At 48.1% G+C, this 281,952-nt stretch overlaps 8 protein-coding genes and 1 pseudogene across 26 annotated transcripts; 5 read left to right on the forward strand and 4 right to left on the reverse strand.

Moving 5' to 3' along the window:
* The first annotated feature begins 28,536 nt into the window (after positions 1-28,536).
* KIAA1522 (KIAA1522 ortholog) lies at positions 28,537-63,934 on the forward strand. Of its 3 annotated transcripts, none has more exons than XM_003891523.3 (7): positions 28,537-28,890; positions 56,999-57,169; positions 57,274-57,329; positions 57,886-58,009; positions 58,592-58,705; positions 58,796-61,357; positions 61,801-63,934. In XM_003891523.3, exons 1-7 carry the CDS (start codon positions 28,656-28,658, stop codon positions 61,821-61,823), a joined length of 3,285 nt encoding a protein of 1,094 aa, XP_003891572.2. In that variant the 5' UTR covers positions 28,537-28,655; the 3' UTR covers positions 61,824-63,934. The 3 variants fall into 3 exon arrangements, with proteins under 3 accessions (XP_003891572.2, XP_021794748.2, XP_003891573.2); XM_021939056.2 differs by lacking the exon at positions 28,537-28,890 and adding an exon at positions 40,845-41,048; XM_003891524.5 differs by lacking the exon at positions 28,537-28,890 and adding an exon at positions 53,895-55,057.
* A 269-nt stretch (positions 63,935-64,203) lies between these two features.
* On the reverse strand, positions 64,204-108,649 carry YARS1 (tyrosyl-tRNA synthetase 1). Of its 3 annotated transcripts, none has more exons than XM_003891525.4 (13): positions 107,685-108,649; positions 101,124-101,270; positions 100,804-100,979; positions 95,348-95,477; positions 88,060-88,140; positions 81,162-81,254; positions 75,743-75,878; positions 75,171-75,256; positions 70,856-70,991; positions 69,502-69,599; positions 68,430-68,623; positions 67,721-67,862; positions 64,204-65,051 (listed from the first exon to the last, which is right to left on the reverse strand). In XM_003891525.4, exons 1-13 carry the CDS (start codon positions 107,739-107,741, stop codon positions 64,941-64,943), a joined length of 1,587 nt encoding a protein of 528 aa, XP_003891574.1. In that variant the 5' UTR covers positions 107,742-108,649; the 3' UTR covers positions 64,204-64,940. The 3 variants fall into 3 exon arrangements, with proteins under 3 accessions (XP_003891574.1, XP_009202427.1, XP_009202433.1); XM_009204163.3 differs by having other exon boundaries at positions 107,817-107,911; XM_009204169.3 differs by lacking the exon at positions 107,685-108,649 and adding an exon at positions 107,317-107,594.
* On the forward strand, positions 107,956-151,168 carry S100PBP (S100P binding protein). Of its 5 annotated transcripts, XR_002522349.2 has the most exons (8): positions 108,101-108,192; positions 116,048-116,164; positions 117,143-117,978; positions 119,051-119,139; positions 120,972-121,075; positions 139,679-139,729; positions 145,384-145,471; positions 148,186-148,220. XR_002522349.2 is itself a non-coding variant. In XM_009204125.4 (7 exons), exons 3-7 carry the CDS (start codon positions 117,145-117,147, stop codon positions 148,298-148,300), a joined length of 1,230 nt encoding a protein of 409 aa, XP_009202389.2. In that variant the 5' UTR covers positions 107,956-107,978; positions 116,048-116,164; positions 117,143-117,144; the 3' UTR covers positions 148,301-151,168. The 5 variants fall into 5 exon arrangements, 4 of the variants coding, with proteins under 4 accessions (XP_009202389.2, XP_003891575.2, XP_017814903.2 ...); XM_009204125.4 differs by lacking the exons at positions 108,101-108,192; positions 139,679-139,729 and adding an exon at positions 107,956-107,978 and having other exon boundaries at positions 148,186-151,168; XM_003891526.4 differs by lacking the exon at positions 139,679-139,729 and having other exon boundaries at positions 148,186-151,168.
* A 3,393-nt stretch (positions 151,169-154,561) lies between these two features.
* FNDC5 (fibronectin type III domain containing 5) lies at positions 154,562-163,158 on the reverse strand. 2 transcript variants are annotated; one of them, XM_009204180.3, is made up of 6 exons: positions 162,932-163,158; positions 161,172-161,287; positions 160,481-160,679; positions 160,042-160,131; positions 156,986-157,119; positions 154,562-156,089 (listed from the first exon to the last, which is right to left on the reverse strand). In XM_009204180.3, the coding sequence occupies exons 1-6, from the start codon at positions 163,068-163,070 to the stop codon at positions 156,051-156,053; spliced, it is 717 nt and encodes a 238-aa protein (XP_009202444.1). In that variant the 5' UTR covers positions 163,071-163,158; the 3' UTR covers positions 154,562-156,050. The 2 variants fall into 2 exon arrangements, with proteins under 2 accessions (XP_009202444.1, XP_003891576.1); XM_003891527.4 differs by having other exon boundaries at positions 154,562-156,623.
* Positions 163,159-178,904: 15,746 nt separating this feature from the next.
* Positions 178,905-187,471, forward strand: HPCA (hippocalcin). Of its 3 annotated transcripts, none has more exons than XM_003891529.4 (4): positions 178,905-178,934; positions 181,694-182,092; positions 186,354-186,459; positions 186,582-187,013. In XM_003891529.4, exons 2-4 carry the CDS (start codon positions 181,715-181,717, stop codon positions 186,677-186,679), a joined length of 582 nt encoding a protein of 193 aa, XP_003891578.1. In that variant the 5' UTR covers positions 178,905-178,934; positions 181,694-181,714; the 3' UTR covers positions 186,680-187,013. The 3 variants fall into 3 exon arrangements, with proteins under 3 accessions (XP_003891578.1, XP_003891577.1, XP_017814921.1); XM_003891528.4 differs by lacking the exon at positions 178,905-178,934 and adding an exon at positions 179,236-179,335 and having other exon boundaries at positions 186,582-187,471; XM_017959432.3 differs by lacking the exon at positions 178,905-178,934 and adding an exon at positions 179,907-180,378.
* TMEM54 (transmembrane protein 54) lies at positions 187,418-202,060 on the reverse strand. 4 transcript variants are annotated; one of them, XM_009204198.4, is made up of 7 exons: positions 201,559-202,060; positions 195,309-195,423; positions 191,267-191,460; positions 188,734-188,793; positions 188,379-188,567; positions 188,130-188,264; positions 187,418-187,704 (listed from the first exon to the last, which is right to left on the reverse strand). In XM_009204198.4, the coding sequence occupies exons 3-7, from the start codon at positions 191,423-191,425 to the stop codon at positions 187,630-187,632; spliced, it is 618 nt and encodes a 205-aa protein (XP_009202462.1). In that variant the 5' UTR covers positions 191,426-191,460; positions 195,309-195,423; positions 201,559-202,060; the 3' UTR covers positions 187,418-187,629. The 4 variants fall into 4 exon arrangements, with proteins under 4 accessions (XP_009202462.1, XP_021794772.1, XP_003891579.1 ...); XM_021939080.2 differs by lacking the exon at positions 201,559-202,060 and having other exon boundaries at positions 195,309-195,465; XM_003891530.1 differs by lacking the exons at positions 195,309-195,423; positions 201,559-202,060 and adding an exon at positions 194,701-194,918.
* Positions 202,061-228,808: 26,748 nt separating this feature from the next.
* On the reverse strand, positions 228,809-261,605 carry RNF19B (ring finger protein 19B). 4 transcript variants are annotated; one of them, XM_009204233.3, is made up of 10 exons: positions 260,761-261,605; positions 244,731-244,936; positions 243,379-243,523; positions 241,548-241,710; positions 240,660-240,774; positions 238,909-239,049; positions 237,163-237,370; positions 233,291-233,422; positions 231,667-232,156; positions 228,809-229,157 (listed from the first exon to the last, which is right to left on the reverse strand). In XM_009204233.3, the coding sequence occupies exons 1-9, from the start codon at positions 261,384-261,386 to the stop codon at positions 231,703-231,705; spliced, it is 2,190 nt and encodes a 729-aa protein (XP_009202497.2). In that variant the 5' UTR covers positions 261,387-261,605; the 3' UTR covers positions 228,809-229,157; positions 231,667-231,702. The 4 variants fall into 4 exon arrangements, with proteins under 4 accessions (XP_009202497.2, XP_009202513.2, XP_003891582.2 ...); XM_009204249.3 differs by lacking the exon at positions 228,809-229,157 and having other exon boundaries at positions 231,330-232,156; positions 243,379-243,520; XM_003891533.4 differs by lacking the exon at positions 228,809-229,157 and having other exon boundaries at positions 231,330-232,206; positions 243,379-243,520.
* Positions 261,606-261,673: 68 nt separating this feature from the next.
* On the forward strand, positions 261,674-267,265 carry LOC101016349 (mitochondrial import receptor subunit TOM5 homolog). Of its 2 annotated transcripts, none has more exons than XM_003891534.5 (2): positions 261,674-261,840; positions 266,379-267,265. In XM_003891534.5, the coding sequence occupies exon 2, from the start codon at positions 266,619-266,621 to the stop codon at positions 266,772-266,774; it is 156 nt and encodes a 51-aa protein (XP_003891583.1). In that variant the 5' UTR covers positions 261,674-261,840; positions 266,379-266,618; the 3' UTR covers positions 266,775-267,265. The 2 variants fall into 2 exon arrangements, with proteins under 2 accessions (XP_003891583.1, XP_009202534.1); XM_009204270.3 differs by having other exon boundaries at positions 261,683-261,777.
* Positions 267,266-277,509: 10,244 nt separating this feature from the next.
* Positions 277,510-278,203, forward strand: LOC101016718 (annotated as a pseudogene).
* Positions 278,204-281,952: the final 3,749 nt, after the last annotated feature.

A 281,952-nucleotide genomic window follows, 5' to 3' on the forward strand; every position in this document is an offset into this window, starting at 1 on the left:
AGAGACAGGGTTTTTCCATGTTGGACAGGCTGGTCTTGAACTCCCAGCCTCAGGTGATCCGCCTGCTTTGGCCTCCCAAAGTGCTGGGATTACAGGCGTGAGCCACCGCGCCCGGCAAGAGTTGTGTTTTTTACTAGCCTAGGAGCCCCTAGGAGAGGAAATTTGCTCCCATCAGACTGGGAATCCCAGGCGAATGCTCTGTCTTCCCAACTAGTTTGGGGACCTGGGCTCAGGAGTGTCTCCCTTACCAGCCCAGGAGCTCCTGGACCAGACTGCTTCTACTTCGGGCTTTGGAGCCCTTGGGCCATGCTAGATATGTTCACTAACTAGCCTTGGAGCTACAAGAACAGAATGGGCCTTCCTTGCTTCAGCCGGGTACTCCAGGAGCAGAGTTGAGCTAGATCTCCCCCAGCAGGCTGGTGGCTCCCACAGGCATGGCTGTGTCTCCCTGACCCCTCTCCACCCCTGCCACTGTCCACTGGCCTGACCCTTCTACCTTGATACAGCAGATAGGGCTGAGCTGGGCTGGGCTGCCCAGGTTTTGGAAGCAGTAGCAAACCACACTGTGAGACTGGTCCTCTGGGATCCCCTAGGAGGTAGTAGGATCAGCGACACTGCAGCAGGGGTGACCTCGCCCGCCTCAATATGTTGGGCAACTCATCCATATATCTAGTCACTCACCAACCCAGTCCAGAGTTCCTGGGCCTGGGCCTGCAGCACTCTATCTGTATTATGTAGTTAAATTGTCTCATCAATCCTGTGAGGTGGGTGTGATCACACCTCATTTACAGATGAGGAAACTGAGGCTCAGAGAACAGGAGTGACTTGCCCTAAGTCACAGAGCTGAGAAAAAGCTGGCTGGTTGCCTACTGCATCTCCTACCCAGGTTCAGGAAATGTTTAGGGATAGATTCCACAGGTAGAGAGAGGTGTGCGGCGGGATGCCCAGGTTTCTGGCTTGGGTGGCTTTCAGGAGAGTGCTGGCTCCTGAGACAGGGACTGCAAGAGGGTGAGAGTGCCTGTCAGGGAGCTGAGGAGCAGTGGGGAGGCGTAGGTTGCCAAGCAGCCAACCAGGGCAGGCAAGAGGTGGGTCTGGAACCCAGGCTTCCCCATTCCCAGCAGAAGCGTCCCCTGCCTACTCCCCACCCAGCTCTTGGCACTGGAATCCTGGGTTCAAGTCCCATTCTCCATTTGACCCCATCTGAAAAACATAGGCACAGACCCTGTGAGGTCAACACCTGGGATTCCTGCTCCTTTAAGCCTTTCCCAGTGGAGGGTGTGGCCCTGGCTGCAGGTGAGCGCTGTTGCCACATCAGCTGGGTGAGCCCTGCCCATCCCTTCCCCCAGCTCCGGAGGGAGGCCCTAGAGGCCCCAGAGGACGGTGGGAAGTGGGTGGGGAGAAGAGGCGGAGCCTACTCGACTGGAGGGAAGGGGACGGCCCTAGGGGTGACTGAAGGCACCTGAGTGTTGAGAACACTTGACTGTGCTAGCCTCCGTGTGTCTGTGAGGGTGTCTGTGAATGTTCCAGAGTGCACAGGAGTATGTACAAAATAAACGTGCACTTTGACTGTGAGGATACAAGGTTGTATGCAAGACTGCATGAATATCTCGAATACCTCTTTCGTGTGCCTTTCTGTGTGGCTGTCCCTGGGTGTGCAGGAGTAAGTATGAATGTGTTTGTGTGTCTCCAGGGTGCCTTTGTGTAGCCAAATGTGTGTGTGACCCTCTGAGTAAGTCTCAGAATAAACCTGAGCTTTTGTGAGTACACATCTAGAAGTGCCCCTCCAAATGGCCCCAGGCTGATGGAGGCATAAAGCCTGCCCCATCCTTTAGAAAAGCCCAGCCCCTGTGCCCTATCTCCCTTCCTGGTGACTCGCCGCCCCCCTGCACCTGTCCCCAACCTCCAGAGCCTCCTGCCTTAAAGAGCAGTCCCTCTCTTGCCCAGCTTGTCCTCTCAACACTCAAAGGAAGTCTCAGTCCCGTCCTCTAGGTGGACTTCTGTGACCAGGGAAGGAGGGTCTAGCATTATTTGCTAGGCATCTTCTATTGTCCCCCCATTTGACAGATGATGACACACAGCCCAAAGCAATGCAGGGACCTGCTGCAGGTGGGCACCTGTATTTGATTCCATGACTCTGTTTTTTTTTTTTTTTTTGAGACAGGGTCATGCTCTGTCACCTAGGCTGGAGTGCAGTGGTGCAGTGTTGGCTCACTGCAGCCTCAGCCTCCTGGGATCAAGTGCTCCTCCTGCCTCAGTCTCCCATGTAGCTGAGACCACATGTGTGCACCACCACACCCAGCTAATTTTATTTTTTTGTAGAGATAGGGTCTCACTTTGTTGTCTAGGCTAGTCTCAAACTTCTGGGCTCAAGTGATCCTCCCGCCTCAGCCTCCCAAACTCCTGGGATTACAGGTGTGAGCCACAGTGCCCGGCAATTCCATGACTCTTAAAGCCCCTGGTAGGATCCCTGGTCATGTCCAGCCCCATCAGTGTCCCCAGCTCAGGGACTTTGAACCTTGGAAACAGAAAGGAAACTGACATTTAGTGAGCCCCTCAGCTGCTTGCTTGGCCTTTCTCATGTTGTCATTTTATTCCCTTCAGGCTTGCTCCGAGAGGGAGGCAGCTTGCCTAGGGTCACATGGTCAGAAAGTAGCCGAGCTAGGATTTGAACCCAGGTCTTTCTGGCTCTGGAGCTCATGCTATTAGGTGTAGGGGGAGGTTGGGGATGGGCTGGTCCAGGGCTGACTGACCTCTAGTTGCAGAGAGAAAAGAGGAAAGTATGACGAGACATGGGTGGAAATGCAGAGAAGGCTGAGGTGACACAGTGTCATGTGAGCCCCTTCAGTAGCCCCAGCAGGACTTCCTGTTCTAACCAGAATCCAGCTACCTGTCCATTGCCCCTCTCCCCTAGACGGAGGGGGCTGGGTTGGGGGAAAAACGTGACTAAATCAGCCCAGGCTTGAACAACCTCTCTACTGGCTAGTCGCAAGTGTTTGGAATTCCACCACTGCAGTGACCTCTGTCCCCTTTCAGTCTTCTTTCAGAACCACAGGCTCCCGGGATATGTCTAGTCCCCAGCCCTGCCTGGAGAAGTCTGGCTAGAGCAGGGGGCACCAGATTGATGGAAGTCCTGGATGCTCTTCTGGAATAAGGGTGGAGGCAGTGGCGAAGGGACAGGGTGCCAGCAGGGAGTGGGAAGGGCAGGCCTCTGGGAGGCAGATCACAGCAAAAGCAGGACTTGAATCTCACCTTTGGACTTCAGGTCCAGGGTTCTTGCTACCATATGTGGCTTCCACTGGATACCAGGGCTGACTCTGGCTGGTGGAAGAGGCCAGAGAAGCAAGGATGTGAGATCCAGAGTTCATTTGGCTCTTCTGGGCCAATGAAATGCTCAAGGACGAAAGAAATGCTCACCCAAGGGTTTCGGGAGATAGGGCCTTGTTGTGAGGATGTTTGGAGGCAGGCAGGGATGGTGCCCCTCACCTCCAAGCCTCAGGGAGTCCTCATGGATGTTCACAAAACAGAATAGCTCTACCAATCTGGATGTCTCCTCTTTGCCTCGGCTGCAGGCGCCTGATGCTCCTGAATCTGAGGATTAGCGGTCACAGAGACTGTCACGCTGAGACGTTGCTTCTGTCCTTCCTGCACATCTTGCCTGACCAGCGTCCTTGCTGCCCTTGGCTCCTGCTGCCTCATGGTCCTACCCACAGCCTTCTCTGGATACTCCCTCCTCCCTGACAGAGGATCTACTGTTGGGGAGGAGGACCCAGTGGATCTGATTCTTAGGGGGCAGCTTCAAGCCAGACCATGTCATGGGCCACTGGCCAGCTGAGAGAGGGCCAGGCCCTAGGTCAGGTCCACCTCTAGTCTAGTTAGTGGCAGGCCAGTTGGGTCACCTGGCGACCTAAGAAATCCTTAGAAAGGATGGTGGGCAAGGCGGGCACTTAGAGCAGAAACCACTCCCTTGAATCCAGACCCCGATTTCAGCCATTTCCATGAAGTATCTTTTGGTATCTTTGCCCCTATGCCCAACACAAGGCTGGCAGAGTTAAGCGTCAGTGACTGTGTTCGTGAACAACCAGGTGAGTGAAGTCCGCCAAGGAGCCCTGAGGCTCTCTTGAAGGCCAAGGCTGAGCAGTGGGACCTGGGACTCCAGTGTCCTTGTCCAGGGCTCTCCAGGATCACCATCATCCTGAACCTTCCTGCCTCCAGGACTGTGGGCTTGGGTCCCTCACATGGGTCTGCCTCTCTGTGTCCTGGAGATGCCAGGGCACTGGAGTTCTCTGGTGCCACTCTTGCCACGCCAAACTCTGGGGTGTAAACACACAGCCTCTCTCTGTTTGCAGGTCTGACTATACTATACATCCCTGACCCTGGATCTCACAGCCTCTCTGCCTTGCTCCCTCACTGCCTGGGTGTCCTTCTATTTCTGGCCTTTATGGGTAACCCTGCCTGACCCCCTGACCCATAGCCAGGCCTCAGGGGCGGGGTGGGTGGTGGAAGGAGGGTGCACAGTGCAACTCTTGTGCAGGGGATCAGGGTGGGGCCAGTCCCTGCTCTGTGTTCCAGCCTGGCTTGAGTCCTGGCAGGCCGGAGGGTGAGCTGCTGCTCGCCGCTCTGCCCATGGCATCATCTTAACATCCGTTCCGCTGAATGGGTCTGGAGCTGCTATGGAAGCTGCCCAAGAAAGCCCTTGGCTGGCCGGGCGTGGTGGCTCAAGCCTGTAATCCCAGCACTTTGGGAGGCCGAGGCGGGTGGATCACGAGGTCAGGAGATCGAGACCATCCTGGCTAACATGGTGAAACCCCGTCTCTACTAAAAATACAAAAAACTAGCCGGGCGAGGTGGCGGGCGCCTGTAGTCCCAGCTACTCGGAGGCTGAGGCGGGAGAATGGCATGAACCCGGGAGGCGGAGCTTGCAGTGAGCCGAGATCGCGCCACCGCACTCCAGCCTGGGCGACAGAGCGAGACTCTGTCTCAAAAAAAAAAAAAAAAAAAAAAGAAAGCCCTTGGCTGGGCTCTCCTTCCAGGCTATTACTGATCCCTTTGCCTCTGGCTCCTCCATCTCTCAGCCTGTGCCCTGGGCCATGACAATGACAAGGATGTGACTGGTATGGCTATGGCCGGCCATACCAGCATGTGAACGCAATGCTGGTTCAGGGCTGCAGTTCAAAATGCTTCATCTGGGAACTGAGGTTAATACCAATGAGGCTTGATGAGGGAGGTGGGGAAGCAGCGTGGGGACAGGGCTAGCTGAAGGGACCAGACTGAGTGAGGGGATTGGGGCTGAGTGAGAGGATGGGGACTCAGTGAGGAGATGGGGACCTAGTGAGGGGATGGGACTGAGTGAGGGGATGGGGCTCAGTGAGGGGATGGGGCTCAGTGAGGCGATGGGGGTTCAGTGCGGAGTTGGAAGCTCAGTGAGGGGATAGGGGTTTGGTGAGGGGATGGGGCTCAGTGAGAGGATGGGGCTGAGTGAGGGGATGGAGCTCATTGAGGGGATGGGGCTCAGTGAGGGGATAGGGCTCAGTGAGGAGATAGGGGTTTGGTGAGGAGATGGAGGCTCAGTGAGGGGATGGGGCTCAGTGAGGGGTTGGGGCTGAGTGAGGGGATGGGGCTCAGTGAGGGGATGGGGCTGAGTGAGGGGATGGGGCTGAGTGAGGGGATGGGGCTCAGTGAGGGGATGGGGCTCAGTGAGGAGTTGGGGCTCAGTGAGGGGATGGGGCTCAGTGAGGAGATGGGGCTCAGTGAGGGGATGGGGCTCAGTGCGGGGATGGGGCTCAGTGAGGGGTTGGGGCTCAGTGAGGAGAGGGACTCAGTGAGGGGATGGAGCTCAGTGAAAGCTTGAATTAGAGAAGGGGTAGACAAGCCTCTGGAACTCATTACCGTAAAGATCTCTTCCTACCCCAGCTCTGGTGCTGGAGCCTACCCTGGTCTATATTCAGCTTGACCCAAGAGGGACATGGCTGTGCACCTTGGTATAAGTGACCTGTATCTGGAACCAAGACAGGCAACACCAAACAGTCCTGAGTGGCAAACTGCGAGACTTTAGGGGTTAGGGGACCAGGGCTGGGAGGGAGCCATGGAAACCAGTGAGAGGGAGGCCTGGTCTTGGGTCCTAGAGGGCAAGGAACCTCTTATTTCCCAAAAGGTTCCTCCCACCTCTAGGGTCCTGTAGGCTGGAGGCAGCTTCCAGAGAGGCATTTGGAATGCTGGGAACAGAGGTGGCCCTATCCTGGTTCTTGGGACGCCCCTTCCCTCCTCATCACTAAGCCTCCATCTCTTTTTTTTTTTTTTTTGAGACAGTCTCGCTGTGTCACCCAGGCTGGAGTGCAGTGGCACGATCTCGGCTCACTGCAACCTCTGCCTCCCTGGTTCAAGCGATTCTCCTGTCTCAGCCTCTGGAGTAGCTGGGACTACAGGCAAGTGCCACCACACCTGGCAAATATATATATATATTTTTGTACTTTTTGTACAGACAGAGTTTCCCCATGTTGGCCAGGCTGGTCTCTAACTCCTGGCCTCAAGTGATCTGCACGCCTCAGCCTCCCAAAGTGCTGGGATTACAGGGGTGATCCACCGCACCCAGCCAGCCCCCATCTCTTTTTACTAATAACCTCCCCTTGATTGAGCCCACTCTTTACCATAGAGTCTCCATTCTCTCTGTCTCTGTCCTCTTACTGAGCCAAGGTGCCCCTCAAAGAACCCTCAGACCAGAACTGAGACTGTCTTTCAGCTGAAATGTTCAGGCACTGCTCTATCTCACCTTCAGTGAGGGCTGTCTACACTCGTCCCAGAAATTCTGACTGGGCCAAGGCCTTATTGCCCAAAGAACTCACTGCTCATTTGCATTCATTTACGTCTGATCGTTTAACATTCAAATACCCAAGCCTGGACTGGTGAGGAATGGCTGCACATATGCATGCTATTTGTATATTCCCTTTTAGTGAGAAAATACTCAAACCCTCTTCCCTCCCCAGCTCCCCAAGGTCACCCTGCTTAGAGTCTGAGTTGAGGAGATCCTTGGTTGGGCTCCGCAGAGAAAGTACAACAGTACACAATGTTACATGGGAGCTAGTTTGTGTTCAGAACCCAGAGTGCACTGAGAACATGGTAGCTACGCAGCATATGTGTGCTACCACTACTCATTCCTGTATTCATGGCAGACAAGATTAACTGATCATGGCACTCTCTGCCTCCAACCCAGAACCATTTTAGGGGCATCAATTGGCATGTGAGATTAAATCTATTCATCTCCCCTGATTAGTTCAACCATTTCCTTTCCAGACAGGGAAACTGAGGCCCAGAGAAGCTGTAGAAAATACAGATCATATCCACCATCAATGCCACTTTCCAGCCTGGAAACATATGGGCCATTCCCTTGGAGGATGGGGGAAGGCAGTTCTACTCGGTGTAATAAAATCTCCTGTGTCGGCACAGTGGCTCATGCCTATAATCCCAGCGAGGTGGGAGGACTGCTTGAGGCCAGGAGTTCAAGGCCACAGTGAGCTATGATCTCACCACTGCACTTCTGCTTGGGTCACAGAGTGAGACACTCCTCTCAAATAAGAAGAAAGAAAGAGAGAAAGAGAGAGAGATAAAAAGAGAGAAGGGAGGTCAAGGTGGCTCAAGCCTGTAATCCCAGCACTTTGGGAGGCCAAGGCGGTGGATCACTTATGTCAGGAGATCGAGACCATCCTGGCTAACATGGTGAAACCCCGCTCTACTAAAAATATAAAAACTAGCCGGGCGTGGTGGCGGCTCGTAGTCCCAGCTACCGAGGCTGAGTATGGGAGAATAGCGTGAACTGGGAGGCGGAGCAGTGAGCCGAGATCAGGCCACTGCACTCCAGCCTGGGCCCCACAGCAAGACTCGGTCTCAAAAAAAAAAAAAGAGAGAGAGAGAAAGGAAGGAAAGGAGAGAGAGAATGGAAGGAATGCAAGGAAAGGGAAGGGAAGGAGGAAGGAAGGAAGGAAGGAAGGAAGGAAGGAAGGAAGGAAGGAAGGAAGGAAGGAAGGAAGGAAGGAGAAAGGGAAGGAAGGGAAGGAAGGGAAGAAAGGGAAGAAAAGAAATAAATAAAATTTCTCCTAGGCTAGATGTGGTGGCTCATGCCTGTAATACCAGCACTTTAGGAGGCCAAGGTGGGCGGATTGTTTGAGCTGAGGAGTTCTAGACTAGCCTGGGCAACATGGTGTAACCTCATTTCTACAAAAGATACAAAAATTAGCTGGGCATGATGGCAGGTGTATGTAGTCCCAGCTAGCCAGGAGGCTGAGGTGGGAGGATCACCTGAACTTGGTAGGTTAAGGCTGCAGTGAGCTGTGCATGACACTGCACTCCAGCCTGGGTGACAAAACGAGGCCCTGTCTCAAATATATACATAAAAGAAAGAAAGAAGAAAGAAAGAGAAAGAGAGAAAGAGAGGGAAGGAAGGAAGGAAGGAAGGAAGGAAGGAAGGAAGGAAGGAAGGAAGGAAGGAAAGAAAGAAAGAAAGAAAAAGAAAAGAAAAGAAAGAAAGAAAGAAAAAGAAAGAAAGAAAGAAAAAGAAATCACAAAAAGGTACTTTGGATGGAATTAGAAGTGACTTTTATTTATGACTTTGTGTTTGTCTGTAATCCCAGCTACTCAGGAGGATGAGGCAGGAGAATTGATTGAACCCGAGAGGCGAACTTTGCGGTGAACCAAGATCGCACCACTGCACTCTAGCCTGGGTGACAGAGCAAGACTGTGTCTCAAAAAAAAAAAAAAAAAAAAAAATTGTCCCGAGATCACACAGCAAGTGATAAGGCTGTGACATCAGCCACATTACATACAATTTAAACCAGTCAAAAGTTAATATCAGGAGCTGGGTATGGTGACCCGTGCCTGTAATCTCAACTACTGATGAGGCTGATGCAGGAGGATCACTTGAGCCCAAGAGTTTGAGTCCAGCCTGGGCAATATAGCAAGATCCCATCTCTAAAATAAATAAATGAATTATAAATAAAATTACAATTGGGAGGCCAGGCGTGGTGGCCCACAGATGTAATCCCAGCACTTTGGGAGGCCAAGGCGGGCGGATCACCTGAGATTGGGAGTTCGAGACCAGCCTGACCAACATGGAGAAACCCCGTCTCTACTAAAAAAAAAAAAAGAAAAAGAAAATACAAAATTAGCTGGTGTGGTGGTGCATGCCTGTAATCCCAGCTATTTAGAAGGCTGAGGCAGGATAATCACTTGAACTAGGGAGGCGGAGGTTGTAGTGAGCCGAGATTGTGCCATTGCACTGGGCAACAAGAGCAAAACTCCGTCTCAAAAAAAAAAAAAAAGCAAAGCAAAATTAACTGGGTGTGGTGGTGCACACCTGTAATCCCAGCTACTTGGGAGGCTGAGGCAGGAGAATCACTTGAACCTGGGAGGCAGAAGAATCACTTGAACCTGGGAGGCAGAGGTTGCAGTGAGCTGAAATCGCGCTCCAGCCTGGAGCAAAACTCCGTCTCAGAAAAAAAAAAAAAAAAAAAAGCCCAGGTGCGGTGGCTCATGCCTGTAATTTCAGCACTTTGGGAGGCCGAGGCGGGTGGATCACGAGGTCAGGAGTTCAAGACCAGACTGGCCAAGGTGGTGAAACCCCATCTCTACTAAAAATACAAAAATTAGCCTGGCGTGGTGGCAGGCTCCTGTAATCCTAGCTACTCGGGAGGCTGAGGCAGAGAATTGCTTGAACCTGGGAACCAGAGGTTGCAGTGAGCCAAGATTACACCACTGCACTCCAGTCTAGGCGATAGAGTGAGACTCCATCTAAAAAAAAAAAAAAAAAAAAATTACTACTGGGGCTAGTCTGGCCTAGAGAAGAACAGTGATTTGCACACTCTCATGTATGATGTATGTGCAATACCCCATCCTGTGGGGAGTAAAGTGACTTGCCCAACGTCACACTGTATGTTGTATGAGAAACCAGCCTGGGCCCCAGAGAAGGCTGCTTTGCAGCCTGGGAAGAGGTGACAGGCCCTGGCATGATCTGCCCTGCCCTCTCCAGGACCTGAATGCCCCTCTCCATTCAGGACAATGGGAATGCCTCCTGCCAAAGCCACTGCTATTCCTCTCAGCGGGGAGGAGTGAGGAGACAATGAAAGAGGCTGTGGAATGAGGGGTGTGGGGAACTCCAAACACAGCCAGCAACAAATGGGCAGGGCATGGAGTGGGGCGATGGCCCTCTCTCTACTGGGACCTTGAGAAGGGGCCGTTTTGGCAGGAGGATGGGCCCAGTCTGCCTACTGGTATGCATGAGCCCCTGGGCAACTTCATTCACTGTCTCTGCACATCACACCCTCCTGTGTGCCCAGAGCATAGGATGGGGACACCAATGCACCAGCACACCAAATCTGTGTGACCTTGTGCAAGCCACTTAGTCTCCTCACCTGTGAATTGGAGGTAATCAGCCCTACTTCCCAGGGCTGTTCGGAGCATTAAAGGCAATCACAGAAGTGAAGGACCCCAGCTGGAGTGGGCGAGGCAGTCCAGCAAAGGCTAGTTGTTACAGTGGCAGAGGCGCTCCTCTCCCAGCCTGCCCCACACAGCTGGCAATGGTGGGGACTGGCCAGGAGAGCTTGTGGGGGAGGAGCCCTCTTCCTTCCTGCCCCTTCCAACTGGGTATCAAGATCTGAGACCAGATGTGTTGGTAAGTGACTCAGCGCTTTCCTGCCTGGAAACTCCTCCCTGCCTGTCTCACCAGGCTGGGCCAGGGAGGGTGAGACAGCAGACTGGGAGTGGGAGTGGCTGGTTCTGAAAAACCTCAGGGGAGTCATGGGGGCAGGAAGGGAGAAGGAAGGAGGAATGAGAATAGTGTGCCTTGGCCTGCAAGATGGGGATGGGATGAAGGAAGTGGGACACTTCCAAGACTGTCAAGGAAGAGCTAGGTTGAGGGTGTCCTTGTCTGTCTAGTCAACCTAAAATGACCAGGTGGGAGGAGGAAAGCTCACCCCTTCCTCCTCCCACCTGCATACATCCTAGCCCCAGTATTTCCAGGCCAGCCCAAACCCATTTGTCCTGCTCTCCTGGGCCGCATACCCACATGATGCTCCCTTCCTTCCCTTTCCTCTCCTCTTCCCAGCCAACCACCTCCACTTCCCCATCTCCCACTCCACTGGACCTGTTACTAATTCCTCGATGTCCACGCTCTGTGGAAGGTTGTCCTCTATTGCCTAATCCCTCACCCTGACAGCTGAATCTGTCAGGGACAGTAAGCATGGTTGACCTGGTCCTTCTGGACCTTCTTGGAGCTTTTTTTTTTTGAGATGGAGTCTCTCTCTGTCACCCAGGTTGGAGTGCAATTGTGTGATCTCAGCTCACTGCAACCTCCAAGTGATTCTCCTGCTTCAGCCTCCCAAGTAGCTGGGATTACAGGTACGTGTCACCATGGCTGGCTAATTTTTGAATTTTTAGTAGAGATGGGGTTTTACCATGTTGTCCAGGCTGGTCTTGAACTGACCTCAGGTGATCTGCCTGCCTCGGCCTCCCAAAGTGCTGGGATTATAGACCCGAGTCACCACGCCTGGCATCTTCTTGGAACTCTTTTCTTCACCTCAGATATCACCCTGCTGGTTTCCCTTCTATCTCTTGGACAATTCCTTCTCTACTCTCTCCTTCCCACTCTCCCTCTTAAAGGTAGAGTGTTTTTTTTTTTTTTTTTTGAGACGGAGTCTCACTCTGTTGGCCAGGCTGGAGTGCAGTGGCGCAATCTTGGCTCACTGCAAGCTCCACCTCCCAGGTTCACGCCTTTCTTCTGCCTCAGCCTCCTGAGTAGCTGGGACTACAGGCGCCCACCACCACACCCGACTCATTTTTTGTATTTTTAGTAGAGACGGGGTTTCACTGTGTTAGTCAGGATAGTCTTGATCTCCTGACCTCGTAATTTGCCCGCCTGGGCCTCCCAAAGTTCTGGGATTACAGACGTGAGCCACTGCACCTGGCCTTTCTTTTTTTTTTTCTTTTGAGACAGAACTCTGTCTTTTTTTTGTTTTTTTGAGACAGAGTCTCATTCTGTCCCCCAGGCTGGAGTGCAGTGGCACAATCTCGGCTCACTGCAAGCTCCGCCTCCTGGGTTCACGCCATTCTCCTGCCTCAGCCTCCCCAGCAGCTGGGACTACAGGCGCCCACCACGCCCAGATAATTTTTTTTTTAGTAGAGATGGGATTTCACCATGTTAGCCAGGATGGTCTCAATCTCCTGACCTTGTGATCCACCTGCTTCTGCCTCCCAAAGTGCTGGGATTACAGGCGTGAGCCACCGTGCCCAGCCAAAGGTAGAGTGTTTTCTAAATTCAGTCCTTTCTTTTTATTTTATTTTCTTTTTTTTTTTTTTTGAGACAGAGTTTTGCTCTTGTTGCCCAGGCTGGAGTGCAATGGCATGATCTCAGCTCACTGCAACCTCCGCCTCCCAGGTTCAAGCAATTCTCCTGCTTAAGCCTCCCGAGTAGCTGGGATTACAGGCGCCCGCCACCACTCCCAGCTAATTTTTGTATTTTTTAGTAGAGACGGAGGTTTCACCATGTTGGCCAGGCTAATCTTCAACTCCTGACTTCAGGTGATCTGCCGGCCTCAACCTCCCAAAGTGCTGGGGTTACAGGCATGAGCCGCTGTGCCCGGCCCTAAATTCAGTCCTTTCTAATCTACCATATGGAGGAAGGATTAAGTGCACAGACCTTGGCATCATACAAACTTGGGTTCAAGTCCTGGCTCTCCTTTTTACTAGCTGTGTAACCTTGGGTAACTCCTCAGCTTCCTCCTCCATTAAATGGGTTGATCCTACTTACCTCCTGGGGATCTAATGCAATAATGCACATAAAGCATTCAGCACTGGGTCTGGTGCATAGTAAGTCAGGTAATGGCACCTGTAGTTAATATCCTTTCTTTCTGGTCAATTCCCCCCACCTCCCAACTCCTACCTCCTAGGCATATTTCGCTGGATGTCCAAGTCAAATTCTAAATAGCCAAAAGCAAAATTTCATCTCTTCTTTTTCCTCCCTAAACACCAGATTCTCTTGTTGCCCTACCTCTATTAATGCCTCACCATCTTTCACTGAGGCCTGAGGCCTAGCCCTCAGGGATGTTGTACAAACAAGTACCAAAGCTATGTGCAGCGGAGGCCTACTTGAAAAATCATTGTCTTTGCCCTTAAGGAACTCTCAAGCTGGTGAGAGAGTTAGACAGACAAACAAACATGATAAGATAATTGCTCTACTAGAGGTTTATATGGAGGACTTTCTATGCTTAGAAGAAATGCTGAGCTGGGCGCAGTGGCTGACCCTCGTAATCCCAGCAATTTGGGAGGCCGAGGTGGGTGAATCACCTAAGGTTGGGAGTTCAAGATCAGCCTGACCAACATGGAGAAACCCCATCTCTGCTAAAAATACAAAATTAGCCAGGCGTGGTGGCGTATGCCTGTAATCCCAGCTACTTGGGAAGTTGAGGCAGGAGAATCACTTGAACACAGGAGACAGAGGTTGCAGTGAGCCGAGATTGCGCCATTACCCTCCATCCTGGGCAACAAGTGCGAAACTCCATCTCAAAAAAATAAAAAATAAAAAAAAGGAGTGCTGAAGTGTGACTGGATCAATCCAGGAAGACTTCCTGGAAATGATAGCATTTGGGTTGACACCTGTAGGCTGAGTAGGGGCTTGAGAGGCAGACAAGTCAGGGAGAGCCAAAAAAAGTACCCACAGACAAAGGTGTGGCCACGAGAAGGCAGGGACTGGAAGCTTGCATGTGTTTTAGAGAGCTTCTCTGGGGCAGCATGGAGGATGCTGGAGGGGAGAAAAGCTGAGGCAGCAGACAGATCCAAGAGGAAGATTTAGGATCTGAAAGTTTACTCCTGCTTTGCTATGAAATGCTGTGCAAACTTAGGAAAGTCACTTGAGCTCACTGAGCTTCCCTCCCTCATCTGTCAAATGGAGAGAATAATAGGTACCCATGGGGATGCCGGGGAGGGCTGAATGAGCTAATGGAAGGGAAAGTGCTGGATAAATGCAAGCTGTTGTTATTGTAGAGAATCCACTGGGGCAGGCCGTGTTTCATCTGCAGCCCCACCTCAAAAATGGCCTCCCTGAGCCTCCTCCAAGTCAAGTCCACATCCTCCCAGGCTAGGGGGTAGGGTGGGGTGCAGGATGCAGGGGAAGGATGCACACACACCTAACTATGGATCTTGGCTCACTGGCTGTGTGACCTGGGACCAGTGTCTTCCCTCTCTGAACCTCATTTCTTAGAGCTAAGAACCCAACTTACAGGGCTTCTGTGAATTCTGTGGGACCAGGTAAGTGATCATTAATTGTAGACAATCAGTTCCCTGTCCCCTGCTCTCCAATTCCCTCCTCCAGGGCCTGGCACCAAGCTGAGCAGAGTGGGAAACAGTAAAAAGGTTTTTTTGTTTGTTTGTTTTTTGTTTTTGAGACGGAGTCTTGCTCCGTCGCCCAGGCTGGAGTGCAGTGGAATGATCTCGGCTCACTGCAAGCTCCGCCTCCCGGGTTCACGCCATTCTCCTGCCTCAGCCTCCCAAGTAGCTGGGACTACAGGCACCCGCCACCACACCCGGCTAATTTTTTGTATTTTAGTAGAGATGAGGTTTCACCGTGTTAGCCAGGATGGTCTCGATCTCCTGACTTTGTGATCCACCCGCCTCGGACTCCCAAAGTGCTGGGATTACAGGCGTGAGCCACTGCGACCGGCCGAAACAGTAAATATTTAATAACAGATGGGCTGAGAGCTCCTAACTGAAGGGAGATGTGGAAGAGCTGGACGACACTTGCTTCCCCAGCAGGGGCAGCTGTACAGACAGGCCGACCTGGGCTTCAGGGCTAGTGACAGCCGGATCCTGAAGGAGCTCTTGCCTCCAGTGACTTCCTGAGGGAGCCGCAGTGGTCTTCCCAGGGTACCATAACCCCACAACACATCTCTCCTATTCTCTCATTCTGCTGCTCAAGTGAACATCAAATGGATGCGGACCCCACTCAGCAACCACCCACTGAGTCCCTCTCCACTGTGCCAAGCCTCTCCTGGCACTACAAATTCAGAGAGGAAGGAGGCCAGCCCTTGCTCTTCAGGTCCTCCCATCTAGCTGTGAGAGTGATGGAAAACATGTTTGCTAAAATGTGATAGCTATCCTGGGCAACATAGGGAGACCCTGTGTCTATGAATAATTAGAAAAATTAGCCGGGAGTGATGGCACGTGCCTGTGGTCCCAGCTACTCGGGAGGCTGAGGTGGGAGGATGATCGCCTGAGCCTGGGAGGTCAAGGCTGCAGGGAGTGGTTTGGGTGCGACCCAGCGCCTGCTATGGGGGAAAAGAGAGACACCCCCTCTCAAAAAAAAAAAAAAAAAAAAAAAGGCTGGGTGGCCGGGCGTGGTCCTGGGGGCTGCAGCTGTGCATGTCATCACTTAGTCACTTGCCTGGTAGTCACCTACGAGTCAATGATTCAAAGGTTTCCATCCCAGGGATATGTCTGCCCCTTAGTTGAAATTTACAGCGACAACGCCTTTGATCAGGGGAGCCACTAAGGGACTGAGACTTGAGTCCCAGAGCAATCAGGCAGAGAGACTGTGCAGCTTCCTTTCCCTTCCTGCCCAGAGGTGCTGCCTCTCCCTCTGGCCCTGGGCCTCCCCTTTGTGAATTTCTGTCTCTGTGGTTGTCTGTGGGCTGAGGCAGCAAAAAGAACATTTTGGAGTGAGCCAGAGGTAAATCCAAATCCTGGTTCTATTACTAACTAGCTATGTGACCTTGGTCCAATTTCTTATCCGCTCTGAGTCAGTTTTGCAGAAAATGTTCAAATTTGCAGTATCTTTACGTACTTGTATGCAAATTAGTAGAAAAAGGCCAGAGGTTGGTCAGGCGGCGGTGGCTCACGCCTGAAATCCCAGCACTTTGGGAGGCCGAGGTGGGTGGATCACCTGAGGTTGGGAGTTCAAGACCAGCCTCACCAACATGGAGAAACCCTGTCTCTACTAAAAATACAAAATTAGCCGGGCGTGGTGGTGCATGCCTGTAATCCCAGCTACTCGGGAGGCTAAGGCAGGAGAATCACTTGAACCTGGGAGGCGGAGGTCGCAGTGAACCGAGATTGCACTATTGCACTCCAGCCTGGGCAACAAGGTGAAACTCTCTCAAAAAAACAAAAAACAAAAAAAGGGCCAGATGTGGTGGCTCATGCCTGTAATCCCAGAACTTTGGGAGGCTGAGGCAAGCAGATCATGAGGTCAGGAGTTGGAGATCAGCCTGGCCAACATAGTGAAACCCTGTCTCTACTAAAAATACAAAAAAATTAGCTGGGTATGGTGGCAGGCGCCTGCAACCCCAGTTACTTCAGAGGCTGAGGCAGGAGAATCACTTGAACCTGGGAGGCGGAGGTTGCAGTGTGCTGAGATTGCACCACTATTCTTCAGCCTGGGAGATAGTGCAAACAAAACAAAACAAAACAAAAAGGCCGGAGGGGTTTATACTACCCTTCTCATTAATAGTGGTTGGGGTAGGGTGGGAAAGGGGTATGTGATAGGGAACTTTTACATTGTATCCTATTTTCTCCTGTATTATCTGGGCCTTTATAAGCATGTATATTATTGCATTTGTAAGAAGCGGGGATAATCCTACCAAGTTTACAGATTTTTGGAAGGATTTTAAGAAGATCCTACAGATAAAACTCTTCTCATGCTGTCTGCTGCAAAATTGGCTCTCACCAAGTATTAGTTCCCTTCTCTTCTCTTCCCCTTGCCTGGAACTGTGTTTCTATTTGTAAGTGTTTGCCTCTTTACATCTATGTTTGTTTACAGGGCCTGATTGAATCTGTCTGTGGTTTATGGGCTGCTAAGCATCTGTGTGTATTCTGTTATTATATTGGTGAATGTCTGCACATCTGGAAATGTGTGCATTTGTGTATGTGTGTCTGTGTGTCTCTGTATAAGTGAGTATATGTTGGTGGGCGAGGTGGCTCAAGCCTGTAATCCCAGCACTTTGGGAGGCTGAGGCGGGTGGATCACGAGGCCAGGAGATCGAGACCATCCTGACTAACATGGTGAAACCCCATCTCTACTAAAAATACAAAAAAATTAGCCAGGCGTGGTGGCGGGCACCTGTGGTCTCAGCTACTAGGGAGGCTGAGGCAGGAGAATGGCATGAACCTGGGAGGTGGAGCTTGCAGTGAGCCAAGATCCTGCCACTGCACTCCAGCCTGGGGGACAGAGCGAGACTCTGTCTCAAAAAAAAAAAAAAAGTGAGTATATGTTTGGGTGTATTGGTGGTGTGTATGTGTGTGGGGTGTAGCTGTGTATCTCAGCTTCTGTTTGTGTCTGTTTATATGTGTTTATTTTATTTTTTATTTTTTTTTGAGACGGAGTCTCACTCTGTCACCCAGGCTGGAGTGCAATGGCATGGTCTCAGCTCACCGCAGCCTCCACCTTCCGGGTTCAAGTGATCTTCCTGCCTCAGCCTCCTGCATAGCTAGGATTACAGGCACCTGCCACCACACCAGGCTAATTTTTGTATTTTTAGCAGAGACGGGGTTTTCACCATGTTGGCCAGGCTGGTCTCTAACTCCTGACCTCATGATCCACCCACCTCAGCCTCCCAAAGTGTTGGGATTACAGGCGCAAGCCACCGTGCACTGCCTATATGTCTTTATTATTATTATTATTATTATTATTTTGTTTTTTTGAGACAGAGTTTTACTCTTGTTGACCAGGCTGGAGTGCAATGGTGCAATCTCGGCTCACTGCAACCTTCACCTCCCAGGTTCAAGCGATTCTCCTGCCTCAGCCTCCCAAGTAGCCGGGATTACAGGCGCATGCCACCAAGCCCAGCTAATTCAGTATTTTTAGTAGAGACAGGGTTTCTCTATGTTGGTCAGGCTGGTCTCGAACTCCCAACCTCAGGTAATCCACCCACCTCTGCCCCACAAAGTGCCGGGATTACAGGCATGAGCCATCGCACCTAGCATGTTTATTATATTTTTAATGCATATATATTTTTGAGACAGGGTCTCTGTTGCTCAGGCTGCAGTGCAGTGACACAATCATGGCAGCTTTAACCTCCTGGGCCCAAGTGATCCTTCCACCTCAGCCTCTCAAGTAGCTCGGACTACAGGCATGCACCACCACACCCAGCAATTTTTTTTTTTTTCTTTTTTGAGATGGAGTTTAGCTCTTGTTGCCCAAGCTAGAGTGCAATGGCCCTATCTCAGTTCACTGCAACCTCTGCATCCCAGGTTCAAGCGATTCTCCTGCCTCAGCCTTCCAACTAGCTGGGACTACAGGCACGTGACCACCACACCCGGCTAATTTTTTGTATTTTTAGTAGAAATGAGGTTTCACCATGTTAGCCAGGCTGGTCTCAAACTTCTGACCTCAGGTGATCCACCCGCCTCAGCTCCCAAAGTGCTGGGATTACAGGCGTGAGCCACCGTGCCCAGTCCAGCCAATTTTTAAATTTTTGTAGAGATGGGGGTCTTCCTATGTTGCCCAGGCTGGTCTCGAACTCCTGAGCTCTAGCAATCCTCCCACTTCAGCCTCCCAAAGTGTTGCGAATACAGGCATGGACCACTGTGGCCAGCCTATGTGTGTTTAGATGTCAGTCTGCCTCAGAATACCTGAGAGTTTACGGGTATCTAGGTGTGGCAGTGTGTCTCTGGGTTTGTATATGGGTATGTGTACCCACATATTTGGATGTGCCACTGTGAAGTGGTGTGTAGGTAGGTTTACCAACCTCTGTCTGTGTCTCAGTGTGTTTGTGTCTACATCTATGTAGATGTGGGGATGGGGGCTGGGGTCTCTAAGAGTCCACATCCAGTTGTTCTCCTGTCTGTGGGCAGAAAGCTCTGCCCACATATTTCAATCCCTCTCCCGCTTCCAGAAGGCCCCGAGTGTGGGTGTTTCCCTCGTGGCCCTGCCCTTGGGCACAGGGCTTGATGCCCAGGACTAGTGGAGGGTGTGTCTGCAAACACCTAGAGAGTGGCTCCAGCCAGCACCTGACATGTAGCCTTCCCAGCTGGCAGACCAGACTGATCATTTTCCTATTTCTGAGAAGAACCAAGCCCCTCTCTTTGGAGAGCAGAGAGCCCTCTGTATGTTGGGGTCAGGAAATCCCTGCTCTCTCAGCCTAGGTCAGTGTCCATCTGGCTGAGCTTTTAGTGTTTGTCAGATACAGCCAGACAGTTGGGGAAACAAAACGTGTCTCCACGGCAACCCGCCTCCGCCTTCGAACTTGGGCAGTTCAGTGGTTTTGCAGGGCCCCTTTTGGGCCCAGTGCTGGGATGGGGTGGGTGGGTGAGGATGAGTTAATAAGGCTTTTGCATATGTGCACTGCATCCCCACACCCCAACATACTCAAATACCTCCACATACACTCCTTCCGTAGGTAAAATTGGATGTTCAGAATGGGGAAACTGGTTCCCAGAGAAGGCAATGTCTTATTGCCCAAGGACACACTTAGCAAGTTAGTAGCAAGACCAAAATAATGAGAACCAGGTTAGCTGTAGGGCTCCTTTTGCCCCGCGTAGTTTTCTCATTCTAGGATTCAATAATTACTTTAGAATATACATATGCATGTATGTTTTATGTGTACTGTATATTTATAAAAACATTTTTTTTTTTTGAGATGGAGTTTCACTCTTATTGCCCAGGCTGGAGTGCGATGGCTCGATCTCGGCTCACTGCAACCTCCGCTCCCAGGTTCAGGCGATTCTCCTGCCTCAGCCTCCCAAGCAGCTGGGAATATAGGCATGTGCCATCATGCCCGGCTAATTTTGTAGTTTTAGCAGAGACAGGGTTTCCCCATGTTGGTCAGGCTGGTTTTGAACTCCCAACCGCAGGTGATCCGCCCGCCTTGGCCTCCCAAAGTGCTGAGATTACAGGCATGAGCCACCGCGCTGGCCAAAAGCATTTTTTTTTTGAGACAGAGTCTTGCTCTGTCGCCCAGGCTGGAGTGTAATGGTGCAATCTTGGCTCACTGCAACCTCCACCTCCCGGGTTCAAGCAATCCTTCTGCCTCAGCCTCCAGAGTAGCTGGGATTATAGGCACATGCCACCATGCCTGGCTAAGTTTTGTATTTTTAGTAGAGATGGGGTTTCATCATGTTGGTCAGGCTGGTCTCAAACTCCTGACCTCATGATCCTTCTGTCTCGGCCTCCCAAAATGCTGGGATTACAGGCGTGAGCCACAGCACCCAGTCCCCAAAACATTTTCTAAAGTAATGAAAAACATGTACACACATACAGTTGGGTTCTATGCTAATTTTTTTTTTTTTTTTGAGGCGGGGTCTCACTCTCTCCCCAGACTGGAGTGCAGTGCTGCAATCTCGGCTCACTGCAACCCAATCTCCGCCTCCCAGGTTCGAGCCATTCTCCTGCCTCAGCCTCCTGAGTAGCTAGGAATACAGGCATGTGCCGCGACGCCCAGCTAACTTTTGTATTTTTAGTAGAGACAGGGTTTCTCCATGTTGGTCAGGCTGGTCTCGAGCTCCTGACCTCGTGATCTGCCTTCCTAGGCCTCCCAAAGTGCTGGGATTACAGGTGTGAGCCACCGGACTCGGCTGATAACTAGTTTCTTTGCAGACCTCAGAATAAAGCTTCTCCTGATATTTTTATGAAGTTGTTAAAACTCTTACTACTGGCCAGGCGTGGTGGCTCACGCCTATAATCCCAGCACTTTGGGAGGCTGAGGCAGGTGGATCACGAGGTCAGGAGTTCAAGACCAGCCTGGCCAAGATACTGAAACCTTGTCTCCACTAAAATACAAAAAAATTAGCTGGTGTGGTGGAATGCGCCTGTAATCCCAGCTATTTGGGAGGTTGAGGCAGAGAATTTCTTAAACCCGGGAGGTGGAGGTTGCAGTGAGCCAAGATTGCGCCACTACACTCCAGCCTGAGCACAGAGTGAGACTCTGCCTCAAAAAAACAAACAAGGGCCGGGTGTGGTGGCTGACACCTGTAATGCCAGCACTTTGGGAGGCCGAGGTGGGCAGATCGCGAGGTCAGGAGATCGAGACCATCCTGGCTAACATGGTGAAACCCCATCTGTACCAAAAATACAAAAAAATAGCTGGGCGTGGTGGCGGGAGCCTGTAGTCCCAACTACTCAGAAGACTGAGCCAGGAGAATGGCGTGAACCCAGAAGGCAGAGCTTGCAGCCAGCTGAGATCGTGCCAACGCACTCCAGCCTGGGTGACAGAGGGAGACTCTGTCTCAAAACAAACACACAAACAAACAAAAACTCTTACTACTTACTCCTGCTTACCTATGAGACAGTATTTTCTAAATACCCACTAACTAAAACAAACTGCTGCAGGAGTAAATTGAATGCTGGCATTCAGATAAAACAATTACCACCCCCATAACTTAGGGTTTCAAATTTTTAGCCCATTAAAAATGTCATCGTAGGCCAGGCGCAGTGGCTCACACCTGTAATCCCCGCACTTTGGGAGGCCAAGGATAGAGGATAACCTGAGCTCAGGGGTTCAAGACCAGCCTGGCCAACATGGTAAAACCCCATCTCTACTAAAAATACAAAAATTAGTTGGGCGTGATGGCGGGCACCTGTAGTCCCAGCTACGCGGGAGGCTGAGGCAGGAGAATGGCGGGGACCCGGGAGGCGGAGCTTGCAGTGAGCCGAGATGGCGCCACTGCACTCCAGCCTGGGCGACAGAGCGAGACTCCGCCTCAAAAAAAAAAAAAAAAAAACAGTCATCACTGCTCTCACTGATTTACTTTATTTTTATTATTTAATTTAATTAATGTATTTATTTTTGAGACGGAGTCTCGCTCTGTTGCCCAGGCCGGAGTACAGTGGCTCAATCTCGGCTCACTTCAAGCTCCGCCTCCCAGGTTCACACCATTCTCCTGCCTCAGCCTCCGGAATAGTTGGGACTACAGGCACCGGCCACCACGGCTGGCTAATTTTTTGTATTTTTTTTAGTAGAGATGAGGTTTTACTGTGTTAGCCAGGATGGTCTCGATCTCCTGACTTCGTGATCTTCCTGCTTTGGCCTTCCAAAGTGCTGGGATTACAGGTGTGAGCCACTGTACCCGGCCTTTATTTTAGTTTTATGTATTTATTTTTTTTGAGATGGAGTTTTGCTCTGGTTGCCCAGGCTGGAGTGCAATGGCACGATCTCTGGCTCACTGCAACCTCTGCCTCCTGGGTTCAAGCGATTCTCCTGCCTCAGCCTCCTGAGTAGCTGGCATTACAGGCATGTGCCACCACACCTGGCTAATTTTGTATTTTTAGCAGAGACGGGGTTTCTCCATGTTGCTCCCAGCCTCAGTTGATTCACCTGCCTCGGCCTCCCAAAGTGCTGGCATTACAGGTGCAAGCCACCGCACCCGGCCTATTTTTATTTTTATTTTATTTATTTTGAGACAGAGTCTCACTCTGTCACCCAGGCTGGAATGCAGTGGCACCATCTCTGCTCACTGTAAGCTCTACCTCCCGGGTTCAAGTGATTCTCCTGCCTCAGCCTCTCGAGTAGCTGGGATTACAGGGGTGCGCCACCACGCTCAGCCAAATTTTGTCTCAAACTCCTGACCTTGTGATCCACCTGCCTCGGCCTTCCAAAATGCTGGGATTACAGGCGTGAGCCACTGTACCTGGCCTGATTTACTTTATTTATGTATTTTTAATTATTTTTTTCCTTTTTCTTTTTCTTTATGAGACGGAGTCTCGCTGTGTCGCCAAGGCTGGAATGCAATGTTGTGATCTCGGCTCACTGCAACCTCTACCTCCCGGGTTGAAGCGATTCTCTTGCCTCAGCCTCTTGAGTAGCTGGGACTACAGGCGCACACCAGTACACCTGGCTAATTTTTGTATTTTTAGTAGAGATGGGGATTCACCATGTTGGCCAGGCTGGTCTCAAACTCCTGACATCAGGGGATCCGCTTGCCTCAGCTTCCCAAAGTGCAGGGATTACAGGTGTGAGCCACCATGCCTGGCCCCACTGATTTACTTTATTGTATGTAAAAGTTATAAGTTTTGATTTACAAAATTTATACTTATATTGCTTTTATTCACCAGAATTTGGATGGATTTTGTCTGAGGGAGAAAAAAGTTCCACTGCTAAAATAAAAAGTTTGAAAACCGCCGGGCGCGGTGGCTCAAGCCTGTAATCCTAGCACTTTGGGAGGCCGAGACCGGCGGATCACGAGGTCAGAAGATTGAGACCATCCTGGCTAACACGGTGAAACCCCGTCTCTACTAAAAAATACAAAAAACTAGCCGGGCGAGGTGGCGGGCGCCTGTAGTCCCAGCTACTCGGGAGGCTGAGGCAGGAGAATGGCGTGAACCCGGGAGGCGGAGCTTGCAGTGAGCTGAGATCCGGCCACTGCACTCCAGCCTGGGCGACAGAGCCAGACTCCGTCTCAAAAAAAAAAAAAAAAAAAAGTTTGAAAACCACTTTTCTACACTGTGGACAGCTAAGAGAGGGACAATCTGATCACTGAATATCTGTGGTCAATCTCTGGAAGCTGGAACACAGCACTGGTGCTCAGGACATACTTGTTGAAAGAACGAAGGGAAACACAACTCGTTGCACACTAGAGACTGGGTGGTGGCAAAAACTACCTCTCTGCTCTCTCCTTTCTCTCTTCTTTCCTCCCCCTGCACCCTCACATCTCCTCTCCCCCCTCCTCTCTTTTCTTAGGAGCTGGCATCAACTTAAAGTTGGGAACCCATAAGACTCCATTTGTTCTGGCCACACACCACTAACACCCTACCCATTCTCTTCGCAACTCAGCGGGAGGAAAAATGGGTGGAATTAGGCTTGGGGCTTGATTCTAAGAGATGCCTAGAGGATCAAAGAAGACCTCAGCAGGGAGGTTGTTTGAAATGTTAAGACGGCTGCCACAGATGCCAAGAGCCACGGATTAGGGGACAGAAGAATGCTGGCTGGGATCTAAATCTCCCCCCTCCCAACTTTCAACTATGCAGGACTGCTCTGCCCTCTGGTACAATTCTGGCCCCTGCAATTGGTCTATTGAGGGAACTGAGGGAAGCCACAGGTGCTCCCATCCTGAGGCTGTCGGTCTCTTCCTGGTCTTCCCTGTAAAATGTAAGAGGTTCAGCCACAACTTTTGGCCTGGCTGCCCAGTCTGGAGTGAGGAGTCTTGGTGGTAGGAGGCCAGGCCCAGCAGAAGACAAAGCTGGGTCCTGTGGAAGGCAGGTCTCCCAAGTGGAAAGGGGGATTGGTGTGTGTGAGGGCAACATCAGGGTGGTCCTGGGATTTCCCCAAACAGAGGGGCAAAGCTGGAGGGCCCTTGGGATGCTGCCTCAAGCCTGGTTTTTTTGCTGGTTCCTCCCTGGGGACAGGTTGGAAGTTTTCTTCCTGGTCAGGTGACAACCTGGCTCCAGGTTGAACTTTGGGCCCTATCCACAGGGACTGCTGGGAAATCAGCTCCCTCAGCTGCCTGCAAGGCCAGCAAAGACATGTAGCTGAGCTGAGCAATCATTAATCCAGGGAGCAGGATTCAGCTACAGCTGAGACACAGGCTAGCTCTTCCTAGGCTAGCCCTCCCTGGGTGGCTCAGAAGCATGTCTGTCCATTAGGCCAGGAAGCAAGAGGGAAAGCTGAACTGCTGGTCTGAGCATAGTCCAGACTAGGGATGAGAAGTGAGAATCTCTGGGTGCTGGAGTCAGGAGCAGTGAAGGGAATACAACTCTGACCTCTCCTCATTTCCCTTCTTCCTCTCCCTACCTCCAAATCAGAGGATCCAATCTGTGGGTTGATTCCCGGAAATTCTAGTTTGAGGGGAATTTCCCTGAGGAATTATATGAGACACTGGCAGGGCTATCTTCAGAGGCATGCAAACTGTGTATTTACACATAACCCATGCTCAGAAAGGCTCTGTGCTTGGTTGAATGTTTTGCTGTTGCCCCCCCGTCTTTTTTTTTTTTTTTTGAGATGGAGTTTCGCTCTTGTTGCCCAGGCTGGAGTGCAACGGCATGATCTACGCTCACTGCAACCTCTGCCTCCCGGGTTCAAGTGACTCTCCTGCCTCAGCCTCCAGAGTAGCTGGGACTACAGGCATGCACCACCACGACCGGCTAATTTTTGTATTTTTAGTAGACACAGGGTTTCTCCATGTTGGTCAGGCTGGTCTCGAACTCCTGACCAACCTCAGCCTGCCTCTGCCTCCCAGAGTGCTGGGATTACAGGTGTGAGCCACCGCATCTGGCCTAATTTTTGTATTTTTAGTAGAGATGGGGTTTCATTATCTTGGCCAGGCTGGTCTTGAACTCCTGACCTTGTGATCTACCCGCCTCAGTCTCCCAAAGTGCTGGGATTATACAGGTGTGAGCCACTGCACCCAACCTGTTTTTTTTTTTTTTTGGGAGAGAGTCTCGCTCTGTCACCCAGGCTGGAGTGCAGTGGCACGATCTCAGCTCACTGTAACCTCTGCCTTCTGGGTTCAAGCAATTCTCCTGCCTCAGCCTCCTGAGCAGCTGGGACCACAGACAAGCACCACCATGCCCTGCTAATTTTTTTGTACTTTATTTGTTTATTTATTTATCTATTTTATTTTATTTTATTTTTTTGAGACAGAGTTTCACTCTTGTCGCCCAGGCTGGAGTGTAATGCCATGATCTCGGCTCACTGCAACCTCTGCCTCCTGGGTTCAAGTTATTCTCGTGCCACAGCTTCCTGAGTAGCTGGGATTATAGGCACCCTCCAGCATGCCTGTCTTTTTTTTTTTTTGAGATGGAGTCTCACACTGTCACCCTGGCTGGAGTGCAATGGCGTGATCTTGGCTCACTGCAACCGCCGCCTCCCGGTTTCAAGTGATTCTCCTGCCTCAGCCTCTCGAGTATCTGGGATTACAGGCGCCTGTCACCACGCCTGGCTAATTTTTGTGTTTTAAGTAGAGACGGGGTTTCACTATGCTGGCCAGGCTGGTCTCGAACTCTTGACCTTGTGATCCGCTGGCCTCGGCCTCCCAAAGTGCTGGGATTACAGGCATGAGTCACCTTGCGCAGCCTGCTATTGCCTCTTGAAATTCTTTTTTTAAAAGACAAGGTCAGGCCAGGCGCGGTGGCTCACGCCTGTAATCCCAGCACTTTGGGAGGCCGAGGCGCGTGGGTCATCTGAAGTCAGGAGTTTGAGACCAGCCTGACCAATATGGTGAAACCCCATCTCTACTAAAAATACAAAAATTAGCCAGGAGTGGTGGCGGGCGCCTGTAGTCCCAGCTACTCGGGAGGCTGAGGCAGGAGAATCGCTTGAACCTGGGAGGCTGAGGTTATAGTGAGCCGAGATCATGACACTGCACTCCAGCCTGGATGACAGAGCGAGACTCTGTCTCAAAAAAACAAACAACAACAACAACAACAACAAAGACAAGGTCTCACTCTGTTTTGCAGGCTGGGGTGCAGTGGCGCGAACATAGCTCACTATAGCCTTGACCTCCTGGGCTCAAGGGGATCCTCCCACCTCAGCCTCCCGAGTGAGTAGCTAGGACCACAGGCACGTGCCACCACACCTGGCTAATGAAAACTAGTTTTTTTTTTCGAGAGAGGAGCTGTCACCATGTTGCCCAAGGCTGGTCTCGAACTAGGCTCAAGCAATCCTCCCACCTCGGCCTTCCAAAGTGTTGGGGATTACAGACATGAGCCACTGTGGCAGGCAGGCCTTGAAATGCTTAATAAGTTTTTTTTTTTTTTTAAGACAGAGTCTCGCTCTGTTGCCCAGGCTGGAGTGCAATGGCGCAATCTCGGCTCACTGTAATCTCTGCCTACCCAGTTCAAGCGATTCTCCTGCCTTAGTCTCCCAAGTAGCTGGGACTACAGGCATGCACCACCAAACCCAGTTAAGTTTTTGTATTTAGTAGAGATGGGGTTTCAACATGTTGGTCTGGCTGGTCTTGAACTCCTGATCTCAGGTGATCCACTTGCGTGGGCCTCCCAAAGTGCTGGGAATACAGGCCTGAGCCACTGTGCCTGGCACCTGTAACACTTTTCCCTTGAAAACTGCCTTCCCTACATTCCCTTTCCTCACCAGCTAACAGAGGAAGAGGCTGGGTTCTTAGGATTAGTGCTAGGCTGGGCCAAGAGCACTCAGAGTACAGGCTGGTTTCCGATCCAGAAGGGGTGCTCTGGGATTGTGGGCTGGATCTGAATGAATGGTGGTTAGACAAGAAACGGAGGCCCAGCATGGACACGGGGGTGGTCTGCCCCAGAGCCCCCAGGTTCACCACAGCTGAGCCCCTGGGGACTCAGGGAGATCCCACTGCACTCTAGTAATCCTGCAATGTCACGGTGAGTGCTATCTACAGTGTGATGGGGCTGACTGCGCTGGGTGACCCAGACAAATGGGTCCCTGCGCTCGTGGAGACCAGGACCAAGAGAAAGCCGTGTGACCAGAGTCAGATTAGGTGATTCTGGTCACCCCACTGGTATGGACATCACAAGGCTCTTCTGGGGACTGAGGGAGGGGGTTCAAGGGTACTGAACCTACAGCTGGCCCTCAGTGCAATTTCTGGCCCTTCGGGTTTGAAGCCTCGGACCAGGCTGAAACAAGACCCAGATGCCCATCTTGGCTCCTCTGCCGCTGACCACTTGTGTTCTTGGGCAATCACTGTCCCCTTCTGGCCTCCATTTCTCTTGTTGTGGGATCAGATGATATAAAAGGGCTTGGTCAGCTGTAATAGAGGCAGAGGCCTGGAGGCAATGAGCACAGCAATTTCAGGATTCTTCAAGGCTTTCTTTCCTACCAGCCTCCCAGTCACGCCTCTCACCTGCCCAGAGTTCAACCCTAATTAGTGTTGAGCATCTCAGTGGGAACTCCTGGTCCAGGCAGGAGTGCCCTGGGGCCTCAAAGCCTAGTCCAAGGGTAAACGGAGGAAGGACTATCCTCATCCCTGCCACCAAAGGGTGAGGCAGGAATACAGGGCGCCTAGGGCCCCCGCTGCACACCGAAGATGGTTGGAGCCTGGGGGGAAGGTGTAGTAAAGAGAGAGGAGGCCACTCTAGTCAGCAGATGTGAGGGAAATGCCCACTGCGGGTCACACGTCTTGGACGTGTCGGAAGCCTCTACTCTTGGCGCAAGCCCCCCAACACTGTCGGGGCTTGGAAGGAGTTCTCCAAATTCCCTTATTCCAGGAAAAAATATTCCAGAATCCCCTGTCTGTTCCCAGTCCAAACTTGGGATACCAAGGCTCCCGGGGTCCAACCCCAGCCTCTCGCTCCCCCTTTTCTGCGCCCTTCCCCTTCCCGTCCCCACCCCATACCACCCTCTTCCGAACGGACCTCCCGCGGTGCCCCCTGCTGGACTGAACCTCAGTGCCGCCCCCTCCCGGGCAGCCCCACGACCCGCCCTCTCGGGCCCCGGCTGGGGGCACGACCCCGGGCTCCCGGGACCCTCTCCTCGCGGGACCAGACCTCGCCCTCCGCCGGGCCAGGGGGAGGCGGGGAGGGGCCGCAGGCAGCGCCGCTCCCGCCCCGCGGCCGCTCCCGCCCGGCTTCTTCCCTCCCCGCCGGCCTGCGCCCCGCCCGCCGCCCGGCCGGCCCCTCCCGCGCCGCTCCCGCCGCCCGCTCTCGGCGCCCGCTCGGCCTCCGCCGCCCAAACTTTTCTCCGGGCGCGCATCCCCGGCGGCCGCCCCCGGCATGGGCGCCGCGCCGCAGGGGGCCTGACCCGCCGCCCGCTCCGCCCCCGCCTGCCATGGCGGCCCGCGCGCCCCCCGCCGCACCTGCGGCCGAGGAGCCGGGGAACCCGGGCGGCCCCCCGCGCAGGAAGAAGTCCCGCTCCGGCGCGTCCGGCCTCCGCCGCGCCTTCAGCTGGCTGCGGGGCAAGCGGCGCAAGAAGAAGGCGGCGGGGGCCGAGGGCGCCGAACCGGCCGCCCCCCGGGCCAAGAAGGCGGAGGACAAGGCCAAGAGGGCCAAGGGCAAAGGCCGAGGTAAGGCGGTCGGCACCTGGGCTGAGCGCGGGGGGGCGCCGAGGGTGCGGCCGCGGGGGCTCTGCCGGGGGTCCGCGCGCGGCGTGTTGGAGGGGGGTGACCCCCAGGAACTGGTGCTGGGGAGCTAAGAGGCCAGGGCTGAGTCCGAGCACCTCCACCCTGCGCTGCCTTCCGCACTTTCCAGACCCAGTCTTGCCTCGCTCTGAGGGGAAGGGACCCCCGGCCGGGCCAGGGATCCCCTGGCAGAGCAGGAAGTGCTGGCAGCCCGACTCCAGGGCGGTGAGGCGATTCCCCCTCCCCCAGGCTCACCCAGGTTCTGCCCTCTGCTGAGTCAGGGGGTCAGAGACTCAACGCTGGCCTGTGGCCAATGGGAGAGACAGGTGGCCTTGGGTCTCTGGTGGGGACCCTCTGGGTCTGGAAGGTCAACCGCACTCACAGAGAGTTTCAGCTCCAGCTGGATCTGGATTTCCAGCCCCACAAAGGACCCCGCATGGAGCGCAGTGTGCCCTGCCTTAGCTTCTTAACAGTGCTGGCTTTTCCCACCTAGGCCAGTTTCCTCACGCTCACCTGGGCCAGGCCACAAACATCAACTCCTGGGGTAGTGAGCTCTCAAGGTGAACCAACCCGCCCCTCACCATCACTCCTTCTTCCAGCCCTGGAGAAACATGCCAGTGTCAGAAGTGTGCTTACAGATGGGGGAAACTGAGGCCCAAGCTTAATGGAGAGGCTGTACCTGGGCTGGGGTGGGTACTTAAAATTCAACAGCTAGTTCTCAGTCTTTCTGAATTTGAGCCCCTGGGCTCCTCCTCTGGCCTTAATGGGCAGCCTGAAAGCCGGGGAAGCCGACCTGGCCCATCCCTGCTGGGGTCACTTTCCGCTCCTTTCTTGGGCCTTCCCTCATTTCCCTGTTTCTGTCTTCCTTTTGGTGGGGAGGGCTTGAGTCTTTGCCAAGCGGGTGGAGCTCCCTTGGGGTTTGCCGTCCTGGGAAGTCCACCTTTCCTAGACTGCTGCTGCAGTGCTGGAGGTGAGGAAATGGCCGGGTGTGCGGGCCCATCCCATTCTGCCTGTGTTTATCCTCCCAGTGTCCTTTAACCACCTCTTCTGGGAGAGTTAGAAGGAACACTTTAGGGGTCAGGAAGAGGGTGGAAAGCCTCTTGTGTGATTGTATCCGGCCTGATCTTCCTTTTGGATAAGGGCCCTGCTTCCCTGCGGCACAGCCACAAATAGAAGTGAGGGTGCTGAGGCTGGGGTGACTGGGCCAAACCCTGAGGGAGGATTGGATTTGGGTGAGAGATGTTTCCAAAGGCTCTGCAGTCCCAACAGGACATGGAGTCTGTCCCAGGGCTGCCCCACTGGGATTCAGTCTGAAGTCATCCCCATCTCATTCAAGAGGGCATTGCAGCAGGATGGATTGTGGTCAGACTGTCAGAATTGGCAGGCAGAAGCCTAGTGGACTAGCAGTGTATACTCCAGGGCAGTGGACCTTTTTCCTCTGGGAGACCAGCCTGGGAGGCAGGGGGCTGGAAAAGCTGAGCCTGTAGGTCACTGCTCCAACAACCTGGGTTTGGGGTCATTGGGTCAGTGGCCAGGCCTCCCTCTCGCCTTGTGTTTAGTATCAGGTGGCTCTGGGCTTTCTGGGCAGCATGTTGGCCTGATTTGAGCCCACGTGCATGGGCAACACCTCCTTGCCCCTGGCTGTTGTTTCCCCAGGTCTGGAGGTGGCCCCGGGTACGACTGGAGGAAGTCCTGTTCCCTTTTACTCCAGCCTCCTATTATTGCAATTGTTTCCTTGTCACCTGCCTGGCCCAACTTCTTTTCTATTTATTAAGAGAAATAAATCTGATCCCTCTAATCTCCACTGGCAACGCTGGCCAGGAAGGGGAAGCTTGCAGAAGGCTTAACTCTTTCACGGAAAATGTTCAGAATGGAGATTGGGAGAGGTGGGGAGGAGGGATACACAGGAGATTCCTAGGAGGTCAGGGATTTTGCTGGGGAAGTCATTATTTCCTCCATTCTAATCTCTGGCTCAAAGACCTACAAGAGGCAGGTCTTGATTCCTCTAATCTGACTCTCCTACTATAAGATGGAAAAACTGAGCTTGTCATGGAGTTTTACCAGTCTTCCATGATTCCCTTGCTGACCTCACTACCCTGCACAGACTTAGAAGAAGAGAGGAAGTCTGACATTTATTGATTAGTCTGAATATGTCAAGATCTCACTTGCCGATGAAAAAATTGAGGCTCAGGGACAGTGAGTGACTGATTTGACCAAACTGGGATTTAAACTCAAATCATCTGCCTCAAAAATGGGGACTGTTTTCATGACTCTCCCAAGGACATAGAACAGCAGGTAAGACTGGAAGATCTTCTCGTTCAACTCACTTTACAGATGGGAAATGGCCCAGAGAGAAGTGAGGGAACTTGATAGAATGGGGAGAGTATCAGAGTCAGGCCGATGAGAGTTTAACTCCTGGCTCAGCTACTATCAAGCGCCATGATGTAGGATGAGCAACTTCTCTGTGGGCTCCTTGACTCCACCACTGTCTTGTGGGGAAGAAAGGGGGAATCCTCTGGCTGGACATTGCCTTGATGGGGCTGTGACCTTTCTGTCTCACCCAGATTCTCACAGGAGAGCATATTAAAATTATATTAAAGCCTGGGTGTGGTGGCTCACGCCTCTAATCCTAGTATTTTGGGAGACCAAGGCGGGCAGATTGCCTGAGCTCAGGAGTTTGAGACCAGCCTGGGCAACACGGTGAAACCCCATCTGTACTAAAATACAAAAAATTAGCCAGGCGTGGCAGCGTGCACCTGTACTCCCAGCTACCCGGAAGGCTGAGGCAGAAGAATTGCTTGAACCCGGGAGGCGGAGGTTGCAGTGAGCCAAGATTGCACCACTGCACTCCAGCCTGGGCAACAGAGCGAGACTCCAAAAAAAAAAGAAAGAAAATTATATTAAAGAGAAGTCACCATAGAAATGCAAGGGGTTGCTATGACTATGTTATAAGTTTAGTCACCTGAGCTCTAAGGACCCAGTCTGGAAGGAATGGGCTCTGGGCCTAAGAACAACTTTGCTTGGCTGGGCGCAGTGGCTCTCGCCTGTAATCTCAGCAGTTTGGGAGTTCAAGGTGGGTGGATCACTAGGTCGGGAGCTCGAGACCAGCCTGACCAACGTGGTGAAACCTTGTCTTTACTAAAAATACAAAAATTAGCCAGGCGTAGTGGCGTGTGCCTGTAATCTCAGCTACTCAGGAGGCTGAGGCAGGAGAATCGCCTGAACCTGGGAGGCGGAGATTGCAGTGAAGCGAGATTGTACCACTGCACTCCGGCCTGGCAACAGAGTGAGACTAGGTCTAAAAAAAAAAAAAAAAAAAAAGGACAACTCTGCTGCCCTGGTCTGCCCCTCTCAAGCTACAAGATGCTGGCAGGTTATTCTCCCCTCCAAGCCTCAGTTTCCTTATCTGTAAAATAGGGATAATAAATCTTGGCTTTATAGGGGCCTTTCCAGGATCAAATAACCTAACAGACATGCAACTGCGTTGTGAACTGTGGAGCATGGTGCAGCTGGCAGCAGGTTTCTGCTGTTGTTATGCTGCTGAGGACTTGGGCATTAGTTAAGTTCACCGTGATCCATGTTTGGAAAACAGCCCGTGATGATGATGATGATTGAGGGGGATTCATAGAGGGTAGAGTCTCACCCTTGTCCCACAGGAGGACTCAGACATAAGAAAAAGTTCAAAAAAACCAAAAACAAACAGGAATCCATATCTTCCAGAAATATCACCTGGACTCTAGACAAGTGTGTGGGTAGAAGTGTTTCTGGGACAGATGCCAGGACTGGAGCCCAGCAGATAATCAGGGGAGGCTTTCTGGAGGAGGCAAGCAGCCTGTGGAAGGAGGGCAGGGTCCTGGCTAATCTGAATGGGAAGAGAAGTAACAGGAAGGCTGTTATGTGCTATATATACCCTAGACAGGCATTTTCATCAAAGTCTTCCTATGTCCTTACAGCAACCTGGGAGGTGGACAGTTATTACCATTTGTAGGTGAGAAAAAAGGGGTGAGAATAAGTAGCCCAAGGTCACTCAGCTTCATTTATTTGAAGAAGACATATTCTTTACTCTGTAGTGTCAGGCACTGTTCAAGGTGATGCGAATGCCGGAGGACCAGACGGGCAAGGTCCCCATCTATGTGGAAGTGAGGTTCACAGTGTTACAATGACGGAGCCACTCAGTCTGCCTCCAGAGGCCACGCTCTACAAAGAAAATTATACGATGATGGCTGTGTTTCTGACTCTGGAGGGGGGTGACCTCTCTAGAGTCTTAGACAAAACCAGTTTTGGGGAAAGGGGTATATAGTCCTCTTGAGGGTTTCTCTTGTGCAGTGGGCAGCGGCTGAGGGGTGGGAGTGGGCATGGCTCTGATACTGAGAATTTGAGAGCCACCCTGCCAGACCCAGCTGACTTAGCCCTATGTTAACTCCAGTCAGTTCACTGTGGCCTCTCCAAGTTCCCTCTGGCCATTCAGGGAGGACGGTCCTTTCATGGCGTGGAGTTGTGGAGAGAACCCTCAGTTTGAGTTCAGCTCTGTTGTATGACCTTGGGTAAGTCCTGCCCCTCTTTGGACCAGACATGCCCTGTCTTAACAAAGATAGTTTTTTGTTTATTTGTTTGTTCATTTGTTTTTGTGAGACGGAGTCTCGCTCTGTTGCCCAGGCTGGAGTGCAGTGGCAAGATCGCGGCTCATTGCAACCTCTGCCTCCCAGGTTCAAGTGATTCTTCTGCTTCAGCCTGGGACCACAGGCGTGTGCCACCATGCCTGGCTAATTTTTGTATTTTTAGTAGAGACAGGGTTTCACCATATTGGCCAGGCTGGTCTTGAACTCCTGACCTTGTGATCCGCCCGCCTTGGCCTCCCAAAGTGCTGGGATTGCAGGCATGAGCTACCGCATCTGGCCGACAAAGTTGGGGTTTAATGGCCTCTGAGACTCTTGCTAGTTCTAGGAGTCTGTGGGTTTGAGAATGGGCTGAGGGAGTAAGCCTGTAGGGGCTGGGGGCTAGGCATGGGGATGGGAGCTGTGTCCCTGTGTCCAGGAAAGGAGAGCTGACCTCCAGCCAGCCAGATAAGACACTGAGACCCAGTGGCCTGGATGTAATAGGAAGGTGGATAAGGTGGCCGGTGCAATGGCTCACACCCGTAATCCCAGCACTTTGGGAGGCTGAGGCGGGTGGATCACTTGAGGTCAGGAGTTCAAAAACAGCCTAGCCAACATGGCGAAACCCCGTCTCTACTAAAAATACAAAAATTATGGCCGGGCACAGTGGCTCACACCTGTAATCCCAGTGCTTTGGGGGGCCGAGGCGGGCAGGGATCACCTAATGTCAGGAGTTCGAGACTAGCCTGGCCAACATGGCAAAACCCCATCTGTACTAAAAATGCAAAAATTAGCTGGGTATGGTGACACGCACCTGTATTCCCAGCTACTCGGGAGGCTGAGGCAGGAGAATAGCTTGAACCCAGGAGGCGGAGGTTGCAGTGAGCTGTGATCATGCCATTGCACTTCAGCCTGGGCAACAAGAGCAAAAAGCTCCGTCTCAAAACAAAAAACAAAAATTAGCTGGGCGTAGTGGCAGGCGCCTTTGGGAGGCTGAGACAGGAGAATCACTTGAACCCAAGAGGCAGAGGCTGCAGTGAGCTGAGATCACGCCACTGTACTCCAGCCTGGGCAACAGGAGTTCAACTGGGTGACAGTTTCATTCAAAACTCAAAAGGAAGGTGGGTAAGAAGAGTCCATTATGAACAATGTCATTTCTGTCTGCTGAGGAAGGGGCCTAGATAGTTCCAAAGCAAAGTGAGAGTCAGGTCTCTGGGGTCGTGGGCACCTTGCCCTTCTGAGGTCAGGATGGTGTCTGTTTGCCCGTCAGTCAACACTCCACGTGTTTTCCCCTTCTGTGTCAGTGCCCGTGCTGCTTCTCCTGCCTGGGATATGCTCCCCTTCACTTTGCTATCCAGTGAACTCCTATTCAGCCCTCAGGGCCTGGTGTCAGTGTCATCTCTGCAATACTCCCAGGGGAAGTTATTGTCCCCAGACCCTAGAGCAAGGTGCTTAGGAGAGTTGGGGTTGGGCAATATATGCTTTTCCAGCCACTTTCTTCTTGGGTAAAGGGCACCTCATTGTCCTTACCTGGGGCCTGGACCAATGTAATAGGGGCTGAGTTCCCTCTGCTATGGGATACCTCCGATAGGGGAGTGGTTTCCCCAGAGGAGTTTGGGGTTTCTTAAGATTGTGACATTTTGGCTTCCCAAAAATGTGAAAAATAAAGAGTGTGACAGGGTGGCTGCTGTGTCTCCCTCGGACCCCTGTGAGAGGATAGACATTGTTTTCTTTTTTTTTTTTTTTTTTTTGAGATGGAGTCTTGCTCTGTCGCCCAAGCTGGAGTGCAGTGGCGCGATCCTGGCTCACTGCAAGCTCTGCCTCCTGGGTTCACGCCATTCTCCTTCCCCAGCCTCCCAAGTAGCTGGGACTACAGGCGCCCGCCACCGCGCCCGGCTCATTTTTTGTATTTTTAGTAGAGACGGGGTTTCACCGTGGTCTCGATCTCCTGACCTTGTGATCCGCCCACCTCGGCCTCCCAAAGTGCTGGGATTACAGGCGTGAGCCACCACGCCCGGCCTGACATTGTTTTCTTAGAGTCCAGACGGGAGAGGGAGCCTCACTCACTTATTTCACAAATATTTCCTAAGTGTTATATACCAGGCACTGCCCTAGGGATGAATAAGAGACAAAGTCCTGGGCCTCATGAACCTCACAACGAGTGTGTGTGTAGGGGGAAAAATATGCCGAACAAGTAATTAAGGGTTAAAAAGTGTGATAAGAGGAAGCACAGCAATCTCTAAGGGAGGTCAATGATGGCTTCCCCAGGGAGGTGGCACTTGAGCTAAAATGGAAGGATGAAAGGAAGCTGGGATTGAAGGGTTTGTGGCACTGGCGTCAGGCAAGGCACATGCTAGGGGCTTGGGACCAGCTGGCTATCTGGGGTTCCATGGGATCCAGGGATTGCTGTACCTCACTATTTTGAATAACCAAAGGGCAAAGACTGGGTTGACAGACACCCTGGCCAGCACAAGGCCTGGCTAAGTGGCCTTGGGTGATAGGTAATGCTCCAGTATGGGCCCCCAGAGATAGGCATCTCTGGATCCTAGACTCTCAGAGCTCATGGCCCGAGATGTCATAGGGAGCCCTCATGGTACATACAGATGGGGCAGCTGAGGCCCAGAGGAGGAAGTGACTTGCTCAAGTTCACATGGCCATCTAGTGTCAGAGGCAGAAGAAAAGCCCACACTGTCAGGCCTTCAGCTTCCTCACTCCTTTGTTCAGACTTCAAATGGAAAATCCCGTCCCAGAGAGGTGCCTCTGCCAGGGGTGGGAAGAGCTGAGAAGGAAGCAAGGCCAAGGGAGTCTCCCCTGCCCTCTCCTCAACATCTGCAGGGGCTCCTTCGAGCTGTCTCGCCCTCACCCTTCTCTTGGAAATTCCCCTTGGGCCTGAAAGGGGCTCTCAGTCAGTGTGCTCTCTCCACACTGTACCCTCCCTGCAGTCCCTGAAGCATGGCTCCTAGCCAGGGTTGAACTGTGGTGGCCAAGCCCTGTGACCCCAGAAATCTGCATTCTCTTGTCAGCAGAGGGCAGAGTGAGAGCCTCCCCTCAGCACCTGCTCCTTGGAAATCTCTCTCTCTCCAGACCCTCAAAGCTGTTTCAGCTGCTCATGGCCTGTCACATGTTAAAGAAAACGAATAAGAGGGACCATTGTATGTTATTTGGGCCACAGTGAACATGGCGGGGTTAGAGGAACAGGGACACACACCTTCCTTGTGCAGACCCCAAGGCCACCTCCAGCCCGTTGGCAGACTTGGGGAAGTCAGCCAAGTTCCTGCAGCTTCCTAGGGCAAGAGGAGTGAAATCTCTGTCCGCCTCCCCCATCGTTAGTTATACCCCACTGTACTCTATGCCCTTGTACTCTACTGTCCTGAGGGGCTGATTCATTAAAGGACTGTCAGCCCACTCACAGGGTGCCCAACTCTGTGCTTGGCATGGAAGGGGCGATAGAGACAGCTCAGCCCACAAAGGATTTAAACCCTGAATCTTGTAGCAAAGTGCGTGATTCCCAGGAGGCTCCTGGTGGGGAGAATACTAAGTGAGGCCTCCTGTCTGCTTAGGACACCCCGTTCTCCAAGTCTAGCCAAGTGAGGTCTTCCCCAGCATTTTCTTTTTTATTTTTTGAGACGGAGTTTCGCTCTTGTTTCCCAGGCTGGAGTGCAGTGGTGCAATCTCTGCTCACTGCAACCTCCACCTCCTGGGTTCAAGCGATTCTCCTGCCTGAGCCTCCTGAGTAGCTGGGATTACGGGCACCTGCCACCATGCCCAGCTAATTTTTGTATTTTTTTCTTTTTTTTTTTTTTTTTTTTGAGACAGAGTCTCGCTCTGTCGCCCAGGCTGGAGTGCAGTGGTGCGATCTCGGCTTACTGCAAGCTCCGTCTCCCGGGTGCATGCCATTTTCCTGCCTCAGCCTCCCGAGTAGCTTGGACCACAGGTGCCTGCCACCACGGCCGGCTAATTTTTTGTGTTTTTAGTAGAGACGGGGTGTCACTGTGTTAGTCAGGATGATCTCGATCTCCTGACCTCATGATCTGCCCACCTCGGCCTCCCAAAGTGCTGGGATTACAGGCGTGAGCCACCGCGCCCGGCTTAAATTTTGTATTTTTAGTAGAGATGGGGTTTCACCATGTTGGCCAGGCTGGTCTTAAACTGCTGACCTTGTGATCTGCCCGTCTCAGCCTTCCAAAGTGCTGGGATTATAGGCATGAGCCACTGCGCCCGGCCCCTTTTATTTATTTATTTTTTTGAGACACTCTCGCTGTGTCACCCATGCTGGAGTGCAGTAGTGTGATCTCGGCTCACTGCAACTTGCGACTCCCAGGTTCAAGCAATTCTCCTGCATCAGCCTCCCAAGTAGCCAGGACAATAGGCACCCGCCACCATGCCCGGCTAATTTTGTATTTTTAGTAGAGATGGGGTTTCACCATGTTGGTCAGGCTGATCTTGAACTCCCGACCTCAGGTGATCCGCCCGCCTCTGCCTCCCAAAGTGCTGGGATTACAGGTGTGAGCCACTGTGCCCAGCCTTCCCCACCATTTTCTAAGAGGGTCACGAGGCATTCCAGCTCATTCTTGTGGTTCCTGGAGTTCTGGTCCATGTGTCTTCCATACCACCTACTTCTTCCCACCAGTCCTAGCCTAGCCTCTCCTGTGTTCTTGGCAGTGGGCAGTACTCCTCCCACAGGATCCTGGAGCTAGCACTGACTGCAGTGAAAGTATTTATGCGCTATCATCACTACCTCCATCAGTATGCAAGCGTCACCGTTGCTACTACAGCTAATCTACAAGCCCCACCATCTCCACCTCCACCAGTTTCTATTAAACACATAGGTGCACCTACTATGTGCTGAGCCTGGGGTTACTAAGAGGAGTCAGACAATCCCTGTTCTTGAGGAAACTGTTCTGGTTGGAAAGGCAGATACTGAAACTCTTGTCTGAAGGCAAGTGCCGGGATGGTGAACATGGGGTGCAGGGGAGCCCTGGGGTGTGATCAGTACTGTATCAGAAGGCAGCACTAATGTCTGTGGGGCCTTCAGTAAGGAAGCACTGAGCTGGGGGAAGAAGGGGTACAAGGAAGACTTCATGGAGGAGCAGCATGTAGAGCAGGGCATTGAGAATGAAAAGGCACCTTTCAGGCCAAGGTGGAAGAGGGGATGGCAGATGTGAAGGCCTGGAGTTGTGTGCTGGAGGGTGACAAGCAGTTTTGTGTGGTTGTAGCTCTGAGAAGGAGGAGATTCTCATCTCAGAGATGAGGTCTGAGATGAGGCTGAACTGGTAGGCGGGGGCAGCTCCTCCAAGGCTTCCTGTGAAGGCCAAGGTACCTGCCACACTTCAGACATCCTTTGAGCCTCTTCACATACCTGTTCTCACTTAATTCATGCCAAGAAATTTAGACTTTACCCTGGGGTATTCCCTCTGTGCCCCCGTACTAACCGTCCTTTTTATGGGCTCCAGTTTCCCTATCTATATAAATTCAGGGAATTGGCTAGCAGATAGCTTTGACACTAGAACCGTTTTCTCTGTGCAGAGTACACGCAGCTTGGTACACATTGTATGCTCAATGAATATTTTCTATGGGTGAATAACTTGCCAGCCTTTCAAGGACTGCACTGTTGTCAACCTGAGACTCTAGCAAGACAAGGGCCTCAGAGAGAGTTGGGTTTAGCTTTGACTCTCCCATTTTGCAGGGAGGGAAGAGGGTGTGCTGGAGCCATAAGAGGCAGCACAGTGTAGTGGAGGGGCTTGTTCCAGTGGCAGGAAGGATAAGCCATGTGGGGCCTACAATGGAGGGCTCTAGACTTCCAGCCCAGTGCTCTCTCTGCTGTACCATGCTGCCTCTAGTTGGAGAGACAGGGCAGAAGTTATGGTAAAGAAGAGTCATAGCCCAGGCAGTGGGGCCCTGGGCAGGTCCCTCAGCACAAGGACACCTGTGATGAGGACACAGAGGTGGGGCCCCGGGCCTGGGCCCCAGGTCCCAGATGAAAGAAGGCTTTTCATCTCTCTGTCTTTAATTTTTCACTCTGTCGCCCAGGCTGGAGTGCAGTGGCGCAATCTTGGCTCACCGAAACCTCTGCCTCCCAGGTTTAAGCAATCCTTCCACCTCAGCCTCCCAAGTAGCTGGGATTACAAGCATGAGCCACCATGCCTGGCTAATTTTTTGTGTTTTTAGCAGAGATGAAGTTTCACCATGTTGGCCAGGCTAGTCTCAAACTCCTGACCTGAAGTGATCTGCCTGCCTTGGCCTCCCAAAGTGCTGGGATTACAGGTGTGAGCCACAACACCTGGCCTTTTTAAAGAAAAACACCCCCCCCCCCACACACACACATATTTTGAGACAGAGTCTTGCTCTGTCTCCCAGGCTGGAGTGCAGTGGTGTGATCTTGGCTCACTGCAACCTCCACCTCCTGGGTTCAAGCGATTCTCCTGCCTCAGCCTTCTGAGTAGGTGGGATTACAGGTGTGCGCCACCATGCCTGGCTAATTTTTGTATTTTTAGTAGAGATGGGGTTTCACCGTGTTGGCCAGGCTGGTTAAAAAAAATATTTAACAGGCCGGGTGGGGTGCTCACACCTGTAATCCCAGCACTTTGGGAGGCCGAAGCAGGCAGATCACCTGAGGTCAGGAGTTCGAGACCAGCCTGACCAACATGGTGAAACCCCATCTCTACTAAAATTACAAAAATTAGCTGGGCATGGTGGCGCGCGCCTGTAGTCCCAGCTACTTGGGAGGCTGAGGCAGGAGAATCGCTTGAACCCGGCAGGCGGAGGTTGCAGTGAGCCGAGATCGTGCCACTGCATTCCAGCCTGGGCGAGAGTGAGACTTGGTCTAAAAAAAAAAGACCTACCTTACACAATTGTCTTGTGGATAAAATGAAGTAATGCACGAAAGCGGTTAGCACAGAGCCTGGCACATAGTAAACACTAAGTAAAAGGGTGCTACTATTTTGAACACTGTAACTACAGAAATACAGTCAGTTTGATACATTTGTACACACAGGCACGTGACACTCATGGGGAGGTGGCTCGTGGATTCTAACTGCAGCAGGGCTCCGGATCGGCGTTCTCCCAGCTCCATTGCACTCCTCAGAGCGGTAGCCTCTGGAATGAGAGAGCGGGCAACCCACCTGCCCCACCTGGACTGGCCCGGCTTTCCCTTGTGCGCCCTAGGCTGGGCGGCTCAGCAGGTCTCCCAGGTTCCGGGAGGGCGGAGCCAACGGGATGCGCGCCAGGCCCCGCCCCTCCTCCGGTCCCGCCCCCTGTCTGGCCATTGGCCGCAGAGCTCGGGGGCGTGGTCGCGCTGGGGCTGGGGGCGCCCGCGGTGCCCGCCCGCGAGTCTCGCTGCCTCCCTCCCGGGGCTGCGGGCCCGGCGGCCGGGCTGGCTGGGCCGCGCTTGGGTTCCCGCGCCGGCTCCCGCGCCCGCCATGGGCAACTCACACCACAAGAGGAAGGCCCCCAGCGGTCCCCGGGTCCGCAGCTTCTGGCGGTTCGGGCGGTCGGCGAAGAGGCCGGCAGGTAGGGGCCGGGGTGGGGGCGGGGCAGGCAGGGAGAAGGGTCCCTGCTGCGGCCGTCGCCACCGCCGCTGCCCTCTCCCGGGGCCTAGAGTGAGTGTGGGGGGTTCGGGAATCCCCGCGCAGACCCCACCCCTCACAGGCATACGGAGACACACGTACACGGTAATACCCACCGGCGGGCACACGTACATGTTCGCAGTTTACACAGTCACACGCACAACACCCACTCAGATGTACGGACACGCAGACACAGGATCACATACACTATCACACCCACACCCTCGTACCATCGCAGTAGGACGCACAGAGACTGAGACACAGGTACATGTATACCTATGCATGCGGTTTACACAGCCACACGAGCTACACCCACGCGCAGATCCAGACACATAGGCACAGTCGTTCACACACATCGGTCATGTGGGTACAGTTGCCCAGCGTCTTAGGCACACAGATGTACACACAGATTCGTAACTGCACAACCAACCAGACTCGCACTCAGGCTCACAGCAGACCCTAAGGCACTCGAACACACACGCTTATTTCCCAGATCTTAGCCCCCAACAGGCTGAAGGCTGAAAGTTTGTAGGAGGGAGGGGAGACAAAGGTGGAAGGGAGAAGCTGGAAACCCGGGGCTGGAGGCTCGGGACCGCCTCCATCTGGCGCGATCGGGAGTCGGACTGGTTTTCTTGGCTCCCTCCCTGCCCCCACCCGCGCCACCGCGATTTCTCCCCGCCTCCCCCGCCCCCCGTCCCCGCGGTCGCCGCCGCATCTCCCCCTTTCAATGCAGCCACCCAGCTGGAACGCAGCCCTTGCCGGCTGCTGCGGGATCCCTCCGCGGGTCACATTCCAGGCTCCAAGGGGGAGGGGAGGGAATGGGGAAGGCCTCCAACCCCAGGAGATGGGATTCCTGTTTCCCCCAAGTGCGGCAGTTCAGGGTATCCCCGAGGGGTGCTGAAGGAGGGGCTATCGAGAGTGCCTAGTTTTCTTACTGGTGAATCCAGAGATGGGGGAAGGGCAGGATGATTGTTCCATTCCCCTCTCCCTAAGATAGAGGGTCTTCAACATAGGCAGGCACCTAAGGGATACCTGTTGGTCTGGGGGAGTGAGGAAATCCCAGAGGAGGTGGGGTGAAGGGGGCCCTGCTGTGGTGGGAGAATCTAGGGGTGTATTCCCAGGATGGCCCACATTCCTAGAGATTCCGAACCAGAGCTTGATGATCTCATCGCTCCATGGAGGGGGTGGTGGAAAGAGCCTGGGCTGGGAAGTGGGAGACCTCTCCTCTCAATGAGGCTCTGGAATAGGCCCTGGTGACCTTGAGCAGATTCCTTTCACTTCTCTTGATCACCCTGGCTCCTACAGGGGCCCTGTCTATGAAATCAGGGGCCCTAGGTGACTTCTTGGGACCTTTACCGTTCTGGCTATCCATTTCCTGGATGAAGAGACTGAGGTCCAGGAAAGAGGGACTTGTCCGAGGTCATTTGCCTATGGTGGTTTGAGGTAGTAATGTAATCAAAATGACAATAAGAAAATGGTTAACTAAGTTCAGTTAGGCTCTTTGAGGATTTCTCAGAAGGTAGAATCTCTAGGACCTTCCAGCACTCTCCCTGCCCCAGCAGTCCTGAAAGTCCTAACTGCCTACCTGTCTCATAGAATCTGCACTGAGGGGGCAGGACTGGGGCTCTTCATCTGTCCTCTGATGGTCGCTCCGATCTGATGGTTTCCTAGGAACTAACTGTGGGCCCAGACTTGTGACCATTTGTGATGGAGGAGAGAGAAGATAAGGAGGCTGTTTTTATAGTCTCTTGCCTACTGGCCCTTGAGGAAGTGGCCTGGGGCTTCCAGCAACACTTGTGAGCTTCTAGCTCCTGCTGAAACTCATGGCTCAACTCAGGCTTTAAGGCGTTCTGAAAAAAATTAGAAAGCAATGTCAAGACAACACAGAAATTAAGTGTGGGGGCTAGGAAATATTCTAGGCTATATATCAAAAGCCTTCTGGGTTGGGGTCAGCTTTAGAAAACTGAGGAGATGGCCGGGCGTGGTGGCTCAAGCCTGTAATCCCAGCACTTTGGGAGGCCGAGACGGGCGGATCACGAGGTCAGGAGATGGAGACCATCCTGGTTAACCTGGTGAAACCCCGTCTCTACTAAAAAATACAAAAAACTAGCCAGGCGAGGTGGTGGGCGCCTGTAATCCCAGCTACTCGGGAGGCTGAGGCAGGAGAATGGCGTAAACCCGGGATGCGGAGCTTGCAGTGAGCCGAGATCTGGCCACTGCACTCCAGCCTGAGCGACAGAGCGAGACTCCGTCTCAAAAAAAAAAAAAAAAAAAAAAGAAAAGAAAACTGAGGAGATAGTCCTAATTGGTATTTGAAGTAACCACAGGATTGAAATTAGTCCTAAATTGTTGGTTAAATGAGATAACCAGGGATTTGTTTCAGCTGTGGGGTATGGTTGTGAGCAAAGGCATGAAGTTGAGGTCAGGTGAGGTGGCTCATGCCTGTAATCCCAGCATTTTGGGAGGCTGAGGTGGGAGGATCGCTTGAACCCAGGAGTTCGAGAGTAGCTTGGGGCAACATGACGAGACCCCCCCCCCATTTCTACAAGAAATAAAACATTATCTGGGCGTGGTGGCACATGTGCCTTTGGTCCCAGTAGTTTGAGAGGCTGAGGTGAGGGGATTATGTGAGCCTGGGAGGTCAGCTGCAGGAACCCTGACTGCAAGCACTGCACCCTGTCTGGTGACAGAGCGGGAGACCCCTGTCTCCAAAAAAAAAAAAAAAAAAGAAAGAAAGAATGGGCTGATGTGCTCTACACCTTTTGCACAATCCCAGCACTTTAGGAGGTTGAGGTGTGGGTGGATCACTCCTGAGGTCAGGAGTTTGAGATCAGCCCAGCCAACATGGCAAACCCTCTGTCTCTCTACTAAAAATACAAAATCCAGCCAGGCATGGTGGCAGGCACCTGTAATCTCAGCTACTTGGGAGGCTGAGGCAGGAGAATCGCTTGAACCCAGGAGGTGAAGGTTGCAGCGAGCCGAGATTGTGCCACTGCACTCCAGCCTGGGTGACAAGAACACGACTCCATTTCAAAAACAAAAAACAAATGGAGTTGAGACTGAACATGGAGGTGGGAGGGAAAAGTAGCCGAGGGTCCTTTTCTTGAGGTTCCATTGGGAATGTAGACCTCAGTACCTTTGGTTTTACTTGTGCTGAGGATCCTAAGTCATCCTCGGCGTCAGCCTCTGCTGTGACAGGCCCAGGTGGGGACTGGAGCTTGAGTATAAGTACTCAAGTGCCAGTATAAGTAATCATTTCATTAGTCTGTGAGAGAAGGAGGGAGAGAGTACAAGGCAGGGAGAGAGGTCTGGAGTCTGCAGGCCATAGGGAGCCAGTGAAGGTGTTTGAGCAAGGGGGAGGAGTCTACAAAAATGGGGTGTTAGGAAGATGGCTCTAGGGTGGGGGCAGGTGCAGGCAGGACAGGTTGAGGGGTGGGGTGGTGAGAGTGGAGGCTGAGAGACTGTTGTAGTAATCCAGGGGAGAGATGATGAGGTGAGGGCTGGGGACAGGGTGCGGACTGTGGGAGTGGAGAGGAGTGGCAGCTACAGAGAGAGACTTCGGAGGAAGTGACTGAATTGATAAGACCTGGGATTAACCAGATGTTGAGAGTATCAACTTGGCCGGGCGCGGTGGCTCAAGCCTGTAATCCCAGCACTTTGGGAGGCCGAGGCGGGTGGATCACGAGGTCAGGAGATCGAGACTATCCTGGCTAACATGGTGAAACCCCGTCTCTACTAAAAATACAAAAAAAAAAAAACTAGCCGGGCGTGGTGGGGGGCGCCTGTAGTCTCAGGTACTTGGGAGGCTGAGGCGGGAGAATGGCGTGAACCCGGGAGGCAGAGCTTGCAGTGAGCCGTAAGGGCCAGAGGGAGCTGTGTGGGCTTCTGTGCTTGAGGCTGCTTGGCTGGGAGATGGTAGCAAAGATAAAAATAAGGCCCTATGCTGTCCCTTTACATCAGTTAGTTCATTTGTCCTTTGTCCTCCAACAGTCCCACAAGCGACAGGCTATTCTCCCATTTTAGAGATGAGGAGGCTGGAGTTCAGAGAAGTGAAGTCACTTTCTCAAGGCCACAGCAAGGAGATGGCTGAATCTGGATTCAAACTCAAGCCTGTCACATTACAAAGCCTGTGCCCTTCATCCGTTTAGGAATAGAAGGGTGTCATCTTATGATGGAGGTGCCTGCGCGTCCTCTGGGCAGAGAAAGCCTGCAGCCCCCAGGGATTTGGACTATGTAGAGAGGACTAGTGGAGGAAGCACTGTGGGGAGGGTTATGGGTTGAGGACTAAGCATTAAAGCCTCCAAGCGCTTAGAGAGGGAGCAAGTGGGAAGGGGAAATCAAGACTCAAGGAAGGGTTGATCCCTCGGATCAAATGCCCTTGGAAGGTAGAGAAGGGTGAAGGTGTATGAGGTGAGGCCTCCTGACTGCTGGAAAGACACTGTAACCTGCCAGGAGTGTTTGGTCTTGGCATTCAGGGATCCACCCAACTCTACCCTCCAAAGGCTAGCTGGGCACTTGGTTCTGGGCCGGTTGGGGAATGGTGGTGGGTGTGAATTGGTAGCCTAGGAAGACCTGCCCTCTTCCTGTTCCCACGCATTGCACGGTCAAGCTTACACACGTGGCACTCCTTCTGGTTGGATTTATTGTTCCCATCGTGCACATGGGGAGACTGAGTGAAGGGACTGCTGGAGTCAGAACATCTGGAATTCTTTTCATCCTTCCCCTTGCCTGTAGACCTGGAGGTTTAACTTCTTGGAGTCTGGGGTCTTTGGTAGGTTCCACAGCTGGAGAAGGCTCCCTCCTCCATTCCCCCCATGTCTCCTCCCCTTTCTTGTGGGGAGACTTGTGACCAACTGCTTGGGTGACTTGCTTGTGGGAGCCCTGGGCTTCCAGATAAGAGGCTGGTCCAGCTCTCTTTGATCTGAGGGATCTGAGATAAGCAGAATCTCTTTGCTGCCCCAGGCCCCAACTCAAAGCAGGGAACCACTGACCCCCCCATCCTTCTAGGGGCAGAGTCATCCATGGTGAGAGCTCTTTGGAGATCATCTCTCCAACCCCCACCACATCTCAGATGAAGAAACTGAGGCCCAGAAAAGCACAGTGCCTGGCTCAGGATCATGTTGCAATTAAGGGGAAATGCAAGCTCCAACCTAGGACTCCTCACTTCAGGGCAGTGAGATCTGGTCTGGGCCTGGAATTCCCTTCCCTCCCAAACTGAGGGGTTAGGGCTGCCAGATGGAGGGGTATCACTGAGGAGAGATAGGGAGCTGATGTCAAGTGTTCCTTATCAGACCTTATCTTAATGGCCCTTAACCCTACTTGAGATTTGAAGAGAGCTGGAGTAGAGGGGAGAGGAGGCTGCTGGTGGCATGGGAAGAACATGAGTCAGAGTTGGGCTCACATCCTGCCTTTGCCATTACTGGCAGTGTGACCTTGGGCAAGTCTCTGACCCTTGGGGTCAGGGTTTACACTAGATTGTGTGGCTTTCTTTAAGGTTCCCAGGCACTCTGTGAGGTGGGTATTAGTCCCACATTACAGATGAGGGGACTGAGGCCCAGAGAGGCCAATTCATTCATCCAAGGCCTGGAATCCAGTCTTCCTGATTCCCGCTCTTTCTTCTCCCTACTCTGTGGTGGCTGCCTCTGGCATCCATAGGATGGGGATAATCATGCCTTGAAGGAACTAAGGAAAGGGCTATGGAAAGTTAGAATTGTGCCTTGGCTGAAAGGGATTATTATGTCATTGCTGGGAGCAAATACTAGCCCAGAAACTCATTAGGACATTTATTAATATTATTGTAGCTAATTCCTCCGTGCACTACTGCCTGTTCCCCCAGGGCACCCCGTGGGATGGGCTCCTCCCCTCCCTCCTCTGGGCACTCCCTGCCCCCCATTATTTACCTTAGAACCGGCCTGTCAGCTCTGTCCCTGCTGGGGTGGGGCTGAACACCAAGGGAAGGAAGGAGGGGGATTCCCGCACAGGTGGGGTACAGTGCCCCCACTTTCTTTGGGCAGGGATTGAGGTCGTGCCCCCACCCCTCAACCTCCCTTACCCATTAACTTTCTCAGACTTAGGATCACTAAGGTTGTTGGAGTGAGACCCAGGTTCAACCACTCCCTGGTTGGATGACCTTGAGCAAGTTAGTCACTTTCCCTTGAGCCTCCTGGTGCTCATTTGTAAAAAGGAAACTACTGCCTTTTAACTTTCTTGTTAGGTGTTCTGCGATACAGTAGAAGAGAAAGTGTTTTGAGAACCATAAAGCGCCTCCACCTGAAAGTTTGTTATGCTCTTTTTCCCTTGTTTTGCCTCTTTGGGAATAAAATATACAAACATTCTGGTTTCTGCTTCTGCTTCTAGAATGTGTAACGGTGGGGGGGCAGGGGCCCTTCATTTGTGCACCTGTACAGTGAGGGGTTGAGGCTAGGGGCCTCTGAACACCCAGGATTCTGGCTCATGGGCTGGCCAGGGACAGTTCGGACAGGAGTAGGGAGTTGGGGGCTGGGTTGGCTTTGGAGGGTTCAGCCTCCTGAGCAAGGCCACCTGGACAGCTGTGCCCTCCCCCCTCATTCCTCTCCCCTGAGTCAGGCCTGCCTGGCTGTGGGCGCGCCACCACCCCCGCCCCTTGCTCTGGAATGGGGCAGGTTGAGGCCTCACCCCATGGAGGATGTTGCCAAGACAGTGTGTGCGCATGTGCATGGCCTTGGGAGGCAGGGGCTCCCTCCCATTCTGCCCTTTCCCCAGGCTTTGGAAAGCCCCTGAGTAGGGGCTACACACACCTGTTTTTCTGTACACACAGCCCCTTGGCAGGCCCTGTGTGGGTCTGTGCAGTTGCTCACGGGTGAGGAAAGCAGGGACTAGGGTGGCTTAGGTGTGCTTTATGGGTGTTTATTATTGTTTGTTTGAGATGGAGTCTTACTCTGTCACCCAGGCTGGAGTGCAATGGCATGGTCTTGGCTCACTGTAACCTTCGCCTCCCGGGTTCAAGCAATTCTCCCGCCTCAGCCTCCTGAGTAGCTGGGATCTCAGGAGCTTGACACCACACCTGGCTAATTTTTGTATTTTTAGTAGAGTCGGGGTTTCACTATGTTGGTCAGGTTGGTCTTGAACTCCTAACCTCGTGATCCACCTGCCTTGGCCTCCCAAAGTGCTGGAATTACAGGTGTGAGCCACGGTGCCCGGCCATGTGGGTGTGGTTTTGAGAGTCCCCACCTGTGCAGGGCACCTGGCTAATTTTTTTTTTTTTTTCAAGATGGAGTCTTGCTCTGTCACCCAGGCTGGAGTGCAGTGGCATGATCTAAGCTCACTGCAACCTCTGCCTCCCGGGTTCAGTGGGACGCTGCCTGCTGCCCGAGTCTCTGCCCTGGTAAACTGTCTGAGTTGAGGAGCCCGCAAGTGTGCTTCCCGGTGTGCCCTGTGTGCTGGGGACGTGGCCACCAGAAGCAGTGTCTTCTCAGATCCAGGAAGCCTCCTCCCCCAGGCAGGTTGGGGATGAAGGTGCGGTATGGGGTGCTTCCCTCATGGCCTCAGCCCTAGGCTGCACCTCTGGATTGCCAGGGCAGAAAGCCCTGCAACAGGGACTCTAAGTGTGGCCGTGGGCAAGGTCTTTCCACTCTCCGGACCTCAGTTTCTTTGTGAAGTACCCTTCCCAGTCACCTGAGACTCAGGTTGTTGAGCCCCTCCCCAACCAAGCCACAGGTGTATAGATCTGGGGTGACTCGGAGAGGCTGCGGGCTCTGACTTGGGTGGGGAGGGGGAGGGGTGTTGCTGGGGCAACCAGATGTTATCGAATGTAAGCCCTTGGATTTCTGGGAATTTGCAGCTGTGGCCCTGACTGCCAGCTGTGGGCTTGGGACCTTGATGAGCTGATGTTCCTCTACCCCTGTCTTGACAGGAACTCAGCCCTTAGTTTCCCTGCTTAGAGGGTAGCTGAGGATGACTGTCCTGTATGGTGAAAGGCTCCAGTTTTAGAGCCAGCCAGAGTTTGGGAAGTCACCTAGCTCTCTGAGCCTCATAGGCCCATGATCAATTACTAGGAAAGTACCTTCCAGTACCTGCCTCGAAGAACTTTTGTAAGACCCATGAGGACAGAGACTGCATTTTGCCTTTCACCAGGACCTGGCATGGTGCCTGGCATGAATTAATCACCCTGCAAATGTCGGTCTACTGGTCTTTTCTGTTTGTGTGAGACTGATAAGAAGAGTGGGTGGGTGGGTGTATCTGGCCTAAGAGGGGAAGAGTGGGGACAGTAGGTGGTCAAGAAACCTCCAATTTGTAGAGTCCCATGACCCTTTTTCAGAGGGGAGATCAGGTTTGTAGCTGGCACAGCGCACAGAACATGACTTTTGGATTCAAGTTGTTCTGAGTGAGAATACTGATTTGCCATTTATACCGTGGAGGCCAGAGAGGGCAGCTTTATAATGCTTGCTCCCTCTGGTCTCCATTCCCTCTTCTATAAAATGGGAATAAAAGTGCCTACTTCTTAGGATTGTTGTTTAGATCTCATTGATTTGTTGATGTGACGATTCAGCTCCACAAATGTTTGTTCTCTGGAGAGCAAGACCTCAGCTTGTACTTGAGTAGTCTCAGAGGCCAGTGCTAGGGTGGCAGCAAATGGGGAAGGAACTTCAGGGGGATTGTGTTGCTTGGGAGCCTCTGTGAATTTTTAGTTCCCTAGAGACTCAGAGAGAAAGGTGCTATGACAGAGGGGTGTCCTTAGGCACGGCTGGTGGGATACTGCACAGATACATATATATAGTTCACAGATTCTCTTTCACAGTCTCTGCTGTGCTTTTTAGAGTTACCAGGGGAATCTTTTTTTTTTAAGTTTTATTTTTATATATTTACTTTTTTTTTTAGAGACAGGGACTTACTCTTTTGCCCAGGCTGTAGTGCAGTGGCACAATTACAGCTGACTGTAACCTCGAACTCCTGGGCTTAAGCCCAGCCTCCCAGGAAACCTTTTTTTTTTTTTTTTGAAATGGAATTTTTTTGCTGTCTTACCCAGGCTAGAGTTCAATGGCTGTGATCTTGGCTCACTGCAATCTCTGCCTCCTGGATTCAAGAGATTCTCCTGCCTCAGCCTCTCGAGTAGCTGGGATTACAGGCGCCTGCCACCACACCTGGCTAATTTTTTTTTTCCCCCCAAAATGGGAGTCTTGCTCTGTCACCCAGGTTGAGTGCAGTGGCATGATCTCAGCTTACTGCAACCTCTGCCTCCTGGGTTCAAGCAATTCTCCTGCCTCAGCCTCCTGAGTAGCTAGGATTACAGGCGCCCGCCACTGCGCCTGGCTAATTTTTGTATTTTTAGTAGGGACGGGGTTTCACCACGTTGACCAGGCTGGTCTCAAACTCCTGACCTCGTGATCCACCCACCTTGGCCTCCCAAAGTGCTGGGATTACAGGCGTGAGCCACCACACCCGGCCTTTGTGTATTTTTTTTAGTGGAGATGAGGTTTCACTGTGTTGGCCAGGCTGGTCTGGAACTCGAGCTCTTTTTTTTTTTTTTGAGACGGAGTTTCACTCTTCTTGCCCAGGCTGGAGTGCAATGGCGTGATCTTGGCTCACCGCAACCTCTACCTCCTGGGTTCAAGTGATTCTCCTGCCTCAGCCTCTCCAGTAGCTGAGATTACAGGCATGCACCACCATGCCTGGCTAATTTTGTATTTTTAGTAGAGACAGGGTTACTCCATGTTGGCTGGGCTGGTCTCGAACTTCCAACCTCAAGTGATCCACCCACCTCGGCCTCCCAAAGTGCTGGGATTACAGGCGTGAGCCACCACGCCCGGCCTGGTCTCGAACTCTTGATCTCAGGTGATCTATCCGCCTCAGCCCCCGAAAGTGCTAGGATTACAGGTGTGAGCCACAGTGCTAGCCCAGAATTTTTTTTTTTTTTTTTTTTTTTTTGAGATGGAGTCTCACTCTGACCCAGGCTGGAGTGCGATGGCGTGATCTCAGCTTACTGCAACTTCTGCCTCCTGGGTTTAAGCAATTCTGTCACCTCTGCCTCCTGAGTAGCTGAGACTATAGGTACACACTGCCACCACACCCAGCTCATTTTTGTGTTTTTAGTAGAGAGGGGGTTTCACCATGTTGGTCAGGCTGGTCTTAAACTCCTGACCTTAAGTGATCCACCTGCCTCAGACTCCCAAAGTGCTGGGTTACAGACGTGAGCCACCGTGCATGGCCGGAATGTTATTATTATTATTATTTTTTGAGACGGAGTCTCGCTCTGTCGCCCAGGCTGGAGTGCAGTGGCCGGATCTCAGCTCACTGCAAGCTCCACCTCCCGGGTTTACGCCATTCTCCTGCCTTAGCCTCCTGAGTAACTGGGACTACAGGCGCCTGCCACCACGCCCGGCTAGTTTTTTGTATTTTTTTAGTAGAGACGGGGTTTCACCGTGTTAGCCAGGATGGTCTCGATCTCCCGACCTCGTGATCCACCCGTCTCGGCCTCCCAAAGTGCTGGGACTACAGGCTTGAGCTGCTGCGCCTGGCCTGGAATATTTTTTAAGTGTCACTACCCAGCTGAAACCCTCAAGGTCTATGGGGCCTAGCCTGACCTGGTACCTGCTCTCCTCTGATTCGGTCTCCTACCATTCTTTCCATTGCTCAATCCTCCAGCCATACTGGCCTCTGTCTTCCCTGAAACCCACCACTCCTGCCTCAAGGCCTTTCCACTTGCTGTAGCCTGTCTAGAAGACTCTCCCCCAGGTACCTGCCCTGACTGGCTCCTCAGTATTCAAGTCTCAGTTCCAATGTCCTTTTCTGTTTATTTTATTGTATTTGTTTATTTTTGAGACAGAGTCTCACTCTTGCCCAGACTGTAGTGCAGTGGCGGGATCTCGGCTCACTGCAACCTCTGCCTCCTGGGTTCAAGTGATTCTCCTGCCTCAGCCTCCTGAGTAGCTGGAATTACAGGTGTGTACCACCACACCCGGCTAATTTTTTTGTCCTTTTAGTAGAGACAGGGTTTCACCGTGTTGGCCAGGCTGGTCTCAAACTCCTGACCTCAGTTGATCTGCCCGCCTCGGCCTCCCACAGTGCTGGGATTACAGGCATGAGCCACCGCGCCTGGCCAATTTTATTTTTTTTGTTGTTGTTGTTGAGAGGGAACCTCGGTCTGTCGCCCAGGCTCCATGGAGTGCAGTGGTGCGATCTCAGCTCACTGCAAGCTCCGCCTCCCGGGTTCACACCATTCTCCTGTCTCAGCCTCCTGAGTAGCTGGGACTACAGGCGCCCACCACCACGCCCGGCTAATATTTTTGTATTTTAGTAGAGACAGGGTTTCACCGTATTAGCCAGGATGGTCTCGACCTCCTGACCTCGTGACCTGCCTGCCTCGGCCTCCCAAACTGCTGGGATTACAGGCGTGAGCCACCATGCCCGGCCTGATTTTATTTTTTAAAGATGCCTGTCACCAAGGCTGGAGTGCAGTGGCTGGAACATGGCTCACTGCAGCCTCAACCTCCCAGGCTTAAGCAATCCTCCTGTCTTAGCCTCACAACAGCTGGGACCCCAGGTGTGTGTCACCATGCCTGGGTAATTTTCAAAGTTTTTTGTAGAGATGGGATCTTGCCTTGTTGCCCAGGTTGATCCTGAATTCCTGACCACAAGCCATCTTCCTGCCTCCCACAGTGCTGGGATTACAGGTGTGAGCCACTGTGCCCAGCCTATTCTTTTCTTAGAGGGACTTTTCTTGACAACCTAACTAAACCACTCTCCCCTCTGGCCCCACCAAACCTTCCTGTCACGGCTCTAGAGTCTTCACTTCCCAAAATTACATTGTTAGTTTACCTCATCCATGTATTCATCAAATATTTTTTGAAGTCAACTCATAACATGTTCCATGGCCGGGCGCAGTGGCTCAAGCCTGTAATCCCAGCACTTTGGGAGGCCGAGATGGGCGGATCACAAGGTCAGAAGATCAAGACCATCCTGGCTAACACGGTGAAACCCCATCTCTACTAAAAAATACAAAGAACTAGCCGGAAGAGGTGGCATGGTGGGCGCCTGTAGTCCCAGCTACTCGGGAGGCTGAGGCAGGAGAATGGCATAAACCCGAGGCGGAGCTTATGTGAGCTGAGATCCCGCCACTGCACTCCAGCCTGGGCTGGCTGAGCAAGACTCCGCCTCCTCAAAAACAACAGGCCGGGAGCGCCAGGAGCCATGCCTGGTCTCTAGCATTTTGGGAGGCCGAGACGGCGGGATCACGAACAGGAGATCGGGAGACCATCCTGAGCACACGGTGAAACCCCGCTCTCTTACTAAAATACAAAAATTAGCCGGGCGAAGGGCGCCTGTAGTCCTGTTAGGCTGGAAGGGCTGAGCAGGAATGGCGGAACTCCAGGGCGGATTTCTGCAGTGAGCCGAGATCGCTTTACTGCACTCCAGCCTGGGGGCATGTGAGCAAGACTGGCCTCCCAAAAAACAACAAATAACAAATGTAAATAAATAAATAACAAAAAAAAAGTAATGTTCCAGGCACTGATTTTGACTCTGGGGATAAACTGGTGAGCAAGATAAAGTTCTTCTCCATTCACTATAGTCCCTAGTACTAGGTTAATACATGTTTGCTGATCAAATGAATGGATACAACCATCTTTTTTTTTTTCTGAGATGGAGTCTCGCTCTGTCATTCAGGCTGGTGTGCAGTGGTGGAATCTTGGCTCACTGCAACTTCTGGCTCCCGGGTTCAAGAGATTCTCCTGCCTCAGCCTCCCGAGTAGCTGAGATTACAGGCATGCACCACCACACCAAGCTAATTTTTAATTTTAATTTTAATAGAGACAAGGTTTCACCATGTTGGCCAGGCTGATCTCGAACTCCTGACCTCAAGTGATCTGCCCGCCTTGGCCTCCCAAAGTGCTGGGATTACAGGCGTGAGCCACAGCAATCTTAAAAAGAGGAGTTATTGGCCTTGTTTTCATATGAGGTCATGACTTGTGTGATGGAGCTGGATTTGAACCTGGACCTGACTTCTTTCCCAGTACTTCTCCACCTCACCTCCTTTTTTACTGCCTTCACTCATGGGCTGTTTCTTGGCTAATTATGTTCTCCCTGCCTGGTGATCCAGGACAGATTCACTGACAGAGTGGGGCCAATGTGAAGAATTCCAGGCTAGGGGAGAAGGAGGTCTGCTTTGAAGTCGAGCCTCTGCAAGATTAAGTGTGATCTTGGAGAGTTCACTATGTTTCTCTGGGCTTCTGATGTCACATTGCCAAAGTAGGAAGAAAGTCCTGTGGAAAGTGTGGGGCTGAACATATGTATGAGGGGCTGTACTTCCAGCCACTGTGGTTCTGCTCTGGGCATCTCCCTGGCTTCCCAGGACTGTGTCCTGGGACTGGCCCCTGCCCCTCTGGGGGCCTCTGCCCACAGCCTTGCCATCCCACTAGCAGCTCTGGGCTCCTGCCTGGCTGCTACAGGCTCTGAGCTCTTTCCCCAGGGAATTACTCTAGCCAGCCAGGAGGCTTACAGGTGGGCACTCTGCCAAGTCTAGTCTGGTGGCCCCTCCACCTACCATCTGGCAGCTGGGACCCCTGCCTTAACTCTGGACTTGGGGGCAGGATGAGTGATCCGCTACTGGATTGAGTATCTTCGTTCCTCGTAATCATACTCTACTGGAGCAGAACACCCACGGACTCCTGGCCGCAGTTTCCTTTCTGTGCCTCTGCACCCCATTTGAGGGGCGGGGTCGGCAGATGGGCGGGATCAGTGGCGAAGGTGGGAGGAGGACCTGGAGAGCAGCCCCTCCCCCTCCTCTGCCTGGAGCCGGCGCTCTGCGGCTGGGCGGGAGGGCTCACATCCCCATAGTGCTGGGTTACAGTGAAGGCACGCCCCGCACTCTGCTCTGGAGACGCTGGGTGGGATAGGGAACATCCCGAGTGGCGCCCGCAGTCATGGTGGTGTTCGTGGGCCGCCACCTCCCGGCGCTCCTAGGGCTATTTAAGAAGAAGGGTGAGTGGGTGTGGCTTGGGGGGAGGGGAGGGATGCTCGATGCCTCCCTTTGCCAGACCCTTATGTAGAATGGGGGATCAAGACTGGGCAAGAGTAATGGGGTGGGGGCTGGAGGCTGATAATGAGGCCAGAATCTCCCGTCCGGCTGTGCTTTTGTCCAGCCGCTTTGTTGCTGCCTTTGTCTGGGCCCTGCTTGTGGCTTGGGAGGATGGATCCAGGTGTCTCTGACCTTGAAGCCTGCAGCCCTCCCGCGAGACTTGCCTCCCTGCCGGGGTACCCACACTTTACTGGGTACAGCCTCCCAGTCAAGATGTACTAGCCTTTCTAGTGTGCCGGGGAGGACGGGACGTGGACAGCCCAGAAGAGAGGAGAGTAGTACCGCTGCAAGCTGGGGAGCCTGCTCAGTGAAATCTTGTTTAGAGGCCTGGGAATGGAGAAGTTTTGGAGGGAGGGGCCTGTTCCTCCTTCCTTCTCCTAGGAATTGGGCTTTCAGTCCTGGATTAAGACATAGGGATCAGAGTTTATTGGACTTTTGAGGGTTGGGGGCCCCCAGTCTGAGTGTGATCCATGAGTCCCCTCTGGAAACCTGGAGCTGAGTCCAGGGTCTGTCTGACTCCTATTGCTGGGTGACCTTAGGCAAGGCCTTGCCCCTTTGAACCACTTCCCCACTGGCAAAATCTGGGGATCTAGGACACTGCTCTGGTCAGATCTGTTGGGGGCCTCCTAGCTCTGACCTGTGGGATTCCTGCAGACTCCCTGGGGCAGGAGCTGTGGCTGTTGACGAATGGGCTGAGGGAGGAGGAAAGGCAGGTTTCTGAACTGAGGACCCTGCTCCTGGGGCATGGCCCTTTAAAGGGCTTGTTTTGTTCCTGTCGCTTTATAAGGTGCTACCAAGGTCACATGACCCTTCCAGTGCTTTTGCTTATGTTGTGGGTTTCATTTAAAGGGGGGCTGGGGCTGCAAAGTGCTGACACAGCCCCCCATCCCCAGGATTAGATGGCCAGCCCCTCCACAGGCGGGGCTTGTAACAGGATCCTTTGTAATGGATCTCTGGCTCCTCTGCAGCAGGGGCCAGGGCCTCCAGGAGAGGGGGATACCTGGGACTATTTCCCCAAGAGAGACTGGAGCTCCCTTGGGCGGGTGGAGGGGCCTGGGTCTTTCTTCTCCCCTCCCCTGCCCATCTTTCCACTAAGGGGCAGACACATGGGTGAGTAGGGGACCCAGGAACTTATCTCCCTGGTCTGCATCCTCCCTAGGATTTTCTGGGAATCTGGTTGTAACTCATGCCAGCTCTCCTTCCTGATTTCCCATGGTGTCTTCTTCCTGGACCTGGGTCAAGCGGTGGCATGAAAAGGGTGGTTTGTTTTCCTGTGAAGTGGGGTTTTGGGTATGGAGGCGAGAGCAATGTATTTGCTATGGGCTATGTGTATACTCGGGATGTCTTTTGTGGGGCCCTGAGTGATGTGTGAGTACACAGTCGTGGATATACTTGGTTACTGTTTGTGTATATACAGAGCAGGGACTGTGGGTGTTGTGTTTACGTGTGGGCTGGGTGTGCTCAGTGTGCGTACCTACGTGTGTTTATACTCAGATGCCCTTTGTTTATATACATGAACGACATCTGTGGGTGCTGTGTACATACACAGTAGACCTGTGTACCTGTGTGCCCTGTGTGTGGTGCCTTATATGGGGCCCTTTGTGTGGTATGGGTACTTAGATTTATGTACACTTGGGTGTAGTTTGTGTATATGGGGGCTGTGTGTGTTGAGTGTTTACTGCAGAACTGTGGGTTATGTGTCCAGACTGGGGGAAGGGGGCATTGCTTGTATATGCAAGGGCTGTGTGCAGTCTGGGGACCATGGGTGCCCTTGCCATGGTACCTGTGCACCTGCAGGGCCCAGATGCCTTTGCCTCACTTCCCTTCCTCCTCCCTCCCACTAGGCTCTGCCAAGGCTGAGAATGACAAACGTCTAAGTGTAGGGCCCGGCCAGGGGCCAGGGTCTGCAGTGGATGAGCACCAGGACAACGTCTTCTTCCCCAGTGGGCGACCCCCGCACCTGGAAGAGCTGCACACTCAGGCCCAGGAGGGGCTCCGCTCCCTACAACACCAAGGTAACCTTCCTCTCCACTCCACTCCCCTCTCCTCCCTCCAGTGCTGCATTGTCAGCTCTCAAGGTCAGGGGCCTAACTCAACAAACCCTTCTGGTGTCTTCCAGAGAAACAGAAACTGAACAAGGGCGGCTGGGACCATGGAGACACCCAGAGCATCCAGGTGAGCCCTGTCTCCAACTCAGTCCTGACTCTTCTCTACCTGCTTGACCCCTGGCAAGGATATCTTGGAACATTTCTGGGTCTCAGTTTCTTTCCTCTATCACAAAAGGCTACACTAAATGACCCCTGAGGGCCAGTCCAGGGTTTCTCAGTGCTAGGTGATGCTGGAGGGGATATGTGACTCAAAAGTTCGAGTGAGAGGCTAGACATGGTGACTCACACCTGTAACCCCAGCACTTTGGGACACCAAGGTGGGTGGATCACCTGAGGTCAGGAGTTGGAGACCAGCCTGGCCAAAATGGTGAAACCCTGTCTCTACCAAAAATACAAAAATTAGCCAGGTATGGTGGGAGGTACCTATAATCCCAGCTGCTTGAGAGGCTGAGGCAGGATAATCGCTTGAACTCAGGAGGCGGAGGTTGCGGTGAGCCAAGATTTCGCTACTGCACTCCAGCCTGGGCGACAGATTCGTCTCAAAAATAAAAAAAGTTCCACTGGGGAGCCTTGAGGAGGCAGCCCCACCCAGATCAGGGCCTGATCTCCTTCTACCCTGATAGTCCTCACGGACGGGGCCGGATGAAGACAACATCTCCTTCTGCAGCCAGACCACCTCCTATGTGGCTGAGAGCTCCACAGCAGAGGACGCGCTCTCCATCCGCTCGGAGATGATCCAGCGCAAAGGTGGATTCACGGGCAGGGGAGAGGGACAGGGGGCACCACTGGGTCCCAGCATCTGTAGCTTCTTTTCCTCCTTATCCAGTGTTTCGCCAGGCTCTCTGATTCAATGAATTCGGGAAACACGGTACCCTGTGTCCTCTTGCACATTCATGATACACACTAACTATAAAGCAGTTTAAGAGTTAGAAAATCTTAACTGTTGGAGGCCTGGTGTAACTACGTGCCAGCTGTGTGACCTTGGGAAAACCCTTAACCTCTCTGAACTTCCGTTTGATATTCTCTAAAAATGAGGATATAAGTACCTTATTGGAATGAATGCCAAATGTTTAGCATGCTGACTAACACATAATAATATGTTTACTAAATAATAAGCTATCACTAAAGGGAAATTACCATCGTTGACTTAGTAGCCTTCCAGACATCTTACAGAAAAGAAGCCTCTAGCTTTGTTTAACCTAGCCTTGCCCATACCTACTTGACTGCGGAAATCATTTCTCGCAGAGCTCTTACTACAAAAGTAGTGCCCTGCAGAATGTGCCCTGAGTCCTTTGCTGTAACAGTTTTTCTCCCCCGACCGGCCCCCAGGCTCCACCTTCCGACCCCATGACTCATTTCCCAAATCTGGAAAGTCAGGGCGGCGTCGGCGGGAGCGGCGGAGCACTGTGCTAGGACTCCCGCAGCATGTGCAGAAGGAGCTCGGTGAGGCCTGGTTTAGGAGGGCAGTGGTGGTGGGTGGGGAGCCTTGGTCATCCCTCTCTGGTGACCCCACCTCCTCCCTGTCCCTTCCAGGCCTGCGGAATGAGCGTGAGGCACCAGGCACGCCCCGGGCTCCTGGTGCACTGGATGCTGTACGCATCCCCACAGTGGACGGCCGCCCCCGAGGCACCTCAGGGATGGGGGCCCGGGTGTCCCTGCAGGCGCTGGAGGCAGAGGCGGAGGCTAGTGCTGAGACAGAGGCCATGCTGCAGCGCCACATTGACCGTGTCTACCGGGATGACACCTTTGTTGGCCGGTCCACGGGCGCCCGGCCCCCACCATTGACCCGGCCCATGTCCTTAGCAGTGCCTGGATTGACAGGAGGGGCAGGGCCTGCAGAGTCCCTGAGCCCGGCCATGTCCATCTCCCCCCAGGCCACCTACCTGTCGAAGTTGATTCCACATGCTGTGCTGCCACCCACAGTGGACGTGGTGGCCCTGGGCCGCTGCAGCCTGCGCACACTAAGCCGCTGCAGCCTGCACTCGGCCAGCCCAGCCTCAGTCCGCTCGCTGGGGCGCTTCTCCTCGGTCTCCAGCCCACAGCCCCGCAGCCGCCACCCGTCCTCCTCCAGTGACACCTGGAGCCACTCTCAATCCTCCGACACCATTGTGTCTGACGGTTCCACCCTCTCCTCTAAGGGTGGCTCTGAGGGCCAGCCGGAGGGCTCTATGGCTAGCAATAGCATGGCACCCCCTCCCCAGGGAGGCAGTGGGAGGGGCTCCCCCAGTGGGGGCAGCACCGCTGAGGCCTCAGACACACTCAGCATTCGGAGCAGTGGGCAGTTGTCTGGCCGGAGTGTGTCCCTACGTAAGCTGAAGCGGCCTCCACCCCCTCCCCGCCGGACCCACTCCCTCCATCAGCGGGGCTTAGCAGTGCCTGATGGGCCCTTAGGGTTGCCCCCTAAGCCTGAGCGTAAGCAGCAGCCCCAGCCGCCTCGGCCACCCACCACTGGTGGCTCAGAAGGGGCGGGGGCAGCACCCTGTCCACCCAACCCAGCAAACAACTGGGTACCTGGCTTGTCTCCGGGTGGCTCCCGGCGCCCCCCACGCTCCCCAGAACGGACGCTTTCACCTTCCAGTGGATACTCGAGCCAAAGTGGTACTCCCACCCTCCCTCCCAAGGTCCTGGCAGGTCCCCCTGCTTCCCCAGGCAAGGCCCAGCCCCCTAAACCAGAGCGTGTCACGTCCCTTCGCTCCCCTGGGGCCTCCGTCTCCTCTTCCCTCACGTCTCTATGTTCCTCCTCCTCTGACCCAGCCCCCTCAGACCGCTCTGGGCCACAGATGTTGACCCCCCTGGGTGACAGGTTTGTCATACCTCCTCACCCCAAGGTGCCTGCCCCCTTCTCTCCACCTCCCTCCAAGCCCAAGAGCCCTAACCCAGCTGCCTCTGCTCCAGCCGCCCCTGCTATGGTTCCTGGGCCTGTTTCTACCACTGATGCCAGTCCCCAGTCCCCTCCTACTTCCCAGACAACCTTGACCCCACTGCAGGAGTCTCCTGTCATCTCCAAAGACCAGTCACCCCCACCATCCCCACCCCCATCTTATCATCCACCCCCACCACCCACTAAGAAGCCAGAGGTGGTTGTGGAGGCACCATCTGCCCCAGAGACTGCTGAGGAGCCCCTCCAAGATCCCAACTGGCCCCCACCCCCACCCCCTGCCCCTGAGGAGCAGGACCTGTCCATGGCTGACTTCCCCCCACCTGAGGAGGCCTTTTTCTCTGTGGCCAGCCCTGAGCCTGCAGGCCTTTCAGGCTCCCCAGAGCTTGTCAGCTCCCCGGCTGCTTCGTCCTCCTCAGCTACTGCTTCGCAGAGTCAGCCCCAGGGTAGCCCAGACCCTCCTCCAGCCCCGCCAGCCCCAGCTCCTGCTAGTTCTGCCCCAGGGCATGTGGCCAGGCTCCCTCAGAAGGAACCGGTGGGCTGCAGCAAGGGCGGTGGGCCTCCCAGGGAGGACGTAGGTGCGCCCCTGGTCACGCCTTCGCTCCTGCAGATGGTGCGGCTGCGCTCTGTGGGTGCTCCAGCAGGGGCTTCCACCCCAGCACTGGGGCCATTGGCCCCCCAGAAACCACTACGAAGGGCCCTGTCAGGGCGGGCCAGCCCAGTGCCTGCCCCCTCCGCAGGGCTCCATGCTGCCGTCCGACTCAAGGCCTGCAGCCTGGCCGCCAACGAAGGCCTCTCAAGTGCCCAGCCCAACGGACCGCCTGAGGCAGAACCACGGCCTCCCCAGTCCCCTGCCTCGACGGCCAGCTTCATCTTCTCCAAGGGCACTAGGAAGCTGCAGCTGGAGCGGCCCATGTCCCCTGAGACCCAGGCTGACCTCCAGCGGAATCTGGTGGCAGAACTCCGGAGCATCTCAGAGCAGCGGCCACCCCAGGCCCCAAAGAAGTCACCTAAGGCTCCCCCGCCTGTGGCCCGCAAGCCATCTGTGGGAGTCCCCCCACCCGCCTCCCCCAGTTACCCTCGAGCTGAACCCCTTACTGCTCCTCCCACCAATGGGCTCCCTCACACCCAGGACAGGACTAAGGGGGAGCTGGCGGAGAATGGAGGTGTCGTGCAGCTGGTGGGTCCAGAGGAGAAGATGGGCCTCCCGGGCTCAGGTACAGTGGGCAGTGCAAGGTGGGGTCCCATTGCTGATGATGGGAAGTGGGAATCTGAAGTCCCATCATGGGGTATTTGCTCTTGGATCTTTAACTTTTATGGTCTGAGAATGCCTGGGAAGGGCCAGCTATCACCCTTGCTGGGCCCCAGAGGAGGAGAATGGTGTGTGAGTGTCAGGCCTACTGTGTCTGAATTCCAAGGTTCAATAGCCAAATTCCTGGCTAATTTTGTATCTTTCCCTGCCCTTCCTAGCTACATTGTAAAGTGTGGGGCAGTGACACCTACATTATAGTGTCTGAACATTTGTAGGGTGTCCAGCCCAGTGCTGCAGGCATAGTAAAAGGGGTAACAAGGTTGGGTGAGGGTATGCCTTGTTGGGCTCTTAGTGCCAGAACTAAGCCAGGAGGCCCCTTGCTAAGTGTCCCTTCTTTTTCTCCCCCAGACTTACAGAAAGAGCTGGCCTGACCACCAGGCACCTCACTGGCACTGCTGACCCATCCCAGAAACAATCTCAGGGACCCGAGCAGCTCCAAGGACGAGAGGATACAGCAGACACAACCTAATAGAGAGGGCGCCTGCAGCCTTAACCTCCACGGCCTTCGATATTTATGCAAGCCTGGTGTTGCTCCTGTCCTCCGAACCATCCCGCGCTCATGCCTTTTCCCGAATGGGGTCACCTCCGGCAGTTGCCGCTTCAGTCTTGGCCTTAGCCTCATCTTGAAGGAGGTAGCTGGCGGGAGAGGGTGGCTGCGCCCCCTGCTGGCCCTGAGGCCGCAGAGTTGGGAGCAGGACACCTCATCTAAGTTTCATTTTTTTTTCATGTCCAAACCATGCACATACTATAGTCCAGAATCAAAGCACTTTTGAAAAGTGGCTGCATGGCCATCCTCCAGGGCCCAGGAAGTTGCATTCCAAGGGCCTGTTTACATGGCAGCAGAATCCATCCCCAGCAGCCAGCCCATAGCTTGAGACCAGTCTGTGCCCTCCTGCCCAATCCAGTTTACTCCTTCTCTTGCTTGGTTCCTGGAGGTGGCCAAGTCATTTTGTTCCCACAGGCTTCTCTAGGCTGGGGGCAGGGGTGGGGCTGTGGAATTCCAAAGCACAAAAGGTGCAGAGAGGATTAGCCTTCCTGTGCCTCAACTCACCAACCACCCTCCTGCCTTCCAGTTCTGCCAGGTGCTCCATGCTGGGGACAAGTAGGAGACTGCCAGGGCCCAAAGAGATGGGTGAGCAGAAGAGCAGTAGAGTCATCTCGGGGCACTTGGCAGTGTCAAGCACCTGCCCCTTGCCTCCTTGACCACACTGGGGTGGGTGGGCACCCAGCACTTCAGAGGCAGGAGCCTTTGGGCTGAGCAAGCACCGAGGAGGTGGATGGAAGGGAGCATCTAGAGGGGGAGAGCTTCCTTGAGCAGTAGGCCCAGGCCTGGCCCTCCACACTTCATTCTCTGACCCTTCTCTCTCCTCGTGTCGGTGGATGTCCTTTCTGCAGCTGCTTTTCAGCACAGGTGGTTCCACTGGGAGGAGCTAATGCTGAGTGACAACGATGGGAAGCCACAGGTGCATACTCAAGTCTTCCCTAGTCAGTGAGGGACATCCAGTGCTCCTAGGGCAGGCTGGGTCGTGGTCCCCTAGGTATCAGCCTTTCTTACTGCACTCTCCTCCAGGAATGTTAACCTTTCTATTTTCAGCCTGTGCCACCTGTCTAGGCAAGCTGGCTTCCCCACTGGCCCCTGCTGTGGGTCCACAGCAGCGTGGCTGCCCCGCAGGGCCACCCCTTCCTTCTTGATCCTCTTTCCTCAACAGTGACTTGGGCTTGAGTCTGGCAAGGAACCTTGCTTTTAGCTTCACCACTAAAGAGAGAGGTTGACATGACCTCTCCGCCCCCTCACCAAGGCTGGGAACAGAGGGGATGTGGTGAGAGCCAGGTTCTCCTCTGGCCCTCTCCAGGGTGTTTTCCGCTGGTCACTACCATCTTCTCCTCGTAGCTAATCAATCAATATTCTTCCCTTGCCTGTGGGCAGTGGAGAGTGCTGCTGGGTGTACGCTGCACCTGCCCACTGAGTTAGTAAAGAGGATAATCGGTGAGCACTGTTCTGCTCAGAGCTCCTGATCTACCCCACCCCCTAGGATCCAGGACTGGGTCAAAGCTGCACGAAACCAGGCCCTGGCAGCAGCAACCTGGGAATGGCTGGAGGTGGGAGGGAGCCTGACTTCTCTTTCCCTCTGCCTCCTCCAACGTTACTGGAACTCTTCATCCTGTTAGATCTTCTGAGCTTGTTTCCCTGCTGGGTGGGACAGAGGACACAAGGAGAAGGGAGGGTCTAGAAGAGGCAACCCTTCTTTGTCCTCTGAGGTAAATGAGCTTGATCTAGAGCAAATGGAGAGACCAAAAGCCTCTGATTTTTAATTTCCATAAAATGTTAGAAGTATATATATACATATATATATTTCTTTAAATTTTTGAGTCTTTGATATGTCTAAACAAAAAATCCATTCCCTCTGCCCTGAAGCCTGAGTGAGACACATGAAAAAAACTGTGTTTCATTTAAAGGGGTTAATTAAATGATTAAAACTTGGCTGTGCCTATTGCTTCTTAATGCGGGGGGGACAGGGCAGTGGCCTGGGCCCACAATTAGAAGGGAAAATGTTTTGCCTGCTGCACACATTGGACCCAAGTATGGGCCTCTTCTGCCTAGTACTGCCAAAGGGACTGTCAAGGTGTTCTGTCCATCTTATACCCCCCACTCCCCCATTACAGGGTAAAGGAACCCCAGACCAGGTGAGGGGCCATCAGCTGCCTCACACTTGTGTTCTCTCCTGAGATGGTACAGCTTACATCCAGACACCCTTGTTCAGACATTTTATTTGAATTTATGACAATGATGGGGATTGAACCGAGATGCCTTATGGAGAAGTACCCCACCCTCTCTGAAGACAGAATCACTCCCTGCCATTCATTCTGCCTGATGCTAACACGCAGCTGGTTTAGGGAATGTCCCAGGCTAGCTGGATCAAGGGAAATTCCAAGAGCCCTGGGGCAGGCCCTGCCCCCCAGTGCCAAGCCTCAGTGTAAGCAGACGTTGGGAAAGCTGCCAACCACTTGGTAGACCACTAGGTTCTCTGTTTTCCCTTCCCTTTCCTTTTCAAATCCCACAGTTTCCTGTTGGGGAGAAGCTGTAATTAGCCCAGTCCAGGTACTGGATCCCAGCTAGAGGCGCAGCTGCTGGGATAACTCCAAGAAAACCTGGGCACCAGTATTTTTCCAATTACAAGGACTGTGGCATAAATTTTTAAATGAGTTATACTGAAACCAGATTTCTCCAGCTGCCAAGGGAAGAAGGTAGGGCTGGACTCCCTGCTGCGGCCCAGCCCTTGTTAGGGGTCAGTCTCTCACTGCAGCCAGACAGGATGATCCTGGGTTCCGGGGAGGGTGAGCTGCCCATTGCTGATTTCTGCACCAAATAAAGAGTCCAAACCCGCTGCTTCCATGTCCTGAGAGATGGGCAGATGGGTGATGGATGGAGCAGACTGCAGAGAGCAGATGACACGGTGGTGGAAGAAGGGAGGAAGATGCTGGGCTGGCTAGCTAATGTTCCCCCCTTTCAGCGATTTACAGGAAATGGACCCCAGCTTGGTCATGAAGTTGGTTTGCTTCCACTGTGCGATGCACTCCTCAGAAATTTTAAAGTCAGCCTGGACAAGATAGATAAAAATGATTTTAATGATGGTGGTGGGACTGCAAGAAAACCCTTTTTTTTTTTTCTTTTTTTTTTTGAGGCAGAGTTTTGCTCTTATTGCCCAGGCTGGAGTGCAATGGCGTGATCTCGGCTCACCACAACCTCTGCCTCCCAGGTTCAAGTGATTCTCCTGCCTCAACCTCCTGAGTAGCTGGCACTACAGGCAGGCACCACCACACCCAGCTAATTTTGTATTTTTACTAGACATGGGGTTTCTCCATGTTGGTCAGGCTGGTCTTGAACTCCCGACCTCAGGTGATCCACCTGCCTTGGCCTCCCAAAGTGCTGGGATTACAGGCGTGAGCCACCGCGCCCAGCCTGAAAACTCTCTTATATACCAGTAGGGTAAGCTGGCTCAGCTTTTCTAAGAGATGTTTGTCAAAAGCTTTCACATTCATCTTTTGACTCAAGTAAGTTCATTTTAGGGAGTTAGTTTAAGAAAATAAACCTAAGTGCAAAGGCCTATGCACCAAGACATCTGTCACAGTCACATCATTCTAACAGTGAAAAACAGAACAACCTCAATGTCTAGTAAGAGTTTAGATTTTGACAATTATGGTAGAATACTATACAGTGCAACCCCTCGATTTTTTTTTTTTTTTTTTTTTTGAGATGGAGTTTTGCTCCTATTGCCCAGGCTGGAGTGCAATAGCGTGATCTCGGCTCACCACAACCTCTACTTCCCAGGTTCAAGCGATTCTCCTGCCTAAGCCTCCTAAGTAGCTGGGATTACAGGCATATGCCACCATGCCTGGCTAATTTTGTATTTTTAGTAGATCTCCATGTTGGTCAGGTTGGTCTTGAACTCCCGCCCTCAGGCGATCTGCCTTCCTCAGCCTCCCAAAGTGCTAGGATTAGAGGCGTGAAAGAAATCATGGCCAGGAGGCTCGACGCAGTGGCTCATGCCTGTAATCCCAGCACTTTGGGAGGCCCAGGTGGGTGGATCATGAGGTCAGGAGCTTGAAACCAGCCTGGCCAACATGGTGAAACCCCATCTCTACTAAAAATACAAAAATCAGCTGCATGTGGTGGCAGGCACCTGTAATCCCAGCTACTTAGGAGGCTGAGGCAGGAGAATTGCTTGAACCTGGGAGGCGGAGGTTGCAGTGAGCTGAGATTGTGCCACTGCACTCCAGTTTGGGCGACAGAGCAAGATTCCATCTAGGAAAAATAAATAAATAAATAAATAAAATAAAATAAAACAAAAATCATGGCCAGGTACAGTAGCTCATGCCTATAATTCCAGTGCTTTGCAAGGCTGAGGCGGGAGAATCACTTGAGTCCAGGAGGTTTACAGGCTTGAGGTTACAGGGAGCTATGATGGTACCACTGTAATCCAGCTTGGGTGAGAGTGAGACCCTGTTTCTAATTAATAAACAGCATTTAGCATGACAAACTGTAAACGTATTATCACTCCAAGCATAGCAAAAGACCAGAAGGAAATAATCACTAATGACATTCTTTAGTATCTCTAGGTGGCAGGACTAGGATATTGTGGTTTTTCTGTTTGTTTTTCTCCTATATTTTAGATGTTTTCTACCATGAAAATTTATTTTATAGCCAGAAAAAAGAGATTCACAAAGTCAGCCTAGAAAACCAGGAAAGGAGGGAGTAGGCAAAGCAAATGGCCTCATGCAAGAGGATGGAGAGTAGAAATGACTCTCAGTGTCCTCCAGAAGCACTTACCTATCTCACTGAAGAAACACGGTATTAACTAGAAAGAGTCACCCATAAGTGTTAGTTCCATGAGGAGAGTCAACCCCTACTGCTTTATTCATTGAGGTAGGCCAAGCACCCAGAATACTGCCTGACACCTACATTATGGACTCGGCATTCGTTAAATGAATGAATGAATAAATTCAAGGATCACTGGGGAAGGCCAGATCTTCATTGTCCAGAAAGCAAGGAGACAACGAGTGCTCTAAACTCAAGGTGGGCAGGAGGGACCCTGGGAAGGTTTTGATCCTGGCCTTATCATTTCTTTTCTTTTTTTTTTTTTGAGATGGAGTTTCAATCTTGTTGCCCAGGCTGGAGTGCAATGGCACGATCTTGGCTCACTGCAACCTCTGCCTCCCAGGTTCAAGCAATTCTCCTGCCTCGGCCTCAGGAGTAGCTGGGATTACAGGCACCCACCACCATGCCCGGCTAATTTTTTGTATTTTTAGTAGAGACAGGGTTTCACCACGTTGGCCAGGCTGGTCTTGAATTCCTGACCTCAGGTGATCTGCCTGCCTTGGCCTTCCAACGTGCTGGGATTATAGGAGTGAGCCACCGCACCTGGCCCTGCCCTCATTATTTCTGGTGACCCTATGTGGCCTTGTCAGGTAACCTGCCAGGTAAAATGGGGATAATCTCCTATCACAGACTGAAGATCAAATGAAGAAATGTCTGAAGTCCCTCACACAGGGCCTCAAATGATCTGTCGGAGATGTAATGCAAGGTCCTAAGACCCCCATGCTCCTCAGGCACCTTGAATTCAGAAAGATCTGGAGAGGAGGAGGAAGAGAGGGACTCAAATGCAGGAAGTCCCAACAGAGAGGGGCAGCTATGGCTTCAGTAACAGGACAGTCTGGAGACACAGTCCAGGCAGCCCAGCCAAGAAGGAGAACAATTACAGCTTTTTACCTGCAACTTCTCGAAGACTTTCTTCTTGGGCTTGAGCTCCTCATCTGGTTGGCCCTTTTCATAGCCCTTCACAAACACGCGCTCACCAGGAGCAGAGCCTGCCGGAGGGTCCAGAGGTTCAACCTGGCGGTTTATCCCTTCTCTGGGAAGACACACAGGACAAGGGAAGGGTGAGGTTATGGATGGGTTCCAGTGACTGTGGAGGCCAAAGCAATCTGGGCCTTTACACAGGGGCCCTGATGGGATTTAGGGCATCCTCAGTACCAGAGCCCCAGGAGGTCCTCTTATCTTGCTACATCTCTGCACATCACCAGGGTTAGATTAACCCAGGCTATACCAAAATTGTGTGTCAGGAGAGATACCAAAATCTGTGTTTCTAGGGGAGGAAGTATAAAATAACATAGCAAGGACTTTATAGACATCAAAACTGGGATTTGAATCCCTGCACCACTCCTTACTAGCAGTAAGACTTGGACATGTACTGGTTTGAGCCCTCCATTTCTATTTTAACAAAATTAACTGTAGGTAAAATGCTTCATTCACAGTACTTGTACAGTAAGTCCTTCATGCATCAACTTTTGGCATTAGCGAGGAAGAGGCACGTGTTCTCACAGCTTCCACCTGGTGTGTGGAAGGACTTCATATGGGCTGATTCCCCACTCTTCCTGGCCTCCCCGGGTCCTGTGCCCCACCCCAAGTCCTCACTCACATAGAAGCACACAGAAGCATGCCTTGGGACTCGACTCCTCTCATCTTCTGGGGTTTCAGGTTGCAGAGCACCACTACCAGCCTGTCCTGCAGTTCCTCTTTGGGCACGAACTGTACCAGGCCGCTCACCACAGTCCGTGGTTCAGCTTCCCCCACGTCAATCTTCTCCACATACAGGCTGTCTGCATCTGGGTGCTGCCAGGGAGACGTCAGGAGGAAGAGCATCATTATCCATTAGAAAAGCAGCCTGGTGAACTCTTGGATTCCAGAAAAGAGCACCCACTCCTTACAGAGGCCCTGGAAGGACCCCCTAGAGCTAACTTTCTTTCTGGGTCCCAGACAGCAGACAGGAGAATGGGCTCTGAAGGTATATTCTGCTCTCAACTGAGGCCAGATTTGAGTAAAATGGACCTAGATGCTCGTGTTAAGAGGTGGAAGGATCTCTAATAGAGATCAAACGACCCAGACTGTCTAGATGGCTACCATTATGGTGCACGTGCTGCACCAGACAGGTCCTAGGTGGGCTGGGAGATGGGAGGGGGACAATTGCTGGCCTTGCCATCTGATGCAGGAGCACCAGAATTGATCTCAGGGTGGTTTTGGTGGTTGGGGTACACAGTGAGAAGCAAATCAATGCTGAAGGGAAAAAAAGCCCAGAACAATGGTCCCAGGCCACTGGGTGCATAACCTTCTGTCTCTGGGAAAAAGGAAGTCATCTTCCCTCTACCACTTTCTGAAGCGGGCAAAGTGGCTCATCCAAGATGAGGCCTGTAGCTAGTCCAGGCAAGCTGATGGGGATCAGATGAGTCCATCAGACCAGATTTAACAGATAAACAAGTTCCCTCTGACTAACATCTGTCTCCCATGCCGAGTTCCTGGCTGTGTTTGGTTGCGTAATGTCCACAGGCGACAATCGCAACAGAAAGCCTGATGCCTGGAATTAGACACCTGCACTCTGACTTGCAATATGACCTCAGGATGTTACTTCCCATCTCCAGGCCACGTTTCCTCCGGATGGAAACAGACAAACCTGACCCCATCTGCCTCTCTGAGATGTGGTGAAAAATGAGTACCTTCTCCACAGTGATGATTTTCCCCACACGGATATCCAGCCGGGATGGGATGATCTCCTCTGGTTCTGAATTCTTGGCAGGGCCTTTGGCCATTGGCTCTAGGAATGAGAAGAACCCCATGAGGTAGAATTCTTCCCTGTGGCAGATCAGCTGCTGATCACACCACGTGAAGACACTGATATTAGGTAAGATTTAGCGTAGAATCCCCAGAGTCTACTGAGTTATAACTTCTTTAATACTGCGTTGGCAACCTTTCAGACATGACAAACCTGATTTTCATCTGTTCTCTCCCTCAATTATTAGACTAGAGGGGAGGGAGCAGTAGTAACTTTGCCTCCTTTAGGTATTTCCATTCATGCATTCTATATAGAATTTGCTGAGTCTTGGCCAGGTGTGGTGGCTCACACTTGTAATTCTAGCACTTTGGGAGGCCAAGGCGGGAGGACTGCTTAAGCCCAGGAGTTAAAGACCAGCCTGGGCAACAGAGCCAGACCGTCTCTTTTTGAAAAATTAAAAAAAAAAAAAAAAAAAAATTTTACTCAGTTACTTAGTTTTTTTCTAGAAGGGTCGCACAAAGCTATCAATGCCAGTATCTCAGCATTTTGCATAAGTGGATGGCCAACTAAGAGCCAGGCCTATGCACACAGAAGGAAACTGGGAGAATCTAAAGATAAGCTTCTCTAAGCTCTGCAGGCTCTGCCCAACAGCTGTATAAGAGACTGTCTATATACCAGTTGGGTATAATAGGTCTAACCTAATTTCTATCATTTTTCCTTTTTTGAGACATAGAGTCTCACTCTGTTGCCCAGGCTGGAGTGCAGTGGTGCAATCATGGTTCACTGCAGTGTCAACTTCCCCATGCTCAGGTGATCCTCTCACCTCAGCCTCCCAAGTAGCTGGGACTACAGGCATGTGCTACTATGCCCGGCTAATTTTTTTTTTTGTGGGGGGGCGGGTAGAGACTGGGTTTTGATCTCTAACTTTTGGGCTCAAGTGATCCACCTGCCTCAGCCTTCCAAAGTGTTAAGATTACAGGTGTAAGCAACTGTGTCTGGCCCCAGTCACTATCTTTAATAAAGAGGCAGATTTAGCAAACAGACTAGAAGAACCAAAGTATATATCTTACACCAGCAGCTCTCAGCAATCTGGTACAAAAGGATGTGATCACTTCCTGGTGTTCACCAAACCCAAATCAAAATGACTCAAGTTCCATTCTAGGAGCCAGTAGGACGTGACATTCCTGCACTCAGACCCCCTGGGTTGTTGTGCCCTCAACTGAAGACAGGCATTTTGCCAAGGCTCATTGACAAGCTCCCTCTCCTGATGACATTGGCCCCTTTCCGGCTGGCCTTACTCTGCTTCGAGGGATCTGGGTAGGCAGCGCTGGCCAGTTTCTTCAGGGCAGGGGTATTAAACTTTTCCCGGATTGGATCCAGCAACTTGTTCAGCGCGACTTCAACAGAATTCTTTAGGTCTCCAGGATGTACAACCTGCAGAATCAAACAAGACCTAGTGAGATAAGGTCTAGAACAGGGCACAGGACACCTGAATCCAAGAAAGTAGGATCAAGGGAGTTTTTCCCAACAGTCTTATTTGATCCTTGTGATAATCTTGTGAGGCAGGTAGAAGAGAGAAGGGAAAACACATTCAGAAAGACTAACGTGTCCGAAATCCAAGTCTTTTGATTCTGAAATCTATACTAACTTGAGGGTGTTTAGGAGCTGAATGTATTTGTTAGTCTAATTCTTCTAGTCCCTCCATTTATGCTTAGAGTAGGGTCACAGACCAAGTGGTATTTACAAGCAGAGAAACATTCACATAGGTAATCCAAGGCCTAAAGATAACCTGAGGGAGAGAGCTGAGTAAGAAGAAAGAGCAAGGGCTTTGGAGTTCGACAGACCCAGATTAGATTCCCAGCTAGCTGTGTGTGACTCCAAACTAGGCACATAACCCCTCTAAGCTTTGGCTGATTCTTTTTTTCTTTTCTTTTTGTAGAGACAGGATCTCGCTATGTTACCCAGGCTGATCTTGAACTCCTGGGTTCAGGCAATCTGCCTGCCTCTGCCTCCCAAAGTGCTGGGATTACAGGCACGAGCCAATGCACTCGGCCAGTGTTGGCTTTGTTACTTATAAAGTGAGGCTAGTAATAGCTATATCTCACAGGATGGGGATGAGGGTTAAATCACTGAATGTGGGTGAAAATGATAACACTGCTGGTACATGGTAATAGTTCAGTAATTCCATTTTGTTCCTTGTGTCCTGTGACTGCCCTTTTTTTGAGTCTTGCTCCGTTGCCCAGGCTGGGGTGCAGTGGCGCAATTTCAACTCACTGCAACCTCCGCCTCCCGGGTTCAAGCGATTCTCCTGCCTCAGCCTCCTGAGTAGCTGGGACTACAGTCGCATGCAGCCACGCCCAGCTAATTTTTTGTATTTTAGTACAGACACGGTTTCACCGTGTTGCCCAGACTGGTCTTGAACTCCTGACCTCGTGATCCACCTGCCTTAGCCTCCCAAAGTGCTGGGATTACAGGTGTGAGCCACCGTACTTGGCTGACTGCCTTTTTTATATCTCAAATCTGGTCTGAAAGAATCTTCTAGATATTCTGAGGGGACATCCCTTAGGAATGAACACTTTTAATACAACAATGCGAACATTTTTGTTTCTGATGCTACTTCTTCATTTCCTTGGGAATATTTAATAAAAAGCTCTAGGGCTGCCGCTGTCCAATATGGTGGTTACTAGCCTTGTGTGGGTATTTAAATGTAAACTGAAATTCCCTTCTTCAGCTGCGCCTGCCACATTGCAAGTGCTCAACAGCCACATGTGGCCTCTGTATCAGGCAGTACAGATAGGGCATATCCACCACCACAGAAAGTACTGTTGGATAACGTGGCTGCAGGCCTTTTTTCTGAGGCATTTCATCTATTCCTAATTCCCACAAAAGACTTTTTTTCTGAGACATGGTCACGCTGTTACCCAGCTGGAGTGCAGTGATGCAATCATGGCTCACTGCAGCTTTGATCTCCTTCCTGGGCTCAAGCGATCCTCCCACCTCAGCCTTCCCAGTAGCTGCGACTATAGGCATGCGCCATCATGGCTGGCCAGTATTTTTTTTTTTTTTTTTTGTAGAGACAGAGTCTCACTCACTATGTTGCCCAGGCTAGTCTTCAACTCCTGAGCTCAAGTCAATTCTCCTGCCTTGGTCTCCCAAAGTGCTGAGATTACAGGTGTGAGCCACTGCACCTGGCATATATTAACATTTCTAACAGCCCCAATAAATTGATTGGACCTGAATTCAGAATCAATCACAACACCTCCCATTTCTTTTTTTTTTTTTTTTTTGAGACGGAGTCTCGCTCTGTCGCCCAGGCTGGAGTGCAGTGGCCGGATCTCAGCTCACTGCAAGCTCCACCTCCTGGGTTTACGCCATTCTCCTGCCTCAGCCTCCCGAGTAGCTGGGACTACAGGCGCCCGCCACCTCGCCTGGCTGGTTTTTTTTTGTTTGTTTTAGTAGAGACAGGGTTTCACCGTGTTAGCCAGGATGGTCTTGATCTCCTGACCTTGTGATCCGCCCGTCTCGGCCTCCCAAAGTGCTGGGATTACAGGCTTGAGCCACCGCGCCCGGCCAACACCTCCCATTTCATTCCCTATATACGGTATTATGTCTTCCCTTTGTGACCTGGCCCTGCCTATCTATCCCACAATACCCCCCCTCACCTTTTATACTCTAGTCAGATCAAACCACCTGCAATTCCTCATACATCATGCTGTTTCATCCTACCATGTCTTTGTACAATTTATTCCCTCACAGATTTCCTTGTGAACTCCTATTCCTCAAGCAAAATAGTGCTTGGATAGTGTCTCCTCCACAAGCTTTTCTAGAGAGTCAGTTAATCACTTCCTCCTATATTATTTCTGGTGTATATATATACATATATATATTCTTTTCATTATATATATTCACATGTAATATATATTTTCACACCTTATATTCACATATATACACACATATGTTAAAATATATATATAGATACATATGTAAAATGCAGCCAATGAAATATTTACAAGTCTGCCTCTCCTACCGGACTGAGCTTTAGGAGGACTGAACCCTCTGTGTAATACCAGTCCCTAGCATAGTGCCTAACACATGGGCACCTAGTAAGTCTTTTGTTAAAGTGTCTGTTGAAATGAATAGGAGCCTCTATTCTGTCCTTTTATAATTATCTCTTATTTTTGAACCCTGATTTTGCACCTGTTACTGAAATACTTCATCTTTGCTGAGTTCAGTTCTTTATTCCAGCCTGCTAAGTCCTTTGGAGAGTGATTAAAGCACCAGTATGTTAGCTTTGTACCATTTGCCTATCGAATCTGGGAACCACCTGAATCCTCATCGAAGCCATTAACAAAATATGCAGCCCTGGAGAGCATAGACAGAGCCCTGGCTGGGCGCGGGGGCTCACACCTGTAATCCCAGCAATTTGGGAGGCTGAGGTGGGCAGATTACCTGAGGTCAGGAGTTCAAGACCAGTCCGGCCAACATGGTGAAACCCCATCTCTACTAAAAAATACAAAAATTAGCCGGTGTGGTGGCAGGCACCTGTAATCCCAAGTACTTGGGAGGCTGAGGCAGGAGAATCGCTTGAACCTTGGAGGCACAGGTTGCAGTGAGCCAAGATTGTGCCACTGCACTCCAGCCTAGGTGACGGAGTGAGACTCCATCTCAAAAAAACAAAAACAAAAACAAAAACAAAAACCCGCAAAAACACAGAAAAAAACCCCTGTGGCATATAACTACAAACCTGGCAGGCCGAGATGGAGAGGTCTGGCAGAGTTCCGTGGGGATTATCTTTCTTTCTTTTCTTTTCCTTTCTTTCTTTCTTTTTGAAACAGAGTTTCACTCCTGTTGCCCAGGCTGGAGTGCAGTGGCGCGATCTCAGCTCACCACAACTTCCGCCTCCCAGGTTCAAGCAATTCTCCTGCCTCAGCCTCCCGAGTAGCTGGGATTACAGACGCACGCCACCATGCCTGGCTAATTTTTTGTATTTTTAGTAAAGACGGGGTTTCTCCATGTTAGTCAGGCTGGTCTTGAACTCCCGACCTTAGGTGATCCGCCCACCTCAGCCTCTCAAAGTGCTGGGATTATAGGCGTGAGCCGCTGTGCCCAGTACATTCTTTTCTTTCTCTCTTTCTTTTTTTTTTTTTTTAGTATCTCATGTAATTTATAGAATATGGTACAGAAAGTGAAAAACAGAATGGTTGAATGGTTGTATGGGTACTTGAAGAAGTACGGTTTCTACTGAATGAGTACTGCTTTTGTACATCCTAAAGGGACCACCCGCGTGCATAAGATTACAGACATTTACTGATGAAAAATGTTTCCTGAGAAGAGGTGAGAGAGAGTCCCTGCCAGGTAAGGCCTTAAAGGGCCCTGAGGGATAGAAATCCATCTGCATTAACGAAATTCCTAAATCAGAAAAGCTAACTGACAAGAAACTTTAACCAAAACTGCAGTTTTGAAGGAAAATAGACACTGGTGAGATTACCAAAAGTAGAGAAAAAATACCAGGCAGCTTACTTCTACACAGAACAAGTTGTTCTAAAGTTCTAACAGTCAGCAAAAAATAAAATACAGATCTTCAGGAAAGGATTCCTTTTCCTTTCATATTACCTCAGCAGCAAAGTCCTTTTCCAGGTCCGTGTAAGCTGTGTAGGTTTTGTTTCCACCCCATTTCTCATCTCGTAGGATCACAAACTCTGTAAGGAAAAGGATCCATGTCAGCAAACTCATTGACAGTGGCAGAATCGGCATTCCTAACCCACATGCATGACTATTTGTAGTTTTTGCCATATATTCTGAACTTTATGGTATGGTATTTTATTATTCTTAGATTGGATGAATGGCACTATTGTATACCCAGCTAGCATCTCAGCTGCTTCAGGGGAAGGCTTGTGGCTTATATCTATTTTGTTGTATTCCTCTAGTTCAACATGTCTGCCCCCACCCTTACTTCTAACACCTCTGCCCACTCCAATATTCCCTCAGAACCTAGCCTGGTAATGAATATATGAACAATTAAATTACATCTCAACATCATTCATACTTTAATATGTAAGAAATCAGAGCGGAGAATCAGGGCAGCCAGTCCCTGGAGGAACAGTCTGTGACAAATCACAAGTACGATCACAGCACGAATTTTTCTATTCTAGCCTGGCCTCTAGGAAGAAAACAGAGAGTATTACCGGACTTAAGAGGAAAAAGGACATGCTTGATGAAGGACAGAACCCCATTGTTCTCCACATTTCCTGGCTCACAGAAGGCCTTCTTCAGTTTTTTCTTCACATCCTCCTTCCGATCAAGGAGATCAATCTTGGACTCCTAGAAGTCATGGAAGGGAAAAGGACCTCTTGTGGTTTAAAATGAGAATATGCTCAACTGATATGAGCTAAATTTTGTTTTTTCTTCTCTGTCGCCCAGGCTGGAGTGCAGTGGCACAATCCTGACTCACCGCAGCCTCAACCTCCTGGGCTCAAGAGATTCTCCCATCTCAGCGTCCTGGAAAGCTGGGACTACAGGAATGTGTCACCATGCTCAGTTAATTCTTCTATTTTTTGTAGAGACAGGGTTTCATCATGTGGCCCAGGCGGGTCTCAAATTTCTGGGCTCAAGCAATTCTCCTGCCTTGGCCTCCCAAAGTGATGGGATTAAGGGTGTGAGCCACTGTGCCTAGCTAAAAAAAATTTTTTTACAAAGATTTTAACATTAGGTGCTTGCAGATATTTTCCTGTGGACATGGTAAAAATAAATAAAAAAATATATATATACATATTTTTGAGACGGAGTCTCACTCTGTCGCCCAGGCTGGAGTGCAGTGGTGTGATCTTTGCTCACTGCAAGCTCCGCCTCCTGGGTTCACGCCATTCTCCTGCCTCATCCTCCTGAATAGCTGGGACTACAGGCGCCCATCACCACACTCAGCTAATTTTGTTTTTGCATTTTTAGTAGAGATGGGGTTTCACGGTGGTAGCCAGGATGGTCTCGATCTCCTGACCTAGTGATCCGCCTGCCTTGGTCTCTCAAAGTGCTGGGATTACAGGCGTGAGCCACCATGCCCCGGCAATAAAAATATTTTAACATTAGGCTGGGCACAGTGGCTCACGCCTGTAGTCTTACTACTTTGGGAGGCTGGAGGGTTGCTTGAGCCCAGGAGTTCAAGACCAGCATGGGCAACACAGTAAGACCTCATCTCTACTGAAAACAAAAGAATAGCTGGGTGTGGTAGTATGCACCTGTGGTCCCAGCTACTCGGGAGGCTGAGGCAGGAGGATCACTTGAGCCCAGGAGGTTGAAACTGCAAGGCATGATCATGCCACTACACTCCAGCCTGGGCGACAGAGTGAAAAACCACTCAAAATCCTGCCATCTAACAAATTAAACTATTTTATTTTTTGTGTTCTTCTCAGGCTGTTTATAGCACACAAAATTGTTATGAATTTGTAGTTGGAGAATAAATGTCTATCTTTTAAGTATTTCTGAGTGGCTACCTGGTCCTTCCTTATAATTTTTTTTTCTTTTGAGATGGTCTCGCTCTGTTGCTCAGGATGGAGTACAGTGGTGCAATTATAGTCCACTGTAACCTCAAACTCCTGCCATTAAGTGATCCTCTGACCTCAGCCTCATGAGGAGCTAGGACTACAGGTGTACACAACCATACCTGGCTAATTTTTTTTGAGACAGAGTTTTGCTTTTGTTGTCCAGGCTGGAGTGCAATGGCGTGATCTCTGCTCACCGCAACCTCCGCCTCCCGGGTTCAAGCGGTTCTCCTGCCTCAGCCTCCCAAGTAGCTGGGATTACAGGCATGCACCACCATGCCCGGCTAATTTTGTATTTTTAGTAGAGACGGAGTTTCTCCATGTTGGTCAGGCTGGTGTCGAACTCTCGACCTTAGGTGATCCACCTGCCTTGGTCTCCCAAAGTGCTGGGATTACAGGCGTGAGCCACTGCGCCTGGCATGCCTAGCAAATTTTTATTTTTGTTAAAATGGGGTCTCACTGTGTTGCCCAGGACAGTCTCAAACTCCTGGCCTGCCTCAGCTTCCCAAAGTGTTGGGATTGATAGGATCTCACTTGCTTTGCCACCCAGGCTGGAGTGTGGTGGCATGATCATGGCCCACTGCAACCTTTGCCTCCCAGGCTCAAGTAGTCCTCCTACCTCAGCCTCCCATGTAGCTGGGACTATTGGTGCATGCCACCATGCCTACCTGTTAAAATTTTTTGTAGTGATGGGGTTTTATCATGTTGCCAAGGCTGGTCTTGAACCCCTGGACTTGAGTTAGCTGCCTACTTTGGCTTCCCAAAATGCTAGGATTACAGGTGTGAACCACAATGTATGGCCTACTTACAGTTTTTATGCTGTATTATATTCCCAATAATTAGTGGAAACATAATTTAACAAACTCCAAACTCTTAGATTCTATGCTAATTTTTACAAATTACATATAATGCTACATTGGACATCTTTGCAGAGTTTTTTTGCCTTCTCTAGAATCATTTCATTAAGCTGCCCAAAATTGCTAGGTTCAAAATTGGTTTTTGAAAGGTATCCTAATCAACATTGCTGTCAACAATGTGTGAGGCTACTGGTTCACAGCAATCAGCCACACTAGGTATTATATATTATCTACAGTCATTTTTCCTTTTTAGGTAATAGGCTTTGTTTCTTATTTGGAAAGAGTGAGTTCATGGTCATTTGAGTTCAGTGGTTACCAAATTCTAGCTCACATGTGACAGTATATGAATCACCTTTTACTGGGTTCCACCCAAACCTAATGAGTCAAAATCTCTTGGGATTGGGCCAGGCAATCTTTTTTTTTTTTTTTTTTTTTGAGATGGAGTCTCACTCTGTGGCCTAGGCTGGAGTGCAGTGACACAATCTTGACTCAGTGCAACCTCTGCCTCCTGGGTTCAAGTGATTCTCCTGCCCAGCCTCCTGAGTAGCTGGGATTACAGGTGCATGCCACCACACCCAGCTGAATTTTGCATTTTTAGTAGAGAAGGGGTTTCACCATGTTGGCCAGGCTGGTCTGGAACCCCTGACCTCAGGTGATCCACCTGCCTTGGCCTCACAAAGTACTGGGATTACAGGTGTGAGCCACTGTCCCTGGCCTGTTTTTTTTTTGAGAGGGAGTCTCGCTCTTGTTGCCCAGGCTGGAGTGCAATGGCATGATCTCGGCTCACTGCAATCTCCGCCTCCTGGGTTCAAGCAGTTATCCTGCCTAAGCCTCCCGAGTAGCTGGGATTACAGGCACCTGCCACCACGCCTGGCTAATTTTTGTACTTTTATTAGAAATGGGGTTTCACCATGTTGGACAGGTTGGTCTCGAACTCCTGACCTCAGGTGATTCGTCTGCCTTGGCCTCCCAAGGTGCTGGGATTACAGGCATAAGCCACCACGCCGGTCTTTTTTTTTTAAATTTGTTTATTCTATTCTATTTATTTTATTTTATTTTATTTTTTTCTTGAGATGGAGTCTCGCTCTGTCGCTCAGGCTGGAGTGTAGTGGCGCCATCTCGGTTCACTGCAAGCTCCACCTCCTGGGTTCACGCCATTCTCCTGCCTCGGCCTCTGGAGTAGCTGGGACTACAGGCGCCCGCCACCACGCCCGGCTAATTTTTTGTATTTTTAGTAGAGATGGGGTTTCACTGTGTTAGCCAGGATTGTCTTGATCTCCTGACCTCGTGATCCGTCTGCCTCGGCCTCCCAAAGTGCTGCGATTACAGGCGTGAGCCACCAGTCCCGGCTTAAATTTGTATTTAAAAAAACTTTTTGGCTGGGTTTATTATTAATATATATTTATTATATAATATATATTTACTTTAATATATATTATATATATTGTATATATCATATATTATATATATATAATTTTAAAAAAAGGCCGGCGCAGTGGCTCACGCCTGTAATCCCAGCACCTTGGGAAGCCAAGGCAGACGGATCACCTGAGGTCAGGAGTTTGAAACCAGCCTGTCCAACATGGTGAAACACATATATATATAAACTTCTCCAAGTGATTCTGATTTGGGAACTATTGCTAGGCCTGATTACCAGGGTGAAGAAACAGCAAATGTCACCAAACAGGATGAGTGATATGATATTTGTCAGAGTAATAAGTGACATAAGGAGCATTTTAATGTGAGAGAAAAGGGAATGAGTATATTCTTTAAAAATATGGTAACAGGGAGGTCAGACGCAGTGGCTCACACCTGGAATCCCAGCACTTTGGGAGGCCGAGGAGGGTGGATCACGAGGTTAGGAGTTCAAGACCAGCCTGGCCAAGATGGTGAAACCCCTTCTCTACTAAAAACACAAAAATTAGCCAGGCGTGGTGGCACGTGCCTGTAATCCCAGCTACTCAGGAGGCTGAGGCAGGAGAATTGCTTGAACCCAGGAGACAGAGGCTGCAGTGAGCTGAGATCATGCCACTGCACTCCAGCCTGGGCGACAGAGCAAGACTCCATCTAAAAAAAAAAAAAGAAAACAAAATGGTAATGGGGTGAGGTTGGAAAACAACAACAAAAACAAAAAAATACAACAGTATACATGCATATAATCACCAATGTCTGATCAAAGTTTGAGATGTCATATTTAAAGAACTAGATGAGTGTCCAGATGTGACTTAAACCAGAATCACCTAGTAGGACTTCAAAGAAAATACAGATTCCTGGTCAGGCACGGTGAGTCACACCCATAATCCCAGCACTTTGGGAGGCCGAGGAGGGCAGATCACTTGAGGTTAGGAGTTTGAGACCAGCCTGGCCAACACGGCGAAACTCCGTCTCTACTAAAAAATACAAAAATTAGCTAAGCGTGTTGGTAGGCACCTGTAGTCCCAAGCTACTCAGGAGGCTGAGGCAGGAGAATTGCTTGAACCCAGGAGGCGGAGGTTGCAGTAAGCTGAGATCGCACCACTGCACTCCAGCCTGGGTAACACAGTGAAACTATCTCAGAAAAAGGAAAAAAAAAAAAAAAAAAAGGAGGGAGGGAGAAAGAAAGGAAGGAAATACAGATTCCTGAGTTCCTCTCAGAACTACTTTATCAGAATCTCTGTGGACAAGGTCTAATCAACACTTTTTTTTGTTTTTTTTGTTTTTAATTCCCTAGATGATTCTGAAGATAAGCCATGTTTGGGAACCCAGAACTCAACCTTTCACATCTTTGGATTTCCACGCTCTAATGATCAGAATCAAAGTGAACTTTCCCTCAAGTACATGAGCTCAAGAGGGACTCTTAAATATCAAAAGATATCATAATATTAGTGATATCAAGTATTACCCTAGGAATCAAAATGCTAATTAGTGAAAGGCAACCATAGTGCTCTCATTAATAAGGCTGAATTTTATCACAGTTCTATGAACAAAGACATTACTTTTGCTTATATATATTTTTTATCAGCAGCAAAAACCATTAAGTTATGATTAGATCTCATCAGGACTGCTCTGGATCCTTTGATACTAAAGAACCACTGAAAGAATTGAATGGTGTAAGGCACCTTCTAACTCAAATATTGGAGAATTCTAGTTAGCCAGGTCACTGTTCTTTTCAGTCCTCCATCTGTCCACTGAGGCTGAAGATTTCTAAGTTCAAGTCTCAGCTGACAACTTACCTCTTCTGAAGAGCTCATTTTGCTGCCTGTTAATCCTGGAACCATAGGATTCATCAGATGGACCCGTTTTGAATAGCCAAGTGCAGGGAGGTACTGAGAGATTAGAGAAACACATAAAAGCAGGTATTAGTCTAAGTTCCTCCTCAGTGCCCTGATCTCATCTAACTTGGCCAGCAACTGAGTAGCTGTTATATTGCTTCCAATCTTTTTATACCAAATATAAAGATTTAGTTTTTGACAGTGATTGTAATTCAAGCAAAGTTTTTTTCCCTACTGCTTTTCTATCGTATTACATTGTGAGGCTATTGGATTTACGTCACCGTAAACAACAATAAAAGATGGAAATACATAAAACAACAGGGTAAGCTGGGCGCGGTGGCTCACACCTGTAATCCCAGCACTTTGGGAGGCTGAGGTGGGTGGATCACCTAAGGTTAGGAGTTCGAGATGAGCCTGGCCAACATGGTGAAACCCCATCTCTACTAAGAATACAAAAATTAGCCAAGTGTGGTGGCAGGCACCTGTAATTAATCCCAGCTACTCGGGAGGCTGAGGCAGTAGGATTGCTTGAACCCAGGAGGCAGAGGTTGCAGTGAGCCGAGATCGTGCCACTGCACTGCAGCCTGGACAACAAGAGCGAGACTCCACCTCAAAAAACAAAAACAAAAAACAAAACAAAAAAACCCAACAGGGCAGCAAATCTTGAGCGAAGGGAAGTAAGGTGACTACACACTCGCCTTGGCTTTCTCACTGAGGGTATTTTTTTGCGAACCAGGTGCTGAGAAAAAGAGACCAAGCAGACAGTAAGAGACTAAGCAGGGGAAACGGCTATTGGAGTTCAGGGCTGCAGGAGGCTAGGGATTGGGATGGGTTCCTCAGCCTATGTCAAAATTCCCCACTGACTTCTTGGCTGACTCATAACTGTGTATGCACATAGTGAGATACCAGGAAGTCTGGCAGAGAACAGGCTCTGGGAGGCTGGAGACCTCAGCAAAGATTTTGGAGGCTGCACAGTATTGGGGAGACAGAGATGAAAGTTTAGGTCCAATCAAAGTAGAGAGGGCTTTCTGAACACCCTGATATTTCAGTTTGAGTCTCTAGAAAGGCCATGCTCTAGGAACAAGGACCACACCACAGGAGTAAAGGCCAAGCTGAAGTAGATGTGTTCTAACAAAGCCTAAAACCAACCCCTGACAGAACCCAGGTGATAAGTCAGTAATTTAGCAATCTACAGAAAACATAGCATCCTATAAACATAATCCAGAGGGTCTACAATGCATCTATAATCCCTTTGATACAAAAAAAAAAAAAATATATATATATATATATATATATATATATATATACTAGAAATGGGAAGCAGAGAAAGGTGGTTGACAGTCAAGAGAAAATAGTCAATAGAAACAGATTCAGAAACAATCCAGATATTGCAGTAAACAGGCCATGATGCCAAAATAACTGTGATTGGTATGTTAAAGAAAATAAGAGTACCTAGGCAGAATAGGCAGGAAAAACAAACCAAAAAGGAAATAAGAAAAGACAGACAAAAATGGATGAAAGAGAACTGTAAAAGATAATTGGAATCTACAACAAGAATCAAATGGAAGTTCTAAAATGTCACAATTTAATACTGGATTTAACAGAAGACAGGATTGATAAACTTGAAGAAAGTTCAATAGAACAGATCCAAACTAAAGCACAGAGGGAACAAAGAAAGGAAAACAACAGAACAGAATATGAAACATGAGTTTTATAAAGTCCCTAGAGGAGAAAGAGAAAAAGAGAGAAGCAGTATTTGAGGAAATCATGGCAGACAATTACCCAAATTTGATGAAAACAAATCCACTGGTTCAAGAAGCTCAGCAAAATCTAAGCAGGACAAATACAAAGAAAACTATAGCTGAAAACATCATTGCTGGTCAGGCACAGCGGTTCACACCTGTAATTCTAGCAATTTGGGAGGCCAAGGCAGGCAAATCGTTTGAGCTCAGGAGTATGAGACTAGCCTGGCCAACATGGTGAAACTCCATCTCCGTAAAAAAATACAAAAATTAGCCAGGTGTGGTGGCGCACATCCATAGTCCCAGCTACTTGGGAGGCTGAGGTGGCAGGATCACCTGCGCCCAGGAAATGGAGGCTGCAGTGAGCCAAGATCAATCACTCTAGCCTGGGCAATGCAAGCAAGACCCTGTCTCAAAGAAAACAGTAACAAAAACATCACAGTCAAATTGCTGAAAATCAGAAACAACAAAAAATCTTAAAAGCAGTCAGAGAAAAAACATATTATCTGTAAAGGAGAAACAATAATACTTACAGGTGACTTTTCAGTGGAAACTATGGAAGTCAGAAGCCAATGCAATGATTCTTTAAAGGTGCCAAAAGAAAAATAATTCCAAACTTCAAATTTCATACCCAGTGAAAGAAATAGATGTTTTCAGATAAAAGAAAGCTGAAAGAACTCATTACTGAAAGAACTGCACTACAAACACAAAATACTAAGTGGGGGCTCTTTAGGTTGAAGGAAAATGAACTCACACAGAAGCAAAGAACTGCAGGCAAGAATCAAGAGTATCAGAAAGGGGAAGTAGAGGTAGATATAGATGAAAAGTGACTTAAAAAACAATTATAGGGCTGGGCGCGGTGGCTCAAGCCTGTAATCCCAGCACTTTGGGAGGCCGAGACAGGCGGATCACGAGGTCAGGAGATCGAGACCATCCTGGCTAACACAGTGAAACCTCGTCTCTACTAAAAAATACAAAAAACTAGCTGGGCGTGGTGGCAGGCGCCTGTAGTCCCAGCTACTCAGGAAGCTGAGGCAGGAGAATGGCGTGAACCTGGGAGGTGGAGCTTGCAATGAGCTGAGATCCGGCCACTGCACTCCAGCCTGGGCGACAGAGCGAGACTCCGTCTCAAAAAAAAAAAAAAAACAATTATAGGCTGGGTGCAGTGGCTCACGCCTGTAATCCCAGCACTTTGGGAGGACAAGGTGGGCGGATCGCTTGAGGTCAGGAGTTCAAGACCAGCCTGGCCAACATGGTGAAAGCCCGTCTCTACTAAAAATACAAAAATTAGCCGGGCGTGGTGGCGGGCACCTGTAATCCCAGCTACTCAGTAGGCTAAGGCATGAGAATCCCATGACAGGCAGGCTGATGTTGCAGTGAGCCGAGATCACGCCATTGCACTTCAGCCTGGGCAATGGAGTCTCAGTCTCAGAAAAAAAAAAAAAAAATTGTAATAATGTCTTTAAGATTTATTTTATTTTATTTTTGAGATAAAGTCTCTTTCTGTTGCCCAGCCTAGAGTGCAATGGTGCGATCTTGGCTTACTGCGACCTCTGCTTGCCAGGCTCCAAGAATTCTCCTGTGTCAGCCTCTTGAAGAGCTGGGATTATAGGTGCACACCATCGTGTCCGGCTAATTTTTGTATTTTTACTAGCAATGGGGTTTCATGATGTTGGCCAGGCTGGTCTCAAACTTCTGACCTCAGGTGATCTGCCTGTCTTGGCCTCCCAAAGTGCTGGGATTACAGGGGTGACCCACTGCACCCAGCCAAGGATTTAAAATTTATGTAAAAAATGAGTTTTGAGGCCGGGCGCGGTGACTCATGCCTGTAATCCCAGCACTCTGGGAGGCTGAGGCGGGCGGATCACGAGGTCAGGGGATCAAGACCATCCTGGCCAATATGGTGAAACCCCGTCTCTACGAAAAATACAAAAATTAGCTGGGCATGGTGGTGGGAGCCTGTAATCCCAGCTACTCAGGAGGCTGAGGCAGGAGAATGGCTTGAACCCAGGAAGCAGAGGTTGCAGTGAGTCAAGATCACATCACTGTACTCCAGCCTGGTGACAGAGCAAGACTGTGTCTCAAAAAAAAAAAAAAAAAAAAAGAGTTTTGCTGGGCACGGTGGCTCACACCTGTAATCTCAGCACTTTGGGAGGCCAAGGTGGAAAGATCACAAGGTCAGGAGATCGAGACCACCCTGGCTAACACGGTGTAACCCCATCTCTACTAAAAATGCAAAAAATTAGCCTGTAGTCCCAGCTACTTGGGAGGCTGAGGCAGGAGAATGGCTTGAACCCAGGAGGTGGAGCTGCAGTGAGCCAAGATCGCACTACTGCACTCTACTCTGGGCAACAGAGCAAGACTCTGTCTCAAAAAACGAAAACAAACAAACAAACAAAAAAGAGTTTTACTCCAACTGTTGTTGGAGCAAAAATGTAGTAAAAATGTTTCTTGCATTATTGGGCAGTGGTAAAAATATCTAACTTAAACTGTAATAAGTTGCAAGGCTACATGTTATAATCTCTAGGGCAGGAATGGGCACACTGTTTTAGAAAGGGATAGTTGTTAAAGATTTTAGGGGCTGGGCATGGTGGCTCATGCCTGTAATCCTAGCATTTTGGGATGCTAGGGCAGGTGGATCATGAGGTCAAGAGATCAAGACCACCCTGGCCAACATGGTAAAACCCTTTCTCTACTAAAAATACAAAAATTAGCGGGGTGTGGTGGCGTATGCCTGTAGTCCCAGCTGCTTGGGAGGCTGAGGCAGGAGAATCGCTTGAACCCAGGTGGCAGAGGTTGCAGTGAGCCAAGATCATGCCACTGCACTCCAGCATGGGCGACAAAGTGAGACTCCTTCTCAAAAAAAAAAAAAAAAAAAAGAAAAAGAAAAAAAAAAAGACTTTAGGCTTTCTGGTCCACATATGCTCTCTACTGCATATTCATCATCTTTTTCCACAATCCTTAAACAATGTAAAAACCATTCTTAGCTCGTAAGTCATACAAAAACAAGGTATGGGCCAAATGCCTGCTGTAATAATAAAAGAAGGTCCAACTAAAAAGTTAATTGTGGCCGGGCGCGGTGGCTCAAGCCTGTAATCCCAGCACTTTGGGAGGCCGAGATGGGCGGATCATGAGGTCAGGAGATCGAGACCATGCTGGCTATGCAGTGAAACCCGTCTACTAAAAATACAAAAAGTGCTTGAGCCAGTGGTAGCCTGTAGTCCCAGCTACTAGGGAGGCTAGAGGCGGAACCCGGGGCTGAGCTGCAGTGGTGAGATCGGCCACAGCACTCCAGCCTGGGCGACAAATGAGAACTCCGTCTCAAAAAAAAAAAAAAAAAAAAAGTTAATTGTGCAGATAAAATGAAATATAAGCAGGCCATTGACCACATACTTGTAATCTCAGTACGAGAGCTGAGGCAGGTGGATCTGAGGTCAGGAGTTGAGATCAGCCAGGCCAGCTATGGTGAAACCCTGTGTCTACTAAAAATACAAAAAAATTAGCCAGGTGTGGTGGCGGGCGCCTGTAATCCCAGCTACTTGGGAGGCTTAGGCAAAGAGTCGCTTGAACCTGGGAGGCAGAGGTTGCAGTGAGCCGAGACTGCGCCACTGCACTACAGCCAGGGAACAGTGCGAGACTCTGTCTCAAAAAATAAAAAATAAAAAAATAAAAACAATTAATCAAAAAAATGTATTTATTTTATTCTTTTTTTTTTTTTCAGAGACAAGGTCTTGCTTTGTCACCCAGTTTGGAGTGTGATGGTGTGATCATGGCTCACTGCAGCCTTAAACTCCTGGGCTCAAGCAATCATTTTGCCTCGGCTTCCTGAGTACCTGGGACTACAGGGGCGTGCCTGGCTAATTTTTTATTTTATTGTGGAGACAGGGTCTTGCTATGTGGCCCAGCCTTGTCTCAAACTCCCAGGCTCAAATGATCCTCCTGCCTCAGCCTCCCAATGTGCTGGGATTACAGGCATGAGCCACAGCACCTGGTCCTCAAAAAATTTATATTGTGGCTGGGTGCAGTGGATCACACCTGTAATCCCAGTGCTTTGGGAGGCTGAGATGGGTGGATCACCTGAGGTCAGAAGTTCGAAACCAGCCTGGCCAACACGGTGAAACCCCATCTCTACTTAAAAATATAAAAATTACCTAGGCATGGTGGCAGGCGCCTGTAATCCCAACTACTCAGGAGGCTGAGGCAGGAGAATCGCTTGAACCTGGGAGAGGGAGATTGCAGTGAGCCGAGATCAAGCCATTGCTCTCCTCCAGCCTGGGTGACAAGAGTGAAACTCTGCCTCCAAAAAAAAAAAAAAAAATATATATATATATATATTTTTTGATCTATCTATATATATATTTATTATATATATATATATATATATATATAGAGAGAGAGAGAGAGAGAGAGAGAGAGGGAGAGAAAGGGAGTAAGCATTTCTGCATTCATTAAATATATCAAAAAACTAAGCCAGGCACAGTGGATCTCACCTATAATCCCAGCACTTTGCGAGGCCAAGGCAGGAAGACTGCTTGAACCCAGGGGTTTGAGACCTGCCTGGGCAATACAGGGAGGCCTCATCTCTGCAAGCAATTTTAAAACTAGCCGAGTGTTGTGGCATACACCTGTGGTCCCAGCTACTTGGGAGGCTGAGGTGGGAGAACTGCTTGAGCCCAGGCCCACACCACTGCAGTCTGGCCTGGGCGAGAGATCGAGAACTTGTCTCAAAAAAAAGACAAAACAAAGAAAAAGATGCTGGGAAATGCGAACCAAATGCTCTGTGAAAGGACAGTAGTTCCATCTGGTAATGCCTCTCCTTGGAAACTGGGCTATTAGGAAAGGAGTAAATCCAACAGGTGCGGGAGCAGCTTCCTGGTTGTCACCACGCACATGGGCTTTGGAGTTTGAAAGATTTGGGTACTAATAATTCCTGCTCAGTTACTAACTGTGTGATATTGGACAACTTCTTATTCTTCTATCCTCAGTTTTCTCAACTGCAAAACAAGGAGAATATTTACCATACACTATGACTAGTGGGACTGACCATCATAGTTCAATAAACATAGTTGCATACCGCTGAGGCGCAAGTGAAAAAAGACAGGAAAGCGGACACTCACCTTCTCTGCAAAGGTGAAAATCTTTCTCTGATCAACGCCTCCAAATTGGGCATCTACTTTTAAATACTCTTCATCCAAAGCCTGTGGAAAGAAACACATGAACATAAACATCTACTTTATTTTTTTGAGATAGAATCTCACTCTGTTGCCCAGGCTGGAGTGCTGTGGCATGATCTCGGCTCACTGCCACCTCTGTTTCCCAGGTTCAAGTGAGTCTCCTGCCTTAGCCTCCTGAATAGTTAGGATTACAGGCATGCATCACCACACCCGGCTAATTTTTTGTACTTTTAGTAGAGACGGGGTTTTGCCATGTCGTCCAGGCTGGCCTTAAACTCCTGAGCTCAGGTGATCCACCCGCCTTGGCCTCCCAAAGTGCAGGGATGACAGGCAAGAGCCACTGTGTCCGGCCTAAACATCTACTTTATTTCTTCTATATAGGTCTGAGAAATCAGAAAGTTTAGGAAATTACTAGATTTTTCAGAAGGTAAAGCCAAGAAGAAAATAAAACAGCAGTCAGCCTCCCTCTTGGCCTCAAAAGCTGCAAAGACAGTTGCTGAGTGCTTGTGGTGAACATTACTCCATGTGGATGTCATGGGATAAAAAAATAAGAGTAGTCTCTGCCCTCAGGATATGCAGAATCCTGCAGGGAGGGAGAGAAGAAGGAAATAAACCGCAGTCATGCCAAAAGCATCCTACTGAATAAGGTGGCCTACGACAAATGACATATAAGTAGCATAAAGAAGTCCTGTGAGAATTCGGGAAAAAGGTAAGACTGAACTAGCAAATAGTGACTGTCTGGGTGCGATGGCTCACGTCTGTAATCCCAGCACTTTGGGAGGCTGAGGTGGAAAGATCACTTGAGCCCAGGTGTCTCTACAAAAACAAAAAACAAACAAACAAACAAAAATTAGCCAAGTGTGATGGCATGCATCTACAGTCCCAGCTACTCAGGAGGCTGAGGTAGGAGGATCACCTAAGCCCAGAGAGCTTGTGGCTGCAGTGAGCCATGATTGTGCCACTGCATCCCAGCCTAGGAGACAGAAGGAGACCCTGTCTCAAAAAATAAAATAAAATAAATAAATAAAACAGTGACTGTCCTTTATGACATGCCAGGCCTGCTGCCAGCTCCGTGGATGGTGAGATAAATCAGACCCAGACTCTCCCTTCAAGAAGCCCAATTATCCTGCTGGGGAGAGACATGTAACAGATCATTTCAACTCAGTGTGCTAAGGGCTAACCTAGATGTTCATATAAGGAACAGTGTTGACATAAAAGAAGAAATTATCTCTATCTAGTTAGATGGGTGTGGGGAGGGCTTCCTAATATCAGACTGTGGGCTAAGCTTGGTTTTGAAGAACATATAGATGTTTTTCATCATGCAGAGGAAACAGAATGTGAGAAGGCACAGAGGTGTGAAGTGTTTAGGGAAATTCTGAGTGATTCAGTCTGCAAAAGTACAAACTTCAAGGAAGGTGGGAAGCAGTGACTGATAAGGTTAGAAAAGTAGGTAAGGACCATTAAATGTCATGCTAGGGTGCCTAGTGTTATCTTAACCAGTGAAAGGTTTTAAGGAGAGGAGAAATATGACTAGCACTGTAGGAAGATGGCAACAGTAACAGGGCAGGGTAGACTTGAGACCCATGGGTCGGAGACAAAGTGAATGGCTCAAAGGCTATTGTGAAAGTCTAAGTGAGAAATATTGATGAACAAAAGACAATGAGGACGCAGAGCAAGAATGAATTTAAGACATTTTTAAAAAGTAGAATTGATAAAATTTAGTGCATGACTGGCTGAAAGGAAGAGGAAGAAAAGGCTGAACAAGCAGGAATAATCTAGAACAGCATTATCCAACACAATCTTCTGTAGTGATGAATATGTTATATGTCTGTGCTGTCCAATACAGTAGCTAACCAAGAACTTGATATATAGCCAATGCGACTAGAGAATAAAAATTTCCATTTTATTTAATTTTAATAGCCACTAGCCACATATGACTAGGACTAGAGGCTACCACATTAGACAGTACAGACCTAGTTCTTTCTTTCCTTTTTCCCTCCCTCCCTGCTTTCTTTCTTTCTTTTTTTCTTTTCTTTTCTTTCAAGAGATGGAGTCTCACACATACAGAATAAGAGAGAGATGGAGTCTTGCTATGTTGCCTAGGCTGGTCTTGAACTCCTGGCCTCAAGTGATCCCCCCTCCTCAGCCTCCCAAGTACTTGGGATTATAGGCATAAACCATGGCACCCAGTCAACAGTGCAGAACTAGCATGTCTCCGGGTTTTCTTTTTTTTTTTTTTTTTAGATAGGGTCTCACTCTGTCACCCAGGCTGGAGGGCAGTGGTTTGATCTCGGCTCACTGCAACCTTGACCTCCTGGGTTCAAGCAATTCTCCCACCTCAGTTTCACAAGTAGCTGGGACTACAGGGGCATGCCACCACACCTGGCTAATTTTTGTATTATTTGGTAGAGATGGGGTTTCACCATATTGGTCAGGCTGGTCTTGAACTCCCCACCTCAAGTGATCAGCCTGTCTTGGCCTCCCAAAGTGTTGGGATTACAGGCGCCAGCCACTGCACCCAGCTCCAGGTTTAACCTTGGAAAATGTCTCTTTGAGGTGACAAGGGAAATTTTTATTTTCTCATATCAAACATTATAGAGGGCTAGATGTGTTGGCTCATGCCTGCAATTTCAGCACTTTGGGAGACTAAGGCAGGAGGATCACTTGAGGCCAGGAGTTCAAGACCAGCCTAGGCAACATAGTGAGACCCTGTCTCTACAAAAAATTTAAGAAAATTATACAGATATACAAAGAAAAAGTTAAGTCTATCCATATTTTCATCTTGCCTTCACAAGGTAACCAGTATCAACAGCTTGGTTTGTATTTTTTTTTTTTTTTTTGAGATGGAGTCTCGCAGCATCTGTCACCCAGGCTGGAGTGCAGTAGTGTGATCTTGCCTCACTGCAAGCTCTGCCTCCTGGGTTCACACCATTCTCCTGCCTCAGCCTCCCGAGTAGCTGGGACTACAGGCGCCTGCCACCACGCCCAGCTGATTTTTTGTATTTTTAGTAGAGACGGGGTTTCACCGTGTTAGCCAGGATGGTCTCGATCTCCTGACCTCGTGATCCGCCTGCCTCAGCCTCTCAAAGTGCTGGGATTACAGGCGTGAGCCATTGCGCCGGTCTGGTTTGTATTTTTCTATCCTTTTCCTTGCTCATACAAATATACATGCACACAAAGGAAACAGAAGGATGCTTCTTTTAAACAAAACATGTATTTGTTTTGTTTAACAGAAAATAGGATCATGCTCAAATTTATTTTCACATATCACTCTGAAGTTTATTTCCTTTATTAAGATTATGATAAAAAGGATTATGATTAACATAAAGGTGTATGAGATGAACAATGTCTTAAAGGACAGACAGGTAGCGAAGGAATTATAATGGAAGAAGTAAAAGAGTATCCCAGGAAGAAGGGGAGGAATAGGAGAGACACACAGCAAGGCCTATAGGTTGGAGAAGAACAGCAAATGCATGTATTTAACTGGTGCCAGGAGAGAGGTTTGTATACAGTACAGGCATACCTCAGAGACACTCTGGGTTCAGTTCCAGACAGCCACAATAAAGTGAGTCACTTGGATTTTTTTGTTTCCCAGTGCATATAAAAGTTGTGGTTACACTATACTGTAGTCTATTTAAAGTGTGTAATAGCGTTATGTCTACAAAAACGTACATACTTTAATTTGGTTAAGGTATGGCCAAAAATGCTAACCATCATCTGAGCCTTCAGCAAGTCATAATCTTGCTGGTGAAGGTCTTGCCTCCATGTCTGATGGCTGCTGGCTGATCAGGGGGGTGGCTGCTGAAGGCTGCGGTGGCTGTGGCAATTCCTTAAAATAAGACAACAATGAAGTTTGCCACATTAATTGACTCTCCCTTTCATGAAAGCTTTATCTGGTGCAGGTGATGCTGTTTGATAGCGTTCTGTCCACAATAGAACTTCTTTCAATACTGGAGTCCATCCTCTCAAACCCTGCTGCTGCTTTATCAACTAAGTTTATGTAATATTCAAAATTCTTTGTTGCCATTTCAACAATGTTCGCAGAATCCTCACCAGTAGTTTCCATTTCAAGAAACCACTTTCTTTGCTCATCCATAAGAAGCAATTCCTCATCTGTTCAAAATTTATCATGAGATTGCAGCAATTCAGTCACATCTTCAGGCTCCACTCCTAATTGTAGTTCTCTTGTTATTTCTACTCCATCTACAGTGACTTCTCTCACTGAAGTCTTGAACCCCTCAAAGTCGCCCATGACAGTTACCATCCACTTCTTCCAAACTATTTTTACTTCCTCCCATGAATCACGGATATTCTTTTTTTTTTTTTTTTTGAGACGGAGTCTCGCTTTCCTGTCGCCCAGGCTGGAGTGCAGTGGCGCCGGGACTGCTCACTGCAAGTCTACCACTGGTTCATCACCATTCCCGTGCCTCAGCCTCCCAAGTAGCTGGGACTACAGGAGCCCGCCCACCGGGCCTCGCTAATTTTTTTGTATTTTTAGTAGAGACGGGTTTCACCGGGGTGGTTAGCCAGGATGGTCTCGATCTCTCCTGACCTTAGGATCCGCCCGCCTCGGCCTCCCAAAGTGCTGGGATTACAGGCGTGAGCCACTGCGCCCGGCCGAATCACGGATATTCTTAATAACACCTAGAATGCTGGATCCTTTTCAGAGGTTTTCAGTTTACTTTGCCCAGATCCATCACAGGAATCATTATCTATGGCAGCTATAGCCTTTTGAAACGTATTTCTTAAATAGTAGGACTTGAAAGTTGAAATCACTCCTTGATCCATGGGCTACAGAATGGATGTTATGTTAGCAGGCATGAAAATAACGTTCAACTCCTGAACATCTCAAGCTCTACAGAAGCTCTCTATCAGAGCTCTTAGGTGACCAGGTGCACTGTCAATGAGCAGTAATGTTTTGAAAAGAATCTTTCTTTCTGAGGAGTAGGTCTCAAAAGTGGGCTTAAAATGCTTAGTAAATCATACTGTTAACAGATGTGCTACTATCTAGACTTTGTTGTTCCATTTATAGAGCACAGGCAGAGTAGACTTAGCATAACTCTTTTTTGAGATGGAGTCTCACTCTGTTACCCAGGCTGGAGTGCAGTGGTGTGATCTCGGCTCACTGCAACCTCCGCCTCCCGGGTTTAAGTGATTCTCCTGCCTCAGCCTCCCGACTATAGCTGGGACTACAGACGCGTGCCACAATGCCTGGCTAATTTTTTTTTTTTGAGATGGAGTCTTGCATTGTTGCCCGGGTTGGAGTGAATGGCGCGATCACAGCTCACTGCGACCTTTGTCTCCCGGGTTCAAGCAATTGTCCTGCCTCAGTCTCCCGAGTAGCTGGGACTACAGGTGTGTGCCACCACACCCAGCTAATTTTTATATTTTTAGTAAAGACGCAGTTTCACTATGATAGCCAGGCTAGTCTCGAACTCCTGACCTCGTGATTTGTCTGCCTCAGCCTCCCAAAGTGCTGAGTTACAGGTGTGAGCCGCCACGACTGGCCTAATTTTTCTTTTTCTTTTCTTTTTTTTTTTTTTGTAGTTTTAGTAGAGACAGGGTTTCACCATGTTGGCTAGGCTGGTCTTGAACTCCTGGCCTCAAGTGATCTGCTCACCTCGGCCTCCAAAAATGCTGGGATTATAGGCATGAGCTACCATGCCTGGCCTATATAGCCTAATTCTTAAAGGCACTAGGATTTTTGGAATGTAAATGAGTATTGGCTTCAACTTCAAGTCATCAGCTGCATTAGCTTCTAACAAGAGATTCAACCTGTCCTTTGAAGATTTGAAGCCAGGAATCAAGTTCTCTCTAGCTACGAAAGTCCTAGATGGCATCTTCTTCCGATAAAAGGCTATTTCATCTACCTTGAAAATCCATTGTTTAGTGTAGCCACCTTCATCAATGATCTTATCTAGATCTTCCGGGTAACTTGCTGCAACTTCTACATCAGCGCTTGCCGCTTCACCTTGCACTTTGACATTATGAAGATGGCTTTTTTCCCTTTAAACATCATGAACCAATCTCTGCTAGCTTCAAACTTTTCTTGTGCATCTTCCTCACTTCTCTTAGCCTTCATAAAACTGAAGACAATTAAGACCTTTCTCTGGAGTAGGCTTTAGCTTAAGGTAATATTGTGGCTGGTTTGCTCTTCCATCCAGACTATTACAATTTTCCCCATATCAGCATAAGTGAAAATTATGTCTGTTTCACTTCCTATTTTTCAGGTGTTCACTGGAGTAGCACTTTGAATTTCCTTCAAGAATTTTCCCTTTGGAGTCACAACTTGGCTATTTGGTGCAAAAGGCCCAGCTTTCCGCCTGCCTCGGCTTTTAACATTCCTTCCTCACTAAGCTTAATCATTTCTAGGTGTAGATTTAAAGTGAGCGATGTGCGGCTGGGCGCGGTAGCTCAAGCCTATAATCCCAGCACTGTGGTAGGCCAAGGTGGGTAGATCACAAGGTCAGGAGTTCAAGACCAGCCTGGCTAAGACGGCGAAACCCCGTCTCTACTAAAAATACAGAAAAATCAGCTGGGCCTGGTGGCAGGCGCCTGTAATCCCAGCTACTCGGGAGGCTGAGGCAGAGAATTGCTTGAACCCGGGAGGCGGAGGTTGCAGTGAGCCAAGATCGCGCCACTGTACTCCAGCCTGTGTGACAGAGCGAGACTCTGTCTCAAAAATAAATAAATAAATAAATAAATAAATAAATAAATAAATAAATAAAGTGAGAGATGTGTGACTCTCCCTTTCACTTCAACACTTAGAGGCCATTGTAGGGTTATTGATTAGCCTTATTTCAATATTGTCCTGTTTCAGGAAATAAGGAGGCCAGGAGAGTGGCAAAATGACTGGATGGTAGAGGAGTCAGAACACACACAATATTTGTTAAGTTCGTTGTCTCATATGGGCACAGTTTGTGGTGCCCCAAAACAATTACAATATTAACATCAAAGGTCACAGATCGCATATAACCATGCAGATATGATAATAATGAAAAAGCTTGAAATATTGTGAGAATTACTAAAATGTGGCACAGAGACATGAAGTGAGCACATGCTGTTGGAAAAATGGTGCTGGTGGACTTGCCGGACACAGGGTTGCCACACACCTTCAATTTGTTAAAAAAACACTATCTGTGTAGTGCAGTAAAGCAAAGCGCAATGAGATATGCCTGTCATCAAACCAGAGCAGAAAAGGCCATCGGGCCATTCCATCCCACTTAAGTACCTGCAGTCCGGGGTACAAGAGGCCACTCAGCAAAGGGTGCTCCACTTGCTTTACCACCTCAGCTCCAGCCTTCTTGGAATCGTGCTGTGTGACTACGGAGGAGAGTCTGTACACATCGAGTGTGTACTCTCTGAAGAGGAAAGGAAGAGAGGACAGCTGTAAACCTGGGCCTAGGCCTCAGTTTCCTAGGGCAATCTAAAGCACATTAATTTACTTCCCTAACCTTAGTGTAACCAGGGATCTCAGTTTTAAAAATATATTTTAATCACCAACTTTCTTCTTCTTCTTTCCCTCCCTTCTGGCAATGCATGCTTATGTAATTATGTTCTTGCTTAAGAAATTCCAGAGAGGAGGGTGAGGATTCAAAAACTACCTACTGGGTATTGTGCTGATTACCTGGGTGACAAAATTGTCTGTACACCAAACTCCTGTCACATGTAATTTACCCAAATCTGCACATGCAACCCTTGAATCTAAAATAAAAGTTGGAAAAAAAGAAAGAGATTCCAGAAGCCAATCTTGAAACAAACTAGGCATGGAGCCCAGACTGCAGAATCCTCCTGCTCAGAGGGAGTCTGGAACAATTAGTCCATCACCATCAGTCTGAAGTCAAGATAACACCAACCATACCTCCTGACAGGCAATTATGCAAGACAGCCATCAGAACAAAGACACACAGACCCTGCATTCTCACCACTCCTGCATGCCTCCCATACCAAGCCTCCCTTTAAAAACACTATGGTAAAATTTAGAATTTAAGATAGTACTTTAGTACACTAGTTCACCATCTTCTCAGTTTGTTGGTTCCCTGATTAAACCTGCTTTTCCTCCCACCAACCCTTGTCCCTTGTGTCTGGCTTTCAAGTGTCTGGGCAGCCAAACCTGAGTCCAGTTACATTAGGACATTCAAACAGAGCACTGCCTGGTAGCTTCTAAAATGGGACGGACCTATCCTCTCAACTAAAATACTACTTTATTTATTTATTTATTTATTTATTTAGAGAGACGGAGTCTCGCTCTGTCGCCCAGACTGGAGTGCAGTGGCATGATCTGGGCTCACTGCAAGCTCCGCCTCCCAGGTTCACGCCATTCTCCTGCCTCAGCCTCCTGAGTGGCTGGGACTACAGGTGCCCGCCACCATGCCCGGCTAATTTTTTGTGTGTTTTTAGTAGACACAGAGTTTCATTGTGTTAGCCAGGATGGTGTCAATCTCCTGATCTTGTGATCCGCCCGTCTTGGTCTCCCAAAGTGCTGGGATTACGGGTGTGAACCACTGCACCCGGCCAATATTACTTTATTTTTATGTTTTTCCTTTTATCTTTTTTTTTTTTTTTTTTTTTTTGAGACAGGGTCTCACTCTGTTGTTGGGCTGGAACACAGTGGTGTGATCAGAGCTCACTGCAGCCTCAATCTCCCTGGGCTCAGGTGATCCTCCCATCTCAGCCTCCAGAGGAACTACAACTACAGACATGTGCCACCACACATGGCTAATTTTTCTATTTTTTGTAGAGACGTGGTTTCCCCACATTACCCAGGCTGGTCTGGAACTGCTGGGCTTAAGCAATCTACCCACCCCAGCCTGCCAAAGTGCTGGGATTACAGGTGTGAGCCACAGTACCAGACTTCTTTTTCCTTTTAAAAAGAGGGCTTTAATTAGTATTTTTCTTCACTTCTGGAAAATGTTCTGCCATTATCTCTTGAAATACTGCTTCTCTGCCATTCTCCTTCAGTCTCTTCATTTGGAATGCCTTTTCAACTGATATCAAAATTTCCCAGTCTATTTCCATGTTTTTTTTGTTTTTGAGACAGAATCTTGCTCTATTGCCCAGGCTGCAGTATAATGGAACAATCAGTCACTGCAGCTTCCATCTCAGCTCAAGTGATCCTCCCACCTCAGCCTCTTAAGTAGCTGGGATTACAGGTGCATGCCATGAGGCCTAGCTAATTTTTTTGATTTTTAGTAGAGATGAGGTCTCACTATGTTGCCCACTCTGGTCTCAAATTCCTGAGCTCAAGTGATTCTCCTGCCTTGGCCTCGCATAGTGCTGGGATTACAGGCATGAGCCACTGCATCCAGCGCCCCCACCCCCTGCCAATTTTTTTTTTTTTTTGAGACAGAGTCTTGCTCTGTTGCCCAGGCTGGAGTGCAGTGGTGTGATCTTGGCTCACTGCAACCTCTGCCTTGTGGGTTCAAGCAATTCTCCTGCCTCAGCCTCCCGAGTACTGGGATCACAGGCATGCCTGGCTAATTTTTGTATTTTTAGTAGAGACAGGGTTTCACCATGTTGGCCAGGCTGGTCTTGAACTCCTGACCTCAGGTGATCCACCTGCCTCAGCCCCCTAAAGTGCTGGGATTACAGGTGTGAGCCACCATGCCTGGCCCTAAAGTCATTTTTGTATATAGAAAAATATCAAATGACTTTAAAGAAAGATAGTTTTATTTATCCCAGCTTCCCATATCCCAAATTCTCTTAAGTTCTTGGAGAATAAAAATCGTGCCTGTGTTCTTCACAGGTATAACCCCAGTTCCTAGACTAGTGTCTCGCACATAGCAAGAATTCAATACATATTTGCAAGACTCACTCCCTCACCTTATTCAGGTTTCTGCCTAATGTCATTTTAGTAGAGGGTTTCCCTAACCATCTCATTCAAATTGAAACCCCCCGTTTCCCGAAAACTTTCTCTACCCTGGGCTGCCTGCTTTGTTTTAGCTATTGCCATCTGATATACATATAACTTATTATTTACTGTCTGTATTTCCTTGCTGGAATGTAAGCCCCATTAGGATAGGGACTTTTGTTTTGGCTTACTTTTGCATATCCAGTATCTAGAACAGTGCTTATCATATACCAGGGGCTCCATAAAGATCTGTAGATTAAATGTAAAAATGAATAAAATTTCAGGTACTCTACAAAGGCTGTAGATTCAAAGATGTTCATATGCTTTATTTAGTCATTTCTTTTTCTTTCTTCTCTTTTGAGATGGAGTCTCACTCTGTTGCCTAGGCTGGAGTGCAGTGGTATGATCTCCACTCACTGCAATCTCCACCTCCTGGGTTCAAGTGATTCTCCTACCTCAGCCTCCCGACTAGCTGGGACTACAGACGCACGCCACAATGCCTGGCTAACTTTTTTTCTTTTTTGAGACAGAGTCTTGCATTGTCGCCCGGGCTAGAGTGCAATGGCGCGATCTCGACTCACTGCGACCTCTGCCTCCTGGGTTCAATCAATTGTCCTGCCTCAGCCTCCCGAGTAGCTGGGACCACAGCTACATGCCACCACACCCAGCTAATTTTTATATTTTTAGTAGAGATACAGTTTCACTACGATGGCCAGGCTAGTTTTGAACTCCTGACCTCGTGATTCGCCTGCCTCAGCCTCCCAAAGTGCTGAGTTACAGGTGTGAGCCACCATGCCTGGTCTAATTTTTTGTATTTTTTAGTAGAGATGGGGTTTTGCTGTGTTGGCTAGACTGGTCTCAAACTCCTGGCCTCAAGTAATCTGCCCACCTCAGCCTTCCAAAGCACTGGGATTACAGGTGTGAGCCACCATTGCCTGGTCCTATTTTTCTTTCTTTCTTTTCTTTTTTTGAGAGATGGGGACTTGCTATGTTGGCCAGGGTAGTCTTGAACTCTTGGCCTCAAGCAATTCTCCTAGCTTGGCCTCCTAAAGTGCTCAGATTATAGACATGAGCCACCCTGCCCAGCCTATATGCTTTATTTAAAGCCCTAAATGTATCAATAATGAGGAATGGTAAAGAAAATTATATTAGATGCAGTAAAAAGAGAAATATACTAGTAAGCAAGAGATCTGGGTTCACATCCTGATTCATTTACTTACTAGATATATAAACTTGGGAAAGTTAAATCTGAATTAATTTCCTTATCTGTGAAATAGGACAAAATAATGCTCATTTTAAAAAGTTGTTCTAAGGGTTAAAATGCAAAAGTGACTAATAGAGTGCTATGTACTTATACATGCATATCTGAGGTTTTAAAATTTTTTAAATGTGAAGACAATGCGATAGCATGGGGAAATTACTTAAGAAAGAGTAAGTTGGCTGGGCGCGGTGGCTCAAGCCTGTAATCCCAGCACTTTGGGAGGCCGAGACGGGCGGATCATGAGGTCAGGAGATCGAGACCATCCTGGCTAACACGGTGAAACCCCGTCTCTACTAAAAATACAAGAAAATTAGCCGGGCGAGGTGGCGGGCGCCTGTAGTCCCAACTACTCGGGAGGCTGAGGCAGGAGAATGGCGTGAACCCAGGGGGGCGGTGCTTGCAGTGAGCCGAGATCGTGCCACTGCACTCCAGCCTGGGGCACAGAGCAAGACTACGTCTCAAAAAAAAAAAAAAAAAGAAAGAAAGAGTAAGTTAGGCCGGGCATGGTGGCTCACACCTGTAATCCCAGCACTTTGGGAGGCCGAGGCAGGCGGATCACAAGGTCAGAAGATCGAGACCATCCTGGCTAACATGATGAAACCCCGTCTCTACTAAAAATACAAAAAAATTAACCAAGAGAGGTGGTGGGTGCCTGTAGTCCCAGCTACTCGGGAGGTTGAGGCAGGAGAATGGTGTGAAGTCGGGAAGCGGAGCTTGCAGTGAGGTGAGATCACGCCACTGTACTCCAGCCTGGGTGGCAGAGCAAGACTCCATCTCAAAAAATATAAATAAAAATAAAAAAAAAGAAAGAGTAAGTTAGGTTGGGGGCAATTGCTCATGCCTGTAATCCCAGCACTTTGAGAGACCGAGGCGGGAGGGTCACCTGAGGTTGGGAGTTCAGTACCAGCTTGACCAACATGGAGAAACCCTGCCTCTACTAAAAATACAAAATTAGTTGGGTGTGGTTGTGCATGCCTGTAATCCCAGCTACTTGGGAGGCTGAGGGAGGAGAATCACTTGAACCCAGGAGGCGGAGGTTGCAGTGAGTCAAGACTGCGCCATTGCACTCCAGCCTGGGCAACAAGAGCGAAACTCCATCTCAAAAAAAAAAAGAAAGAGTAAGTTAAACATCAGAACATGAAATATCTATGCTAACTTTCCAAATATGAACAAAACTCACAAAGATAAAAAGCAATAACAATTGTTGGGGTGGTGAAAAACAAGTGAAATATTTTTCTTTCACTTTTCTTTTCTTATTATTTGCTGAGGCTGGAAGAGAAAGGGAGGCTGAATTGTTCACAATCACTCTCCCATATGCTGTGAGTTCTGCAAGGCCAAGGACTTTGTTATGGTTATGTTTGTATTTCCAGCAAATACGACAGTATTAAGGCATTTACTAGTCAGTATACTTCTGATGGATGAATTACAAGGACAATGAGTATAAAGTTTTAAACGGTTCTTAATAGGTCATGCCAGACAGCTTCTAATTTAAATGTAAAGAATGACTGGACTCCACAGGCCTGTAATTAGCTAGCAGCACCAGAGCCACAAGGAGGGTGGATGATCAAGCACTTACTTGCTGAGCTGGTAATCAGTGCCTTTGATGAACTTGAGCTTCTCCAAGGGCACACCAATGCTCTCCAGCATTGCTTTGATCACATTCTCATAGTAACTGACTCGGAGTTCTAGAAGTTCCCATGGGGCTTTCATGTTATCCAGGTATGCGTGAAGGTCCGCAAACAGAATTGTTACCTGGATAAGAGATAAGGGGCTACCAAAATGCGAATTTGTCCAATTACCTCCAACCTATATCCTCCAGCCCCACCCTGTCCTTGTTAAGTCTCTCTTGGGTCTCCTTTGGGTCATTCCTCAAGGGCTTATAGCATTAGTTCTTACCTCACATCCTGCCTTCAAGAAGTCCGCAATCTTTGACATGGGCACAAAGTAAGCCACATGTGGTTTGCCCGTGGTTGCTGTTCCCCAGTAAATTTTAAGTTCCCGCTCCTTCAGTATCTCCTTCAGCTTATCTTCCCCTAGAACCTCCTGTTGTGGAAGCAGAAGAGTTAGTTTAATGTCGGTGTCCCACCTTGCTCATCCTTTACCGTGTGACAAGGAAAACAAAAGGATGTGTCACTGGAGATTCAGGCTCAGAGCCATCAAGGAGGTCCAGCCATGCTCTCAGTGTGGATGTGATACCCTACCTTGTTTTAACCCGAATTGACTCTCCCTTTGCTGAGAGAGCCAGACAAACTCCATTTTGGCTCCTTCACTTGCAGCCCCTTGCAGCCTCTTACCCACCCTCCTCCTCAAGGACTTAACTTGTGCAAGCTGACTCCCAGCACATCAAAGAACGCAATTAACTGATAAGATATTGTGGCAAGCTATATCGCAGTTCCCAGGAATTCACCCGGTTGATAGTACCCTAAGCCCCCACATTTGTGTCTGGCTGATGGTACCCAAAGCCTCCACGTCTATCACTTGTGATGGATTTAAAGCCCCTGCACCTGGAACTGTTTGTTTTCCCATAACCATTTGTCTTTTTAACTTTTTTGCCTGTTTTACTCCTGTAAGATTACTTCAGCTAGGCTCCCCCTCCCCTTTTTAAACCAAAGTATAAACCATTTGTCTTTTTAACTTTTTTGCCTATTTTACTTCTGTAAGATTACTTCAGCTAGGCTCCCCCTCCCCTTTCTAAACTAAAGTATAAACCATTTGTCTTTTTAACTTTTTTGCCTGTTTTACTTCTGTAAGATTACTTCAGCTAGGCTCCCCCTCCCCTTTCTAAACCAAAGTATAAACCATTTGTCTTTTTAACTTTTTTTTGCCCGTTTTACTTCTGTAAGATTACTTCAGCTAGGCTCCCCCTCCCCTTTCTAAACCAAAGTATAAAAGAAAATCTAGCCCCTTCTGCAGGGCCGAGAGAATTTTGAGCACTAGCCGTCTCTCGGTCGCAGGCTAATAAAGGACTCCTGAATTCATCTCAGAGTGTGGCGTTTCTATATAACTCGCTCAGTTACAACATGGAGAGCCAATGTAAAGTTGATGCTGCTCCTAGTATCACCCCCGATGCTGGGGAGTGGAGACATGCCCCTAACTGCATCTTTGCCTGTAGCTACCTGTAAACCAAAACTAAACTCTAAGCCCCCCAACTGATGGAATGGACCCCACATTTTGGCCAACGGGATCCCAAAGAAATCTAAAAAACTAGTTCAGGCCAACGCAGGAAGGAAGGGTCTGACTTGCCTCATTATACCCTTCTCCCTCTGGAGTATATTTATTCACTTATTTTTTTGAGACAAGATCTTGCTATGCTGCCCTGGCTGGAGTCCAGTTGTGCAAACACAGCTCACTGCAGCCTAGACCTCCAGGCTCAACAATCCTCCCACTTCAGCCTTCCTAGCAGCTTGGGGCTACCAGCGCATGTATGCCTGGCTAGTTTTTTTGGTTTAGTAGAGAAGTCTCACTATGTTGCCCAGGCTGGTCTCGAATTCTTGGACTCAAGTGATCTTCTGGCCTCAGTCTCCCAAAGTGCTGGGATTATAGGTGTGAGCCGCCCCACCTGGTGATCCTCTGGGGTTTAGACACAATTGACCAGCATGAACATTAAAACACAGTAAGATTGACAAAACAAACTCTCTGTAGCAATAAGATACCAAATTCCAACCTGATTCTGGTATAGCACCACAAGACAGATAGCAGACCCTAAAGGAAATCAAAGTATTTTACCCCAAAAGATATTTATTTGACATATTTTGAAATGACCCTGCAAAACTGTCTCTTGTGGGGGGAAATGTGCGTTCTGTAGAGAAATCTCCTACCCATACTAAGTCTTTTCTGGAGAGTCTGACACCTTTTAAGGTCAGATAACAGACATTCACCATCAATTCTCTCTGAAGCCAGCTACCTGGAGGCTTCATCTATATGACAAGAACCTTGGCTTCAGCTGGGTACAGTGGCTCAGGCCGGTAAATCCCAGCACTTTGGGAGGCCAAGGCGGGCGGATCACGAGGTCAGGAGTTCGAGACCAGCCTGACCAACATGGCGAAACCCTGTCTCTACTAAACATACAAAAATTAGCAGAGCACGGTGGCAGGCGCTTGTAACCCCAGCTACTCAGGAGGCTGAGACAGGAGAATCGCTTGAACCTGGAAGGCGGAGGTTGTAGTGAGCCAATATTGCACCATTGCACTCCAGCCTGGGCAACAAGAACAAGACTATGTCTCAAAAAAAACAAAAAAAAACAAACCTTGGCTTCCACAACCCTCCTTATCTTAACTCAGCTGACTTCAACTCTTCAGGCAGAGTTTAACTCTTTCAATCAATTGCCAATCAGGAAATCTTTGAATCCACCTATAACCTAGAACTCCCACCCCCTTTCTGGGCAAACCAATGTATACCTTACTTGTATTGATTTATGTTTTTGCCTGTAACTTCTGTCTCCCCAAAATGTATAAAACGAAACTGTAACCTAACCACCTTGGACACATGTTCTCAGAACTTACTGAGGCTGTGTCAGGTGCCATGGTCTTTCAACTTAGCAAAATAAACCTCTAAATTCATTGAGACTTGTCTCAGATACTTTTTTTTTTTAAGATGGAGTCTCACTCTGACTCCGTCTCAAAAAAAAAAAAAAAAAAAAAAGATGGAGTCTCACTCTGTCGCCCAGGCTGGAGCGCAGTGCTGTGATCTCTGCTCACTGGAACCTCCGCCTCCGGGGTTCAAGTGATTCTTCTGCCTCAGCTTCCAGAGTAGCTGATGTTACAGGCACGCACCACCACACTCAGCTAACTGGTTTTTTTTAGTAGAGATGGGGTTTCACCATGTTGGTCGGGTTGGTCTCAACTTCTGACCTCAAATGATCCACCTGCCTCAGCCTCCCAAAGTGCTGGGATCATAGGTGTGAGCCACCACACCTGGCCTCAGATACTTTTTGGTTTACATACCTCTAACTCACTCTCCTTCCTTTCATAGCCAATTTCTTGAAACAGTTGTCTCTTCTTTTGGTCTCCATTTCCTAATCTCCCATTCCAATTTGAATTCCATATCACATCACAAATAAACTTGCTAAGATCACAGAGGACCTTCATGTTGCTAAATTCAATGAGTATTTTTTAGTCCTCACTCCCTCCCAGAAGCACTCTCCTCTTTTGGTCTCCTTTATTTTATTCTGTTAGTTTTCCTCTTCTCTGCCTGCTTAGATTTCTTTGCAACTGTTCTTATTTTTCCTAGTCAATAAATATTAGCAATCCTTGGGGCTTTGGTCTTTTATCTTCTTACTCTACAGTCTCCTTAACTGATCCCCTTCAGTTGCTTCAATTACTACTGTGAGCCAGTAACTCCCAAATCTCCTGCTCACGCCCATATACAGAACGGTGTTCTTGTTATCAATCCAATCATTCAAACTCAACGTGTTCAAAATAAAACTCATGCTCTTGACTTTACTTCACTCCCCAACCATCTTTTTCACTGATAGTTTCACTCCTAGTTCAGTAAATGGTACCATCATTTAGAGTTGTTCAAGGACTCCAAAACTGCTCTTCAACCCTCCTATTTCTCTCTGCCTCTACATCACCACCCAAATCCAGGCCCCATCAGATCACACCAGGATTACTGTAATATTCTCCTAACAGGTCTCCCAAATCTACTCTTACTCCCTCCAATCCATGTTCTTTTTTTTATTTTTTTGAGACGGAGTCTTGCTCTGTCACCCAAGCTGGAGGGCAGTGATGCAATCTTAAGTCACTGCAACCTCTGCTCCCGGGTTCAAACTATTCTCCTGCCTCAGTCTCCCAAGTAGCTGGAATTACAGGTGCCTGCCACCATGCCCGATAAATTTTTGTATTTTTAGTAGAGATGGGGTTTCACTATGTTGGCCAGGTTGGTCTTCAACTCCTGACCTCAAGTGATCTGCCCGCGTGGGCCTCCCAAAGTGTTGGGATTACAGGCATGAGCCATTGTGCCTGGCCACTCCAATCCATGTTCTAAAAGGCAGCCAGAGATAGTCTTTAAAACTCAAAAACTTCTTTAAAACTCATTTTCCTTTTTACAAACCTTTAATGATTTCTTTTAGTCCTATGACGGTATTGAAAAAATTCTAAGAGGCCAGTGTACCTCTGATAAGAGGCTGTAGTGTTTCCTCAAGTTACAGTTTTGGAGGCTGTTAGAAACTATGATAGACTGCTAGTTTGAATCATGTATTACCAGGACATGTTAAAATCCTGTGCTCCAAGTCTTTTGGTAGCTGATCCCGCATGCTCAAGAGCACCCCAACTATGTGGACACTTGGAGGGTTCTCATCATCCAGGAAGATGTCACATTACTTAGCCTTTAAAACGTGAGTGAGGCCGGGTGCCATGGCTCACGCCTGTTAATCCCAGCACTTTGGGAAGCCGAGTTTGGCAGATAACTTGAGGTCAGGAATTTGAGACCAGCCTGGCCAACATGGTGAAACCCCGTCTCTACTAAAAATACAAAAATTAGCCCGGTGTGTTGGCACATATCTGTAATTCCAGCTACTCAGGAGGCTGAGGCAGGAGAATCGCTTGAGCCCGGGAGGTAGAGGTTGCAGTGAGCTAAGATTGTGCCATTGCACTCCAGCCTGGGCAACAAGAGCGAAACTCCGTTTCAAAAAAAAAAAAAAAACCCCAAAACGAAAAACCCAGTTGAGTAAATTCTAATAGTTTTGTGTATTTTTAGTCTCCAACCAGCACTATTTTATGGAGAGAGAATAGGAAACAAAGAATCTAGCTAGGGGAAGCATGCAAAAACCTTTGGTTAAGACTAAGTTGTGAATGGAATAACCCAAATGTCCATCAACTGATGAACGGAAAAACAAAATGTATACCCATACATCAGAGTATCATTCAACTATAAAAAGGAATGACGTTCGGCCGGGCGCGGTGGCTCACGCCTGTAATCCCAGCACTTTGGAAGGCCGAAGCGGGTGGATCACGAGGTCAGGAGACGGAGACCATCCTGGCTAACACGGTGAAACCCCGTCTACTAAAAATACAAAACGTTAGCCGGGCGTGGTGGCTGGCGCCTGTAGTCCCAGCTACTCGGGAGGCTGAGGCAGGAGAATGGCGTGGACACCAGCAGGCGGAGCTTGCAGTGAGCTGAGATCGCACCACTGCACTCCAGCCTGGGCGACCGAGGAGACTCTGTCTCAAAAATAAAACAAAACTAAAAAAGGAATGAGGTTCTGTTAGGTGCAAATACATGCATGAACTCTGAAAACATTATGCTAAGTGCAAAAAATCAGCCGCAACAAGACACACATTGTATGATTCTACTTACAGGAAATGCCCAGAATAGGCAAATACCTGGAGACAGAGAGTAGATTAGTGTTTCCCTAAGGCTAGGAGTAGTGGGTAATAGGTAGTGTCTGCTAATGGGTGCAAGTTTTATTAGATTAGTGTGATGGTTGCACAACCTTGTGAACATACTAAAACCCACTGAATTGTACACTTTAAAAGGGTGAATTTTATAGTATGTGAATTACATCTCAAAAAAGAAAAAACAGAGCAGGCTGTGGCCCAACTGATGTATCACTGCTCTTTGAAGAAAGCACAATTTAAAATTGAACAGAATAAGGCCTGCAAGGCGCCCGTGACTTGGACTCTGCCTACCTCTCCCAAACAAATAAACAAATAAAATGTATAGCATGTAGAAATAATAACAGAAAAAAAAAGGCAGAGCAAGGGATGGGGCAGTTCTGGTGCCAGAGGGTTTGTTATTTAAATAAAGTGGTCGGAAATCATGCCTCCCTGATAAGGTGACAATAGAAGCTTGAAAAAGTTAAGGGAATAAGCAACACAAATATTTAAGTGCTTCCGCATAACTTTGCTCACTCCACTCCAGCTAAATTAGCCACAATTTCTGTTCCCTCCATCTGAAATGCTCTCCCTCGTCATTCTTCCATTCTTCCTCTGGTTAACTTCTACTCCCGTATTTCTTGGTAACAATCGGAACATATGAGGAGGGGGGATCCACTACCTTCAAGGCGCAGTTTAGAGGTCACTTCCTCAGGGAAGGCTTCCCTTCTCTTTTTCCTTTTAAAGCTCCCAGTATAGCATCTTCCAGTACTTACTTGAACCGTAATGGGTCATTTTTAACGTCTGATCCCCTTCAGACAAGCTCTGGCTTGACGTATCCCCAGCGACTAAACACCAGGTCTGGCACTTAATAGGGCGGTGGAGTGGGAGTCCTGGATTCAAAGCTTGGCTCCAACACAAGGTAACCGGACGGAAGAGATGAGCCCGCTGTGCTTTCTGTGGAACCCAGGTAAGGGCTGCTTGATTGACTGACCGACCAGCAGTGAGATCTACAGCCTCTCTCAGAGCTGCCCCAGCGCCGAGACCCCGGCCCCACATACTTAGAACCCCGTAATGGGGCTCAAAATCACTGAACCTCAGGCTCCTAGTCCCCAACGGCGCATTTCCGACCCCCAGGCCTGACCTGCAGGTTTCGGGTGATAAGGTGCAGTTTCTCTTCAGGGCTGGGAGCGTCCCCCATGGCTCCGCTACCCCTGCTTCCCCTGCTCAGCCCGGCACCAGAGCCCCTTCCTGGGTCACCGTCGCCGCCGCGTACCGGGAACTGTCACGCGAGTCCAGCCAGGTTGCATCAGCTGGGCTCGGCGCTCCGCTTGCTCGGCCTGGACCCCTCCCCGCCCGGCAGTAGCTGGAAAAAGTGAGGAGCAGCGGAGAGTCGAGCAGGTCGATGAGACGGGAAAAGGTGGAGCCGGCGGGCACGGTAGGCGGTGCGGAGGGCGGGGCTGAAGCGCCTGCGCGGGGCACAACCCTCCTAGAGGCGGGACGGTTTCCTGCCAATCACTGCTGGTTTGCCCTCCCCCTGGCGTTGGCCCGGCTGACTCGGGGTGGGGGAGGTCGGGGAGGGGGCGATAAAATGGCGCAGGGGGCGGAGTGAGGCGCAGTCGTTCGCCCAGGCTTTGGCCCGGCTTCCGGAGGTGAAGAGCGGGAGGGAAGAGGGGGTCGGCGTTACCCGGCTTGGAGGGGGATGGGGGCGCCTGTTGCTTCTCCAGGGGGTTGCGCACGCCGTCCGCCCCTTGGAGGGATTGGGAGGCCCACGCCCTGCGGCGAGAAGCATTCTAGCTCCTGAGGTGATGGCGAGGGAATGTCCCTGCCCCCCACCTCCAAGTCGGCAGGCGACAGATGCCCCTCACCCCGCTGAGGAAAAGGGAAGCTCCCTGGTCGTCTGAGAGTCGGGGAGCGCCGTCTGCAGTCCCTGCCCAGTGGGAGTGGGGGCCGCCTCTGTCCCGACCGGCTCGGCGGGAGGCTGTTGCTGGCGGGAAGATAGCCGCGGGCTTTTCTGCCGCGTCTCGCGGGTGGGGGCAGGAAGAGGACGGCCCACTCCCCGGGGAGATCTGAGGACGGTGGTTCTCGGGAGAGGAGCGCAAAGCCCAGGCCTGCTGAGGGGGGCGGGTGTGCCCCTACTGGGGGAGGGGCGGGGAGAAAACCCTCGCTTCTCCCGCTTTCCGCCGGGAGGCGGGAATTCGCGGTGTCTCCGGAGGAGGGAGATGCAAAGGGCCTTCCTGGAGGGCGACACCGTCCCGGGCCGTTGCATTTGTGAGAGAGAGCCAAGGCAGTATCCTCCAAAGGTTGGGCCTGGGCCATCCTTTCTCCGGGTCCTCAAGGGCTGGAGGCGGCGTCACCAGTTACTTCTAGGGCAAGAGGGAAAGCAGCACCTCGGTGGGTCCTGGAAAGGTCCTAGAAGTGGTTGAATTGCCCACCGCCTGCCCTAACCTGATCTCCAGTGTTTTGTGTATTTATTAGGGACTCCAAGCTCTAGCAGACCTGCCTGAAGTGTTTTAAAGCACATTTTCTTTTTTAAAAGAAACCTGTTGCTGCAGCTTAGCAAATCTGTTCTCTGTGCCCATGTGGGAGGAGAATCCTGGCACTCTCATCTAGTGAAATGTTACCTAAAGCAAAGATTTGCAGCCCTGGGTTGTTTTTTCCGTCCTGCGGTGTTTTTAGTTACTTCGAAGGAATTTGCAAAACTGTTACAGATAATTTGAGTTCATTTTGATTTTTTGTAAATGTTGTGTGTATTTTATGGAGTGATAACAAAGCTTGCTGAGTGCTTTTTGTGCTGTGTGCTTCCCATGTATTGCATTTGGGAAAGGTTGGAAATCAAAGGCCAGCGGGACGTCTTGTCCATTGGAAGTAATCTCTGCCCTTGGCTGTACCTGTCAGACCCTGCTTGGTAATGGTCTTGACTTTAGAGCTTGAAAGAGGATGTGGGTTTGCATCTGGTGTTGCAGTTTTAGTGGCCTCAATAAAGTAAGGCTTTGTGCTCGAAGGCAGTAGGTTTTCTGAGGTGAGATAAAAATAGAAAGGGAACCAGTTTCTGAGGTTGCAACCAGGAGGTTCGAGAACAGAGAGAGGGGGTGGTAAACTGAAATGTGAAGAAGGGGGTGGACAGGTGAGAGAGATGTGGAAGGACAGAATGGGGTCACAGAAAGGATGGGGTGTAGAGGAACTAAGAGATAGAATTAGGAGATCGGAAAAATATTCTTCCCTTAAAAATAAAGGGATATGGCCAGGCATGCTGGCTTACGCCTGTAATCCCAGCCCTTGGGGAGGCCGAGGCTGGAGGATTGCTTGAGGCCAGGAGTTCAAGACCCGACTGACTAACATAGCAAAACCCCATCTCTACTGAAAATACAAAAAGTAGCTCAGCATGATGGACGCCTGTAATCCCAGCTACTGGGAGGCTGACATATGAGAATCGCTTGAACCTGGGAGACAGAGTTTGCAGTGAGCCCAGATCATGCCACTGCATTCCAGCCTGGGTGATTGAGTGAGACCCTGTCTCAAAAATAAAAATAAAATAAAATAAAAAAAAAGGGATCCCCATATTTTAAGTGGAGGTTACCGGACAAGTGCCAAGAATGGTAGGCAGAGAAGTAAGCAAGCCATCTTTTGACAGAGAAGTAGTAAGTAAGGCTGTCTTTGGAATTTCACTGAAGAACTTCAGTTTTATCTGAGGATTTCCCCCCTTGCACACTCATTAAATACCAGGTTTTTTTGGTATAGAACTTTTAGGTTTATAGGACTTTCATAAGCATCCTCTTTTTTCTCATGATAATCTGTTTGAAGTTAACAGTATTTACCCCTTTTTAGATGTGTGTTCTCATCTGTGTTGAGGTTCAGAGATTTGAAGTGAATTGCTGAGGTCCAGTACCTCTGTAAAAGATAGTTCAGTGAACATTAATTTGCATAATTTGCCTGATATTTCAGATGTCTACCTAGTCTGGTCTTTAGTGACAATATGATTGAATGCTGGATTAAACTAGATGAGAGTAGAGTATATTAGATAATTTCAGGCAGGGTCTAGGGGAAGTTCCCTACCAGTTTAGCACTCTTTTTTCCTACCGTTCGTATGCTTTTTTTTTTTTTTTTTTTGAGATGGAGTCTCCCTCTGTCACCCAGGCAGGAGTGCAGTGGCGCGATCTCAGCTCACTGCAACCTCTGTCTCCTGTGTTCCAGCGATTCTGCTGCCTCAGCCTCCCTAGTGTCTGGGATTACAGTCATGCACCACACGCCTGGCCAATTTTTGTATTTTTAGTAGAGACGGGGTTTCACCATGTTGGCCAAGCTGGTCTCGAACTCCTGACCTCAGGTTATCCGCCCACCTCGGCCTCCCAAAGTGCTAGGATTACAGGCGTGAGCCTCCACACCTGGCCTTATGCTTCTCTTAAGACACCAGGGGTCAGGGCAATGGTGGTGGGGTGAAATAATAACTATGGCCACCAGTTATTTATCTCTTATGTCATGCCTCTAGTGTGCTAAATTTATGTTCATGATCTTATTTAATTCTTGCCACAACCCTATCAGGTAGGTACTGTGATATTTGAGGACATTTGATACTTCACAGAGTATAATCATTGCATCTTTCCCATTGACTTCATAATTTTAAAATGTTTTTATTGTTTCAAGCATATCAAAAAGTATAGTGGCTGGATATGGTGGCTCAATGCCTGTAATCCCAGCACTTTGGAAAACCTATGCGGAAGAATTGCTCGACTCCAGGAGTTCCAGACCAGCCTGGGCAACATAATAAGACTATGTCTCTACAAAAAATAAAAATAAAAAATTAGCTGGGTATAGTGGCATGCATCTGTAGTCCCAGCAGCCCTGGGGTTTAAGGCTGCAGTGAGCTATGATCACGCCGCTGTTTTCCGCCTGACCAACAAACCTGAGACCCTGTGTGAAAAAAATAACAATAATTTAACAGTATAAAAGTAACATAATAGTGAACATTATTACACCTACCATACTGCTTTATCTTAGGTTGCCATCTTTGTTTCAGGTCTCTTCTTGCTATTTTTTTTTCCTTATTTATTTATCGTCATGTAGCCTAAGATGAGATATTGTTTTCTTAAGAAATAAAACGTTGGTGGAGCGTGGTGGTTCACGCCTATAATCCCAGCACTTTGGAAGGCTGAGGCGGGCGGATCACAAGGTCAGGAGATCGAGACCATCCAGAACTCTGGCCTTTCATGCATATTATTATAATTTTGTGATAAATGTATCCATATATAACACCATACATAATACGTGGTATTGTGATTTTTTTGTTGTTGTTGTTTTTTCAGACTGACTCTTGCTGTGTTGCCCAGGCTGGAGTGCAGTGGCGTGATCTAGGCTCACTACACCCTCCGCCTCCCAGGTTCAAGCAGTTCCCCTGCCTCAGCCTCCCGAGTAGCTGGGATTATAGGCTCATGCCACCAAGCCCAGCTAATTTTTGTATTTTTAGTAGAGATGGGATTTCACCATGTTGGTCCAGATGATCTCAAACTCCTGACCTCGTGATCCGCCCTCCTTGGCCTCCCAAAGTGCTAGGATTACAGGTGTGAGCCACCACGCCTGGCCTGTTTCTTTTTTCTTTTCTTTTATTTTGAGATAGAGTTTCACTCTGTCACCCAGGCTGGAGTGTAGTGGTGCGATCTTTGCCCATTGCAACCTCCACCTCCTGGGTTTCAGCGATTCTCCCGCCTCAGCCTTCTGAATAGCTGGGACTACAGGCCCATGCCACTATGCCCAGCTAAATTTTCTTTGTAGTTTTAGTAGAAATGGGGTTCTGCCGTGTTGGTCAGGCTGGTCTCGAACTCCTGGCCTTAAGTGATCTGCCCAACTTAGCCTCCCAAAGTGCTGGGATTACAGGCGTAAGCCATCTAGCGTATTGTTTCTTTAATAAAGTAATTGCAGGGGGAAAAGATCTGAAATCTTTAGATTAAAATACACATAAGACATTATCAGCCAGTCACATTGTATGGACCTTATTTGGATAGTGATGATTTTTTAGCCTTAAAAAAATATGACATAAGATAATTGGAAATATGAACTGTATATTTTATGATAAGGGGTTCTTGTTATTTACAGATGAAATGATATAATGCCTGGGATTTGCTTCAAAATAATCTGGTAAAGGTGGGAAGTGGATGGGGCAAGATTAGCTGTGAGTTGATAGTCGTTGGGGTTGAGTGATGGGTATGTGGGGTTCATTATACTATTGTGTTACTTATGTATATGTTTTACATTTTTCATAATAAATAATTTTGAAAATGAGGAAATGGCTGGGCGCGGTGGCTCACGCCTGTAATCCCAGCACTTTGGGAGGCTGGCGCGGGCGGATCACGAGGTCAGGAGATCGAGACCATCCTGGCTAACACAGTGAAACCCCGTCTCTAATAAAAATACAAAAATTAGCCAGGCATGGTGGTAGGCACCTGCAGTCCCAGCTACTTGGGAGGCTGAGGCAGGAGAATGGCCTGAACCCAGGAGGTGGAGCTTGCAGTGAGCCGAGATCACACCACTGCACTCCAGCCTGGGCGACAGAGCTAGACTCCGTCTCAAAAAAAAAAAAAAAATAGGAAATAGCATCAGAAAGAGAATGATTTGTAAAAATTAAAATTATCTCCTCCTCTCTCTCTCTATACCATATATATGATGTTGTTTTGTATGCTTTTGTTCCCAGATCTGTTGGAACATAAGCTCAGAAAAGCCCATCTTTTTGCATCTGGATGTCATGTCGTGTAGGAATTTATTATTGCAATGGTTATGAAAGATATTGGTCCTATTAAGGTGGCTTAAAATATTTTTTCCAAGAGACCAAAAACCCTCTTTAGTCTTTACTCTTGCATAGTTTGTTATAGATTGTACTGAATTTCGAAGGCCTGAGTTTGGATTCTAGCTCTGCCATTTGCTGACCAATCCTGTGCAAGTCTGTCACAGATGTAGTGGGAAAAACATTGCATTTGGAATTAGACCTGGATTTCAATCCCTGTTCTAACATTATTAGCTCAATGTACTTGGTTGTTACTTCATACTTCTGAATTTTAATTTCCCAAGAGGGAAAATCTATTGAACTGTCCATTTGGCCAACCAAGGGCTTGAACTAGACATTTTGTAAGGAGTCAGAATTGGGGGCAGTGGCTCAGAAAGGGCATCTAAGAAATGTCGCTGCTTAACCCCAGTGCCTGTGATACCTGTGCCTGACAACCATAAACTTTCTTAAGTCAAAGAACGTTTTCCAAAAGTAAACTTTTTTTCTAACTGCTTCCTAAAGAAATAAAGTAAATAAAATAACTCAGTCACTAATGCAGAGAAATTACTTTTCATAGAGGCAGCTTCTTCAACACCTAGAACTCTCACAATTGCTGGAATACAGTATTGGTAAAATAAATAAGTTTTAGCAGCTCTGAGTTTAAATACAACAGAAAATGATTTATTTGATAAGATTAACTTTACAGAGTTGTGTTGAGAGGTTAAAGAGTTATAGAATGTGTCTCAGAGCACCTGTTTTATAATAGGTATTTAATATTTATTTTTCTCCCGTTTCATTTCTGATATGAGTACGTTTAATAGGATATGAGTACGTTTAACTAGGTCCCTTCTAGTTCTAAAATTCTGTAATCCCTCCCTTCTCTTTCTCTAGTACTTTACTGTCCATACCATTTTATATTATCTCATATTGGTGCTTAATTTTCAGTGTTATTTCCCTAGCAAGATTATACATTACATATTATAGGGAGCTATATCTTGATTTCTTGGAAATCATAAAGAGACGTATCATGCAGCTTGTGCTGTGTGATGATTGTACCTCAAAAAATATCTTCTAAAAGAATGCGTGAACTAGGCTGGGTGCGGTGACTCACGCCTATAATCGCAAGTACTTTGGGAGGTTGAGCGGGTGGATCACAAGGTCAGGAGATCGAGACCATCTCTACTAAAAATACAACAGATTAGCCGGGTGTGGTGGCGAGCGCCTGTAGTCTCAGCTACTTGGGAGGCTGAGGCAGGAGAATGGCATGAACTCGGGAGGCCGAGCTTGCAGTGAGCCGAGATTGTGCCACTGCACTCTAGCCTGGGCAACAGAGCGAGGCTCCGTCTCAGAAAAAAAAAAAAAAATGCATGAACTAAAGTTAAAACTCAGGGTGTGGCGTGGAGGGTCAAGGAGTAGGGGAAATTTTACAGTTAACAAGGCTACAAATACTTTTCCAAATTATTGAGTTCAGTATTTAAGCATTTCTTATACTTCTCAGATATGTGAAATACTAGCATTTTATCACCTTTCCCATCTGGAAAATAATTATAGATTAGGTCTATCATTAGCTGTTTAAAAACTAGGTTTTTTTTTTTTTTGTTTTTTTTGAGACGGAGTCTCGCTCTGTCGCCCGGGCTGGAGTGCAGTGGCCGGATCTCAGCTCACTGCAAACTCCGCCTCCCGGATTTACGCCATTCTCCTGCCTCAGCCTCCCGAGTAGCTGGGACTACAGGCGCCCGCCAACTCACCCGGCTAGTTTTTTGTATTTTTTAGTAGAGATGGGGTTTCACCGTGTTAGCCAGGATGGTCTCGATCTCCTGACCTCGTGATCCACCCGTCTCGGCCTCCCAAAGTGCTGGGATTACAGGCTTGAGCCACCGCGCCCGGCTAAAAACTAGGTTTTAATTGTACAACTAACTATTCAAGTAGAAAAGTAAAATGATACTAAATCTGACCTTGACCTACCTTTATGGTCCCTACAAGTTATAGTAGTCATCAATTTTTGTTTGTATCTTTTTTTTATTTTTCTTTTGAGACAGGGCCTTGCTGTGTCACCCTGACTGGAGTGCAGCAGCACGATGACTGCTGTCTGCAGCCTCAACCGCCCATCCTCAAGTGATCCTCTCACCTCAGCCCCATGAGTAGCTGGAACTACAGGCATGTGCCCCCATGCCCCGCCAATTTTTCTGTTTTTTGTAGAGACAGCATTTCACCTTGTTGCCCAGGCTTGTGTTTGTATCTTTAATGACCTTTTTTTTTTGGCGTTTTTTCTATATATATATTTAAAGAATTGTGTGTGTGAGATCATGATTAAGTTTTAGATTTTGGTGGAAACTTAGACATTGCCTAGCACTCCTTTTCCATCCCTTTCCCATTTTGTAAATGAGGAAACAAGTCTAAATGGTCAAGTGGCATACCCAAGTTATTGGAGCTGGCTAGTGATACAACCAGGACTACACCCCAGGTCTTTGGACTCCCACACCAGTATTCATCCTACTAAAGTAGATGATAGTCTTAAAAAAGTACAAATTGTTGGGAGGAACAAAACTAGTTCTCTTAGTTGCATAATTTTTTTTTCTTTGAAGATTTTTTTCTTTGGTGTTCTTGACTCAGAAAATCCAACTTTCTGGTATTACAAAAAAATCAAGATTAAAATTAATACATCGAGCACCTTAAAGCATAATACAGTTGACTTTGTAATTAGCAGAGTTGAAAGTGATGAGAAGATCCTCTAATTTTCTTTTTGCCTGCAGGAAGGTGGGAGTCAATCATTTTGACAAGTCTCCTGAAAGGAACAGCTAGCAGGAACTGAAACCTTTTTCCATTTGGTCTCGTGGCGAAGGCAGAGACTGCTCCAGCAGCTCCACACAGTATGGAAGACAGTTATTTACCTTCTTGTGTTCTCGAATTTTGTTTTATTTCAAAAGTAATACATATTTGTTTTGTGTTAAAGTGTAAACTGAATATTCAGACATTTTACATAATATACATTTATTTTGTTTGTATGTTGTAGATATCATTCCATGATAGTACATACAGGTCTACTTCATTGTGTTTTTAAATAATTGAAAAGTACTCCATAGCACAAATGTACCATGATTTACTGAACAGTTCTCTTGGTAATGGACATTTAGGTTGCCTCCAGGATTTGGCTACTTTGAACATCCATGTATATATATATGAAGGACAGATTTCTAGAAGTGAAATTGCCAGGTCAAATGGTATAGTCAAATTACTCTTCACAAAATACCATACTGACTTAATGCTTTTACTGATAGTGTGTGAATGCTTGTTTCTCCACATCCTCACCAATCCAGATTATCACGGCATCTTAATTATTGCCATTTTGATAGGCAAAAAGTATCTCATTGTTCTAACATGTATTTCCATGTTTCTGCTAAGGTTAAATATCTTAAAATTATTTCTTGGCCAGGCGCGGTAGCTCAAGCCTGTAATCCCAGCACTTTGGGAGGCCGAGACGGGCAAATCAGGAGGTCAGGAGATCGAGACCATCCTGGATAACCTGGTGAAACCCCGTCTCTACTAAAAAATACAAAAAACTAGCCGGGCGAGGTGGCGGGCGCCTGTAGTCCCAGCTACTCGGGAGGCTGAGGCAGGAGAATGGCGTAAACCCGGGAGGCGGAGCTTGCAGTGAGCTGAGATCCGGCCACTCCACTCCAGCCTGGGTGACAGCGCGAGACTCTGTCTCAAAAAAAAAAAAATTATTTCTTATGCTACAAGTCACAGTGCAAAGATTTTGAAATACTAGAATATTACCCACATATAGTGGACTGGAGTTGGTATAAGGTTATTTTCTCTTCCTCAATGAAACTGTCTTATTTCTCCAGAAATGATGTGCTCACGGGTGCCCTCTGAACAGTCTTCTGGTACCGCTGTCTTGCCTAAAGACAGTGCCCCATTTTCTTGGAGTTCCTTGGATGAGGATGGATTGGATGACTCCTTGCTGGAGCTGTCAGAGGGAGAAGAAGATGATGGTGATGTAAATTACACAGAGGAAGAGATCGATGCACTGTTGAAGGAAGATGACCCATCATGTGAGCAGTCTTCTGGGGAAGATGACGGTGGGCATGTTGAGAAGGGAGAAAGAGGGAGTCAAATTCTACTTGATACCCCCCAAGAGAAAAATTCATCCTACAGCTTGGGACAAGTAGCTGAGACTCCTGACCTCTTCAAACTACCTCAGCTAAGTACATCAAGTGGTCATGGACCAACTCCTACTAAACCATTAAACAGACGCTCTGTACTAGAAAAGAATCTTATAAAAGTAACTGTTGCACCATTTAATCCAACAGTTTGTGATTCTTTGCTTGATAAGGACGAGACTGATTCATCCAAAGATACTGAAAAACTCTCTTCCCTTGGAGAAGAGATGAGAGAAGATGGTCTTAGCTCAAGTGAAAGCAAACTTTGTACTGAATCTGAAGGGGTCAGCCCCAATAACTCTGCCTGGGATGGGCCCCAGCTCTCTTCTTCAAACAATAACTTTGAACAAGCTGTCTCTGATAAAAATATGCCTGACAGTGAGAACCCTACATCTGTATTCTCTCGGATCTCAGACCATTCAGAGACTCCTTCTAATATGGAGTCATCCTGCAGAAGTGGTGGTTCACACAAGTCAAGTTGTGAGATGAGATCTCCAGTTGTTTCCAGCTCATCGAACAAAGTAAGTACATTTTTTTCAAGGTGAAGAGAAAAATGAAATTATTTTTATTCAGATGTATAGCAGAGTTTCCATATACCCGCTATCTCCTCACATACACAACTTCCCCTGCTGTGAGCATCCTACTCCACAGTGGTACATTTGTTATAATCTGGCAGAGCTTTGTATTCAGACAAATTGGGGTTTTAATCCTGACTAGCACTGTGACCCTGGGCTAATTATTTAGCCTCTATGTTTCCCCACATTTCTTTATCTAAATTGCAGTAAATAATACTTCATAGTATAATAAGGATTAATGAAATAATGTATTTATATCACCTGGTACATAGTATTAAATTACCCTCTGTTGAATAATTACTAAGATGGTAATTCTATTATTTTTCCTGTCTTTGGGTTTCAGCCTATGTCTCAATCTTTATTGCCATGCTATATATTAAGATACAGCACTATCTCTGAGTCAGCCATGAAAGAGCTGAAAAATCTTGGGCAATTTACCTAACTTTTTTGAACCTGATTCCCTATCTGCCAAATGGGTGTAATAATCCCTGCCACATACTGTTTCTTTTTTTTTTTTTTTTTTTTTTGAGATAGAGTCTTACTCTGTCCCTCAGGTTGCAGTGCAGTGGCACAATCTCAGCTCACTGCAACTTCCGCCTCCCAGGTTCAAGCAATTCTCCTGTCTCAGCCTCTGGAGTAGCTGGGATTACAGATGTGCACCACCATGCCCAGCTAATTTTTATACTTTAGTAGAGACTGGGTTTCACCATGTTGGCCAGGGTGGTCTCAAACTCCTGACCTCAGGTAATCCACCCGCCTTGGCCTCCCAAAGTTTTGGGATTATAGGCGTGAGCCACTGCACCTGGCCAGGGTTTCTTTTTTCTTTTTCTTTTTTTTTTTTTTTTAAGATTACAGTTGTTATTTAAAGCACTACTGTCATACGTGGTACACAGTAGTGTTCACGAATATGCTTTTGTAGCCTTTGGTTAAAAAATATTTCCATAAATAGTCTTGTTTTCAGTGGTTTTCTTGTAACTGAGAATCACCTTTCCTTTTGCATTCCTTTTCCTCAAAAAAGCAGGATATTCTTAACAAGGATTTTGGGAAGATGAAAGGCCATGAGAGAAGACTAGGCAAAGTCATTCCTGTTCTACAAACCAAGACCAGGTAATGTAAATTATAATTAAATATTCTGACTTCTTTTGATTCTCTTCAATTTCTTTCTTCCCCTCCTGTTTCCTCTTAGTGTAGGGAAAAAACCCTGCTCCAGGAGTAAGCAAATTTGAAGTTCCAGCACTACCAACTATGTGACTTTTGGCAAGTCAGTGTTTATGTATAAAATAAGGCTAATGGTACCTCCTCTGCTGCTTTACAGGGTTATTTTGAAAGCAAAATAGACATATTAGTGAAAACACTACAAATGTAAGATATCTTCTCCTATGCATGGGGCAGCCTGGTCACATATATGATAAGAGGTTAGAATAATTTTAACCAAAATGTTAAAATACAACTAGTAGAAAATCATTTTGTCGTCTCTCCCAAGTTGCATACAACTGCCCTCGCAAAAAAATTCTAGTAGGGGTTGCAAATTTGTGTCACCTTTTCAATTTATTCTCTTGTTACCAGGAGATGGCAGTGTCTCTATATGGTCCTTTTAAACTGAATCTACTAGAGAAGCTTTTTTTTTTAATGTTGAATCAGATTAGCTTCCTTACAGTGAGATTTTAAAAAATTCTTTTGCTTATACATTTATTATATTTATTTTGCTTATACATTTATTATATTTATTTTGCTTAAAAAATTTAATTAGGCCGGGTGCAGTGACTCACACCTGAAATCCCAGTACTTTGGGAGGCTGAGGTGGGCCAATTGCTAGAACTCAGGAGTTCAGTACCAATCTGGGCAACATGGCGAGACCCCGCCTCTACTAAAAATAAAAAAAAATACCCAGGTGTGGTGGCACACACCTGTGGTCCCAGCTACTAGGGAGACCGAGGTGGGAAGATTGCTTGAGCCCAGGGGACAGAGGTTGCAGTGAGCCGAGATCATGCCACTGCACACCAGCCTGGGAGACAGACCTTATATAAAAAATAAATATTTAAATTGTTACAAATAAGGCTAAAGTTTCCTTTGACTACGACCCTGAATCCCAGTTTCCTGGTTTTTTATTTTGTTCACATAATTGAGAGAAATCTTGTGAATTGCTTACAATGTAAGTGATATAAAAAACTCACAACTCAGGCTACTTGGGACAGTAATAAATTTGCAGTCTCAATATTCTTATCCACTGACTCTTTGGTACAGTCAGTCAGTATGAATATGGGCCAGAAACTGCTTTCACCAAGGTCACCGTTGCTGATTGCCAGATACAGTGATTCTTTTCAGTCTTTATCCCATTTAACTTTTCAATTTCACTCTAGAAAGTTAGCTATTTTCTGACTAACCTTGAATTACTCAACAAATACTTTCTTTCTCTAGGGACTAGGTAATCTTCACCTTTCTATTCCTTGTTAGCAGGAGGTTGTATCTATTTCCTTCAAGCTGGAATGCAGTGGTGTGATCATAGCTCACAGCAGCTTGAACTCGTGAACTCAAGTCATCCTCCCTCCTCAGCCTCCTGAGTAGCTCGGACTATAGGCACACGCAGCCATGTCCAGCTCATTTAAAAAAAAAATTTATTGGGTTTCACTGTGTTGCCCTGGCGGGTCTCAAATTCCTGGCCTCAAGCAGTCCTCCTGCCTGAGACTCCCAGAGTGCTGGGATTACATGTGTTAGCCACCACACCCAGCTTCTCTTCTTTTTTCTCGATTCCATACTCCATTTGAGTTTTTTTTTTTTTTTTTTTGGCTAATACTGTCCTCTGCCTCTTGATCATAAAGATAATTTTGCCTCTGAAACTTAGTTCTAATCAATCAGCAGTATATCACTTCTCTCTACAAAGCTCTATATTCCTGTTTCTAATGGGCTGTTTTTCTTTTTTCTGGTTTGCTTTATCCAAGGACTAATGTTCCGACGTTTTCACAATCAAATCTAGAACAGCAGAAGCAGCTTTATCTCAGGAGTGTCATTGCTCATATAGAAGACCCAGAGGACACTAACCAAGGTAACATGGTAACCAAAGAAAGGCATAAAAACATGTGATGCAACTTTCTCTTTCCACTGTAACAGCTTAAACTGACTGGGAGATTGTTTAGAATTTTCTTAAATTCTTGAGAAAGATAACTTCCTTACTCAAAGATTTTCGTTTAAAGGGATTGCCTAACTAGATAATTCTCAAAGTGGTTTGGTTAACCATTATTAGAGAGGGGTCTAAGCACGCTTACAACAGTACATGAAAGGTGCCTCCCTCATGGCTGAGGGCTTTAACCCAGACCTGTACATTTTTGCTAGGGATTTTTTGTCTGAAAAATGATGGAAGTGGATGACCAGGTGCTGCTTACTAATCAGTGGTTTTTAAAATTTGCAATGTTTTATTTTCCCTGTTACCTTCAAGCATTTAAATGTAAAAGCAGGCATTTCAAATACCATTCTGCATTTTGGCTTCTGAATAAAAGCTCTTGAAAGGTTTGGCTACCTTCCAGATCCTTCAAGTTGTGTTCTCCCCTCTTCATTAGAAGATAATTGCAAACCAAAGTGACTAGATTCTTTCTCCAGCTCTCAAGAGACTACAGTCCATGTTATCATTCAGCCTGAACTGTTGGCTGATGGGAAAGCTCCTAAAGGGGAGACTTGTGGGAAGAACTGAAGGTGAAGGGGTTAGAGAGGTTTTATACTGATAAAAGAATCACTTCTTAAAAAGATCACTCCAGGCTAGGCGTGGTGGCTCATGCCTGTAATCTCAGCACTTCTGGAGGCAGAGGAAGGCAGGTCACTTGAGGCCAGGAGTTTAAGACCAGCCTGGCCAGCATGGCAAAACCCCATCTCTACTAAAACTATAACAATTAGCTGAATTGTATTCTTTTGGGAAAAAAAAAAATTAGCCAGGTGTGGTGGCACATGCCTATAATCCTAGCTACTCGTGTGGCTGAGGCACAACGATCACTTGAATCCGGGAGGCAGAGGTTGCAGTGAGCCAAGATCATGCCATCGCACTTTAACACGGGTGACAGAATGAGACTCTGTCTCAAAAAAAAAAAAAATCCATGTTCTGTCATCTTTATTCATTCTGCAAACTTTTCTCGAGTATTTCAGTGGTGGTAGGTAGGAAGAAAAGGAATTAGAAATGTAAAGAGGAGTAAGATAGGGTCGTGGCCCTCTGGGAATTCATAGCCCAGAGAAGAAGATAATTACACTGCAGTATTGATTAGTGTTCTGATAGAATTACATATAAAGTACAGTAGGAGCAGGGAAGGAGCCCTTCTGCTTGTGTTTGGGAAAAGTGGAAGATGAGGAAGAAGGATGCCCTAGGTGAGCTCCACAGAGAAGATAATTAGTTTAATTACTCTAAGATCTATTGTAAATCACTAGGGAGCGTTTTAGGAGGATTTTTGGTCCTTTCGCAGAGGAGACTCTTCTTTCTTTTGACAAATCCTGAATTATGTAGTAGTTTTTCTTGTTTGTTTTATAAGACTATGAGTGAAAGGTTTAGAACTCAGAGACATCAGTCAGAAGAATTTTTTATCCCCTGTCCTTTTTTCACTGAATATTTCATAAGCAACCAAATATTATACTGATTATTAGCCCTCTGCTTGTGAGATCCCTTTGCTAGAACTATTTTAGGTCTGGTAGAAGTAGAGAAACCTCTCCTCTCCACCTCTCCCCCGACCATTGAAGGGGCAAATTTAAAAGAAATCTGTCTATATTCAAGCTCTGTGGAAGAGGCCTAGTCATGTCATTGCTTTTCCCTCTGTGAGCTGACTCCTTTTTTTATATCCTAGGCAGTTGACACTGATGATATCCAGTTACGTTTTCTCTCTCATTTGGAACATTTAAAGAAAATTTCCCAAGAAAAGTAAAGAGCAGCTGTTCACACTATAACATCATTTTCAGTCTTTTTCGCCATTCAGCAGTTCCTCTCCCAGTATTACCACAACAATCTATATCCCATAAAGAATAGCTAGAATAACTATAGTGAATAGGCAGCATACTTCAGTGGTTGAGAGAAGAAAGTCTAGTCTAGAGTTAACATCTGGGTTCACATCTTGGCACCACTGCTTACTGGCTGGGTGAGCCATTAAAAACTCATTTGTAAAATGGGGATAATATCAAATCTTAGCTTACATGAAAATTGTACGGGTATAAGGCATAGAACAGTACCTAGCGCTAGCAACTAACATTGAATAGTTGCTGTTATCAGCAAGAAAGGATATCTTTTCATACTGAATTTTTTATAGGTAAAATAGCCTTAAATCTAGTGTTTGTTTTTAAATCACAGACAAAAAATACTGGAAATAGCTTTGATAAAATGTTGATAAATGAAGGTGAGTGGTGAGTCCACTTTCTACTTTTGTGTATATTTGACAATTTCCATAATTAAAAAGTTGTTTTTTAAGCACGTCTTTTAGGGCATTCATTTTTTTCAACATTACAAATTACTCTAAAAATTTCACAGACCTCTGGCACTTCCTTCTGCCTTCCAGGAACCCAGTATAATAAGTTTTTCTGTCACTTCCATTGCCCAGTGTTCCTACATCCAAAATCGTAAGATTTTCATATACCATATTGCAAGGGCGGGAGTGCTGTATTCTTCACCTTTCCTCCATTTGTATGTGAATTATAGTGCAGCCAGAAGCACAAAAGGGGAGCATAGTACTTCCTGTCCTCCTTTTTGAGATGTTTATTGTATTTAACCTTAAAAAAGTATAATTCTTCAGGTTCTTATCAGACACAGAGAAATTAGTAAGGAGTAGATTCAAATGTAGTTCTTGCCAGTTCAGTTTGAATCCTCTCCATGGGGTTAGTTATGTCTTTTCACTTTATCAATAATGTATATATTATTGATGTAGAATGTAACAAAGTAAATCATCCTTCAATTCCATTATTCTAATGTAAGTATAATGTCTTTAGTTTAGTGCCGCATTTTTTTTTTTTTAATAATAACACTTAAAAAGAAATACCACTTCCTTTCTGGTATCCTTGCAAGTGGAAAACTTTCTGTGAAACTATATGTACTTAAAGTAGAAAAGGACAATTAAGAGCTTCTCTTTAATCTCCTAAAACATAAATCTGTTCTATGTATCTTTGCCAAGTGACCATTTAGCCTTTGTTTGGAGTTCTAATAATGCAAAACACATTACCTCATAAGGCAGGTCATTCATTGCTTAGAAAATTCTAGTTGTTAGAAAGTTATTCCTTACGTTGAGTCAATTGTGGCTTCCCTGTAACTTCTAGTGGTAGTTTCTAGTTCTGCCCTCTAGCATTATGAAAAATAACTTTGTTCTGTCTTTCATTTTTTATTCTTTTCTTTTTTTTTTTTTTTTTTTGGAGACAGAGTCTTACTCTGTTGCCCAGACTGGAGTGCAGTGGTGCGACCTCAGCTCACTGAAGCCTCTGCCTCCCGGGTTCAAGCAATTGTCCTGCCTCAGCCTCCCAAGTAGCTGGGACCACAGGTGTGGGCAGCCACACCTGGTTAATTTTTGTATTTTTAGTAGAGACAGCGTTTCACAATTTTGGCCAGACTGGTCTCGAACTCCTGGCCGCAAGTGATCCGCCCACCTTGGCCTCCCAAAGTGCTGGAATTACAGGCATGAGCCACAGCACCTGGCCCATTTTTTATTTTCAGACATTAGAAATAATGAGTCTCTCTCCTACAAAGAAAAAAACTTAAAATCACCTATAAATCCATCCTGCCACCTAGAAATAACAAAATTAACATTTTGATAATTATCTTTCCTGTAAGGTAGAATATATACAGGGAAATTACATATTAATAGTTTATAATCTGCTTTCTTTGTACTTAATATATTAAGGAACTTTTCATGTTAAATATTTGAAATTAAGATTTTTAATGATTACAAAGTATTTTATTATATAATTTATTTCATCTTGGTAAATTAGATTGTGTCCATTTTCACTAGTAATGCTGCAGTGAACATTCTGGTCAATAGATGTTTATGTACAACTCTTATTTCTATAGGATGAATCCCTAGAAGTGGAATTGCTGGGTAAAGTATATAAACATTTAAAAAACTGTTACAAGTTACCAGATGGTCCTGCCCCAAAAAATTGTATTAATTTTTTTTTTTTTTTTTTGAGACGGAGTCTCGCTCTGTCACCCAGGCTGGAGTACAGTGGCCGGATCTCAGCTCACTGCAAGCTCTGTCTCCCAGGTTTATGCCATTCTCCTGCCTCAGCCTCCCGAGTAGCTGGGACTACAGGCGCCCGCCACCTCGCCCGGCTAATTTTTTTTTGTATTTTTAGTAGAGACGGGGTTTCACCGTGTTAGCCAGGATGGTCTCGATCTCCTGACCTCGTGATCCGCCCGTCTCGGCCTCCCAAAGTGCTGGGATTACAGGCTTGAGCCACCGCGCCCGGTCATGTATTAATTTTTAGTGTCACCATTTTGATAGGTAAATTTTAACATATTTTGTTTTAATAATTGGTAAGGTTAAACTTTTTTGTTTATTGGTAATTTATATTTAATCATAACTTTTAAAAAATCATCTAATATATATTCCATATTCCAATTTCCATAGTTGTCCCAAAAATGTATTTTTGTAACTTTGGTGAAATAGCATCTAATCAGAGTTCACATGTTTAGTTTTTGTCTCCTTACTCTCTTTTAATTTAGGTCACTTGTTTTATAGATTGTCCCACATTCTGAATTTTGTCTGTTTCTTAATTTGTTCCTCCATCCTCTGTATTTCCTGTAAACTAGAAGCTGGGTCCAGAGGTGGGATTAGATTCGAATTAAGTGTTTTTGGCAGGAATAATTCCTAGGTACTATCGTGTATTCATCCTACACTATATCCTCCTAACCAAATTAGGAGGCATATATGACACTTAATGACAGGTTGTTCCACAAATAGTAATACTAAGTTTGTTAAGGTGTAAACTGCCATATCTATCCATTGTAAAGTACATTTACCCCTTTGTAATTAGTAAATTATCTGTGGGGTGATGCTTTGGTACCATGTGAATATCCTATTCCCCAACAACTAACTCTTCACCTGATTGCTTGAGCATTTATTGATGATCCTTGCTTGAATGAGCTATTGCACTGGGAGTTACATAGAAAATGTTCTTTTTTGGCTGGGTGTGGTGGCTCGTGCCTATAATCCCAGCACTTTGGGAGGCCGAGGCAGGTGGATCATCTGAGGTCAGAAGTTCGAGACCAGCCTGACTAACATGATGAAACCTGTCTCTACTAAAAATATAAAAATTAGCTAGGCGTGGTTGTGGGCACCTGTAATCCCAGCTGCTTGGTAGGCTGTGGCAGGAGAATCTCTTGAACCCAGGAGGCAGAAGTTGCAGCAAGTGAAGATCACGCCATTGCACTCCAGCCTGGGCAACAAGAGCAAAGTTCTATCTCAAAAGAATGTTCATTTTCTAAATATGTAACTTCTTCTACAGTTATTAACTAGCATTCTTTTATAAAGATTTTCTATTATTTTAGTATTACTATAACCTCATGGATTTTTTTTTAAAGAATCAATGTGTAGGCCGGGCGCGGTGGCTCACGCCTGTAATCCCAGCACTTTGGGAGGCCCGGTAGGATCCACAAGGTCAGGAGATCCCGAGACCATGGTGAAACCCCGTCTCTACTAAAAATATAAAAAAATTAGCGGTGTGATGGCAGGTGCCTGTAGTCCCAGCTACCGCCCAGGAGGCTGAGGCAGGAGAGTGCTTTGGGAACCGGGGCCGGGCTTGCAAGTGAGCGGATCCCTTTTCCTGCACTCCAGCCAGGGGGACAGAGCAAGACTCCGTCTCAAAAGAATCAATGTGTTGTAATCAATTATAGCTACTGTTCTTTTTTCTTTTTGATGCTCAGTTTGTCTCAAATTTGATAAATGGGAGCTCCTTCAAGATGATTCTTGGCCGGGCGCGGTGGCTCAAGCCTGTAATCCCAGCACTTTGGGAGGCGAGGCGGGTGGATCACGAGGTCAGGAGGTCGAGACCATCCTGGCTAACATGGTGAAACCCGTCTCTACTAAAAATACAAAACTAGCGAGGCGTGGTGGCGCCTGTAGTCCCAGCTACTTGGGAGGCTGGTGGAGGAGTAAATGAGCCGGAGGTGGAGCTTGCAATGAGCGAGAGATCACAGCCACTGCACGCAGCCTGGGCGACAGGCGAGACTCCGTCTCAAAAAAAAAAAAAAAAGATGATTCTTGTTCCTATTGGCATGATCCCGTTAATCTTTTTTTAATTGTAAAAAAATACGTCTAACATAAAATTTACCATCTTAACCATTTTTAAGTGCACAATTCAGTAATGTTACATATATTCACATTGTTGTGAAACATATCTCCAGAACCTCTTCATCTTGCAAATCTAAAACTCTATACCTACACAACAGTTCCCCTTCTCTCCCCTCAGTCTCTGGTAACCACCATTCTACTTTCTTTTCTTTTTTTTTTAAATATGACTACTTTAGATACCTTTTATAAGTGGAATCATACAATATTTATCTTTTTGTGACTGGCTTATTTCATTTAGTATAATGTCTTCAAGGTTTACCCGTTGTGGCATGTGACAGGATTTCCTTCCTTTTTAAAAATTTTTATTTTTATTTTTTTCTATTTTTCTCACCACTCAATTTCCTTCCTTTCTAAGGCTGAATAATATTCCATTGTATATATACACACCATTTTGTTTGATCCATTCATCTGTCAGTGGACATTAGGGTTGCTTCCACTTCTTGGCTATTGTGAATAGTGCCACTATGAACATGGGTCTACAGCTATCTCTTTAAGACCCTATTTTTAATTCTTTTGGATATATATGCAGAAGTGGCATTGCTGGACCATATGGTAGGTCTGTTTTTAATTTTTTGAGAAACTTTCATACTGTTTTTCACAGCAGTTGCGCCATTTTGCAGTCCTACCAACAGTGCACGAGAGTTTTAATTTTTCCCCATCCTTGCCAGCACTGGTTTTTTTGTGCTTTTTTTTTTTTTTTTTTTTTTTTTTTTTTTAGTCTGGAGTCTCGCTCTGTCACCCAGGCTGGAGTGCAGTGGTACAGTCTTGGCTCACTGCAACCTCTGCCTCCCACGTTCAAGCCATTCTCGTGCCTCAGCCTCCCAAGTAGCTGGGACTACAGGCACACTCCACCACGTCTGGCTAATTTTTGTATTTTAGTAGAGATGGGGTTTTGCCATGTTGGTCAGGCTGGTTTTGAACTCCTGAGCTCAAGTGATCTCCCCATCTCGGCCTCCCAAAGTGCTGGGATTGCAGGTGTGAGCCACTGCACCTGGCTTGTGTTTTTGTTTTTGTTTTGTTTTGTTTTTTTTATAGTAGCTTCCTAAAGGGTGTTAAATCAGTATTCATTGTGTTTGTGTCACAACTAAGTATTGTTCACTGAAAAGCCAAGTAGTATATTATGGCTTCATTTTCTTTCTTGAATTGTTTATTTTTGTAGAGTTGTTAATTGCTTCACTTTCTTTCATTGAATTTTTTTTCAGGAGAGCTTTTTCCTAGAGCCTTCTGTTCTACTGCTCCAATTTGCACTGCTTGTTCTGTAGCCCTGCAACAGAGCTGTCATCCCAGGATTTTCCTCTGCTGCCCTACTGGGTTGAATCCTGTTTCTTGGATCCTGTATCTTCCTCTTTCTTATTTTTGGTTTTAGTAGAGGACATCCTCTGAGAATATCTAAGAAAGGATGCATAGATTTTTTTTGTCTCTGCATATCTGAGCATGTCTTTATTCTATCCTTATACTTGATTGATAGTTTGATACAGAATTCTAAATTTAAAATCAATTTTTGCTCAGAAATTTGAAGACATGGCCGGGCGCAGTGACTCACACCTATAATCCCAGCACTTTGGGAGGCTGAGGCGGGTGGATCACAAGGTCAGGAGTTTGAGACCAGCTTGGTCAATATGGTGAAACCCCATCTCTACTAAAAAAAAAACTATACAAAAATTAGCTGGGTGTGGTGGCGGGCGCCTGTAGTCCAGCCTGGGTGACAGAGCAAGACTCTGTCTCAAAAAAAAAAAAAAAAGAAATTTGAAGACATTCAGTACTGCTCTTAAGAAGTCTGTTATCAGTTTAACTTTTATTTATTTGTATGTGATCTGTCTTTTTCTCTCTGGAAGTTCTTTTTTTTGTTTGTTTGTTTGAGACAGTCTCTGTTGTCCAGGCTGGAGTGCAGTGGCATGATCTGAGCTCACTGCAGCCTCCACCTCCTGCGTTCAAGCGGTTCTTCTGCCTCAGCCTCCCAAGTAGCTGGGATTATAGGCACCCGCCACCTGCCTGTAATCCCAGCTACTCGGGAGGCTGAGGCAGGAGAATCACTTGAACCCAGGAGGCGGAGGAGGCGGTGAGCCGAGATCGCGTCATTGCACTCCAGCCTGGGCAACAAGAGCGAAACTCTGTCTCAAAAAAGAAAAAAAAAAAAAGATAATAAGCATATTGGACTAAAAACTTTCTTTGTGCACCTTTGTAATTCCTCCCTTCTGCCTTTCTCTGCCCCCTCTAATCCCCAGGCAAGATTTACCACTGATCCAGTGTCTACTGCCGTTAGTTTGCATTTTCTAAAGTTTTATGTGATGGAATCATATGCTATGGTAGTCTTTTGAGTCTGGCTTCTTTGTCTCAACATAATTATTTTGAAATTCATCCATGTTGCATGTTTATTTCTTTTTATTGCTGAGTAGTATTCCATTAAATAGATTTATCCCTAAGTGAATGTTTACCCATTCACTTAGATGGGCATTTGGCTTATGTTCAATTTTTGGCTATTACAGCTAAAGCTGTTAGGAACATTCATGCACAGATCTTTGTATATTGACTGGGTCATATGGTAGGTGTGTGTTTAACTTTTTAAGAAACTGCCAAACTGTGTTCCAAAGTAGTTGTACCATTTTTTATTTCTATTAGCAGTTGTATGAATTCTGGTTGTTCCCAGCCTTACCAGCAGTTGGGTATGGTCACTATTTTTAACTTTTTTGCCAAGTTTTTAATTGTAAAATACACATAATATACACATAACCATCTTTTTAAAACCTTTTTATAGAAACATTTTGGCTGGGTGCAGTGGCTCACGCCTGTAATCCTAACACTTTGGGAGGCTGGGGTGGGCGGATTACCTGAGGACAGGAGTTCGAGACCAGCCTGGCCAATTTGGTGAAACCCCGTCTCTACTAAAAATACAAAAATTAGCCAGGCGTGGTGGCAGATGCCTGCAATCCCAGCTACTCGGGAGGCGAGTCAGGAGAATCGCTTGAACCCAGGAGGCAGAGGTTGCAGTGAGCCGAGATCATGCCATTGCACTTTAGCCTGGGCGACAAGCAAAACTCCGTCTCAAAAAAGAAAAAGTTATAAGTGTACAGTTCAGTGGTATTAAGTATATTCATATTGTTGTACAGCCATCACCATATCCATTTCAATAATTTTTTGGTCTTGTACATCTGAAGCTTTGTTTTTTATTTTTTTAAAGATGGAGGTCTTGCTACATTTCCCAGGTTAGGCTCAAATTCCTAGGCTTAAGCAATCCTCCTCCTCAGCCTCCCGAGTGTCTGAGACTATAGGCACACATCGCTATACCCACTACAAATCCAAAGCTCTATACCCATTAAACAGTAACTCCCCATTCCCATCTCCCTTTAGCCCCTGACAACCACCATTCCACTTTATGTGTTTATGAATTTGACTACTGTAACAGGAACCTCACATAAGTGGAGTCAGACAAAGTGGTATTTGTCTTTTTGTGACTGGCTTATTTCACTTAGCATAATGTCCTCAAGGTTCATGTTTGTTGTAGCATGTGTCAGAATCTCCTTCCTTTTTAAGACTTAGTAATATTATAGTGTATGGATGCCACATTTTGATTATCCATTTATACATCAATGGACACTTGGTTTTCTTCCACCTTTTAGCTATTGTGAATAATGCTGCTATGCATATGCGTCTACAGATATCTTTTTGAGACTCTGCTTGCAATTCTTACGTACTGAGAAGAGGAATTGCTAGATCATATGCTAATTATATATATTTTTTTATTTTTTTATTTTTATTTTATTTATTTTTTTAACATGGAGTCTAGCTCTGTCACCCAGGCTGGAGTGCAGTGGCACAACCATAGTACAGTGCAGCCTCAAACTCCTGGCATCAGTCTCTTGAATAAGGTTAAACTACAGGTGCACACCACCATGCCTGGCTAATTTTTTTTTTTTTTTTTTTTTTTTTTTTTAATTTTTAGAGACAGGGTCTCACTGTGTTGCTCAGGCTGGTTGTAAACTCCTGGTCTCAAACTATCTTCCCACTCCAGCCTCTTTAGTAGCTGGGATTATAGGTACATATCACTGCACCCAGACTATTTTCTTTTACTTATTTGTTTTTTGAGACAAAGTCTCAGTCTGCCACTGAGGTTGGAGTACAGTGGTGTGATCTCAGTTCACTGCAACTTCTGCCTCCCAGGCTCGAGCAGTCCTCCCACCTCAGCCTCCCAAGTAGCTGGGACTACAGGCTTACCACCAAACCTGACTAATTTTTTGTTTTGTTTTGTTTTTTGTTTTGTTTTAAGATAGTCTTGCTCTGTTGCTGAGGCTGGAGTGCAGTGGTGCAATCTCAGTTCACTGCAACCTCTGCCTCCCAGGTTCAAGCGATTCTCCTGTCTCAGCCTCCTGAGTAGCTGGGATTACAGGTGTGCGTCCACCACACCTGGCTAATTTTTGTATTTTTAGTAGAGATGGGGTTTCACCATGTTGGCCAGGCTGGTCTTGAACTTCTGACCTCAAGTTATCTGCCCACCTTGGCCTCCCAAAGCACTGGGATTACAGGCTTGAGCCCCCGCACTCGGCCTAATTTTTTGTATTTTTGGTAGAGACCATGTTTTACCATGCCACTGCACCTGGCCACCTATTTTCTGTTTGTTAGTTTAGTAGTTTAGTTTAGTTTACTTTAGTTTGAGACAGAGTCTTGCTCTGTTGCCCAGGCTGGAATGCAATGGTGTGATCTTGGCTCGCTACAACCTCTGCCTCCTGGATTCAAGCAGTTCTCCCTGCCTCAGCCTCCCAAGTAGCTGGGATTCACCCACCACCACACCTGGCTAATTTTTGTATTTTTAGTAGAGGCGGGGTTTCGCCATGTTGGCCAGGCTGGTTTCTAACTCCTGACCTCAGGTGATCCGCCTTCCTCGGCTTCCCAAAGTGTTGGATTACAGGTGTGAGCCACCACGCCCAGCCTATTTTCTGTTTTTTAATGGGAGTCATCCTAATGGCTGTGAAGTGGTCAGTTTTTATAATTTTAGACATTCTAATGTATGTGTAGTGATATCTCATTGTAGTTTTCATTGTAGTTTTCGTTTGCATTTTCCTAATGAGTAATAATGTTGTGCTTATTCGCCATCTGTATATCTTCTTTGGTGAAGTATTTTTTGCTCATTTAAAAAATTGGATTATTTTCTTATTATTGAGTTTTGAGAGTTCTTTAAATACATATTCCAAATGCAAGTTTCTTTGCCAGATAAGTAATTTGGAAATATTTTCTCCCAGTGTATGCCTTGTCTTTTCATTCCCACGAGTGTCTTCTAAAGAACAGAAATTCTGCCAGGCGCGGTGGCTAATGCCTGCAATCCCAGCACTTTGGGAGGCCGAGGTGGGCGGATCACAAGGTCAGGAGATCGAGACCATCCTGGCTAACATGGTTAAACCCCATCTCTACTAAAAATACAAAAAAAGCTGGGCGTGGTGGCGGGCGCCTGTAGTCCCAGCTACTCAGGAGGCTGAGGCAGAAGGATGGCATGAAACCGGGAGGTGGAGATTGCAGTGAGCCGAGATCATGGCACTGCACTCCAGCCTGGGTGACAGAGTGAGACTTTTTCTCAAAAAAAAAAAAATTCTTAGTTTTGATGAAGTAAGTTTGTTTATTTTTATTTATTTATTTTTCTTTGTAGTCACTGGTTATAGCAGATGAGGTAAGTTTTAATCAGGTTTTTAAAAATTTCGTGGGTCAGGAGCGGTGGCTTACACCTGTAATCCCAGCACTTTGGGAGGCTAAGGCAAGCGGATCACCTGAGGTCAGGAGTTCGAGACCAGCCTGACCAACATGGAGAAAGCCCATCTCTACTAAAAATACAAAATTAGCTGGGCGTAGTGGTGCAAGCCTGTAATTCCAGCTACTCGGGAGGCTGAGGCAGGAGAATTGCTTGAACCTGGGAAGCGGAGGTTGTGGTGGGCCGAGATCATGCCACTGCACTCCAGCCTGGGCGACGAGCAAAATTCTGTCTCAAAAAAAAAAAAAACATATATATATATACATACACACACACACACACACACACACACACACACACACACGATTATACTTTCATGTGGTATCTAAAAAATCTTTGCCTGAAAGAAAAGGCCCCCAAAATTTTCTCCTATGTTTTTTTTCTAGAGGTTTTATAACTTTAGGGATTACATTTAGATCTGTGATCGTTTTAAAATATATTCTGTATGTAGTGCAAGATATGGATTAAAGCATGTAATCCCAGCACTTTGGGAGGCTCAGATAGGAAGATTGCTTGAGCCCAAGAGTTCGAGACCAGCCTGGGCAATGTGGTGAAACCTTGCCTCTACCAAAAAAAATTAAAAAGTTAGCCAGGTGTGGTGACACACACCTGTAGTCCTAGCTACTCAGAAGGCTGAGGCAGGAGGATTGCTTGAGCCCAGGAGAGGGAGGTTGCATTGATGCACCACGGCACTCCAGCCTGGGTGAGAGTGTAAGACTGTCTCAAGAAAATACATATATATATAGAGAGAGAGAGAGAGGGGAATGTAAGGCTTATCTTCTTGGCACATGGATATTCAGGTGCTTTTTTACCATTTATTGAAAAGACTGGCCGGGCGCGGTGGCTCACGCCTGTAATCCCAGCACTTTGGGAGGCCGAGGCGGGCGGATCACAAGGTCAGGAGATCGAGACCATCCTGGCGAACACGGTAAAACCCCGTCTCTACTAAAGATACAAAAAAAGTAGCCGGGCGTGGCGGCGGGCGCCTGTAGTCCCAGCTTCTAGGGAGGCTGAGGCAGGAGAATGGCGTGAACCCGGGAGGCGGGGAGCTTGCAGTGAGCGGAGATCCCACCACTGCACTCCCGCCTGGGTGACACAGCGAGACTCCGTCTCAAAAAAAAAAAAAAAAAAAGAAAAGACTGTCCATTCTGCATTGGATTACCTTTGTACCTTTGTCAAAAATCAGTTGTCTCTAGAAAAATCAGGTTTCCAGGAAAAAAAAAAGACTAATGTGTTTCCACTAGTGTTCTTATTTTTCAGTTGTGTTGGCTTTTGTAGATTCTTTGCATTTCCATATAAATTTTAGGATCAGTATATCAATTTCTTTTTTTTTTTTTTTTTTTTTTGAGACGGAGTCTCGCTCTGTCGCCCAGGCTGGAGTGCAGTGGCCAGATCTCAGCTCACTGCAAGCTCCGCCTCCCGGGTTTACGCCATTCTCCTGCCTCAGCCTCCCGAGTAGCTGGGACTACAGGCGCCCACCACCTCGCCCGGCTAGTTTTTTGTATTTTTTAGTAGAGACGGGGTTTCACCGGGTTAGCCAGGATGGCCTCGATCTCCTGACCTCGTGATCCGCCCGTCTCGGCCTCCCAAAGTGCTGGGATTACAGGCTTGAGCCACCGCGCCCGGCCCAGTATATCAATTTCTTAAAAAAGGCCTGGGATTTTGGTTGGGATTGTATTGAGTCTATATAAATAAATAAAACAGAGAGAGAATTAACATTTTATTTTGTTTTTTTGAGATGGAGTCTCGCTCTGTTCCCTAGGCTGTCGTGCAGTAGTGCGATCTTAGCTCACTGCAACCTCTGCCTCCAAGATTCAAGCAATTCTCCTGCCTCAGTCTCCCAAGTAGCTGGGTTTACAAGTGCCTGCCACTACACTCAGCTTAATTTTTTTATTTTTAATACAGGGTTTCACCATGTTGGCCAGGCTGTTCTCGAACTCTTGACTTCGAGTGATCAGCCCTCCTCAGCCTCCCAAAGTGCTGAGATTACAGGTGTAAGCCACCGCGCCCGGCTGAGAATTAAAACATTTTAATATTAAGTGTTTCGATTAAAGTCTTCTTTAATTTCCTTCGGAAATGTTTTGTAGCTTTTGTACAGTCTTGCACATCTTTTATCCAATTTATCCCTGAGTGTTTCATATTGTGATTATTTCATAAAATGATTTAGTTTTTAAAATTTCAGTGTCTGTTCATTGCTATTATATAGAAATGTAATTGATTTTTGTGTCTTGATCTTATTTTCTATAACCTTCCTAAATTCTTTTATTAGTTTGATAACTGTTTAATAGATTTTATCAGGTTTTCTCTATAGGTTATATTGTCAGCAAATAAAGAAATTTTTACTTGTTTCTTTCTGACTTAGATGCCTTTTATTTACTTTTCTTGTGCTGCCTAGAACCTCCAGTTAAGTGCAAATGAGATCTTTTCTTTTCTTTTCTTTTTTTTTTTGTTGTTGTTATTGTTGAGACAGTGTCTCACTCTGTTGCCCAGGCTGGAGCGCAGTGGCATGATCTCGGCTCACTGCAACCTCAGCCTCCTGAGTAGCTGGGATTACAAGCGTGAGCCACTGCACATGACCTAATTTTTTGTATTTTTAGTAGAGACAGGGTTTCACCATGTTAGCCAGGATGGTCTCAATCTCCTGACCTCATGATCTGCCCGCCTTGGCCTCCCACAGTGGTGGGATTACAGGCATGAGCCACCATGCCTGGCTGAGATCTTTTCCTGTTGTTGACTTTTTTTTTTTTTTTTTGGGATGGAGTCTCGCCCTGTCACCCAGGCTGGAGTACAGTGGCTCGATCTCGGCTCACTGCAATCTCTGCCTTCCAGTTTCAAGCAATTCTCCAGCCTCAGACTCCCGAGTAGCCGGGACTACAGGCACCCACCACCATGCCTGGCTAGTTCTTGTATTTTTAGTAGAGACGGGGTTTCACCATGTTGGCCAGGCTGATCTTGAACGCCTGACCTTAGGTGATCCGCCCACCTTGGTCTCTGAAATTGCTGGGATTACAGGTGTGAGCCACTGCGCCCAGCCAATTTTTTGTATTTTATCAGAGGTGGGATTTTGCTATATTGGCCAGGCTGGTCTCAAATTTATGACTTCAAATATCTGCCTACCTCTGCCTCCCAAAATGTTGGAGTAACAGGCGTGAGCCATTGTGCCCGACCCTGTTACTGATTTTAGAAAAACATTTAGAACTGGGCACGGTGGCTCATGCCTGTAATTCCAGTGCTTTGGGAAGCCAGTGTGGGAGGATCACTTGTGCCCAACCTAGGTGACAGAGCGAACCCTGTTTTGTTACTAATTTTTTTGAGATGGGGTCTGGTTGTGTCCCCCAGGCTAGAGTGCAGTGGGGCCGTCACAGCTCACTGCAGCCTCAACCTCCTTAGCTCAAGTAATCCTCTTACCTTGGCCTCCAGAGCAGCTGGGACTACAGGCATGTGTCACTATGCCTAGCTAATTGTTAAATTTTTTGTAGAGATGGTTTCCAGCTTTGGCCTCCCAAAGTACTGGGATTATGAGCATGAGCCACCATGCCCGGCCTGTGTTCTAATTTTTATTCCGAGATAGATAGATACATAGATAGATAGATTGAACAGGCTTGAGCCACCCGGCGCCCGGCCTTTTTTTTTTTTTTTTTTTTTTTTTTTTTGGGGAGCCCGGGTCTGCAGCTCTGTCACCGGGCTGGAGTACAGTGGCGGGATCTCAGCTCACTGCAAGCTCTGTCTCCAGGTTTATGTATTCTCCTGCCTCAGCCTCCTGAGTAGCTGGGACTACGAAAGCCCGCTTCCACCCTCGCCCGGCCTGGTTTTTGTATTTTAGTAGAGGCGGGGTTTTCACCGTGTTAGCCAGGATGGTCTCGATCTCCTGACCTGCATTGGTCGCCCGCGTCAGGCCTCCCAAGTGCTGGGATTACGGGCTTTGGTACGGCGGCATTAGGAGGCAGAAATCTCGGCTCACCGTCACCCAGGCTGGAGTGCAGTGGCATGATCTCGGCTCACTGCAAACTCCGCCTCCTGGGTTCCCGGCATTCTCCTGCCTCAGCCTCCCAAGTAGGTGAGACTCCAGGCACCCGCCACCATGCCCAGCTAATTTTTTTGTGTTACCCCGAGTAGAGGCGGGGACTGCCATGTTATCCGTGTTAGCCAGGATGGTCTCCATCTCCTGACGTTTCTTTTTTAAAAAATAGAGACAGTAGCCAAGCATTGTGGTGGCACATACTTGTAGTCCCAGCTACTTGGGAGACTGAAGTGGGAGGAACCCTTGAGCCCAGGAGGCTGAGTGAACCAATGTTGTGTAACGGCACTCCAGCCTAGGTGATGGAGTGAGGACCCTGTCTCTAAAAAGTTAAATAGAGATGGCGTCTTGCTGTTACCCAGGCTAGTCTCGAACTCTTGGCCTCCCAAAGTGCCACAATTACAGGCATGAGTTACCATGCCTGGCCTTGTTTTTAGCTTTTTAATGTGGAAGATCAGATCATTGATCTGAGAACTTCCTATTTTCTCTAAGCGTTTTAAGCCATAGGCTCCCCTTTAGGCACTGCTAGCTGCATCCCACACATTTTGATATGTTTTCATTTTCTTTTTCTTTTTTTCTATTTTTTTTGGGGTTGTTTTTTGAGATAAAGCCTTGCTGTGTACCCAGCCTGAGTGCAGTGGTACAATCACGGCTCACTGTAACATCAACCTCCTGGGCTCGTGATCCTCCTACCTCAGCCACCCAAGTAGCTGGGACTATAGGTGTGTGCCGCCAAGCCTGGCTAATTTTTTTTATTTTTTGTAGAGATGGGGTTTTGCCATATTGCCCACACTGGTCTCAAACCCCTGGGCTCAAGTGATCTACCCACCTGGGCCTCCCAAAGTGCTAGGATTATAGTATGTGAGCCACTGGGCCTTGCCTTAATTAATTAATTAAAAAAAAATTTTTTTTGAGACGGATTCTCACTCTATCACCCAGGCTGGAGTGCAGTGGTGTGGTCTCGGCTCACTGCTATCCACACCTCCTGGGTTCAAGCAATTCTCCTGCCTCAGCCTCCTAAGTAGCTGGAATTTCAGGTGCATGGCACCACACCCAGCTTATTTTTGTAGTTTTTTAGTAGAGATGGGGGTTTCACTGTGTTGGCCAGGCTGGTCTCAAACTCCTGACCTCGTGATCTGCCTGCCTCAGCCTCCCAAAGTGCTGGGATTACAGGCATGAGCCACCGCTCCTGGCCTCCTTAAGTAACTTTTATGTTTAAAGTAGATGTCTTACAGACAGCATTTAATTGGTGGCTGGGTCTTGCTTTTTTTTTTTTCTTCCCAGTCTCACAATCTCAGTCTTTAATTGGAGCATTAATCCATTTACATTTAATGTACAATCCCATATGGCTGGATTAATATCTACCATCTTGTTACTTGTTTTCTATTTGTTTTCTGTTTCCTCTTTCATCTTTTCCTGACTCATTTAATTTTTGTAGTATTTTTTAGTATTCCATTTTATCTCCATACTTACTGCCTATACTTATTTGTTGTATTTTTGTTATTTTATTACATTTATTATTGTTATTATGGAGATGGGATCTCACTCTGTTGCCTAGGCTAGAGTGCAGTAACATGATTATAGCTCACTGTAGTCTTGACTTCCTGGCCTCAAGCAATCCTCCCACCTCATCCTTCAAAGTGCTGGGATTACAGGCATGAGCCACCATACCCGGCATGTTATTTTTACGTTAAACAGTAAGTTATCTTTTTTTTTTTTTTGATACGGAGTTTCACTCTTGTTGCCCAGGCTGGAGTGCAATGGTGCGATCTTGGCTCACCGCAATCTCCGCCTCCCAGGTTCAAGCAATTCTCCTGCCTTAGCCTCCCTAGTAGCTGGGATTACAGGCATGTGCTACCACACCCAGCTATTTGTATTTTTAGTAGAGACAGGGTTTCTTCATGTTGGTCAGGCTGGTCTCGAACTCCCGACCTCAGGTGATCCGCCCACCTCTGCCTCCCAAAGTGCTGGGATTACAGGCATGAGCCACCGTGCCCGGCCATAACAGTAAATTATCTTTTAAAGACATCATCTAAATGGGAAAAATAGCCTTTTATATGTACTCACATACTTACCATTTTCAGTGCTTTTGATTATTTTCTATAGATCCAAGTTTCGATCTGGTATTATTTTCCTTTTTCCTAATGAACAACTTTTAATGTTTGTTGTAGTGCACATCTACTGATGATGAAGTCTCTCTGCTTTTATTTAGAACGTGTTTATTTTGCCTTCATTTAAAAAGCTTTTTATTTTGAAAAATTATAGACTTATAAGAAGTTTCAAGGCTCACGTCAGTTGTTTCTCTTCCCTCAGGGATCGCAATTCTTAGTAGTCTGAAAGCGCTTGTTTGATATATTTTGCCTAGTTTCTAGTAGCTTATAATGAGAGGTTAAGTCCCCCATTCATCTTAGCTAAAAGTGGAAATATCTGCTTTGGTTTTTATTGACGATCATAAACAGCAATGGTTATATAAATTGTGATTCTGAATTTCCCAGGACTGTTGAAGACATTCATATATCATTCAGTATCCCCTGTATCACTTCATAAATGAGTTACATAATAACTCCTGTTTCTTTTACTTTTTGCCTTGCCTGAAAGGAAAATCAGTCAAGATTTCTACTAGATCATCGCAGTTTTGTTGACCTAGAGGTGACACATTTGCATTCTTGCCTTCTACTTATTTTTTCTTTTCATTTATATTTTATTAATCTATTTATAAAAGCAGTAGCCCATGTCCCCTGTAGCACATTTTTTCTTTCCTTCTCTCTCCATTCCCTCCCCTGTATTAAGTACTTTACATTGCATGGAATAGAGACATTATGATTGCCTTTAAGTAACTGAGCTTAAGGAAAAGATAATTAGATGAGACTCTTTTCACCAGGCCTCGTAGTGAAAAGATTTAACCATAGAGCTGAATTACACGCTCCATCAGAAATGTGTGCCTCTGACCAGGTGGGACAGCTCATACCTGTAATCCCAGCGCTTTGGGAGGCCCAGGCGGGCGGATCATGAGGTCAGGAGTTCAAGACCAGCCTCACCAAGATGGTGAAACCCCATCTCTACTAAAAATACAAAAATCAGCCGGGCATGGTGGTGGGCACCTGTAATCCCAACTACTCGGGAGGCTGAGGCAGGAAAATCGCTTGAAACTGGAAGGCAGAGGTTGCAGTGAGCCAGTATTGAGCCACTGCACTCCAGCCTGGGCTAAAGAGTGAAACTCCATCTCAAAAAAAGAAAGAAAGAAAAAAGAAATGTGTGCCTCTGTTCCCTATTGGGATTTTCCCTAATCTAATCTGTTTCTGTGACCAGTACTTTTGCTGCTATTTAGCTATCTCAAGTAACTGTTTTTCCTTCTTAGAGCCCTGCGAATGTGCTGTTCTCTCTATTGTTCTCATTACTAAAGCTCACATTAACATTTCAAAGGAGAGTATTTGATTGGTTTACTTAATGACCTGCTGGTACCAGGCAGCCTTCTAGGTCATTAGGTCATTGGCCAGCTGAGAGAGTCTCTGTTCTTTGGTCATGTGCCACACTTGATTGAGTTAGAGTCATGTGGGTGGTAAAAAGTGTTATGTCCTATAAAACCTGTCAGAATTGGCATAGCAGGTACTCAGCATTATCCATCCTCCTCCATTATGATATAAAAATTGATTCACTTTAAACTTATTAAGAACAGTTATTAAACTGGATGTTTCCCCAAAACCAGTCACCTTCATATTTATAGATTAAGATTTAGATGAATTGTTGACTTCATTCCTGAAATATTGGGGGGTTTTCCCTTCTTTATTTCATTCATAGTCACAAAACAAAGGACAGTCTTTACCACCTTTTAGCCACAACTTAAAATAAAACCATGGTACTGATTGTTGGTCCAAGAAAGTCCATCTGTTAGAGACTATGAAGAGAAGAGAAAATTCAAATGTTCCCATTCTTGTTAGCATCTCTAAATTTGGAGGAAGATGAGGTTGAAACTATAAGCTAAAATGAGGCTTCTGGATTATTAGCCCCACCTGGGTTTGAATCCTGGCTTTTCTGATTTACTAGATGATAGATGAGTTTTTTTTTTTTTTTTTGAGACAGTGTCTTACTCTGTCACCCAGGTTAGAGTACAGTGGTATGGTCATGGCTCACTGCAGCCTCCACCTCTTGGGCTCAGGTGGATCCTCCCACCTCAGCCCCCTGGAGTAGATGGGACTACAGGTGTGTACTACCACACCCGGGTACTTTTGTAGAGACGGGATTTCACCATGTTGCCCAGGCTAGTCTTGAACTCCTGAGCTCAAGCCATCCGCCTGCCTTGGCCTCCCAAAGTGCTGGGAAAGAGTATTTTTTTATAAGCTTCAGTTTACTTGTGAATAAAATGGAGGTTATATAGTTTACCATCTGTGACTGTTAGAATTAAATTATAGGATACATGCAAAGCAGTTAGCAAAGTGCCTAGCATGTAAGAAGTACTTGATAAATGTTAGCTCCCATTATCTCTAGATCATTAAGTCTTACTAATAATAAGGGTTAGACTAGTGTAACAATAAGTTACTAGTGCTAAGGAAAATTAAAATTTTTTGGTACATAAGCTGAGATCTGATTATTAAGCCCTTAGACATATGGCTATATGATTTTTACTTTCTAATCTCAACTATGAAATGTTGATCCCAGAAAATTTTTTTTTTTTTTTTTTGAGACAGAGTCTTGCTCTGCCGCTGGGGCTGGAGTGCAGTGGCCGGATGTCAGCTCGCTGCAAGCTCTGCCTCCCGGGTTTACGCCATTCTCCTGCCTCAGCCTCCCGAGTAGCTGGGACTACAGGCGCCCGCCACCTCGCCTGGCTAGTTTTTTGTATTTTTAGTAGAGACGGGGTTTCACTGTGTTAGCCAGGATGGTCTCGATCTCCTGACCTCGTGATCCGCCCGTCTCGGCCTCCCAAAGTGCTGGGATTACAGGCTTGAGCCACCGCGCCCGGCCGATCCCAGAAAATTTTTTAAGGAAAGTCAGTCCTGTGATAGTTTTATATTGTTGGAATTCTGGCTTTGTCACTAGATATGTGACCTTGGGCAAATTAGTTAACTTTTCTGTGCCTCAGTTTCTTTACAGTTTTATATACTTTTGTCTGTAAAATGGGGAAAATACCTTAGAGGATTGTTGTAAAGAATAAATGAGTTGATATATATAAACTAGCACTTAGGACAGTGCCTTTATTTATTTATGTAAACAGGCTCGATATATAGTGTTATATAAATTGCTGCTGCTGGATTTGACTCCTAGAAGTTAAATATTTGAATATTAGGCCCCTTTGGCCTAACTGGCTATTCTTCTCATCATTTAATGTGAATAGATATGTTTGTAGGAGATTTATTATCTTTAGTTTCCATTGCCAGATTAACTTTCTAAAATGCAGGTGATAAGAGATGAGTGAGCTGAAGGACATGTTCTATAGATAATCTTGTGGTTCCATTTTGATGGACACAGAATTTCTATATATTGCTTGTCCTCCTTTGTGAAGCTTTTGTAGGGAAAATGTATCTTGAAATTTTTATAAAGCTGATTCTCCCCTCCCCTGCCTCCCATTGAAATGTCCTTTTTGGGTGACCACAGGGAGTGGAGTGCTAGCAAGGTGAAAGTGGGGTATTGGAAAGGCAATTTGAATTGAGACCTTTCATTTTAGCTTTACAAATCCAGCAAGTAAGGAATTTTCTAATCAAGAGTTACTTCCCTTCACGAGGAAACTCATTTCTGATTTATATTTCCTTCTCAAGGAGTGACAGTAATGCCTTTTCTTTCCATATGAGTGAGATTGAACATTGTTTTTGTCATGTTTATTGATCATTTGCGAGTTGTATATTCATGCCCTTGACCTTTTTTTTTTTAAAATAAAGAGACTGTAGATAAAGGACATTAAACTTGCCAAGTATGTTTCAAACATATTTTTCATTTTGTCAGTTATCTTTCATTTGGTCGTGCTTTTTTAACAGTAGAGAAACTTAATGAAATCTATAAATTTTTCCTAAAAAGTGTTATGGTTAGAAAAATATTTGAGTGCCATAAAATGTCATAGTTTGTGTGTGGATGGATCCATTTAATAAAAGTTTTTCCTTAAAATTTCACAGGATTTGCAGAGACTTTGCAAGCTAACATAGGCCTGAGGCGCTAACATCATAATAGCTAGCATTCACTGCACACATGCTGTGTGCCATAGCAGTGTGCAAGGTCTTTTATGTACAATATTCCTAAAACTCAGCTTCAAGCTAAATTGTATTATCTGGTTTTCATAGATGAGTAGTGAGCCCTGAAGAAGTGAAATAATTTGCCCAGGGTCACAGAGCTAATTGATGGATTGGAATTTTAACTCAACTCTGCCTAACTCCAAAGTATATAGTATACTTTTTCTACAAAGCTTTACTTTTTGAGGCTTCGGATAAATTATATTTATCCTAAAAGTTACATTACTTTTACTAGAACTTGAAAATATGAGTCTATAGCCTACTGAGACTGCTCTTGATTCCCGAAAGCACAGTAGATAAGGTAATGAAAAACATGTAAACTAGCTGAAAAGTCTCCACTGTCTAGGGCTTTGATTTTCAAAGTGTGGTTCTCAGCCACACTTAGTGACTCACGCCTGTGATCCCAGCACTTTGGGAGGCCAAGGCAGTGGATCACTTGAGGTTAGGAGTTCAAGAACAGCCTGGCCAACATGGTGAAATCCTGTCTCTACTAAAAATATAAAAATTAGCCAGGCGTGGTGGCAGGCTCCTGTAATCCCAGCTACTTAGAGGCTGAGGCAGGAGAATCACTTGAACCTGGGAGGAGGAGGTTGCAGTGAGCCGAGATCACACCATTGCACTCCAGTCTGGGTGACAGAGTGAGACTCCATCTCCTACCCCCCACCACCCCCGCAAAAAAAAAAAAAGTGGTTCTCAGACCACCATCATCAGCATCACTTGGGAATTTGCTTGAAATACGAATTCTCAGGCCCTACCCAGATCTGCAGTTTTCTGATTATGTATAATCAGAAAGCCTGTAGGCTAGGCCCAGCAATCTGTTTTATAATACCTCCAGTTGGTTATAATGTATGTTAAAATTTGCGAACCACTGATCTAGGGAAATTGTTTCCTAACTAGTGTTTTATTTCTGCTTCTATTGAGTTTTAGCCTAAGTCTCAACTTAGTGCAAAATTAGCATTATTGCATAGTGGCAAGGACATGGAGTCACACAGGAGCTAGTTGAATCCTGGGTCATCAAGAATTTCAGGGCCGCGCATGGTGGCTCATGCCTGTAATCCCAGTACTTTGGGAGGCCGTGGTGGGTGGATCATTTGAGGTCTGGAGTTGGAGACCAGCCTGGCCAACATGGTGAAACCCCATCTCTACTAAAACAAAAATTAGCTGGGCATGGTGGCAGGCACCTATAGTCCCAGCTACCCAGGAGGCTGAGGTAGGAGAATCGCTTGAACCCGGGAGGCAGAGGTTGCGGTGAACCGAAATCACGCCATCGCACTCCAGCCTGGACGACAGAGCAAGACTCTCTCAAAAAAAAAAAAAAAAAAAAAAAGAATTTCAGGCAAGTTCACCTCCCTGAGCCATAGTTTCCCATCTTTGAAATGATATTAATAACATCTATCTCCATGTAAGATTTTTTTTAGAATTAAGTAAGATAATATGTAAAGTGTCTAGTACATTGCCAGGATCCCAGGTGTTTGAGAAATTGCATCTAGCAATTTTTCTTGTTAGCAAAGAGCGCCCACCTCCATCTGTTCTAAACTCCTCTTGTTTCTTGAATGTATTTACTGTCTTTTGTCTCTGGGGCTTTGTATTAACTTATCTCTTGGACATCTAACCTCCTACCCCTCTTTGCCTCACTAATTTTATACATCCTTTAGATCCCTGCTATAGTTACTCCCCTTGGAGGGGGCTTTCCCTAACCCCTACCCCCCAGTCTCTATAGCAGTCTGTATTTCTATCACTGCATTTATCACACCACTTTGGAATCATCTGTCTCCTGTATAAACTTCATTGAGGCAGTGTCTTGTTCACTGCCATATTCCTAGGGACAAGTAAAGTTCCCTGTATATTGTAGGAGCTAAGTGTTGAATGAATGAATGGTGGCTGCCATTCTTGCTTCACCTTCACCCTCCAAGAGCAATCTCCCCATTCTGGTTTATAGTTTCTGTGCTCACTGCTTATGATAATCATAAGTATATATTGTTGAGAACAGTGCCTTTTTTCTCTTTCCCTGAAAGCACATACTTTGATGTTGGCTGACATAGTAGTTCACTCAGCTGTTTCCTAACCACTGATCCCTCTGTATCACAGGTATCTCCGGGGAGCTTTGTGCCTTGATGGATCAAGTTCATCATATGCAGCACTCAAAATGGCAGCATCCTTCGGACCTCACCACGCGGTGAGTGAGTGATTAGAAGAAGATGGAAAAGGGTAGAATGGCTGGGCGCAGTGGCTCACGTCTGTAATCCTAGCACTTTGGATGGCCAAGGTGGGTGGGTCACTTGAGGTCAGGAGTTTGAGACCAGCCTGGCCAACATGGCGAAACCCCATATCTACCAAAAATACAAAAATTAGCCGGGCGTGGTGGCGAGTGTCTGTAGTCCCAGCTACTTAGGAGGCTGAGGCAGGACAATTGCTTGAATCCCGGTGGCAGAGGTTGCAGTGAACCAAGATGGTGCCACTGCACTCAAGCCTGGGTGGCAGAGCGAGACTCCGTCTAAAAACAAAAGAGTGAAATTTGGCTGCAGGAGAAACATAGTAGGGAGTAGGGGTTGGAATTGCTTAATTCAAGAGGCAGGGTGAATAAAGTGATGCAGTATAATGGAATAAGAACTGGACTGAGGCTGAGCACAGTAGCTCACGCCTGTAATTCCAGCACTTTGGGAGGCCAAGGCAGGAGGATTGCTTGAGCCCAGGAGTTCGAGACCAGCCTGGCCAGTGTGAGACCCCATCACTACAAAAAATACAGAAACTTAACCGGGCATGGTGGTATGTGTCTGTAGTCCCTGAGAGTGCCTGAGAGAGGAGGATTGCTTGAAGCCCAGGAGCTTGAGGCTGTGATGAGCAGTGATTGTGCCACTGCACTCCAGCCTGGGCAACGGGGCAAGACCCTGTCTCAAAAAACAAAACAAAAACTGGACTGAAATTCAGGAAACCTGAGTTCTAATACTAGCTTTGCAACTTGGTGTCAAAGGACCTTCCTAGTTCTGAAATCTTCTGGAATTTTTTTTTTAAGACTCAAATTTAGTATTACAGTTCTCTGGATTCTTGATGCAGTGTGGCTGTACAAATTTATTCAGTTACTTTGATTCAGATACTCAGAAACCTTGGAATCATCTTTTACTCTTTTCTCTCTCACCCCATATTCAGTCTACCAGCAAATCCCATAGGCTCTGCATATACAGTTGTCCTTGGTATTCCAGGACCCTCTTTGGATACCAAAATCCCCAGATGCTCACATTCCTTATATAAAATGCCATAGTGTTTGCATAACCTGTGCACATCCTTCCATATACTTTAAATCATCTCTAGATTACTTATGATAACTAATACAGTATAAATGCTATGCAAATAGTTGTTATACTGTGTTGTTTAGGAAATAATGACAAGGAAAAAATGTCTGTACATGTTCAGTACAGATGGAAGCATCCATTTTTTTTCTTTGACTATTTTTGACCCATGGTTGGTTAAATCCATGGATGTAGAACCCATGGATATGGAGGGTCAGCTGTATATCCAAAGCCTAACTATTTCTCATCATTTGAGCTGGATTGTTGTAAGTCTCCTAAATGCTCTCCTTGCCAGTGCACTGGTCACAACTCAGCAGCCAAAGAAAGAGATTCTTAAGCATCAGTCAGATTTGCTCAGTATTTCCCAGTGGCTTCCCATCTCACATCTTCCCATTCTCGTAAACCCCTACAAAAGCCTATATGCTTTGGCCTGTGCTCACCAACCTCATCTCCTAATACTCTTCCTCTTGCTTTAGGGCCTTTACGGTCATGTTCCCTCTGTAGTTGTCAAAATTTTATCATTTCTCAGAAGGAAAGGCAGTATATTGTAATTGTTATTAGATAAATTCTGGAGTCAGATGTGAATTCAAATCCAGGTCCTTCTACTTACTTTACTGTATGACCTTGGGTAAGTTATTAACCTGAGGTTCAATTTCCTTACCTATACAAGGACTTAATGAAAATACTAGTAGGATTGTCACAGTATTAAGTGAGGAGAGGTATTTAAAGAATTCAGCAAGTACTTGCATATAGGGATAGATAAATGTCAGGTACTGTTAGAGTTATTTTCAACCCTGGCTACTACTCATAATCACCTGCGGAGATATCTAAAAATAAAGATGTTCGTATCCTGATTCCAGGTATCCTAAGTCATTAAGTCTGGGAGGAGGGAGAGGCCAAGAATCCATATCTGTATTTGTTTTTTCTTTTTCTTTTTTTAAATTTTAGAATCCATATCTTCAGAAAGTTTCCTAGATTGTTATTAGGAGCACTTTTAGAGTCGAAAATGCGATCAAATTATCTTAGAGTGTCTTGCTCAGAACCCCAGCCCAGCACATAACTAAGAAACTTTACTTTGAGTCTGTGCTGTTAATTTTTCAGTCTCAACTTGCAATGTGATACTCACATGATGACTTACCTTTCTGGGAATTTATTCTAATTTTAACTGCCGTGTCCTGAGCAACCTTGAGCTATGTCAGACAAGGAGGTCCTTCTGGAGGTACAGGTCTGATGCAAACAATGAAATATAGATCCTATCCTAAATTCTTCTGGAGGAAGAAAATGTTTTTTTTTTCCTCCCCTACTTAAACATTATTCTACATTAGTTTTCCTTAGAACATTGTGTATATGGCACATATGACCATACTGCCTATGGGAATTAGGTGGCTTTGGGAGTTGGAAAGAAATAGCACTTATGGTATGGTGTTCATATAAATAAAATAGTATAAAATTTCTAAAATTGCGAGAATTGAAATATAAAATTAATATCTGATTTCCAGAAGTAAAGATTTTCTTAAAATTGTTGTGCTGGCCTTTTTTTTGTGCACAAATAGCCATTCTAGTTGAAATAACCTTCCTGTTTGTACTCTCCCTCTCTTGATAGAAACTACGCCCGCCGACAGAAACATCTGCAAAGATACAGTCTGACTCAGTGGGTTGACAGGAACATGCGAAGCCACCATCGGTTCCAGCGTCTCCCAGACTTCTCGTACAGTTAATTTGTCTCATGCCATCAGCAACGAAGGTCCCTATCCAGGGTCCTACTTGGAGCAGCATTTCATGTTCTTTTGCTGTTTTGTGCTTTGCCGATTTTGAATTTTATTTTTCACAGATTTTTATTTAAAAAACTCGTCACCTTTTGGAAATGCCCATTGCTGACTTGAATTTTTTGTGTGAAGTCCCTCCTGATATTGTGTGTGTGTGTGTGTGTGTGTGTCTGTGTGTGTCTGTGTGTGTCTGTGTGTGTCTGTGTTTAAGCAAATGTTTGGTTGGTATAGTTTTTTTGTTTTTTTAATTTAAATTGAAGGTAGCTGCCTCCTGAAAGCCAGCATTAAGCCAGAACACCCAGGCTCAAGCAAAAGACCCACCTCTCTGCAAAGGCAAAGTCTACTTCTGGTACCTCAAAGAAATCATTGTTCAGTCTCCCATAAGGAAGAGATTCTTTACCAGGCTGTGAGCCAGTGTTACATGACTTGTGAATGGATATAAGTTACTTTTAACAACCCCTCTTACTTTTTTATTTGAATCCTCTGAATACCTGTCAGTATTTTAAAGTTGGCAATCCAGGACATTATAAGTAGGATGGAGCAGGAGAAAAATCCTATTGAAAGGACAAATTAAAATAGTAAATCGTCTCCTCTCCCTTCTGTATGTACTAGCTGCCTTGATTTTTTTTTTGGTGGGCGGGGGGGGATTTTTTTCATTCTTTATTGAACTTATTTTGCACAATAGTGTTTACAAATCTTATACATCTTACTTTGACAGAAGACTTATAATACCTTGTGGTTTTGAGACTGGTTGTCTCCTTTGCTTTTCTTCAAGGATTTTCCTTTTTCTTTTTACCCCACAGTGACCACTCTGCTCGTTAGGATTCTAGTGGCAGTATTTTTGTAACCTGTTAGACATGGATATGCCTCTTCACGATGGCCTCCTTGCTCTCTTTAGAGCTGCCCACCCAGAGTCTTGACTCTAGGGCAGGCTAGTGCTATTGTGGTATCAGTTGGTATTTAGTTTCATTTGCTGAACCCCAACTTTAAGTATGAGTGTTAGTTAGGGAGCCTCCATTCTGTGGGAGAGTGTGGAAAGGCACTCTTTTGTCTCCATTATTAGTTAACAAGAGGTGTCTTTAGACCCTAGATGTTACCATCTCATTTGGTCAAGCCCCTGATACCTAGTTTCACATAGATGCTAATGTGGATGTAATATAGTTGTGACTAAGCCTATGCACAAAAAGCATTACCTGATCTTAAGGTTTGGTATTCTAACCAAAGTTGACAGACTGCATCTGTCTTAATGGATATCTTAGGAGTTGGTTATTCTTTTTCTTTTTTTTTTTTCTTTTTTTTGAGACGGAGTTTCGCTTTTGTTGCCCAGGCTGGAGTGCAATGGCATGATTTCCACTCACCACAACCTCCGCCTCCTGGGTTCAAGGGATTCTCCTGTCTTAGCTGGGATTACATGCATGTGCCACCATGCCCGGCTAATTTTGTATTTTTTAGTAGAGACGGGGTTTCTCCATGTTGGTCAGGCTGGTCTCAAACTCCCGACCTCAGGTTATCCGCCCACCTCGGCCCCTAAAGTGCTGGGATTACAGGCATGAGCCACCGTACCTGGCCGGTTATTCTCTACAGATAGCCGTAGACATCATTTTGGGAAGTTTTGCAGTCTGGCATTTGTGCTGTTGTTCATTCTCTGTGAAGGTTGTTCATAGTTGCTGTAGCCTCTGTCTGGTTTTGTGATTTCATCAATCCCATCTTTCTGTGTGAGTAACGCATTCTAAACATCCTACCCCACTTTAGAAACTGACTTGGGGAAAGCTTGGTCATTTAAGCCAACAATAAATTTGGGTGAATGTCCCTAAGTGTTTACTGTTTTTATCCAGTCAAGGATTTGCTTTTCCTTGAACATTTGGTTTAAATTCTGGGGCCAAAATGCAAAGGAGAAGTTCTATTCAAAGGCAGTTGTCGAAATCTATTATTTTAGTTAGCCTACTTGGCATTTACTACATCGGTCACTTCTCCAGGCTGCCCTAAATTAGGTTGGTGGAGTGAGACATGCCAAACATCCACCTTTGGGACCACAGCATAGTTAAAATTAAATGTAGTTGGAATAGCTAGCATTGCAGCTGTCTAGTTCCCTACAGAAAACCTAAGGAGTGAAGGGACAGGATTTTGCTTAGGCAAAAATCTAAGACTCATGTTCTTACCCTCCTGGTACATGTGGTTTTGAGACTGAATGTGTAATAGGAGCACTGCCTTTGCCAAATCAAATGAGTGACAGGTTAACTAGAAAATGTGACAATCACATTTCCTCTTAGCTCAAATAATTCTGTTTTTCCAAAGCTTTAGCAGCTTAATTAAATCTGTTGGACTGGGGGAGGAGAGAGCTGTTCTCTAGTGGTTAACATGGTATTCTTTAAGAAGAAAAAACAAAGCCAAAGAAAACTCATTATCTGGCATGTTCGCCTTAAAGATGGTAGTGGGTAGAATCTGGAGTTTTCATCTCTTTTCAAAGCTGGGTATCTCTTATATTTGGTGTTGGCCTCTAAGTCTAATATTGCAGTTGGAATTCTTGCTGTATTATTTTTAAAGTAAGTGTTATGTGCATTTAACTGCTTTCTTCATCCATGATGACATTCCCACCATGGGGGTCTTGACAAAGCAGAGTAAAAATATGCTGTTTACATTGTTTACTTATAAGTAAGGAGCCTGAAATAACCTGTAGTTTCTAATGCAGGCCCTGATTTACTTGCGTTGTCAGTTTCAATTATGAAACTGAAGTTTGGTGCCTCCTCTTTATCATGTTTTTTCTCTTGTAGCAGTTGTGTTTAATGTCATTAAAAAGAAATAAAAGTTCTTCGTCAGTGACATATGTACTGTGGCGGTCTGTCGTAGGCTTCGATGGAGGGTTATTTGCCTTCTTCCTTTGTGTAGGTAGGTTAGTGGGGTGGGGACGGGGGCGGCAGTTAGTAGAATGTGGTACTGGGAAGGCGAGGGTGCTTGCTCCCTATTCTTTTGAAGGTAAATTACAGTGTTGAGAAAGGTGTTCTAGCAGTTAAGAAATGTTGAAATTGATTGGGATTTGCAGCTACATATGGTGCATGTCAACCTGACATAGGGAGAGCCTGAAATATCATTATGCCTCAGTTTTTGCAGAGGGGGAAGATGGCTCAGCCCTGATCAGGCAGGCATTGCCTTTTATTCCTTCCCATGGCTGTGTGGTTGGCCTCCCTATTTCTGCTTCTCCAGAGCTAGCACTGATTAGGGAAGAAGCCATGCTATCCCCGAGCATTCTCTCTTTGAAGGGGATGTAAGAAACCAGAATCAGTGATACAGAATTGATGGTTGTTCATAACCCAGTTTCTCAAGAAACTGCGGCTCCTAAAAACTAGGTGAAGGTTGGATAAGTGTGGGTAGATGTGGGAGACATAGTGTTCCTTAGATCCCTTTCGTGAACCAAAGCTTCTTAGACTTACCCCCAGAAGCAAGGAGAAGAGGGAAGGTAATAATAACTTGTCACCTATGTTAGCCAGTGCTTTAAAAATCTGAGTTCATGCTGACAGAACAAGTAACAACATGTTTAGCCATGCTGTCTGGCCTGCTGTGCTATAAGTTTTGTCTATAAATTCTAGATAAAATATAGTATTGAGTCCATGCAAAAGACTCAATATAAGTTTGCTAAGTACTCAGCAACTTGACATTCTTGTCTCAATCTGAGGTACTCTCCTTAACCTATGCATATCTGTTTTGTTCCTATCAGGTGTAGATAGGATCTTTTGTTCATTTTACATTACGGAAAAGTGAAGAGGAAAAGGAGAAATGGACCTTCTCCAAGAGGAAGGGGGTCGTTCTCTGATTAGCCTATTTTGAGCTTTTATTGGAAGAAAAAACCCAACCACCTAAAGCTAGAAAGTGGAGTTCCCTGCTTCTCTTAGTATTCTGCTTTTCTAAGAGAAAACAATTATTCCTAAGCTGATTTTAGTGTATGCTTGGTTTGTATGCCAGAGCACCTGTCAGGAAAAAAAAAAAAATTCCACTTGTCAAAGGAAGTATCAGCTGGTCAGTGGTGGAATTCCTAAATGAACAGGCTCCCGCCTTGTCCTTCCTCCCCACCTGTCTTCCCCCTGTGACAACTGGGACATGCCATAGACGGAAAATCTGGCCCTCCCCAGCACCCATTGAGAAGGGGGTGGAATATAATATTTTGGATAACCTTTAAAGCAGTCTAAGTGATAGTCCTGAAATATATCACTAAGGAACTATTTGTTTTGAGAAAGCGCCTCGCTCTGTTGCCCAGGCTGGAGTGCAGTGGCGCGATCTTGACTCACTGCAACCTCCGCCTCCTGGGTTCAAGTGGTTCTCATGTCTCAGCCTCCTGAGTAGCTGGAATTACAGGTGTGCGCCAACACTCCTGGTTAATTTTTGTATTTTTAGTAGAGACAGGGTTTCACCATGTTGACCAGGCTGGTCTTGAACTCCTGGCCTCAAGTGATCTGCCCCACCTTGGCCTCCCAAAGTGTTGGGATTACAGGCGTGAGCCACTGCACCTGACTAGGAACTATTTGTATACAAAGTTTTCCTTCAACTTCAAGTCACATTTGAAGGTTTGGTAATATTTTGTACCGATGGAGCTTGATGGAGCTGGGCAAGGGAGGAGGGTGAGCAGGGTGTCCCATTTATAGAAGCAATTTGTTCTTGGAGGCTACTTCTTAAATGCAAATTCCAGTAACCGTCACATAGGTTTAAAGAGAGTCAGAAATAAATCGAAAGCATCATATTAATGGGTTGGTGAGATTTTGCACATTTTTGTTAAGGGTTGAACCAAAACTCTTAAAAATGGATTCTTGAGAAGGCCCATTCTGAAAAACTAGGGGACAAGAGTAGGAGGAGAAAAGGACTCTTGCCTCATAGAAACACTCACCAGTCTATCTTCCTCCCCTCAGACCCTGAGGTTTCCCTCATGCTCCTAGGAGGGAGGATGCACCTTGGCTCCTATTGTAGGAAGTAGGTAGAGTCTGGGAATCTTCTAAATTCTCTGTTTTTGGCAGATAAGGACACCAAGACCTAACCTCAGAGAATTAACTTGCCTGAGGTGTTAGGTGATTACAAGGCAGGGTCTCCTGCTTCTCAGACCAACATTTCTCCCACAGGCCTGCTGTAGTCTGCAAGTGAGGTCTCTTGGTCTCAGAGACCTGCCTGTGCCTTTCCACAGTTAGGAGAAAATGTCCGTGGATCTATGTGATGGTGGTGAAAGGATCACATCCCAAGTCTAGCTGTGTAGGGTTCGACTTTGCAACTACAGTGATTCAGGGAAGGCTCAATTGTTACACAATTGGGAGTTTAGGGAGGTAATTAAAGGTAATGGAGTTTTATCTAAGCCAAGAGTGTTACGTCTTCTTCTGTCATACCCTTTATGATGTACCACAGGCACAGATTAAGTTGAAGACGGGAAACCCCCATTAGCAGAGCTCCCTGAGCCCCACTGACTATACCTAGTGCTGACTTCGGGGCTTTTCCATCATTTGGCACTAGATGGGTACAGAGGGCCTAGGAAATACCTCTTTGAGGTTTGGCTTAGAGTTTGGTGTGCAACTCAGTTTCCTACCTTGCTGTGCAGCCTCTAAAACCTTCTTTCCCTCTGCTTTCAGAACCTTTTAAAACAGTCAACTCCAAGCCCTGCTCACCGGACATTTTCTCTCCAAGCTCTTCCTGGCTCTGGACACGAAATGTTCGAGGTGCACCATTTACTGGTTTTTGCTCCTTGGCTAATATCATTACTCTTTCAGTCTGCTGTTGGGATCATAATGGTGTTCCTTTAACAGCCTAGAACAGCAGGCTGTGAATACTGAGCTGCAGAAAGCAGCTTTTGCTGTTCCCCTTCACTCCTTCCTTACCCTAGGGAGAAACAAGAATTGCATTCCTTTGGCCAGGAAAAGCACCCAGCCCCATCCAGTGGGGAAAACCCTTTGTTTTAAAAACTGAGTACCAGCCTGCATACCTATCTAGTGAGGCAGCCCAAGCTTGGTTTGGGGGAGCCTCAGTCATAGGATGATGGAGCAGCTATTTTCTTCTCCTACACGTGCACCCCCATCTGTTTGAGATTTCCCTTCCAACTCCAGCTTGGCTGGCAGGCATGTCCCTAAGAAGCTGCAGGCCAAAATGGAGAGAGAGAACTGACTCCCTCCTCCACACATCCTGACTTGCTGCCAATTGCCAGAAAAAGAGGGCAACATTTGGGCATTTACCAGAAGACAAGGGATGTGCCTTTTCATTTGTCTTTTTATTTTACATTTAAAAAGTGGTTATTGCTCTAAGTGGATCAGAGGTAAGGACCTCTCCCCTAAGGAGCCTTGGCCTTGCAGCCCCATTCAGCAGGGATGGAAGTCACAAGACAATGAGTGGAGCCTCATGCCCTCCCATGAGGAAGCCCTTAGTATTGCTGACATCTGCCCTTTATCCTGTCTCTCCTCCCCAGTGCTGCCACACTTGGGCAAAGCAGAGTGGTGGCAGACCCAGCCTTGAGAGCTCTTGTAGACCGGAAGGAAGGGGCGGTCATTGGGTGATGGCTTCTGGCGCTCTGGCTTGGGGACCGATGCTCTTACTCATTTCAACAAATATTTACTGAGTACCAGGCTTGTGCTAGGTGTGGTTCACCCACACCCATCCTTGGCCGCCAATGGAAGATGCAGAGGTCCACCTCTTCCCATGCAGGTATCTGGCAGCCATAACTCGTCAGTCCTAGCGAAGAGTCTACCTTCCCTCATCAAGCACCATTTTTTTAAGCCAGAAAGGGGCAGTGGAGAGAGAGACCTGTCACCTCACACCACTCAGGCTCTAAGGAAGGACATGAGGACCCTGGGTAACTTTCACGGAACCCTGGATGAGATGGCAAGATATGAAGACCCCAGAGGCCAGTGATGATAGCCAGGGCTGCTCTTCCTGTCTGTGGTGAATGGCTCAGGCCTGCCTTCCAGCAGCTTCCACTCCAGAAGGGGTGTTTTAGTAACCCCCAGAATGCCAGATGTGATGTGACTTTTCAGTTGTCCAAGCTAGCATTTCTCAAATTCCAAGAGATACTTCCTAAATAAATTAGACCAGTACCTTCCAGGTCTTCCTAAGACCCCAAACTGATGATCTTACAGTCATAAGGGTCAAAGAAGATAGAGGATGCAGGCAACCAGCTCAGTCTTCGGGGGAATCTCTCTGCCCTCTAGAGTGTGGCCTTCTGATTTTTGTTTTCCAAGAGACAAACCAGGTAACATCTTACACACTTGCAAAGGTGAGTATCACACCACAAACATGTCCTTGATGGCTGGATCCAGAAAAGGCTTGATGGCAGCCATGATCCTGCATGGCAGGCAGCCCCACAGCTTCTCTGATGTTCCTTGGTCTGAAAGACACAGCTTGCGTCAGTCCTCGTGCTTGTCATCTCCCAGGGCTTTGTGCATTTTCTCAAAGAGGAAGCCAGTCCAGGAGAGGCAAGGAGGCAGAAGGCTGTGTCTCATGCAGCTTTGCCTTTTCCAGAATGGGGCCAGGCCTTTTAGTTTTGTGGCTTATTTTTATTTTATTTTTTTTTTGCAGAATTTGGGTTTGTAGTTCAGCCTCCTTCATCTGACTAGGGCAAGGAGAAAAGAAAACTGCAGCTAGCTGTGCCTCCTCCCCGCTGCTGCAGTCGTCCCGCTCCCTGTGCCCGTGGGCCCGGGGACCAGCTGAGAAGAAAAATGGAATCCTTCTCTCTGCAGACAGGCAGTCACGCTTCAATGATGTTCACTGAGGGCTTGTTTGGAAACTGGGAGGAAAAAAATGAGAGAAGCGGCCAGGACTAATTGAATAGACTTCTTGCAAGGCTGGAAACAGAGGACAGAAGAAGGAAGGGAGGAGCAGCAGGGCTGCAGCCTAAATAAGCCAGGCTCTTGTCCCTTGTGGAAGGAAAAGAGAAGCCCTGCCTGGATGTCTTGTCTTTCTGCCTTTTCAAACCCAGCCTTCAGCCTCACTCAACTGAATGGCCAAGACTGGGTCCTGGGCCCATGGCCCCTGGCACCCAGTTTACCCCCAGCAGTCATCCCTCTGAGTGCAGCCTCAGCCACTGACATTGTTGAGGTGCTTCTGGAGATGGGGGTTAATAAAAGGCTTCAGGAAAGTGCTCCAGAGAGAGGACAGTAAGCCAGAGGGTACAAGGAGATGGAGGGAAGAGGAGATGTAGAGAGGGCCAGATGTTTGTTGGATAATCATCGTCAGAACCATGAGATCATGAGATCCTCTCACATTCTCTACTGTCTGTCTTCTTAGCTGCTCAGGGTAAGCACTGAAAAGGTTTTCATATCTGTTTTACAGAAGAGGAAATGAAGGTACAGCAGTAAAGCACCTGCCCAAGGTCACAAGGCACAGCAGGAGCAGGAATGAGCCAGATACCCCATTCCTGTTGTCCCGCGCCAACCAAGAATTCTGCCCTCCCCATTCATTTTTTTTTTTTTTTTCCCCAAATCACCACTGGCCCCTGGCACCCTGCAAAAGGAGAGGATCCAAAATCAACTTGCAGTGTCCCTGTGTCACACAGGCAGCAGCCAAGTCTGGCTCTGCCCAGCTGTCACCATGCCAGGCCCTGAGCTGACCCCCTCTTCAGTCCAGGGATTACCAGAGCACAAGGCACAGGGTGGCCTACCCAGGCCCAGGTCTTGCCCTCACCTTGCTGCGGAGAAGCCCCCCGCCCTGGTGCTCTGGTGTGCTGGTTTCTGATGCACTCTTGGTTTTTTCCTTGTTGTTATTGGGTTCATTGTCCTTGATGATGTCATACTGGCGGCAGAAGAGGGCAATGACACCTGAGGGGGACAAGTGAGCAGTCAGAGGCCAGGGCCTGGGTTCCTGCCTCACCTGCTTCTTTCCCACTAGTGCTTGCCAATGGTCTCTCCTGATTGTGCCTCACCTGCACTACTGTAGCACCCTCCCTCTGCCCTCTGGCTCCTGTTTTCACCTGTGCCCTCATGAGCCACCCCTTTCACTGCTGCTAGGCTGATCTTCCTACAATATGAGTCTGATCATATCTCCTCTCCTCCTTTCCTTTAAACCTCTGACAACGGCCAGGCGCGGTGGCTCACGCCTGTAATCCCAGCACTTTGGTTTTGTTTTTTATTTTGAGATGGAGTTTCACTCTTGTTGCCCAGGCCGGAGTGCAATGGCGCCATCTTGGCTCACTGCAACCTCCGCCTTCCAGATTCAAGTGATTCTCCTGCTTCAGCCTCCAAAGTAACTGGGATTACAGGCATGAACCACCACGCCTGGCTAATTTTGTATTTTTAGTAGAGATAGGGTTTCTCCATGTTGGTCAGGCTGGTCTCGAACTCCCGACCTCAGGTGATCCGCTCACCTTGGCCTCCCAAAGTGCTGAGATTACAGGCATGAGCCACAGTGCCCAGCAATCCCAGCACTTTGGGAAGCCAAGGTGGGCGGATCACGAGGTCAGGAAATAGAGACCAGCCTGGCCAACACGGTGAAACCCCGTCTACTAAACACACAAAAAATTAGTTGGGCATGGTGGCAGGTGCCTGTAATCCCAGCTACTCAGGAGGCTGAGGCAGGAGAATAGCTTGAACCTGGGAGGCGGAGGTTGCAGTGAGCCGAGATCACAGCACTGCACTCCAGCCTGGGCAACAGAGTGAGACTCTGTCTCAGAGAAAAACAAAAAAACAAACAAAATCTCTAACAGCTCTGGTTTTCCTTGAGGGGAAAATAGAAACAATAATAGCATTTGTTGAACTTGTGCCAGGCCCTGTGCTGTGCCCTGACATATTCTATCTCACTTAATCCTCATAACTCTGTGAGGATACCTATTATTATCATTCCCAGGGTACAAGTGAGGACACTGATATAGAGAGAGTTTCACTAACTTAACTCAAGGTCACACAGTGGCAGAACTAGGACATAAACTCCAGGGCCTGCAGTCTGTTAAATGCTTAGTTTTATCAAACTAATAATACATGAACAGAATGTTTTTTGAAAGTCAGACAGTATTAAGGCAGCCAACTCCAGTCCTTCTAGGTGTTTTCCCAATTTTACCTCTATATTTAGAATGTTATTTCTTGATCTATTTTAGAAATCTGTTGACTTCCAACCAGGGCAGATAAAGCATCACAACTTCCTCTACTTCCCTCCCTATTATCCTAACAGAATTACATCACAATTTTGGGTTAATTCACTATGTTTATATTGTTATGATTATATCAATACTGTCTGTGCCAAATCTAATAACGCACCATAAGCAAACCTCCTCTTTTGTACAACCCTTTGTTTTTGCCTCATTTTTCCAAGTGCCTGTTATTCTGTGTGCCTAAGGAACATTTTTTTCCAAATGCTTCTACAATACAGCCTGCCTTTTCAACCACCATGCTAATAAAGCTTTAGCATAATATTCAAATCCCTCAAAAGACTCCAGTCTACAGCCTCGCCATCCTTTACTCCCCCACGTTCCACCTTCTCTCTTGGATTGCAGCTGCCCTGAACCAAACTGAACTTACTTTATTTCTTGAACATACCATGCCCTGAACACTATTCTTCTTTTGGCTGCCTGGTGAACTCCTATTTATCCTTCAAAGCTCAATTCCCATGTTATCTCCTCTGTGTTTTTCCTGATTTCTAACCCACAGTTATTCCCTCTGCTCTCCTACATGATACTATCATAGCATTCATCACATTGGATTATAGTTAAGTTCAGCCCAAGAAAATGAAAAAGAAAAATTTAGAAGAGTAAACGAGAAGAAAAGAAGTAAGTTCGGGCCTGGCTTCGCCCAGACAGTTCTTTGCAGGCACAGGGGTATTCTTAGTCATGATTGTAGCACTACTGTTTGGGCTGGAGTGATTGTTCAGTAAATGCTGGTTGAATTGAGTACAAAGATGAATGAAACTTGGCCTTTACCAGCCTGGGCAACATAGCAAGGCAAGATCCCATCTCTACAAAAAATAAAAATTTAGCCAGGCATGGTGGCACATGTCTGTAGTCCCAGCTACTCAGGAGGCTAAGGCATGACGATCACTTGAGCCCAAGAGGTCAAGTCTGCAGTGAGCTGTGATTGCACCACTGCACTCCAACCTAGGTCTCAAGAAACAAAACAAAACAAACAAAAAGCTTGGTCTTCATTCTCAGGGAGCTCACAGACCACAGGTAAAGGAAAGAGACAAAAGCCCAACTAACTTACATATGAAAGGCTAAAGAGAGGAGTGAACAGTATGCCGTGGGGGTGTAGAAGCAGGAGGGCCATTCTAATGGACAGATTGAGGGAGTTTTTACCGTGGCTGTCTTGCAGCCATGGTGCCTGGGTCTAGAAGGGTGAGTAGGTTAGGAGAATGTCCCAAGGCCAGGCAGTGACTTCCCCTGAGCTTCCCAGGCCTGGACCCCTTGGAGGCACAGCACCCCAGAAGAGGAAAAAAGGGCTGTAGCCATTACCAGAGGTAAAGGGCCTGTGGAAGTGTCCAGCCCCAAGAAGCTGAACTTCTTCTGAGGGAGGGCAAAGGCAAGTACTCATTTAATCCTATAAGGCAGCTAACAATATGCTGGTTTTTTGGTGAAGAGTGAGGTAGAGGAGGGGCCAGATCTGGTTCCCAGAACTGTCGTTGGCAGGACTTGGAGACTTTTCACCTTAGACATGTCCAAACCCCTTACCCTTTGTATTCATGAGAGAAGGGGCTGGTCAGAGTTCTCCATTTCTCAGAGGCTGAGGGAAGAAAAAGGGCCCTGGGACCAGACTCACCTGCCCACATGAACAGGACCACGACAATGATCAGCACCTCGCCTGTCCGCAGCTGTTGGTTCCTCCCCATCTCTTTCATGGTTACCTCATCTGTCGGGAGAGACACTAGGTCCAGTGCTCCTTTCCTCCCTCAGCCACTCCTCTAGGGCCAAGCCCAAGACAACAGTGCTGATTTCTACAGGTGCCCACACATCTAATGTACATTCTAGAATGCACTGATGGCTAATTGGGGTGGCAGTGATAGGACCGAGTCTAAAGGGAGTTTATATGCCCAGCATCTTGTCGGGGACTAGTGTGAACCCTCTCTCTCTCAGGTACTGCTTTATTTGCTAGCAGGGGGTAAGGGGAAGGAGACAGAGCTTTCCTCAAGCCACCCACTGGTCTGGTCCTGACCACCCCTCACCCTACCCCATCCCTCTTAACAGTGACCCGGGCCTGCCTTTGTTCTTGGAGGCCATCTTCTCAGCCTCACGCGGGGTCTTGAAGAGCACAGGCTCACTGGCTGGGCTTTGGCCCTGAATGGAGATGGCCTGCACATGCACTATGTACTCCGTATCCTCCTCCAGGTCCCAGAGGGCACACGAGCGGGTGGTGGTGTTCACCTCCTGGATGAAGCGCAGCATCCGCACATCCTTCTTCTGCAGACAAGCGCCGGTCACTGCTGTCAACACTCGGTGACCAGCCCCGCTCCTGCCCACCTCCCAGTGGTGACAAAGCCTTTACATATACAATCTTCATTCCATCACCTCCGCTATCAATATCTCCATTTTACAGGGAAGGAAACAGGTTCAGAGAGGTTAGGGAAGTTGCCCAAGGCCACGTATCTAGTAAGCACTGGAGCTAGGTCCTAAATGCAGATGTCTCTGAGATCAAAACCATGCCCTTAATTTCTGTGTTCCACTTGAAAGTTCTCGAACCCTCCCTCACTGAGTGATTCTCTTCTAGAGAATTTTCAGACATATGTCTGAATGGGGCCCCAATTTTCAGACATATGTCCAAATTGTTCATCTTCCTTGCCCCAAGTTCCTATTTCCTTTCTGTTTCTCCATCACCACCACTGCCACACTCCTACCCCCATCTGCCACTACTATCCCGATGTGTCCTTCCCCCCGAGGACAGTGGAGCATTACCTGCTGGGAGATGGCAAATCCGATGACAACTTCATCCTCCAGAACATCCCAGCTCACCACTGCAGAGTTGGCCTTGAGGTGCCTGACGGTGACGTTCACTGGGGCTGAGGGACTGTCTGGGGGACGGGGAGGCACCTAAGCCTGAACATCCCCTGTCGTGAGGCCCAGACCCACTGTCTCATAAGTAAGAAAGGGAAACCTGGGGAAGGCCTTGCAGGAGGGGAAGGAAGAAACTAAGGCCTCGATTGGGTCCAGTAACATGGCTCTCAGCTCTTCAGTGGGTTGAAGAACCAAGCCCAAGAGGCCCCAGGCTCCTCATGACTGGGATGGAAGCCCCTGCTGGCCACAGGCCGGCCCCACCAGGGGTCCAAGGCTCAAAGTGATGGGCCTGGGCCGGGGCCCTATCTAAGGGATGGGCGGTTAGAGTTGAGAGAGTCATGGAGGGGACATAGGTGGACAGAAACTGAAGGTTAGCTGATGAAAAGCAGACCAAAGGACTCCCAGTCCAGTGCTCTTTTAACAATACTGCCCTGTCCAAGGAGTGACCTTGAACGAAGGAGAAAGACCCAGAGATCAAGAAGTGTCAGGCTGGGGTGAGCCCTGGGCTGGGAATGAGGAGAACAGAAGTATCCCCAGAATTGTGGTGGCCCAGGCAGAATGAAGCCTGGGGAAGTCTGTGTGAGCCTCTTCTCCACTCCCTTCCAGCCCCAAGAGGCAGGTGAGAGGTTGCAGGAGAAGATGGGGTCACTCAGAGCAGTGACCCTCCATGGCGAGTGGAGAGGAGAGAACAGGTAGGGGAAGAGGATCAATGAGGAATCACTCCAAGCAAGAGACAGGAGGTAAGTGGGGGTGAGAGTGATGGGAATAGTGGGGGTCAGTGAGGAAAACCATCCAGGAGAGGGGCAGTGCAGTCACACAAGCCTCTATCTTCCAAGGGGCAGGTGCAGCATGGGGCAGAGCTGGGCCTGAGCAGTACCCCTCGCCCCACAGAGAGTGAACTTGAGGCCCAGGGAGCTGGGCCTGGCACCTGAGGGAGACAGAGCCAGACATGGAGAGGGAGGTGGAGAGACAGGACACAGACAGGTGGCGGCAGACACAGAACCAGAGGACAGAGAAGTGGGGCATCTGAGAAAGACAGATGCGAGAAAGCGCGCCCCGAACCAGGGAGGGAGAGATGAGCCGGGCAGCGGCAGCCAGGAGGCACAAAGAGTGGTAGGAGAGGCTGGGCAAGGACGTGCCGGCCCCATGGGGCAGGTCAGACACTGCACCAGCTCGGGTGCTGGGGCCCACCCCACGCTCTGCACTGCGCCCTCAGGTGCCAGCCCCCATCCCCTTCACACGTGCTCCTGCACAGCGGGACCCCATCTGCCCCTGCAGAGTTGGCCAGCAGGGCTTTGAGAGATCTTGGGGACACAGAGAGAGGCCCAATGTGGGAGAACTGGTGTCCTCAGCTGCTCCCTGGGCCAAAGAAGGGAGCTAGGGAAGCTGAGGCAAAGACCTGGGGCTAGGGGAATGGGATTAGGGGACTGGGGACCACAAGACCCTAAGCAGCCCAGGGCTGAGGTGACAGGGGAGGTTAGGAAACTGAAGGACAGATCTGGGGGTCAAGGAGGTAGGGAAGATGCTGGGGTTGCTAGGGAGCAGTGTTTCAATGAGACAGGGAGATCCCTAGGGGCAGGAAAGGACCCAGGGGACTCCCAGGTAGAGGAGCCCGCCCGGCGCGCCGGCCCGCCGGCCCCTGCCCCGGGCTTCCCCTGCACCCGCCTGCACCAGCGCGAAGCAGACGCAGCCCAGCCACAGGCGGAGCGCGGCGCGGGCGCGGGGCGGCCAGGCGCTCGGCGGCCCGGGGTGCATGGTGGCTCCTCCGGCCGGCAGGCCCGGGGCGGCGCAGGGGGACATGGCTCCGGCGCCCGGCCGCCGCTCGCGCCGCGGTGCCCGCCCGCGGCCCGCCGCCCGGCCGCCCCGCCGCCCCGCGCCGCCTGCAGCCGCCCGCGGCGCAACCCGCGGCGGCGGTGGCGCGGCCGCGTCCACGCTCGGCGCCCGGGGCGGCGCCCCCGCTGCGGGGAGAGGCGCGGGGGCCGGGTGAGGACCGGAGGGCGCCCCCACTCCCGCCCCCGCTGCCTATTCGGTCCGCTACCGGAGAGATACGGGCTTCGTGGACCCGCGGCTCCCACCCGCTCACCGAGCGGGAGCCCAGCTGGGTTCTCCGCGCTGCCGCCGCGGTCACTCTCTCGCCTGCACACAGCCCTGACTCGGCTGCCGCTTTCTGCCCTTTCCCAGGGTAGAGGGAGGGCAAGTGCCACGGAGATGCCCGTTTGAGCCCCCACCCCGAAGCGCGCCTCCCATCCCTGGGCCTAGGGATCCCTTCACTCCACTCTAGACCCGAGGCCTATGCAGCTGGGGTAGACGGGAGCAGAGGGGAGAGATCACAGTAAGGCTGGGTTGAGCAAAGAGTGCTAAGTGGACACTAGGGCTTCGTGTTCCAGTGGGGTTGGGAAGAGGCTGCTCTGACTCACTGGACTCAACTCTGTGACGCCAGGCCAGTCCTTTTCCTTCATTTTTCATCCCCATAGTGAGGGCAGTAATGAGCGTCTACCAGGGGCCAGATACTATGCTGAGCTTTCTTTGCATTATGTGGCTTAATTCTCAGGGCAACTCTGTAAAGTCATACTCTGTGCACACTTTGCACAAGAGGATCCTGCAGCTTGGACAGGGACTTGTCCAGGGACCCACAGCAGAGCCAGGATTTGAGCACAGGCTGATCTGACTCCGAAAGCTGTGCTTAACTGAACTGTCTCCCCACCCAGAGTGACTTCACCCATCCGGAGATTCCTGAGATTCTAGAATTGGCCGGGGTCAGCTCCTCCCCAGCCAGAAAAGAGTCTGCAGCAATCTAAGAGCATCTCTGAGAGGGGGAGTGGCTGCAGCCCCCCTCCCTCATCCCAGCCAGAGAAACAAAGTGGAGGAGAGGCATGGACCAGGGCTCAGGGCCTTTTGTCTCAACAAGAACCCCTGAGCCCCCTCCCACGACTATCCGAAATTCCACCATTAGCGGGACTTCCCTTTGGGTCTTAAAGGTTTTCAAGAAGCCCTGGAAGGGCTAATTTTCTTTGGAAAGGGGACATCTTGCAAAGTTCTGCCATAGAAACCTCTCCATCCACCTGGTTTTACATTAAGGAAGTGGGGTCTTGCGATGGGAAGAGCTTGGTGAAAATTCACACAGTGGGTCAAGAGCAGCGATAGACAACCCTCCTCTCCTAATGCCCACCCAGGACTCCTTCGCTGGCCCTGTGTTCCTCCTTGGTCACCTTGGAAGGGGTGAGATGGAAGCGAGCTTAGGGGCTCTTGTTGAGCAGCAGAATTTTCCTGCCCATCCCCTCAGTGCCCCCAGGCCTGCCCCACTGGGCAGGGTGACACTGCCCAGCCCCATCATTTCCCCTGCCACATACCTTGTCCTGGGAGAGCCTCAGCTGGGACCTCGACCCGTTTGGGAGAGGAGCCCCGGAGCCAGAGCACCTCTCTCTCTTTGCTCTTTGCTCTCTCCTTATTATCTTCTCTTTCTCTCTCCCCGCAGCAGCTGCCTGCCCCACCCCACCCGGCCCCGCCCCACCAGCTGCAGCTTAGCCCCTAGGGACCCCCCACCCCCCATCCATCAGACAGGAAGAGAACCAGGAGGCCCGCAGGAGCAACTGGAGCCTCTTCAGGCCTCCATCGCAGGAACTAGCAGGAAGGAGAGGGTTCAGTTAGAGGACACAGAATCTACTCCCGTCCCTGCAGGGCAGAAAAGGAGGGAGGGTCCTGGTGGGATCTTGGCCTCCAGTCCAGCGCTGGGGAAAGGGGAGCCTTGGCGCCATCTGCTGGCCACTTTGGGTAAAACCTAGATAGATGTAGGGCGCTGGGAGGGAGGAGATGGCAGTGCCTGAGGGCTGGAGAGAGAAGGCGGCAGAAGGAAGGGGCTTGGAGGACTGGGAGGATTTGGAGAGCTGTGGGTGTGGGGGTACAGCCTTCCCAGGCCTCATGATGCATGGGGTGCTTGGGCCTTAATTCTGGGGAAAGTCCTGGTGCCTGGAACCTGGCAGCCAGTGGGAGCTGGCTGGGAGGATTTAGTGGAGCCCTGGGTGAGCTTGAGAGGGAGCTCTCAGAAGCAGCCACTGCAGGCCGGGGCGCTGGCTCACGCCTGTAATCCCAGCACTGTGGGAGGCCGAGGCGGGTGGATCGCCTGAGGTCAGGAGTTCGAGACCAGCCTGGCCAACATGGTGAAACCCCGTCTCTACTAAAAACACAAAATTAGCCGGGCATGGTGGTGCACACCTGTAATCCCAGCTACTCGGGAGGCTGAGGCATGAGAAGCATTTGAACCCGGGATGCGGAGGTTGCAGTGAGCTGAGATTGTGCCACTGCATTCCAGCCTGGGCAACAGAGAAAGACTCTGTCTCAAAAAACCCAGCCACTTTATGCATCCCATCCCTTAGCACAAGGCTTACAATGCAGTAGGGGCTTATTAAATGATTGTTGACTGTATGGAAAAAAATCATTCTTCCATCGTATGTTTATTGAGCACCTATTATGGACCAGGCCCTGTATAATATTCTGGAAACACAGCAGTGAAAGAATGAATGAAACCATAAATGAGGATCTAGGTAGGGACTAAGGGTTGGCTTCTGTCCTTCCAAGTTGCACTCACTGGGCTTCATGTGGAGGACTCCACAGACATCCCCTTGAGGGCTGGCTGGTCACTTACACATTGACACCTAATGGAGTCACCAGCATTGGGACCCTCCTGCATGTCCAGTCTCAGCACCTAACTCAGGCTGCAGGTACCCAAGCCAGTCCAGGTACCCATTTAGAATAGGAAGGTTCCTATTCATAGCCTAGGATGGTCATGGCCCCAGTCAAGGGTGGTCGCTAGACACCCCCTCACCTGCCCTGCAAATCACAGGAAGAATCAGGTCAGGAGTTGCTTTGGGGATATAATAATTGAGCACCTACTTTATCCATGTTATTATTTTATTTTATTTAGACGGAGTCTCGCTCTGTCGCCCAGGCTGGAGTGCAGTGGCACAATCTTGGCTCACTGCAAGCTCCGCCTCCCGGGCTCACGCCATTCTCCTACCTCAGCCTCCCAAGTAGCTGGGACTACAGGTGCCCGCCACCACGCCTGATTAAATTTTTGTATTTTTAGTAGAGACAGGGTTTCACAGTGTTAGCCAGGATGGTCTTGATCTCCTGACCTTGTGATCCGCCCGCCTCGGCCTCCCAAAGTGCTGGGATTACAGGCGTGAGCCACCGCGCCCGGCCTATTTTATTTTATTTTATTTTAAGATGGAGTTTTGCTCTTCTGCCCAGGCTGGAGTGCAGTGGCGTGATCTTGGCTCGCTGCAATCTCCACTTCCCAGGTTCAAGCGATTGTCCTGCCTCAGCCTCCCGAGTAGCTGGGACTACAGGTAGCCACCACCACGCCTGGCTAATTTTTGTATTTTTAGTAGAGACAGGGTTTCATCATGTTGGCCAGGCTGGTCTCGAACTCCTGATCTCAGGTGATCCACCCGCCTCGGCCTCCTAAAGTGCTGGGATTACAGGTGTCAGCCACCGCGCCCGGCCTTAATCCATGTTATTTTGAGTCTTAGGCTGGTATGTGTCATTAGCTTCCATTCCACATCAGGAAGCTGAGGATCAGAGAGGTAAGGGGACTTGCCCTGTGTCACACAGCCAGTGAACTATAGAGACATGTCTCAAATTAAATTATGTGGCTGCAAGTTGAGAGCTTGATCCAGTCTGCCTACCACCTCCCCTTACCTCTAAGGACCTCTGAGGACAAGGATCCAGGGCTCAGGGCTCACCAGAGGACATCACATCAATCTCCTTCCCTGAAGGGCTCAAGGGGACTTATTGCTCACAGAGGCAGTCGCTAAGCCCAGGGCCAAGACAAGGGACCCCCCACTCACCCAACACTTTTCCCGAGCTGACACATTATGTCCATAAGGGAAGCCTCTTTGAATCCTCAGAGGAGTTGGAATTATACCCATTTTACAGATGAGGAAACTGAGGCTTGAAGAGAAGAAGGGGCTTGCCATGGGTCATACAGCTGGGAGACACTGATCTAGCCTCTCTAATCCTCAAAATTCCCATCATGGCAATGATGAAGTCAGGCCAGTTTAGTATTTCCTGAGTGCTGGTGGTGCTGAGGACATAGTGATGAACCAGACTGGTCCTAGTCCTTAAAGAGTCCTTATGGTTGGGGAAGAGGAGAGAGATGCTCTTAAAATACAAAGAGGGGACTGCCTTCTGGAATAGGAGGCACCTGGGGCCTACAGGGACAGAAAAGGTAATTAACTTGAGAGGAAAGCAGGAAGGGCTTCTGGGAAGAGGTGATGCTTGAGCTTAATAAGTACTGACAGTCAGGTGGAAATTAGCCAAGTGAGAGGAGAGAGGCAGAGGGAAAGAGGAATCATTAGCTCTGAGGTCTGGAAGAGCAGAGTGTTTCTGTGGAGGGAAAGCAGGAGAGGCAGCATGTTTATGTGGGCATTTGCTATAGGCTCTGAGCTGTGACACTGGGAGCAGGAAAAGTAGAACTAGATTGGAAGGATTGTTCCAAGCTTGCAAGAGTAGCTGGGGCTAGGAAGGGCTTTATTTATTCAACAAACATTTATCAAGCACCTACTAAGTGCCAGCAGCATCACAGCTGTGACCAAGACAACAGGGTCCCTGCCCCATGTGAATCTCATATTCCAGGGGGAGAGATAAGCAATAAACAAGTGAGCTGCTGACCAAATAAAATATCTTCAGAGACCGAGAGTGGCTATGAAAACAAGGAAGTCATGTGGTGGAGAGTGTCTGGGTGGGGTGACATTACGTCGTATGGGTTGAGGGGGAGTCATCTGAACTGACACCTGAAGGCAAAGGAAGCAGCAGCACACAGCACAGGACAGGAGATCCGGCCCCAGAACAGCATGTGCCAAGGCCCTGGGGCAGGAGCAAGCTTGGCATGTTGGGGAAACAGAAAGAAGCCGGTGAGCCTGGAACTTTATAAGCAAGAAGGAGGCAGTGAGGGCAGGTGGGATTGGATAGCACATGGCCTCCAGGTGTGGAAGGGAGGTTAGGTTGATCCCATTCACAATGGGAAGCTTCGAGGGGAGATGAGATGGGATGTGATTTGCATTTTAAAAGGCTCACTTTGCCCACTCCAGTGTGCAGGCTGGATGGCAGAGAACAGGAGTGGGGTGCCAGATGCCCTGTGAGGAAGCAAGGAGGGTGATGCAGTCTCACAGCCAGAAAGGATGCGGTGTTGGCCCAGGTGGTGGCAGGGGACAGAGAAGTCGATGGAGGATTTTGGATGTTTTTCTTTTTTGTAGGAGGAGCTGATGGATCAGACATATAGGAGGAGATGAAAAGGAAGCAGGGCAGAGGTCAGCCCTCCAAAGTCCAGATTCTGAAGCCAGGAACCCCTGGCTGGGTGACATACGGCCAAGTAATTCCAGCTTTCTGAGCCTAAAATTCCTCCTCTGGTCAGGGGAGGAGAAGAGGCAGAGAGAAAGAAAGAGGGAGGACGAGGAGGAGGAGGAGGAAGGGGAGGGGAGGGAGGAGGAGGAGTGGTGGAATAGAGCCTTCTAATCAGGTAAAGGAGACCTCCTCAAATCTCTTCAGTTCTTCAGAGTCTACACAGGAAGGCTGCCATCCAACAGCACTCAGAGAGGTTGAGAATCTCCCCCAGTATCACAAAGCCAGTCAGTGGCAGCTCCAGGCCCCAAACCCTGGACCCTGGCTTTGCCTTTGGAGACAGATTATCAGCTGCACACCAGTCACTCAGATTCCTCAAAAACAGTGGGGCAGAGGCCCTATTTTAGGGGCCCAGAGTGGAAGGCAGTGGAGGAGGTGGAGGCAGCTAGGGGAAGACAAGGGAGGGGTAGGACAAAAGCCTGGGAGTGAAGACTGCCTTTACATTCACTCCTCAGCTCAGCCCCAGACTGCCGGAGTGACCTTGGCATCTGTTCTCACTGGCGAATGGCTGCCATCTGCAGTGAAGGTCTGACCCTGAGGCTCCAGGGTCAGTCCACCTCCCACAACTCAAGTCCACGGAGGGCCTCCCTCGTGGCTCTGCACAGCCTGGGCACAGCCAGCAGAGGGCGCCACCTCAGCCACAGTGAAGCCCGCGTTGCCCCAGTGCAGGAACAGTCCAAGGAGGAGGCCCCACCTGGCAGAGACTGCCTTGCCTGCTGCTTAGCTCTCAGGAGGCCAACTCCCAGGTGAGCCGACCACAGACGCAGCAGCCAGGTAGAGCCTGCATCTTGCTGTCCCTGCTTGTAAACACGTCTCTGAATCGCTCTGAGCCTCAGTTTCCCTGTCTATAAATGGGTCTAACAATAGCACCTGCCTCACAGGGTTCTGTGAGGAGTCAATGAAGATCAACCACATAAGCACTGAGTTCCTAGTAGCTGCCATTTTTATTAGCAGTAGTGGAAGTTGTAGCATATCTTTTTTTTTTTTTTTTTTTTTTTTTGACGGAGTCTCGCTCTGTCCCCCAGGCTGGAATGCAGTGGCACGATCTCGGCTCACTGCAAGCTCTGCCTCCCAGGTTCACTCCATTCTCCTGCCTCAGCCTCCCGAATAGCTGGGACTACAGGCGCCCGCCATCACGCCCGGCTAATTTTTTGTATTTTTAGTAGAGACGGGGTTTCACCGTGTTAGACAGGATGGTCTTGATCTCCTGACCTTGTGATCCGCCCGCCTCGGCCTCCCAAAGTGCTGGGATTACAGGCGTGAGCCACCGCGCCCGGCCAGTTGTATCATAGCTTAAAGTGCCTGACACAAAGGGTGTCCAATCAGTGGTAGCTATGATGACCACAAAGATGACGACGAGGATGTTGCAGGGACTTGGTCATTGGTTGTCTCAAATTTCCTCAACAGGTGTATCCAGTGCCTACCAACCCGGGATGCCTCTAGTGAGGGGCATCGCTGCCTTCCTGGCAACACTGCCAGACCATCCTTTTGCTGAAAACTGCCTCCTGGAAGCCATCCCCCCATCTGGCCCACCCAACTCCTTGCTCAGGGTGACCCAGCTGGCCCAGCCTCTGGCCTCCGGCCCCTTTGTTAAAAGTCTGCATGAGAGGTCTCAGAGAAGGCTGGAGGCTGGATCCAGCTGCTGGACTTCTCCCTTTGCCAGAAGGGAAGGGAACCCCGGTGGCTTCCTAGGCAGGAGATTCTCAGTGAGTCTTGTTCTCGCTGCTCAAACTTCCTTTTCCGCACACTGAGAAGAAATAAGTGGAAGAAAAAATCCCTGTGTTGTCTAAACCTCCCCTCATACCTCTGACACAGGAATGGCTGGAGGCTGAAGAGGGAATATGATGGCCCAGAGTGACAAGCCCAGGAATCCTGGCATTCTAGTTGACTCTGGTCCCACCTACTGCCAGGCACGCCCATCTGTGTTTGCGGGCCCCAGGGTGAGTGCCTGTGGGTCTGGCATCAAGGGGTCTGGTGAGGAAGGCAAGAGTCCAAGGCTTGGAGCCAAACAGTTTGGGCTCACACACTGGCTCAGTCCCGCACTACAGTGTGACCTCTGGCAAATCACTCTGCCTCTCTGAGCATGTTCACCCTCCCGGCATCCATCCCAGAGTTGTGTTGTGGAGAACACAGGAGCTGTTACATGTGAAGAGGAAAGCGCAGGACCTGGCACGTGCTAAGTATCTATAAATGTTGCAGTGGGTATTATTATAAAGCGCAAGTCCCTCATTTCCCCGAGATGCTCTCTGCATCTGAGTGGGCCAGGGTGGCTGTGGGAGTGGGTTATGTCAGGCAGGATGACGTCCTGACCCACTTCTGGGTCAGCGGGCCAGGGCTTGAAGCTCCATGCCGATGCCTGCATTTGCAAGGGTGTGCGTGTGTTTGGAAGGAGGAAAGGGTGTGCACTGGGTGTGCATGTGTGCAAAGGTGTGCATATGCTTGTGTGCATGCACCAAAGGCTGCCCCCATCCCAGGCATTCCCAGGGCAAATGCATACTTGCAGGTACCAGTGCAGTCTCCCTGTAGTGATTCAGGAGGCCCTGCTGTTCACTGTTACTATGGAAACAATGAGGCAATCCTCAGCCTCCAGGAGATCCTAAGGCGCCAGGAATGAGAGCTGGCCTGGTCTTCCCAGGGAGGGAGACAAATTGGGAGCACAGGGTTCCTGGCATAGGGCAACCTCGGCCTCTGGGGTGGGGTTCTGGAACTCTGGGTACCCCTGGACCCTCTGGGAAGTCTCCTCACTCCTCCAAGGAAGCCTGGCCCACTGGAAAGAGCTCAGAGGCAGAGCTAGGTTCTAGTTTGCCTCTGGCTCTAACCCCATGCATAGTCTCAGGGAGGTAACCGGTGCCAGCGGCAGTCTAGAGCTGGGGTGTGACCTTTCCTCTCACTAGGGCACCTGCCGGCAAGGCTGTGTGAATGTGTATCCTGGAGCCCGGAAGTGTCACGGAGCAGCCTCCTTCATGTGCACTACCCTCCACAGTGTCTGGTAGGTTCCCACAGCAGCTCTGCAAGGGAGGCTGGGCTCAGCTACACGCACAGTCCCTCCGCTCCCAGAGCCACACCACACGGGTGGCTGGAAATTCCCACCACTTTTCTGGGTTATCAGGAGCAGGCTGGGAGGAGAATCCCCCAGGGCTATAGGCACTGAATGCAGCGTTCAGCCTGGACCACCCAAGCAGAGCTGGGCCGCTGGAAGGCTTCTGGGAGGCAGATCCCAGTTTAGGGGGCACTTTTAAAAATTTTTATTTCACTTATTTATTTAGAGACAGGGTCTCGCTCACTGCAACCTCCACTTCCTGGGCTCAACAATCCTCTTGACTCAGCCTCCTGATTACACACCCAGCTAATTAAAAAAATTTTTTTGTGGAGATGAGGTCTTACCATGTTGCCCAGGCTGGTCTCAAACTCCTGGACTCCAGCAATCCTCCTGCCTCGGCCTCCCCAAGTGCTGGGATTACAGGCATGAGCCACCATGCCCACCAGGAAGTTTCTTTTTTTTTTTTTTTGAGATGGAGTTTCGCTCTGTCACCCAGGCTGGAGTGCAGTGGTGCAATCTCGGCTCACTGCAAGCTCTGCCTCCCAGGTTCACGCCATTCTCCTGCCTCAGCCTCCTGAGTAGCTGGGACTACAGGCGCCCGCCACCAGGCCTGGCTTATTTTTTGTATTTTTAATAGAGATGGGGTTTCACTGTGTTAGCCAGGACGGTCTTGATCTCCTGACCTCATGATCCGCCCGCCTTGGCCTCCCAAAGTGCTGGGATTACAGGCGTGAGCCACTGCGCCCGACCCCAGAAAGTTTCTTTTAAAATCTTAATTTTGGGCTGGGCTTGGTGGCTCACGCCTGTAATCCCAACACTTTGGGAGGCCAAGGCGGGTGGATCACGAGGTCAGGCGATCGAGACCAGCCTGGCCATCACAGTGAAACCCCGTCTCTATTAAAAATACAAAAAATTAGGCCAGGCATGTGGCTCACACCTATAATCCCAGCACTTTGGGAGGCTAAGGCGGGTGAATCACCTGAGGTCAGGAGTTCGAGACCAGCCTGACCAACATGGAGAAACACTGTCTCTACTCAAAGTACAAAATTAGCCGGGCGTGGTGGCGCATGCCTGTAATCCCAGATAATCAGGAGGCTGAGGCAGGAGAATCGCTTGAACCTGGGAGGCAGAGGTTGCAGTGAGCCGAGACCACACCATCTCCAGCCTGGGCAACAAGAGCAAAACTCCGTCTCAACAAACAAACAAAAACTAAAAAGCCAGGCATGGTGGCGCATGCCTGTAATCCCAGCTATTTGGGAGGCTGAGGCAGGAGAATCACTTGAATCTGGGAGGCGGAGGTTGCAGCGAGCTGAGATCGCGTCACTGGGCTCCAGCCCGGGCAACAGTGCCAGACTCCGTGCCAAAAAAAAAAAAAAAAATTGGCCGGGTGCAGTGGCTCACGCCTGTAATCCCAGCACTTTGGGAGGCCGAGGCGGGTGGATCACGAGGTTAGGAGATCGAGACCATCCTGGCTAACACGGTGAAACCCTGTCTCTATTAAAAAAAAAAAAAAAAAATTAGCCGGGCATGATGGCGGGTGCCTGTAGTCCCAGTTACTCAGGAGACTGAGGCAGGAGAATGGCGTGAACCCGGGAGGCAGAGCTTGCAGAGAGCTAGATCAAGCCACTGCACTCCAGCCTGGGCCACAGAGCGAGACTCTATCTCAAAAAAAAAAAAAAAATCTTAATTTTGACTCAAGTCTCAAATATCCTCCATGTCCAGGTTTTAATACATTCAGACAGAAGGGAATATAAAGTTGCAAGTGAAGACTCAGCCTCCTGCCCTCTGCTCCACTTCCAAGAAGTGACCGGTCCCTTTGCCATAACCCAGGAATGACTTTCAAATGGTCCCGTCCAAGCTAGACCAAGAGAAGTGGCAGGATTGAGTTCCCCAGCAATGGAATTGTGGAAGAAAGATCTCAATGTTTTGATTACAGAGGCTCTGAAGGGGCCAGTTCTGATTGAGGGGAGCAGAAATAGGGCAGGCCTGGCTGGGTGATCTCAGGCAAGTCACTGTCCCTCTCTGGTCAACACCTGAGGCCCTTCCAGCTATGAGCTGCTTTCACCAGCAAAAGGAAAAGCGATTACTCTCCTGGGCAAGTGTGGCCTGGATGTGACCCCAGATGCTGGCATTACTTCACCCATCCACCAAAGCCAACTCCCATATGGGAGAGATTAGGGTTGGGAGACGGTCACGGAGCCCCTTCATCTGGTGTGGGGAAGATCCTGGTCATCTGGGGCAGGGGTTGCTGGGCTGGTGGGACATTATTAGGGGAAAGGAAGATGGAGGGAGAAGAGCTGGGGTGGGAGGTGAGAGTTCAGGCTTGTCTTAGAGAGTCTCTGGTAGGCAGCAGGGAGCCATGGAAGGTTATTAAGCAGGGAGGAAGGTAATCAGATTTAGAGAAACTGATCAGAGCAGGGAAGCTGTGGGAAGGCCAGAGCCGTAATACTGGGCAGATATGACCAGGAAGTGAGTGGCACTGGGGAGAAGAGGGCAGGTCTGAGACCTCCTCTGCCACAGTGGAAGAAAGCAGGTGTAGGAGTGAGGAAGAGGGAGGGGTCCCAGAAGGCGTGGGGCCTCGGCCTCCTTTGGTGGGTGGAGGGCGCCCAAGGGCAGGACGGGCTGAGGGAGAAGGTGATGGGGTGACCATTGGCAGGCTTACATCAGGGTGTCTGCGGGCTTCTGGCAGCAAGTCCCGGACGTGGCTGGAAAGGCAGGTTTTACAGAAAATGGACCAGAGGGGTTGTTTTTGCCAACTTTCCCCAAAAGAAAAAAGGCCATGCCAGGATTTGAACCTGGATCTGTCACCCCGGGAAATCTGTACTCTCATATTGAGGAACCAGCTAAGATGCAGCACTTTCTCTATCTCTTGGGCTCCCTGACACTGGACTTGGCATGCAGCTCAGTGCTTTTACCCAGGAGTCGGGGCTCTTCTTGGGGACCCATTGCAGCCATCTCCATCTTGCAGAGCTCAGCAGTCTCAGGGGTTCTGCCAGCAGGATCTTCAAGCCCAAACTTCTGTTTGGAGAAGGATCATCTCAAGCAGGCCCAGCCTTCCTGGTCTCCCAACACCAGGGGTTGCCTAGAAGCCACGCGGAGCCCTGTGAGTACTGACAGCCAACATTAGCTGGGCACTGACTGGGCGCAGGCGCTACGCCAAGCACCTCGCAGGCTCCCTCCCTCTTAATCCTCACAGCAGCCCTTCCAGTGCTATTATTATTGTTTCCATTTACAGACCAGGGAACCAACTGAAGCTTCCACAGGTCAAGGGCCTTGTCCCACTCCACCGTTGGGCGGGTAACGCTGCTGTGTGACCTGGGCCCCACATATAAAGTGAGGGACTTTGCTTGAGGGCCCCCAGAACCTCATACCCCATCCCTGACTTTGGGTCTGCAGTTCCAGCTCCCAGGACTTTCCCACCCCTTGCCCCAGCGTGCTGTTCCTCAGGGCCCAGCTCCGTTGAGAACAGCCAGGCCCACCCCCTCCCCCTCCCGGGCTGTGCTCCTGGCAGCTCTGCCGCCCTAGGCTCTGGTCCGGGGGTGGTCCCTGGCAGAGAGGGGGCTGGGCCGAAGATGGGATGCTGGGGCTGAGATGCGGGGTATTCAGAGACCCCCAGGCCCCCACCTCAGAGTCCACTGTGCTCTAGGCTGGGGTGGGCAGGGCCTTTTGGAAAGGGGTGGCTTGGGGTTTTAATCACTTTTTCAATGTTTGTTTGTGTAATTCAGCCCCGAAATGCTTTTCCCTCCATCTGTCCCACCATCTGCTCCCGTCAGGATTTTCCAAACCGTTTGGGACCAAAGAGGCAACAAGGTAGGGGGTGGGGGGCAGGGGGTAGGGTGGCTGGGCATCTGAGGGGGCTGGGGAGGGGCCACCTTCACCCACTTCATTGAGAGGTTTCCAGAGAGGGCCTGGGCTCCTGAGTCACACAGAACTGGGTTCAATTTTTTCTTTTTTTAGAGACAGGGTCTTGCTTTGTTGCCCAGGCTGGAGTGCAGTGGTGCAATCACAGCTCAAATTCCTCAAAATTCCTGGGCTCAAGCAATCCTCCCACCTCAGCCTCCCAAGTAGCTCAGACTACAGGTGCCTGCCACCATGCCCAAGTAATTTTTGCTTTTTTTTTTTTTTTTTTTTTTTTTTGAGAAGGAGTCTCGCTCTGTCACCCAGGCTGGAGTGCGGTGGCGTGATCTCGGCTCACTTCAAGCTCTGCCTCCCGGGTTCACACCATTCTTCTGCCTCAGCCTCCTGAGTAGCTGGGACTACAGGTGCCCACCACCACGCCCGGCTAATTTTTTTGTATTTTTAGTAGAGACGGGGTCTCACCATGTTAGCCAGGATGATCTCAATCTCCTGACCTTGTGATCTGCCCGCCTCAGCTTCCCAAAGTGCTGGGATTACAGGTGTGAGCCACGGCACCCGGCCAATTTTTGCATTTTTTGTAGTGACGGGATCTTGCTACATTGCCCAGGCTGACCTCAAACTTCTGGCCTTAAGTGATCCTCCCTCCTCAGCCTCCCAAAATGCTGGGGGTACAGATGTGAACCACCACACCTGGCCAGAACTGGGTTCAAATTCTGACACTGTTGCTTTCTTGCTGTGTTACCTCAGACAGGTGACTTTACTTCTCTGAGCCCCAGTTTTCCTATCTGTAAAATGGCAGTTAACATTATTGATTCCTGGGGATCATTGCAGATCCAGTGAGGTGACGTGTGCAGAGTGCTCTGCACACTGTAGGCGCTTGAGATATTGCGTCTGTCTCTCTGGTATCCCAGGAGCAGTTCTGTCCCTCCCTTGTTAGTGGTAGAGGAGGGTAGTCACCCCTGATTTATGTGCCCCTCTCCTCCCTCCTCAGATGCTGGGAAAGTCCCCTCCCCTGGAACTTGCTCGCCCTTCCATGGACCTGCTACTGCCTGGCTCTCTCAATTACCTGCCTCTGCTTCTACCCCACCCCTGCCTCTCCCTCCTCCTGGGTGCCTCAGTCTGAGGTGGGAGGGACTAAGTATCACCAGCAAGGACACCGCCCCACACACAAGAGGCTTCTAGGGTCAGGAGGCCTCATCCATTCATGCTTACATCACCTGTCTGATCTCTCTGCTCAGAAAGGGGAAGAGACTTGCTCCAGGTTGTCCAGAGCGAGGGACCCAGGGCTGCTGCCCGGCTGCCTCTCGGCCCCCCTTTTCATGGCCATATCTTAGGGCACTAGGGCTTGGACCAAGTGCCGTGTTGTGCAGTGTGGGGAGGCCTGAACCTTTTTTGGCTGTTGGGGGGTGGGCTTCCAATGCTTCTTGGTCCCCCTGGAAGGTACAGGTGGCTGATGGGAAGTAGCAGCAGAACCCACTAGGGTCCACACTCTGCCTCCAGAACCACCCTACACAGTCTAGGCACAGGGAAAGACAAAGGCAGGAGGGGGCTCGTGGGGAGGCGAGACATGGCCTTGCCTTCCAAAACCCCTATCTATTGGGGAGACAGAATGTAGACTGGGGGTCCTGAAGGCAGGGCACCAGAGTCACCCTCAAAGAAGAAAGGTGGTTGGTGGTGGGGGTGCTGGTGGTGGGAAGAAGTCAGCCCCTGAGGGGGTGAGCCTACAGAAGACTGAGATGGGAAAGTGGGGAGAAGGCAGAGAGGAAGCTGAGCAGCCCAAGATGGGGATAAAACAAGTCCCCCAAGTTTAAAGAGGAGGATCCAGACCACTCAGGAGAGAGAGGAAGGGGTGATTGGGGAGGGGGTGAGGCAGGGCAGGACAGTCTCCCTGACCCCAGCACAGCTGGCCCCCCAAGCCTGGTGGGGAAACAGGAAGGAGCTTGCCACTGGAGGGCCCTGGGGTGGGGGCTGAGCAGAGAGTCTCTCCCAGCCCCCAGGTCCTCACGCAGGAGGCAGCTGGGAACCACCCACGCTCATCTGGCGTCTCTCACGCCTCCACTGGGGGTCCCAACATCAGAGCCAAGGCACACAGTGGAGCCGGTGTTCCGGAGAGCCCAGCTGTCCCCACCCCACCCCAGCCTGGCTCCTCAGTTCCTCCAGCTGAGACCTCCCCCCCTGCCTCCAAGCAGGAGGGACTAAGGCTAGACTCTGAGGACTTGAGAGGCTTGGTGTGGGAGCCTGGAGGTGGAGCCCTGGGGAACCAGAAGGGGCTGAGCTGCCGATGCTGAAGAAACTCCGGGCTGGGAAGGGCCCTCCGGGCAGACGGCTAATGCTGCCGGCTTTACCTGCAAAGTAAATCCAGAAACCAGACTCACCCCGGCCATCTCTCAACCTGAAATGGCCCCCTGCTCCCACCTTGCCCCCAACTCCTCAAAGTCTGTTCTTGACATAATAGCCCAAGGAAGCTGACCACATAGAGGTCACACCCTCTCACTCTGCTCAAAGCCCCCAGGACTTCCCATCTCATCTGGAATAAAAAGCCTAAAGTCATTATCATAGACCCCTAGGCTCTAGATGGCCCCAATGGCAGTTACCATTCTAACTGCCACACCCCAATCCCAACGTTTAAAAACACACGTCTAATATCAACATGAATATTGTGTCCATTGTTTTTGTCTGCGTCTGTAGTCCCATTACCTAGATAGAACAATGCTGGCTGCAGAACTAGTGTTTTATACGTATTTGTGGAATGAATGGATGAGGGTGCATACATTGGAAAAATTATTTGAACCCTCTGAGCCCATTTCTTCATGGGGACAATAAGGACGAACCTCTAGAAATGGAAAAAGGACAAAATCTCAGTCCAGCATGCGGAGATTGTTGCTGAGGCTGGGGGCAGGAGGAGCTGGGCTGGGGGTCATTGACTCTGGAGAGGAGCTGTGCGCTGGGCAGGCAGTGGGCAGGTGCCACAGGATCCCCAGGCAGAAGATGTTCTGCTCTCCTGTCATGGCCTGCACAGTCAGAGGCTGGGGAGGGAGGAAGGGAGGGGGTTTCCTTGATTGGAGGGGGGAGTGGGAGGAGCAGCTGATACCAAAGTTGGGAGGTGGGATTAATTCTGAGAGGGGGTCGGGGTGAGGTCTGGAGTGGTCCAAGGTGGAGGTGGGGAAGGGGGCGTGTCTGGCCCCCTACCCCGTGTCTGGGGGCGTGTCTGGCCCTCTACCCCGAAGACCTCAGTAGCTGGAGGAATGGGCGCTCCACCCTTCCCGAAGAGCTCCCAGCTCCGTTAGTTGAGAGTTGAGGCGCAGGAGCGGGGAGGGTGCCCAGGGTGCCGATTCGGCCCTCGAAGCGACGTGCGGCTCAGAGCCCAGGTGGGCATGGGGAAGGAAGCGGGGGCGGAGTGGCCGGGGATCGCCCCCGGCTCAGTAGAGAGGCCTCTTGGCACTACCCTGTCCCTCCGTTCCGGCCACCAGAGCTGAGGTGCCGAGGAGAGGGGCGCCGTGGTCCTCGTCCCCGGGTAGGCTGCTCCCTCGAGGGGGGCCAGGAAACCGAGGGCGTCCCCTTCTCTCTCCGGGGCGGGGGGGCGGGGGGCGGAGCCTAGCGCGCCGCTCCCCCACCCCCAGGGCTGGCGGGGACCCCCTCAGGGGAGGGGCTCCGGGTGAGCGCTGCGGGGCGTCTCCCTCGCAGTCCCGCCCGCCCCTCCGGCCGCCCCTGCCGCGCGCGCCGCAGCAGCGCCGCCTTCCCTGCGCAGTCGGTGTCTCCGCGTCGCTGGGTGAGTGGGGGCAGCTCCAGCCGGGGCCAGGGGATGAGGGCAGGGGGTTCCCGGAGCCGGGGGCCCACGTCCAGGGCTTCCCAACACCGCCGCTCCCGGGCTTCCCGGGAATCCTTGTCCCTGGGTGGCGGGGGGCGCAGGGGACCGGGGAGCGCGTGGTGCTCTCCAGGGTCCTGAACGCCGAGTGGCCAGCCCCGAGGAGCCGCGTTCGACCGCCCGGGAGCGCCCCCTCCAGGAGGGGCCACGCGCCGGGCGCTGTCCTAGTGCTGAGCGGATGGAGGCGGGGGCTGGGGGCCAGAGCTGAGGGAGGTTTGGAGCTGGTCCCCGGCTTCTCAGGTCGAGCTGAGGTGGGTCTTCCCATATGGGGGACTTGAGGTCTTTGCGGACAGCTGAATCTTCTTCCAACCGGGGGGGGCAACTCCGAGAGTGGCAGGGCGGAGGGGGCACTGGAGGAGCTCTCCTGCTCTGCGCATCTCTCTGCCCCCACCCCGGTGACCCAGTTCCTTGGACCTTGAGGAGGGCAGTGAGGGACATGCCCCAGCCCTTCTCATTTCCTCAGCCCTTTTCCACTCGCTTGTCTGGTGGGTCCTTAGCCTGGGCCATAGAGGCTGGTCTAGAAAGGAGGGGGACCAACTTACAGAAACATGCATGTGACACACCACCTAGGACACACACAGGTCCTCCAAATGACCACACGGGCTCATTCCCTCACTCTGTGACGGGTGCATACCTGATCACATGCACATCTGAGGCACATGCAGGGACATAGATGGAAAGACACGGCAGGCGAATGCAATACAAAAACCAGCGGCACACATTATGCATGAGCATATGCACTCACAACACACCCATTCACATGTGTGCAGAGCTTCATGCACATGTATGCACAAATAATCCCCTCTTTGCCCCAAGTGGGTGGGGGTCACCTGCACACACCCCTACATTCCTGTGCAGAACTGGCTGGCTGTTTCCTCTTCATTGCCTTCTACTCAGTCTCCACAATCTAACCTGCACTCAGGGGGCCTTTCAGGACTAGATGAAAGGTAAGTGTTGGGGAGGCTTGGATGGGCTTGGGGGGGGGTCTCCTTGGAAAAGGGGCCCCCAGCAGGTCTGGGAAGGTTTGCAGTTCCCTCTCCTGGGACCTGGCAGCACCCCTGGGAAAACTGAAGGAAAACAAAGAAAAATGGCAAGGGTGCCTGAAGGTCCCACGTGCAGCTGGCCATGTGAGAGGTGTCGGCATGCGAGTTGGCGTGTGATGGCATGTGTGAGACATGTGGGGTCGTGGGCTGGTGTGTCTTGATGCACAGGGTATGGGAGTTGTGCGTGGTGCCATGTGTCGATTCGTGTGAGTTGCGGAGCAGAGGGAATGTCGTCATGTGTGGAGGCATGCTGACCCATGGGTGGGCGTGGGCTGGTATGTGAGTGGCATGGGATCCAGGGTGTGGATCTGGTGAGCTATGAAGCATATAGTTATCGGTATATGTTTGTTTGCACAGTTTTTGCATGAGTTTTGTGGCACCTGGGTATATGTAAGTCATTTTTATTTATTTAACACTTATCTAGCACTTATCTGTGCAGCCATGGTTCTAAGTGCTTCCCACTTATTAACTAATTTAATCCCCACAACTATCCTCTTAGGTAAGTACTGTTATTACCCCACTTTAAAGATGAGGCAGAGAGAGTTTAAGGAACTTGCCCAAGGTCACGTAGCTGGTAAGAGGAGGAGCTGGGATTCAAACCTAGGTGATCTGACTCTGGAGCCCACAGTAACACCTCCCTCTGCTGCCTCTTGTTGGGCACACCTGTCAGAGGGAGAACAGGGCAGTGTCTGGGCTGCGGATATGTTTTGTGCTGAACAGGCACATATGAGGCAATGAGAAGGCAGTGGGTAGGACGGAGGAGGATCAGAAGGTTTTTCTGCACCTCTGTGGGCAACTCTAGGAGTCAGCCTCATCATGCCATGGCTGTGTGACCTGAAGCAGCCACCTCACATCTGTAAGCCTGCCTTCTCATCTGTAAAATGGGGAAAGTCCCCATACCACCTGTTGTGAGGGTGAAATGGTGTGCATTTGTGAAGGCTTAGTGGCTGGCACCGAGAAGGGCCTCAGTAAATGTGAAGCCCCCCTTCCCTTCCTCCCTCTCCCAGGAAAGTGTATGATCCAGGGAGATAGTGTGGAGCATGGCACAGATACAGGACGCCTGGGTCTAGACTGTATGACCTTGGGCCAGTTCCTCTCTTTCCCTGAGTCAAACGAGAGGTGGGGATGGCTGTTGGCAGGGGGAGCCATCTGGAGCAGTGTCTAGTATCCAGGAGGGCCTGATCACTACTCTCTGCCCTTGACCCCCTTGGGGACCCAGGTGGGACTTGGCTCGGCGGCCATGGGCAAGCAGAACAGCAAGCTGCGGCCCGAGATGTTGCAGGACCTGCGGGAGAACACGGAGTTCTCAGAGCTGGAGCTGCAGGAGTGGTACAAGGGCTTCCTCAAGGACTGCCCCACAGGAATCCTCAACGTGGACGAGTTCAAGAAGATCTACGCCAACTTCTTTCCCTATGGTGACGCCTCCAAGTTTGCCGAGCACGTCTTCCGCACCTTTGACACCAACAGCGATGGCACCATAGACTTTCGGGAGTTCATCATTGCGCTGAGCGTGACCTCACGCGGCCGCCTGGAGCAGAAGCTCATGTGGGCCTTCAGCATGTATGACCTGGACGGCAATGGCTACATCAGCCGGGAGGAGATGCTGGAGATCGTGCAGGTGGGCCCCTGGGCCCCTCAGAATGCCAGGCACAGGGCCCGGCAGCTTGCACCCACCACCCCTTTTGATCCTCTCAGCAGGCCTTGTAGGCAAGTGGTGGCAGGGGCTATTCTTGCAATCCCATTTAAAAAATTGTTTATTAGAAAATATTTCCCATTTAAAGAAAAGTTGAGAAAACTCCCCTATACCCTCTACCCAGATTCGCCAATTAACATTTTGCCACAGTTGCTTCATCATTATCTGTGTGCGTGTGCATGTGTGCACACTAGTGTGTAACATTTTCTTGTTGTTCTGAACATTGGCCCTTTACCCCGGATACATTAGGATATATTTCCTAAAAATAAGGACATTCTCTTACATAACCCATAATATGATTACCAAAGCCAGGATATTTAACATAGAAACAATGCTATTATCTAATCTACCAACCATATTCCAATTTTGCCAACTGTCTCCATAATGTTCTTTATAGCATTTTTGGCCTTGACCTGGGGTCATGCATTGCATCTAGTTCTCATGTCTCTTTAGCCCCCTTTAATCTGGAACAGCTCCTCATCCTTTCTTTATCTTTTATGAGTTGACATTTCTGCAGAGCACAGTCCAGTTATGTCTAATTGATCTTCATTTACACCAAAGGAAACAGATGCTCAGAGAGATAAAGGCACTTGCTTGAGGCCACACAGCCTGTGTGAGAGGGCCATCTGGCACTACTGTCCACATTCCATCTGGATACCCAGCTATCTTCTAATTGATTGAGGGCCCACTATGAGCTTAGCATTGAGTGAGGTGCTTATGAGCTCAGTGCCTGCTTACAACAACCCCATGAGGCTCGGAGAGGTGAAGTGATATACCCAAAGTCACCCAGCAAATAAGTGGAGACAAGCTCTGGCTGGCCACTACTCAGAGCTGTCTACTGAGAGGGCTCTGGACTCATAGCCAGGAGGTCTAGCTTCCAATTCTGGACGTGGCCTTCACTCTTAGGCTGCTCATCTGTATGGTGATACTGACTTCACAAGGAGATTTAAGGACCAGATATAAAAGCCCTTTGTTAGTACAAGTTTAAGTGTGCTACATGTTAGCTTTATTTCAGAAACCTCCCAGAGCACCCATCCCCTCAGACCAGCCTTGAAGATGGCCAGGGCTCTGGTTCTATTTTACCAGTCCACTTCCTTGCCTGCCTTTTTCCTAAGTCTTTATGGGTTTTTTCACCTGTAAAGTGCGGGTGTTAAGCCCCTGCCTCACAAGGCTATTGCAGGGATAGAGTGAGATAAGGACTCGAGCGGAGGGCTTGGCATATAATTGGTACTTGGTAGACATTAGCAATTGTCTGTTATTATTTTCTCCTCTGTACATCCTCTGCTCTAGCCAGAAGGGCCTTTTCAGCATCTTTGAAATGTGCCCTGACTAATCCTGTCACGCAGCTTTGCACAAGCTCTAGCCCCCTTTCCTTCTGCATCTCTGAATCCTTTCCCTTCTGGTCCCTCAGCTCCACAGACTGCTGCCCCAGCCATTGCTGGACTCTTGACTTTGGCTTCTCCTTTTGCTAAGGTCTGGGCCTGCTCTCTAGGTGGAGATGTGATGCCCTCTCCATACCTATGGCTAGAAGGGGGAAAGCCTTAATGTTTGCCACGGACTCCTGTGGGTCAGACATTTGACTCTTTAGTTGCTTGATGGTAGGGGGATCTGGGGGTTCTGAGGGTAGGGTCAGGTGGCCAGGATGGTGGAGGATCACCTGGACATGGACAGCAGCTGGATACTGACCAATCTGGAGGGACATTTGCATTTTACCACTTAGTGTGTTGCACTGGTATGTACTGGTAAACCCCAGTCCTGCTGGAGTACCATGCCCAGGGCATCAGTCAAGCTAGACCCATTCCCTGGGCATCCTCAGGACCCCTTTCTGGTGGCCTCTGCTATCCAGGCCCTGGCTTCTTTTCTGGCGGCCCAGTGGCCCCAGATGGTTGGTACCCACAGAGCTCTGCAAGCCCCAGTACCTGATTAATGACAAGTCGGCTCCCATGAAACCATGAGTGAGCAGCAATTCCAGACAATTAGTTAGCAGGCCCAGGAGAAGGCTGTCACAGAGGTAGTGGTCACTGGCCCAGTTCTTCTCAAGACACAGCCCTGTGCCAGCTAGTGGACACACTGGAGAGGAAGAGACTGCGCCTCTTGGGGCTCCCACTCTGGTGCGGGAGACAGATGTGTAGGTCACACTGACAAGCTCAGTGACAGGGGTTTAAAGGTGTCATCTGGGAGCCAGGGGACTGAGTGGCAGGGAAGACTTGAGGATGTAGAGGATGAATAATGACTGTAATATAAGCTATTTACTGACCACCCACTCTAGCCAGCCACAGTTCCTTACACATAATCTCATTTAATCTGAGGAAACTGAGGCTCACAGAAAAGTATGTGTCCAAGGCTACACAGTGAGTAGTGGAACCAGGATGCCACTCCAGGTCCATCTAACTTTAGAAACTTGAAACTACCAGACCCCTCTATTCATGTGCTCATCAGACAGGTACTGATATCCGGTCACAACTGTGGCTACCATTCATTGAGCAGTTACTACAGACTGGGTCTAATGCTACAGGCCCTGCTGACTGTCACCACCCCACACTGCCCAAGCATCCCTCCAGCAGCTAAGAGGGAACAGGTACAAATTGAGTCTCCGCCATCAATTTCCTTTCTGAGCCACAGTTTCTTATCCGGAAAACAGGGATCATGATACCTGTTTTTCAGGGCTTGTGCAAGGTTTAGAAATAGTGCGTGTAAAGTGCCTGGCACAGAGCAGGTCTCTGATAAGTGGTAGTTAGTATTGTTATTCCAGGCAAAGACTGTAAATGCTGCAGAATCTGAAGGGTCGGGGGTGTTTGGCTGTTGGCAGGATCACCCAGCCAGGGGAGGCCTGATGGAGGAGGGTCAGCAGTGGACAGATTGTAAAGCATGTTAAATCCCAAAGGCCGAATGGTTTGAACTTGGAACAGAGGGCAGTGGGAAGTGCCAATGGCTTTTAAATAGGGAAGTCCCTGCCTGGTGCCAGGTTCTGGGGATATGGACATTAGCTAGACGTCCACGTTTGCAGGAACAACCCTGCAAAGACATAATTTCTTCTGGAGAGATGTTTGCAAAGGAAAAGTCCACCGGGCTCTGGGCCCATATGCACCCTGACCTAGCCTGGGTTGGAGAAGACCTCGCTAAGAAAACAGCTTGTAAACTGAGTCCCAAGGAGGAGTGGGAGGCAGCAGAAGGAGCTGGGTGCAAGGCGAGCCTAAGGGGAGCCCTGTGTGTGACGGGAGTGAGGGGGTGGTGTGCGGGCTGGGGACGTAACAGTGTAGATCTGTGTTTGGAAAGAGCTTTCAGAGGCAGCATAGGGGACAGACCCGAGGGACAGGCTAGAAGAGACCAGTGTGGAGGCTGAAGCTGGATCTGAGACAGCAGAAGTTTATGGGATGGGAGAAGGGAGGCTTCTTGGAGGAAGTGTCGGTCGGGTAAAGCTGGAAGATTGGGGAGACAGGTTCGGTCCTTGAGCTCCGGGGCACTGTGACCCAGGCTACAGGCCAAGCCCTACGTGCGTGCTCTGTACATTTAGCGCAAGAACTCTCTTTCATGTCACCTCGGGAGCTACTGCACGTGGCGGCTGCCGCCCTCTGCCCAGCCCAGCCCAGCCAAGCCTGGCGGTCCCTGCCTGCTGCAGATGCATATTTGCATTCCTTTGCATACTGTTCCCCGCCCCTCTGGCCCTCCAGCCCGCGCCGCGCCCCCTGCCGGCCGCAGACCGCCCGGCAGCGCAGTGACGCCCCCTTGGCCCGGCGCCCCCTTTCGACCACCGAGCGCCCGCCGCCCTGGGCCCGGGTGCCAGCCCGGTACTTACCGCCGACTCGCGTCCCGGGCACGCGCTCCTAAGCCCGCCGCTCCAGGCCCTCCACTGTAGGGCCCCGGTGTCCTCCAACATCTCTCCTGACCCCCTACGCCCCCAAATTCCCGGCGCCCGCTCGGAGCTTTCACCTGCGGCGTCTTTGCGCCTTTCCCACCCAGCTCTCCAAGGGAGCGCGGCAGGGCCCGCCCGATAGCCCCCTCTTCTGGGAAGCCTTCCCAGACACGCCTTCCCGAAGCCCCCGGCTCCCCACGCCTCCGTAATTCCCCACTCCACCTTGCCCAGGCGGGGGCAGCAAACGTCAGCGAGCCCGGGGGCGCCTCTGAATCTTGCGGGTGGGGGCTCGGGCAGGCTCCTCTCACTCCCCGCCTCCCCTCCCGCCCCCAGGCCATTTACAAGATGGTTTCGTCCGTGATGAAGATGCCGGAGGACGAGTCGACCCCGGAAAAGAGGACTGAGAAAATCTTCCGCCAAATGGACACAAACAACGACGGTGAGGGGCAGGGGCGGGACGGGGTGGACGGGGCGGGCGCCTCTCCCTCCCTCCCTTTCCGCTCCGCCTCCCCTCACTTGGCTGCCGCCTCCTCCCCTATCACCGCTCCCCTCGCCCTGCAGGCAAGCTGTCCCTGGAGGAGTTCATCCGCGGAGCCAAAAGCGACCCGTCCATCGTGCGCCTGCTGCAGTGCGACCCCAGCAGCGCCTCCCAGTTCTGAGAGGAGCCAGTTCCCCCTTCCTCCCTCCCTTCACCGTCTCCCTCCCGGCTCTTAGCTTCCTCTCCCTTGTGTGTATTCTGGCTGGGGGCCAGACTGGGGAAGCCCTTCTCCCCGGGTCTGCTCTGTGGGGGGCTTCCGGAAAAGGGAACCCTGCGGTACCCCCAGGCCAAAGCAAGTAAGCAGTTAGCACCCCCCAATCCGAGAGGGAACAATAGAGACACAGGCTGGGTTGGTCTGCTTCTCAGTCAGGTCCCCTTACCCACCCACCAGCCCCGAGGCCAGACACCTCTCCCAAAGGGGCAGTCTCCCCGTCTTGCAGATCTCAGCTTGGGGGGTGGGGGGAGTCATGCCCAGGGGAGGAGCCTTTTTATCTGGAGGGGAGAGGATTCTAGGGGTGTGGAGTTGGAGAAAGAGGGTTCCTCGAGCCACCCTTCCCACCCCAGCCCTTGCTGGTCCCCAGGCCAAGCCACCAAGTGAAACCTTCCAGGATACTAGCCCCGCCAGCTGTGGGTCCCAGAAAGCCCGCCTGCCTTTTAGCACTTGGATACACACAGACCCACGGAGCTCCTGTGTTTTGCCTCTCACACACATACAGGCCCACAGACAGATGGGCAGATGCACCCAGAGCCCCATGCACAGCGTCCTGCGTGAGAAAGAGACACGGCCCCCTGGCTGAGCCCCTGTCCTCCCCTCTGTCCCCCCAATCCCCCCCCCCCCCCCCGCCCGCATGCAGCCAAATGGAGCATCTCTGTTCTTTTTAATAATTTCAGAATAAAGTCTCATTTCAGTGCAGTGGGCTGGATGGTGGGGGAAGGGGTTGAAAGCCCCACTTGGGTCCCCGAGGGTCCATTGAGCCCTCTCAGGCCAGCTCCAGGAATCCTGGCCTGGTCACAGAGCAGAGTTGCTTGCAGGGTCCTAGTGGCCATGGGGCCTGGGCAGGACATCATCTCTCAGAGGGTCAGAGGCTCAGAGCTGGTGCAGCTCAGCAGGTCACGGCCCTCCACCAGCTCTGGGTTCTCCCGCATCTGCAGAGACACAGGAGACTGCCAAACCCACTGGTTCTCAGCCTGGGTCTCCCCCTCCAGGACATCCGGGAAATGGAAGGAGGGGAGGGCTGGAAGGATCTCTGGGGGCAAAGGGGCATCACTACCCACTCCACTGCAAGAGCCAGGCCAGACCCTTGGAATGCCCCCAGTGTGAGCCCAGACACCCCTGCCCCTCCCTCAAGACTCATCCTGGGCCCTAGGAGAGCCAGGTGTCAGCTGTGTGACTCTGCTGGGAGATCTCGCCTCTCTGAGCCTCCAAGCCTCCCCCTTTGCTCCTGGGAAGAAAACTTTTGCCCCATTTCTCAAGGTGGGGGCCCCTACACAGGGGTGGGGCAGAGCAGCTTGGGTACCCTGGCAGGGGATCCCAGGAAATTCGGGGGGTCAGGGCTGTGGAGGGAACTTACCACGTGGTGGCTGCTTTTCCCCCACCAGGGCCTCAGCTCCAGCAACTGGTGGGTGAGCTGAGCGCAGCGCACAGCAAACACATTCTCCACCACGCAAAGCACTAGGGCGATGCCCCAGAGGCACAGGCTGGAGCTCTGTGGGGCATGGGGCAGAGATGGCTGGCTGGAGTTGGGGGTGGTGGGTGGACTCCAAGAGCCTTTCCCACCCCTGCGAGGGCCTGGTGCCCCACCTCAGGCCTAGATACTCACATAAATGCGTGTGGGGTCGAAGGGACAGTCAGGTGCGAGGGCCAGTAGTTCAGAGCTCCCAAAAGTGCAGGCAGCCAGCAGTGCCTTGCCCTGGGTGGCAAAGGTCACGGCGATGGAGGCCAAGAGGCCAAGGGCACAGGTCAGAGAGAGGAGAGCACAGGCCACGCTCGAGCTAAACACTGTCCAGCGCTGGATGGGGGAGGCCACTGGTCAACAGGTGTTGTGCTTGGCCCCCATGGGCAGCTCTGACCTCCCTGAGGGTCAGCCTTACCCCCTTCAAGGAGGCCAGGCCCTTGGTGGGTGGCTGCTGCCCCTACCCTTCCCTCAAAGCCCTATCCCAGGAGGCAACACGTACCAGGGGGGTGCTGGGGAGGTAGCGTGATAACACGATGGCTGCGATGCCTGAGGTGATGACCTGTAGGGAAGGCCCAAGTCAGCCTTGACTCCTTGGCTGGAGGAGCAGGGGCAGGGGATCAGGGCCACTCTGGGATAATGATCTCACCGGCGCCAACCATTGCCCTCTAGACTCCCCCACCCCTCACCCACTGCTTAGCCTGGGCTTCACATCTCCATCTGCCTCCTCATAGTCCAGCCTGACATGATGTTTCTAAAACTGTCACTCCCTCTCTACAACCTTCCACGAGTCCCCACTGCCTACGGCTGTGTCTCAAGCAGGTTCATGTATCCTGGGGCCACCAGGGCCTGCCAGGGTATGAATGGGACACACCTCTCTGGAATGGAAAAGATTGTGGAAGAAACTAACCCAGTTAGCAAGGAACTAAAATCAAAATTGTTACATTGAAACAAACCAAGACATGTTATAGAGTAGAATTTTAAATCCCTGGGGGTATTTTCAATGATTCCAGGTTCTCAGTGACTAGACCCCAGCCCCAACCCTGTTGGCTTCTCAGCCCCACCTGGGGTACCGTCCTCCCTCACTGCTCTGGATGTGGATGCCTATACACAGCCTGCTCAGGACGCTGCCCACGCACCCTCTCACCAGGAACACCCTTCCTGCTCCTCTGTCCCTGCGGATCCTGCAAGCCCTGCTCAGGTTTGCACACGTTTCCCTAACCAGCCTCGATGCCAAGGGGTGGGGCTACCCCACAGTTCAGCCCAACAGCCGCCCTCTGGATCTTTGGGGTCCACCCATCCAGTCTTCCTCCTGATGTTCCTCACTGGACCAGGCTTGGGCTGGACCCATCTGAGGCAGGTGGTATGACGGGGTCCTGGGTTCCAGGCCCAGCATGTCTTTAGTTTACATGAGAGCCACAACACAGTGCCTCAATCTCTGTGGGCTTAGCCCCGCTCTGCAGGATGAGCTGACAGAAAGGACACTGGCTTTGGTGTCAGACACAAATAGGTTCCAATCCGGGTTGACTTCTGTGTATCAGCAGGAAGTTGGGTGAATCCCTGAGTCTTGGTTTCCTCTTTTGTGAAATGGGGATAATAATGGCCCCCAGCTGCTGGGAGCAGTGAGGATTAACTAAGTGAGGGGAAGGCTGAAGTGGTCCAGCTCAAAGCCCATTCTGGTGGACCTCCTCACCCTGAGCCCACTGCCTTCCCTGAGTTCCTCACAACAGTATTAGTCAGAGGAACTCCAAGGACCCTGCACACATCCGCCCAGCCCAGCCCCGTCCCACCAACATAGCCTCTCCTTCTTGCTGGGACCTATGACCCCCATTCTCCCAAGCCTTGAGGCCAGCAGGCTGTCTGAGCTTTATTTTGCAAGGGAGGAACAGGCCTAGAGAGAGAAATAAGTCTCTCAGCCAGGAGGAGGCAGGGATGGAACTCAGACACTGATGTGCGGGAAGATCTTCCCCCCAGGCTATGGCCACTTCTGCTGACCGGCAGGAAAGAGCTTTAGAAACTCGAGACTACCTGACCCCTCCATTCATGTACTAGTCAAACAGGTACTGATATCCAGTCACAACCATGGCTACCATTCACTGAGCAGTTGCTACAGACCAGGCCTCATGCTAAGCTCCTGCCAAATTGGTTTTCTCAGAATCTCCAGAACAGATCTTAGCCATTTCCACCTCCAGCCTTCCCGTCTCCCGTTCTCTGTACTTGGAATGCCATCTCAGCTTCCTTTCCTGCCTCTGCTAGCCTCAACATGCCACATACATAGGTTCTGGTCATGGCAGCCTGTCTGTGAACTCCTGCTCATCCATCAATACCCAGGTCAGAGGCCGGCACTCCGTGCAACCCTCCAGCACCCTCCCAAGCTCAACTCCTGCTCCTTTCTTCTGTCCAGTGGTGCTGTGGATATTTCTCGATGTAATAATCATCTTAGCTCACAGTAGTGGGCGCTAACAACATGCCAGACACTGTGCTAAGCACTTTCTGTGGAAGACCTCATCAGTACCCATCAGGACCCTCAGAGGTAAACACTGTTACCATCTCCATTTTTTTTTTTTTTTTGAGACGGAGTCTCGCTCTGCTGCCCAGGCTGGAGTGCAGTGGCCGGATCTCAGCTCACTGCAAGCTCCGCCTCCCGGGTTCACGCCATTCTCCTGTCTCAGCCTCCCGAGTAGCTCGGACTACAGATGCCCGCCAACTCGCCCGGCTAGTTTTTTGTATTTTTTTAGTAGAGACGGGGTTTCACCGTGTTAGCCAGGATGGTCTCGATCTCCTGACCTCGTGATCCGCCCGTCTCGGCCTCCCAAAGTGCTGGGATTACAGGCTTGAGCCACCGCGCCCGGCCCACCATCTCCATTTTATAGATGAAGAAGTTGAGTGACTTGGGCAGTTGGTAAGTGGCAGACAAAGGGTTAGTTCTTGAGGTTCTCTGCTTACCACCACAGGCTCTGGGTGGGGACCTGTTGAAGACCCTTCAAGCCCCCTCCAGCCTCCTCCCTCCAACCATCCTCCCAGCCTGGCCATACCACGATAGCACAAGTGACAGAGAGGATGTTGACCACGCAGTACTGCAGCGCCACAGCATCTTGGGGGGTGCCCACGTAGCGCAGCACTGTGCCATGGAGCAGTGCGGCCGTGATGAAGCTCACGTGGCCCAGCACCACCAGCACCAGGCCTGTCTTCATCAGCACCTTCCGAAAGTCGCCCACACTCAGGCCTCCTGTCGGGGACAGCTATGTCAGGGCTGTGCGTGGGGCTTATCCTGCTGGGCAGAAGGGGAAGCCAAGGCCCTGGCCCTAATGATGGACACTGGGTTCTAAATGTATTTCTGGATGACTTGGAGCCAGTAACTTGTCTTCTCTGAGCCTTGGTCTCCTCATCCATAAAAGGGGTTCAGGATGCCTTTGCGAGAATCCTCGGGACTCTGAGGCTGGACAGCATACAGGTGATTCTTAGAAGTAGCGCTTGTTAGTGCTCAAGGTCATGAGTGAGGGGGCGCTAGCTCAGTTTTCTAGCTCTAGACTTCGAGATCCTTCCACTAAGCTCCCCATTCACTGATTCATGTGTTCATTACACATGTTCACAGAGTGTCTGCTCTGTGCCAGGCCCTGGGGTACCACAGTGAGCTCCACAGTCGCTCTCCAGGCCACAAGGAGCCAGAGTTCATCGGGCAGGAACTGGGCCCTGCTTGGTACTCAGTTGGGTGGATAGGGCCTGATACACAGCAGATGCTGACACCACTGCTGAACTGAACTGCCCAGAGCCAGGTGACTTGGGGCAGGGAACTCAAGGCTCTGAGTCTGCATGCCCCCATCTGCAAAATGGGAAGAAGAACTTTGCCTCTCAGTGGGTCCATGAGGAAGTGGATGGGAAATTGTGGCATACCCTGAGGGTACTGGGAAAAGCAAGCTCTCAGTGCAGGGGGAACTGGGCAGGATGGAGTGAGTAGGGGAAGCTGGGATCAAAAGAACATTGGGACTCATTCAGATGTTCTCAGTGGCCAAGTGGCTGCCCAGCCCTACCTGCACATGCCGGCTCCCAACCTGCTCTCTGAAATTTGCCCATAAGTCCTAGCTCTGCCCTCAAGGAGACACACCACACCAGCCCCCTGGCCCTGCCAGCCCCTCACTAGAGCCAGCTCTGAGACTTGAAGACTGTGGTTAGGCCCCAGAACTAAATATTCCCTTCTTTAGCTGCTTCTGATGGGATGTGACTGAGTCCTTTCCTAGACCTCCGTCTCCCCATCTGTGGTAGAGCAGTTTGGTCATATTTAATATATGGGAGCTCTGCAGCTTGGGGGGGGGGGGGAAGAGGCTAGGCACAGTGCTCATGCCTCTAATCCCAGCACTTTAGGAGGGCAAGGTGGGAGAATCACTTGAAGCCAGGAGTTCAAGACCAGTCTGATCAACATAGCAAGATCCTATCTTTACCAAAATGATAAAAATAAAAAATTAGCCAGGCATGGTGGTGCATGCCTCTAGTCCCAGTTATTCAGGAGGCTGAAGCAGAAGGATCTTTTGAGCCCAGGAGGTGGAGGCCACAGTGAGCTATAATCATGCCATTGCACTCATGCCTGGGCTATAGAGCCAGAGACCCCATCTAAAAAAAATGAAATCTCTACACTGGACGTTCTCTGGGATATCTGTCTGAAGCTGTGCCAAGAGACAGTCCTCAGGGAGCAGGAAGGGATGGGGCTGTTCAGTCACAAACTTGCTGTGTGACCAGGCACCAGTCCCTCCCCTCTCTGGGCCCCAAGTTCCACATCTATAAAATGGGGAGGCATTGGTCCAGCTGGTCTCTGAGACCCCTGGAGCTTGCAGGACCCTCTGGAGCTGAACCAGGTCTAGGAGAAGCAGAGGGCAGATGATGGGCTGGACAGGCACCATGAGACTGGAATAGCATTGTGAAGATGGAATGCCAGCCAAGCAGGAAGGGGCATGGCAGCTTCAGCGCAGGAGCCTGACCCACCTCACCCCATCCACCCACCTACCTGGGAGCTCAGTGTCTACCTTCCAGCTCAGGGCTGGGCTCAATAACCAAGGGCATCCCAGGACCAAGACTTTGGTCAAAGAGGAGGCACGGTGCCAGCATGGGGCTGTGCCTGGAGCACTGGACTGAGTCTGGAGCAGTCCTTGACTTTTTATTTATTTATTTATTTTTTATTTTATTTTATTTTTTTTTGAGACGGAGTCTCACTCAGTCGCGCAGGCTGGAGTCCAGTGGCGTGATCTCGGCTCACTGCAAGCTCCCCCTCCCGGGTTCATCCCATTCTCCTGCCTCAACCTCCCAAGTAGCTGGGACTACAGGTGCCTGCCACCATACCCGGCTAATTTTTTGTATTTTTAGTAGAGATGGGGTTTCACCATGTTAGCCAGGATGATCTCGCTCTCTGACCTCGTGATCCGCCCCTCTCGGCCTCCCAAAGTGCTGAGATTACAAGCCTGAGCCACCGCACTGGGCTGACTTTTTAAATTAAATTAATTGAGACAGGGTCTCATTGTGTAGCCCAGGCTGGAGTGCACTGGCCTGATGGCGGCTCACTGAAACCTCCGCCTCCCGGGCTCAGGTGATCCTCCCACCTCAGCCTCCAGAGAAGGCGGGCTAATTTTTTTTTTTTTCTTCTTTTTAAAAATTTTTTGTAGAGACGGATTTCACCATGTCGGCCAGGCTAGTCTCTAACTCTTGGACTCAAGCGATCCGCCTGCCTCGGCCTCCCAAAGTGCTGCCTCCCAGATGAAGCCCAGCCGGCTTCATTTCTAACTTACCACTGTGGGAGCGCTAAACAGCGCAGCCGGCAAGGTGCTAAGCGCTTTACTCTTAGAATCTGCCCTCATCCTCATAGTAGTCCTAGGAGGTGGGAACTACTGTCCCCCTCTTACAGACAAGGAAACTGAGGCTCACAAGGTCTCTCGGCTAGACAGCGGGGATGCCCCAGGACTCTGCTGCCCACGAGCGGCATCACCGTGCCCAGGCAGTGGAGGGAGGGGGCACATTAGTCCCGCTCCCTCGCTGCTGATCCTTTTTGCCCATGGCTTTCCTTTCTGGCCTCAGGAGAGTGGAGAGTATGTAAGACGGAGCCCCTTGCAAGGCTGGGGAAGCTGAGGCCTGGCCCCGGGGTCCCTTCCGGGTAAGTGTGGGGCTGCTCTCTACAGCGTCTCCTCTGCCGCCCACCCGGGGGTCCCCGAGGGCAGTCGTGCGCCTCGGCAGGAAAGGCAAGAAAGGGCGAGGGGAAGAGAAGCTACAGCCACATCGAGAAGACACCCGCAGCGCTCCTCCCTCCATTTCACTGCTGGGGAAACTGAGGCCCAGAGAGGAAAGTGACCCGCCCCCGGCCGGGTAGTAAGTTAGAGGCAGAGCGGGCGCCCTGGCCCCCTGGGGGCTCCGGCTCCAGGCTCAGTGCTCCGCTCCCGTGGGAGGGTTGGGGTGGTTCGGGGCCTCCCGCGCGCCCCCCGCCGCTCACCGAGGCGCAGACACATGTCGACTCCGCGCTGGTCCCGCCCCCGACTTCAGCGTGGCTCCCGAGGCTGCGGGCAGCGGAGGGGCCCCGCTCCCATCCCGCTGGCCCGTCGCCCGCGCGCCCCGCACCGCCGCGCTCGCCCACTTCCCGCCCGGAGCCCGGGGCTGGGCGGTGCCGGGCCGGCCTCCCTTCCCGTCACCCCCCGGGCCGCCCAGCCCCGCAGCGCCCCCGCGGCTCGTGCGCCTCCCGGCCGGTTGGACCGGCTGAGCAGCCCGTGGCCCGCCCGCTGAGTCAGGCGCCTCCCCGCCCGGCCCGCCCGGCGCCGGGCCGCCCGCCCTCTTAGCCCACCCGCGGCGGCGGGCCCGCTCTACAAAGGGAAACTGAGGCTCTGAGGAGCCGCCCGCCCGGGCCCGCGGGCAAGCTGGGGACTGCACGCGTAGCTGTGGTTACCGTGACCTGGGTGTGGCGCTTGGGCGGAAAGCCCCCGGGCCCAAGGCTGGGACGGAGAGGGGCTGCAGGGGCGGTGAAAGAGCTGCTGGGGACTGGGGACTGGGGTCTGCCCCTACCTGCTGTGTGACCTCAGCCAAATCGCCTCTCCTCTCTGCGCTTACCTTTACCGCCTGCTAGTCTTGTCTTCTACGCCGAAAAAGGAGCTTTATGGCTCATTCTTGGTCGGGAGGGCCTCAGTTCCCTCCTTGGAAAATCAGGGATAATAATTCCTGTCCCCTAGGGTCGTGGTGACACAAGATAGGATACAAAAATGAGGTAAGAAGCTCTTTCGGCCAGGCGCGGCGGCTCATACCTGTAATCTCAGCACTTTGGAAGGCCTAGGCAGGCGGATCACCTGAGGTCAGGAGTTGAGACCTGTCTGGCCAACATGGTGAACCCCCCCGTCTCTATTAAAAATACAAAAATTAGCCGGGTGTGGTGGGGCACGCCTGTAATCCCAGCTACTCTGGAGGCTGAGGCAGGAGAATCGCTTGAACCCGGAAGGCAGAGGTTGCAGTGAGCTGAGTTCTGCCACTCCATCTCAAAACAACAAAACAACAACACACTTTGGAAACTCTCCAGACTGTCTTTATGGACAAAGTGTAGACCTAGCAAGAGCACATAGTAGGAGCTTTATTAGTACTTCTCTGGGTTATGGAACCCTTTAATGTGCCAGGATGGACCCCAGTGAAGTCCCTTGTTAGTCTCAGCATCCCTTTGGGGGAGGTACCATTCCTGCACCTTTGGGTTCAGAGACCACAGACCACTCACCCAAGACCACCAGCTGGAAGTGGTGGAGTAGGCAGGAGCCTGGAATCCCCCTGGGTCTCTGTGCCCAAGTTCTGTAGAGTGGCCACCTCCCTGGGCTCTCTCAGTCCTGGGAGCGGGCCCATGAGAGGCACTTACTGTGGGATCTGAGCAACATCTGTTGATAGCTTGCCCCACTTACCCCTCTGGGCAGTGGCCCAGAGGCTAGGGGCTGGCCGGCTGTCTGGGTGCTTCATTGGAGCCTGGCCTGGGGGCTGTCCACTGACTGTGTGTCTTTCTGCACACCTGTGCTGACACCTGCGGCGCTGTGCATGTTGGGCAGTTGGGTCAGATGTAGAGCCTCTGGAGTTTGGAGAACACATTAACACCATGGGAGGGAGTGGAGCCATTTCTCCTAGGAAGCCCCCCAGGGCATCCCATCTGGTAACCCCTCAGTAGGACTGCTTCCCTGTCACCTGCTGTCTGAAGGGGGATAATGTGCAGGGGATTCCGCGTGGGGAGACAGATTTGTCAGGCGGAAGGGAAGATGGGGGCAGTTGATGAAGGCATCAGGCTGGCATCGGAATGTTGATGTCCTCAGACAATCTTTTAGTAGGGCAATTGGGTAGTACTTACTCATATTAGAAATGTTCAGACACTTGTGGCTGGGTGCGGTGGCTCACGCCTGTAATCCCAGCACTTTGGGAGGCCAAGGCGGGCAGATCACGAGATCAGGAGATTGAGACCATCCTGGCTAACATGGTGAAACCCCGTCTCTACTAAAAATACAAAAAAAATTAGCCAGCATGGTGGCGTGCGCCTGTAGTCCCAGCTACTCAGGAGGCTGAGGCAGGAGAATGGCGTGAACCCGAGAGGCGGAGCTTGCAGTGAGCTGATATTGGGCCGCTGTACTCCAGCCTGGGTGACAGAGTGAGACTCCAGCTCAAAAAAAAAAAAAAAAAAAAAAAAAAAAGTTCAGACGCTTGTAACTGTGGCCCAGAAATTCCATTTGTAGATCTTTATCCTATGCACCAGAGTGCAAAGATATGCATGCATTTAATGGTGTTTGTGGATAAACTGTTCCTAATAGCAAGCAATGGCGCCAAAGTGATAACCAAGATTTGTGCAGGAGAGTCAGGGGAAGGATTTTGCTTTTTATTTTACACGTGGCTGTGTGGCTGAAGTTGGAGTCTTACAATGAATTCATGCCTTGTTTTGGTGAAAAGAAAGGAAGGGCCGGCCCGGCACAGTGGCTCATGCCTGTAATCCCAGCACTTTGGGAGGCCAAGGCGGGTGGATCACTTGAGGCCAGGAATTCAAGACCCGCCTGGCCAACATAGCAAAACCACCATCTCTACTAAAAACACAAAAATTAGCTGGGCGTGGTGGCGGGCGCCTGTAGTCCCAGCTACTCGGGAGGCTGAGGGAGGAGAATCCCTTGAATCCAGAAGGCGGGGGTTGCAATGAGCCGAGACCGCTCCACTGCACTCTAGCCTGGGCAACAGAGCGAGACTCTGTCTCAAAAAAAAAAGACAAAGAAAAAGAAAGGAAGGGCCCCTTCACCACCACTGCCCTGACCCCATTCCACCAACAGCTTGTGATGCCAATGCCCATCTCCCAGGGGCTGCCCTGGAGAGCGCAGGTGGTCACTGCAAAGCCAGTGTCAAACCTCATGTGTGTGCATGGATGTGGCTTCTCTATCAGTCAGTGTCAGGCAGTCCTCTTGACTCACCCATGCTAGAGCCTTCTGGAATTAGGTTGGGGACCTTGTAATGCTTTTGCTTCCAGATGCATAGATGATGATTCTCCTTTATCCTTGGAACTACACAGAATTAAAGATAATCACTCCATTTTACAGATGAGAAAATTGAGGCCCAGAGAGGTAAAGGACTTTTTAAAGACCCTACAACATATATCAGAGGTAAAGCTGAGACTTGAACCTGGACCTGTCTGACTGTGAGGCTGCTCCTGACTTCTCAGTGTGTATGTGTTGGGGGTGGGGAGAGTCACAGTCCCCAGGAGCGTGCCTGCCCTCTGGGACCTCTAAAGAGGGAAAACTTTCCACCTGCTTCTCTCCAGACCATAATTTCCCAGCCATCAGCCAACCTCAGTGGTCTGAAGTTATTGCAACTTCTTTTCCTTATTGCCATGTGGCCAAAGTCCGTCAGCAAACCTTGGCCTCTGCCCCACCCCTCTGCACACTGGCCTGAGGTTCTAGAAAGAACTCCAGGTCTGAGCTCTAGTTCCTTATCCTCCATCAACTCACTGTGATGTCCTGGCAGCTCACTGCCATTTCCTGGGCCTCAGTTTCCCTATCTGTCAAATGGGGATAATGATTTTCTTTCCAGGCTTCTCAGATTTTTTGAGCCATAAATGACTTGTGAGATATGAAAGTACATGGAACCTAGCCAGAGAAATACAAATAGCAGTTATCTTCCTGGTACATTTAACAACGAGGTGTGGCCCATGCACTTAGCTGGGAGCTGGATCTCCCCAGGGCATGGGCTCCCATGGGGCTGCTTAGCTGGGGAGGTGGGTTCAGGCCGCCAGTCCCTGTGCATCCCCTCCTCAATTTAAAGAAGGTTGCCATCCCTTCCTGATTATAAGAACCGTTCCTCCATGTAAGTAAAGCCATCACACACAACTGTACCAGATTCTAGTTTATGTATGTATATACCTGTATAAAACTAAAAACCAACTGACCATGCTTGTCCAAGAGAAGAAGAGGCAGTTAAAGGAGACTTTCACTATAGCTCTGAAGTTGTTTTTTTTTTTAAAGCAAATATGGCATATTTACAATTATGGATTCTAGATGGTGTGAATAGGACTCTTTGTTACATTAACTTTTGTATTCTTTTACATGTCTGAAAAAACTGGCCGAGGCTGTTCGCTATCCAGTCGAGATCTGACGAGGTCGAGACGAGATTGGATCGATGGTGAAACCGCCTCTGTGTCACAGGAATTAGCCGGAGTAGGAGCAATTGCCACTGGAAGAGATCCGATGGTAGTGAGTCGAAAGATCTGGTTACCGCACTAAAGCCTGGGGCGACAGAGCTGACCGCCTCAAAACCATTGTAGAAAAATCTGAGAAAACGAAAAGTATAAAGTAGAACAGCTGAGACAGGTCATGTTCAGTAATCGCAGCACTTCAGAGGCTTATGTGCGGACCACCGGAGGTCAGGAGTTTGAGACCGAGCCCGCACAACAAGGGGAAACCACCCTCACCAAAATGCAAATTAGCCAGCGGTGGCTGCGTGCCTGTGGTCCCAGCTACTTGGGAGGTTTATGTGAGAGCACTGAACCTGAGGAGGCCAGGAGCTGAGATCAGCTACTCATGCCTCCAGCCTAGGCTGAGTCAGACCCCACTCCATCTAGTTTGCCGCTTTTTTTCCTTTTCCCCTCCCTTCCTCCCTTTCCTCCCTCTTCCTTCCTGCTTTTCTTTCCAGACGGAGTCTTGCTCTATCACCCAGGATGGAGGGCAGGTGCCATCTTGGCTCACTGCAACCTCTGCCTCCTGGGTTCAAGTGTTTCTCCTGCCTCAGCCTCCCAAATAGCTGGGACTACAGGCACGAGCCACCACGTCCGGCTAATTTTTGTATTTTCTAGTAGAGACGGGGTTTCACCACGTTAGCCAGGCTGGTCTTGAACTCCTGACCTCAGGTGATCTGCCCGCCTTGGCCTCCTAAAGTGCTGGGATTACAGGCATGAGCCACCATGCCCCCCAACCCTTTTTTTTTTTCTTTTTTTCTTTTTTTTTTTTGAGGCGGAGTCTCGCTCTGTCGCCCAGGCTGGAGTGCAGTGGCCGGATCTCAGCTCACTGCAAGCTCCGCCTCCCGGGTTCACGCCATTCTCCTGCCTCAGCCTCCCGAGTAGCTGGGACTACAGGCGCCCGCCACCTCGCCCGGCTAGTTTTTTGTATTTTTTAGTAGAGACGGGGTTTCACCGTGTTAGCCAGGATGGTCTTGATCTCCTGACCTCGTGATCCGCCCGTCTCGGCCTCCCAAAGTGCTGGGATTACAGGCTTGAGCCACCACCCCCGGCCCCCCAACCCTTTTTTATTTTATTTTTTTGAGACAGGGACTCACTCCATCGCCCAGGCTGGAATTCAGTGGCTCAGTGTCAGCTCACTGCAACCTCTACCTCCCAGGCTCAAGCAATCCTCCCACCTCAGTCTCCCAAGTGGCTGGGACCGCAGGCATACGCCACCACACCCGCCTAATTTTTTTTTTTTTTTTCTTTTTGAGAAGGAGTCTTGCTCAGTCGCCCAGTCTGGAGTGCAGTGGCGCGATCTCTGCTCACTGCAAGCTCCGCCTCCCGGGTTCACGCCATTCTCCTGCCTAAGCCTCCGGAGTAGCTGGGACTACAGGCGCCTGCCACCATGCCTGGCTAAATTTTTTGTGTTTTCAGTAGAGACGGGGTTTCACCGTATTAGCCAAGATGTTCTCGATCTCCTGACCTCATGATCTACCTGCTTTGGCCTCCCAAAGTGCTGGGATTACAGGCGTGAGCCACCACGCCCGGCTTCACCTGGCTAATTTTTTTATTTTTAATATTTTTTGTAGAGACAAGATCTTACTATATTGCCCAGGCTGGTCTGGAACTCCTGGCCTCAAGCAGTCCTCCCACCTCAGCCTCCCAAAGTGCTGGGATTATAGGGATGTGCCCGGCTTTCTGTTTTGTTTTGTTTTTGTTTTTTCTATGTGCGTATGTTATCTTTTTCTTTCTCCTCCGAGACTTCTGCTGCCTGGCTCTACTCTGATGTGCCTCCCATCACCTTTTTCATCTTCACTGCATCTTCCATCTTCCCTGTCACCTCCCTTCATCCATCCAGGACTTGGGTTTCTGTCCTAATGTTGTGCTCATCCATGTGAATGTCCTCCGGGGCCCTTCCTTGCCATCCTCAGTGTCCTTCATCATGACTCTAGCTATTCTCTCCAGAGTCACGCCTGGAACAGCCTTCTCTGAAATCCCAACCTCAAGCATCACCAAGTCCTGCCCAGCAGCATGCCCGTATTCGGACTCCTTGTGCCAGCTCCTTCTGTTTTCTTCCATTCAGTTAACCCTGTCCTGGCCTCTTCACCACCAAGCCTCAACCACAGGGCTGAGCATCTGAAGTCAAGCTCAGTTGTCCCAGTGAGAGATGAGGCCTGTAGGGGGACTTGGACATAGACCAGAATGGTCTAAAAAAAAAAACTTTTTTTTTTTTTTCTATGAGATGGTGCAGTGGCACCATCTCAGCTCACTGCAACATCCACCTCCCAGGTCTAAGCAATTCTCCTGTCTCAGCCTCCCAAGTAGCTGGGATTACAGGTGCCGGCTACCATGCCTGGCTAATTTTTGTATTTTTAGTAGAGATGGGGTTTTGCCATGTTGGCCAGGCTGGTCTTCAACTCCTGACCTCAGGTGATCCACCCACCTTGGCCTCCCCAAGTGCTGGGATTACAGGTGCGGGCTGCTGCACCTGGCCCATATAAAAAATTTTTAAAAATCAGTATAGAATCAAGCAGGGTTACAAGAAAAATAAAATCGATCCTCTCCCTCCTTCCTCTTCCCAGTTCCACAAGGACTCTCCATCCCTCATCCTCTCCCTTTCATCTGCTTTCGTTCCTCAGCCTATAAACTCACCCAAGTCTCTTGTCCTAAAAAGCACGACCTCCTCTTGACCCTCTTTACATTCCCAGTTGCTGCTTTTTCACTTCTTTTCCTTTGCCCCTGCAAAGCAAGGAATGAGTTCTCTTTATTTGCTGTCTCCACCTTCCCAACTCCCACTTCCTCTTCAGTTCACAGCAGCGTGGCTTCAGCTTCAGCAAAAGAGTCGTTGCCAGGATCACCAGTGACTTCTAATTTGGCGAGTTCCGATGGAAGCATTTCAGTCCTTAAGTTGTTATTATTAGCCACTCTCCCTGCATCTCTTTCTGGAGCTTCCTCCTGCCTCTCTGGTTGTTCCTTCTCGGTCTCCTTTTGTGGACTTTCTGTCATCAGCTCAACCTTGGAATTCCTAGTTTTTCTGTGCATCCTTTCTGCTTCCTTTACTTTTCCCATCGGTTGGCTTGTGCCCTCTCACGGCTCTCCTTTTATATGATGACTCTCAAATCACTATTCCCAGACTAGATTCTCCTCTTAGCATTGGACTCGGATATCCAGCTACCTTACCTTTGCGCCTGGGTGTCCCATCACCACCTGAAGCTCAGTAGGCACCAACTGATCACTTCATCTTTCCCCCAAAACTATATTTTCCTATCTCAATTGGTGGCGTCGTGATGTACCCAAGCCAAAACCTGGGAGTTGCTTTCTACATAAAGTCAATCACCAAGTCCTGTCCATCTATGTCCATAAATATTTATGTAATGAGTGACTTGCTCTTTGTCTCTGCCCTTGTTCATGTAGCATCTCTTTGCCTACCAATTATTTTTCCATATTACTGAGTAATCTTCCTTTTTTTTTTTTTTTTTTGAGACGGACTCTTGCTCTGCCACCCAGGCTGGAGTGCAATGGCGTGGTCTCGGCTCACTGCAACCTCCACCTCCCAGGTTCAAGTGAGTCTCCTGCCTCAGCCTCCTGAGTAGCTGGGATTACAGGTGCCCGCCACCACGCCCAACTAATTTTTGTAGTTTTAGTAGAGACGGGGTTTCACCATGTTGGCCAGGCTGGTCTCGAACTGCTGACCTCATGATCTGCCCGCCTCAGCCTCCCAAAGTGCTGGGATTACAAACGTGAGCCACCGTGCCCAGCCAGTACTGAGTAATCTTCTTAAAGTATAAATCAAATCATGATATTCTTCTGCTTAAAATGAGTAACATGAAAGAAATGAAAGGCCAGGCACACTGCCTCGTGCCTGAAATCCCAGCACTGTGGGAGGCCAAGGTGGGAGGATCATTTGAGGTCAGGAGTTTGAAACCAGCCAGGGCAACATAGCGAGACCCCATCTCTACCCTCCCTCCCTCGCAAATTAGCTGGGTGTGGTGGCACCTGTGGTCCTAGCTACTTGGGAGGCTGAAGTGGAAGGACCGCTTGAGCCCAGGAGTTCACAGGGAGAAACAGAGTGAGATCTTGTCTCTTAAAAAAAAAAAAGAAAAGAAATTAAAGAAGACCTAAGTAGATCTTCTTAGACCTAAAGATATCCTAAGTTCATAAATTGGAAGACTTAATATCATTAAGATGGCAGTTCTCCCCAGATTGATTTACAGATTCAATGTAATCCCTGTTGAAATCCAAGCTGCTCTGGAGGGAGGTTGAGAGAGGGGTGAGAGTTGAAAAATAACCTATCAGGTACAGTGTTCACTATTTGGACACTGGATACAATAGAAGCCTGATCCTCATCAGTATGCAACATACCCACGTAACTACAAGCACATGCACCCCCTGAATCGAAAATAAACTAGTTAAAAAAAATAAAAACTGCCTTTTTTTGCAGAAATTGGTATACTGATCCTAAATTTATATGGAAATACAGAAGATACAGAATAGCCAAAACAATCCTGAGAAAGAAAATCAAAGTTGAAGAACTCACACTTCCCAATTCTAATTTACAATAAAGTTAAAATAATCAAGACAATGTGGTACTGACATAAGGATGGACATATGGATCAATGGAATATAACTGAGAGTCCAAAAATAAAGAAACTAGAAATAAACGAGGAATAAAAATACACATATAGTCAATTGATCTTTTTCTTTTCTTTTCCGTTTTTTGGAGACAGGGTTGCTCTGTTGCCCAGGCTGGAGTGCTGTGGCTTGATGATAGGTCACTATAGCCTTGAATTCCTGGGCTCAAGCAATCCTCCTGCCTCAGCCTCTCAAGTGCCTAAGACTACAGGTGCATACTACTGCGCTCAGCTAATTTAAGCAATTTTTTTTTTTTTCTAGAGACAAGGTCTCATTATGTTGCCCAAGCTGGTCTCAAACTCCTGGCTTCAAGTGATCCTCTTTCCTTGGCCTTTCAAAGTGCTGGGATTACAGGTGTGAGCCACCACACCCAGGCTTGGTTAATTGAGTTTTGACAAGGATGCCAAAATGATTCAAGGGAGAAATAATAGTCTTTCAACAAATGGAGCTGGGATAATTGAGTATCCCATGCAAAAGGACCCCTAACTCATATCATGTACAAAAATTCACTCAAACTGAATCAAAGACCTAAATGTAAGAGCTAAAACTATAAAACTCTTTTAAGAAAACATAGACATGGCTGGGCGTGGTGACTCATGCCTGTTATCCCAGCACTTTGGGAGGCTGAGGCGGGTGGATCACGAGGTCAGAAGATCGAGACCATCCTGGCTAACACAGTGAAACCCTGTCTCTACCAAAAATACAAAAAATTAGCTGGGCGTGGTGGTGGGCGCTTGTAGTCCCAGCTACTTGGGAGGCTGAGGCAGGAGAACGGCGTGAACCCGGGAGGTGGAGCTTGCAGTGAGCTGAGATCACGCCACTGCACTCCAGCCTGGGCAACAGAGCGAGACTCCGTCTCAAAAAAAAAAAAAAAAAAGAAAACAGAAAACGTAGACATATGTCTTTGTGACCTTGGATTAGACAACAATTTCTTACTTATGACAATAAAAGCGCAAACAACCAAAGAAAAATAGGTAATTATGATTTCTTTGAAATTAAAAACCTTTGTGCTTCAAAGGACACTATCAGGAAAGTGAAAAGATAACCCATCAAAAATACTTGCAAGTCATACATCTGATAGAAGTCTAGTATCCAAAATGAATAAAAAAGTCTTACGATTCAACAAAAAAAGGACAAATAACCCAACTGAAAAAGAGGCAAAGGATTTTAATAAACATTTCTCCACACAAGAAACATAGATGGCTAGTAAGTACAGGAAAAGATGCTCAACATCATTAGTCAATAGGGGAATACAAATAAAAACTACATTAAGATACCACTTCATATCCACTAGCATGGCTATAACCAGAAAGACAGACAATAACAAGTGTTGGTGAAGATGTGGAGAAATTGGAACCCTCATGTACTACTGATGAGAATGTAAAATGGTGCAAGCACTTTGGAAAACCATATGGCAGTTCCTCAAAAAATTAAACATAAATATGGACAACGTAGTGAGACCCCATCTCTACAAAAAATTAAAAAATTAGCCAGGCATGGTGATATGCACCTGTGGTCCCAACTACTTGGGAGGCTGAGGTGGAAGGATCACTTGAGCCCAGGAGATCAAGGCTGTAGTAAGCCGTGATCACACCACTGCACTCCAGCCTAGGCGACAGAGTGACCCTGTCTCCAAAAAAAAAAAAAAAGAAAAGAAAAAGAAAAAACGAACAAACAGAGTTATCATATGACCCAGCAATTTCATTCCTAGGTATATTCTCAAGAGAACTGAAGATATATTCATACAAAAACTTGTATATGGGCCGGGCGCGGTGGCTCAAGCCTGTAATCCCAGCACTTTGGGAGTCGAAGAATGGCTGGATCACGAAAATAGGAGATCGACCATGCTGGCTAACACGGTGAAAACCCCATTTCTACTAAAAAAATACAAAAAAATTAGCCGGAGCCGGGCTGGCTCAAGCCTGTAATCCAGCACTTTGGGAGCCGGTGACGCGGGCGGATCACGCAGGTCAGGAGATCGAGACCATGCTGGCTAACACCGCGGTTCCCGCCTCTACTAAACATACAAAAACTAGCCGCTGCGGCGGCTTCGTAGTCCCAGCTACCGGGAGGCTGAGGCAGGAGAATGGCTGAACCCGGAGATGGCTTCGGCGAGCTGAGATCCGCCACTGCACTCCAGCCTGGCTGCAGAGCGAGACTGCCTGTGGCCTGCCGGAAGGGCGGGCGCCAGTCTCCAGTTGCTGAGGTCGGCGAACTCGAGGCGGAGCTGGTGCGAGCGATCCGCCGTTTACCTCCAGCCTGGGCTTGGTTAGAGTGAGGACGCTCAAAACCAAAAAGAAACTTGTATATACGTCTGGCAGATTTTGAGGCGGAGTCTCGCTTGTCGCCCAGGCTGGTGCAGGAGCGCCGATTCGCTCATTACCGTAAGCTCCGCCTTCTGCCGCTCCTGCCTCAGCCCCCAAGTTAGACTACAGGCTACCGCCACCATCACTCGCCAATTTTTGTATTTTTAGTAGAGACGGGGTTTCATTGTGTTAGCCAGGATGGTCTCGATCTCCTGACCTCGTGATCCACCCGTCTCGGCCTCCCAACGGAGCAGCATTTTTTACAATTGTATCACCACAACCAGACAGGAACCCACACGCTCTGCCTTCTTCCCTGTTACCATAAATGAAGTCCTCTTGCTACTTTCTAAGGCTAACTCTCACCTTGTCAAGGGCTTTGCTTTTGCAATTACATGCTTTTTCTCCTGCAACACCAGATAATCTCTCTCTCCAATAGAGCATTCTAATCAACACAGAAACATGTTATATATTTACATCTTAACTACACAACACGAAACGACAAAACCTCCCTTGACTCTACTTGCCCTCCAGCTACTACTCATTTTCCCCCCTTCATTCCTACTTCCTTAAATCTCATCACTCATCAACTCACTCTCTTTAAGCTCCCAACCTCACCACTCCACTGAAACTGCTCTTATCAAGAATGCCAACATCTTTCATGCTGCCAAATCCAGTGGGCACACTAGTCTGTTGTCACCTTAACCTGTCAGCAATGGTCAACCAAAACGACCACTTTCTCCTGCTTAAAACATGCTTCTTTTGGTTCTATGACCCCACACTCGTCAGGTTTCCTCCTACCTTTGTAACCATTCATTCTCAGTCCCTCTAAGTTGATTTCTCCCTCCTGGACCTCTAAGTCCAGTCCTCAGCGGCCCATTCTAAGGTCAAATCTTTGACCTCATTATCATCAATAACTATACTACTTCTAAGACCTTACATTTCAGCACCCTACTCTCCAACATCCATCTTCTATCTTTCCAGACCACTTACTCTAATATCTTAACAATTCTTCGGCTTCTTGAGATCTCTACTCTTCGACCCTTCATGATGGCACACTTGAGAATTTGGTCAAAGTCCTCTTCTTTTCTCATCTATACCCGTGTTCTCAGTGATCTCATCCACACTCTTGGTTTTTATATTATCAACGTGTCAGTGATTCTGATATACAGTCGCCTCTCAGCATCTGTAGGGGATTGGTTCATGGAACCCTTCAGATGCCAAAATTTTTGGATGTTCAAATCCCTTGTATGAAATGCCATAGTATTTGCATATAACCTATGCACATCCTTCCATATACTTTAAATCATCTCTAGATTACTTGTAATACTTATTACAACATAATGCTATTTAAATTGTTATACTGTATATTAAAACTGGTATTTTTTTATTGCTGTATTGTTATTTCAAAAAATATTTTTGGGCTGGGTGCAGTGACTCACACCTGTAATCCTAGCACTTTGAGAGGCTGATGCGGGCAGATCACTTGAGGTCAGGAGTTCGAGACCAGCCTGGCCTACATGGTGAAACCTCATCTCCACTAAAAATACAAAAATTAGTTGGGCCTGGTGGCTTGCACCTGTAATCCCAGCTACTCAAGAGGCTGAGGCAGGAGAATCGCTTGAACCTGGGAGGTGGAGGTTGCACTGAGCTGAGATGGCGCCACTGCACTCCAGCCTGGGCCACAGAGCGAGACTGTGTCTTTAAAAATATATGTATGTATGGATGGATAGATAGATAGATAGATAGATAGATAGATAGATAGATAGATAGAGTTTTTTTTTTTGTATCCATAGTTGGTTGAATCCACAGATATGGAGGGCCAACTGTATGTATCTCCAGCTCTGACTTCTATGTTCCAAATGTGTGTACCCAACTGCCCACTTGTCATCTCTACTTGAATGCCTGATGGCCACCTAAATGTAAAACCCCCAAGAAGAGCTCTTAGTTCCATGACCCTGAATTCATTCTTCCTCTTTTCATTAAATGGCACTATCATCTATTTAGTTGCTCAAGCCGAAGGCCTAAAGGCCATTAGTGATTCCTCCCTTTTTCTCATTCTTTACATTCTATCCACCTGCAAGTCCTGCTGTTCTAGTTCCAAAATACCTATGAAATCAAACAGCTTCTCTCCATTTCCATCATCACTCCCTTCATCCAGCAGCCTCCTGACTGGTCCCTCTACTTCCACCTCTGCAATTCATTTTCCATGTGGCAGCCAGAGTGATTTTTCAAAAACATTAATCAGGTCATATCAATGCCTCCTTTTATTGGGCTCTGTAAGTGTTCACCAAGGCCCACAATTTCCAGCATGCCCTGGCTCCCACCCACCTCTCTAATATCGTAGCCCTCCAGTTCCCTCTTTTATTACCACACTTCGGCCACACTCTCTCTCTTTTTCTTTCAACACATCCACGTGGTTTCCATCTTAGGATTTTTGCCCTTGCATCCCTCTGCCTTCAATACTCTGCCCTCAATCCTCACTGAGTTTTTTGTCTCACACAGACTCAATCAGTGCTGTTCAACAGAACTTTCTGTAATGAGGGAAGTGTCCTTTATCTGCACCGTACAGTATGGTAGCCACTAGCCACATACGGTTATTGAGCACTTGAAATGTTGCTAGTGTGACTCAGAAACTGAATTATTTGATTTAATTTAAATTTAAATAGGCACAAGGGAAAGTGGATATCTTATTGAACAATTGAAGATAAATTGCCCACAAGTCATTCTCTATTAAATTATCCTGTTTTATTTTCTTCAAGGCACATTTCTACAGATGAAATAATCTTATTCATTTATTTATTCATTTTCTGCTTCTATCTACAAGAATTTTTGGTTCTCTGAGAGCAGAGGCCTTATGGATCTTGTGTACAGTGCACTACCCAATACTCAGAGCCTGGAACAGTGTCAGGAATGAGGTAGATGCTTGATAAATAAACAATACATTAGCAGATGAATAAAGCATTACATCGGCAGTTCTCCACATGTGATCTGTAAATTCCTGAAGGTTCCAGGACCTTCAGAGGGTCTGTGAACTCAGTTTTTGTCATAATAATACTAAGACCTTATTTTGTTTTTTTTTTTTTGAGAGAGAGAGAGTCTGGTTCTGTCGCCCAGGCTGAAGTGCAGTGGAGTGATCTCAGGTCACTACTGCCTCCACTTCCCCAATTCAAGTGATTATTTATTTATTTATTTTATTTTATTTTTTTTTGAGATGGAGTCTCACTCTGTCACCAGGTTGGAGTGCAATGGTGCAATCTCGGCTCACTGTAACCTCCGCCTCCCAGGTTCAAGCGATTCTCCTGCCTCAGCTTCCTGAGTAGCTGGGATGACAGGCGCGTGACACCATGCCTGGCTAATTTTTGTATTTTTAGTAGAGACGGGGTTTTACCATGTTGGTCAGGCTAGTCTTGAATTCCTGACCTCATGATCCACCTGCCTCTACCTCCCAAAGTTCTGGGATTACAGGCGTGAGCCACCTCACCTGGCCCCATTTAAGTTTTAATCATGAGACTGAAGCAATTCGGTTGCATCTCAGGCCCTGCTTCTGGTTGTCTTGCTATTTCCACTCCATCTGCAGTGATTCCTTCCTCTGAAGTCTTTTTTTTTTTTTTGAGACAGAGTCTTCCTCTGTCACCAGGCTGGAGTGCAGTGGCATGATCTTGGCTCACTGTAACCTCTGCCTCCTGGGTTCAAGCCATTCTCCTGGTTCAGTCTCCCGAGTAGCTGGGATTACAGGCACCCATCGCCATGCCCAGCTAATTTTTGTATTTTCAGTAGAGACAGTGTTTTACCATGTTGGCCAGGATGGTCTCAATCTCCTGACCTTGTGATCCACCCGCCTTGGCCTCCCAAAGTGCTGGGATTACAGACGTGAGCCACCGCGCCCGGCCACCTTCCTCTGAAGTCCTGAACCCACAAAGTCATCATGACAGTTGTCATCAACTTCTTCCAAACTCCTGTTAATGTGGATTTTTTTTTTTTTTTTGAGAAGGAGTTTCACTCTTGTTGCCCAGGCAGGAATGCAATGGCACGATCTCGGCTCACTGCAACCTCCACCTCCAGGGTTCAAGCAATTTTCCTGCCTCAGCCTCTTGAGTGGCTAGGATTACAGGCATGCACCACCACGCCCGGCTACTTTTTGTATTTTTAGTAGAGATGGGGTTTCTCCATGCTTGTCAGGCTGGTCTTGAACTCCCGACCTCAGGTGATCTGTTCACCTCGGCCTCCAAAGTACTGGGATTACAGGCGTGAGTCACTGTGCCCAGCCAATATGGATATTTTGACCTCCTCCCATGAATGATGAATGTTCTTAGTAGCATCTAGAATGGTGAATCTTTTCCAGAAGATTTTCAATTTACTTTGCCCAGATCCATCAGAGGAATCAACATCTATGGCAGCTATAGCCTTTTGAAATGTACTTGTTAAATAATAAGACTTTCAAGTCTTATTTGATTTTCAAATTTGATTTTCAAATCAAAATTACTCCTTGATCCATGGGCTGTAGAATGGATGTTGTGTTAGCAGGCATGAAAACAACATTACTCTCCTCGCACCTTTCCATCAGAACTATTGGGAGACCAGGTACATTGTCAATAAGCTGTAATCATTTGAAATGAATTTTTTTTTTCTTTCTGAGCAGGAGGTCTCAACAGGGGGTTAAAACACTCAGTAAACAATGCTGTAAACGGATGTGCTGTCACCAGGCTTTGTCATTCCATTTATAGAGCACGGGCAGAGTAGATTTAGCATAATTTTTAAAGATCCTAGGATTTTTGTAATGGTAAATGAGCATTGATTTCAGCTTAAAGTCACCAGCTGCATTAGCCTCCAATAAGATAGTGTGTCCTTTGAAGGTCTGAAGCCAGGCATTGACTTCTCCTCTCCAGCTATGAAAGTCCTATATGGCATCTCCTTCCAATAAAAGGCTGTTTTGTCTACACCAAAATCTGTTGTTTAGTGTAGTCACATTCATCAATGATCTTAGCTAGATCTTCTGGATAACTTGCTGCAGCTTCTATATCAACACTTGCTGCTTCACCTGCACTTCTATGTTATGAAGACGGCTTTTTCCCTTAAACCTAATGAGCCATTCTCTGCTAGCTTCAAACTTTTCTTCTGCAGCTTCCATACCTCTCTCGGGCTTCATAGAATTGAAGAGAGTTAGGGCCTTTCTCTGGATTAGGCATTGGTTTAAGGGAATATTTTGGCTGGTTTGATCTACCCAGTCCACTCAAACTTTCTCCATATTAGCAACAAGCCTGTTTCACTTTCTTATCATTCATGTGTTCATTGGAGTAGCCCTTTGAATTTCCTTCAAGAACGTTTGCTGTGTATTCACAGTGGGGCTGTTTGGCGCAAGGGGCCTGCCTACCTTTTGGCCTATCTCGGCTTTCAACATGCCTTCCTCAGTAAGCTTAATAATTGCTAGTTGTGTTTTTTTTTTGAGACAGAGTCTCCTTCTGTCGCCCAGGCTGGGGTGCAGTGACGCGATCTCGGCCCACTGCAGGTCCTGCCTCCTGGGTTCAGGCCATTCTGCTGCCTCAGCCTCCCGAGTAGCTGGTACTACAGGAGCCCGCCACCACGCCCGGCTAATTTTTTGTATTTTTAGTAGAGACGGGGTTTCACCGTGTTAGCCAGGATGGTCTCGATCCACCCCCTTCGGCCTCCCAAAGTGCTGGGATTACAGGCGTGAGCCACTGCGCCTGGCCAATCATTGCTAGTTTTTGATTTAAAATGAGAGAAGTATGATTCTTCCTTTCACTTGAACACTTAGAGGCCAGTGCAAGGTTATTAATTGACCTAATTTCAATATTGTTGTGACTCAGGGAATAGGGGGGCTCAAGGAGAGGAAGAGAGCTGGGGGGACGCTGGTCAGTGAAGCAGTCAGAACACACACGATATGTATCAATCAAGTTCTCCATCTTATATGTGAGTGGTTCATGGTGCCCCCAAATGGTTATAGTTATGTGCTGTGTAATGATGTTTCAGGGAACAATGGACCACATAGTGGTCCGGTGAGATTCTAACACTGTGTTTTTACTGTACCTTTTCTATGTTTAGACAGGCAAATTCTTACCATTGTATTACAACTGTCCACAGTATTCAGAACAGTAACGTGATGTACAGGTTTGCAACCTAGGCACAATGGACCATACCATACAGCCTAGGTGTGTAATAGGCTCTACCACCTAGGTTTGTCTCTATGATGTTGGCACAACAACAAAGTTGCCTAATGATGCATTTCTCAGAATATATGACCATTGTGAAGCAACACATAACTGCACGATAGTGACGTCAAAGCTCACCGATCACAGATCACCATAAGAGATACAATAATAATGAAAAAATTTGGGCCGGGCGCGGTGGCTCAAGCCTGTAATCCCAGCACTTTGGGAGGCCGAGACGGGCGGATCACGAGGTCAGGAGATCGAGACCATCCTGGCTAACACGGTGAAACCCCGTATCTACTACAAAATACAAAAAAAACTAGCCGGGCGAGGTGGCGGGCGCCTGTAATCCCAGCTACTCCGGAGGCTGAGGCAGGAGAAGGGCGTGAACCCGTGAGGCGGAGCTTGCAGTGAGCTGAGATCCGGCCACTGCACTCCAGCCTGGGTGACAGAGCAAGACTCCGTCTCAAAAAAAAAAAAAAAAAAAAAGAAAAAATTTGAAATATTGTAAGAATTACCAAAATGTGACACAGAGAGACATGAAGTGAGCATGTGCTGTTGGAAACGTGGCTCGGGTAGATTTGCTTGATGAAGTCACCACACACCTTCAGTTTGTAAGAAATGCAATATCCGTGAATAAAAAAATAAAGTGGAATGCAATCAAAGGGCATTAGCCTGTGTGCCCGCCTTTCCAGTTATCGCGTGAGACTGAATCTTCCTCATACACTTCAACCAAACACCACATTTCAACAGATCCTTCATTTAGAAGAAGATATGGAAATGTAGCTGCATTTCATTAACCCAGAATTAAAGAGATTTGCAAAAATGTAAAACAATGCCATTTTTCTCACTAATTATTTTGTTTGGAAATGTAGTTTTTTTTAAAATTTAACAATGCTTTATTTATGTTAACATGAATTTAATGGTTCTTTTTATTTTTAAATAAATATTTTAAAAATTCTTTTTTTGTTTTGTTTTTGTTTTTTGTTTGTTTGTTTTAATGAGTGGAGAGTTTAATAGGCAAGAAGGAAGAAGGCAGAAGGAAGAAGCTCCCCCATACAGAGACAGGGAGAGGAGGGCTCCAAAGCTGAGAGAGGGAACCCCTAAAAATTCTTAATTTTAACTTTTTTCTTCTTAAGACAGGGTTTCACTTTGTTGTCCAAGCTGGAATGCAGTGGTGTAATCATGATTTACTGCAGCCTTGACCTCCTGGACTCAAGAGATCCTCCCACCTCAGCCTCCTGAGTAGCTGGGACTACAGGTGTGCACAACCACGCCCAGCTAATTTTTATATTTCTTGTAGGGACAGGGATTCGTCATGTTGCCCATCCTGGTCTCAAACTCCTGGGCTCAAGTGATCTGCCCACCTCAGCCTCCCAAAGTGTTGGGATTACAGGTGTGAGCCACCATGCCCAGCCAATTTTAATTTATAATATGGCAAATATCAATAATAAAACCCACATAAACAAAAGCTCTTTTAAGTCTTCAATAATTTTGTTTTGTTTTGTTTTGAGACGGAGTTTCTCTCTTGTCGCCCTGGCTGGAGTGCAATGGCGTGATCTCAGCTCACTGCAACCTCCGCCTCCCGGGTTAAAGCAATTCTCCTGCCTCAGCCTACTGAGTAGCTGGGCTTACAGGTGCCCGCCATCACGCCCAGCTAATTTTTTGTATTTTTAGTAGAAACGGGGTTTCACCATGTTAGCCAGGCTGGTCATGAACTCCTGACCTCAAGTTTTCTGCCCACCTCGGCCTTCCAAAGTGCTGGGATTATAGGCGTGAGCCACTGTGCCTGGCCTTCAGTAATTTTTAACAGCATAATAGGGTCCTGAGATCAAGCATAGATAAATACTAAAGGTAATCAGCTTAAAATACCTGGGTGCATTGGTGGAGGGAAAACAAGTTAACTACAAATAAGCAACCCCATTTGGAAAACGGTTGAAGGAGAACACTCAGTGGCCCATGGTGTGCATTACATCAAGAACAGCAAGGACTTCCTGCCACAGTAGAGCAGGGCCAATCTGGCGGCTCTACCTTGGTGGAGGAACTCCCCTACCCATTGTAACCCTGTGGCCACACCTTAGAAGGATTTTGAGGATTTCCTGTGGGTACTCTTTGGGGCCAAGACATTGCCTTAGCAGTTGATCAGTCACAGGCTTCCACTTGCCAGGATTGGGGTTTCTCTGGCAAGATCACTCTATTAAAAGATGTGTAAATTTAGCCGGGCACAGTGGATCACACCTGTAATCCCAACACTTTGGGAGGCTGAGGCAGGAAGATCTCTTGAGGCCAGGAGTTCAAGATCAGCCTGGACAACATAGTGAGACCCTGTGTCTACAAAAAGTAAAAAAAAATCTGGCGTTCTGGCACACACCTGTAGTCCTAGATACTCAGGAGGTCAAGGCAGGAAGATTGCTTAAAGCTAGAGGTCAAGGCCGCAGTGAGCCATGATTGTACCACTGTACCCAGCCTGGGTGGTAGAGCGAGACCCTGTCTCTAAAAAATTTTTTTAAATAAAAATAATAATAAAATAAAATAAAAAGACATGTAAGGTTTCTGACTTCTTTGCATTTGGATAAGACCATGGGCTAATAACTGAGTCAGAAGAATTGCAAATTATGGTCCCTGAATCTAGACTTTGATCTTGATTTGCTAGGGAGAGGGAGGACGTCTCTCTTAGCAACGGAAACTTCCCAGTACTCAGATCCCTAAGGCCTCTGTCTTCACCTCTGCCTTGGAGCAATGTGAATACCAGGCATGGGGGTGGGGGCACAGCTGGCCTGCTCTCACTATGTGGAAGGCTCTTTACATAAGGATCATTGTCCTCTTAGTGGGACAGGTCAGAAGGGCTTGGGAGGGGTGTGGTTCCTGCCTCCCTGCCTTTGTTCCCATTCACTTTAACTTTGACTTAAAGAGATGAGCAATTTTTTTTTTTTTTTTTTCAAGACAGAGTCTCCCTCTGTCGCCCAGGCTGGAGTGCAGTGGCACGATCTCGGCTCACTGCAACCTCCACCTCTCAGGCTGAAGCAATTCCTCTGCCTCAGCCTCCCGAGTAGCTGGGATTACAGACAACTGCCAACATGCCCAGCTAATTTTTCTATTTTTAGTAGAGATGGGGTTTCACCGTGTTGGCCAGGCTGGTCTCAAACTCCTGACCTGGTGATCTGCCCACGTTGGCCTCCGAAAGTGCTGAGATTACAGGCATGAGCCACTGTGCCTGGCCAAGATGAGCATTTTCAATCCTACAAAGCACATGACCATCTGACACTGAATCAGCTTGGATTGTTGGCTATGGGCAGCCTCTCTGAGTAGAGCTGTGGGAGCACAAGCTGAGGGGCCAGGCTGCCTGGGTTCAAGTTCGTAGCTCAACTGCCATCTAGCTGTAAGACTTTGGGCAATTATTCTGTGCTTCAGTTCCTCAAATGTAAAATGGGAAATAAAATAGTACCCACTTATTTATGTTATTTTAAAGATTAAATGGCCCGGGTATGGTGGCTCATGCCTGTAATCCCAGCACTTTGGGAGGCCAAGGTGGGAGGATCACTTGAGCTCAGGAGTTTGAGACCAGCCTGGCCAATACAGCGAGACCCCCATCTCATTTTGTTTAAAAAGAAAAGAAAAATAATTAACGAATTAATATGTGTAAAGCTCTTAATACAGTGTCTGGCACACAGTGAATGTCTCATAAATGTTAGCTTTTTTTTTTTTTTTCTTTTTTTTAGATGGAGTCTTGCTCTGTCGCCAGGCTGCTGGAGTGCAGTGGTGCAATCTTGGCTCACTGCAACCTCGGCCTCCCGGGTTCTAGCGATTCTCCCACCTCAGCCTCCTGAGTAGCTGGGACTACAGGCACGCACCATCACGCCCAGCTAATTTTTTGTTTTTTGTATTTTTAGTAGAGACAGGGTTTCACCATGTTGGCCAGGATAGTCTTGATCTCCTGACCTCGTGATCCACCCACCTCGCCTCCCGAAGTGCTGGGATTACAGGCGTGAGCCACCATGCCCGGCCAAAGGTTAGCTTTTATTATTCATTATTTTGTCTGCAAAATTTGTCTATTTCTGGACTCTGAATTGAAGATTTGGGAAAATAGCCAGCACATCGACATATTTCTATGAAGCCCTCTAAAGTTCTCACCTCTGTTGGGTGCATGATCTGAGTTTCAGGACCCTCTGGCCATGCAGCTGCATCTCAGGGTACACCTGCCTCCCAGCCTGGGACTGGGAAATCCTCACCATTCTACAACCCACCTCAACTCAGCCGACTCCAAGTGTGAGGGGCAGGCGCTAGGAATATCCCACTTCCTGTATTAGTCAGAACTTCTTCAGTACGGATGACAGAATTTTAACTGAAATGGGCTTTGGATAAGGAGAAAGACATTTGTTGGATTACATTACTGAAAAGTTCAGGGGCTTTAGGCATGGTTAGTTCCTGGCATTAAAATGATGTCATTTAGTGTAATCAAATGATGTTTCTTTCTCTTTCTCTTTCAATTCCTCAGCTCCGCCCTCCTCTGTGAGTTGCAATATGAGGTAGTCTCTGTTCTCTGGAAGATCCAGGCTTACATCTTCTCAGTTTAGGAACCCCAGGAGAAAGCCACCTCTACTCATTCGGAATTCCAGGCAATTCAGGTTCGCTTTGGTTGTGTTCTTTAGCCTTATAACATCTCAGAGTGATGTTACATGTGGCCTCAAAGGACTGAAACTGCACAGCAAGGAAGAGGAGGAGAAGATTGATATTTATCAGCCATCTGTTTTGGAACAGGCATTTTATATCTTCTCATTCTGAAGACCATCCCTTTTTGAGAAGGAAACTCATTCTTTTGTTTGTTTGAGACAGAGTCTCACTCTGTTGCCCAAGTTGGAGTACAGTGCCTCAATCTCAGCTCACTGCAACCTCCGGGTTCAAGCGATTCTCCTGCCTCAGCCTCCCGAGTAGCCGGGATTACAGGCGTGCACCACCAAACCCGGCTAATTTTTGTATTTTTAGTAGAGGCGGGGTTTCACCACATTGGTCAGCCTGGTCTCGAACTCCTGATCTCCAAGGCCCGCCTCAACCTCCCAAAATGCTGGGATTACAGGCATGAGCCACTGTGCCGGCTGCTTCTTCTTTTGATCCAGCTATGTGATTCCCAGAAAAATCAAGGGCCATGTTTGGTTATGTTCTTTTTTTTTTTTTTTTTTTTTTTTTTGAGGCGGAGTCTCGCTCTGTCGCCCAGGCTGGAGTGCAGTGGCGCGATCTCGGCTCACTGCAAGCTCCGCCTCCCGGGTTTACGCCATTCTCCTGCCTCAGCCTCCCAAGTAGCTGGGACTACAGGCGCCGCCACTACGCCCGGCTAATTTTTTGTATTTTTAGTAGAGACGGGGTTTCACTGTGTTAGCCAGGATGGTCTCGATCTCCTGACCTCGTGATCCGCCTGTCTCGGCCTCCCAAAGTGCTGGGATTACAGGCTTGAGCCACCGCGCCCGGCCTGGTTATGTTCTTGAGCTCCTTTAGGTATGCAAGGAAGAGGCAGGCTGGGAGGACTTTCAGTAATGGGGGCTACAATAAGGAGACAGAGGAAGTGAGGTTATTGGGGAAACCCTCTCAGCAGCGTCCAGCAGGTCCCTGGAGAACAGGAACTGGGATAGGCTTGTTCTCTGGCGCCATGCCCTCTGGGCATGTTCCCAGCATTGATGTCTCCCATACCAGACAGTCTCACACAGGCATTGGCCTCCATCACATCCAGCTTGTCCATGGCAGCAAATGGCTCAGGCCCAAATCCTGTGTCCAATCAGCTACAGTGAGTCTGGCAGGGCTGGCCTCATTGGATTTACGTGACCTAGATCACAGCGATTTCATGAAGCAAGGTCAGCTCAGGTCCACTTGCCTCAGGAGGAGGCTGAGGGAGCTGTAGGCAATCAGCCTTATGGTTTTTATGTCTTCCTCCTTGTGCTTTCGTTTCCTTCTTTGTCGAATGAAGGCGTTGGACTAGTCGATCTCAAAGGTGCTTTCAATTCTGGCTTTCCAGGAGTGTATTATTATTTGGCTGCACATCAACTCTAGCCAAATGACATGCCATAGCCTCTCTTTGAGGACACTGTATCACATGGTGCTGTTTATCATCGGGATCAGTCACAGGAAACAGAAGTCACTCTAATTGAGCAGAAAGGGATTTAATACAGGGAACTAGATGCTTAAAAAAATGGGGCCAGGCGCAGTGGCTCATGCCTGTAATCCCAACACTTTGGGAGGCTGAGGTGGGCAGATCACCTGAGCTCAGAAGTTCAAGACCAGCCTGGCCAACATGGTGAAACCCCATCTCTACAAAAATACAAAAATTATCTGGGCATGATGGTGGGTACCTGTAATCCTAGCTACTCAGGAGGCTGAGGTGGGAGAATCACTTGAGCCTGGGAGGTGGAGGTTGCAGTGAGCTGAGATCACGCCATTGCACTCAAGCCTGGGCAACAGAGCAAGACTCTGTCTCAAAAAAAAAAAAAAAAGTTGGGCTGGGCATGGTGGCTGACAACTGTAATCCCAGCACTTTGGGAGGCTGAGGTGGGCAGATCACTTGAGGTCGGGAGTTCGAGACCAGCCTGGCCAACACGGTGAAACACTGTCTCTGCTGAAAATACAAAAATTAGCCGAGTGTGGTGGTGGGCGCCTATAGTCCAAGCTACTTGGGAGGCTGAGTCAGGAGAATCGCTTGAACCAGGGAGGCAGAGGTTGTAGTGAGCTGAGACTGTACCACTACACTCCAGCAAGACTCCATTTCAAAAAACAAACAAACAAACAAAAAAGAAACCAACTTGGAAGGACTGGAGGAGTGGGCTCTAGAACGTTTTCAGGAATCAGACTCTGGAAATTGGGCCCCAGAATAGCTAGTAACTCTGGCACAATCAGGAAGGTGATGAGTCAGGAAGTGACTACTAGAATTGTTGCACTGAGGAACACACCAGGTAAAAAGACGGACCACAGATGGGAGAAAATATTTGCAAATTATATATTTGTTCAGGGACTTACATCCAGAATATGTAAAGTCTTAAAACTCAACAACAAAGACAAATAACCCAGTTAAAAAGTGAGGAAAGGAGGCCAGGTGTGGTGGCTCACGCCTGTAATCCCAGCACTTTGGGAGGCCAAGGTGTGCGGATCACAAGGTCAGGAGATCGATACCATCCTGGCTAACATGGTGAAACCCTGTCTCTACTAAAAATACAACAAATTAGCTGGGCGTGGTGGCTGGTGCCTGTAGTCCCAGCTACTTGGGAGGCTGAGGCAGGAGAATGGCGTCAACCAGGGAGGCGGAGCTTGCAGTGAGCCAAGATCACACTACCACACTACAGCCTGGGCGACAGAGCGAGACTCCGTCTAAAAAAAAAAAAACAGTGGGGAAAGGATTCAAAGAGACATTTCTTCTAAGAAGACATATAAATGGCCAATGAACACAGGAAAAGATGCCCACCAACATGTCATAAGGGAAACATGAATCAAAACCACAATGAAATATCACTTCATACCTACTAGGATGGCTACAATAAAACAGACAAAAACAAATATCCATGCTTACATCTTCTCAGCTTAGGAACCCCAGGAGAAAGCAGGGGTTGGAGGATGTGGAGAAATTGGAACCCTTATATGTTGCTGGTAGGTAAAATGGTGCAGCTGCTGTGGAAAACAGTGTGGCAACTCCTCAAAAAGCTAAACATAGAATTAACACAGGATCCAGCAATCCCATTTCTGGGTATATTCCCAAAAGAATTGAAAACAAGGATTTGAACACCAATATTTATAGCAGCATTATGTACAACAGCCAAAAAGTGGAAACAACCTAAATTCCCATGAACTGAGGAATAAACAAAATGTGGTATATCCATACAATATCCATGCAATATACAATGAAATATTATTCAGGCAGGCACAGTGGCTCTCGCCTGTAATCCAAGCACTTTGGGAGGCCGAAGCAGGTGGATCACTTGAGGTCAGGTATTCGAGACCAGACTGGCCAACATAGTGAAACCCCGTGTCTACTAAAAATACAAATATTAGTTGGGCGTGGTGGCATGCACCTGTAGTCCCAGCTACTCAGGAAGCTGAGGCAGGAGAATCACTTGAACTGGGGAGGACGAAGTTGCAGTGAGTAGAGATGGTGCCACTGCACTCCAGCCTGGACAACAGAGCGAGATTCCGTCTCAAAAAACAAAAACAAAAACAATACAATGAAATATTATTCAGCCACAAAAGGAAGTACTGATACATGCTACGACATGAACTTTGAAAAACACTTGGTAAATAGAAACCAGACACAAAAGGCTACACATTGTATGATTCCATTTATACAAAATGTCCAGAATAGGGAGATTTATAGAGACAGAAAGTATTAGATTAGTGGTTCTGGGGCTGGGGAGAAGGGGTAGTTAGGACTGATTGCCAGTAGGTTTCTTTTTGGAGTAATGGAAGTGTTCTGGAATTAGATAGTGGTGACAGTTGCACAACTTTGTGAATAACTAAAATCTACTAAATTTTACAGTTTAAAATGGTAAATTTTCTGTTTTACAATTTTTTTTTTTTGAGACAGGGTCTTACTCTGAATAAACAAACAAATCCAGAATCACTGTGTCTAGCACTGGTTCCACAAACAGATAAAACTTTGAGCCCTTTCCTATAACTTACTCCCTCCCCACAATTGTTTTCTTTTTTTTTTTTTTAGAGACAAGGTCTTTGTCACCCCAGCCAGAGTGCAGTGGTGCTATTAGAGTTCACTGTAGCCTCGACCTCCTGGGTTCAAGTGATCCTCCTGTCTCAGCCTCCTGAGTAGCTGGGACTACAGGCACACACCAACCCGCCCAGCTAATTAAAAAAAAATATTTAGTAGAGACAAGGTCTTGCTATGTTGGCCAGGCTGATCTCAAGCTCTTGGCCTTAAGTAATGGAACCCCCACCTCAACCTCCCAAAGTGCTGGGATTATGGGTATGAATGAACCACCTCACCTGGCCCGTCATACAAACTTTATCTCAATTTTAAAAACTAGTTTGGTTAAACACACACACACACGCCCCACTTTGCCTGCAATCTAAGGATCAGAAAGTCACCCCTGCTGCTGCCAGCCCTGCTTTTCAGCCTCCATGAAGCTAGTGAATGGACGCTAGAATTCGTAGCTCAACTACTGCTGCTATTGCACCTGCCTCTTGACACCCACAAAACCAGTGAGTGGACACTGAGCTACTGCTGAAGAGTAACCTAAGGTTGTCACAAACCTGCAGCAACAACCGCACAGCTGAGAGAGATGTCTTTGCTCTCACTTTCTCTTTCCAACTTTTATATAAATGGATGCAGTTGGTCAAGCTTAATTTTTTTAGGTTTAATTAAATTAATTAATTAGGTCAGGTGTAGTGGCTTGCACCTGTAATCCCAGCACTTTGGAAGGCTGAGGCAGGCAGATCACTTGAGCTCAGGAGTTCAAGACCAGCCTAGGCAACATGGCAAAACCCTGTCTCTACAAAAAAAAAAAAAAAAATTAGCCAGGTATGGTGACATGTGCCTGTAGTCCCAGCTACTTGGGAGGCTAAGATGAGAGGATCACTTTGAGTCCATAAGCTGAGTTTGCAACCCTGGCCCTCTGGCCTGGGCAATAGAATGATAAACCATCTCAAAAAATAATGATTTAAAATTTTCATTGTGAATAGACAAATTATAGTTGTATACATTTATGGAGCATAAAGTGATGCTACGATTTTGAATACAATGTGGAATAATTAAATCAAGTTAATTAATATATCACCTAAATACTTATCATTTTTGTGGTGAGAACATTTGAAATTTATTCTCAGTGATTTTGAAATGTACAATCATATACTATTGTATTAGGTCATTCTCAAATTGCTATAAAGGAATACCTGAGACTGGATAATTTATAAAGAAAACAGGTTTAATTGGCTCATGGTTCTGTAGGCTGTGCATGTATGGTACCTGACATCTGCTGGGCTTCTGGGGAGGCCTCAGGGAGCTTTTATTCATGGCAGAAGGCAGAGCACTTAAGAGCAGTGAAAGTAGGAGCAATAGAGAGGTGGGGGAGGTGCCACACACTTCAATCAACCAGATCTCCAGACTCACTATTGTGAGGACAGCATCAATCCGTGAAAGATCCACTCCCATGATCCAATCACTTCCCACCAGGCCCCATCTCCAGCACTGGGGATTACAGTTTAACCTGAGATTTAGGTGAGGACAAATATCCAAACTCTATCAACTATTATTAACTATATTCAGCATGCTATGCAATAGATCTCAAAACAAACAAACAAATAAACAAATGTATTCCTCCTGAGGCCTTGTACCCTTTGACCATCATTTCCCCTATTTCCCTCAGCTCTCAGCCTCTGGTAACCACCATTCTACTTTCTGCTTCTATGGATTCAATTGTTTTAGATTCTACATGCAAGTGACAACGTGTGGTATTTGTCTGTGCCTGGCTTATTTCACTCAGCATCATGTTCTCCAGCTCCCTCCATGTTGTTGCAAATAACAGAATTTCTTTCTTTTTCAAGGTTGAATAGTATTCCATTGTTTATAGATAAATTTTCTTTATTTGTTCATCTGTCGATGGGGTAGACTCCAACTTGTATGCGGAATGTTAGCTGCATGGGAATCTGGGAAATAGAGTGCTTATCTCTGCAGCCTCTGCAGTATGAGGAAGTGTTTGGAATGGATGCTGAAAGTCAGTTCACCATGTCTACACTAGTCTATCTTTTTGGACTTTTAGGGACTTAAATCCGCTCCTTAAAATAAGAGACCCCAAATCCCATTAGTCACACAACTGATCCACCCTGGGTGATTATCATTCTAGTTCAGTTACAATTCTACCTTAACAGCATATAATCTAAACACTAAATTAACAAGTTACCAACAAGAATACATCTCATTATACTAGGGAAAATATGGGAGGGGAAAATGAGTTAATATCTGTAAATTAACACAATAGAGCAAGGAAGAAAATATGAAATGCTAATATAATGCCCATTTCTCAGCTTTTCATGAGTTAGTTGTTTATATTTATATATTTCTTTCTCCACTATCCAGTCCATGATCTTTCTTCCTCAGCCAGTACATGAACTGGATTAAGTTCTTCTTTTTTTTTTTTTTTTGAGACAGACTCCCTCACTCGCCCAGGCTGGACTGCGGTGGTGTGATCTCCGCTCACTGCAAGCTCCACCTCCCGGGTTCACGCCATTCTCCTGCTTCAGCCTCCCAAGTAGCTGGGACTACAGGCGCCTGCCACCACGCCCAGCTGATTTTTTGTACTTTTAGTAGAGACAGGGTTTCACCGTGTTAGCCAGGATGGTCTCGATATCCTGATCTCGTGATCCACCCGTCTCAGCCTCCCAAAGTGCTGGGATTAGAGGCGTGAGCCACCGCGCCCATCCAGATTAAGTTCTTTTTCTGGTGGGGTGACCCAAATCACAGAGGTAGACATTCTCTTAATTTCCACAGGGATTATCTCCTATCTTTAGAACACATGTTTTTCCAGGGCATTTGGATAACCTGCTACTTCTTGCTTACGAGGTTCCAGAACATGTAGAAAAATGTTCTGGGAGATGTGAGATCATTAAAGTGCCTGCAGATTAGATTGCGACAGAGCTGCAAGGGTGGTATAACCCAGACGCAGGGCAGTGTAATGTACTGTTGACCCTGACAAGTGAAAGTAATCTGTTTTTGATGCTTTCTGCTATTTGGGCTAGAGAAAAAAGCATATTCCAGGTCAGTACTCATATTGTTGTCTGACTGCAGGTGCCAGGGGCAGATGTTGATTTGCTTCATAAAGAGATTATATCTAAAATCACAGCTACAAATCAAGTCCTGCATAGGCCAAACAAGTAAATTAAATGTGGATATGATAGGAACCATCATTCCTGAAATTTCTGTCTTTGATGCGGACACTAATATCCATCATTCCCTTAGGGATGCACTATCACTTTTGGTTTATGTTTTCGGTGGGAAAGGACAATTCCAAGGGTTCCCTTTGCTCTTCTTACCACAATAGCTTTCAATCCATGAGTCACTCAATGTGTAGATTCTATCAGTCGCCGAGTGCGTCTACTACAACTGTGCCTACAGGAACTGGGAATGAGTATGTGAGATTGATGCAGGCCAGAACTCCTTTTTATCACCTGACCCCCATATATTAGTTTGCTAGGGCTCTCATAAACTGTACCATAAATCTGGGTGCCTTAAGTAACGAAATTTATTATCTCACAGTTCAGGAAACTAGAAGTCCTAGATTTTGGCAGAGTTGGTTCCTTCCGTGGGTGTTGGGGAGGATCTGTTCCTTGCCGCTCCCAGCTTCTGATGGTTTGCTGGCAATCCTTGGCGTCCCTTGGCCTCTGCTGTATCACCCCAGTCTCTCCCTTCATCTTCACATGGTGCTTAGGCTATGTGCATGTCTTTGTGTTCAGATTTCCCCTTTTTATATGTACAACAATCGGATTAGGGGGCCACCCTTCTCCAACATGACCTCATCTTAATTATATCTGCAACAACCCCATTTTCCAAATAAGGGCGCATTTTGAGGTACTAGGGGCTAGGACTTCAGCATATGATTTTTGGTGGAGGGGACACAATTCGACCCATAACACCACGAAAGCCTCTATTCTAACTAGTGGACCACAAAGGCTTTTTAGGTCTTGAGATTTGTGCTGGCTTAGGGCCAATCTCCAAGTAATCCCTGAAGGCCTGGGTATTTCCATTTCCCTAAACACACGTAGGTGCTTAAATGGCTTGAGATCCCTTTGGGGAAAGCTAGAAGATTTATGGTATAGTTACGGTGGTGCTGCTGGGTGCTTCCTCCAGGGTATCCTGCACCCCCTTTTTCAAGGGCTTCAGCTCTGAGAATTGTGTGTAAATCTTCATTTTGGTGACTCAAAACAGGCCTCTATTTGCCAGACCTGAAGCTTTGTTTTGTGTTCTATAAGCCAAATAGAACCTTGGTAGGTAACCCATATATTTCATCACTCTAGCTTTGTTGCCTTGGTACTAGCCCTTGGCCCCTGGCACTGCAGGATTCCATCATCCCTACTGATATCAGGGATTCCTTTACAATGGTAACATCTCTTAGCTTCATTTCCAGCCTAGGGAAGGTATACACTACACACTTTTCAAGATAAGGTGTTTCCCTTATTTAATGTAGTTTTCAATTCCTTGCTGAAAGGAATAACCTCTTGGCAATGCTGAAGGGCAAAATTAGGAGGTAAGCATATCACACCTATGATAAATCTACAAATCAGTGTTTTCAGCATCATATTTTGAAATTAATTAATTAATTTATTTGAGAGAGTCTTGCTCTGTCACCCAGGTTGGAGTGTAGTGGTGCGATCTCGGCTCACTGCAACCTCTGCCTCCCGGGTTCAAGAGATTCTCATGCCTCAGCCTTCTGAGTAGCTGGGATACAGATGCGCACCACCACGCCCGGCTAGTTTTTGTATTTTTAGTAGAGATAGGACTTCACCATATTGGCCAGGCTGGTCTGGAACTCCTGGCCTCAAGTGATCCACCCACCTCAGCCTCCCAACGTTCTGGGATTACAGGCATGAGCCACCATGCCCAGCTGATTCTCTTTTTTGAGATGGGGTCTAGCTCTGTTGCCCAGGCTGGAGTGCAGTGACACGATCATAGTTCATTGCAGCCTCAAATCCCTGAGTTCAAGGATCTTCCCACTTCAGCCTCCTGAGTAGCTGGAACTATGCAGGCACACACTACCATGCCCAGCTAATTTTTAAACTTTTTGTAGAGATGGGGTCGGGTCTCGCGATATTGCCCAGGTTAGTTTCAAACTCCTGGCCTCAAACAATCCTCCCACCTCAGCCTCCCAGAGTGCTGGGATTACAAGCATGAGCCACAATGCCTGGCCTTGATTCTTTTTCTAATGCTACACTAAGGAATTTTTGCCATCTCTGTATAGGCCACTTTTAAGTCCAGGTTTCATCCAACAACCTGTTAAGAGCCATTCTTGGCTGGTCGCAGTGGCTCACGCCTGTAATCCCAGCACTTTGGGAGGCCGAGGTGGGCAGATCACCTGAGGTCAGGAGTTCAAGACCAGCCTGGCCAACATGGTAAAACCCTGCCTCTAGTAAAAACACAAAAAGTAGTCAGGTGTGCTGGCATGTGCCTGTAAATCCAGCTACTAGGGAGGCTGAGGTGGGAGGATTGCTTGAACTTGGGAGGCAGAAGTTGCAGTGAGCCGAGATTGCGCCTCTGCACTCCAGCATAGGTGACAGAGCAAGACTCTGTCTCCAAAAAAAAAAAAAAAAAAAAAAGTTCTTAGCTGCTAAGGCCAATATGCTGAGTCCAGAACCTCTAGTATCCCCATATTGATAAATTCAACTCAAGTGAAAATAAATGTATATTCCTACCTTCCTGGTCCAACATCTTTGGAATACACTCTACACATTTTCCCCTTGTTTCTGCTGATACAAATTAGCAAAGTCTTACAACTCTTCTGTAAGTCTTCTCTCAGATCAGACTTTGGGTTTGCCTTCCAGAAGCATACTGGGATCTGACTCTAGTTAGAGCTGGTAGCAAGGAGGGGTAGGGGGTGGGACATGAGAAGTATTAGTATTCCCTTTTAGGACAACTACCCCAAGATCTTCAAGCAGCAGAACCAGCCATATGTATGAGGGGAAGAAGGGCTGCTTCTGCTGCTTAAGAGAAGTGGAGTCTGTGAGTTGACAGCACTCGAATTTATCCAAATCCACTCAAGGGTCCCCACTGCTCATTTCAGGGCCCCACTTTCACATAAGAGGCCTGGTAAAGCTACGAATTCAACTTATGTTGTATGTAATTCAGTGATCCAGAATCTCCCTTTGATTTTGATGTACATGAGCCTTGCAGCTACAAAAGATAAAATTCTTTTGGGTCTCTCCCATACTATGCCTTAAGCTGAAAATGTCAAACTTTTGAGCTTTTCATCCTTTTCCTCTAACCCCTCTAGTGTAGTCACCATCATTTGTCCCCATTTCTTACATGATGATCTATTATGGCAGCCCTTTGAGGTGCCAATGTCTTTTCTTCAAAAGACATTTCATTTCAGGTGACCACAGGTGTAAGCAATTTGCCTACCAGTTTATCATTTTCCAGTGGCGACTAGATCTACATTTCCTTCAAATGCAGCTTAGTCATAACTATTCTAAGAGGCCCATCTTTGAGGTCCTGTTGCTAGTAACCACTTTTGGAACCAAATATTATATTAGCCAGGATTCAGTAACTGCAGAAAACAATACCCCTTTACCAATTTTAAGTAGAAAAGGATTCAATACAGGTCAATTAGGTGCTTACAAAAGCGTTGGAAAGCCTGGGGAACATGGCCATAGGCTGGGCCTCCAGGAGATTCCCAGACCCGGAATTAGCCTTCCATGTGAGCTGCTACCTCTGCCACCAAAGGGGAGATGAGGAATTAGGAGGCCACTACAGGTTGACTACAAGAAAACATCACAAACTGCTATCTATGGATCCAGACACCCTTCAACACCCACAAAGCTACTGATGGATATTAGAATGCAGTTAAAGAGAAACCTACATCTTGCAGGAGCAATAGCCAAAGTAGCTAAAGATAACCCCTGAATCACTCCTTCTTCCACATCTTGTTTGTGCATCTAATTGGCAAAACTCAACCTTAGGTTACCTTCAGAACCTTGGTTTCAAGGAAATCTAAGACATGAAGGTTTTAGTTTTCCAGCCTCTGCAGCATAAGAAGGTACCTTAGGTGAAAATAAATAAGTATTCATTTACCATATCCACAAGCTTCTTCACATTGGCCTGTCCAAGTAGTACTAGTGATCAGACATGCCCCCTCCCAGTTTCAGCCCCTTCGAAAGCTGGCTGCAAGCACTGCATCTGTCTGGCATTGAAGACTACCTCTTCCTGGCCCAGAGAAATCTAAAATTTCCTTGTCTTCAGAGTTGTTTGGCTAATCTACACAACCTTGCCCCAGCCACATCTTTGACCTAATCCACTCCTCTCCCCATCTTGGTCCACTTTGTTCGAGCCATATAGGCCTTTATACTGTGCTTTTTTGGAAACAGACTAAGGATGCTCTACCAAAGGGCCTTTGTACTTTATTCCTCATGTCTGGTATGTGCTTCCCCTAGATATTCACATAGTTATATCTTCCTTGCTCCATTAAAGGCTCTAATAATAATGGAACCTTATCAAGGAGGCCCAACCTGGTCATGTCAAGTAGCACTATCTACCACTCTGTCTTCCGTTTTTCTTCAGAGTACTTATCCTCAATCCAGATTATATATCTGATTGCTTTCCCCCACTAGAGTCTAAGTTCCATGGGGACAGGAACTTGGAATTTTAGTCATTGCTACATCTTATACCTGAAATGCCGTAGGTATTTCAGAATGAATGCAGGCTGTATGAGGAGGAAATTAAACTTTCCCCATTTTGTAAGCTACTATAAATTTTCTAATGCATTACTTGTGTTCACCTCTAGGTGGTGATGATGGGCCTTTTCATCTGCTAATGTGTTGCTAAGGATTAGAATGAATTTAAATGTTTCATAGCCTCTGGCCTAGAGGTCTAGGCTTCCTTTCTTATTTGATATCTAAAATCTCCTTTAACTCATTTCTTCTTATTCCTGCAGGAGGAAAAAACATGGGCCTTTACCAAAACATTTTCAGTATACCATCTCAGTCTTCACAACCCCATAACTAGGATCATCATCTCCATTTTGGCTAATTGAAAACAGACTGAGAGTAAACTGCCCAAATCTCACAGCCGTAGTAAGTGGAACCCAGATAAGAAATACAGGTTTGGCCATAAACTACTGCCCCTCCAACAGACTTCTTTGATTTATCAAAGAAGTGAATTGTTCTCTTGAGGCTTCAAGAGAATTAATTCCAAGTTTTGAGTTGATAATTTGCGTTTCAGAGATCTCCAGGCTGTCTGCCTCTTTTTCCAACAAGTTCTCTTTTTCACACAAGTACACGCCCCCTTCAGGGAACATTCTTCCAGAAATCCAAAGTCCACTAACAGCATTTCCTGTCCTAGGTGCAGGGAAACGTGTGAAGTCTGGCTGCAGTGCCCAAGAGATAAGAATCTTCCAAGCTGGCTGTTGTCCAGACTTGCCCTCCTCATTGTAGTAAAACACTGGCCAGGAAGACAAAAGTGCATCTGTGAAAGGAAACAGAAAGCCATCTGGTCCTCAGGGAAAGGAGGATTTCAATTTTTCCTCTGGGCCCAGGGCTAAGGTGATAGAGGTCTGACACTGGAAGCTCTTTAAATGCAATCTGAGGGCTGGGTGAGGTGGCTCATGCCTGTAATCCCAGCACTTTAGGAGGCCAAGGGCGGGGGAATCACTTGAGGTCAGGAGTTCCAGACCAGCCTGGCCAAAATGGCAAAACCCCGTATCTACTAAAAATACAAAAAAAATTAGCCCGGCGTGGTGGCACGCACCGGTAATCCCAGCTACTCGGGAGTCTGAGACTTGAGAATCACTTGAACCCAGGAGGCAGAGGTTGCAGTGTGCCAAAATCATGCCACTGCACTCCACCCTGGGGGACAGGGCCAGACTCCATCTCTAAATACATAAATAAGATCTAAAAGTTGGGGAAGTTAGGGGCATGAAACGGACTCATATAGTCAAAGTAAGTCACTGCAAGATTTGGAATCTGACATCAGGTTTCACGAGTCTTCTAATTTTCTTGCTATAGTATATATAAGCTTTAATTTCTAAGGACATTATTTTATTTTTTCAGATGGAGTCTCACTCTGTCGCCCAGGCTGGAGTGCAATGGTGCGATCTTGGCTCACTGCAACCTCTGCTTCCTGAGTTCAAGTGATTCTCCTGCCTCAGCCTCCTGAGTAGCTGGACTACAGGCACCTGCCACCATGCCCAGCTTATTTTTGTATTTTTAGTGGAGATAGGGTTTCACCATGTTGGCCAGGATGGTCTTGATCTCCTGACCTTGTGATTCACCCGCCTCAGCCTCCCAAAGTGCTGGGATTGCCCGCATGAGCCACTGCCCCTGGCTCATTATTTTTTTATTTTTGAGATGGAGTCTCCCTCTGCCGCCCAGGCTGCAGTGCAGTAGGTGATCTCAGCTCACTGCAACCAGCACCTCCCAGGTTCAAGCGATTTTCATGCCTCAGCCTCCCAAGTGGCTGGAGTTACAGACACATGCCACCAGGCCTGGCTAACTTTTGTATTTTTAGTAGAAATGGGGGTTTCACCATGTTGACCAGGCTGGTCTCGAACTCCTGACCTCAAGTAATCTGCCTGCCTCGGGCTCCCCAAGTGCTGGGATTACAGGCGTGAGCCACTGTGCTTGGCCAGGACATTATTTTATACAGAGCCAAAACTCCTCATAGTACAAACTTAGCTCAATTTTGACAAATTTGTAAGATCAGATAAATATGTTTAGAGATTTTGAGGGCGTATCCCCTCCTTTCATTACAAATCTCACATTCCTTAGTCCCTTTTATTTAAACCAGATTAGAAAACCTGAGAAAGTTTTTTAGAACATGGAGTGGTATACCTGAGAGCACAGCAAACACCTATGTCATTGCTTTGTGATTATGTGCATCAGTATATTTCTTCCTCCAGTAACAGAATATTCTGTTCTCCAACTTGTAACCATGCAACATTCACTGAGAACTCTTTTTTTATGAGACAGGGTCTCCGTCACCCAGTCTGGAGTTGCAGGGATCTCAGCTCCCTGCAACCTCTGCCTCCCCAGGCTCAAGCAATTCTCCTGCCACAGCCTCCTGAGTAGCTGGGATTACAGGCGTGCACAACGACTGCCTGGCTAATTTTTGTACTTTTAGCAGAGGCGTGGTTTCACCATGTTGGCCAGGCAGGTCTCAAACACCTGACCTCAAATGATCCACCTGCCTTGGCCTCCCACAGTGCTCGGATTATAGGCGTGAGCCACCGTGCCTGGCCACTGAGAATTCTCTTAAGAGCTACCTGGGACTGCCACTCCTTCCCTCCTCTGAAGCATATGACTAATAGTGACTATAATGAAGAAAAGGGTAGATAAAGCTTTAAGAGTAAATTGCACAGTTGCCTCTAGAGGGCAAACAAGGTTAGTTTTAATCTACTGCTTCCCTATTCAGCTGACTCAGCTAATAATTCTTCAGTCTGACTACAAAGTCCAAAACAAACCTAGCTTTGCTTCCTGTCATGCTAGGAGTCAGGTTTATAGATGACTACTGTGGTTGGATTTGAATACAATCCTTCTTCCCTGGGATTAGAAAAATTCAGGTCTAGAGACTGTCAAAGATGGTGCTCTGTTTCAATCAAACACTTGGCTCTGTGGGACTATCCAAGCCAAGGAAAATGAGTTAAGTTGAATTATGACAGAAATCTTTATTAAAATGTGTCTTTCAGTAATATGTTTAGCATTCAATATACACACATACATATGTACACTCTTTGACACACCTCACGGATTGCTGCCATCAGTTTAACCAATAAATTAAAACTAAAAAGAGGGAGGGGAGGGGAGGGGGACTAACGCCAAACTTTTCATGTTTTATCTGGTAAGAAATTGTGAATTTCTCAGAATTTCCCTGGGTGAAAACCTGTGACCAGAGAATCTTTGAAATAAAATACATAAATCCCTACCCCTTGCCAAAAAAAAAAAAAAAAAAAAAAAAAAAATCCAAAAGATGCAGTTACAAGTGTGCTTCTCAGAACAGGAGCATACATTCCACTTCATACTCTGGCTTCTCCACCTTCTGGCTTCAAGACAGTTTGTCCCTCGGCTAGGGCAGAGAGGTTCATATGGGCACTTGGGCTCGGTGCACCTTGGGCTCTGGGGGTTGAGGGGCAGGCTGCAGTATGGGAGCGGGGGGAGCCACACTCATCTGAAGTGATGTCTGGCACATCGTCTGACTGTGTATCAGAGCTCTCTAGGTCACTGCGGATGCTTTCAGGCTGGGCCAGGCTGATGTCCCAAGGTTTGCTGGCCAGGCAGTCTTTCTGTTCACAGCTTTGGTGTCTGCAGGGGGGATCCTCTTCACTGCCTCCGCCACCACTACCTTCTTCTTCATTCTCTGCCATCTGAGCATGAACATGGAGCGAGTCCTCCGTGCTGCTTCCACTCACCAGCTGATAGTGGCTTGGTTTGGCTTCAATGTCCACTTGGATTTCCATATTGTTGCATTCTCTGTGGAGACAAAATCCACTTTGCTGAGTCATGCATGGGTCATGCTAAACCTGTTGGTAAAAGCAGTTTGTGGGTTCAGGATTAGGAATTTCAAAAAGATAGGTAAACAGTGAGCTAGAGCTCACTTTTAACAAAAATAACATTTTAATCTAACACTCAAATGAGATGGAGGCTGGATGTGGTGGCTCATGCCTATCACCCCAGTGCTTTGGGAGGTTGAGGTGGGAGGATCGCCTGAGTCCAGGAGTTTGAGACCAGCTGGGGCAACAAAGTCAGACCCTGTTTCTAAAATGAAAAAACATTAACTGGGCATGGAGGCACATCCTGTAGTCCCAGCTACTCGGGAGGCTGAGTGGGAAGATCACTTGAGCCCAGGAGTTCAAGGCTGCAGTGAGCTATGATTGTGCCACTACACTCCAGCGTGGTTGACAGAGCAAGACCCTGTCTCTAAAAAAAAAAAAAAAAAAAATAAATTACATGGAGAAGAGGAATTAGGTCCTTTTTGCTGATTTAACTATACATGCACACGTGTGCTCAGATGCACACACACATATATCTCAGCCAATCTCTTTTAACATATAGAAAGAGCTGCCAAAATTCAACTAAGGGTCAGAGCCCCACGCTAGCTTACTCAAAATAGAAAAGTAAAAGTTTTTTACTACCATGCCACAAGTAGAAGAAGCCAGAATACCTACCAGTGGGAGTACCACAATCACACCATCCCAGATACACTAGTTTCTCAAAATGAAAGAGAAAGAAGCTATGGGAACCCTATCAAGCAAAGGGCAAGCAGAAACCCTAGACTCGAAGACATCAATGAACCCCAATCTAGCTCTTTAAGTTTTGTGTAATTATACACTGTTGCAATAGCCAAAAACGACAAAAAATAAAAAAAAAAGAATGAAAAAAATATATAAAAGGAAGAAAGAAATCTCTAAAAATCAAGTACTAACAAGAAGAATCAAGAGATGCCAAACACTCTAGTACCAAGAACTTGCTCAAATGAATTCACAGGTTACACTATATATCCCACAAAATGGTACACAGAACTCTAACATGAGGCATTGAACTTCTGAAGACCTAGTACCCAACCAAAAAATGCAACCTCTCCTGGACATCTGACTGTTCACATACCTGTCCTGTGGGTTGTAGGAACTGATTATGGAACCGGCCATAGCACGAGTGCTTGCGTTGTCACTAATTGCACCAAGACTGGCTGTGTCTTTGGGGAAAATTTCCTTTTGGACATCGGCTTGAACTTCTAACCTGTGTAAAGAGGGGACGTTCAAGTTAATATGAGACCTGAGTATTCCAAGACAGTCTGCTTCCTGGCACACATCTCTTCCATTACTCTCCTGCAAACTGTGGTTGTCTGATCTCCAATTGTCAAACAGCGCAAATAGATGCCCATACATTTTTTCTCTTAAATATCTATTGAAATCGTCCCCTCCTTTCTATCCCCACAGCTACTGCTTAACTTCAGGTTTTCATCATCTCCTGCCTGGATGACAACAATTGGGCTCCCTCTCCAGTAGCCCTTAAGTCCAAGTCAAACAACCTCTAGAACAGTGCCAGTGTGAATAAAGAACCAATCACTCTAACAATTCTCTAACTCTTGGCTCCCTACTGCCAACAGGCATTTAAGATCTTCCTGATCTGCCAGGAAGCTCTCTGTCCAGTTCTATTACTCCCTATAGATCCGAAATCATAGTCACTCTGAATTTTTTCTTTCTTTAAATACCTATACATTTTATACTTCCGTGACTTTGCACACGCTATTCCGTCTCTCTAGACATTTCCTTTCTCTACCAGACAAACTTATACTCAGTCCTTAACAACAAAGGAAACATCACTTCCCCTTTCATCCCAGCAAACCATTCACTTCTTGCTAAGTACTCCCATAGCACCTGCCTACTTATTATTATAATTTTTTTTTTTTTTTTTTTTTTTAGAGGGAGTCTCACTCTGTCACCCAGGCTGGAGTGCAGTGGCACGACCTCGGCTCACTGCAACCTCTGCCTCCCAGGTTCAACCGATTCTCCTGCCTCAGCCTCCCAAGTAGCTGGGATTACAGGTTCCCACCATCACACCCAGCTAATTTTTGTATTTTTAGTAGAGATGGAGTTTTACCATGTTGGCCGGGCTGGTCTTGAACTCCTAACCTCAGGTGATCGCCCACCTAAAAAAGGTGCTGGGATTACAGGCATGCGCAGGCCCTGCCTACTCATTATTATGCATCTCTCACTCCTCTGTTAACTCCACAAAAGGAGAAACCACAACTCATTCATACTTTACCTTCCCTGCCTTGCACATAATAGCAAATCAAACATTTAACAATCAAATTACCGCCAGGGAATGAGACTGAAGGACATATAGGAGCCAACCTCTTCCCTCCTCTTGGAGCAGCAAACTTTCCCAGTAGTATCTCAGAGCCCATAACTATTTCCTTTCTTGGCTCCAACACCACTTTGTTGCACACTTAAGTATTTCCTCATAATGGGTTTCACAGTCAAACCCATCTGACTCATTCATTTCCTATAAAATAAAGGCTTTCACAGAACTAGAACAGCTGGACTGGCTAAGCTGCAGTTTCAGCAAGTCAGTCTCCAATTATGTCTGTCTGCTTATTTACAGGGGTGTTGGTTTTAAGAAAGCACAGCAGTGAATACGCCAGCATGTGGGGGCGGGATCCCCTGACAAGAGACAACCAGAGTCATGAGATGCACAGACGGGTCAGTAGCAGCCTGCAGCTGCACATTCAAGCAGCTTCCATCCTACTGCCTGAGCCTTTGCTCTGCTGCTCCAGCCTCAGGTGCCCTTCAAAAATGTGCCAAGGCCCAGGGAAATGAGGGAATGCATGGAAAATGCATAGTGTCAGAGACCTGGGGTCTAGTTTCAGGTCTGCCACAGAATCACTCTGAGTTGGAAGAGTCTTTCAGAAAGGCCTCCTACTTACATGGTTCTCAGATGCTGGTTCATGCAACGGCTGTGCTAGAATTACCTGGGGAACTTTTTCAAAACACAGATCACCCCCTAGGTGCCACTCCAGGAAATTCTAAGTTATAAATTCTGGGATGGGGCCCTGAAGTCTATTTTTAGGAGGCTCCCAGGTGACTGACAGGCACTCAGGTGTGAGATCCAGTCCACCTGCCATCTGTTGCTCGAATCCTTCTTATAGCCAAATGGCCATCTGGTCTCACTGTAAACATTTCCAGCGATAGGCAGCTCAGTATCTACTAAGGTAGCCTTTTTCCTCTTTGGGCTTTCATGTTGCTTTTCCCTATATTCACTATACTGAACAAAAATTAGTTTCCCTTTAGCTTCTGTCAAGTCATAAATATACATGACTATAATCTACCTTTTGGTATGAGGCATAGAAGTCTAATCCTTTTCACAGTTGAAGGTCCTTCAGATAGCTGAAGGCAACCATCTCCCTCTTCCTATCCTGCTTTGTTCTACCTTTACCCCCACCAGGCCTTTCTTCTCCATTGCATTCAACTAACTGCTTCTCAGGCAACATGTTATGCTCCTCTGAAAATATATACTCTGGTTTGCCTAACTAGTGAAATAACCAAGCAAGTCACAACCTTTTTAGTTACAAAGCTTTACATATTTTCAACACAAGTACATAGAATTGATTTCCCTTACCTAGCAAATGGAAACAGAAAGGTAGTAAGGATTGCAATATCAATAAACCAGCTGGGAGCAATGGTTCATGCCTATAATCCTAGCACTTTGGGAAGCCAAGTTGGGAGGATGGCTTGAGGCCAGGAGTTCAAGACCAGCCTGGGCAACAGAGCAAGACCCCATCTCCACAAAAAATTTAAAACGTTAGCTGGGTGTGGTGTGTGCACTTGTAGTCCTAGCTACGCAGGAGGCTGAGGTGGTAGGATTGTTTGAGTCCAGAAGGTTGAGGCTGCAGTGAGCCATGATTGTGCCACTGCACTCCAGCCTGGATTACAGAGTGAGAAAAAAAAAACAAAAAAATACCCCCAAAGCCCACTATCAATAAACCACAATGGGCTGGGCACACTGGCTCACGCTTGTAATCCAAGTACTTTGCGAGGCTGAGACAGGTGGATCACAAGGTCAGGAGCTTGAGACCAGCCTGGCCAACATGGTGAAACCCTGTCTCTACTAAAAATACAAAAATTAGCCGGACATGGTGGTCCGTGCCTGTAGTCCCAGCCTCTCGGGAAGCTGAGGCAGGACAATCACTTGAACCCAGGAGGTGGAGGCTGCAGTGAGCCAAGATCGCGCCACTGCACTCCAGCGACAGAGCAAGACTCCGTCTCAAAAAATCAAATAAAATAAATAAGCCATGATCCAGCATAAATGCTACTGAAAGTCAATGACAAGCCTAAAGGAGACCACAGCTTTAGGAATTCTATAAAAATGCCTACTCTCCCTTCCTGAAGCAGTCAGCCTCGGGCAGTCAAGGGAGAATCCGAAGTCAGGATTATCCTTTATATAGCGGCAGCTATGGTGCAATGGAAAGAACATTGAACTCTGCATAACTGATGTAACCTTTTTTCTAAGCTTGTTTCCTATTTGCAAAAGTAAAAAAAAAAGGCTGAGTGTGGTGGCTCACGCCTGTAATTCCAGTGCTTTGGGAGGCAGAGGCTGGTGGATCACAAGGTCAGGAGTTCAAGACCAGCCTGGCCAAAATAGTGAAACCCCGTCTCTACTAAAAATACAAAAAATTAGCTGGGCGTGGTGGTGGGCGCCTGTAATCCCAGCTACTCAGGAGGCTGAGGCAGGAGAATCGCTTGAACCCAGGAGGCAGAGCTTGAGGCGAGCTGAGATCGCGCCACGGCACTCCAGCCTGGGCGACAGAGCGAGACTCCGTCCCAAAAAAAAAAAGTAAAAACAAAACAAAACAAAAACCATCAACAATGAAATCAAAATAAGATGATATATGGCACAAGCCTGGCACAGAGAAATGGCTCAATGCATTACTTCTTATAATTCTAACCATTTCTGTCAGAAATTATCTATTTGTTTACCTGCTGTATTTTCCCTTGCCACTGGAGAGAATGCCGCCACTTAGCGTGCCCCCTGAGAGGGCTGCAAAGCTGGCTGTTTCGCTGTAAGGACCTTGCATAACACTGAGTCCATCTGTAGGGCTTCCACTAGTGCTCAATACACTAGTCAGGCCTTCAATGCTGCTTTCCCCAATGCTGGGATTCTTGAGGGCTCTCCAGGCATCTGCCACTGGGGATAGAACCAGGCATCTCAAATCAAGACAGCAGAGCATCCAAACAGTGGGCATTTTCCTGCAATGACTTTTCAGAGTACTAATGTATTCACTTAATGAACAGGTACTGTGTGCAGTCGCCACATATCGAGTGTTTTAACATATGTTCATATTTAATCCTCCAAATAACTAGGCATTAGTAGCCTCAATTTTAGGTGAGAAAACTAAAATTTAAAACTAAATGACTTGTCCAAGGCCATGGCAGTTACACGAAACTATAACTCTGATTCCAAGTCCACTATTCTTTCCACTACACTGTTGCTTCCATGTAACCAAATGTGAAGATTTAAAAAATATGTTTGGGTCATGTGCTGATTTTAATAGGAAGCTTCCAGTAGAAAGCTAGAAGAACCTTTGGGGATCTCTGTGCCCTACGTTAGTTACTACGGTAAGTAGAAACCACATTAAAGTAAAAGTCAGTCAAGCCTGTAATCCTAGCACTTTGGGAGGCCGAGATGGGTGGATCGCGAGGTCAGGAGATCGAGACCTGGCTAACACGGTGAAACCCTGTCTCTACTAAAAAATACAAAAACTAGCCGGGCGTGGTGGCGGGCGCCTGCAGTCCCAGCTACTTGGGAGGCTGAGGCAGGAGAATGGTGTAAACCCGGGAGGCGGAGCTTGCAGTGAGCTGAGATCTGGCCACTGCACTCCAGCCTGGGCGACAGAGCGAGACTCTGTCTCAAAAAAATAAATAAATAAATAAGTAAAGTAAAAGTCAGAAGACTTGCTCTAGTCTCAGCTCTGTGAAGCTCTTAACAGATAGTGAGACAAAAGCTTAAAAAAATTCCCATTTAGGCCAGGTGTGGTGGCTCACGCCTGTAATCCAGCACTTTGGGAGGCCAATGTGGGCGGATCATGGGGTCAGGAGATTGAGACCATCCTGGCTTAACACGGTGAAACCCCAAACCCTGTCTCTACTAAAAAAAAAAAATTGGCCAGGCATGGTGGCACATGCCTGTAGTCCCAGCGACTTGGGAGGCTAGGGCAGGAGAATTGCTTGAACCTGGGAGGCGGAGGTTGCAGTGAACAGAGATCGTGTCACCGTACTCCAGCCTGGGTGACAGAGACTCTGTCTCAAAAAAAAAAAAAAAAAAAAAAAAAGAAATTTCCATTTAAATGGGGATAATAGTCCCATCCTCCCTAGTCAGAGAGCTGTTTGTTGTAAAAAGCAAGTGAGATAATTGTGTAAAATACTCTGAAAATTATCAAATACTGTGCTGATATAGAGACGTTATTATAATCACTACTACTACCAGCATACTTGGAGTTACTTGGAATCCTACTAGTTTGTACCTGCCACACAGAGGCAAGTACCAGGGGAATTAACCTAGTAACTTTGGAACAAAGAAATGAAAAGCTAAAAATACTTTACCCCCTACAAAGCTCATTATCCAAAGTAATCCAATGACAATCTCCCTGTAAAATGTGCTGAATTTTACTGATTTTTATCTTGTATATCATAAATTCAAATGACAATAAACATCCTGCTTTTTACCTGTGATTGGACCATCATCTTCATCAAATTCAATTTTCACTCCTTTTCCGTTGGCTGTGCTAACTCCACAGCCACCTCCACGACAAAGAGAAATGGGCACAACCCCATAGACATATGCCAGCATAATGGGGACACCAATACCTGGGGGAAGAGAAGGAAACATGTCAGCTGGCTATTAGGTTGCAAGTGCCCTGAATTCTTCTTCCCAGTCCAGGCACGGACAAACTACTTTATAAAGAAAAAAAAGACAGAAAATGGCTATCCCAAAAAGGTTGCCTGGTGTAACAGAATGATGATCAGGCTAGAAATCAGAAAGGTCTGGATTACATTCTTGGCTCCATTTACTAGCTGTATAACCTTGGACCTATCCTCCAGGGTTGTCAATAATCAAATGAGAATGTTATGTACTGTGCCTTGCACAGTAAATATATGTTGCTTTCATTTTCCCCTCTTCTGATCACTGCTGAAATGCTAACCCAATCAAGAATCAAATATTAAATAAGTGACTACTGCTTGGAGTTTAGGATCTCCTCAGGATGTTAATTCCAAAATCTTACTGCTGTGTGAGGTAGAATGATTTACCTGTTAAGAGCACAGGATCTGAAGGCAGATTAACTTGATTCATGTCCCAGCTAAGTGACCTTGGGAAAATTACTGTACCTTTCTTTTTTTTTTGAGACGGAGGCTCGCTCTGTTGCCCAGGCTGGAGTGCAGTGGCGCGATCTCAGCTCACTGCAAGCTCTGCGTCCTGGGTTCACGCCATTCTCCTGCCTCAGCCTCCCGAGTAGCTGGGACTACAGGCGCCCACCACCACAGCCAGCTAATTTTTTGTATTTTTAGTAGAGACAGGGTTTCACCGTGTTAGCCAGGATGGTCTCGATGTCCTGACCTCGTGATATGCCCACCTCAGCCTCCCAAAGCACTGGGATTACAGGCGTGAGCCACTGCACCCAGCCAATTACTGCACCTTTCTATTAAAATTGTGCTTCCTTTTGTGAGGATTAAATAAATTAATATATGCAAAATTCTCAGAACCACTCCTGGCACACAAAGAGCCACATTAAATGTTACACTACTACTATTCTAAAACAAACTCTTATGCCTCCCAAAGTAATGTGAAGCATTAAACAAATCAAAACAAAAGTAATTTTGTTTTGTGGATTTCATGGCAAGTAGAGAAGGAAGATGAAAGGTGAAAACTAGGGCTTAAAATAAGTTTATTCAACCTTTTCTATGTGCCAAACGCAGTTCTAAGCATTAATTTAAGAACAAAAGATCGCACAATCTGATAATTTGGTGTGGCTGAAAAACTTAAAAATAATCATAACGCGGTGCCCGGCCAGAACACCAACTATCAAGGTGGGTTGGCATAAAATGTAGGAGTCTTTGAGAAACATCTGGCCATCTGGCTAAACTACTATGCGTGGTGGCTCAAGCCTGTAATCCCAGCACTTTGGGAGGCCGAGGCGGCTGGATCACCAGGTCAGAGATGAGACCATCCTGAAGCACATGGTGAAACCCCGCCTCTACTAAAAATACAAAACTAGCCGGGCGGCAGCTCTGTAGTCCCAGCTACTCGGAGGCTGAGGCAGGAGAATGGCCTGAACCTGGGAGGCGGAGCTTGCAGTGAGCTGAGATCAGCCACTGCACTCCAGCCTGGGTGACACAGCGCGAGACTCCGTCTCCAAAAAAAAAAAAAAAAAAAAAAAGAAAGCTGAGAGAGAAGAGGTGTGTGGTCCTGACCAGCTTACCAACACTAACTGCAGCAATAACTGGGGATGCAATGACAGACAAAGTCACTCCTCCAGTGATAGCCAAATTCCTCTTGTGTTTGGAGGTTTTCCTTCCCTCATACCTGCTGTGAATCTAAGAACAAAAAAAGAAAATCCAGGTCAGCAGGTTAGGACATCAATCTTTTGCCAGAGAAAAAAAGGACAGGTGACTGTTCATTTGTAAGTTATCTATATATTAAAACATATCCTCTACCCCAAATAGGCATCTTTCTCAAATTTTAACCTAACTCAGACCTAGAAGATATAAAACCATACAGACAAAGTTAAACCAAAAAGAGACAAAATAACTCAGGGGAATGAAGTAAGCATTTTACCTCCTCCTTCTTCTTTTTTGTTTTTGGAGTCTGTCACACAGGCTGGAGTGCAGTGGTGCCATCTTGGCTCACTGCAACCTCTACCTCCCTGGGTTCAAGCAATCCTCCCACCTCAGCCTCCCTAGTAGCTGGGACTATAGCCATATGCCACCATACCTAGCTAATTTTTCTATTTTTGGGGGCAGAGATGGGTTTGCATGTTGCCCAGGCTGGTCTCAAACACCTGGGCTCAACCGATTACCTGTCTTGGCCTCCCAAAGTGCTAGGCCATGTATTACAAATGTGAGCCACCATGCCCAGCCCAGCATTCTACCTTTAAGTCACTGAGACAAGCCAGGCTCAGGATGTTAATCAGAACTTTCAGATCTCATGGGGGTTTATGAAAATCAATTTAAGAAAGGAAGGTTATTTTTATCTAAGAACCAGCTGGTTTTCAGGCAGCTCTGAAACACAGCTCCTTCCCATTTCCCTCAAACCTTTACCAACGAACCTAAAGTTGAAACAAGCACAGAAACCAGCATGTCTTTCTTACCTTCCTTCCAACATAAACAGGAATGCCAATGACCATGGCAGGAATGGCAATGCCAGCAATGAGAGAAATCCCCACTGGAGCACCAATCAACGTGCCCAGCTGCCAAAGAATTTTCTTCTTACGGCTCCATGGCTTCTTGCCCCAGAACGTACAGCCAGAGGGGCTGCAAGGGAAACAGACTGAAGTTAATGTCAACATTACAAATGCAGCTATTGTTATCAAAGGGCCTGATAACAGCAACAGCCTTCTTTTCAATAAGAGTGATTAACAGAAAAGTTTACGGGAAATGAATATATTACACAAGGGAGAGCAAAGGACAAGGCCAGACTATTAGAGCTCTGGGCTCTTTAACTTTTTTGGTTGTTGTTGTAAAGACAGGCTTCCAGATTTGAAACTCATTTTCCATTCTTCTCTGCTGAATTCTGTCTTCCCTAACCCACCAAAACTGATCTAGCTTCCATGACTGACAATACTTGGGATGCTGCATAGCCTTATGAACTTGACACCCCATCCAGACACACTGCACCCTTCAGCTAATGAACACTCTGATTTGTGTAGTTTTCTTGGCATATGTCCTACCACACCTAATAGATACTGCAAACCATGTTCCTGGGAGAGGATATAAAAAGACCTCATCATAACCTTTGTATCAGTTTGGTATTCTGAGGTTTGGCTACTTTTACATTCAGCCCTTCTGTGCCCAATCATTTTTGCCCATTCTCTTTGTGCTATCTTCTCTATTAGAAGGGATAAGCAATTTTGAAAATAGGGATCATGTCTTATTCACCTGTATGTCCCCAATGACTAGTACACAGTAAGTACTCAAATGTTTGAAAAACTGGAAATGAAGGTGTTGTGTTTCATTTACATGATGAATGTTTGTAAATATTAACACATTTTTTTCTGTAAATATCAGCAAACATTTTGCTTGTAAATATTAACTCCTCCACAACAATATTTTAATATTCACTCAATGAGGCTGGGCACGGTGGCTCACGCTTGTAATCCCAGCACTTTGGGAGGCCAAGGCGGGCGGACCACCTGAGGTTCGAGTTCGAGACCAGACTGGCTAACATGGTAAAACCCCGCCTCCACAAAAAATACACAAATTAGCTAGGTGTGGTGGCGGGCGCCTGTAATCCCAGCTACTTGGGAGGCTGAGGCAGGAGAATCACTTGAACCCGGGAGACGGAGGTTGCAGTGAATCAAGATCTAGCCACTGCACTCCAGCCTGGGTGACAGAGTGAAACTCTGTCTTAAAAAAAAAAAAAAAAAAAAAATTCACTCAATGAATTCCTTGGGAACTCACTAAATGCAAAAAACTGTAAAAAGGTCACAACTCTAGCCTCAAGATATTTACAGTTTAGTAAGACAAGACATGTACATGAAGTATAAAGTACTGATGATATTTATGACAAAAGATAAAAGAAAGTCAAAGAATGAGGCAGAAAAAGGTGAGGCATCATGGATGAAATGGCATTTAAGTGGCTCTTAAAAGACAAGAACTGAACAAGTTGAGATAAAAGGCGGATACTGGAAGGTAGGCAGAAAGCATTCTAGGCAAAGGAAAGAACATGAACAAGTATGGAGGCAAGACAGCAAAAGGGGAAAAGCAAATCCAGACTACCTGGAATATGGCACGTATAAAAGCAAAGAAAGGTGGAAAGAACTAGAATAGTAGCTGGTGAAAACATAAAAGGAGCATATCAGAAGAACTTTTCACAGCTTCCTTAATCTGTAATGAGAGAAGGGCTGTGTCTTTTTGACATCCTTTTCCCTATATCAGTAAAGAATAAGACTACGAAAGGAATGGATGCATTTCCCATCTTACCTGAGGTAATGCAAGTCTGAGATCTCTTTCATACAAAGCCAGCAGAATTCACAGCCACACACTGCACAGGTCATGTGATTACAGCTTCCATCATTCATCTTGATAATATAAGCACTGCATCGTGGGCATGGCTTGATGTCATCTGCTATGAGTGGGGGAGGAAGAATGGGTAGAAAAACACCCCTAGTTAAATCCAGTTTGATTTAATTATTCTGAGGAGTATATATAAGAAATGAGGCAGCAGTCAAGCACTCTTCACTGAACACTCCAAATTGTACAACCCACTTTACTGGAAGGTTGGCTATGTCTAGACCTCAGGAATTTTCATAAAACAAATCCTATCTCTCATTGAGCTGCCTATCCCAACAACTGGCATCTTACACAGCACTTGAACCACATTCTAGCAAGGAGACTTCCTTAGGGAGAAAGATGTTTCCAAGAAAAATGAAATTTCTACCAGTCGATAGGCTGGCAGATTTAAAAGAAGAATCCTACAGAAAGAATAGCCTGCAGCCTGCAATTAGCTTCACATTTTTAAAAACTTTAGTTCAGGAAATTTATTTTTCAGGTTCAACATGTATCACTGCGATTTGCTGTTAACATAGCTCACAATCCCTTACCCTGATACTTTCAAATTCAAAACCTAAAAACAACTGGGTATGCTATGTAGCATATATACCTGGTAATTTTCAGAGCAAGTTATGAACTATCATAATAAAATGACAATTTAGGAAATTATGCTGTGCCAGGAAAAAGTGAACGGCAAAATCTTTCCTACTAGCCTCTCCCAAATGACATCAGTAAAATAAAAGTACAAAGCAATAAATCCACTGACATTTTAAAATAGGTTTACTCTGACTGTTCAATGTTGGAGCTGAATGTGTGACATTCCTTCTTTTAAGGTTAATCATTAATCTATACTAATATTATTTCCTTTTCTTCAATCTGTACTCTACTTCCAAAGGCAGTGAGGCACTTAAGCCAGCTTGAAGGCAAACAGTACAGGTTTAATACTAATTAAATGTCTTTCTGTTCACAATGAAAGTTTTGAAAAAGCCCCTAGCAAAACAAAACAAACAAATTGCTCTTCAATCTGAGACATATTACTAAGAAAGTAGGAACTACATAATTCATTTTTGTTGCATTTTAATTTTATATGGGTTGGAAAACCTATAATGGTCAGAGAGGGAAGTGCTATCTCTTTTATAATATTGAAAATACTACCAAATGATATTTTCTGCTCTCTGATCCTTTGGAGCACTTGGGTTATACGACAAGATAATCTCTTTCAGCTTTGGGCTCACATCATGAAATACCAAATAAAGAGACAATGAGATAATGCCAACTTATACCTGGTCCAGATTCTTGCCCATAACTTAGACCTGAAGTATGTTTGGTCCGAACTCGTAAACTCTGGGCCCTCTGTTGACGGGCCATATCGCATGTCTGATTTGGATGCCATATCTGCTTGCAGTGGTAGCAGAACTCAGTCTGGCAACCTTCCCTCTCACAAGTTAGCTTCGGGCAGCTGGCACAGCCATAGGCAATAACAGCATAACTAGGTAAGGAAACAGTAAGAGATACCAGTAAGGTAAGAATGATCTAACCAAAAGAGACATTATTCATCAGAGTTAACAATGTTTGGCACTACCCCACTATCACATATGATACAGAGAAAAGAATACACATACACACACAAGCACATTTGACCAACTGTAAAATATATCCCATGTGAGAAAGTAAATTTCTTTCTTTCTTTTCTTTTTTTTTTTTTTTTTTTGAGACAGAGTCTTGCTCTGTCACCCAGGCTGGAGTGCAGTGGTGTAATCTTGGCTTACTGCAACCTCCACCTCCCAGGTTCAAGCAATTCTCCTGCCTCAGACTTCCTAGTAGTTGGGATTACAGGTGCAAGCCACCACACCCGGCTAATTTTTTTTGTATTTTTAGTAGAGATGGAGTTTCGCCACGTTGGCCAGGCTAGTCTCAAACTCCTGACTTCAGGTGATCCACATGCCTCGGCCTCCCAAAGTGCTGGGATTACAGGAGTGAGCCAACATGCCCAGCTGTAAATTTTTTGAGATTCCAAAAACACAAATCATTTATTTCCTTTAAAAAGTGGAGGTGGATTGGCCGGGCGCGGTGGCTCAAGCCTGTAATCCCAGTACTTTGGGAGGCCGAGATGGGCGGATCACGAGGTCAGGAGATCGAGACCATCCTGGCTAACACGGTGAAACCCCGTCTCTACTAAGAAATACAAAAAATAGCCGGGCGAGGTGGCAGCGCCTGTAGTCCCAGCTACTCGGGAGGCTGAGGCCGGAGAATGGCGTGAACCCGGGAGGCGGAGCTTGCAGTGAGCTGAGATCCGGCCACTGCACTCCAGCCTGGGCGACAGCGCGAGACTCCGTCTCAAAAAAAAAAAAAAAAAAAAAAAAAAAAAAAGTGGAGGTGGAGTATCATATTTATCCTGGATTTCTAGCATTTATTCAACCATAGCTGAAGCTGCTTTAGGAGTAGTTTGTCATAGTAAGTTTCATAAACAACAGGGTACAAAACTATTTCCTTTTGATAGTTTGCTATATTTAGAGAGATTAGTATTCGTTTGTATGAAGGAACAGAACATTAATGAAATAAAGAGCTATGGCAAAAACGAAAGTTTATTTTTTAATTCTTTTTTTTTTTTGAGATGGAGTCTCGCTCTGTCACCCAGGCTGGAATGCAGTGGCACAATTTTGGCTCACTGCAACCTCCGCATCCCAGGCTCAAGCAATTCTCTTGCCTCAGCCTCCACAGTAGCTGGGACTATAGGTGTGCACCACCACACTTGGCTAATTTTTGTAATTTCCTTAGAGATGGGGTTTCACCCTGTGCCCAGGCTGGTCACAAACTTCCGGGCTCAAGCAATCAGCCTGCCTCAGCCTCCCAAAGTGCTGGAATTACAGGCATGAGCCACCATGCTACCTTTTCATTCTTTTCTTCTTTTTTTTTTTTTTTTTTGAGACAGAGTCTCGCTCTGTCGCCAGGCTGGAGTGCAGTGGTGCCACTCGGCTCACTGCAACCTCTGCCTCCGGGTTCAAGAGATTCTCCTGCCTAAGTGGCTGGGACTATAGGCACACACCACCACGTGCAGCTAATTTTTGTATTTTTAGTAGAGACAGGGTTTCACCATGTTGGCCAGGATGGTCTCGATCTCTTTTATTTATTTATTTATTTTGAGACAGAAGTCTCGCTCTTTCACCCAGGTCGGACTGCAGTGGCTCTCTCTCGGCTCACTGCAAGCTCTGCCTCCTGGGTTCACGCCATTCTCCTGACTCAGCCTCCTGAATAGCTGGGACTACAGGCGCCCGCCACCACACCTGGCTAATTTTTTATATTTTTAGTAGAGACGGGGTTTCACCATGTTAGCCAGGATGGTCTCGATCTCCTGACCTCGTGATCTGCCCGCCTCGGCCTCCCAAAGTGCTGGGATTACAGGCGTGAGCCACCATGCTTGGCTGGTCTCGATCTCTTGACCGTGTGATCCGCCCTCCTCAGCCTCCCAAAGTGCTGGGATTACAGGTGTGAGCCACCATGCCCAGCCTTTTTCATTCTTAAGTTCCACAGTGAGGCCAGTCTGACCATAGTCACAGAGACAATAACCCTAAATGGACTTATGATCAGCATCCCTCTTGAAAGTTCATTTTATCTTTCCATACTTTTTCAATTCAAATCAATACCTTGAATGTCCTGATAGGCTCCAGAATCCAAGAATACCATGCCTCTATCTTATAAATTAATACAGCATTAATGCCATACCTCCCTTTCTCTTTTCTGACACATACTCTTTTTTTTTTTTTTTTTGAGACGGAGTCTCGCTATGTCGCCCAGGATGGAGCGCAGTGGCGTGATCTCAGCTCCCTGCAATCTCCTCCTCCCAAGTTCAAGTGATTCTCCTGCCTCAGCCTCCCGAGTAGCTGGAATTACAGGCACCCACTGCCACGCCTGGCTAGTTTTTTTTTTAAGTAGAGACGGGGCTTCACCATGTTGGCAAGGTTGGTCTTGAATTCCTGACCTCTGGTGATCTGCCTGTCTTAGACTCTCAAAGTGTTGGGATTACAGGCGTAAGCCACTGCACTCAGTTGTGACACATATTCTTCATGTAAAGGTTCAGAATTTATCAGCACTAACGTCGACCATTTCTTGTAGTTCATGTTGATTTACCAAGAATTAGTCTCACACAAACAATCCAATATATTTATATAACTATTAGCCTTTCTGATTAATTCCAAATATGTCAATTAAATGCTCAGATTACTCTAATAAGAAAATATAATACTTGTATAAAATAAAATTTTAGCCAGGTGAGGTGGTTCATGCCTGTAATCTCACCACTTTGGGAGGTTGAGGCAGGAAGATCGCTTGAGGCCAGGATTTTGAGACCAGCCTGGGCAACACAGCAACAAGACCTTTTCTCTAAAAAAAAAAATCAGCCAGGCATGGTGACACATACCTGCAGTCACAGCTACTTGGGAGTCTGAGGTGGGAGGATTGCTTGAGGCTGGGAGGTTGAGGCTCCAGTGAGCCACATATGCGCCACTGCACTCCAGCCTGGGTGACAGAGTGAGATTCTGTCTGAAAAAAATAATAAATAAATAAACTGAAAGTTATGAAAGTTCATCGCATAATTTTTTTTTTTTTTTTAGGAGACAAGATCTCACTCTGTTGCCCAGCTTCTAGACAGTGGTGTGATGATAGCTCACTGCAACCTGAAACTCCTGGGCTCAAGTGATCCTATCTCAGTTCCTCAAGTAGCAGTGCATACCACCATGCCCAGCTAACTTTTTCATTTTTTTTTTTTCTTTTGTAGAGACAGGGTTGGTCTTGCTATGTTGCCCAGGCTGGTCTGGAACTCCTGTCTTCAAGCAACCCTCCCACCTTAGTCTCCCACAGCATTGGGATTACAGACGTGAGCCACCAAGCTTGGTCTATCACACACATTTTTAAAAAGATCAGTAACTGCAGGTTTCCGTGTTGCCATCTGCACACTGTCCTCCATTCCACACTCTCCTGCAATATTCGAAGACCTCAAATAGCTTGTACAAAAAGCTAATAACATTTTCTGGGATTTATTCTTCAGTTTGCTTGTTTATTTGAATGTACATGAGATGTTAATTATAGCAACTCAAGTTCTCACGTTTATCATAGATTCTGCAAATTGATTTGAGAATGACACTGAAAATATAAATGACGATGTATCCTCTATGTTATATAATACAGGCTGTATTAAAACTCTTCTCAGAAAGAACAAAGTGAGAATAGGTCAACCTATGAATGCAAATGATTCATATCCTGTAGGAGTTCTGAGCAAATTTACCCCACCTAGCTGCAAAATAACTACTAAAGATAAACAACTGTCTCCTCAAGACAGTGACTAGCTTGTTATTTTGCATTAAATGGGAAAGTTACTGGATGACCTCAGAAAAGCATTAAGTCAACTTCTAAAGATACAAATTAAGTGGATAGCCAGTAGGGAGTCTTGAATACTTCATCATCCATTCCTACCTTATATGGCAGAAGTAAATGTTTATTAACATTCCTCCAGCCCCCACCTTTTTTTTTTTTTTGAGACGGAGTTTCACTCTTGTTACCCAGGCTGGAGTGCAATGGCACAGTTTTGGCTTACAGCAACCTCTGTCTCCGGGGTTCAAGAGATTCTCCTGCCTCAGCCTCCTAAGTAGCTGGGCTTACAGGCGCCCACCACCATGCCCGGCTAATTTTTTTGTATTTTTAGTAGAGATGGGGTTTCACCATGTTGGCCAGGCTGGTCTCGAACTCCTGGCCTTCAAGTGATCCACCTGCCTCAGCCTCCCAAAGTGCTGGGATTACAAGCGTGAGCCACCGTGCCCGGCCCACTTTTTTTTTTTTCTTAAAAAGAGTGTTGGGGGCCGGGCGCGGTGGCTCAAGCCTGTAATCCCAGCACTTTGGGAGGCCGAGACGGGCGGATCACGAGGTCAGGAGATCGAGACCATGCTGGCTAACACGGTGAAACCCCGTCTCTACTAAAAAAATACAAAAAATTAGCTGGGCGAGGTGGCGGGCGCCTGTGGTCCCAGCTACTTGGGAGGCTGAGGCGGGAGAATGGCGTGAACCCAGGAGGCAGAGCTTGCAGTGAGCTGAGATCCGGCCACTGCACTCCAGCCTGGGCGACAGAGCGACTCCGTCTCAAAAAAAAAAAAAAAAAAAAAAAAAAGAGTGTTGGATAGGATTGACAATGTCAACTTCGAGTGTTTAATTTGGTGCCAAGGAAGTAAAATAACCCCAAATACTCATGAATCCACAGCAATCTATTACTACGACACAGAATTACTCAGGGCATGAGATTTGGCATTTCTGTTTTTGGGTACCTGGTCTGAGCTCTTGCCTGTGACTCATACTGCATGACATGGAGCTATTAAAATCTCTAAACCGGCCTGGCACAGTCGCTCACGCCTGTAATCCCAGCACTTTGGGAGGCCGAGGCAGGTGGATCACCTGAGGTCAGGAGTTCAAGACCAGCCTGGCCAACATGGCGAAACCCTGTCTCAACTAAAAATACAAAAATTAGCCAGGCGTGGTGGTGCAAGCCTGTAATCCAGCTACTCGGGAGGCTGAGGCAGAAGAATTGCTTGAATCCAGGAGGCGGAGGTTGCAGTGAGCCAAAATCACACCATTTTACTCCGGCCTGGGCAACAAGAGAAAAATTCCGTCTCAAAAAAAAAAAAAAAAAAATCTCCAAACCTTAACTTCTGTTCCACCAAATGGAGGTATAGGTGCTTGTCACATTCAAACGTAGCTAACAAGTTCTAAAACTGCACGAGAGACCTTGTCCTGAAAGACGTATGGTGTAAAAACATCGCACACTATGTCCTACCTCCTGGCCTTTACATACTCTATTCCTTCTACCTAGAAATGCCTTGTCCTTACTTCTTGCCCTGACAAGTACCCATTTAAGAACCAACTCAAGTGTCAACTTCTCTGTAAAATATACTTAACCTCTCTAGGCAGCTGGTTGCCTACATCGTGGGTGTGCACAATTATAACACTTATCACATTATATTGTAACTATCTGTTTATATGCTTGCCTCCCAAACCACACTGGACTTAAGGAGACATATCATCCACTTTTTAATCTCAGTCTAGTACACTGGTTCATGCTCAAAATAACTGTATTGCATGAATGACAGAGACCCTCTCTTGTTTTGGTTGTTTGACTTTCCCAGAGCATTCTAGGTCTTCTCCTAGGCCATCACTCTGCTCTAAAGCAATCTTTTTAATGTATCCATGTATCTACTGGCTTATTATACACCAGGTACTGTAACCTAATCCTAAAATTTCATATAAACCCACTTTAGTGGTAAACTCCTAAGTTCTGAATAATCTTCTCGAATAATTGAAAAAAAAACCTTGCCTGGGTATGGTGGACCACACCATAAAAAGTGCTTGGTGTCCCAGCACTTTGGGACACCAAGGTGGGTGGATTGCTTAAGCTTGGGAGTTCAAGACCAGTCTGGGCAACATGGCAAAACGCCATCTCTACCAAAAAAAAAAAAAAGAAAAAAATTAGCTACGCATGGTGGTGCATGCCTGTAGTCCCAGCTACTCAGGAGGCTGAGGTGGGAGGATGGCTTCAGCCCAGGAGGTGGAGCTTGCAGTGAGCTGAGATTGCGCCACTGCACTCCAGCCTGGGAGATAGAGCTAGACCCTGTTTCAAAACAAACAAAAAAAAGAACACACACAAAAAAAAAAACAAAAAAAAAAAAGAAAGAAAAGAAAAAAGAAAAACCTCATCCTTGAGACCCAATCTGCCCTGTCCACCTTGTTCCTTCTCTTCCATGTCCCATGCTGGTGCATCTCTCTTACTCTGCTCTTTTAGCTTAACCAACCATTCAGGCTTGCTAATTAGAAACTAAAAGAAAGGTGTAGAAAATTACATGCTGTGAAGAATACAGACACAGCTGGGTGCAGTGGCTCATGCTTATAACCCCAGAACTTTGTCAGGCAAAGGCAGGAGGATCACTTGAACCTGAGAGTTCAAGACCAGCCAGGGCAACATAGTGAAATCCCATCTCTATGAAAGATACAAAAATTAGGCTGGGCACGGTGGCTCATGCTTGTAATCCCAGCACTTTGGGAGGCCAAGGTGGGTGGATCACCTGAGGTCAGGAGTTCGAGACCAGCCTGGCCAATGTGACGAAACCCCATCTCTACTAAAAATACAAAAAAAACTAGCTGGGCGTAGTGGCATGCACTTGTAGTCCCAGCTACTCCCAGCTACTCAGGAGGCTGAGGCAGGAGAACCGCTTGAATCCAGGAGGCAGAGGTTGCTGTGAGCCGAAATTGCGCCACTGCACTCCAGCCTGGGTGACGGAGTAAGACTCTCTCTTCGAATAACAACAACAAAAAAAAGCCGAGTGTGGTGGGATATGGTGTCATGTGGTGGCACATGCCTGTAGTCCCAGCTACTTATGAGGCTGAGGTGGGAAGATCACCCGAGTCTGGGAGGTTGAGGTTCCACTGAGCTGAAATCGCACTACTGCACTCCAGCACAGGCAACAGAGTTACAGAGTTAGACCCTAACTCAAAAAAATAAAAAAGAATAAAAAAGAAAGAGACTACAGACCGCCCCCCACAGCCCCCACTGCTTAAGTTCATACAACTTTTCCTCATTTTATTAATTTCCTAAAGCTTCAGAAACATCATAAAGTGACAAACTAGACCACAGCATTACTTAGCTTCAGCCCTGGAAAAAAAGATTTCCATTAGTATAAATTTGATTATGCTCCAACAGACTTCGGTGGTTAAAGAAATGTGTTCCTATATTATGTCTGTAATTTCCATCCCCAAGTCATGCAACATAACTAGGTTACCCATGTACAAATAGACCCCTAGTAGGCATCAGGGTGGTAGACATGCGCCAAGTTGTCACAATGAACTGCACCCTTAACATCTTCATTTTTCCTGCCCATTTAAGACCCATCTCTAGGCTAGACAACTCCAAGAGCCTCCTTATCTGGTCTCCCTATTCCCCACTCCATCCAAATTCCATTCTAGAAGGTTATACTCTTTTGCTTAAAATCCTTCAAAGAAGCGGCCGGGCACGGTGGGCTCAAGCCTGTAATCCCAGCACTTTGGGAGGCCGAGATGGGCAGATCATGAGGTCGGGAGATCGAGACCATCCTGGCGAACACAGTGAAACCCCGTCTCTACTAAAAAAATACAAAAAACTAGCTGGGCGAGGTGGCGGGTGCCTGTAGTCCCAGCTACTTGGGAGGCTGAGGCAGGAGAATGGCCTAAAACCCGGAGGGCGGGCTTGCAGTGAGCTGAGATCCGCCACTGACTCCAGCCTGGGCGACTACAGACTCTGTCTCAAAAAAAAAAAAAATCCTTCAAAGAAAAAGAAAAAAGAAAAAAAAAGTGCTTCAACCCAAAACTTATTTCCACAGCTTACACAGGCCTATCAACCTGAATCCAGTCCACGTTTTCAGGTTGATCTCTAGTCACTTCCCAGGTATGGGGTCTTGCTATTACCCAGGCTGGTCTCGAACTCCTGGGCTCAACTAATCCTCCCACCTCAGCCTCCTGAGTAGCTGGGACCACAGGTGCACACCACCATGCCTGCTCCTCTGTGAAGTCTTTCTTGAAACCGTCATGCAAAATCTACTGTTCTTTCATCTATCTAAGAACACCTGTATTTTCTTTAGTATTTATCACCGACATTTGTATAATTCTCTACCTATCTATGTATCAATCATCTGTCTCCTCTACCAGGTGAAATTTCCTACCAATTGGCCGGGCGTGGTGGCTCAAGCCTGTAATCCTAGCACTTTGGGAGGCCGAGATGGGCGGATCACGAGGTCAGGAGATCGAGACCATCCTGGCTAACACAGTGAAACCCCATCTCTACTAAAAAAAAAATACAAAAAACTAGCCGGGCGACGTGGCGGGCGCCTGTAGTCCCAGCTACTCGGGAGGCTGAGGCAGGAGAATGGCGTAAACCCGGGAGGCGGAGCTTGCAGTGAGCTGAGATCCGGCCACTGCACTCCAGCCTGGGTGACAGAGCCAGATTCCGTCTCAAAAAAAAAAGAAAAAAAAGAAAAAAAGAAAAAAAAAATTCCTATCAAGAAGACCATGTCTAAGTTCTTTTTGTAATATCCAGTACTCACCCAGAGTTCAACATTGTATCATTCCAAAAGTATCTGTTGAAGCCTGGTGTGGTGGCTCACGCCTATAATCCCAACACTTTGGGAGGCTGAGGCAGGTGGATCACTTGAAGTCAAGAATTCAAGACCAGCCTGGCCAACATGGTGAAACCCTGTCTCTACTAAAAATATAAAAATTAGCTGGGCATTGTGGCACGTGCCTATAATCCCAGATACTCGGGAAGGTGAGGCAGGAGAATTGCTTGAACCTGAGAGGTGGAGGTTGCAGTGAGTTGAGATGGCGCAACTGCACTCCAGTCTGGGCGACACAGCGAGACTACATCTCAAAAAAAAAGTTGTATGTTGAACTGAATGATCACCTGTCTATCCTATTCTTGCTTACCTCTCTCATCTCTATTCCTCCTCTGAGAACTATGCTGCTTATATTTCTTATCTTTCTCATCAAAATTCACCTATGTACCACACTCTTCTAGAACCTAATTGAAAGACTTTGTACACAGAGTTGTAGAAATGGTTGGAATATAGATATCCTAGTCTAGAGGCATGAGCTCTCAATCTATTCAGAGCATAAGGTTTATGGTTAAATAAGGACACTAACCAAAGGCAGGCCAGCATGGTAACTTTAGGGAAAGTTTGAGTTAAACCTTAAAGATGCTACAGAAAAAACAAAAACTTGTTTCCTGGTGATCTAAATTGGGGAAATTATATTATATTAAAGATTTATACTACATATTAGTATATTAGCATGTTTAAGGATTTAAGATTCTTAAAGATTTAGAAACTCGTAAACTTGTTTTATTTTGTTTAACCCAATATTTTCCAAGCTTATTTCCTTACAAAACATTTTTCTTTTAAGTAATGCCTATAACACACCTTAGGAAATAGTGATGTGAGTGAAAAATAGAAAATAAAATTAAAAGATAGTTGGAGATGGCAGTGCGTGGTGGCTCACGAGGTCAGGAGATCGAGACCATCCTGGCTAACACGGTGAAACCCCGTCTCTACTAAAAATACAAAAAAATTAGCCAGGCATGGTAGCAAGTGCCTGTAGTCCCAGCTACTCGGGACGCTGAGGCAGGAGAATGACATGAACCCGGGAGACAGAGCTTGCAGTGAGCTGAGATTGCGCCACTGCTTTCCAGCCTGCCTGGGCAACAGAGTGAGACTCTGTGTCAAAAAAAAAAAAAAAAAAAAAAAAAAAGATGGTTGGAGACTGTAAAGGAGCTTAAATGATAAGGATAGATCAAATAAGTTCTCAAAGACATCTTATAGGTTAGGTAGTCAATGAATAGTTTTAAGCAGAGGAGTGATACAGATGTTCTCCTTTAGTACAAGTACTTTAGCAAAGTCTTAGCAAATCTGAGACAGATGTATTGGGCTAGATGGAGGATGGTGTACGTGCACAAGAGGAGGGGGTGATGTGGAGTTGGGGAATGCAGGGAAAAGTGGTGGAACAGGAGGTATGGAGCCAAATCAAGAGAAGAGGTTCAGGGAGGCTTCAGAAAGCAAAAATCCTCCTTCATCTACTGAAATTTGTCTTGTTCAAAGAGCTTGCTTGCTCTTCCCTCATAAACGTGCTAGGGATGAACAAAAGCTTCCTGTTTATGGAATGGTCCAGTCTAGTTGTCTAAAAAAGCCAATAGCTGCTACTATTTCCTGGGATCAGGTGGGAGGAAGGATTCTGCAGGGGACAGACGCAGCAATGAAAGGCTGGAGTGGTGGACCTGCACAAAGAATTTAGGTTGGCTGGGTGCGGTGGCTCACTCCAGTAATCCCAGCACTTTGGGAGGCTGAGGTGGGCGGATCACCTGAGGTCGGGAGTTCGAGACCTGCCTGATCAACATGGAGAAACCCTGTCTTTACTAAAAATACAAAATTGGCCGGGTGTGGTGGCACATGCCTATAATCCCAGCTACTAGCGAGGTCGAGGCAAGAGAATCACTTGAACCTGGGAGGCGGAGGTTGTGGTGAGCTGAGATTGTGCCATTGCACTCCAGCCTGGGCAACAAGAGTGAAACTCTGTCTTTAAAAAAAAAAAAAAAAGAATTTAGGTCAAGACAGCCTTATCCCTTCTTATTCATCTGTACAGAAGATCTGACCCTGTATACTAGGAAATTTTCTGTTGCCTACTTTGCTCACCAGCAGTCTCCTAAAGATTCTGAAAGGGTTTTAAGATTAGCAACAGGACACTTGAGAGGAAAACATTACAGTTACATGATTTGGGGGTTTCTGAAGAGACATACTTGGGCAGAGACTCAAAAGGGTAAAAGATCAACTACATCAATTATTAGCAATGAAACACCAGGCCCCATATTTAAACTTCTCTGAACTGGTTTCTTGTATATAAAATGCATTTGTCAACATCTACCTGGATGAGACTAAAATGAAATTATGTCTGAATGAGATTATAGTCTGAAGATTATAAAGAACTATAAAAAATCAGTTATTTGTATTTTGAACTAATTTTACCTCATTTGACACCTTGTTTTAAGATTATACTAGGCCATATTGTTCTTAGTATATTAAATAATAATGTGAGGCTGGGTACGGTGGCTCACACCTGTAATCCCAGCACTTTGAGAGGCCAAAGTGGGCGGATCACGAGGTCAGGAGATAGAGACCATCCTGGCTAATAAGGTGAAACCCCATCTCTACTAAAAATACAAAAAATAAAAAAATAAAAAAATTAGCCGGGTGGTGGCAGGCGCCTGTAGTCCCAGCTACTTGGGAGGCTGAGGCAGGAAAATGGCACAAACCCGGGAGGTGGAGCTTGCAGTGAGTGGAGATGGTGCCACTGCACTCCAGTCTGGGCAACAGAGTGAGACTTCGTCTCAGAAAAAAAAAAAAGAAATCATAATGTGAATGTTTTCCCACTGAAATTGGTTCCCTTATTTATGAATAAAATAAAATCATATTTGAGTATAAGAAAAGAAAAATCCGGCCGGGCGCGGTGGCTCATGCCTGTAATCCCAGCACTTTGGGAGGTCGAGGCGGGGGGATCACGAGGTCAGGAGATCGAGACCATCCTGGCTAACACAGTGAAACCCCGTCTCTACTAAAAAAATACAAAAAATTAGCCGGGCATGGTGGCGGGTGCCTGTAGTCCCAGCTACTCGGGAGGCTGAGGCAGGAGAATGGCATGAACCCGGGAGGTGGAGCTTGCAGTAAGCCGAGATCGCGCCACTGCCCAGCCTGGGTGACAGAGCGAGACTCCGTCTCAAAAAAAAAAAAAAAAAAAAAAAAGAAAAGAAAAATCCAAATTTGCTCTATCCTACAAATACTCTGTAAACAAACCATGAATCTCTGAATGCATGGTGTTCTTGTTATTATAAGTAATTACAGTAAAACTAACGATCAGAACCTGTAAGATTGCTCACACGCCCCCCTCACCCTACCAAATGCACATACAAACAAAGCAGAGGGGAGACCTGATCAATTTGGCTGGCAAGAACTTTATCTGTGGGCAGTAAAGATGGTCAAGTATGGGAATAGGAGGTGACTGGGACTTGGACTTCTCTTCTAATGCTTATCCGTGACCTTTACCAGCCCCAGAAGAATAGAATAATTTGTTTAAAAAGTAAAACAAAGGAACTGGTGCAGTGGTTCGTGCCTATAATCCCAGTTACTCAGGAGGCTAAGGTGGGAGTGAGTACTGCTTTAGCCAAGGAGTTCGAGGTTGTAGTAAGCCACGATTATGCCACTGCACTCCAGCCTGGGCACAGAGTTGAGACTCCCTCTCTAAAACAAAACAAAACAAAACAACACTGTTCAAAACAAAACAAGGGAACTATGACATCCTGTAAGAACAAGAAGCTATTTTTTTTCCTGGCATTAAAAAGAGGCAGCAATAATCCCAGCACTTCGGGAGGCCAAGGCGGGAAAACAGCTTGAGCCCAGGAGTTCAAGACCAGCCTGGGCAACATAGGGAGACTCTGTCTCTACAAATAATAATAATAATAATAATAATAATAATAATAATAATTAGCTAGGCTTGGTGGCATGCACCTGTGGTCCCAGCTACTTGAGATGCTGAGGCAGGAGGATCACCTGAGCCCAGGAGGTTGAGGCTGCAGTGAGCCGTGATTGCACCACTGCTGCACTCCAGCTTGGGTGACAGAGCGAAACCCTGTCCCCACCAAAAAAAAAGATGCAAAGCAACTAGCCACATCCCAAGGGAGAACTCAGGCATCTATTTGGCAATTAACAGAATTTTAAAGTTACTCCCTGTAACCACTTTCAACTGAAGATCTCAAAACACTGTGTAAACATTAATTAAATCTCTCAAGTCAGGAAAGAATTAGGCCTATTTCAGATAAGAAAAATAAGGTAGGTAGGAGGCTGTTAACAACAGGAATCAGAAAGGAAACTAGACTCTAGTATCTTTGGCTTTCTCAATGTTGTCCTCAGGCTACACTTAATGAAATGCACCCAAGCAGCAGCATCCTCAATAATGGGGCTACGTTGATAAGCCAATGCTTTTTAAAACAGGGGCTGAGTGGAAGGAACATTGGCCTTGGTTGGAATTAAGACCCCTGTTCTAAGCCTGGTTTCACCACTTACTAGTTATATGACCCTGAACAAGTCATTCAATTTCCTTAAACTTTGGTTTCCTCATTTGTAAAACTATATCAAACCTATCTCACAAGGTTGTGAGGATCAAATTAAATTATATATGCCTGGCACACAGGTATTGAGAGGCCAGCTTTCTTTCTTTCCCCAAACTCCACCTTAAGTCTGTAGATGATACATATTTAAAAATACATAGCTTATATATATTACTATACATATGATTATCATTCTTTTAACTAATTAAGAAATAAAATCTGGAGGATACTAACATAATACTTGACTAAAATAAGAAATGGCCTAATTTTTTAATAATTTCCAAATAGTTGAGAGTTGTCACCAAGCTTGAAAATTATTTTCTGCGCATTTTTATTGATGTGAGCAAAGACAGAAACTGACTTTAGAAAAATTTAAAAAACGGACCTTTTCCAGAAAGATGATCTGCCACATTTCTTAGAACTCAAGGAAACATCTCAGAAAGGAGTTAATGTACTATTCCAAAATTAACTATGCGGCGTTTTTTTTTTTTTTTTTTTTTGAGACGGAATCTCTCTCTGTCACCCAGGCTGGAGTACAGTGGCCTGATCTCGGCTCACTGCAACCTCTACCTCCTGGGTTCAAGTGATTCTGCCTCAGCCTCCTGGGTAGCTGGGACTACAGGTGTGTACCACCACCCCGGCTAATTTTTGTATTTTTAGTAGAGACAAGATTTCACTATGTTGGCCAGGCTGGTCTCGAGCTTCTGACCTCAGGTGATCCGTCTGCCTTGGTCTCCCAGAGTGCTAGGACTACAGGCGTGAGCCACCAAGCCTGGCCTGTGTTCTCTTAATATTCGTTTGGTTAAAAAAACAGATCAACAGTATCTGTAAAACTTTAATATCATATAAATTAACCGCAGAGGGCCAGTAAGATCACCAGACATAAACAGTTCCATGAACCTAAAAGGTCCTTCCTGATACTTATTAACTGAAAGTGAAAGTTAGCCACCATAAACACCACTCCTTTGACCACAACACTTCAAAGTAATTTAGAAACCCCATCTCAGTGAGGTTAAATAACACACCCATTTCTAAACAAGTCTGGCAGAATTAAAAACAGAAGTTAACTCTTCTTACTCTTCTAGACAGTCTAAGACAGCTCCTTTTGAAAGGAGACAACCAGCAGGATCATGGAGATCTCAAAACAACCTGGATATATAGGCTACAATTAAAAGTCCTTAACTCCTTTGAAGCTAAAGATCACACAACTTTTTACTAGCGTTACATTTACACACTGCAAGGAGTCCCTAGCATCTTTTTGTCGCCAAAACATGACACACAAGAATAAAATTATCTGCCCAAGGTCACAGAGCAGGTAATGGCTGTCTGACTCCCAACTACTTAAATGAGCCCCCCTTCCTGTGTGCAACCATTCATGGGATATACCGACAGTAACAATCAGTTAGACTTCTAAAGGTGGGGAGGGCGAGGAGGGTCTCCACTGAATGCTTCAGATAGGAAAATCTGGTGTATTATGTCTCTGCAGATATTGCATATTTTAATTTACTGCCCTTTAAAATTCAGCATACATGGTGCATTAAAAAGACTGTCATCAAGAACTCAGTATCAAAGGGGTTCAGAAACACAATTTATCCTACCACACCAACCTCTGGACATTCTTCTTCTCAGTGCCCCACTGAGTCTCTGGACAAAGAACATGTCTGTCCATCCCTCACCCTACCCAACGCAGTAAGGTAAGAACGACAGAGTGCCTCCCGATAACGTGGCACAGAACACACAGTGCTCAGGGTACCCCACGCCTATTCCCTGGTCACCTCCATCCCAACTTTCTGGGAGAACACGCCTTCTTCTGCAATGCTGCTAAGTCTGCCCCTAGCCAAGTAGACCCACCCCTCCGATGCGCTGCCCCCTCAGAATATTCTCATTCCCTCCTTGGTCAAATATCCTTTCCCCGCTCTTACTGAGAGATACTCCCCACCTTGGCCGGGAGCGGTGGCTCACACCTGTAATCCCAACACTCTGGGAGGCCGAGGCAGGCAGATCACCTGAGGTCAGCAGTTCGAGACCAGCCTGGCCAACATGGTGAAACCCCATCTCTGCTAAAAATACAAAGAAATTAGCTGGGCATGGTGGCGGGCGCCTGTAATCCCAGCTACTCGGGAGGCTGAGGCAGGAGCTAATCGCTTGAACCTGGGAGGCGAAGGTTGCAGTGAGCCGAGATCGCACTCCAGCCTGGGCAAAAGAGCGAGACTCCGTCTACCCGCCCCCCCGCAAAAAAAAAATAGAGATACTGCCCCCACCTCTGGACAGAGGGCATTCCCCCAACAAAAAAACCGCCTCTCCCTGTATCCTAACTTGATGGACAGCTCCCTTCCCCTCACCGAATGCTCAGCAGCCACCTCGAGCCCTGGGGCAGGGGGCGGGGTGTCGGGTGCGTTCACCCTACTAGTCTGGGCTTGCCTGATGGTTAGTTACCGGTTACTACCCCGCCGAAATTGCCGCCTTGCTGGTTTCCCTGCTTGGGACACACACGCAGCGCCGAGGACCGGCCCTGGAGGCCAGCCCCACGCGGGGTCCCCGCTGCCCCAGCCACGCCCCTCGGCCGCAGCCCGCCGCCCCCCGCGCCACGCCCCCGCGCTCACCCGCAGTCCGGGGCCGGGCACCAGCGGCAGTCGGGGTCCGAGGCTAGGTAGCGACGCAGCATGAACTCCTCGTACTTGTGCATAAGCGGCGGGTCGGCGAGCAGCAAACGGATGTCGTGCGGGTTGAGTCGCTCGCTGCACTCGGGGCAGCTGATGGGCACCCTGCTCTCGCTTATCTCCAGGCGCAGGTAGTGGCGGAGGCAGTCCCGGCACGAGCGGTGCGGACAGCTGAGGAGGCGCGGGGCCAGCTCGGGCGGCAGCCGCACCAGGCACAGCGGGCACTCCACCTCCTCCGCGCCTGGGCCGCCGCCCTCCGCCGCCTCCTCATCGTCGAACCCCGGCTCCACCGCCGCCGGCCGCCGCGGCTTCCACCTCGGCCCGGCGGCCGGCTCGGCGGGCGCCCGGGCGGGCCTGGCCGCGGCAGGCCGGGCGGGCGGCGGCGGCGCGGCCGGGGGCGGCGGCTCGGCCTGCGGCTTGGCCCGGGAGCGGCGACCGCGGGCCGAGGCGGAGAAGACGCTGTGGAAGGTGAGGCGCCGGCGCCGGCCGCTGTTGCGGCACTTGGGGTCTGGCGCGGCCGCATGTAGGGATGTGGAGCGCGGCGACTCGGAGTCCTTTTCGGAGCCCATGACCCGCAGAGGCCGAGGGGCCAGGGGCGCCCAGCGCCGCCACAGCTCCCGCCTCAGTGCCCCTCAGCCAGCGCCCGGCCGCCGCCGCCACCGCCTCAGCCGCCCTCCCGGAGCTAGAAGCCGAGCAGCAACGACGAAGTGGTTATAAAGCCTCCGCCCCGCGCGCCGCTGCCCTGCGCAGGCGCTTCGCTCAAACACCTCACAACCCTCGCGCCCCGGTCGAGGGGTGCGCTGGGCGGGGCCGAGCGGGGTGGGGCCGGGCGAGCTGGGGCGGAGCTCCGCCTCCTGCAGGTCAGCTGGTTCCAGGGCCGCCATGTTGCGGAGACTGAGCGATCCTAGCCCACTGCTCTCCCTCGTCTCCGCCCCCAATTCCATCACGTCGACACTCAAGGTGGACTTTTTCGTTTGCAGTTCCTCATAGGTTGATTGCCACTTCCAGTAAATGATGGTTCAGGTACATTATTTATAAAAAGTACACAGGGGTTGTTCAGATGGTGACTCCCAACTGGTCCACCTTCCAACATTTCTGTTTATTAAGCAGACAGCAGTAATTAATAAAGAATATATTCATTCATTGAGCTTCTGCAAAGTGCAGGCATTACTAAATGAAACAGATAAGGTCCCCCATTGCAAGGAATTTACAGAATAAAGTCCAAATTTCTTAGTCTAGCAGTGTTCTCTATGTATTTAATAAACTCTATGTATATAATAATCTATTTCTAGGCTCACTTACCATTCAGTCCTCCTGGTATCTTGCTTACTTACCCAAACTTGTGGAAGGAGACCCAGCGTTTTCTTGCCTGGCAGTGCCTTTGACTTTCTTTTTCTAGTTCCCCATTCCTCTGACTGGGGGAGGATCTGGACCCCTAGGCTTCCTAGTGGGAGGCAGGCAAACAGATTCCACAACAGGAATGTATCAGGATTACATTCAGTTGCAAATAACAAAAGAAAAAAATAGCTTACGATTGAAATTTATCCTTTTTTTTTTTTTTCCCGAGACAGTTTTCCTCTGTCACTCAGGTTGGAGTGCAGTGGCGTGATCACAGCTCACTGCAGCCTCAACCTCCCAAGCTTAAGCAATCCTCCTACCCCAGCCTCCGGAGTAGCTGGGAGCACAGATGCGCCACCAGGCCTGCCTATTGTTTTTATTTTTTTCGTGGAGATGAGGCCTCCCCGTGTTGCTCAGGCTGGTCTGGAACTCCTGGGCTCACTCAAGTGATCCTCCTACCTTGGCCTCTCAAGGTGCTGGGATTACAGGCATAAGCCACTGCACCCAGCCAGAAATTTCTCTCTTTCCATGAAATTTAGGTCCAAAAGTAGGCAGTTCAGGGCTGTTCAGCCATCCTCAGTATTTGGCTTCCAATGTTAAGGTCACCTCACTATGGTCCATATTCCAAACAGTGGGAAGGAAAAAGGGAAGAAAGATGCATCCTCTTCCTTTTAAGAAGACTGCCTTGGGGCCGGGGGCGGTGGCTCACGCTCATGCCTGTAATCCCAGCAGTTTGGGAGGCCAAGGCAGGCAGATCACGAGGTCAGGAGATCGAGGCCATCCTGGCTAACATGGTGAAATCCCCTCTCTACTAAAAATACAAAAAATTAGCCGGGCGTGGTGGCAGGTGCCTGTAGTCCCAGCTTCTCAGGAGGCTGAGGCAGGAGAATGGTGTGAACCTGGGAGGCGGAGGTTGAAGTGAGACAAGATCGTGCCACTGCACTCCAGCCTCTCCAGCCTGGGCAACAGAACGAGACTCTGTCTCAAAAAAAAAAAAAGAAAAAAAAAGAAGACTGCCTTGGAAGTCCTGCACATTTTTGCTCACATCTCATTGGCCAAAACATATTCACATGGCCATACTCAGCTGCAAGGGAGCCTGGGAAACATTCTCTTAACTGGGTACAATGTGCCCAGCTAACAATGACTGTTCTGTTACTAATAAGGAATGGTAAGATGGGCCAGGCGCTGTGGCTCACACCTGTAATTACAACACTTTGGGAGGCCTAGGCAGGTGAATTTCTTAAGCCCAGGAGTTTGAGGCCAGCCTGAGCAACATGGCAAAACCCCATCTCTACAAAAAATAGAAAAATTACCTGGGTGTGATGGAGTGTGCCTGTAGTCCCCGCTACTTGGGAGACTGAGGTGGGAGGAATGCTTGAGCCTGGGAGGTTGAGACTGCAGTGAGCTGTGATTGTGCCACTGCACTTCAGCCTGGGTGACACAAAAAGACACTGTCTGAAAAGGTGGAAACCAGCTGTGATATTTAAAACCAGGTCTCCAGAACTTCAAACTTTTGACATAAAACAAGAAGGGGAGCCAACAAAGAAAACTGAAAAGCAGGGGCCAGTGACATAAAAGAAAAATTAAGCAGGCATGATGTCACAGACACCAACATAATATGTTCCCAGAAGGGAGTGGTCAATTGTGACAAATGCTGCTGAGAAATCAAGAAAGATAAAAACAGAGATGTGACCACTGGATTTGGCAACACCAAATAGTCCTAAAGGAGAGGGAGAGTTTAATCCTCAAATAAGAAGGAGGTTTGATGCTGGATGGCTAAAACAACAATTAGTGTCCATATTTATCTGGCACAATAGGGTAGACTTGGCTATGGTAACAAATGAGCCAAATATCTCAATGGCATAACATAACAATGGTATATCTTTTCCACTCATGCAAAGCTGGCTATGGGTTAAGGCACTGAGGACAGGGTAGCTGTCCTCAACTCTCCTGGGTAACTCAGAGATCCAGACTACTTCTGTCTTGGGCTCCACCATCTCAATGCAAAGCTTTCAGTATTGCCTCAAAAAGACAGCTGGAGGCCGGGCATGGTGGCTCATGCCTGTAATCCCAGTACTTTGGGAGGCCGAGGCGGGTGGATCACCTGAGGTCAGGAGTTCGAGACCAGCCTGGTCAACATGGTGAAACCCCATCTCTAAAAATACAAAAGTTAGCTGGGCATGGTAGGGGTGCCTGTAATCCCAGCTATTCAGGAGGCTGAGGCAGGAGAATTGCTTGAACCCGGGAGGTGGAAGTTGCAGTGAGCAGAGATTACACTACTGCACTCCAGCCTGGGCAACAGAGCAAGACTCTGTGTTAAAAACAAACAAACAAACAAACAAAAACAAACTGCAAGGGAAGCTGGGAAATGTAGGAAGAAACCGTAAGCCATTTAGTAAGCAGTAGTATCATCTCTGCCACAGTTCTCTATAGTCATATTTGACTCTGTTCTCAGTGTGCAAGGTCCTAATCAATTGCAGATCCCCCTTAGAGGAGGTATATATGGTGGGAATGGAGGGTGGGAGAGAAGGCTGCCTTGTTTCTTGGGTCAGATTGTGCTAAAAGATATGGGGACCCCCAATTGCAGGTAGATCCAGATGCGTTTTAGATGCTTCTCCTTCTGTAGCTGACAGAAACAGCTGTCAGAATCCCAGCTTGCTGGAAGGCTCAACACTACCAAATGTTTGCTTATCTTGGCTCTGGCTTCCAAACAAATTCGGCCTCAGTTCAAAGCTGCCACCATCAGTGCTTTGGGGGAAATCACCTCTCTTAAATGCCACTAGACTTTGCAATGGCCCCAATTCGATTGGGTTTTCTTCTTTCCTGAGACTATCACCCTTGAATAAAGGGACTAAAGCAATTCCTCCCACATTTCCTTATGTGTCTCTTCTTGATAGAAACTGAGTAGTGACTCAGAGATGGCATGAGGGAGAAAAAGATTCTCACTCATCTGTACACTCATTCAGTAAAGATTTCTTATACTTACTTTGTGCTAGGCTCTTTGCCAGCTACCAGGGTCATGGATATGAAAAGCATAATCTACTGGGGGTTGCAGACAAGATGGTAGATCACTGAGATACCAGGTGATGAGGACAAATACAAAAAAGCTATGACAGACCAACAGAGAGCATGGCAAGCTCTGCTTAGGGTGGTCAGGGATGGCTTTCCTGAGGAGGAGCCCTTTGAGCTGGATCTCAAATGATGAACATGAGTTGACAAAGTCATAAGAAGGGGAAAAGACATTCCAAGCGTGGGGAGCAGGGAGGAAAGGCAGAGTGTGTATAAACACAGGCTAAGTCTGAGGAAGTATGAGCAGCAGGGTTGAGAGGAGAAGAGAATGTTTGAAAGGACATGAGCAAGAAATGAAAATGGAAAGGTTCTGGCCGGGCACAGTGGCTCACGCCATAATCCCAGCACTTTGGGAGGCTGAGGTGGGCAGATCGCTTGAGGTTGGGAGGTTCGAGACCAGCCGGGCCAACATGCAGAAACCCTGTCTCTACTAAAAATACAAAAATTAGCCAGGCGTGGTAGCACTCACCTGTAGTCCTAGCTACTTGGGAGGCCAAGGCACGAGAATCACTTGAACCTGGGAGGCAGAGGGTACAGTGAGCCAAGATCGTGCCACTGCACTCTAAGCCTAGGCGACAGCGTGAGACTGCGTCTCAAAAAAAAAAAAAAAAAGAAAGAAAGAAAAAGAAAAAACCAAAAAAGAAAATGGAAAGGTTCTGTATTATGGCCCCATTGGATGCAAGAACCAGAAGCCTAACTTGAATGAGGCTAGGCCAAAGGAGTGATTTTTGGCTTCTATAACCTTTTGAACCCTATGTACCACAGCAACTGCACCCAGGAAAGCCCCCAGATCCTGCACTCCATCATTCATCTTTGCTTCTCTGCATACTAGCTTCTTCTTTTTTTGTGTGTGGTAAAATATACATTTTAACCAATGTATATTTTATATACATCTACCATTTTAACCAATTTTAAGTGTACAGTTCGGTAACATTAAATCAATTCATATTATTGTGCAACCATCACCACCATCCATCTGCAGAACTTTTTCGTTTTCCCAGCTTGGAATTCCATAGCCATTAAGCATTAACTCCCTCTTCTCCCCACTTTATTTTTTCAGTCTACTTTTCTCTCTTGCTGGAACTGTAGAATCCCTAGCTTACGCGTCCTAGCTTCCTCACCAGAGAGGAGTAATTATCTTCACTTTGTTCCAGATTCTCAAAATTCTTCAGAAGAAGTCTGATTGACGAGGTTTGGCTGCATACTCACTCACATCTGTGGTCATGGGGGATGGAATACTATGATTGATAGGCCGTACCTGAACCATACAGCTGGACCAAAGGGAGGATCAATTCTCCAAAAGGAAGGAGCTACTTTTTCACAAGGAAGGAGGGAGGGGCCAAACATGAGTAGATGAAATATGAAATGTTCATCAGAGAAAAGTCAGAGCCGCGATGTTCCGGATTGAGGGCCTCGCGCCGAAGCTGGACCCGGAGGAGATGAAACGGAAGATGCGCGAGGATGTGATCTCCTCCATACGGAACTTTCTCATCTACGTGGCCCTGCTGCGAGTCACTCCATTTATCTTAAAGAAATTGGACAGCATATGAAGACTGGACATCTCATATGAATGCACGATATGAAGAGCCTGGTTACAGTTTCGACTCCTCTCTGCAAGTGAATAGGCCCAGAAAGGTGTAAGAGACTCTTTGAATGGACATAAAGTTCTGCTTGTTAAGAACAAGTTTGGCTCTGGTAACTGACGTTCAAAGCTAAAATTTAAAACTATTTGGGAAGTATGAAACGATGTCTCATGATCTGGTGTACCCTTATCCCTGTGACATTTCGCCTCTGACAATACTGGTATAATTGTAAATAATGTCAAACTCCATTTTCTAGCAAGTATTGAGGGAGCTGTGTCTGAAATGGCACTGTCTTGTCAGTCATTTCTGTTTACCTTTTCTGCCCAGAGTATATTTGTGAAGAGTCTCTTAATAGTTATGTTTCGTGGAAATCAACACATAACCACAACGACTTTTAAGCACAGGATCATTAGTCTATGTTTTTAATAAACATATCAATTAAGAAAAAAAAAAAAAAAGAAATGTTCATCAGAGAGAGGCTGAGACCCAGCTACAGGAAGCCTTGAGTGCCAGTTGAGGAGCTCAGCCTTTAGTCTAGGAGGTATTATGGGACAGTTTAAATCAAGGAGAGCCATACATACAATGAAATTGGACTACAAAACCTGCTTTTTTTCTTACTTGAGGCTCTACTTTTCTTTTTTTTTTTTTTTTTGAGACGGAGTCTTGCTCTGTCGCCCAGGCTGGAGTGCAGTGGCCGGATCTCAGCTCACTGCAAACTCTACCTCCCGGGTTCACGCCATTCTCCTGCCTCAGCCTCCCGAGTAGCTGGGACTACAGGCGCCTGCCACCTCGCCTGGCTAGTTTTTTGTATTTCTTAATAGAGACGGGGTTTCACCGTGTTAGCCGGGATGGTCTCGATTTCCTGACCTCATGATGCGCCCGTCTCGGCCTCCCAAAGTGCTGGGATTACAGGCTTGAGCCACCGCGCCAGGCCTAGGCTCTACTTTTCTACTTTTGAGCTTTCTCTTGTGTTTTTCAAGATGTTTTTTTTTTTTGAAATGGGGTCTCGCTCTGTTGCCCAGGCTGGAGTGCAGTGGTGTGATCTCGGCTCACTGCAAGCTCTGCCTCCTGGGTTCATGCCATTCTCCTGCCCTCAGCCTCCTGAGTAGCTGGGACTACAGGCGCCCGCCACCATGCCCGCAAATCTTTTTGTGTTTTTAGTAGAGATGGGGTTTCACTGCTGTTAGCCAGTATGGTCTCATCTCCTGACCTTGTGATCCACCCATCCGCCTCCCAAAGTGCTGGGATTATAGGCATGAGCCACCTCAGATTGACCTTTGAACAGAGTCTGCCTGTCACCCAGGCTTGAGTGCACGATGCGATTCAGTTGATCAACCCCGCTCTGTCTGTTTATCTCTTCGCCTCTGTACCCTCCACCTCCAGAATAGCTGGGACGACAGGCGCCATCATGCTCATTGATTTTTGTATTTTAGTGAGAGAGATGAGGTTTTGCCATGTTATTGGGGCTGGATTTTGAACTGACCTCAAGGATCTGCTCCACTTGCCTCCCCAGCGTGCTGGGATTACAGGTGAGCCACCACGCCTAGCCTTTTTGAGATGGAGGTTTGCCTCTTTCGGGCTTTGATCTGAGCGCAATGGCGCTGATCCTCAGCTCTCTGCAACCTCCCCACTCAGGTCTTAAGGAATTCTCCTGCCTCAGCCTCCTCCCAAGTAGCTGGGAGTACAGGTGTGTGTCACCACTACCAGCTAATTTTTGTTTTGTTTTGTTTGTTTTTGAGACGGAGTTCAGCTTGTCACTCAGGCTGGAGTGCATGCCGATCTCAGCTCACTCATCACAAGTCTGCCTCCTGGGTTCACACTCATTCTTCCTGCCTCAGCCTCCCAAGTAGCTGGGACTACATACCTGCCACTCGCCTCGCCATTTTTGTATTTTTAGCAGAGACGGAGTTTCACCATGTTAGCCAGGATGGTCTCAACTCTCCTGACTCTCTGATCCAGCCTGGGCTTCGGCCTCCCAAAGTGCTGGGATTACAGCTTGAGCCACCGCCGTCACAGTGGCCCAGCTAATTTTTGTATTTTTAGTAGAGATGTGGTTTCACCGTGTTGACCAGCTTCATCTCAAACTCCTGATCTCAGGTGATCTACCCACCCCAGCCTCCCAAAGTGCTGGGATTACAGGCGTGAGCCACAGCGCCTGACTTCAAGGTTGCTTTGAAAGCTAATTTTAATTAGATGTCACATGAATATTGAGGCTCCTAGATCCTTCCTCTGGCTTCAGGAGTCACCTCTACCTGATGTGATCTCCATTTTTCCCTCTGGATCATGAGCTTCTGTGCCTAGTCAGCCTGATCTGGGTCACCTCCTATTTTCTGGGTCTCCTGGCCTGTCCTCTCTCTGCCTGCCTCAGGGAGTGGCCTCTTTATCCATCTGGAAGTCTTCCTGCCTCTGACCTGTCTGTCCTCTGATGCTCACATCGAAGTCCTATCTGTTTTATCTCCAAAATGCTTATGGAATCTCACCTTTCTCCCTGGGCTTACATGCACTGCCCTGTTCAAGCCTCATTATCTCTTCTGCTTCAATTTTGACCCCAGCCCCTCAATTGGTCTCTTTTGTGAAGCCATTGGCTCATGTCTACCGCTACTCAAAAACTTTCTCCAATTCTCACTGCAGAAAGCCTCATCTTCTTGCATGTCTCCTGGACTCAAGCCATTTTGCCTTCTTTATGTTATCTAACTAAGTATGCCCAGGATTGTTAAGCCTTGCTTCTTTGCAAATGCTGGTCCCTCTGCTTCTTATGCCCTTCCTATCCCTCTTCACTTGGTGTAATCCTTTGCATATTTCAGGCTCATTTCCATGGTTACCATCCACCTTTCTACAGTCAGACCCACCTCCCTCCATCCTTTGTGTCCCCAGGGGACAGTGTAGATAACTCTAGAGTTACATGTATTACTAGCGTATCCACATACTTTACTGTCCAAAGCAGGATATTTGGAAGGAAGAAAGGGAATGCTATTAATTTGCGCTGGTTTAACAGGTGTCAATAGATCTGTTCCAGGCAAACTGGAAGATATGATCACCCACCTACACCCGACATCGCTGTAAAACCCGCAGTTGGTGCTTTCATTTATCTAATTCATTGCTCTCAACAGCCCTGTGAGCTTGGTATTGCTATCCCGTTTTCAAGATGAGAAGATGGAGCCTCAGAGAGAGACTTGTGGCCGCACAGTCAGCTCATCAGATTCTAAATCCTGGACTCTGACTCCACCCTTGGCACCTCCAATACCACAGGGTCTTGTCTGGGTTAGTGACATGTGAACTCTTAAGACAAAGACGGAAGGTAGAAATGGAATCTTACTCATTGCATGCACTGGTCTCTGTCCAGGGCCTTGTGTGGCAAAGACCTCAGGACATGTTTGTTGGATAGATGACTTCTTTTTTTGTTTTGTTTATAGACAGGGTCATGCTATGTTGCCCAGGCTGGAGAGTAGTGGCCATTCACAGGCAAAATCATAGTATGATACAACTTCAAACTCCTGTGCTTGAGCAGTCCTCCTGCCTCAGTCTTCCAAGTAGCTGGGACTACAGGCTTCATGACACCAAACCCATCGGATAGGTGACTTCTTAGGGATAGATACTGTGTGTTTTATCTTAAAATCTGTGCCCCTCCCCAGGACTTGTTATACATGGATTCATTCATTCATTCAATCAATCAATTAACATTTATTGAGTACCTACTATGTGCCTGACAGTGTTGGTGATACAGCAATGAGCAAAACAGACAAGGTCCCTGCTGACATGGAGCTTACAATCCAGTGGGAAAAACCCTTACAAAAACAACCATACAAATAAACACACAGTTACAAATCAGGATAAATGGTAAGAAGGAAAAATACGTGGTGTGGGGTGTAAGAAATATTTTGGAGGTAAATTTAATAGGTTTTGTTCATAGATTTGATTGGGGACAGCGAGATGGAGATGGTTCTCAGGTTTTTGCTTGAAACAGAGAAGAGCATTTTGGGGAGATAGGTGGGGCTGGATGTGTGGGACTTGAGGCATCTGTGGAATTTCTCTTTTAATCTTTGCCACCTCCCGCAGGTCGATTTACTCAAAGCTGAAAAATTAGAGCAAATAATGGAAACCTGCAAATAAAGCTGGCCTCCAGGTAGGTAAGGTAGAAAGAAGGGCAGGTCGTGGGAAGGCAGGAGAAAAGCAGAGAGGGTAAGGGGGACGAGAGGTGTTCATGGAGACAATAATCAGACCTCCCAGATAATAATCAGACCTCCCAAGACAATAGTCAGACGATAATCAGACAATTGCTCCCACACAATAATCAGACGTGCCAAGCTCCCAATAATCAGACCTCCCTAGGACTGCGGCGATACCGTACGTTTCACACTGCGGAAGGAGCACGGCTCGCGTCTTCCCTTGCCCGGGGCAGGGCCAGCGCTTTCCTCCGGCGCTCGAACGAGGGGAGGGGGCCGCTTAGTGCCTGGAAATCCGAGCAGCGTTGGCTTGCTTGGCTGCGCAACCCGCCAATCCGGCTGCGCCCGGTGGCGGTGCCATGTGACCAGCCTCCCCTTCCCTCCCTGGCCTTCCAGGGAAGACCGGCATCCCCGCCGCCCCGCCACCCTCGCCGTCCCGTCCCCGCCCCTCGCGTGCCGCATCCGCGCGGGAGGGCGCCCGGCGAGGGGCCGGGATTCCGCCGCAGTCCGTAGCGGCGCAGGGGACGCGAGCGGAGCGGAGGCGAGCGAGTTGCTGCCGCAGCTCCCGCAGTGTTTTCCGTCAAGGTCAAGCATACCCACTCGTTGAAAGGCTGCCTCCGAAATCCCTCCCTTGCAGTCTTCCCAGCCGTTCCCACCGCCTTTGCCACTCATCCGGAGGCAGCCTTCCTCGGACCACTGCCCCTGCCTCTCACTGGGCTTCCAGCAGACACAGAGGGGGATGGGAGGGTTTCAATAGATTCTGCGCCGCGAGCTTCCCAGCCACCTTTCTCATACGTACAGCTCATGGTGTGTCGCCCTGCCTTAAACCCCACGCTGGCTCCCCGTGCCCGATGAGAGAGCATTTAGAGCCTTCATAACCAAGACTCACCTTCACCCTCACCAGTCCCACTGCCTCCTTGCACGGGAGACCCCATCCCTCTGGACCCCTGGCCCTTCCAGGGATAGCCATCACTTGTATACTTGTGACTGCTCTTGCTGTAGGATCCCCTTTCCCCGTTTGTGAGCCTAGCGAATTCCTAGACCCTACTTAATTATAATAAAGCAACAGAGGGTAGAAACTGGCACAAAAATGGCGCTTAGCAAAGGTCACAAAGGTGAAAGCCTGCAGGAGTTAAGCAGGAGACAAATACGCTGGTGCATCAGGGGCATAAGAAAAACCTGTCTTATGGCATGAAGTACAGTATTTAGAAAGAAAAAACAAAGGAAAAACCTGTCGAAAGGGCAGCTCTTCATTTAGGCCAATATGCTCCTTGGGAGAAATGTGGGTCTTGTGATGCCAGATTTTCTGAATTTATAAGACAAGTCACAAATCTGGACTTTTATGTGTAATCCATCAATTTTTAAATGTTGATTTGACTTTTTAAAAACACCCCTGTGAGCCAGATGCATGTCATAAACCCTCAGTGCATGACCTCCACCCTTAGAGAAGAAGATGGCTTTCGTTAGGAAAATACTTTGGAAAACTAGGGTAAAGGTGTGGTCTTGAATGTCTGTGAGGCAGCTGTTCTGGGGGCAACAAAGCAGCAGCCAGGCACGGTGGCTCACGCCTGTAATCCCAGCACTTTGGGAGGCCGAGGCGGGCGGATCACGAGGTCAGGAGTTTGACACCAGCCTGGCCAACATAGTGAAACCCAATCTCTACTAAAAATACAAAAATTAACCAGGTGTGGTGGTACGCACCTGTGGTCCCAGCTACTTGGGAGGCTGAGACAGGAGAATCGCTTGAACCCGGGAGGCAGAGGTTGCAGTGAGCCAAGACCATGCCATTGCACTCCAGCCTGGGTGACAGAGTGAGACTCCATCTCAAAAAAAAAAAAAAAAAAAAAAAGGAAGATAACTTATATTTGGATCTGTTCCCCAATGGCTCTGGATGTTTTAAACAAGAGGTCATACATACACTGAGAAGCTACTGAGGGCTCAGAGATTCTACCAGAATCTGGAGGACTGGATTTGGGACATGGGCAGGACCCGAGGGCTCTGGGGAGGGGTGGGCAGCAGGAAGCCAGAGAGGGCCAGAATGACAGCAAATGTTTCCTCCTATCCTTGTGGGGACTACATGAAGGCCAAAGAGGAGCCCTGTAAAGCTTTCACTTGATGATGGTGGTGATGGGAGATAGGAGAGAAAACCAACCCCTCAACCCTGAGGCTTCACACAATGGGATAATGCCTGGAAGAGAAATCTGAAAGGTCCTTAGGAAGAGAGAGTGGAATGAATAGCCAAAGGCAAATGTACTTTAGCAGGAGACAAGAGATGGCTTGTGGCTGAGGCTGGGCACTATGGAGGAAAGTAGAAAAGGCTGTTTTAGAAACCGAGAGTTGTTTTTGTTTTTGTTCATCCTGAGGTTTACAGCTATGATGTGAATGTCTCTGCCTCCTATCCCTGGACATATTCAAGAAAGATCTTCTATATTCATGGAGGCTGCCCTGACTGGGGTGTTGGTGGAAACAGCTGAAGGGGCTAACTTTTACATCTGTTTTGGTACAGTGCTGACCAAAGATAGTACAGGCTGAAGTAGGAATTGGAGCAGGAGAAACAAAGTCTCCCAGGAATTTGCAGTAATCCTGGAAAGGGGTTTTGTAATGGGTGCTTGGGTCCATCCTTTGAAGGTTTCAAGGGGTCAGAAGGCCCCTGGCTGACATCCAGGTTACATTAATAAAAGACCAACTAGTATTAACTGAGTACAAACAGTCCCCACCTTTTGATTTCTTGACTTTACAATGGTGTGAAAGCAATATGCATTCAGTAGAAACCATACTTTTTTTTTTTGAGACAGAGTCTTGCTTTGTCGCCCAGGCTGGAGTGCAGTGTCACGATCTCAGCTCACTGCAACCTCCGCCTCCCAGGTTCAAGCAATTCTCCTGCCTCAGCCTCCCAAGTAGCTGGGACTACAGGTGGGCGCCACCACGCCTGGCTAATTTTTGTATTTTTAGTAGAGATGGGGTTTCACCATAGGCCAGGCTGGTCTCGAACTCCTGACTTCAAGATCCGCACGCCTTGGCTTCCCAAAGTGCTGGGATTATAGGCGTGAGCCACCGTGCCTGGCCTAGAAACCATACTTTTAGTACCCAAACAACCATTCTGTTTTTCATTTTCAGTGCAGTTTTCAATATGTTACACGAGATATTCAACACATTACTTAAAAATAGGCTTTGTGTTATATAATTTTGCCAGACTGAAGGCTAGTGCAAGTGTTCTGAGCATGTTTAAGAAAGGCTAAACTAAGCTATGATGTTCAGTAGGTTAGGTTTATCAAATGCGTTTTCTGCTTACAATAATTTCAACATATGATGGGTTTATTGAGACATAAGTTGAGAAGTGGCCGGGCGCAGTGGCTCACACCTGTAATCCCAGCACTTTGGGAGGCAGAGGTGGGTGGATCACTTGAGGTCAGGAGTTTGACACCAGCCTGGCCAACATGGCGAAACCCCATGTCTACTAAAAATACAAAAATTAGCTGGGCATGGTGGTGGGCACCTGTAATTCCAGCTGCTTGGGAGGCTGAGGCAGGAGAATCACTTGAACCTCCAGAAGGCAGAGGTTGCAGTGAGCTGAAATCGTACCACTGCACTCCAGCCTGGGCAATAGAGTGAGACTCTGTCTCAGAAAAGAAAAAAAAAAAGTTGTATACACTTGCTTGTGCAACACAGTGTTAAATGCTACATACATTTTATCTGTTACCCTCACAGTTTTTATTTATTTATTTATTTTTTTGAGACAGAGTCTCGCTCTGTTGCCCAGGCTGGAGTGCAGTGGCTCAATCTCAGCTCACTGCAACCTCCGCCTCCTGCATTCAAGTGATTCTTCCGTCTCAGCCTCCCAAGCAGCTGGGATTACAGGCACCCGCCATCATGTCCAGCTCATTTTTGTATTTTTGTAGAGATGGGCTTTCACCATGTTGCCAGGCTGGTCTTGAACTCCTAACCTCAGGTGATCTGCCTGCCTTGGCCTCCCAAGGTGCTGGGATTACAGGTGTGAGTCACCTCACCCGGCCCCCCACAGTGACTTATGAGGGAAGTACTATTATTATAACTCACATATGGCAAATGAAATTAAGGCCCAGAGAGGTGAAGTGACTTACCCAAGGCCAGAGATAGCAAACAGTGGATTGGATCTGCTCTCCAGACGACTGCCCTCAGCAGAAATTGTCATCTTGTTTGGTGTTTCTGCCCACTCAATGACAGCACTTACCATCTTACCATGAAGAGATATAGACGATGTTTTGATTTGGTTGTCTGTCCTCTCCACTACCATATAAGGGGACAGGAGCTGCTAATTGCAAATGCCCAGAATACCAGTGGGTGCTGCATACATGTGAAATAAATCCCTTTAGGAAAGCTAATAGAGGTACCCTCGAGTCTCAGATCTTTGTGCCCTTAGGCAAGTCATTCTGGGTCTCAGTTCCCTTATCTGTGAAATGGGGATTATAATATACATCTCACAGGGTTATTGCGATATTTAAATGAGACCAGGCCATGGAATTTCTATAAATTGCCATACAAATGGCAGCTGTTGCTGCTTCTACAAAGATGACGAGGATGATGAGGACTGCGGAAGGAGCAGGGAAGGAAACCAGGATCTAGAAATTCCAGAACTGTATCAGCTCAGACAGGAAATTCTCAGAAGACATAGCCAGTTTGCAGTGTTCCCAAAACTACCATATCTTCATTCATTCTTCATTGATGGAACACCTATGTACCAGTGCTTGATCTCATTTCATGCAAAACTCTGCAAAGCAGACACTCAAATTATCCTCATTTTACAAGTGAGAAATATAAAGTTAGAGAGATGATATGACTTCCCCAAGGGAACACAGCTAGAAAGTGGCAGAGGCAGGATTTGAACTCCGATCTGTGTGATTCTAAATCCTTGTTCTTTCCGTTTTCTACTCCAGTTTTTTCAGTCTTCCCTTCATTCTTCAGAACATTTATCAAGCATCAATTAAGTGAGAGGCCTTTTGCAGGGGCCAAGAGATACAAGCCCCAGACTCTGGTTTCTGGTTTAGCTGGCGAGGTAGATAACTCAATGGATATTTACATTTCAGCACGGTAAACTCTCTCTGTTGCGGGCAGGGTAGTGCGGGTGATAGAGGAGTGGGCCATTGCTTTAGACTTGCTTTTCTCCTGGGTCTACAAGACCCCTGAGGCACATCTCACACTTTCCAAATGGCTCCCTTCACAAGTTCCCCTCACCCCTCCTGTTTGGGGGTGGAGGCGGGTGATGTAGTGGGGAACAGAGCAATCAACAATTTGGTCCAAAAGAGGCCTGGTGCGGTGGCTCATGCCTCTAATCCCAGCACTTTGGGAGGCCTTGCGGGGATGACTGCTTGAGGCCAGGAGTTCGAGACCAGCCTGGGCAACACAGTAAGACCCCATCTCTGCAAAAAAGTAAAAAAAGCTAACTGGGCGTGGTAACAGGCGCCTGTAGTCCTAGCTACTTTAGAGGCTAGGTGGAAGGATCACTTGAGCCCAGGAATTCAAGGTTGGGCCAGTGAGCAGTGATTGCGCCACCACACTCCAGCCTGGGTGACAGAGTAAGACCTTGACTCAAAAACAAAACAAAAAAACATAATTGCCTCTAAAATAAATCTCTTTCAACTAGCCCTCTTCTCTCTTCTGTCTTCTCTCTCTCTCTCTCTCTCTCACACACACACAAACACACACTCTGGGGGTGATGGGATTAATGCTGGTAGAACTGGTTTCTCCATCCTTCAGCATACCTGGATGTAGTGGTCCTTGCCTCTGCCCCAAAGCCAGAATGACAGGAAACTTGCATTTAACATCTTGTTACATATGCATTAAAAAGAAATCCAGGAGAGTTAACCCAGCTGTTAACAGTGATTATCTCTAGGTGATGAAGATATATGTAATCTCTATTTTCTTATTTTTACTTATTAGCTTAAGTTTTTTTCTGCCATGAATTTATTAAGTTTTTTAATAAGTAAAAATAAATACATAAAATTATTCTCTATTTTAATAATTATTTGTGGTCCCACAGATGGAGGTATTTCTTTTTTTTTTTTTTTTTTTTTTTTTTTTAGAAGGGTGTCTCGCTCTGTCGCCCAGGCTGGAGTGCAGTGGCCGGATCTCGGCTCACTGCAAGCTCCGCCTCCCGGGTTCACGCCATTCTCCTGCCTCAGCCTCCGGAGTAGCTGGGACTACAGGCGCCCGCCACCACGCCCGGCTAGTTTTTTGTATCTTTTAGTAGAGACGGGGTTTCATCGTGTTAGCCAGGATGGTCTCGATCTCCTGACCTTGTGATCCACCCGTCTCGGCCTCCCAAAGTGCTGGGATTACAGGCTTGAGCCACCGCGCCCGGCCAGATGGAGGTATTTCTATTAAATACTCAGAAGAAGGCTGGGTGCAGTGGCTCATGCCTATAATCCCAGCACTTTTGAAGGCCAAGGTGGGCGGATCACTTTAGGTCAGGAGTGGGCAAGATGGTGAAACCCTGTCTCTACTAAAAATACAAAAATTAGCCTTTTCCTTTTGCGGGTGGTGGCGAAGGCGGAAAGAAAGCCATGAAGGCCTGGGGCACACAACGAGAGTACAAGGTGGTGGGTCGCTGCCTGCCTACCCCCAAATGCCAACCACCACCCCTCTACCGCATGCAAATCTTTGCGCCTAATCATGTAGTCGCCAAGTTCCACTTCTGGTACTTCCTATCTCAGTTAAAGAAGATGAAGAAGTCTTCAGGGGAGACCGTCAACTGTGGGCAGGTGTTTGAGAAGTACCCACTGCGGGTGAAGAACTTCGGCATCTGGCTGCGCTATGACTCCCGGAGCAGCACCCACAACATGTACTGGGAATACCGGGACCTAACCACCACGGGCGCTGTCACCAGTGCTGCCGAGACTTGGGTGCCCGGTACCGCGCCCGGGCCCACTTCATCCAGATCATGAAGGTGGAGGAGATCACGGCCAGTAAGTGCCGGTGGCCGGCTGTCAAGCAATTCCACGACTCCAAGATCAAGTTCCTGCTGCCCCACTGGATGCTGTGCCATCAGCAGAAGCCATGCTTCACCAGGAGACCCAACACCTTCTTCTAGGTACAGGGCGCTCTCCCGGGTGTGCCTCAAATAAACTCAGGAACACCCCAGTGGGTGGGGGGGGGGGAATTAGCCAGGCATGGTGGTAGGTGCCTGTAATTCCAGCTACTCGGGAGGCTGAGGCAGAAGGATTGCTTGAACCCAAGAGGTGGAGGTTGCAGTGAGCCGAGATCGCACCACTGTACTCCACCTTGGGTGACAGAGGGAGACTCTGTCTCAAAAAAAAAAAAAAAAAAAAAAAAAAAGAAATACTCTCAGCAGGTGTTTGTCCTGGGCACTGGCAGCACACAGAGAAGAAGTGAGAGCTCATCCAGGATTAAAAACAAGAGTCACCATTCCTGAAGGATTTCTCTGAGCCCAATTCCTTGTTCCTTCATAGTCATTGATATGCATATCTCAGTTAATCCTCAAAATCAGTTTAGGAGAAAAATTATTTCACAGCTGAGGAAACCAAAGATCGTGAGACTCAGAGAGGTTCCATTATTTGCCCAGGGACACACAGCTAGAAAGTGACGGAGGCAGGATTTGAATCCAGATCTGAGTGACTTCATAGTTTGTAAATTTTTAAGCTCTGAACTTTGCCCTTCCAGTTGCAAGATGCTGATGCATTCTTGTATTTCCAGCTCTTCACACACAGGCACTCATCGATATTAGCACTGCCTAAAGAAGTCAGTGAGGTAAAGATCATTGTCTCATTTTCCAGATTAGAAAATTAAGGCCCGAGAGGGGACCTGCTCAGTGTGGTCAGCTGAGAAGTAGGTCTCCTTTCTTGCCTTGGGCAGCCCTCCTCCTTCCGCTACTTTCTGCCAACTGCTGAGGCTTCCTTCTCGAAACAAATGACTCAAGGTAAATCACTGGTTGGACTTCCCCTTTCTCAAAACACAGGAAGTCTGTGTTGTTTGCAATCCCTGTGGGTGAACAGTTTCAGCTCAGTTATGAAGTAGGCTGGGCCACATAGAGGACTGGGTCCTGCTGGGGCAGGGCTCCAGGCTACTGGGGCTGGCACAGCTGCATTTTTCCTTCCTGAGGGTCATGTCAGTGTGTCTGTCAAGTCAGGTTTGATGTCTTACCCCAAAGAGCCGCTGTACTATTATGAAATTTAGAAAAATGAGCCCAAGAGGGAGGGGCCTCTCAATAATTAATAATGACGACTACTATTATTTCATGTTTATGGCACATTAATCTTCCAACCAGGCACTGTGCTAAGTGGCTGACACGTGAACCCATTTGAGCCCCGTAACAGCCCTAGTGATAAGGTTCTATAGCTTTGGAGCCAAATAACACTAGCTACAAATCACAGAAATGCCACTTTCCAGCTGTGACAACAGGGACATTATTTACATTCAGTCAATAAATACTTTTGAGTGCTTACTATGTGCCACGTTTCAGTGAACAGAACAAAGATCCCAGCTCTCTTGTGATGTTTACATTCGACAAGGTAAAGCAAATTGTAAACATAATAAATAAATAAATTATAAAATAAGTATAAATACATTGTGTTAGAAACTAGTAAGGGGGGCCAGGCACGGTGGCTCAAGCCTGTAATCCCAGCACTTTGGGAGGCCGAGACGGGCGGATCACAAGGTCAGGAGATCGAGACCATCCTGGCTAACACAGTGAAACCCCGTCTCTACTAAAAAATACAAAAAAAAACTAGCTGGGTGAGGTGGCGGGGGCACCTGTAGTCTCAGCTACTAGGGAGGCTGAGGCAGGAGAATGGCGTAAAACCGGGAGGCGGAGCTTGCAGCAGTGAGCTGAGATCTGGCCACTGCACTCCAGACTGGGCGACAGAATGAGAAAAAAAAGAAAGTGGTAAGGGAAAGATACAGTAGAGCAGGGAGGAGACAGGGAGTGCTGATGCAGCATCAGTGCAGGCAAGAGGCAGGATGAGTTGTTAAATAGTGGTGTCAAGGAAGGTCTTGCTGAGAAGGTGCTATGCATACAAAACTTTAAGGAGGTGAGGTTAGCCATGCAGGTAACTGGGGAAACCCTTATTAAGCAGAAGGAACAGCCAAAGCAAACGCCCTAAGTGTGCTTGGTGGTTTCAAAGAGTAGCCAGTGCTGGGTGCAGTGGCTCACGCCTGTAATCCCAGCACTTTCGGAGGCTGAAGCGGGCGGATCACAAAGTCAGGAGTTCATGACCATCCTGGCCAACATGGTGAAACCCATCTCTACTAAAAATACAAAAATTAGCTGGGCATGGTGGTGCGCCCCTGTAGTCCCAGCTACTCGGGAGGCTGAGGCAGGAAAATCACTTGAACCCGGGAGGCGGAGGCTGCAGAGAGCGGAGATCGTGTCACTGCACTCCACCCTGGCGATAGAGCAAGACTTTGCCTCGAAGACAACAACAACAACAAACAAACAAACAACAAAAAAACAAAGAGCAGCCAGGAGGCTAGTATGGCTGAACAGTGGCCAGGGAGAGAGTCCTCCCTACCCACAATGTTGCCCCAGTCATTCTTTCTTATACCTTGTTCTGTGCTTCCTTCCTTGCTCTTCTCATAATTTCCAAGTATTTAATTTACTTGAGTGTTTGCTTATTTATTGTTCATTTCCTCCACTAGCCCTAAGTTCCTTAAAGTCAGAGAACACGTTAGTTTTACTTGGTGTTGACCACAGAGCCTGGGACATAGAAAGCACTTAAAGTTGAATTAATGAATAAACCATCCATCCATCCATCCATCCATCCATCCATCCATCCATCCATCCGTCTAGTCACAGTTATGACAGAATCTTCCCATAATGTAGAATACTATTTCTCAGGGTAGCACTGGTTACCCTGAGAGTTCTAGTTCAGGACATTAGCAACACAGTTAAACTGCAATGGGTTCCAGTTCTGGTTCTACTGTTTACTAGTTGTGTGATCTCAGGCAAGTTAAGAAAAACCTCTCTGTGCATCGTATCTATCAACTGGCAAAACAGTAGTATCATTCTCTAAAGGAGGGTTGTAAGCAGTATAAACAGCACCAGGGGTATAGTGCTTATGTATGTGTTTTCTCTATGCAGTCTAGCCATGAGCGTGAGGAGACCACTTCCTTCCTCCTGTACCAGATCCTAAAAGGGCAGAGAGAAGGGCAAGGGGTGCTATGGTGAGGCTACAGAACATCCCTAATGTGTGCTGCCACATCTGTGCTGTGTGTTGGCAACTGGGATTGGCCCTAGGGTCTTCACTGAAGTGACATTCTGGGGATACTGTTCTTGCTGTGTAGCCCTCGCAGCCTGATCCTCTGGCCTTTTTCTGCTAGACAACCTTTAGTGGAATCTTATTGCTTGCAATTGAGAAAGTTAAATGATACAGATATTAATACTGAATACCTATTTCTTTTTCTTTTTTTCTTTTTGAGATGCAGTCGGGCTCTGTCACCCAGGTTGGAGTGCAATGGCATGATCTCAGCTCACTGCAACCTCCACCTCCCAAGTTCAAGCGATTCTCCTGCCTCAGCCTCCCAAGTAGCTGGGATTACAGGCACCTGCCATCATGCCTGGCTAATTTTTGTATTTTTAGTAGAGACGGGGTTTCACCGTCTTGGCCAGGCTGGTCTTGAACTCCTGACTTCAGGTTATCCACCTGCCTCAGCCTCCCAAAGTGCTGAGATTGCAAGTGTGAGCCACCACGCGTGGCCCTGAATACCTATTTCTATGCCTGATACCTTACATTTTATTTTATTTTATTTTATTTTTTTGAGATGGAGTCTTGCTCTGTCACCCAGGCTGGAGTGCAGTGGCGCGATCTTGGCTCACTGCAAGCTCCGCCTCCCGGGTTCACGCTCTTCTCCTGCCTCAGCCTCCTGTGCAGCTGGGACTACAGGTGCCCGCCACCACACCCGGCTAATTTTTTGTAGTTTTAGTAGAGACGGGGTTTCACCGTATTAGCCAGGATGGTCTCATCTCCTGACCTCGTGATCCGCCTGCCTCG

Source organism: Papio anubis, chromosome 1, assembly GCF_008728515.1.
Source record: "Papio anubis isolate 15944 chromosome 1, Panubis1.0, whole genome shotgun sequence".
Taxonomy (NCBI): domain Eukaryota; kingdom Metazoa; phylum Chordata; class Mammalia; order Primates; family Cercopithecidae; genus Papio; species Papio anubis.

What these genes read in the sequence shown, in the direction of transcription:
- RNF19B (XM_009204233.3), bottom strand. Translation starts at nt 261,386, where the DNA reads ATGGGCTCCGAAAAGGACTCCGAGTCGCCGCGCTCCACATCCCTACAT. An exon ending in TCAGACTTGCATTACCTCAG is followed by an intron (nt 241,711 to 243,378) that starts GTAAGATGGGAA and finishes TTTCCCTTGCAG; the next exon opens with CCCCTCTGGCTGTACGTTCT. An exon ending in TATTGCTGCAGTTAGTGTTG is followed by an intron (nt 239,050 to 240,659) that starts GTAAGCTGGTCA and finishes CTCTTCCCCCAG; the next exon opens with GTATTGGTGTCCCCATTATG.
- S100PBP (XM_009204125.4), top strand. Translation starts at nt 117,145, where the DNA reads ATGATGTGCTCACGGGTGCCCTCTGAACAGTCTTCTGGTACCGCTGTC. An exon ending in TTTCCAGCTCATCGAACAAA is followed by an intron (nt 117,979 to 119,050) that starts GTAAGTACATTT and finishes TCCTCAAAAAAG; the next exon opens with CAGGATATTCTTAACAAGGA. An exon ending in CCCAGAGGACACTAACCAAG is followed by an intron (nt 121,076 to 145,383) that starts GTAACATGGTAA and finishes TCTGTATCACAG; the next exon opens with GTATCTCCGGGGAGCTTTGT.
- LOC101016349 (XM_003891534.5), top strand. Translation starts at nt 266,619, where the DNA reads ATGTTCCGGATTGAGGGCCTCGCGCCGAAGCTGGACCCGGAGGAGATG.
- HPCA (XM_003891529.4), top strand. Translation starts at nt 181,715, where the DNA reads ATGGGCAAGCAGAACAGCAAGCTGCGGCCCGAGATGTTGCAGGACCTG. An exon ending in AGATGCTGGAGATCGTGCAG is followed by an intron (nt 182,093 to 186,353) that starts GTGGGCCCCTGG and finishes TCCCGCCCCCAG; the next exon opens with GCCATTTACAAGATGGTTTC. An exon ending in AATGGACACAAACAACGACG is followed by an intron (nt 186,460 to 186,581) that starts GTGAGGGGCAGG and finishes CTCGCCCTGCAG; the next exon opens with GCAAGCTGTCCCTGGAGGAG.
- FNDC5 (XM_009204180.3), bottom strand. Translation starts at nt 163,070, where the DNA reads ATGTCCCCCTGCGCCGCCCCGGGCCTGCCGGCCGGAGGAGCCACCATG. An exon ending in CTTCGCGCTGGTGCAGGCGG is followed by an intron (nt 161,288 to 162,931) that starts GTGCAGGGGAAG and finishes CCCGTCCCCCAG; the next exon opens with ACAGTCCCTCAGCCCCAGTG. An exon ending in GATGGCCTCCAAGAACAAAG is followed by an intron (nt 160,132 to 160,480) that starts GCAGGCCCGGGT and finishes CTCTCCCGACAG; the next exon opens with ATGAGGTAACCATGAAAGAG.
- KIAA1522 (XM_003891523.3), top strand. Translation starts at nt 28,656, where the DNA reads ATGGCGGCCCGCGCGCCCCCCGCCGCACCTGCGGCCGAGGAGCCGGGG. An exon ending in GGAGATGATCCAGCGCAAAG is followed by an intron (nt 58,010 to 58,591) that starts GTGGATTCACGG and finishes ACCGGCCCCCAG; the next exon opens with GCTCCACCTTCCGACCCCAT. An exon ending in GATGGGCCTCCCGGGCTCAG is followed by an intron (nt 61,358 to 61,800) that starts GTACAGTGGGCA and finishes TTTCTCCCCCAG; the next exon opens with ACTTACAGAAAGAGCTGGCC.
- YARS1 (XM_003891525.4), bottom strand. Translation starts at nt 107,741, where the DNA reads ATGGGGGACGCTCCCAGCCCTGAAGAGAAACTGCACCTTATCACCCGA. An exon ending in TTTTCACCTTTGCAGAGAAG is followed by an intron (nt 81,255 to 88,059) that starts GTGAGTGTCCGC and finishes CTAATCTCTCAG; the next exon opens with TACCTCCCTGCACTTGGCTA. An exon ending in AAGTCTTCGAGAAGTTGCAG is followed by an intron (nt 65,052 to 67,720) that starts GTAAAAAGCTGT and finishes TATCTTGTCCAG; the next exon opens with GCTGACTTTAAAATTTCTGA.
- TMEM54 (XM_003891530.1), bottom strand. An exon ending in CTGTCACTTGTGCTATCGTG is followed by an intron (nt 188,794 to 191,266) that starts GTATGGCCAGGC and finishes CCTTCCCTACAG; the next exon opens with GTCATCACCTCAGGCATCGC. An exon ending in TCGACCCCACACGCATTTAT is followed by an intron (nt 188,265 to 188,378) that starts GTGAGTATCTAG and finishes CATGCCCCACAG; the next exon opens with AGCTCCAGCCTGTGCCTCTG.